Source organism: Eleutherodactylus coqui, chromosome 1 (genome assembly GCF_035609145.1).
Source record: "Eleutherodactylus coqui strain aEleCoq1 chromosome 1, aEleCoq1.hap1, whole genome shotgun sequence".
Taxonomy (NCBI): domain Eukaryota; kingdom Metazoa; phylum Chordata; class Amphibia; order Anura; family Eleutherodactylidae; genus Eleutherodactylus; species Eleutherodactylus coqui.
Window position 1 is genome coordinate 361,537,622 of NC_089837.1, and position 288,358 is coordinate 361,825,979.

The 288,358-nt window shown below is 44.5% G+C and overlaps 3 protein-coding genes across 3 annotated transcripts; 2 read left to right on the forward strand and 1 right to left on the reverse strand.

Moving 5' to 3' along the window:
* Positions 1–40,661: 40,661 nt before the first annotated feature.
* Positions 40,662–105,006, forward strand: LOC136577875 (sodium/hydrogen exchanger 2-like). Its single transcript, XM_066577796.1, has 12 exons — positions 40,662–41,038; positions 50,994–51,457; positions 76,591–76,841; positions 87,145–87,362; positions 90,392–90,594; positions 91,122–91,211; positions 95,275–95,345; positions 96,039–96,197; positions 98,611–98,707; positions 99,643–99,777; positions 101,346–101,436; positions 101,675–105,006. Exons 1-12 carry the CDS (start codon positions 40,816–40,818, stop codon positions 102,031–102,033), a joined length of 2,361 nt encoding a protein of 786 aa, XP_066433893.1. The 5' UTR covers positions 40,662–40,815; the 3' UTR covers positions 102,034–105,006.
* A 14,338-nt stretch (positions 105,007–119,344) lies between these two features.
* On the reverse strand, positions 119,345–149,060 carry MFSD9 (major facilitator superfamily domain containing 9). The gene is made up of 6 exons (XM_066577799.1): positions 148,892–149,060; positions 138,727–138,814; positions 137,036–137,079; positions 129,809–129,938; positions 126,416–126,625; positions 119,345–123,070 (listed from the first exon to the last, which is right to left on the reverse strand). The coding sequence occupies exons 1-6, from the start codon at positions 148,964–148,966 to the stop codon at positions 122,295–122,297; spliced, it is 1,323 nt and encodes a 440-aa protein (XP_066433896.1). The 5' UTR covers positions 148,967–149,060; the 3' UTR covers positions 119,345–122,294.
* A 20,158-nt stretch (positions 149,061–169,218) lies between these two features.
* On the forward strand, positions 169,219–194,728 carry TMEM182 (transmembrane protein 182). Its single transcript, XM_066577804.1, has 5 exons — positions 169,219–169,473; positions 169,584–169,686; positions 171,703–171,801; positions 174,380–174,517; positions 190,658–194,728. The coding sequence occupies exons 1-5, from the start codon at positions 169,336–169,338 to the stop codon at positions 190,879–190,881; spliced, it is 702 nt and encodes a 233-aa protein (XP_066433901.1). The 5' UTR covers positions 169,219–169,335; the 3' UTR covers positions 190,882–194,728.
* The last annotated feature ends 93,630 nt before the right edge of the window (positions 194,729–288,358 follow it).

Below are 288,358 nucleotides of genomic sequence, written 5' to 3' on the forward strand. Positions count from 1 at the left end.
GGGAGTCCCCTCATCCCTGCGGGGACTAAGGAGTTAACAGCAGGAGATTTAAAAGGTGCTTCTCGCTAAAAGCACCTTTTAAATGCCTTGCTGTAAGCAGCGAGGAATCTGTTTTGTGCGCAGGAGTTTTCATTAACTCCTGCAAAACGTGCACCAAAAATAGAACATGTCCTATCTTTTTTAGTTGCACGGCATTTTGTGCTGCTAATTCCTCGCATATGAACACTTCTATAAGAACTCATTGGGAACACATGGGAAACACGAATATGGAAAACTACCTGGGGATTTTAGTTGATTATAAACATAACTGGAGCAACCAGTGTCAGGCAGCTGCTGCTAAGGCAAGTAGGATCATGCTGTGTATCAATTGAGGTCATGGGGCACATGATGAAAACATTGTTCTTCCTCTTTACAAGTCACTGGTCAGACCACACATGGAATATTATGGACAGTTTTGTGCACCGGCACTCAAGAAGGAGGTCTGGTACAAAAGCAAGCAACTAAAGTAATAAATGCATTGTGCGGACTACAATACCCAGAGAGGTTATCAAAATCAGGAGAAGAAGCTTCAGAAGAATGTCGGTGAGCCAGGGACAATACATGATGGAGTTGCACAGCGATAGAGAGGTGATGTTTTTTTTTTTGTTTTTTTTTACAGCAGCTAGGGATGATTTTTCAGGGAAGGGCTTATATTTAAAGCCCTTCCCTGAAAATCACTGCCTGCATCCCATTCCTTTCAATGTGGTCAGTGGCAGTAGTGCCAGCCCCATTGAAAACAATTGGCACAGAGCTACAGTCACACGTATTTTGAACATGCTTGAAATGCTGTGCGGTGCGGGAAAAAAAACGCTCGTCTGACTGAGCCCTTAATGGGGAAAATGGACTTTTACCTCATGGGGTTTTTTACACATTATATCACTATGATATTTTTTTTTCTTTGGAGATATTCATTTTATTGTGCAAATAATTATCTTAAATACTTGTACTCTTGCATAGAAAAGACAAAAGTATTAAATAGGTGACACCTTTACAGAGGAACCAAAGAATGATATATGCAAGCTTTCAAGGCTACTAGGCTTCTTCATCGGGCTGACATAGTGTGATTAATATGCGTTAAAAAAAGTAAGATGACAACACCGATTTTGTTTTACAACTGTGCAAATAAGAAAGGATGATACTGCCATCTGGTGCTGACTGCAGGGAAGACATAATATTCATTCATGCCCATAAATAAGAATTACAGATATACTGTACATATTAGTGAAAATGAGCACATAAGGATATTGGAGGCTGAAATTCTAAAATACTGATCTGTACTTTAGCCCCCATTGTCTTATAATTAGCTCTGTAATAAGAAATTGGTGAAATGGCATCAATCATTTTAGTCTTATAGTCATATTTCAGTGAGTGAGGGTGCGGGCAGACGAGCGCATAAACGGCGCGTTTTTGCGACCAAATGTATATACGTGACCATCTGAGGCAATGGTTTCGAATGTATTCGTTCACATGGGCGATTTTACGGCGCGTAAAAACGGCAATTCGAAAAAAAACGGAACATATGCGACCGAAATACGCGCCAACGCATATTCGATCGCCGAAAAGACTGTTTGCAAAGTAGGAACAAACGAAAATACGCTTTCTAGCTCTGGTCGTGATCGGTGAAAAACGATCGCTCGGGCGATTATACGTTGCGCTCGTGCGAACGTTTATACGCCTACGCTCGTCTGCCCGCACCCTCAGTGTCATGTCTGAGTTTTCTGATGCCTACTAAACCTCTGTGATATTCATTAGTAATTAGAGATGAGCGAGCATACTCGTTAAGGGACAATACTCATGTGAGTATCGCCCTTTTCGAGTACCTGCCTGTTTGTCAGAAAAGATTCAGGTGTCGGGGGGTGAGCAGTGGGTTGCGGGAGTGAGCAGAGAGGAGCACGGGGGGGAGAGAGAGATCTCCCCCCCCCCCCCCCCCCCGTTACCCCCTCTCCCCCCCGCCGGCACCCGAATCTTTTTTTTTGACGAGCAGGCAGGTACTCGAAAGAGAAAAGATACTCGCTTGAGTATTGTCCCTTAACGAGTATGCTCGCTCATCTCTATTAGTAATCCATTCAAATGATGGAAAAGATCCACAAAGATGCTGCCTCTGCTTAAATGCAAACTTTGCACTCAGTGCTAACTCCCCTGCCACATTCAACTTCATTTAATGGATGCAAGAAAGTGCCAGAGATTATGACAGCCATGCCAACTAGCTTTATTATTCTGGAACCCAGCTGCAGTGAAGCTCCACATTTGGAGACATAATACATCAAGGGATTACATTATGGCTCTCTTCATTCACAGAATGGTGACTCTGCTCTGCTGGTGGCACCAGGGGAGCCGCAGTCTTGGGGAATCAGAATTCCCTATGGCCCCAACTAATACAGTTTTCTAACATACACATCTGGGGTACTTTATTTCCTATGTGAACTATGGATATTGCTATTGTTTCTTTCCAAGTTAAAAAAAAAGAATTCTTGGAAATCACAAATAAATAAAAATAATATAAAAATAAATGAATTATTGGGAATCACGAATAAGAGATCTGCTAGTATATTATAAGTGTGCTAAAGAAAACACTTGTGGACTGAAGTTTCAAATAACTGCATATGGATAATCAGCAAAATAAAGTAGGAGATAAAGCAGAAGGTATCATGAGATCCACTAACGCACCGTTACAGAAAAACCACTGTGCTTTTTAACCCCTTCCATCCGCAGGTTTGTTTTCTTTCTCCTGTATTTGTCTCCACCTTCCAAGAGTTTTCATTTTTTTTATTCTTCCATCAAAATAGCCCCGAGAGATTGTTTTTTGCACCATATCAAGTATTCAAAACCTTTTATCATATAGTTTGTTGAAAAACTTTCAGTAATTTTAAAAGTGGAGTGCAATAGAAAAAAGCTCAATTGCATCATTGTTTTTCGGCTTTTGCTCTTCCAACATTCACTGTGCCGTAATAATGATATATTCACCTTATTCTTTGGGCCGGTATAATTGTGGCAATATTAAATTTACATATATTTTTTAAAATTTTACTACTTTTAAAAATAAACTTTTTTTTGTAAAGAAAAATTGCTTTCTGCAGCCATATTCTGACACCTATTACTTTTTTTCGTTGCTAGGACTGTTTGAGACCTTGCTTTTTGCAGGTCTAACTGTAGTTTCTACTGCGATCATTTAGGGTATATATGAGTTTTTAATAGCATTTTGTTCAGTTTTTTGGGGGAGATGAGCAAGCGGTACCCAAAAAAGACGCAATTCTGGAATTGTGTACTTGTTCCCGGTGACATTCACCATGCAGGATAAATAATACAATATTTTAATAGTACAGACTCTCACGGATATAGCGATACCAATTATGTTTATTCTTGATTTTTATTGTGAAAAATGGGAAAAGGGTTATTTTTTACTTTTAATTTTATTTCAGTACTAGAGGTAGGTTGATCACTTGTACAATATAATGCAATACTTCTGTATTGCAGTGTCTTGTACTTTTAATCATGGCAGGGCTTAATAGGCTGGAACCCATGCCAGGCGTGGAAGCCTTTATTAGGTTGCAAGCTGTGATGGCAAACCATTGCACCTCTATTGCATCACAGGGAGGCTGATGGAAGGTCCTTCTGCTAATGGCTTACATGCCACGGTCATTATGCACCACTGCATCTAAGTGGTTAAGCAACCTCTATTGGAATTAGCTCCAATTGCAGTCATCTTGGGTGGGTGTCAGCTCTTCCTGAGCCCTCTCTATTTCCACCCTGGCCACTAAGGAACTATACGTCCTTAGTTGTTAAGGGGTAAAGTTTAGGAAATAGCAGGAACCGCCAGAAAGACACCCTGGGGTGGGGGTCTACTTGTAAAAACTAAAAACAATTGTTTTTAAGCATCTTAATGTGTAGCCTACTAAGTATCCTTTACATACACAACAGACTGACACTTCCTGTTTTCTGTAGCTCACTTGTCAGCTTTGCTATATAGGCTAGGAAAGAATTAGCAGAGTCTCATCAATAGCATTGAGGGTAGGGCTTTTAAGAATAGCTCTACTGTACTGCTGGAAGGATAAGAAAAATAGAAACTTTACATGCATCTCCCTTGTCACTGGTCTTTGGGAGGAGCAAGTTACACTTGATTATACCCTGGACATGGGAAGGATCTTTAAACTTTCTTTGTCAGTTGGCTCCCAAACACACACACCATTCTATATTATCTTTACAAGAAATAGGGGAAGAAAGGGGATGCCTTTAATATGTCTGCTCCTGGGAAAAAATGTAAAAGTAGAAAAGAAACAGCTACAGCATTTAGTAATAGTCCAAACATTATTTATCTTTTACAGGCTTATATGCAATTAATGAAAATTAAAATAAATATGTGAGCCATTCCCTTTAATTGTAGCATAATCCCTGTGTGAAAGATTCCTAAAGCACCTGCAAAGAAGACAGCAACAAACACTACTTATTATTCATGCCAAATGTAGTATATACGAACCACGGTAAATTAATTATGTAGAAATATCATGAAACAAAGCAAAATACGCCCTGGAAATAAAATCAGGATACCGAAGCAGCAAATGACTGGCACACTGAGTTCCTCGGCACCTGCGTGCTATTATTATCTCGTTACTCAAACAGAATCCAGTTTTATCATCGACTTGGCAAAGTAATATCTATATGTGATCATATTTCAAGTGAAGTAAAACTGGCCCTTTACCTACCCAGGCCTGAGAGGAAGTATTACGTTCTCCAACAACTGTACACTATATGACTAGTAATTATTAGGAAATTATAGTACTAGTGGCACAGCTCTGCTGCATGCACGTCACACACACACACAGCACTGCTGAAGGACCTGTGATGCTGTCACCATCATGCTCCACCCCCAATCATAGGATGGTACTGCTCATCCCGAGTGAATGACTTACATTCTCTGCCCCATATCACATGACGGTGACACCACCAAAGGTACTACATCCTTGTGCACATTATGGGCGGACTACAAACCTCCTGCAGCCTCAGTTGCTATGGAATACTAACGAACACCTAGCCAGGCAGCAGCCATGTGTGTACAGGACCTGTGATGATGTCACCATCATGTGATCAGGGGCGGAGCATGTAACTCCGTCACTGGGGATGAAGACCCTTTGATGATGTCACCATCATGTGATCAGGGGAGGAGCATGTAAGTCACTCACAGACCCACTCACTCACGCACGGACGGACAGGTTGTCATTAGTAGTTTGATACTAGTCAAACTTCTCAATAGATACAACTGATTTACTGTAAGCTCTGGTCATACCTGTGGCATCGTTCCCATTTATATTGGAAGCTGCAACGTATTGTCGGATCTGTTGCACAAAGCATACCACTGGTGCCTAGCAGATCCAAGTGACTTAAGGCCCATTTAGGGCTCCTTCCCACGGACAGATTTCCGCTGCGTAATACGCGCCGAAAATACGCCACGTTGCCCACAGCTATTAGGTTCTATTGAACCTAATAGCTCAATGCTCACGGTGCGGAATTCCACACCGTGAAATCATCCGACCTCACCCACGGCATGCTGTATTTGCCACGGGTGTACGTGCGGCCGGCTTCCATTGCAGTCAACTGTAGCACAGCGGAAGATAGCGTGAAACCACTTCCCCGCCCACCGCCAGCCGCGTCATATGATGCGGCCGGCGCATCATGTGACGCTGTGGGCGTGTCATATGACGCAGCTGGCGCGTCATGCGCTCTATTGCGCATGTGCGCCGAAGTGTCATGCGGGACGGAGGACGCCGGATCCAGAGGTAAATATTGGGGTCTCTGGGGGGCGCCGTGACGGGCTCCGCCGCGGAGCCTCTCACAGCCATGGGAAGCCGGCCTTACACAGGACGAGTGTCGGGCAAACGATGCCCGACACTCGTCCCTGTGTCTCCACGCTCCCATGCTTCTGCATGGAAGCTAGCAGAGCTGGCTGATTCACGGAGCGGCCAGAGGGGGGCGTGGCAATGCAGGAGATTTCTCTTCTCTCGCCCCCCTCCATTGAGATACACAGCAGCCATCCGCTACTAAACGGCGGCTGTTTATGCAGCATAACAGATGAGCGATGAAGCTCATCGCTCATCGTGCAGTTTAAACAGTGGCCGTTCAATAGCGAATGGCCGCTGTGTTATCTCAATGCAGGGGGGCGAGAGGAGAGAAATCTCCTGCACTGCCCCACCCCACTGCTGGCCGCTCTGTGTGCGAGCCAGCTATGCTAGTTCCCGTGCAGGAGCACAGGAGCGCGGAGACACAGGGACGAGTGTCGGGCATCGTTTGCCCGACACTCGTCCAGTGTAAATGGGCCTTTACAATGGAGTCTGTTAGCTTTTGTCGTGGTCTCTATTGTTTTTGACAGGAAGAATGGCATTGTATGCGGAGCCTTGGACTGTAGGGTCAACCATTAAACTTTGACTTCTTTCTGAGCCTTCGTGGCAAAGCAAGAAATGAAAGTTCAGAAGTTGATGACCGGTTGCCTTATGTTTCCCCTCGCCTAACATAGTAATATAGTTACCGGTGGCATTTATTTTCCAAGAGATATAAACATATTAATAATATTGGGAAACACATGCTGCTCCCATAAATTGTACTTTACCTGCCGCCCAGTAAAACCTGTTTCTCACATTGTTACTGCAAGGTCATTATTTATATAACTACTAATGTTTGATAACATTATTTGGCTAATATTCAAATTAGCTGTATATAGATAAAGTTTTATTTATTTTAGAACTTGTATAGCATGCACAGACCCCGCACAGATCAGTTTACTGACTTGTAGGTACTCGTGTGTTGATAGATATGCTTCCCTAGAAGTGCTACCTACGTAACACAGTCCGTGATGAATTGAGCAACAGCATGGACCCAAAAAACTCTGCAGGATTACAGCACAAACTCATAAAGTGGCCATATGGAAGATGCCTTAGATACTGTATATGACAGCCATGAGTATTTTGACGGGGTTATCCGGGTGCAATATGATTTTTACAAATTCTATCAAAATCTGTTAAAACAATAAAACCTGCAATACCCATTTTCACCCCCAGCAATCCAGCACTGTAGCTCTGTGGTTCTATCATTTTTTGTTTTGGAATGGCTACCACCTGACCACTGCAGCCAATCAGAAACTGCAGTACTCAGGTGCTGTCCTCTCGGCATCACCACTCAGATGCTGGGAGCCATAATGTTTTAAAAAATTTAGATTAAATTTTAAAGAATCCTATTGCGCCAGACAACCCCTGTAAGTGATGTGCTGCGCCTTGTACTTGTGTTTATGGGGTAACTTTCATCATAGCCCTTATTCATATTGTTGTACTATGGCTTTGTGTCAAAGCAATATACAGTATTTAGTGGCAAAAAATGGCATTGTCACCACAGAGAAGCTTTTAAAAAACCTTTTCCTGCTCTAAAGACCTAATTCAGTTTTGAGTAATGAATATAAGGCTCTTGGGCACCGATTCTCAACCCCTGTAAAAGGGCTATATGAGCCTACACTAGTGTTTACCCTGTAGTCTGTGTGATTACATTTAGGGCTTGCAGGGCACAGCAGGGAATAATGATCCATCTCTTCCGTGTTAAGCCACATGTTCTGCCTCCACTGTGGATTTTTCACAATGGAAAATCTGCAGTGAATTTACAGAAAATCTGATGCAGAAATGATGCAGATTCACCACCGATTTCATCCTATGTACTGCAAAGGATGACATCTGTGCTCAAAATTTGTTGCATAAATTGACATGCTGTAGGTTCTCTCTACAGCATGTGGATGAGATTTATTGAAATCCCCTATACACTGCTTGTACTGTAAGAGTCTGGCTGTTGTGTTGCTCCAGCCAGACAATGACCTGGGGTCTGTGTACATAATTACCAGCCCTCTTACTAGAGGGTGCTGGTCATTATACCTTATTGTCCAAAATTCCCCTGCGTCGAAAGAAGTGAGGATGCCTGAATTCCCCTCCATCCATAGGTGTGAGAACGCCTGAATTCCCCTCCGTCCATAGATGTGAGAATGCCTGTATACCCCTCCGTCCATAGGTGTGACAACGCCTGAATTCCCCTCCGTCCATAGATGTGAGGACGCCTGAATTCCCCTCTGTCCATAGATGTGAGGACGCCTGAATTCCCCTCCGTCCATAGATGTGAGGACGCCTAAATCCCCCTCCGTTCATAGATGTGAGAACGCCTGAATTCCCCTCCATCCATAGATGTGAGGACGCCTGAATTCCCCTCCATCCATAGATGTGAGGACGCCTGAATTCCCCTCCGTCCATAGATGTGTCCATAGATGTGAGGACGCCTGAATTCCCCTCCGTCCATAGATGTGAGGACGCCTGAATTCCCCTCTGTCCATAGATGTGAGGACGCCTGAATTCCCCTCCGTCCATAGATGTGAGGACGCCTGAATTCCCCTCCGTTCATAGATGTGAGAACGCCTGAATTCCCTTCCATCCATAGATGTGAGTTCGCCTGAATTCCCCTCCATCCATAGATGTGAGGACGCCTGAATTCCCCTCCGTCCATAGATGTGTCCATAGATGTGAGGACGCCTGAATTTCCCTCCGTCCATAGATGTGAGGACGCCTGAATTCCCCTCTGTCCATAGATGTGAGGACGCCTGAATTCCCCTCCGTCCATAGATGTGAGGACGCCTGAATTCCCCTCCGTTCATAGATGTGAGAACACCTGAATTCCCCTCCATCCATAGATGTGAGTTCGCCTGAATTCCCCTCCATCCATAGATGTGAGGACGCCTGAATTCCCCTCCGTCCATAGATGTGTCCATAGATGTGAGGACTACAGATGAGCGAGCACCAAAATGCTCGGGTGCTCGTTACTCGGGACGAAATTATCGCGATGCTCGAGGGTTCGTTTCGAGTAACGAACCCCATTGAAGTCAATGGGCGACCCGAGCATTTTTGTATTTCGCCGATGCTCGCTAAGGTTTTCATGTGTGAAAATCTGGGCAATTCAAGAAAGTGATGGGAACGACACAGCAACGGATAGGGCAGGCGAGGGGCTACATGTTGGGCTGCATCTCAAGTTCACAGGTCCCACTATTAAGCCACAATAGCGGCAAGAGTGGGCCCCCCCCCCAACAACTTTTACTTCTGAAAAGCCCTCATTAGCAATGGATACCTTAGCTAAGCACCACACTACCTCCAACAAAGCACAATCACTGCCTGCATGACACTCCGCTGCCACTTCTCCTGGGTTACATGCTGCCCAACCCCCCCTGCACGACCCAGTGTCCACAGCGCACACAAAAGTGTCCCTGCGCAGCCTTCAGCTGCCCTCATGCCACACCACCCTCATGTCTATTTATAAGTGCGTCTGCCATGAGGAGGAACCGCAGGCACACACTGCAGAGGGTTGGCACGGCTAGGCAGCGACCCTCTTTAAAAGGGGCGGGGCGATAGCCCACAATGCTGTACAGAAGCAATGAGAAATATAATCCTGTGCCACCGCCATCAGGAGCTGCACACGTGGGCATAGCAATGGGGAACCTATGTGCCACACACTATTCATTCTGTCAAGGTGTCTGCATGCCCCAGTCAGACCGCGGTTTTTAATTCATAGACACAGGCAGGTACAACTCCCTATTGTGAAGTCCCTGTGGACCGACAGCATGGGTGGCTCCCTGGAACCCACCGGCGGTACATAAAAATATCCCATTGCATTGCCCAACACAGCTGAGGTAGTAATGTCGTGCTTAATGCAGGTGGGCTTCGGCCCACACTGCATGCCCCAGTCTGACTGGGGTTCTTTAGATGTGGAAACAGATGCATTTATAATTCTCTGTGGACCCACAGCATGGGTGGGTGCCAGGAAGCCACCGGCGGTACATAAATATATCCCATTGCATTGCCCAACGCAGCTGAGGTAGTAATGTCGTGCTTAATGCAGGTGGGCTTCGGCCCACACTGCATGCCCCAGTCAGACTGGGGTTCTTTACAAGTGGAAACAGATGCATTTATAATTCCCTGTGGACCCACAGCATGGGTGGCTCCCTGGAACCCACCGGCGGTACATAAAAATATCCCATTGCATTGCCCAACACAGCTGAGGTAGTAATGTCGTGCTTAATGCAGGTGGGCTTCGGCCCACACTGCATGCCCCAGTCTGACTGGGGTTCTTTAGATGTGGAAACAGATGCATTTATAATTCTCTGTGGACCCACAGCATGGGTGGGTGCCAGGAAGCCACCGGCGGTACATAAATATATCCCATTGCATTGCCCAACACAGCGGATGTAACGTCAGCTGTAATGCAGGTGGGCTAAAAATTCATTTGATTACACTGTAGGCGAGGGCCCACAAAAATTGCTGTATCAACAGTACTAATGTACATCCAAAAAATTGGCCATGGCCAACCAAGAGGGCAGGTGAAACCCATTAATCGCTTTGGTTAATGTGGCTTAAGTGGTAACTAGGCCTGTAAGTAGGCCTGGAGGCAGCCCAGTTTAACGAAAAATTGGTTCAAGTTAAAGTTTCAACGCTTTTAAGAGCATTGAAACGTGTAAAAATTGTTTAGAAAAATTATATGAGTGAGCCTTGTGGCCCTAAGAAAAATTGCCCGTTCGGCGTGATTACGTGAGGTTTCAGGAGGAGGAGCAGGAGGAGGAGGAGGAGGAATATTATACACAGATTGATGAAGCAGAAATGTCCCCGTTTTGGATGGTGAGAGAGAACGATGCTTCCATCCGCGGGTGCAGCCTACGTATTGCTTAGGTATCACTGCTGTCCGCTGGTGGAGAAGAGAAGTCTGGGGAAATCCAGGCTTTGTTCATCTTGATGAGTGTAAGCCTGTCAGCACTGTCGGTTGACAGGTGGGTACGCTTATCCGTGATGATTTCCCCTGCCACACTAAACACGCTCTCTGACAAGACGCTAGCCGCAGGACAAGCAAGCACCTCCAGGGCATACAGCGCGAGTTCAGGCCACGTGTCCAGCTTCGACACCCAGTAGTTGTAGGTGGCAGAGGCGTCACGGAGGACGGTCGTGCGATCGGCTACGTACTCCCTCACCATCCTTTTACAGTGCTCCCGCCGACTCAGCCTTGACTGGGGAGCGGTGACACAGTCTTGCTGGGGAGCCATAAAGCTGGCAAAGGCCTTGGAGAATGTTCCCCTGCCTGCGCTGTACATGCTGCCTGATCTCTGCGCCTCTCCTGCTACCTGGCCCTCGGAACTGCGTCTTCTGCCACTAGCGCTGTTGGGTGGGAAGTTTACCATCAGTTTGTCCACCAGCGCCCTGTTGTATAGCATCATTCTCGAACCCCTTTCCTCTTCGGGAATGAGAGTGCAAAGGCTCTCCTTATACCGTGGATCGAGCAGTGTGTACACCCAGTAATCCGTAGTGGCCAGAATACGTGTAACGCGAGGGTCACGAGAAAGGCATCCTAACATGAAGTCAGCCATGTGTGCCAGGGTACCTGTACGCAACACATGGCTGTCTTCACTAGGAAGATCACTTTCAGGATCCTCCTCCTCCTCCTCTTCCTCCTCCTCAGGCCATACACGCTGAAAGGATGACAGGCAAGCAGCATGGGTACCGTCAGCAGCTGGCCAAGCTGTCTCTTCCCCCTCCTCCTCATCCTCCTCATGCTCCTCCTCCTCCTCCTGAACGCACTGAGATATAGACAGGAGGGTGCTCTGACTATCCAGCGACATACTGTCTTCCCCCGGCTCTGTTTCCGAGCGCAAAGCGTCTGCCTTTATGCTTTGCAGGGAACTTCTCAAGATGCATAGCAGAGGAATGGTGACGCTAATGATTGTAGCATCGCCGCTCACCACCTGGGTAGACTCCTCAAATTTTCCAAGGACCTGGCAGATGGCTGCCAACCAGGCCCACTCTTCTGTAAATAATTGAGGAGGCTGACTCCCACTGCGCCGCGCAAGTTGGAGTTGGTATTCCACTATAGCTCTACGCTGCTCATAGAGTCTGGCCAACATGTGGAGCGTAGAGTTCCACTGTGTGGGCACGTCGCACAGCAGTCGGTGCACTGGCAGATTAAACCGATGTTGCAGGGTCCGCAGGGTGGCAGCGTGCGTGTGTGATTTGCGGAAATGTGCGCAGATCCGGCGCACCTTTCCGAGCAGGTATGACAAGTGGGGGTAGCTTTTCAGAAAGCGCTGAACCACCAAATTAAACACATGGGCCAGGCATGGCACGTGCGTGAGGCTGCCGAGCTGCAGAGCCGCCACCAGCTTACGGCCGTTGTCACACACGACCATGCCCGATTGGAGGCTCAGCGGCGCAAGCCAGCGGTCGGTCTGCTCTGTCAGACCCTGCAGCAGTTCGTGGGTCGTGTGCCTCTTCTCTCCTAAGCTGAGTAGTTTTAGCACGGCCTGCTGACGCTTGCCCACCGCTGTGCTGCCGTGCCGCGCGACATCGACTGCTGGCAACGTGCTGCTGCTGACACATCTTGATTGCGAGACAGAGGTTGCGTAGGAGGAGGAGGAGGAGGAGGAGGATGGTTTAGTGGAGGAAGCATACACCGCCGCAGATACCAGCACCGAGCTGGGGCCCGCAATTCTGGGGGTGGGAAGGACGTGAGTGGTCCCAGGCTCTGACTCTGTCCCAGCCTCCACTAAATTCACCCAATGTGCCGTCAGGGAGATATAGTGGCCCTGCCCGCCTGTGCTTGTCCACGTGTCCGTTGTTAAGTGGACCTTGGCAATAACCGCGTTGGTGAGGGCGCGTACAATGTTGCGGGAGACATGGTCGTGCAGGCCTGGGACGGCACATCGGGAAAAGTAGTGGCGACTGGGAACCAAGTAGCGCGGGGCCGCCGCCGCCATCATGCTTTTGAAAGCCTCCGTTTCCACAAGCCTATACGGCAGCATCTCTAGGCTGATCAATTTTCCAATGTGCACGTTTAACGCTTGAGCGTGCGGGTGCGTGGCGTCGTACTTGAGCTTGCGCTCAAACTGTGGCGCTAGCGACGTCTGGACGCTACGCTGAGAGACATTGCTGGATGGGGCCGAGGACAGCGGAGGTGAGGGTGTGGGTGCAGGCCAGGAGACGGTAGTGCCTGTGTCCTCAGAGGGGGGTTGGATCTCAGTGGCAGGTTGGGGCACAGGGGGAGAGGCAGTGGTGCAAACCGGAGGCGGTGAACGGGCATCGTCCCACCTTGTGGGGTGCTTGGCCATCATATGCCTGCGCATGCTGTTGGTGGTGCCTCCCCAGCTGATCTTGGCGCGACAAAGGTTGCACACCACTGTTCGTCGGTCATCAGGCGTCTCTGTGAAAAACTGCCACACCGTAGAGCACCTTGACCTGTGCAGGGTGGCATGGCGCGAGGGGGCGCTTTGGGAAACAGTTGGTGGATTATTCGGTCTGGCCCTGCCTCTACCCCTGGCCACCGCACTGGCGCGGCCTGTGCCCACACCCTGACTTGGGCCTCCGCGTCCTCGCCCGTGTCCACGTCCTATAGGCCTACCCCTACCCCTCAGCATGGTGTATTACCAGAGATTTGATTTCCCAGGCAGGAAATAAATTGGCGCAAGCCTGCTGTTAAACGTAGCTGGCTGCGTATGATTTGTTTACTATCTCCACCCACCACACACGTACACAGAACGCTGAGGACTGACAGAGGCAGGGCACATAGAATTTTTCCCTTTTTTAAAAAAGAAAAGGCCCACTGACTATATTCAATCAGATAAGAAATCTGTTCCACAGAAATGCAGTTATATGAAGTGCAGCAGAGCGGTGATTTTTCCCAGGAAGGCAGGAAATAAATTGGCGCAAGCCTGCTGTTAAACGTAGCTGGCTGCGTATGATTTGTTTACTATCTCCACCCACCACACACGTACACAGAACGCTGAGGACTGACAGAGGCAGGGCACATAGAATTTTTCCCTTTTTTTAAAAAGAAAAGGCCCACTGACTATATTCAATCAGATAAGAAATCTGTTCCACAGAAATGCAGTTATATGAAGTGCAGCAGAGCGGTGATTTTTCCCAGGAAGGCAGGAAATAAATTGGCGCAAGCCTGCTGTTAAACGTAGCTGGCTGCGTATGATTTGTTTACTATCTCCACCCACCACACACGTACACAGAACGCTGAGGACTGACAGAGGCAGGGCACATAGAATTTTTCCCTTTTTTTAAAAAGAAAAGGCCCACTGACTATATTCAATCAGATAAGAAATCTGTTCCACAGAAATGCAGTTATATGAAGTGCAGCAGAGCGGTGATTTTTCCCAGGAAGGCAGGAAATAAATTGGCGCAAGCCTGCTGTTAAACGTAGCTGGCTGCGTATGATTTGTTTACTATCTCCACCCACCACACACGTACACAGAACGCTGAGGACTGACAGAGGCAGGGCACATAGAATTTTTCCCTTTTTTAAAAAAGAAAAGGCCCACTGACTATATTCAATCAGATAAGAAATCTGTTCCACAGAAATGCAGTTATATGAAGTGCAGCAGAGCGGTGATTTTTCCCAGGAAGGCAGGAAATAAATTGGCGCAAGCCTGCTGTTAAACGTAGCTGGCTGCGTATGATTTGTTTACTATCTCCACCCACCACACACGTACACAGAACGCTGAGGACTGACAGAGGCAGGGCACATAGAATTTTTCCCTTTTTTTAAAAAGAAAAGGCCCACTGACTATATTCAATCAATAATATATGTCTTCTGGCCCTGCCTACACAATTCTGTCCCTGTAGTATTACTGCAGGGCGCAATGCTCTGCACAGCCGATTTTGAAAAAAAAAAAATGCAACACTGCTAACAGCAGCCTGCACAGTACTGCACACGGTTAAATGTGGCCCTAAGAAGGACCGTTGGGGTTCTTGAAGCCTACACTCACTCCTAACACTCTCCCTGCCTAACCACCACTTCTGTCCCTGGACTATTACTGCAGGGCGCAATGCTCTGCAGACAGCCAATTTTGAAAAAAAAAAAAATTGTGCAACACTGCTAACAGCACCCTCCACAGTACTGCACACGGATAGATGTGGCCCTGAGAAGGACCGTTGGGGTTCTTGAAGCCTACACTCACTCCTAACACTCTCCCTACAGCAGCACCAGCACTTTCCCTCAGCTAACTCAGTCACAAGGCATCTGAGGCGAGCCGCGGGAGGGGCCGACTTTTATACTCGGGTGACATCTGATCTCCCCAGCCACTCACAGCAGGGGGGTGGTATAGGGCTTGAACGTCACAGTGGGAAGTTGTAATGCCTTCCCTGTCTTTCAATTGGCCAGAAAAGCGCGCTAACGTCTCAGAGAGGAAACTGAAAGTAACCGGAACATCGCGTGGTACTCGTTACAAGTAACGAGCATCCCGAACACGCTAATATTCGCCCGAGCATCAAGCTCGGACGAGTACGTTCGCTCATCTCTAGTGAGAACGCCTGAATTTTCCTCCGTCCATAGATGTGAGGACGCCTGAATTCTCCTCCTGTCCATAGGTGTGTGGATGCCTGAATTCCTCTCCGTCCATAGGTGTGAGGAAACTAGACTTCCCCCTCAGTCTGTAAGTGTGCAGATGCCTGGTCTGAGCTATGTCCTGTTTTGTTATGTCTTAATCCCCTCCATTCAAAGGTGTGTGGACGCCTGAATTTCCCTCCATCTGTGGGTCTGCACCTGTAGATAGGGAATAAATGTATAATCGCAATTCTCATGATATGTTGGGGTTCCAGTAGTCTGATCTTCCCTTTAAGGCCTTAGTCAGACGGGCGTTTTTTCGTGCGATTTGCGCATCGCATGACGGATGCGCATGCGCAAATGGCGTGACCGGAGGCAAAAAATCGCCCGAAAAAACTGCTCCTAGCCACGTTTCAATAGAAACGGGCCGGAGCTGTCCAGCGCATTGAATTCAATGGAGCCGGCAATACAGCCGGCTCGATTGAAAGCAATGCGCTGCGGGCGATCTCACGATGAATTGTTGGGAAGGGCTTAAATATATAATATGAATTCATGAATGGGTGTGACTGAGAGCTGCCTCTGATTGGTCAGGCTGTGACCAATCAGAGGCAGCTTATTCAGCAGGTGGGGATTTTAAATCCTCGGCTGCTGAATACTAGAGAGAGCAGTTCAGGAGAACTGCCGGCGGCCGCGGCTGAACTCCGTCTGCCGGGACAAGGTGAGTATATATATTTTTTTTATTTTTACACATTTCTGGATGAATTGCAGGGAAGGGCTTATATATTTAAGCCCTTCCCGACAATTCATCCCGCGCTCGCCGGCAGCCCATTGCTTTCAATGGAGCCGGCTGTATTGCTCCAATGGGCAAACATCGTTCTTCTCTGCCACAGCTGTTACAGCTGTGGCAGAGAAGAATGATTTCTCTACTATATGTTCCCAATGGGGTCGGCGCTGCTGCCGCCGGCCCCATTGAGCGCATATAGAGAAGAGAACAGGAATCGCAGATCGCAGACAGGTGCGATCTGCGATTTCTGTTCTATAATTTATCGGACGAGCACATAAAAAGCGCTCATGTGTCCGATACCATTGCAAAGCAATGGTTTTATAAAATTGCCGGACGCATTCGCATGCGCAAATCGTGCGAAAAAACGCCCGTCTGACTAAGCCCTAATAATGCATTTAACACCTCTCATGTGGATAGATGATAAATGTTTTTGGTAGGATAACCTCTTTAATTACCTATCAATTAAGGGGGTACTCCCAAGACTGATTTTATCAGCTTGTTACAGGATATAATGTAAAGGTCTAATCAGTGAGGGTCTCCATGATCATTGATTATGTCATAAATAAAAAAAGCTAATGGGTCCCAACTCGATTATTCAATTCTAAGCACAAAAGAATTAGCGTCCAAATATTACGTACGTAATCTAATTCTCTCACTTCCCGATGTCATTTTATATAAAGAAAACGTCGCATGGTTGCCTCCACATGGTGTTTCCTGGGTAACGCAGAGAACTATGCAAAATGGGGAACATATCTTTTTTCCGGTATCTCTAAAGTAACCACGACTTCATAAGATTTTCCGTGTGAATACCAGATAAACACCAGTATCAAATTAACTTGGGCGAAGCTAGTGTTATATAAGTGACTTTTTTTAGGTGGACATTCAGTGAAGGAACCAAACAAACACAAGAAGGCTCTATAATTAGTATACACATAAAAGCATTTTTAATAGATTGAAAAATGGTTTTGTTTAAGTGATCCAACAATGCTGACTAATATATTTAATAGTTTGACAAGCCCTGTAAGAAAAAGCATTCTGCAAGAGCACCTTAAGCCCAGTACTTGCTTCTGAAGTCACTGTCACAGCAGGGATAGTTATAGTTGGATTCTTTTGATAACTTTTGCTCACTGGTATTTTTTCCTTTAATAGAATATTGCCTAGTAATAAAAGATAAACAGCGTTGGCCACCAGCACTCCAAGGCGAGGACCCTGCCAAAAGAAACTCCCCATCTCTCGGCTTCCTGGAAACTTTTAGAGCCTTAAAAACATATTAATTTGTTTAATGTTAAACAAAGAGTCAGAAATGGGTGTACTGTATATTAAACATGGAGAAGGGAGCAGAGATAAACATGAGGAGATAATATATGCTTGTGTGTGAAAGAGTTTTTGTAACACTTATTTACATTCTTCACAGCCAAACCAAGGATTAGCATGGAAATATTAGTAGTGAATGACTGATTAGTGTCATGTGCGCATGTATTTATAAATATATATTATTACGTAATTACCAGTGATGATGCGATATGATTGTATATGTGACATTTTTTATGTACAGTGGTTATCCATTGGTAATAAACATAGTCAACGTTCGAAGGAGGCCCAACTTTCACACTTTTTGCAAGCAGATACATAATAAAAATCATACCTATAAGAAGACTCCTGGCACAATGTGAAAATGCCGCCCACTACTTTCTTAATCATGGATGCCCTCATGCAATTTTGCATAAAAGTGAAAAGTTTTGTAAGAAATGCACACAACCAGTGTGGCGTAGCTATAGGGATTAAAGGAGTCGCAATTGCAACCCAGCCCTTGAGCTTGAGGGGGCCCAAAGGTCCCCTGCACCAAACTAATAATTATCACAACTTCCTACCACCCTGGTTCCTGATCTGTCATGTGGAAGTTACTTTCATTTTCTACCCACACAGGTAGACACAGTTCAGCTGCCCACCTGCATTTTGCACTTCCTGTACAGAGACAGGATGGAAGCTGTGTGCAATAGCTGAGCTCTATGTACCATCCAGAAGCTGGCCAACTCTTCCCTTCATTGCCTTCAGCGCAGTGTTGGTCGGAGCAGCAGGGCAGCACCAGGATTGGAGTGAATCTGCTAGTGATCAGGACGTGGCTTCAGCTTTATGACCACAACCAGATTGCAACCAGCGGTGCTTGCCTGCCTGACACACCTGGAGGAGGACTCAAAAATGATTACTGGGGCCAGGCAGAGATGGAGGAAACTGAGTGGGGATATCTACAGTTGAGCACTGTGAGCACCTGTTAGGTGCACTGTTCAGACACAATCCTCTGCTTCTATGTCTGGCAGGCGAGCGTGTCATCCTGCTCACCCTGTTCACTGAACTTACATTTATTCTCTTCCAGCACTCCTAGGGTTAATTGCTTCAGGGCCTCCTGCTCAGCTGATGCACCTTGTCTAATCACCTCCCTATATAGCTGCCCTGGGCCTTTCAGACATTGCTGTAGTGTTGTTGTGTGATTTCTGTCCATAGCGCCATGTTTAGCTTCTGCTCCGGCAGTTTCCCTGCTACCTTGCTTTCTGCTGTGTCCTCTGTTCATGTAACCAGCTGTCTTTTATCCTTATGAGTCTGCTTCTCTGTTTATCCTTGTTAGTCTGTACCTCCTTTGTTCCTGTACACCTCAGTATTGTTCTGTTATTTGTTTTATAGGTGTTCTGTCCTGTCTGGGTCAGTCAGCACCTAGAAGAAGACCGTGGGGTTGTCCTTATCAGGACGGGTGCTCCGCTTATAGGCAGAGGTTTCCCTCTCCTGGTTATTAGTTCAAGGCAAGATACTTTTCCTAATTTCCATATGGGGTTTGTACATCCAGTATCTTACCTCCACTGGGGTTCGCTATCAACCGTGCTGGACTGGATCATCAGCTACCTGGTAGGTTGACACAGTGGTTCCACATTGATAGTCATTACAGCACCAAACACACCGCTCTAAACTACATAGTCATACTATGACCCCATGTGTCACCCTTCTGTGTATTGTGAGCCCCCTATATCCCACTCCTATATAGTACAGTATGATCCACCTGTGCCCTTCTCCTATATAATGTACTCCAAACCCCTGTATATCTAGTCTTATGAACTATTATCTGACTTAAATATACTATGAGTACCTAAATATACTATGAGCCATAGTATATAGAAATGTGGTGCTGTAGTATATTGGTGGTGACACATGGGAGTCATACTATAGTATATAGGAGTAGGACATGGGGGGTATACAGGACTGTCATAGTATATAGGAATGGGGATGCAGAAGGGAAAAACCATAGTATTTAGGAGTGGGACATTGAGCGTTCATAGTATACAGGTGTGGCATCACAAGTAGGGTCATAAGTGTAGCAGGCAGGGTCAGTCCTTTGGCCAGGAAAGATGGTGGGGTAAACTCAAGGAATATATCCTCCCAACAGATCCAAAATGTAGTTGGCCCAGAAGCATGCAGGACCCGGTAACAGCAACAGTGCTGGATAAACTTTATTACCTGTTTTGTCTTCGTGATGCCAGTAACACTTTGTAGTAATCAGATTAAATAACAGAGTCCACAACAGTTAACGTTAAACTGGAGGAACACAGTTTTCCTTTACTTTGGTACATATACTTTGTCCCAGAATTCTTCCCTCAACAAGTTTGTATCCAAGAGTTACTCTTCCCAATTTAACCTTTGAGCTCCCGCAGTCTCAGTTATCTGTTGGACGGTTTTGGGGCTACTCCCGTTACTTGTCGGGTGCATACCACACTATAACATGGCCGTAGGCGTTTTACGTGCACCCACCGGCACCGTAAAAATGCCTGAACAGCAAAAGGCACGGCGCATACACGCTGAGGCTGCAATGCCGTGGGGCCTGGGGAGACATTCCCTCTCCCCCCCCCCCCCCCCCCCCACCGGCTCACCTCCTCTCTCCTTCCCTCCGTCCGATTGCAATGGGAGGGAACGGGGGGCAGTGGAGCTAAGCTACCGCCTCTCCCAGCAATGGTACGGGTGGACCTTAGCTCTGCCCCGTTCCACCACTCGCACTCCCAAATAATCGCACGTTAAAACGCCCGTCTGACTGAGCCCTCTTTGTGTTTTTTTGGTGGCAGAAGGAAAAAAAAAAACATTAACTCCTTTTTTATCTTTTTATAGTCTTTGTCATTCGGGATCACTTAAGCCTTAGGGCGCCCACCCACTGGCGTTTGCGATTTTCGTGCGTGAAAAACGCAGCGTTTTCGTCGCGGTTTCCGCGCGTTTTTCGCAGCTTTTTCACGGCATTTTCGCGGCTTTTTGCGTTAATTTACATTGACATTCATGGGTGCATTAAGAGAAAAATAAGGACACATATGCAACTGACAGTTCCTATGTTAAAAATTGCAACGGACTGAAACAAAAAACGCCAGTGGACAGGAGTACATTCAAAACTAATTGCTCTTGAGAAAAAACGCAAAATGCAAAGGAAAAAAAATCGCCAGTGGGTGGGCGCCCTTATACGATCAAAAAGCATTTCTAGATCAGCATATATACACAACATTATCATCTTTATAATCATTAAAAATCCATGCCAGGCTTGTCATTTAAAGGGAACCAATGATAGGAGCTGCCTGATGCCATTTAAGTGTCACATGTTGGCTATCAATCGAATAATTCATGTTTGCATGCCACAATGTCAGAATGATTAGATTTATGTCCACACTACACCTATTTCCATTAAGCAATTATCCTTAACACCTGCTTATTGGTGTTGAAATTTGATTATTATGAAGAATAACTGAATCTGATGAATATGCAGTGTTATTAACCTTAGGGCTCAGTCACACGGGCGCCGATGCGCCCGTGTTCCTGCACGATAAGACGGCCGCATTGCAGGTGCGGACAACTCTCCGCACCGCAGGAAGAAAGAACACATGGGGAAGAAACATAATAGGAGAAGGAGAGCAGCAACAGCACCTGGAGAGCTGGCATATTCTCTGTATGTGTGTGTATATAACCCTCTCTCCTGCCTCTGGACCTATATTACCCCCCTCTTCTTCCTCGTCCTGCTTTTTCTCCTCTATACTTCTCCCATGGATGGAGAAACATGTTGAAGGAGACGCCCCTGTTTCTTGCCCAAAGCCACCTTCCATGTAATGTTCAGAAACTGTTGACTGGCCAGACAGTTGGGAAATTTGGTATATCTCGCTCCTCCTCCCCTTGTGAAATAATACATCATTGTCCTTGAGGCCCTGTAGCATCTGTTCCAGCAGACAGACAACAGGGATGGCATACTAGTTAGTTTATTATCATGACTGACCATTTTGGTCGCTTCCTGCACAGACATTTATGATCTGCAGTCACTCCACAGGCATGAAGAGACTGGCCTTCATACAGCACCTGCTAATGGCATACACCATCTACTATTTTGTGATAACTCTCTGCTGCTGGCTTAGCCTCCGAAACATATGCAATGTAAAGGCACGTCACAGATGGGGCGGTTGGTTGTTAGCCCAAACTATAGCTCCACTTCCGCCAGACGAAAAATGACTGGGTGTGAACTCTGAAAGTGCGAGCATGGTATTCTGGCCCTTTCCAGCAGTGGATGTAAACTTGGGTAATTGTTTAGGAAGCACTGGACTACTAAGTTTATTACATGGGATTGGCCAGACAGGGTGTGTGAGTAAGATTTCCAAGGCGAAGGGCTGCCAGCAAGTTGGTCTTATTGTCACACACAACTTTGCCTGGCTTCAGATTGTGCAGGATAAGCCATGTGTCAGCCATCAACAGCTCTTCGGCCATGTGGCTGCGCTTCCCTAGTCATATGACTTTTAGGACAGCAGGTTGGCTTTTATCATGTGCAGGGCTGTATGGAGGCCAGGGTTTGTTACATACGGATATCTATGCCAATATGGAGGGTATGAATATGAATGTCACGCAAGTCTTGGAGCTAACATGTAATATAGGCTACCCCTTTCAGCTTCATGCCTCACCTCCAGGACATTGACTAAGTGTGCTCTTAAGGATATGCAAGGCCCCTGGTAATGCTTGCTGAATCATGGGTCCATAGACAGATGCATACTGCCACTGGTAGCGTTCTGCAATGCCACTGATACATTATCACTCACATGGTGTTGCAAGGCAGGGACTGTTTCTTGGACAAAGAAATGGCAGCTGGAAATATAGTACTGTGGGTTAGCATAGAGCATCTTTTTGAAGAAGGCATCTGTGTCCACTAGCCTAAAGGGCAGCATTTCTGTTGCAAGCAGTTGGAACTGCTTGTGTTCTGCCTCTGTGCTCGTGGATGGTTGGGGTGGTATTTTTCTATATTCCCATAGCTGGGGGATGGAGGACTGGCTTCTGATGTGTGACGTGCTGGACTATGGGGTAGATGGCAATGTCGGTGAAGGTGGTGGTGATGGTGGTGGCTCATGTTCAGCTGTTCCCTTTCTGTTTCCCACTCCTAACTCTGAAGCCTATAGCCTGGTGAAGGTTAGAGGCCTGATGTAGGTGTGCTACTGCCCCTACACAAAAACGTCTCTGTACTCAGAGGCTACTGCATGATCAGGACCCTCCATCCTGGAGGAATATAACAGCTACAGCAGGGGAAGAGAGAGCAGTATGAGTACCTGAGAAATTCTTAAGGTTCACTGCTGGGATCTGTTGTACTACATAGGTTTTCAGCACCACAGCCTCACTGATGGTGTTGATTAAGCTGGCGGGGTGTGGCTTGCTCCAGACAGCCAATCCCCAAGGTCTGTTGCTCATATAGGCTGAGAGAGACTTAATAGCTGTCTACAAATATATGAAGTGTTGTCCCAGTGCAGAGGGATCAGCCCTATTCTCATTTACACAAGGAAAGACTAGAAACAATGGGATTAAACTGAAAGGGAGAAGACACAAATTAGATATTAGAAAAATCTTTTTGACAGTGAAGGTGATCAATGAGTGGATCAGGCTGCCATAGGAGGTGGTGAATTTTCCTCTCAATGGAGGTGTTCAAACAAAGGCTGGACAAATATCTGTCTGGGATCATTTAGTGAATCCTACACTGAGCACGGGGTTGGACCCGATGACCCTGGAGGTCCCATCCAACTCTACCATTCTACGATTCTATGATATATATTCTGTAACATCAAACTGGGACATGAACACTCAGCAGAGTCTTACTGGCACGTGAACTGTAGAACTGCAAACTGGACATGAAACTCGCCAAAAGGCGAACTCAGAAACAATGGACATAACTCACAGACAGACAAAACACACTGACTGACAAACGCTCAAAACACTCACCTGCATACCTGTGCACATAGCCATATGGAATAACTATAAGATGTACGAGTTACTATGTCGCATTTTGTCCAGAATACTTAAGCCCACAAGCCCAACTTCAAGGGTCCTTGTTGTCTTGTGGGTCCCTACACTAACGAGACAACTAACCCCAGGAAAACCTGCCTGCAATGCAGGGCGATCATCCCGATAGGGACAACCCCGCGTTGGAACCTAGGGACCTACCTCATCCTAGATAATAAAGGACCCACAGCAAGACACAGTTTATACGTACCGAGAGCCGCAGACATGCAGGAATATGACACTGTTCACACTGAACATCCTGAAAGCTGCACAGACACTTCATGTCCAGCCAAACACACAGACACCTCATGTCCAGCCACATGCACAGACAAACAGGAGCATGACACTGCCCACATGGAACAAACAGAGAAAAGGCCAGCTGCCTCTAGCAGAGAAGCTGGTATATATGAGCAACAGACCTTGGAAATTGGCTGGTTGGAGCAAACCACACCCAGCCAGCTCAATCAACACAACCTGGGTGGCTGTGCTGCTGAAAAAGTCTCAAACGACATGTAAATCAAGCAGAGCGGTCCAGTGGGTGGGCTGGACCATCTCTGTTAGCTGCATGTAAATCTGTAAAGCTCATCCCTCTAGCCTTCTCTGATGTGGATACATCATCCACGCATCTACGTAAACGTCATCCACGCATCGCTGTAAAATCTCTCGCCTGCATGGTGAAGTTGGACACTGGTGTATGCGCGGATTAACTGTTACTTTTGTGGGCAGAATTTCAGAGGATATCTGTGCCTGCACCGATTTTACAAGGGTTAAAATCCGCAGCCGATCCACAATTAAAAAATGTTGCCAAATCCAAACCTAAATGATACGTATTTGGCCATTATGTATTAACAGTGTCTTTGATTCGGGTTTTCAGCTGTGGAAAGTCGACAGCAGATATGCTAATTGTGAAGGTACCTTTAAAGCTTCCTTAACGCTCTGTTTTTACTGGCATTTTTGGCCCTAAAAACACACAGAAAAAAGGCAGCAATTTTATTAACTAATACATGTGATTTGTAGAGGGATATTTAGGGTAGTGTTTTTTCATTCACTCATTATTCACATGCGCATTATTTCCTAGAGAGGATTATATGCAAAAAAGACTGACAAAAATGACTAAGATACAGCATGCTGCGATTGAAAAAAAGGCCACTGACCAAAAAAAACGCACAAGAAAAAAGTGCACTGTTTGTACCATGGTTCATATTCCCCTATTGGCCTATTGCTAGAATCAAGAGGCATTTTTACAGTAAAAAAATAGAGGCGACTAAAAGCACCAGTGTAAAAAATGATAACGACTAGGGGATTTTCAAAATATAAGCTTTTTCTTATTTGCGGTGGATTTTATGTGTGAAGGATCTGCAGAGAAAATCTGCTGCATTTACAGTAGCAGCAAAGTGGATGAGACTTTCAAAATCTTGTACACATGCTGTGTAAATAAGCCACACAAAACCCATACAGAAATCGACATGCGGTGCAGAATTAAAATCTATGGCATGTCAGTTATAGAACGAGATACGCTGCAGATTTTGGTCAATAGACTTCAATAGAGCTGCTGAAATCTGCAGTAAATCCGTACCAAATCCTCAACAGCTGCAAATGGGGTTCAGATTTTCCACAGCAGATTTTTTGCATAGAAAATAAACAGATAATCTACAGCAAAATCTGCACCAAACATTAGGCACAAATTTAAAAAAACAGATTTTCCATGAGGAAATACTTCAGATTTTCCTCGCACAAAATCTGCAGCAAGTGCATACAATGTGAACATGGCTTAAGAGGTGGCATTACTAGGAATAGAGTAATATGCCATTAAGAAGTCAGTGGACCAATATATGCTCTCCTCCTTGCCCATCTGTCCCATTCCATCTACTCGACAGCATGTCTAGACAGCAGCACCCTGGATGTGGTGATCCCTCAGAAGACCGGCTGCCAATCTTCACACTTTACTACCCTCAAATTCAGGTTCCCTTTGGGATTACCCGGTGGATACTGCTTGTTTCACTGGCTAAAATCGGTGGGTAGATCTGATGCCTTTCCATTACTGATTTGTTCTATACCTGATATTGATTGCCATTTACAAGGCTACTAAACCTTATATATAAGGGGTTTTCCTACTGTGCCTTGTGTGCATGCACGCCAGATTAGGCAATGCACGTATTAAGATTACTGTGGCATCATTAATTTTAGACTTGTTACACAGGTGACAGGTGCCATGAAGTCATATGCCATCAACCTGCTAATGCTATTGTCCATGTGCAAAGTGTGCACACATCTTATCACAATGAAGAAAAGGGACAGCTCAACCGCAATACTCAAAATAGCACTATAAGACAACTGCACAGTATCATATGGTATCCAACACACCCAAAATATAAAACAAAAAACAGCTCTAAAGGTGTCTTAATATAGATATATATAATTCAATAAACATTCAATACACAATAAAAGAAATTAATAAAATTAGGAATTAAAATTTCTGCCACAAGTCGAAGAAATGATTCCAAACAAACCGGGTTTGGCTGTAGTACCATAGATCCTGGGTCTCTATGATATACATTATAATGTAAATATCACCACATACTTTTCTCACTGGAGAGTATACTGTATATTACATATATCAACGGACGTAAATGTTTCAAAACCAATTCACTGTGTTGATCCTTTAAAAATTAACCTTTATTAATAACTTTAACCCCTTAGTGACGGCCCCATCGGGATTCAACGTCCTCAGTAAGTGGGCTTTAATCCTAGAGGACGTAGAAATATGAGTCCTCTTAGGATTAATGCCCACTCGGCTGAGGACATGACAGCTCCATGCTGTCGGTCCCCGCAGGTAGCCGACAGCATGGAGATGTCATCCTGGGCTGCGGGTAGTCCCCCCCGGCATTGCGATCGGCGCTATCATTGGACAAAAGTGGTAAAGTAAACAAAAGTGGTAAAAAAGTTAGATATTCAGCTCGAATCCATCAGGGCAGCTGAAAATACTCACCCAACTTGTTCGAAGTGTCCCACGGTGAATGGGTCCTCGGGGACCCGTCGCCGCTCTTCTGCGCATGCACGCCAGACGTATGACGTCACGCGTATGCGCAGAAGGCTGGGAGCCCCGGCAAATTCAAAGTCTCCTGGCTCCCGGCTCCTGAAGGTAGCCGAGAACCAGGAGATGTCACCGGGGACCGTGATCGATCGCGAAAAAGTTTAAAAAAGTTAAAAAAAAGGTTCCAGTTTCACCTCCTCTCATGGATCCGATCCATGAGGGGAGGTGAAAATACTCACCTCAGGTCCGCCGATGTCCCCAGTGTTCTGGGACCCGAAGTCCCCCTCTGCGCATGTGCGCCCGATGTCCCGATGACTCGAGCCCCGGGAAATTCAGAATCCCTCTGCTCCTAGCTGCCATGTCTAGCCAGAAGCAGAGGGATGTCACCCAGCATGTGATCACTGTTAACCAATGGATAACAGTGATTATTTAAAGTTAAAAAAAAGTTTTAAAAAGTTAAAAAATGTCAAAAAAGCTTACGTTTCATCTCCCCGCATCATATCCGTGTGGGAGGATTAAATGACCTACGTAAGGCCCCTGGATTTATCGGCGGACCTTACCCCAGCTTCTGCGCACGTGCCTGTCGCCAAAATGGCGCAGGCATTCGCAAAAGTCAAAGATTGCCAGGGAAATTCAAAATCTCCCTGCTCCTGGCTACAAAACTTAGCCGCGAGCCTGGAGATTTCACGGAGAGCCACAGTGAGTGGTTCCTGATCACGCGTTCGCCGTTATCCAATGGATAATGGCGATCACGTAAAAGTAAAAAAAGGTGAAGCTTCATCTCCCCTTACTGATGCGATCAGTGAGAGGAGATGAAACTTTTTAGCGGAGGCTCCGCATTTGCACCCCGACGCGATCTTTCTCTGTGAACTTTCCCAGATTCTGCACATGCGACCACCGGCGAAACACCGGATACATACGCAGGAGTCGGGGAGCCCAGGAAATTTAAAATCTCCTTGCTCCCAGCGACCAACAGTCGCCGAGAGCCTGGAGCAGTGACCTTGTTGAGCGGTCGCTGGTAACGTGATAAAAAGGTAGTGATCTACCTTAGGGCGGTCTCACATGACCGGATAGGAATTACAGATTCGGCATGCTTCTGATCCGCGGTTATATGCAGATCAATCGTATTGGATTACACAATTCCGCTCACATTAGTGGGTCGGTATTGCATAATTCACTCGCAGAAAAGAGAACGCAGCAGGTTATATTTTACTGCGGATATCCGCAACATAGAGCCCATTGTGCTCCATGGCCATGGATATACCCGCAGCCCATATGCAACTACATTGTGTACGGGCTGCGGGTACCCGCATCATAGCTAAGCGACGATGCGGGAAATACAAACAAAAAAAAGTGTACTACGCCTGACCTCCTGTGTGAGTAGGCAGTTATGCGCAGTACATTACACGGCCGTATGCAGGGTCACAGCCAGGCTCACAGCTGGGATCTGCTGCGGGCCTCTGCAAGTGGATTCCACATATGGCCACGTGAGCCCAGCGTTATTCAGACTGATACCTGTAATTTGTAATTTACAGGAAGCCCCAGCAACGCTCGCCTTCCTGCAGTTCCAGGAGCAGCATTTTTGAGCACCTTCTGTGTGAGACCGCCGCACCTCAGCTAATTTACGAAGCTTCACAAAGTGACACTTTTTACACCCCATACCCGCCGCTGAGGTCACAAAATACCCCCCGAAAAGCATGAGAGGAGGGGGCATACCCAGTTTTATTGCCCCATGTACCCATCCCAACCAGGCCCTCGTAATTACCCCTGTCTTCGGAAATACCACACAGCTCATATTATTACTTTTATCTAAGATTTGGGGAACACCGAAAAGGGCGCTGAGGAAGGGTGGGAGGAATTTCTTGAACATGTCAATTTTTATTCCGTACAAGTGAGCAATGGGGCCTGGAATTTATTTAGTTGTGCCCTGCAATCCAACGGGTGTTCCCTCCATTACAGGCCTTGCCATATGTCCTATAAGTAGATTAGGGCCCCAACGGGAATGTTTTTGAACACGGGACAAACGGGGGTATCATTTTGGGGTGAACGTCTTCATTCCTATGTACACTGTACAAAAAAACCTGTTTTTGAATTGACAAAATCTTAATTTTTTCCTTCTGCTTTGCTTACATTCATTCAAATACTGTGGTGTGAAAATACACAGTACACCCCTAGATGAATTCGTTAAGGGGTCTAGTTTTCAAAATAGGGTCATTTGTGGGGGTTCTTTATCGTTTTGGATGCTAAATGGCTCTATAAGTGGGCAATGGGGCCTGGAATTTATTCCTTTGTACCCTGAAATCCAACGGGTGCTCCTTCCATTATAGGCCTAGCCATGTGTCCTTTAGGTAGATTAGGGCCACAAGGGGTATGTTTCTGAACACGGGACAAACAGGGGTATCCATTTTAGGGTGAATGTCTTCATTCATTTGTGTGCTGTACAAAAAAACTGTTTTTAAATTGATATAGCTGCCAAAAAAATGAAAATTGTAATTTTTCCTACTGCTTTGCTTAGATTTATTCAAAAGTTTTAGGGTAAAAATACACAGTACACCCCTAGATGAATTCATTAAGGGGTCTAGTTTTCAAAATGGGGTCATTTGTCAGGGTTCTCTGTCATTTTGGCCGCTCAAGGGCTCTACAAGTGGGCAATGGGGCCTAAATCACCTTCATGCTAAATTTCTGTTCTGAAAGCCACCGACTACTCCTTACATTTTGGGCCCAGTTGTACATCCAGACATAAGATTAGGGCCCCAACGGGTATGTCTCTGAACACGGGACAAACAGGGGTATCCATTTTGGGGTGTAAGCCTTCATTTATGTGTGTGCTGTACAAAAAAAAACTGTTTTCAAAATGACAGAATTGCTAAAAAAACGAAAATCACAATTTTTTCCTTTTGCTTTGCTTAAATTCATTTAAAAACTGTCGGGTCAAAATGGGCATTACACCCCTAGATAAATTCATTAAGGGGTCTAGTTTTCAAAATGGGGTCACACGTGGGGGTTCTTTATGGTTTTGGACGCTCAAAGGCTCTACAAGTGGGCAATGGGGCCTAAAAGGCCTTCAAGCAAAATTGCTGTTCTGAAAACCACCGACTACTCCTTTCATTTTGGGCTCCATTGTGCATCCAGACATAAAATTAGGGCCACAATAGGTATGTCTCTGAACATGGGACAAACAGGGGTATCCATTTTAGGGTGTAAGTCTTCATTTATGTGTGTGCTGTAAAAAAAAAGCTGTTTTTAAAATGACAGAATTGCCAAAGAAAATGAAAATCACAATTTTTTTCCTTGTGCTTTGTTTGAATTCATTCAAAAACTGTGGGGTAAAAATGGGCAGTACACCCCTAGATAAATTCGTTACTGGGTCTAGTTTTCAAAATGGGGTCACTTGTGGGGGTTCTCTATGGTTTTGGACGCTCAAGGGCTCTACAATTGGGCAATGGGCCTAAAAGGCCTTCAAGCAAAATTGCTGTTCTGAAAACCACCGACTACTCCTTTCATTTTGGGCCCCGTTGTGCATCCAGACATAAGATTGGGGCCACAATGGGTATGTCTCTGTACACCGGACAAGCAGGGGTATCTATTTTGGGGTGTAAGTCTTCATTTATGTGTGTGCTGTACAAAAAAAGCTGTTTTTAAAATGACAGAATTGCCAAAAAAACGAAAATCACAATTTTTTCCTTTTGCTTTGTTTGAATTCATTCAAAAACTGTGCAGTCAAAATGGGCATTACCCCCTTGATAACTTCGTTAAGGGGTCTAGTTTTCAAAATGGGGTCATTTGCAGGGGTTATCTATGGTTTTGGCCACTCAAGAGCTCTACAAGTGTGCTATGGGGTCCAAAACGCCTTCAAGCAAAATTTATGTTCTGAAAGACACTGACTACTGCTTTCGTTTTGGGCCCCGTTGTGCATCCAGAGATAAGATTAGGGCCACAATGGGTATGTTTCTGAACACAGGACAAACAGGGGGATCCATTTTGGGGTGTCAATTCTCATTTTCATGTGCGCTATAGAAATAAAATAGGTCTTTAAAATGACATATTTGCAAAAATATGAAATTTTATTTTTTCTCCTCTAAATTGAATTAATTCCTGAAAAAAAAACTGTGGGGTCCAAATACTCCTGACCCCCCTCAGTGGATACATTAAGGGGTGTAGTTTTTAAAATGGGGTCATTTGTGGGCGTATCTATCATTCTGACACCTATGAGCCTTTGCAAACTTCGCTTGGTGCAGGAAAATAAAGTGTTCCTCAAAATGCTGAAAAGTAATGTTAAATTTGTACATCATCTAAATCAGTGTTCTCCAACTCCAGTCCTCAGGGACCACCAACAGGTCATGCTTTCAGGATTTCCTCAGTATTGCACAGGTGATGTAATTATTGTGGGTGCTTCAAACATTGCACAGGTGTTCTTACTATAGGATATCCTGAAAACATGACCTGTTGGTGGTCCCTGAGGACTGGAGTTGGGGACCTCTGATCTAAATGGTTAAAAAAAACACAAGTTTTTCAAACGTGCATTCAGAATAAAGTAAACAGATGGAAATACATATCCTATCAAAAAAATGTACACTATGTTTGCACATATTTGAGATATTACAGTTGAAAATGTGAAAAAATGACAATTTTTTCAAACTTTTTTCAATATTGATACTTTTAATAAATATACACAAATTATATCGGTCTATTTTTACAACCTAAATGAAGTACAATATGTGGCAAAAAAACAATGTCAGAATCACTTGGATTTGCAAAACCTTTACGGAGTTATGCTATGTTGAACGAAGCATGTCAGATTTCCAAAATTTGGCTCCGTCACTAACGCGCAAACAGGCTTTGTCACTAAGGGGTTAAAATAAGGTGCCTCCAAACAGCATGTAGGACAAGGGACATCCAAAAAACAAAAAGCAAGACCAAAAGAGGTCAGAAAGACCCTAAGGGATACAAGTCAACCACCCTTCACTGGCCAGACTTGAACTGGACACTTTGGGAAAGGATATAATATAGGAGTCTGTGACTCAGAGAGATAATATTATTCCACTCAAGTGTGTACAGGAGTGGATAAAGTGTCCGGCAAAGCGGAATATAAAAAATGATAGTGACTGATCCAGGAAGTCACAGTGCATCCGCCACTAGCAGTTGTTTGGCCAGATGAGAATTATTTTCGTACCAACGAAAACAGTGGAGAGTGGTACACCCCTAGTGAAGGAGGTCCTGTGCAAATGATGCAGGGCCCCCTTATTATCGTACTCCGAATGTCTATCACGATAAAGAACAATAATTGTGGCTTAATGTATTATAATCGATTTTCAGTTCTTCTGTCACGAATAAGAACAATAATTATGGCTGGATATATTGCAATTAATTTATTGCAATTAAATTAATTACAATATATCCAGCCATAATTATTATTTGCAGTCACTCCACAGGTATCAATTGACCGACCTCCATTCAGTGTTAGCTAACTGCATACACCATCTGGTACTCCATGATCACTTTCTGCTGCTTGCTAAGCCTCGGCAACATATGTAACATGAAATTCCAACATGTAGGCATGTCACAGATGAGTCAGTCGGTTCGTAGTCCAAACCGTTGCTGCACCTTCACCAGACAAAACGCAGGCGGATGTGAATGCCGAAAGTGCAAGCTCAGTTTCCTGTCCTTTTCCAACAGTTACGGAAGCATTAGACTACTAGGTTCATCATGTGGGCCAGGCAAGGTATATGTGTGAGATTTACGAGGCGAAAAGCTGCTAGCAGATCGGGCCCATTGTGATACACAACCTTGCCTGACTTCAGATTGTGAGGGGTAAACCACATGTCAGCCTGGGCCTGCAGTCATCAACGGCACTGTGACTGTGCTCCACTAGACATATGACTTTTAGAACAGCATGGTGATGTTTACCACATGCAGTTGTGTATGGAAGCAGGGTTTTGTCATATACGGAAAGTCTTCGGCACTTCTAGAGCCTGATATACAAGTAAATGTAGCTGCGTCACAAGGCTTCCGTGAGGAAGCATCAGTAACAGAACAGCAGTCCATGAGACAAAGCCAGAGTGCAGTGAGAATGCAGAGGCTGGGATGGCATCCATTGATGTAGTGGCAAATACTTTGAGCAGAATGGTCTGAGCATTGCTGTCTCCATACTAAGGAAAAGCACAGGATTAGCTGGGATAGCTAAAGATAGACCACCAAAAGAGTCTGATGACCAGGGGAGCTGTGTACAGATGGTGAGAGGGCCCTGATGAACAGGAGGCCAAATATGGACTGCAAAAGACCCTGATGACCAGGGTCTGAAAACAAGAGGTGTCCGTCTGTAGTGGAGGAGCTACAAAGGATGTAGTGAGCTGCATGAGAGAGGGAGTCATTACTGTTGATTTAATGGCAGGATGATCATCCTGAATTCTGTTGTATGGAGTGGTGGTCAAGGTCGAACTTGAAGGGACATGTTAGGTCACTAGCAGGCCTGCTGACAGGGGTGATGTTAAGGGGGCTGGAATAGTTAAAAACCTTTGACAGAAAAAGTACAGTTAATGGATACTGGATACTGCGAGATGTGGAGGACTATCTATCCATTATTGACGGGCTGGGTGAATTCTGCTGGGAGTTTTGTATGTTAAAGGTGAAGTTGCCTTATTAATGTGAAGACAAAGTGATGTTCCATAGTCTGTGGTTACCAGAACTGTATTAAAGTTGAAATTACTTTATTAATACTGTGTGAATCTGATCATATGCGCAATGTGCATGTAAGGGTGTAACAAGCCATCTGATGCTGTAAGCATAGCAGTGAGGTGTTCCGTAGTCTGAGAGAGGGAGCTATGTAAATTGGCATGTGATTGTTAGTAATTGAGCCTGTAGCATCAGGAGCCTAGGGTGTAAAGACGCAGTAAGGCCTCCTGCAGACAGGCGGAAATTCCGCGGCGGGATTCCCCACAGAATTCCCGCCCGTACACGCCTGCATAGGATTGCATTACAATACGCAATCCTATGCAGACGGCCGCGGTTTGTCTGCGCGAAATCCCGCGCAGAAAACAGACCGCAGCATGCTCTAATTCTGTGCGCGCTCCCTCTGTGATGTTATCGGGCTCTCGCGATATAATTGCAGAGAGCCCGTCAGGTTTCCATGGTAACAGGACGCCACCTACAGGCGTCCTGTGTTACCGTTGCCTGTGATCGCTGTAATAAGTAAAAAGGCATTGAAGGAGAGAAGTCCTGCAATGCCTTATCATAGCGTCTGTGGTATGATGCAAGTCCCTCAGTGGGACACAAATGGTGTAAAAAAAAAAAATACAAAAATGTACAAAAAATAAAAATGTAAAAAAAAATGCTGCCTGCCAAAAAATGCAATAAAAGAGATCAAGAAAGCCATATGTACCCCAAAATGGTACCAAAAAAAATACAGCTTGTCTCGCAAAAAATAAACCCTCACAGAGCTCCGTCCATGGAAAAATAAAAAGTTATAGGACTTTGAATGTAGCGAAAAGAATTTTGGTATCATTGTAATCGTACCGACCCGCAGAAAAACTGTATTGTGTTATTTATGCTGCATAATTAATGCTTTAAAAAAAATCTATGGCAGAATTGATGCGTTTTCTCTCCCTGCGATCATAAAAAATTAATAAAAGTTTTACAATATAGTCTATGTACCCAAAAATAAAAATTACAGTTTGCCACGCAAAAAACAAGCCCATATACGGCCGCGGCGACGGAAAAATAAAAAAGCTATGGTTTTTGAAAAATGGAGATTAAAATCCGCCAAAAATTGCTGCGTCCTTAAACCCAAAATAGGCCATGTCCTTAAGGGGTTAAATATGACCTGTCACCTCACCTGACATTCCTGTTATAGTAAATAATTGTATTTGCCATTAAAGGGGTTGTCCCGCGGCAGCAAGTGGGTCTATACACTTCTGTATGGCCATATTAATGCACTTTGTAATGTACATTGTGCATTAATTATGAGCCATACAGAAGTTATCAAAAGTTTTTTACTTACCTGCTCCGTTGCTGGCGTCCTCGTTCCCATGGAGCCGACTAATTTTCGGCCTCTAATGGCCAAATTAGCCGCGCTTGCGCAGTCCGGGTCTTCTGCTGTCTTCAATGGGGCCGCTCGTGCAGAATGCCGGCTCCGTGTAGCTCCGCCCCGTCACGTGCCGATTCCAGCCAATCAGGAGGCTGGAATCGGCAATGGACCGCACAGAAGCCCTGCGGTCCACAGAGAAAGAGGATCCCGGCGGCCATCTTCAGCAGGTGAGTATGAAGACGCCGGACCGCCGGGATTCGGGTAAGTACTACCCGGTTTGTTTTTTTAACCCCTGCATCGGGGTTGTCTCGCGCCGAACGGGGGGGGGGGGGGGGGGGGGGTTAAAAAAACAAAAAAAACCCTTTTCGGCGCGGGACAACCCCTTTAATATAACAAATCAGGAGCATCTTTTCTTTGAAGTAAAACATGTAAGGAGAGCAGACAGCTCCTCTATATGGGGTATAACTGTATTCGGCTGACTTGTGGGGCTGGAAGTTCCCTCAGATTTGAATGGTTGTTGGGTGATGTATATATCCTGCTACCATTCCTCTGCCTAATTGCGGTATTATATACCTGACAGCTGTGTCACTATCAGTATAGATGCCATTAACAACTCCCACTGGGGTTGTCACTAATTCCATAAGTCTTGATTGTTAAATCCAATCAGCCTATGGGTGACTCAGTGCCTCCTACAGTATTATTTCTTTATTGTACTTTAATGGTGTATCTGTTTTTGGAAAAGCTGTGTGGAGAATCACTATAGTTGACATTGAATTGCTTACATGGATAGTCACTCCAGACTCCTAGTAGTCCCGAATGTAAGATGTGACTAGGTATTGTGTAATTTACCAAACGTTCTGCTATTTAACCATTCTTCAAATGCAATACAGCAGTATATTTTTTTTAAGAAAGCTGGTGGCTATCAATGTGGCTATTGTTACAATTCCCATAGGGGCCATTACCCAGCTCTCTATATTCCAGAATTCTAAATTTGATTAGTTGAAAAAACAGTATCAGCACCTCCTATTTCATGATGATTTGTACAGTGGTGAATATAAGGTTGACTCACCTGGTGCCCAGTGGAACTCTCTGGCCTGAGAGTCCACTGGCACCTACTATCTATGTAAGCCTGCTCAACCACCCTGGGTCCTTGATCCGGATGTCCGGAGAGTCGTCTGTGGGTTACAGCCTTCAGCTCGGCTGTAGTATGAAATCACACGCAGAAAAAACAAAAAAAACCCCGCGCTCGTAGAATCCAGGGATTAAGATAGGACACAGCGGTCCATATGATACATATTTATTAATATGCAACGCGTTTCGGTGATATACAAAAGTCACCCTTGTGACTTTTGAAAAGGGTGACTTTTGTATATCACCGAAATGTGTTGCATATTAATAAATATATATCATATGGACCGCTGTGTCCTATCTTAATCCATTGATTCTACAAGCGCGGGGGTTTTTTTGTTTTTCTGCATGAAATTTGATTAGTTGTTCAGTTACGTTATTTCCACCCAATGGTATATCTGTCTCTGGAAAAGCTGAGTGGAAATCACTATGACTGACATTGCATTGCCCACATGGGTGGTCAATCTGCTTTCCTACAGTCCTGAATGGAATTATTCTTTTACACCAGTATGTATTTGAATATGTATATTTATATGCTACGTAAACACTTATTGTTCAAGACTTTGGGATCTACTTGTGATGCTATGCAATGGCTTTTCAGAACAGTTTTGGTGTTTTGTTTGTTTCTCTTATTGTTTCCATTTTACCCAGCATTTATTATGTCCTTGTTATCTGGTGAAGTCCTATTCCGAGCATCTCCATTGTGGAAACAGAAGAATACCACGACTGCTGATCATTGGACATTTCTACCTTTTGGACTGTATTTGAGGAACCAAGCTGAGCTTTTTAAGATGCTTTAAGATTCCTACACTTTGCCAAGCCAACATTCCAAGTCAGTTGGCCAATATGCTATACAATTTCATACGTTAGCTGTAAAACTGGAATGGAAAAACCAGGCACTCAAGGCTGCATTCAAGACAGGGCTTCAGGATTAAAGATGAGCTAGCCTCCACCTTATCTCTTTGGCCTCCAGAATTGACATTTGTTTTAGAGAACGTCTTTGGAAGGATAGAACAATATCTCTTGGAAGGCAACATTATTCCTAATAGATGTCAGATGTTTTAAACAAACCTTGTAATGATGACTAGGAATTGTGAGCCAAAGCTTTTATTTTTTTGTGTCGAGGGGGTTGTCGGCAGGCTCAGTTTTTGCGGGACAATCTGTGATTTTCTATTGGTTCCATTTTGGAGAACATACAGCTTTTTCATCACATTTTACTAAATAATTTCTTGGAAGTGGTGTGACCAAAAAAGTGTAATTCTGATGTTGTTTATTTTCTCACTGACAACATTCAACGTGCTGGAACAATAATGTGTTATTTTGATAGATCGGACTTCTCTGAACACAACAGTATCAAACATATATTAGAGCTTTTTGTTTTGAATTTTTTTTATTATAAACATGGCAAAATGTTTTTTTTTTAATAACTTTTAATATCCTTTATTTTTTGCAATTATACAAAACTTTTTTTTTTTGCTTATGTATACTTTTTTTGTCCCCCATAGGGAATTTAAACATTCAATCATTTGATCACGTATACCATATATTGCAATACGTCAAGCAAGCCTCTGGTTTTGGGATAACATTTTGTCCCAGAACCAGAGGGAGCTGTTATATTAGCTACTATTGATCTTCTATGCCAATGCACCTCTGATATACTGATTTTGGGTCCTATTATCGTCTGTCCAAGATGGCTGACACAATCTTCAGACTACATTACCCCCACAGTGCACTATGTGCAGGAGAAAATCCAGCTCATCCAATACTTGGCAAAAAGATAGAATAAAATTAAAAACCTTTTAATTGAAAATCATTAAAAAGTTTTTGATGTAAGATCACACACGCCATAGTGTCATTATTCCCTCTGACACATTTCTGATGCCCTCCGACACCCTTAGTCAAAGGAAATCAATTAAAAATAGTACTGAATATTCAAGAGCAAAACAACACCTGAATGCCTTTACGTCTGTCTGTAATAAAGATCCTTGAGTTGAGCTCCAACTTCTTTGTCTGTCAGTGCACTGACGATCATCCTGCTCCCCTTCGATTCTTGTGTATGTAGGCTTTCCTGCTTCTCTGCCTGGAGAAGGCTGACACTATTAGTGTATTAGTAGGTTGTGTTACTCACACAACCCCTTCAGGTGAGATACTCTTTGTTGCCTCTAATTCTCCATCCCATTGGTCCTACACAAGGAGTGCTGTTATTTGTTTTCTCCACAGCTCTAGGAAGAGTCCTGGTTGTTTCAAACTTATTCCATTTAAGAATTATGGAGGCTGCTCTGCTCTTCTGAACTTTTTGTGCAGATTCTTCAGATTTGTGCCTCCACACAATCCAGTCTCTGAGCTCCAGAGGTAGTTCTTTCCTCCTCAAGGCTTGGATTGGTTCTGATATGCATTGTGAGACCTTATATAGACAGGGGAATCACAGAAAGCAATATATAAAGTCAAACAATCACAGAGAATGGCCAGATACCAGAGGGCAGATAGCTGCATCCCCTCAACATGCAGGCAGCTAAACTGCCAAATGAGGGAGCCAATTACACCTGTGCTGGACACCAATGAGACAGCCACTCACACAGCCTCTTAATATAGAGGGGGGTAGCTGCTTGGTGTATACTCCTGCACAGAGTAGATACAAAGTGCCAGACCTTCTGATACATGTAGTGCACCATGCAGACTAGCAACCCATTAATGATGCCATAATAGTTTGGCGGGCTGCTGTTCACCTCAAAAAGTGAACCACATTGGTACTGCCACTCTGGGCTTCTGCGGCATTTAAAAGCCACACTACATGTGAATAATCCGTAATAAATGCGAGGTATTAGTTGGATTTTGGCCCAAAACCTTAGCTCACAAGCCGATTGTCAAGGCTCCTCGTGTCTTGTGAGTCTATATTAGTGTGTTCCGGTTCTGACCTCTACCTGTTTCTCAATCTGTCTGACTTCTGTTCTTCCTGACCATAGCTATGTTTGTTGAACTTCGTTAGTTGCCTGCTGCCTGCCCTGACCTTTGCCTGGACTCCATTATTGAAGCTGTGCTGCCAGCCCTGCTGGTGGTCCGGACAAGACATTGTTCACACCATCAGGTGACGTGATATGTCAACAGCCACAATACTTTGTGAGTAATGGCTTGGGAACCCTGTAGTGAAGACCAAATCTCGCTTTGAGGGAATCAAGCATTAAAACTAGGGTTCCCCAAGTGCTTTCTCCTTAGATAACCCTATTCAAATCGAAGTGAGGCAGGGTGGACCCTTGTCCATCTGATTGACACTGTGTACCTAAAACGTTATGACATATTTAATTTTAGACTTGTTAACAGGGTAACAGGTGGCATTGTGTCATATGCCATCTGTTAATGCTATTGTCCATGTGCAAAGTGTGTAAGTATCTTATCACAATGCTTAACAAAAAAGCCCAGACATGCTACATACCTAGACATTACATATATTCCCTCTGAAATATGATCTACAGAAATTATTAGCCTGTTCTGTAACTTGCAATTCCCTAACTTAGGGCTTATTCACACGACTGTATATCGGCCGGGTTTTCATGCCTGGGCCAATATATGCTGCTCCTCTGATGCTTTGGTTAAAAATGCATCAGTGCACAGGGGCGTTTTCACGGCAGGCCGATATACGCTCGTGTGCATAAGCCCTTAAAGGGGGTTTCTCGGGTTAGAAAAACATGGCTGCTTTCTACCACAAAATAATATCTGGGATTATTGCTTAGGTCAATTTAAGTGAATGCAACTGAGCTGCAATACCAAACACAGCCTATGGTCAGGTGCTGCACTGTGTTTTTAAAGATTTTAGCCACATTTTTCTAATCCTGTACAACCCCTTTAACACTTTCAGATTGCCCACAACTGCCCTGTGTGAGCTGTTTGTGGTGGCCTGCGCTGTGCCAATGTGTTTGTTACATTTTATTGCAATGTGTGTTAGCCCAACATATAAATCTATATTATTCTGCAGCGCTTTCAGGTAATTTATTTATTACCCCCCACCAAGCTGGATACTCATTTTACAGACCTGAAAAGGCTAGAAGGCTGAGTCAACCTTGAGCCAGCTACCTGAACCACGTGGGGATTCAGCTCACCACCTTCAGGTTGTGAGCGAGAGCTTACATTGACATTGCGGACAGGCCACTGATTCCGTGGGAAAAGCAGAATTCTGCACTGTGCATGTCCGGCTGTGAGCTGTGCGGACCATCTGCAGTACAGAAAAGAAGAAGAAAATAAAGGTACACGTGGATGCCGGCTGGGCACAGGGTCGGATTCCACTGTGGGCTACTGCATGCGGAATCCAACCTGCCTGTGTGCATGCGGCCTAAATGTGATTAGTTGTTCAGTGATTCATGCCCATTTCATTACTTTATTTCAATGAAAAACACTTTATCTGTTTCTGGAAAAGCTGTGTGGAAATGATTATGTTTGACATTGCATTGCCTATATGGGTTGTCAATCTGCTATCTACAGCCCTGTATGGAATTATTCTTTGATGCCAGTATTTGAAGATACATATATGTTATGTACACATTACTGTTCATGACTTTGTGATCTACTTATAATGGCTTTTGAGAACAATTCAGTTACATGTCTTTCAATAAATTGTTTCCTTTTCTCCTACCCGTTATCATGAGATGCAAGTTATCTTTTATTCATTTCTAATATAAGCCAAGACATTTTATTAGGATTCTGACGTGATGCTGCACTTTTTTCTCTTTAAAGAAAAAAAAAAGTTTTGTTCTGCGTTGCCTGTTGAGAGGAGGGCATCCAGTAGTAACCAAGGCATTTCTAGCAATTCTCCAGCTTCCTACCCACAGGCTGAGCTCTTGTACTGTTGGCTGCAGCTCCCTGTCAGGCAGGCGGGATTAGGACAGAGTTGCTGGGCTGTGTCAGTCTTGATGGGCGGCACCGTGTTCAGCACCTGTTCTCTTATATGACTCTTGAAGACAAGGCAGGAAGTCATTACAAGGTCTCTCTGAATCAGTTGATCGGCTGGCACTGATTCTAATTATCTAGCAGTGCCAGGGATGGTGACAATGCCTGTGTGACCCTCTCTTACATAGTGAAGAAGGCACATCTGTGTGCTTACTACTAGGTATAGAGTAATACACCATGAAGAAGTCAATGCATCGGTGCTTGCTCTACTCCTTGTCTATCTGTCTTATCACATTTGCGCAGTTAACCAGTTCATCTTCAGGCTCTAGCCAAGAGAGCAGCACTCACCATGAGGAGACCGCTCCAGAGCGGCTGCCAGTCGTCACACTTGACTACCCTCATGTACAGGTGCCCTTTGAGATCACTCTGTGGATTCTTCTTGCTTCTCTGGCTAAAATTGGTGAGTAGACCTGATGTTTTTCCATTACTACACCTGTCATTGTCATTTACAAAGTTACTTCATACAGAAAGGAATTATCTAGCTTGCAGTTTTGGGGCATGCATGCCAGGCTAGGGCATGCGTTTATAATGTAAGATTACTATATAGACAATACGTTATGGCATGTTTAAATTTAGTTATATTACAAGGTGGCATTATGTCATATGCCATTCAGGCTTCACTGCTATTACCCATGTGCAATTATCTAATCACCATGCCAAACAAAATGCCACACATGCTGTATACCCAGGCATTGCATTTATTCCCTCTGGAATGGAATCTAAAGAAATCATCAGGTTGTTTTATAACTTGTCCGTGGGTTGTATCTGGTATTGCTGCTTAGATCTATTGAAATGAATGGGACTAAACTGCAATACCAGGTAATAAGGTTAGGTAAGGATATTGTGCAGTTCTCTAATAAAGTTACAAAACTGGAACTAAGGCTTCATTCACAAGAACGTATGCGTTTTTACAGTCGCCGCATGCGCCGTAAAATCGTGTGAATGGAGTCATAGAAGTCTATGGGAGCCACCAGCATATATCGGTCAAAAGTTAGGTCAAGACCTATCTTTTCCGTCAGGGTATAAATTCGGTTGTCGATTTCGGTCGCGTATGTGCCATTTTTTCTGGCGCGGCTAAAAATCGATCATGTCAATGAATACATTGAAAGCCAATGCTTCAGATGGTCGCAATTTACGGCCAACGTAAAAACGTGGCTAAATAGCTGCGTAAAAACGCTCGTGTGAATAAAGCCTAAAGTGGAGCTCCACTTTAATTAAATGGTCCTATCATTGCACAGGAGCTGCAGCCCCCACCTTTATGACTGTCCATAGACACTGCAATGACTGGTATATGACAGTGTGTATCACAGGCTAGAGCTGACAATGACACCTATCATGGGAATAACTCCACACTATGGTAAATGCTGTTGTTAACTCATTATTCACTTGGAAAACTTAAAAAGTAAAATCCACATAACTTCTTTCTATAACACCGATAAAGAGCACAGTACATGAAAGGCAGTCACCTATAGCAATATTCCAGTGGTCATGTGGTACAAGTGTTTGTGGAGAGAATTATGACACTTGTATGTTGATATGGAACTATTTGGGAAACTTCTGCCAATTTATAGGGAAACCTCATACACATCAATGTATGGATTTATACCCCCCTCCCCTCCCGAGTTGTGCAGACTCATAAATGTATAGTGTCATATTATAGATTATCCCAATATGCCTCTGAATTCATGCAGGGTTTATTTGTCAGATTTATATGGAAACCAACAGGAAGTTATTAATTGCATGCTCCATTAGATGACATATTACACATGCGGTATTAGGGTGCTGTATGGAGGATTGTGCAGCGACACTTTGTCATGTGCATAACGTGTAATAGTAATTGTAATGATGACATTAATGATTATCAATATGGGAAGACTAAAAAACACTGACATCTAAATGGTACCTGGATAACCCAAATTACCTTTACGTCTCTGACCATCTTTGTGATTCACTATGTAAACATATTTTGACAAGAGCCCAGATTTTGCCAAATGTAACAAATTATTTGCCTGATCTCTATATTGTATAAATTCTTATTATAATAAATATGTCTGTTTTGTTGTGTGTATGTATCTATGTGTGTGTGTGTATATATATATATGTGTGTGTGTGTGTGTATATATATATATATATACATATATTCTCAGTTATAATCTGACTATAACAGTTAGACAAAAGTATTTAACATTAACACGATAGTTAGATAGATAGATATGAGATAGATAGATAGATAGATAGATATGAGATAGATAGATGTGAGATAGATAGATATATAGATATGAGATAGATAGATAGATAGATAGATAGATAGATAGATAGATAGATAGATAGATAGATAGATAGATAGATAGATAGATGAGAGAGAGAGATATGAGATAGATAGATAGATAGATGAGAGAGATAGATATGAGATAGATAGATAGATGTGAGATAGATAGATAGATAGATAGATAGATAGATAGATAGATAGATAGATAGATATGAGATAGATAGATAGATATGAGATAGATAGATAGATAGATAGATAGATAGATAGATATGAGATAGATAGATGTGAGATAGATAGATATATAGATATGAGATAGATAGATAGATAGATAGATAGATAGATAGATGAGAGAGAGAGATATGAGATAGATAGATAGATAGATAGATGAGAGAGATAGATATGAGATAGATAGATAGATGTGAGATAGATAGATAGATAGATAGATAGATAGATAGATATGAGATAGATAGATAGATAGATAGATATGAGATAGATATATAGATATGAGATAGATAGATAGATGTGAGTAAGATAGATAGATAGATAGGAGATAGATAGATAGATATGAGATAGATATATAGATATGAGATAGATAGATAGATAGATAGATAGATAGATAGATAGATAGATATGAGATAGATATATAGATATGAGATAGATAGATAGATAGATGTGAGTAAGATAGATAGATAGATGTGAGATAGATAGATGTGAGATAGATATGAGATAGATAGATGTGAGTAGGATAGATAGATAGATAGATGTGAGATAGATATGAGATAGATATGAGATAGATAGATAGATAGATATGAGATAGATAGATAGACAGATAGATAGATTAGATAGATATGCATTTATAATATGATATTTTATTAGGTGGAAAAAACTGAAAGCTAATACCTCACCATTTAGTTCTGTACAAATTTCTGTTGCCAGATTACTTCCCATGAATAATTGATAAGCACCTCCCTAACACTAAGCTACCATTATACTGAAATAAAAATAAATCTCTAATTGCGTTCATTTGGCAAGTTCGTGAAACACAATTAGACAACAGTTCTCAAGATGAGCCTATTAGATAAGGAATAAATAGTATGATTCTCAGTATGGCATAAATCTATATGTGGTTGACCACAAGTAATGACTGTGCTTTCAGAGGAAACATAACTGTCATACACACAATACAGGAGCACAAAAGAATCTTACAGTAATGTGCTGATATGTATGTGCCCAGTACACTTGGAAGGAAGTTGCATATAGTCTAAAATACAGCATCATATAATGGAAAACATTTACTCCAGACTTGGTGCTGGCCACACACATCTTTCATAACTGACTTAAATGATCCTAATTTACAGCAGCCTGCATTTTGTAAAAAAGGGGTCAGAGGGCCTATAACATTATACAGGTAGCCACTATAAACACCAAGTAGAAAAAACATGTATTACGCCGTATGTCTAAAAATATCTGTATTGTAATCACAAACTCGTAAAAAAGGGCAATGCCATGGCTTCATCATTTGTTTCATTTTTGCCCATGCAGTTTTGTACTGTTTCTGGGCATCATCTCATTTTGGTATCTCCTTTGCACTAGCACTTTATTTCTATATGACTTTTCATTATTTGGAGTGTGAGATGTATTGATTTCTAACATGAGAACATGAGATGGAATCATACATTGAGGGTAATCTTTGGTATTAGTTTCATCATGGCTTTGTGCTTTTTACTACTTTTGTAAATACAATAAATATATTTTTATTCATATTATGGAGGGGTACTTGGTTCTTTTACTTGGTGTTCACCTTGCTATGTAGCCATCTTATTGGTATATACATTCGACAGTGTTTTTACTAAAATGTCCCGCTAGTTTTGATGTCTGAGGCTGCTCTCACACATGCATTCAGAAAACGCCATGCAAAACCGCACATTTTCGAACACATGTTACAGCATTTGACAGCGCTTTTTAACGCACCCCATCACTGCTGACTAATACACTGTTTCCCAACTCCAGTCTGCAAGGCACCCTCATGTTTTCTGGATTTCCTCAGTATTGCACAGGTGATGTAACTATTGTTGGTGCCTCAGACATTGCCACAGGTGTTCTTACTATAGGATATGCTGAAAACATGACCTGTTGGGGGCGCTGAGTACTGGAGTTGGGAAACAACAGTCTAATAGGTAGCCACTATATTTGTGCCTATGCATGTGCTATAAATTGCACCTTTTGTTCTAATGCACACAACCTGTAAGATGGCACATGCATTTTTTGTGGAACCGGTCACGGATGGTGCCACGCAGGTTCTGGATCTCATAGCAATGACAGATGGAGGAAGACATGGCATGCATTTTTTCTATAAAAATATATCACCTTTACTGAACAGTTGCATAAGAAACAGACAACACTTCATAGGAGGGCCCATGTACTTTTAACATTACATAACCTGTTTCACGAAAATAAGACCAACCCTAAAAACAAGCCGTACTCTGATTTTTTAGGGATTTTCAGGGAGGCTTTAAATATAAGCCTTACCCTGAAAATAAGCCCTAACCGTATTACATAAATAAAAAAAAAGAAATACATTACCTAGTAGTCTTAATCCAGGTGCCTCCCCCTGCTCTCTGGAGCTCTGACGCGCTTCTTGCAGTCCTTGGTTGCCCACAAAAGATCAATTCCTGGTTATGGGATTTATAATTCCCACCTCCAGGAAGTGATGGCTCTGATTGGTTCTCAAGCGCTGCTCAGCCAAGCAATGCAACGCTCGATGAACCAATGCAATGGCAGTGATTGGTTCATCAAGCACTGCATTGAATGGCTGAGCAAAAGTCAAAGAAGCAATCCCAGCCATCGCGTTGTGGAGGCGGATTTATGAATTGACCAATCAATGCCGCGGCTCAGCCAATTCCTAAATCCTGCCTCCACAATGTGAGGGCTGTGATTGGTTCTTCGACCGCTGTTCAGCCAATCAATGCAGTGCTCAATGAACCAATCACAGCTATTGAACTGGTTCAGCGAGCTCTGCATTGATTAGATGAGCAGCGCTCGAGAATCAATCAAAACCATCGCTTCTGTAGGCGGGATTTATGAAACCTGTAACTAGGAAGTGATCTTCTATGGGTGGCTAAGGACTGAAAGAATTGCTTTGGAGTTCCGGAGAGCAGCAGGAGAGACCTGGACCGAGCCTGCTAGGCAAGTATAATAAGACCCCCCCCCCCCCAAAAAAAAATAAGACCTAGCGCCTCTTTTAGGGCATATATTAATATAAGAGAGGGTCTTATTTTCAAGGAAACATGGCAGTAAACTGATAGCATAAACTCTCTCTCCTAAAACAGCTGTACTCTTAAAGTGACAGTACTTCTCATCACTTGGCATCTTTCACCAACATATATATATTTTCCAGAGCCTTTTGTTACTTCTCATAACGATGGTGTAACCCCTACATACACAATAATTGTAGCGAAAAGCCTCGACCTTAAATGCCTGTGGGAGCAGAGTCCCTACTTATAGAACAAGTCACACATTTTGGAGATCATCCATATCTCAATCCAGAGGTCATCACACCATCATCATCTTCTTCCTATTACCATAGTGGTTTCACTCCCGCGTTACATTGATTCCATATACACTCTTTGTCATGTGTCTAACTGCGCCATTGCGCGTCATCATTATGACACTAATATTTATGCACAACATTGTAAACATCCCATATATTATTATACTTTCATAACACATAACATCACATATGTTAGTAACCCTTGCAAGACCTTGCGTGCCATATTAACCCTTTATATTACACACAGCCCTATGAGTCTATTTACCCCCACCCTGGCCAGGGATTTAATCATATATGCCACCGGGGGTTGTAGTTCAGTTACGTTTGCACGCCAATGTCGTCAGAGCTCACGGTGATTTCTCCAGCACTGCATCCCCTAGCATGGGGACAGCACTGCTCTGTGTCTCCTATAAAACAGCCACCACCACATTCTATTCTCCCTCACTCTCCTCTGGGTCTGGAGCTGTGACATTGCTCCAGTCTATTTATACCAAGTGCCTTTGGTATGTAAAACCTCCCATGCTTAGAGCTAGGGAGGAGGTGGGTCCTAAGTGGGCTTCAGCCCTTGCAGTTTTCTGAGCTACTGGCATCACCATTAACGTAATCACTTGGGGCAGAAACCCCTATCTTTAGCATATATGAAGCTACACCAATATGACAACGCCCGAAGGCTCCAACATACACCTCAAGCACCTACCCAACATCTCCATGTGTCAAAGGGCACTCTGGTTTAGCTTACATCCCTAGCCATGTTACAATGTCTATTAAAAGGTTGGATATTGACTCATAGTATAGCTACCTTCCAATAGGTGGTGCTATGGAGGATTGTTCCATCACTCACTGGAATTCCCTCTGGCAAAGAAGGCTTATCAAAGGGGTTTTCTGGCACTTTAAAATATCTGAAAATGGCCTAAAATATAAAGATAACTGCTATATATTTACTGGTTCTGCTTCAGTTCCACACCATTGGTATCTTTTGTTCCCCATTGCTTCTGTTGTTCTTCCATTTATGCTAATGTACTGTTCATTATATGTGATAGGTGACCACAACAGCCAATTTCTAGCTGCAAAGGTTATACTAATATGAATGGAACTAGATGTTTTGTCAAAATGGATCTCACATAAGCAGACTTCTCTAATGGATTACAGGACTGTTCTCATTTATAAAAAGTAATTTTGAATTGAAGAATATTAGGAGTCGGTGTATGTGCAATTTCTGTATGTTCTTGCAAGATAAGTGTGAACCTATATTTAAAGGGATTCTGTCATTCCAAAAAAAATCAATACTTACCTATTCCTCCCCAGGCATTCTACTTACCGCATTTACTCCTTGACGATCTTCTCCTGGCTCTTGCAGTCCCCAGGGTCATGTCACTACCAGCTGGAGCGATTCTTTTTCTTCTGGTGACGAAGCATCCATTCTCTGCAGTCTCCTTCCTGCAGGGCAATGTATGCTACGTCACTAGTGATGTAGCGTATACTGCCTAGCAGGGAATGCCGAGCTATTGCATGTGTGCTGTCTTGCCACAAGTGCTCAACAGTCTCGGCAATAGCTTGGCATTCCCTGCTAACATACACTGACCAGCCTGAAGGAGAATGCTGAGAATGGATGCTCCATAACAGGAAGAAGAGGATCCAGCCGACATGCAGTGAGGTTACTCGGCGGAGACTGCAGGAGCCAGGAGGAGATCGTCGAGGAGAAGATGTGGTAAGAAGACTGATGGGCGAGTAATAGGAAAGTGTTGATTTTTTTTTTTTTTTAAATGACAGAACCCCTTTAAGAATAGTCTCTTCTCACCAAAGACATACTGATAATAGTGTAGGACACTGCTGTTCCCTAGGCCTCTCACACTTGCTTTAACTGTCTATGTGCACATACTTTCTCTTTAAAGAACACTGCTGTGATTACACTCACAAACTTAGTTGCCAAATGTGTTCGATTTTAGGAAAGCGATAATGTAACTAGGAAAGCAATGTGCTACCATCATACCAAGCTTTTATATTAATGGATCATCTAAGACATCGGGTGCATTTAAGTGTGTCCCAGGCATGGTGGACAGAGCTAAGAGTATGCAAAGTTTAGTCATCACTGTTGTCAACTGAACTTCCATACATAAAAAAGAAAGGTTGTACCAATTGTACAGAAATACATGTTAAATTGTAGATGAATTTTGATTTCATGTTCATTCTGACAATTCAGTAGAGTTGGTGACATGCCACTAGAAGGACGGGCACATATCAGTGCCGCCTATATATGTATATAATGAGTGCTTCCCAATTCCGGTCCTCAAGGCACCCCAACAGGTCATGTTTTCAGGATATCCTATAGTAACACCCAGAGGCGTAACTTGAAGCTCCCAGGCCCCGATGCAAAACTGCAGGGCCCCCAAATATAATGCTTTACTCATAGTACTACATTCCCCATGGAGAAGAGAGGCCTTATGGGCCCCCTAAGGCTCCTGGGCCCAGGTGCAACCGCATCCCCTGCATCCTCTATAGTTACGGCCCTGGTAACACCACCTGTGGCAATGTCTGAGGCATTCAAAAGAATTACATCACCTGTGCCATATTGAGGAAATATTGAGGACTAGAGTTGGGAAATACTGATATATACGTATAATATTCATGTAAGTCTACTTAAGGCCTCTTCTATTTACCCCTATTTTCTTCTGTAGCAACCTTTCATTGCATTTACCACCAAGGTCTGGCTACAAGAATCACATACAGTGAAGTGTTATTACCATCAGCTCTCAGAACCTACACATTTCCCCTTTAGGATCAATGCAGGATCATTGCACTCATTGAATTCTGCAAAGAACTATGAAAGGCCACCTGCAGACAGCCGGGTCGGATCCAGCTGTGAGAATTCTCGCAGCAGGATGCGGACCCGTGCCGCTGCAGAGACCTGCGGCTCACCTGCTCCCAGCGTCTTCCATTTCCTGCTATGCGCCAACTGCTGGCCAGCCGGCGCATGCGCAGAGCGGAGCCGACCCTCACCATTGACATTTCTGTGCGGGCGTCTGTGAGACCCGCACAAAAATAGAGCATGCCGCGATTTGTTTTCCGCGTGTGTTTTCTCACGGACAAATCACAGCGGGCACAGGCAGAAATTCTGCAGGAAATTCCACCGCGGAATTTCCGCCCGTGTGCAGTGGACCTAATACATGGTCATTCTGGGTTAGAGCTGCTTCTTTAACAGGCTCTCTTTTCTGGCTAGAAGAAGGGGTACCAAAATTAGGCACCCCCTCATGATACATACCTGAAAGTGCATTTGGATAGGGATTTTACTATGGAAAAACCTCATTCAAAGAAACCGTTAGGGGAGAAAGGGGTATCAAGGGACGATTGCGACAACTTCATTTTTTTTGACTCAACAGCGATATGCACAGATCCCATAATAACATCAGTTAGTATGTTACAGAAAGGCACTAATTGACAACATATTCCATTTTATAATGTTTATTGCGCAACATGGAAAAAACATTGCCTCTTACTATCTCGAGTAGTGTCTCCTATTTCCCACATTGGGTAATAAGAAACATGGCAGTTTCTCCCTATTCATCATCATACACTGAGATGTAAGGGAAAAGGGAAACAAGGCACCACTGACAGAACATTTGCACCAAGTTTAGTTTTTATATGTTTATCAGAAGCAAAGTTACAAAAACCTGAAAATTGAATACAGAAAGTTACTAATCGAATTTGGGAAGACCGTATTTCCAGGGAACTTTGTAGACGGAACCTCAGTCTGAATAACAGTCTGAACAGATGCAACCACTCATGTCCAGCTGACCTAGTGCCTCTTTTGGGGCAAGAATTAATAGAAGACAGGGTCTTATTTTCAGGGAAACACGGTAGTAACAGGTTTATAATTTATACCATATACACTCATAAGCTGAGGTTCTCACACAAAAAGAACAGGTTCCCTGTGTTTGATAGACGTTGGTGTGGAGGTTTTGTCTCTCCCCTATAGGAAGTGTTTGTAGATGTGACTTTTTATTTTTTTGTTACTTTTTCTAAATGGTGCTCATTTGTAAAGGTCAAGTTTTTGAAGGTTCTAGTTTTACAGCATTAGACTATAACACATGCAATGCTGCTGCTACACCTCTACACAAGATGTTACTACATGTATGAATTATGCACATATGCTCCAAACCTACAGATATAGCACTGCCAACTTGGAAGTTTGGCACTCTGTAATACAGACTGCCCGACACCTTTCAGCTTGTGCAGCAGGGCTGCTAAGGTGTAACGCAATTAGCATAGCCTCAGCGTGACTCATTAATAGAGTAGCATGCTAACGCACCATGCATTACCGCTGCTACCCCTGTATGTTGTCACGCTTGTAATTTACTTATTTCATACCTCATTAAAATACATATGCATTTTTGAAAACCTTTTTTTATTTCAATAAAGACAAGTGATGGCCGTTCTTTACTTACGGGATACAAGATATTCCAAGTTTGTGGTTCTTCATACTACCTCTGTTTTAACAAGACTGGATTTTAATGCAGGTTATTTTCCCCTTTTTTCCAGGCTTCCATCTCTACCACAAGCTGCATACAATAGTGCCAGAGAGCTGCTTACTCATCCTGGTTGGACTTGTCCTTGGTGGAATTATATTTGCTGTCAATGAAAAGTCTCCTCCTGCAATGACATCTGATGTCTTCTTCCTTTTTCTTCTACCTCCAATTGTGCTGGATGCGGGTTACTTCCTCCCCACACGCCCCTTCTTTGACAATGTGGGCACAATACTCTTGTATGCCATAGTGGGCACTCTGTGGAACGCATTTGGAATTGGTATATCCTTGTTTGGGATATGTCAGGTTGGAGCATTTGGGCTATTAAATATCTCCTTGTTGCAATGCCTGTTGTTTGGCAGCCTACTTGCGGCTGTGGACCCAGTGGCTGTTCTCGCAGTTTTTGAAAATATCCATGTTAATGACCAATTATACATTTTAGTATTTGGGGAATCCTTGCTGAATGATGCCATTACAGTGGTGAGTATATGAATTATTTCACTTTTTTTAAAGTGTATTAGTTTTGCTGCTCTTATAATTATGTGTAGTAATCTGAGTACTATTATAGTAAGTGTATTTTCATCAGTTTGCAGTCTGAGGGTGCATTCAGACGACCGTATATCGGCTGGGTTTTCACGCCGGCTGATATACGGCATCTCTCTCTGCAGGGGGAGGAGGCTGGACGAGTCGGGAGTAGTGCTCTGAGCTCCTGCCCCCTCTCTGCCTCCTCTCCACCCCCCTGCACTATTTTCAATGAGGAGAGGCGGGACAAGGGCGGAACTAATTTCCGAAATTTAGCCCCGCCCTGTTGCGCCTCCTCTCATTGCAAATAATGCAGAGAGGCGGAGAGGGGTGGAGAGGAGGCAGAGAGGGGGCGGGACCTTAGAGCACTGCTCCCGGCTCTTCCAGCCTCCTCCCCCTGCAGAGAGAGACGCCGTATATCGGCTGGGTGTGAATACCTGGCCGATATACGGTCGTCTGAATGCACCCAAAGAACAGGTTTACATGGACGTATTTGCGCACACAAAACGCAGTGTATGGGACCCATTCATTTCAATGGGTTCGTTCACAAGCACATATTTTTGTGCGACAAAATTTGGATGCGTGAAACACTGTGCAGTTCCTCTTGAAAAAAAATGGTTGTGTCCCGCACACAAAAAATTAAGTCTTGAGCACAGAAAAACTACAGTAAAATACACAGACAAATGTGCAAAAAAGTCTAGTTCACAGCACAAATGCAAAATATGCATGCATAATACACAGAGAATAGAACCCATTGTTTTGAATGGAGTCATTTTCACAGTTCTTTTTCGTGTGCGCATTTCACTCGCAGGAAAAAACCCTGTGACATGCTCTATTTTTTTTGCGCACCAAAGGTCCCCATAGGAGTTTGTGGGTATGCGCACATATGTATGCGCTAGTATGCACAAAACACTGCACATACCTGCGAACACCGACTCCTAATTGGGCTTAATAGCCATTTAAATCAGTGTGCGGTGATTCCCCCGCCCATGTCAACGAGCCTGCTTGCACAAATGCGCACAGTATTTACACAGGCATGCGCACAAAAGCACTCCTTCACAGCACAAATATGTTTTGTGGAGTGAGTGTTTTTGCGCTTAAGCGTCTGTAAAGCTGCCCTAACAATTAATTACAAAAATCGTTCAGAGTTCCATTGTTTGTAGGAATGAATGATACCTCCCATCATAGGAGATATCAGGCTACTTGACTCACCAAGATGTCCCAGTAAATCAACTGTGCTAAAACCTGCTCTGTGATTGGCTGGTATGGACAACAAGGTCTGTTTTTTTGTAAATTGTTCTTATTTTGGTAAACAAGGCCCATATGAGCAAATTTGTGAATGGTGTAAGAATTAAATTTTATATAGAAAAAAAACAAGACATGAAAGTTGGTGCAAATTCTGATATTATTTGCAAAATGGTTCATACATAATCTTTGGCACAGCTCAAAACCTATTATATATTAGCTGTATGCCGGTATCTTAAGCCAAGTTTTATCACTTCAATGTTAAATATGAAGCCACGGTAATTAGATGCATCTTTTTTTCTGCTTGTAACTGTGTCAATATCTATACTACCATGTTTTCCCGAAAATAAGCTCTTCCCTGAATCAATGCAGTGCTCAATGAACTAATCACAGCCATTTCATTGGTTCATCGAGCACTGCATTGATTGGCCGAGAAGTGCTTGAGAACCAATCAGAGCCATCGCTTCCTGGAGGCGGGATTTAGGAATGCCGTAACCAAGAAGCGATCTTCTGTAGGCAACCGAGAACTGAAGCAAGCACGCTGGAGCTATGGAGAAGAGTGGGAGAACTCAAACCGAGCCTACTAGGTAAGTATAATAAGACCTCCCAGAAAATAAGACCTAGCGCCTCTTTTGGGGATCTTTTAGTTGCAGTATTTGTGACAAACACAGAGGTGAATTCAGCAAGAAGGAGTATAAGGGTGGCTTTAAACACTCATCCTTTTTTTTTTGTAATCTACTTCTGGCTTTGACTCAAAAAGTACAACGATAACTCCCATAAAAACCTGTGTGTGAAACCACCCTGATGGATACTTGTTAAGTAATCTCCATTACATTTATTTAGTTCACCATTTCTTACACAGGATGATTATCGTTCCAAGTAAATGCATGCAGAGACTGAACGACTGAGCAAAGTCATTCAGTCGTTCAACTTCTGCATGCTGAAAACCCGTGGATGCGAGGCGTTTTACAAGCAAAAACACCTTGCATCGCATCTGTGAAGTTCCAATCCTCTTGTGTAAGTGTCACACACAATGGAGGATCAGTATGGCATTAATGGTCCCATGGAAACCAATGGGTGTTGCGTTCTGAGGAAGGCAAAGAGATTGGACGTCGCTCATGTATATAACTCCATTCAAAAGAATGGGGTTCATATTCATGTGAGATTTGCGTGTCTTGCAATGCACAAATCTCATGTGAGTTTCTCGGTCATGTAAAAGTGGCCTTAGGCCTCTCAAACACAGGCGTTTTTTACTGCGTTTAACATGGCGTTTTTATTGCCACGTTGATTGCGGTATAACGCTCCCATTGAAATTAATGGGGCTTCGCAGACCAGTGCGCTCGGTTGCAACATCTTCTATAATTGTGCGTCTAGCGCACCTCATCACCCATCATAATAATAAGGTGCACTAAAACATGCTGGTGGGACGTGGCTAAAAGCTAAAGTAAAATCGCAGCAAAGCGCTGCAATTCTTGTGGGAGCCTCAGATCTGTTTTTCTTGGGTATTTAGATTTCATTAAATAAATGCCACCATGAACCTGTTAGCTCTACAAAGTCATTATTGTGTGTATATGCAGATATACAATCAGGGAAACCACAATGGCAGAAAACAGGATTGTGTTGAGGTTACAGCAGAGATGTGGCTGTGATAATAAAAGCCAGTGTTTAGATAGGACATACATCTGACAAATTGGCTTTTATGTTTGAGGCTCCTAAATTACAGTGAGCCATTATTGTGGCTGTGAAGAGACCCAGCCGGTCAGTCTTGATATATAATATTAAGGAGCACTTAGTGTACTTCAGTTTGTCCATTGCAATTGTTTACTAGAGATTTCTTTTTATCCTTTTTAAAGATGGAGAAAATTCCTGAATGCTGTATTTAAGCCTTTGTAAACTTAGACCATAATTATACTTATGGATTTTGGTCATCATTTCATTTCGTCTTAGTATTTTCAAACCAAAAACAGGAATAGATAAAAAATATGATACTGTAAGCATCCATTCCATTATGCTTCTTTGTTTAGCATTTTTCCATGTGTAACACACAGTGCAAATGCGTTCATGTGAATAAACTCAATTTAAAGATTGAAATGAGCCCATTATGCTCTATGGTTGTGGATATACATTGCATATGGGCTGCTGTACCTGCACCATCGCTAAGCGACGGCGCGGGAAATATAAAAAAACAAAGGCGTACTGTGCATGATCACCTGCGAGAGTATGCGGTCATGCGCAGTACATTACGCGACCATGCACAGAGTCATGACTGGGCTCCCAGCTGGAATCCGCTGCGAGTCTCCGCAAGCAGGTTTTACATACAGTCATGTGTGAGTCCTGCCTAACATGGACAAACTTAGGGCAAGGCCTATCTTTTCTTGAACGCAGAATTTGCAAGTGAGATACACGCTCGTGAGAACGAATCCATTGAAATCAATAGCTTTGCTTAGCCATGTTTTATGGACGGGAATTTCATGCACGGTAAAACCTCCAAAAACATGTTCATCTGTTTAACCCCTAATAGGTATAGTCTCCAATACTCTGTTTAGACAAGCAAAACTGAATGATAATCATTGAGTTTAAACGAGGGCAAACAAGAATTATGCTCTTCTGGCTCGTCCTTCCGTTTCAGCCGGCATAGAAATCAGCACCAGCGCGTGCACTTATCATGCCATTTAAACACTGATCATTCACTGTTTTAGGCCTCATTCACACTGGGGAATTTTGGCTAACTTACATGCACAAAAAACCCCGGGACTATTGGACCCAGTGGTTTCCTGTGGAAACGTACAGATGAAGGAATTTTACCTGCGCTAAAAAAATTGCACCTAAAAAGATAGGACATCAGTGACTGAAATTCCCTGAAGGGACCCCTCTCTCCCCACTACGGTGGAATCCCTCCTTCTCCCCTGCAGGGAAATGCTCTCTCCCTGCTACAGGGGAATCCCTCCTTCTCCCCTGCAGGGAAACCCCTATCTCCCTGCTATCGGGGAATCCCCCCTTCTCCCCTGCAGGGAAACCCTCTCTCCCTGCTACAGGGAAATCCCTCCTTCTCCTCTGCAGGAGAACCCCTCTCTTCCTGCTGAGATGAAGGGAGTCCCCAGCGATGAAGGGAAGCCGCGCGGGGCTTGTCTTCATCGCTGGGGACTCCCGTAGCAGCAGCACTTTTTTCTCTGCAGCACGCAGCTCCCAATCATGTGAATGGGCAATTTCACCGCTAATTAAGCCCAGGTCTTGGTGGCAGGAAATCGTCCATTCACGCAATTTTTTAGCACAGCTAACTTCTGCGTGGTTTTGACGCTCCTGTGAATTAGGTTCTACATAGCAATGTTTTACATAACAATCTCAATGAGTATTGTGCAGTTTAAACAGGCTGCAGAAGAGCGGACAAGCTGGTAATGATGTCACCAGCTTGTTTGCTCGGGCAAACAAGAAACATGAGATTCTCAGCCCGTGAAAAAGGATCGTAAATGTAAAGTTGCAGCATTACGTCACAAAGAACTAACAATAACAAAAGTGTAAAGGAAATGGGCTAAGGATCAGAGCTTAACAAGGAAGCCTGCACTGCAGGACGCCAGAAAGGTTTGAGGTGTACCGTGCCTCTGGTTTGTGCTGTGCGGGGCTACAGAGGTTCTGATGGAATCTGAGACAATTCTTAGTTTTTAAAAAAGCCTTCCCTATTTACATTATTTTGTGCATGCTGGATTATAAAAAGCCTAAATCCATTGTGTTATTACTCTGGGTGTATATTTATACAATTAGGAGAGATTTCATGGCTGTTTTTCCTTTATGACTTTCATCCGTTTTAAAACAAAAAATAACTTGTAGCATGTGGACTGCTACATGTTGTCAATGATGACATGGAAAGTATCGTAGAAAACAACCCGAAGAAAGAGGGGTTCTACAGAATTGAAAAAAAACATGGCTTTTTTCTTAACGAGTCACATGAGTTGTTTCTGGTTTTGCAACTCATCTAACTTGAAGGGAATGGATATGAGCTGCAATTACCATACACAACCTGTTGATAGATGTGGCATTACTTTTAAAAGGGAGCAGAAATGACCATGCATGATTCTCATTAACATTTGTCATAGCTGTTATTGATGAAATAATAATATTCATCTTTACGTATATTAAGGTGACCAGACGTCCCTATTTAGATAGGACAGTTCCGCTTTGGGACAACTTTTCAGCCCGCTTTTGGGACGTCTGTCCCGCTTTTGTCCTGCTTTCAGTATGTGAGGGTCACCATTAAAGTGATTACCAGCTGGGGGATCGCGGATCCTCAACTGGTAATCACTCTGCGGCACCGCTGCCAGATGCACAGACTGACTGCAGTGTGTGCATCCGGGATCTTCGTCCCCTCCTCCACTGATCTCTACTCTTTGGTTCTGCAAGAGGAGAGGAGAAGGGAGGAGGCGCTGCTGCGGGCACACACACTTCCACCCGCAGCAGCACTGAGAAGAGGAGCAGTGGCGCTCTGAGAACCAGGGTAAGTATATGGGTTTCAGGGGGCTCTATTAGTACTGGAGCTACTGTGGGGGGAGGGGGGTTACTGTTGCTACTGGGGTCGATATAGGGAATACTATTAGTAAGAGCATTACCACTGAGGCCACTGTGGGGGTCACTGTTGCTACTGGGGTCGATATAGGGAATACTATTAGTAAGAGCATTACCACTGAGGCCACTGTGGGGGTCACTATTACCACTGAGACCACTGTGGGAGTCAATATTACTACTGAGGCCACTGTGGGAGTCACTATTACTACTGAGGCTACTGTGGGATTCACTGTTACTACTGAGGCCACTGTGGGGGACACTATTACTACTCAGGCCTCTAGGGGGGGAAACTATTACTACTGAGGCCACTGTGGAGGACACTATTACTACAGAGGCTACTGTGGGGATCACTATTACTACTGAGGCAACTGCGGTGGACACTATTACCACTGAGGTCACTGTGGCAGTCACCATTACTACTGAGGCCCCTGTGAGGGATGCTACTACTACTGAGGCCGCTGTGGGGGACACTATTACTACTAAGGCTACTGTGGGCATCACTATTACCACTGAGGCCACTGTGGGGATACTATTACCACTGAGGCCACTGTGGGAGTCACTATTACTGCTGTAATAGTGTACACCACAGTGGCCTCTGTAGTGATAGTGACTCCCACAGTGGCCTCAGTAGTAATACCAGCCCCCACAGTGGCCTCAGTAGTCATAGTGACTCCCACAGTGGCCTCAGTGGTAATAGTGTCCCCCACAGTTGCCTCAGAAGTAATAGTGATCCCCACAGTGGCCTCAGTAGCAATAGTGTTCCCCACAGTGGCTTCAGTAGTAATAGTGTCCCCCACAGAGGCCTCAGTAGTAATAGTGTCCCCTACAGTGGGGGGACATACTGTGGGGGACACTATTACTACTGAGGCCACTGTGGGGATCACTATTACCACTGGGGCTACTGTGGGGGACACTATTACTACTGAGGCTACTGTGGGGGACACTTTTACTACTGGCCCCACTTTGCATGTGGCAGCATACCTCAAGCTGTCTTAGGGTATGTTTACACACAGCGAAAATGCTGCGGGGAGCACTGAGAGTAGGAAGCCTTTGGAGGAGGTGAGGGGGATTAATGCATAAAATAAAATCAGCTGCAGGTACATAGCTGATTTCCAGTCAAAATCTGCACCAATAGTACGAATTGTGACTGTTTTGGCATGCGGAAATGCTGTGTAATTTGCTCCCTGTAATTTGGCCCTGAACATTTTATAACGATGGAGGTAAAATCATATGTCATAATAATGTATTACCCCACCCCCACCCCCTGCTGTCAGGTGAAGGGGATATGTCAATCAGATGTGTGGGCATTAGTTATAAAGCAGACTATCACACAGGTATGTTCTAGTAGTACATAAACCATCAAAATGCCACAAGGTCTAGAGCTAATAGACTTCCAATGGGGTCTGGTGGTGGGATGTCACCTAAGTAACCAATCAGTACAGCACATCACAGCACTATTGCACCTTCTAAAGTCAACTGTTGGCAATGTTATTCGGAAATGGTAAAGAGAAAAAATGTTGGTACCGTGTTAGCCAGAAGAGCAAAATGTGATTGCTCCCAGCAAGAGAAACCAAGTAATATTGTAGATATGATACCTCTTGATGGCTAACAAAACTGTTACAGCAAGCTTTCAAACCTCTCAGGGTTCTTCATCAGGCCTAATGGAATAGATCCGAAGAGGTATATATATATATATATATATATATATATATATATATATATATATATATACACATGAAGAGGAACAGACAAGGTCAGAAGATGTTTCAGTTCCATCTTTTCAGTTTATCCACATCCCAAAATCTTAGTGCTATTGCCAGCAAACTCTGCCAGTAGTCTAAGGAGCTAGAACAGAAAACAGACTGACATTGACATTGTTGCCAAGCTCCTCATGCAAATGTCTTTCTATTATTTCTCAGAGTATGGTAATGGACCAGCAATGAGATTGATATACAATCATTTTTGGGGGGTTCCTACAAAATGTATGTAGCCTATGACAATCTGGCTACGTCACACTCTTGTAACATATTCTTCAGTTTAAAAGTGGTGTGTTGGACGGATAATAAAAATGATATTATTAATGCAGATGAGATTTCATTGGCTTCACAAGATGTGTACACAATGACATGTATTAGTGCTGTAGTATTTCCGGGACAAATCTGTTACTAGACAAATCCTGCATGGTAGTGTAAAGATGGCATGCAAATTCATGGAAATGTTGAACTTTGCGATTCATAGGAATAACAATATTCAATAGGATATTGTACTAGTAGATGAACACTCCCTATAGATACCATTCTTATGGTGCTTACGAAGAGTTTTTAAAAAGCATTTCTGGTTTCCCTTTTCTCAAATCTTTATTTTTTACTACTATTTAAAGTAGGGAGACGATTGAAAACATGGAAGTGGTAATACATTGAGTGGTAGTAAGATGACAATGTAGTCTCTAAGGCTTAGCAAAATGCTAAGATATTCTCAAATGCTAACATGTTCTTGACAAATATCAAGAAAGTAAATAAGGAACAGTAAGGGTGATTTCACACGGGCGAGAAAATTGCGCAATATTCTCTCCTTATGCAAGAGTCAGTAAAAAAGCAGATTAGGAAACCAAAGATTTACAATGGTTTCCTTCCCATCTGTGATGTTTTCACTGATGCGATGTTGAGAGAACAAAAAAATCACAGTAGGCTCTATCTTTCTGCAATGTGTGATTTTTAATCTCCCATGTTTCGCTATGAAGCCTCCTTTTTATCGCATTGCAGTAAACCTGAGTTGCGATGCAATTTTAACGTTAAAAAGTTCTATTGATTTTCACATTAAAAAAAGCGTGATTTGCACGCAGGCGGCAGCGATGCAATATTTTTCCAAAAAAAATGCATCACTGAGTTCAAAAATCATAGGAACAAAGCAGCGATTTTGCCGTGATTCTGCTGCGATTTTTTTGCGGCAAAATCATGACCGCCCGTGTGAACCTAGCCTAAGGCCAGTCTCGCACAGCCGGATTTGCAGCCGGCATCCACGTGGACTTTCTACAGCAAAACACAGCCATTGAAAGGCATGCAGTTTTGATTTTTCCTTCATGCATATTCCGTGAGTGGAAAAAAATCCGCAGCATGCTCTATTTTGCTGCGGAATCCTCGCAGACGTAATGTTTAATGGAGGCTTCCAACCCACAGCCCATATGCAATTAACATTGTGTATAAGATGTGGGTACTCGCGTCGTCGCTAAGTACCGCAGTACAGAAGAAAAGAAGGGACATTTGATTGGGGGAATTGCTATTGCTGAGAAATGTGATCATCTTTTCTGGAATGGCAGTATAAGATATTAGGAAGCCCACACCAGGCAGCAGTTCTTCTCTGCTGACATGTTGGTGTATTATTGACATCTTTTCTGTCTCTCAGACCAACCGGCTCCACTGGGCAACCAAAGATTGTACAGTTTTATAACCTTGTTTTCTATCATTTTACATTAATATGCTTTTTAAGCTTTTACCTAATTTGTATTGTTTTAAACCGTTATATACTGCAATACATTTTTCATTTATCTCATAATTGACTTGGCTTGAGGCATTGGTGTGTTTGTCAGGATCACTACATCCCCAAGCAGTGTTACAAGGTTGAAGGGATTTTTCCATGTTTTTTTTTTAAACCTAACATTCTTATTTATGAAGATTAAAAGGACTTTCCTTTTGCGTGTTTTCAAACATATGTCCTTCCTCCATGCCACAAACTGTAACACAGCTGTAGCAAGTATGGCCTTTCTATGCAATGTATGTGTGTCCACTAGATTGTATAGTCAGTTAAGGAGGGAGTGGGCCCAGCGGTAGGAAACTAAGGGTTCTCTCCAGTTCTCCCGAAACAGTTGTTAAAATAGCTGGATTGGGGCACTGGTGAAAAGTTGGATCCCATTACAGTTCCCTGAATTCAATTGTAAGGGCATCCTAAGGAAAGCAATACAAATTAAGTAGCTGCTGGTGGCGGATGCAATGGAGCTTTCCACTCTCTGCCTGCCATTCAACACTTCCCATGATCTCGGGGAAGTGCGATTAAGTCATTGCACCGCCTGTCTGCCTCCATATTTAAATACTATATATACACAGAAGGAAAGGAAAATTTCTTCCTGTTTTGTTATCCTCTCTTCAAATGTATTTTTAGGTCAAGAATAGCCAGTAAAGTTTCAACTCACTTTTTTCACTTTTCAGTTGAGGAAGGGGGAGGGGTGTTGGAATTAGGGGTCAGCTAATTGGGAGAAAAGTTTCTGGCAATTATGTCTAATTAATGATCTAAAAATGAAATCATGGTTAATAGGTGCACGGTTTGCTTAAAATCAAATGGCTATTAACCATGAGACTTAAATCAGAAATCGCTGTACAAACACGCCTATTAATCCTATAAACTACATACTTAATTAGATATGCTCTAAAATAGTCACAAAAACAACAATAATATTAGAATCAAAATTCTTAAGGAAACACGTGGTGACGGTAAGAAAACAATCACTTATTTCATGATTGTTTTACACATCGTCTTTGAGATGAGATATCCATATATGGTATGAATCCCAATATCATACTGTGAGGATAAAAGAATAGTCACTTATTTCATGATCTACTAATCAACTAAAAGCGCTGCGACGTTCACTTCATTGCATAGGGTGAATAGAGCACTGCATACGTTCCATTTCATCCATCACAGATGAACCAGTTCCTATTGCGCATGCATGTTAGGCTGATCTTGCAGTTGCACACATGAGTATAATGTGATCTGTAATGGGTTGCAGGTATTGATTGTTCATCAAAGAGAAAGGGTCTAGGCCTAGCTTAACTATTCTACGATTTGCATAGCTTGAGCACATCCACCATTAGACTGTCCTTATAGTTTAGAGGAGATTATTTAACTGACCCAGCCTGGGTGTTAGTCCTCATTTATTATCACTTTGATCCACTGATGATGCCAGCAGTGAGAATAGTGGGAGGAATGCGTCAGGATTTGTGTTTTAGGTGACAGCCATTGGTTGAGTGGGGTGCGTTCTTTTCAGGCCGATTGTCCCACAGGTAGATAAGGGTCAGTGCAGGAGACAGCCTAGGCCTAGGCACTTTTTACATGGTGACCTTGTTTGCGTGCTATTATCATCTTCCTTCATTTGGATACCAACTATCAACATCGGACTTATATATATATGGATATATCTTCTATAAGTTGATTTGCAGAACATCATGAAGTTAGTGATTCTTTATTCTCTTACCTTGATTGTATGATATTGGGACTCATATCGTATATGGATATCACATCTCCAAGATGATGTGTAGAAAATCATGAAATGAGTGACTATCTATTCTCTCATCTTCACCGCATGTACCCTTAAGAATTTGTATTCTCATATTATTGTTTATGTAAGTATTTTAGAACATATGTAATAAAGTACGTCGTTTTATTGGATTAATAAGGCGTGCTTCTGCAGTGATCTTGAATTTGTTTGTGCCCTATATTTGGTTATCTGTGGTTGTATGATTTGTGTAATGACATAAATCATTAGTAAGCTGCAGCTTTTAGCCATGCAGGGGCCTCATATCAAACACATGGTACATAGTGAATACTTTGTAGGGCCGTACCCTTAGAATTTGTTGAAAATGCCAAGCTGCTTGAGAACAAAAAAGCAAATATTTGTTTTATGACAGAAGAGCAATTTATTTGACATGGAAATTCAGTATATATATATTCACCCTATACAGTCTATTCCAGTTTATCACCTGAGAGTACTTTCACACATGGCAAAATAATCAGCCATAGATGAATCCACCACGGATAAATGTTGATTTAGGCCGCCTGCAGACGGCCGGGTCAGATCCGGCTGCAGAGAGCAGCGCGGGCACTAACCTCTCCCGCAGACCCGGCTCTTTCATGTGCCGGCTGCCAGCGCATGCACAGAGCAGGGCCAGCGACCGGTGAGTGACGTTTCTGTGCGGGGCATGCCGCGATTTGTTTGCTGCGTGAGATTTCGAGTGGCCAAATCGCGGCCGTCTGCATAGGATTGCGTTTGTTAACTTAAATGACCTTCTTCCCTTTTTTGAAGATAGGGATAATATTTGCTCTTTTCCAATCTTCTGAGACCTCTGTTCTCTAGGAATTTTCAAAGATTATGGCGAGTGGTGCAGCAATAAAAGCACCCTAAAATAGTCGAGTTTTTCTTAACTGCTGCATCCCAAGTGGAGTGTCCCTTTTATGGACACCTGCTTATTAAATGGACACATTGAAATTATTACGCTGAAGAGATCACTCTGTGCTGTGTGGAATGGAGATTCCCAGACTATTGCATGAGAAATATGTGGGCAAAAAGAAGATGTCAGATTGTAATTGCAAGATGACAGCGGGTGATTATTATTTACTTCTGGTATGGCTCTCTTATTTTCCGGTCACGTAGTGTATAATATAATTGTTTTCAAGAACACAGTACATATTATGTTTTCTGGGACACAGTGCCTGATATAATAATTGTCAGGGACATAGTACATAATATAACTGTTTTAGGTGACACAGTTTATATTATTAATTTCATGGGCACAGTACATATTATAATTAATTTCAGGGGCATGGTGTATATTCTAATCACTTTCAGGGGGCATAGTGTGTATTATAATTTCTTTCAGAGTGCACAGTGTCTTATAACTTATTACAGAGAGCACAGTGCTTATTATAATTGCATATTAGAATTTATTTAGTTTTTCCCCACTCCTGAGTAGACCCATGTATAGACCTGTATGACACTGAAGTCTATGTGGGGTGGTGCTCAGGCCACTGGGTGCTGTGGTTGGGTGCTGTAGTCACGGAGTTCATATTTTTTAAAACCTAATAGGAAAGTCCTCTTAGGGTATATTCACACACAGCAGATTTGTTGCAGACATGTATGTTACTAAATATCCATTCCAAAGACATGAATGTGATTATGTGTGTAGCATATGCACAGCTTTTTACAAATTCCATTAAGATGACTATAAGTGGAGTGAAATGGAAAAAATACGAAATTCCGCTATTTTGGGTCTTGTTTCTACAGCATACACACTGCAACAAAAATGACATGATAACTTTATTCTATGGGTCAGTATTAGAGATAAGCGAACCTACTCATTTTGAGTAATTACTCGATCGAGCATCGCGATTTTCGAGTACTTCAGTACTCGGGTGCAAAGATTTGGGGGGCGCCGGGGGGCGGGGGGAGGCGTGACGGAGCGAGGGGTAGCAGCAGGGAACAGGGGGAAGCCCTCTCTCTCTCCTTCTCCCCCCCACTCCCCTACTGCAACCCCCCACTCACTCGAAAATCGCGTTACTCGGGCGAAAAAGGGGCGTGGCCGAGTAGGCTTGCTCATCTCTAGTCAGTATGATTACTATGATACCTATGATACCATTACTATTAGGGCGCCCACCCACTGGCGTTTGCGATTTTCGTGCGTGAAAAACGCAGCGTTTTCGGCGCGTTTTTCGCGGCTTTTTCGCGGCATTTTCGCGGCTTTTTCCGTTAATTTACATTGACATTCATGGGTGCATTGAGAGAAAAATAAGGACACATATGCAACTGACAGTTCCTATGTTAAAAATTGCAACGGACTGAAAAAAAAACGCCAGTGGACAGGAGTACATTCAAAACTAATTGCTCTTGAGAAAAAACGCAAAACGCAAAGGAAAAAAATCGCCAGTGGGTGGGCGCCCTTACTATGATACCAAATATAGTTTTTTTTCTGTACTACTTTATTTTTTTTAGAGAGATTTTATTTTTTTTAACTATCTTCTGTCGCCATATTCTAGCAGCCATAACTTTTTTATTTTTCCGTCGATATAGTTGGGTTCATTTTGTTTGGGATGTCCTGTAGTTTTTGTGGGTACAATTTTGGAATACATACGACTTTTTGATCACTTTTTATTACATTTCTTCTTGAAGACAGGGTGACCAAAAAAGCACAATTCCAACGTGCTTTATTTTTTTTCTGCCGACGTTCACTGTGCGGGGTAATTAATGCATTACTTTGATAGATCTGACTTTTACGGATGCAGCGATACCAAATATGTATTTTTGTTTAATTATTTAGATAATTTTATTATAAATCTGGCAAAAGGTTTTTTTTTTAACTTTTATTACTTTTTTTTTTAATAATTAGTAAAAAATTTTAAAACTCATTTTTACTGCTTTTTCACGGCTTTGATTGCTCCGGCAGTATGATGTAATGCCGTGGGTGTGGCTTGATAGCCACTCTGTAATGGCAGCCCCGGGGCTTTTCAGAAGGCCCCTAGCTGCCATGACAACTGCACGGCAATCCACGATCTCATTGCGGGGGACTGTATGGTACCTCCGAACATCAGTCGGGGCATTTAAATGCTGCTGTCAAAATTTAAAGAGTTAACAGCTCCGATGAGCGGTGCGGCTTATCGGAGGTGTTGCAGGCGGGTGGGGGGTGGTAAGAAACAGCCAACACCCTGGTTGCATGGAGCGAGATCGCCCATTGATGTCCCTTCATACATACCCCGAAGCTGCAGGACGTAACTGTACATCCTATAGCTTTACGGGGTTAAACATTGTATTTCTTGCTGAACATGGCAAAAAAGAGAAGCAACCACTGGAAGGAGTTAGGCTGTAGTCGTGTGAGAAGTAAAGTTTGTGAAAGAGCCAGAATTATTAAGCTCTGTTCCTGCACAGGCTGGTGGCGAGTAGTCAGGAGACAGACATAACAGACCTGAGCACACTGTTGAGAGTCAAGAGAGAGGTAAGAGCCAGTGGCATTATGGAGCTAGCCCCTGAGAGTGACGGCAGAGCTGAGGTAGCCATCTGCAGCCCTGCCTGAGGAAGTGTGCCTAGAACTAGAGCACAGTACCTGCCGATCAGAATGTCCTGTCCATTCCAGTAGCAGGCCTAAGTGAACCTGGGAGTTGCTTTTGCCACCAATTACTGCCAGAATTCACATGTGAAATTGCAAGTAAAGATACTTTTCTTTGACTAAATACCAAATGCTGGCAATAGTGACCTTAGCACAATGTTCTCTATACATATTGCAAGTTAGATCTCCCTCTAACCAGTCTTACCTGCTCCACACTGAAACTCACAATGAAAAAGTTTCATTTGGCTCTCTCCAGTATGTTCTCTTTGGCAAGCTGCTTTTTTTCTCTATATGATAGTAGAAAAAATAGGAATCACATCTACAATAAATGAAATTTGAATGTCTACTCAGGTCCATCAATTATTATGTAGCTAGCCCAGCCCCCTGGTATATATGTCAGGTAGTGTTACCTTGGTTAGTTCTTTCTTTCTATCTGAAACTCCTGTCCTCTTTTTCTTCAGATGGTCATGTGATCTCACTTCTGACCAAATGCTTGGAGTTATGTATTCATTCTCTAGTCAATTCCACACAAACTGCCTAAAACAGGGGTGTCAAACTCATTTTCACTGGGGGCCACGTCAGCCTTATGATTGCCTTCAAAGGGCCGATTGTAATTGTAAGACTGTATAGAAATAGCGAACCCCATAATGGCCTGATTGGTAAGAGGGTCCCCCATAGTGACCCCAGTGGTAATAGGATTCCCCATAGTGGCCCCAGTGGTAATAGGGTCACCCATAGTGGCCCCAGTAGTAAGTAACCTCCATAGTGACCCATAATGGCCCCCGTAGTCATAAAGCTCCTATAGTGGTCCCAGTAGTAATAGCGACCCCCATAATGGCCTCTGTAGTCATAGTGCTACTATAGTGGCCCCAGTAGTAATAGTAACCCTCATAATGGCCCCAGAAGTCATAGTTGTCCCAAGGTGGTCCCAGTAGTAATATTGATCCCCACTGTGGCCAGTAGTAATAGGGTCCCGCATTGTAGCTCCTATATTGGCCAGAGTAGTAAAAAGTGACCCCCACACAAAAAAAAATAATATATATATATATACACATACATACATATACACAGACGCACACTATTATACATATATAAATACACGCACAAGTGCACACGGTTGTATATATATATATATATATATATGTATAATATATGCGCACAGGTACATACATATATACACACAATATTATATATATGATATACGCACACTCATATATATATATATATATATATATATATATATACACACACACACACATGGACACTTTTGCATTTTTATACACAATGCAAACATATATGTTTATATAACATAACGATCTGTATACTCAATGGCAGGTATACAGGCTGCTCTTAGTCCTTTTTTGGGCCCTCCTGCATACTTGGGCCCCTGATGTCTTCCCAGATCTTCTACCATGAATAGAGGGAGGGCCTGTGAGAGCTCTCATCCTGCAGTTGCTCCTCCTCCTCAGTCTTGCTCTCCTTGCACCAGGGATCATGTTATCTGCAGGCTTCTTCCCTCCTCTGCAGCCGTTGTCAGGGTGCTATCGGCAATCCTCTATCTTTGTCTGCTCTGCTAGACAAAACAAGCCAATAGACGATCTGATACTGACAGCAGAACGGAGGGTGAGGGAACTTGTTGCACAGCCGGCTTGCCACAGAAAATGAGGCAGAGGGCCTTGTGTTTGACATGTGTGGCCTAGAGAGTGACACAGGCAGTCCTGCCACAGTTACTGATAGTGATCACAAACTTCCAGTCACACAGCTATAATAGAGGAGATCACAAAACATCGTCCTGACTGTATACTTATGGTCTGTAGAATATTCAGGTAAATATAGAATACCAATGATAATGACAGTGTTGCAGAGATCGTACAGTCTGTAGTTGATCGCGTAATGCTATGCTGATGCATCATGGGATTAATGTGAAAGTGAAAGAAACATTAAGATGGTGCCTGCTAAGTAATGTTGCTTGTCATGATTGGCCAGGGGGTAAAATCACCACGATTTTAGCAAAATCAAATCGACTGAGTCCAATGTGATTATTGGTGAAAATCAGGTGAAAACTGAATTTCCCAAAAGGCCTTCTGGTTTCACATATCGTGCCACCCTGGGATTGCGGTATAGCATGTGCCAGTGGGTTTTTGAGAATTTAAAAAAAGAAACCTTAACAGGGAAATGGCAAAAAGACATTGTGTGTGTTTGCGTACTTAGATATAGTTCAAATTTGTGAATCTGGACAATATAAATCTACAAATCACTAGCATATGTGACACAGCTGCCAGTGGTTTTCTGCAAACTACAAAGTTAGCTGAAAACTTAATGTAAACTGAAAGCTAAACAACAAAAAAAATAAAAATGAAAACACAAAAACATGAAGAAAGCAAGGGATAGGGGACATTCCAGTAGTCGTACTGGTGGTAGTTGCATATGTTGCAGAGGTTAAGCCAGTAGCAGAGAGCGATCACAGAGTACCAGATGGTGTATGCAGTAAACGGTCACTGTATGGGAGTCGGTCACTTGTGCTGTTTTAACCTGGTTTGGGGAAGTGACCAAAATGGTCATTCCTGATGACACACTAATCAGTATGACTATTCCTGTTGTCTGCCTGCTGAAACAGATGCTACAGGGCCTCAGGGACAATGCTGTGGTGTTATCGGAGGAGGAGGAGGAGATACCAATCTGCTAACTGTCTGGCCAGTCTGGCATTACTGAACATCGAGGTAGGCTTTAGGCAAGAAAGGGGGCATCTTCTCTGATATGTTTTTCCATCCATGAGAGAAGTATAGAGGAGGAAGAGTGAGAGAAAGAGGAGGGGGCAGTATAGGTCTAGAGGCAGGGGAGGGCCTATGCAATATTTTTTCCATCTATCACTAACCTCAGCTATTCTATGTGGATGGTGAGACCAGTCAGGGGACACTCTTAGGCCTGACTCTGAGAAATGTGGGTCATCATCTATTTTGAGATATATGAGTGCTTTTATGCAGAAGTGCTTGCAGAAGGATCGTTATATAGCCCACATCAAAACATCATATCATTTCTGGGAGGCCATCTTCCTTGTTCCCCACTGCAAGGCCAAAATGACAAATCTCATTCTGGCAGTGAAGGGGGACCTCAAAATGTAGCACAATCAGGACAGAATGTTAAGCAGCTTGAGCAGAGCATTTTCCCATGGCAGTGGAGATGCATCTGCAATGGATCACAGTCCTGTGGCTTAGGTGGATGAGCAGTAAGCTGTACTGGCAACACTACCACCGGTGGCAGGGGAAGTCTAACAGAAGTCTACAGCAACAGCAGACAGTAGGACTGACAGTCCAAAGCAGCACCTGTCCATGATGGTCAAAGAGTATGTCAGCTCCCGCGTAGATATACTTAGACACAGTTTTGGCCCCTTTGACTTCTAAGCTGGATGAGTGCCCGGAGCTTGTACAACATGCTTTAGAGGTGCTTGCCTGCCCCGCTGCCAGTGTGCTGTCAGAAAGGGTGTTTAGCACAGCTGGGAATGTGATAACTGACAAATGCATCAGCCTGACACAGACAATGTGGATTGAATGACATTTCTAAAAATCAACCAGGCAGGTGTGAATTTCACCTGACATCTGCACTCTTAAAGCAGATTCCACTGATTAGTTAGCATGCTTGCAATTTTACTCCCATATGACTGAGCATATATTTATATCAAAGACCACACCGTGCCCTGAAGGTGCTGTTGCTGATAGTGGAGCTGCTGCTGTCCTCCACCATGTTTTCTCCTACTACTACCTCCGCAAATGAAAAATATAAAAATGTGGAAATATGGAGTTACAGCTCTCATGTTTGCATGAGAAACAGACTGGGCGCTCAAGATGCTGTTGCTGGTGGTGCTGCTCTCTTCCTACTTCTGCCATGTTTCCTTCTCCTAAGGGCTTATTCCGACGTGTGTATATCGGTCGGGTTTTCACGCCCAGCCAATATACGCTGTCTCTCTCTGCAGGGGCAGGAGGCAGGCCAGGAGCAGTGCATTGAGCTCCCGCCCTCTCTCCGTCATTTGCAATGTGAGGGGGCGGGATGGGGTGGAATTTAGCATTTCTTTAACGCGATATTGCTGCGTTTTTTTAACGCAAATTTCAATGGGACTTTCTAATGTTAAAAACGCATCGCAAGTTTGTGCTTTGTGATTTTTGTGCGAAGCGTTTTTAACATTAGAAAATTCCATTGACAATTGCGTTAAAAAAATGCAGCGATATCGCAACGTTAAAAAAACACAAGTGGGTGTTTCCCCTAAGAGCTCTTGCACACTTGTGTTTTTCTTGCTCATTTTTTTTAGGCGATATCGCTGCGTTTTTTTTCGCATGATTGTCAATGAGACTTTCTAATGTTAAAAACACTTCGCACAAAAATTGCAAAGCACCAACTTGCGATACGTTTTTAACAGTAGAAAGTTCCATTGACAATCGCGTTAAAAAAACGCAGTGATATCGCATCATTAAAAGAACGCAAGTTGGTGTGAGACCTTATTCCCCTGTAACAAAAATTCCCAAAAGCACAAGAAACAGCTATAGCTCTACAGCTTCTCCTTGGAGAAGCCCCATGCTTATTTGTTCTGTTTACCTGGTACAGCTTGTCCTTCGCAACATTTATGACATTGCTTTTAAAATAAGCTGCACACCTGCTGTCTCCCTTGCAGTAATATTTGGTAGCTCTTCTGCTGTTCCTTGGAGAAGCCCCATGCTTGGGTGTTCTGTTCACCTGGTAGAATTTGTCCTTTACTAAATTTATGATATTACTTTTAAAACAAGCAGCATGCCTGCTGTCTTGCCTAGCATAATTTTTGGTAGTTCTACAGCTGATATTATTCCACTAATTTCTCATCGCTACTGATAAGCATCAGACAAGGGGCTGCACTGCATGGAAATGATTGCAGTATACATAGGAGACGTCCAGAGTGTGACAGGCAATCAGGTGAGGAAGGGAGAGATGAAAAACTGTGTTTTCACTGGAGTAGTCCTTCAAGGATTTACTGATACCTCTTATGTTAATTGGACCCAAAAACTTTCTAGCTACATATAGGAGTATTTGCTGCAAAAATTTCTGTGATTGAAAGTCCATGTTATACATGTGAAGTGGTTGTTTTTGCAGCATGTGAACTGATCTCTGTAAATCCTACTTAGATGAATAGGGCAGTCAATGGTAATTTTCGGTAACAAATCTGCGGCTTTTGAACAGAGTCTAAATACAACTTTTGAAGTCACATCACATTTAGTTTCAGTTTACTGTCTTTTCTAATATATAAAGTTACATTTATCTGTTCACTCATCTGAGGAGTTGGAACTGATGCATTGTGACAGAGATCCAGACATGCTGAGTAAGGAACAGTGCATGCCGAGAAATTATACAATAGGCGTCTTGTTCTTTATCCTAAAAGCATTTAGAGTATTGAAAGTGTTGGGTCATCCAATGCTTGCACAAGTGAAGTGACAATTAAGTTTTTGTTTAAGACTGAGTTTGCTTTAAAGGGAACCTGTCACCTCAAAACAGCGCAGAGTGTTAAGACAGCAGTATGCAGTCCTAAGCTCTCATTTATGACCTAAAGGTTGCAAGTTCAATCCCTGTGTGGTTCAGGTAGCCAGCTCAAGGTTGACTCAGCCTTCCATCTTTCTGAGGTTGGTAAAATGAGCACCCAGCTTGGTGGGGGGTAATAAATAAAATTACCTGAAAGTGCTGCGGAGTAAGTTGAGGCTATACAATAACAAGATTTATTTTTTTTATTCTTACATGGATCAGTCTGAGGAGCTGTTTGAGCATTCAGTGTCAGGGATGTCAACCAGGCAGTCCAAACAACCAGAGGTAGAAGACCAAGACATTGAATGCACTGATACCCAACTATGTTTAACCTTTGAAGAAGAAAATGTGGGTCAGTGCACATCTTCAGACCCTCACAGGCAATGTGTACTCAGAGGAATGTGGAAATAAAGGTGCCAGCTCCCGGTGCTCACTGTAACAGAGTCTATTCAGGGACGAGAAGGACCATGAAGATTAAGATGAGGTGGAATTAAAGTACTCAATCTAACATGGAGAGGCAGGGAGAGTCATGATAGCAGCTTGTAGGGGTAGAAGGAAAAGATAGACATTGCTGGGCAACACACTGCCGAGGCAGTGGGTACGGTGTTGAAGAAAAACAAAAGGGCAGTGCCACCACCTTCAGGTACTACTAGTTGCAACAGCACCAACTTCAGTGCCACAGCTAGGCCTGCACAAACGACCTGGGCATTCTTTGAAATTGCGCGTCATGATAGAAAAGTGGTCATCTATAAGGTCTGCAGTGGGCGTTTGAATAGTTGCAAGAACGTAAACAACTTTAACACAACGTGTATGAGCAGTCACATGAACTTCCACCACCGCTGCTTTGGAGAGCCCACCTGGGCCAGAAGGCAAAGAATCAGCCTTATCCTGCTCCTTCTTCCACTGCTGTAGCTGTCTCTTCCATCTCCCTCCCTATTCATGCAGTATGAGAACATGGAGAGCAGACGTTGAGCCACCACCATCACCACTACCTTCACCGACACTGACATCTACTTAATATTCTAGCGTGTCTCAGGTCAGCAGCCAGCCCTCCATCCCTCAGTTATGATAACATAAAAGAAAGTACCACCCTAACCATCCACAAGCACAGTATCTGAACGCAAGGATTGCACAACTGCTTGCAATTAAAATGCTGCCGTTCAGGCTACTGGACACAGGCGCCTTCCACAAAGTGATGCTCCATGTTAACTCTACAGTACCTGATACCCAGCCTCCATTTCTTTGCACAAACATCCGTTCCCGCCATGCATCTCTATGTGAATGATAATGTGTCCATGGCATTGCAAACGACTGCCAGTAGAAGGGGGCACCTGACCATGGACATGTGGCTCAGCAAGTATGGGCAGGGCCATTACATATCTTTAACAGAACACTGGATCAATGTCCTACAGGTGGGCCATGAAGTTGAAAGTGGTGGTCCATGTTTCATGTTACCCCCAAGAGTTGTGGGACATTCATCCTTGTCTGTCACCCACCCTCCTACTTTTCCTTCTCTTCCTCCACCACTTCATGCCACCTTTGACCACTTCCACATCAGCACAGATATCTGTATGTGACAAAATCGAAACTCCAAACAGTGGTGCACATGGTAAACGCCAAAATGTTGCGACCACACAGCCAAAGAGTTGTTGATGGCTCTGCAGGCTCAGGTTGGTATGTGGCTGACCCTGTATAATCTGATGTCAGGCATGGTTGTGTGTGACAGAGAAGCAATCCTGCTACCAGACCTTTGCCTCGGCAATCTCATGTACCTTGCTTGACTTCTTAAACAATAACCCAGGTTTACATCCCATCTTATGCTGGAAAAAGCACCACCTCTAGTCTGGTGGAGCTGCAGCAACAGTTCAGGCTACCACCCAACCGTCTTATCTGTGATGTGCCTACATGGTGGAATTCCATGTTGCATATGTTGCAAAGGCTTGGCCAGCAGTAGAGAGCATACACGGAGTACCAGATGGTGTATGCCATTAGCAGATGCTGTATGGAAATCGATCACTTGACACCTGTAGAGTGGCTACAGATCAAAGACGTGTGTGCCGTTTTAGCCTGTTTTGAGCTTGTACAACATGCTCTAGGCTTCCTTGCCTGCCCCACTGCCAGTATGTTATCAGAAAGGGTTTCAACATGTTTTTAAAAATGAACCAAGCGTGGATTTCACTTGACTACTGGACCCTAAAAGCAGAGTCCACTGATTAAAAATTGCCAGCGTGCTAACTGCTCAAATATGACCGAGCATAGATTTATATCAAAGACCACACTGTTCCTCAATGTACTATTACTGCTGCTGGTGGTGGAACTGCTGGTGCTCTCCTTCTCCTGCTTCCACTATAGTTCCTTATTCTTCTTCTCCTAAAACTAACATTTTCTAAAGCACAAGAAACAGCTGTAGGGCTTATTTACACAAACGTATATCGATCGACGTTTTCACGGCTGGCCGATGTACGCTTCCATCTAAGCAGTTCCTCCCCCTCACCGGCTCTCTGCTTCTCTCCTCCACTCTGGCATTTGCAATGGGAGGGGACAGGGCGGAGCTAAGCTCTGCTCTGTCCCGCCCACTCCCACTGCTGGCCATGAACAAGGGGCAGGAGCTTAGCTCCGCCTCCGCCCCGCTCCCTGCCATTACAAACCACTCGGAGGGGAGGAGAGAGGCAGAGAGACAGTGAGTGGGAGGGAAGGGGGAACTGCTTAGATTGAAGTGTATATCAGCTGGCCATGAAAATGCTGGCCAATATACGCTCGTGTAAATAAGCCCGTAGCTTTACAGATTTTCCTTGGAGAAGGTCAGTGCTCGGCTGTTTTGTTGACCTGGTAGAATTTGTACTTTGTGTACTTTATAACATTGCTTTTAAAACAAGCAACACATCTGATGTCTTCCTTGTTGCAATTTTTGATCTAGGAAACCCTTTGTGGGTCTTCTCTTGTTTTCAGTGACACCCATATGCTATGATTGACCCTTATACAACTGTACATTGTTTTGATCAGTTTTGGGGATACAAATGTTTCCCAGATGTGTGTCTGTTTTCCATGCAATTTGGGGGTCTTTGGCTGCATTGGCGATCTTCTGTAGGGCAAATTAGTGAACCAGATTTTTACTCCCAGTAACTTTAATGGGTGTCAGAACTGACCGTCCCGATTCACAGTGATTTTCGTGAAATCAGCCCGATACCAGCATGAACCAATTATTCCACTAATTGCTCATCACTATTAATAATCTACCAAAATGCTAGACACAATAATTTTTAAACTGCTAATAAATCACTTGCTTTAGTATCTATAATTAGGTCCTAATAAAGTAGTTATTGGCAGCCTTTGTATTGGAGCGCTGATACTACAGTATACTGCAAACTGAGCTCTGATTATACAGTATTAATTAGACCAAAGGTAAAAGATTGTTATAATGAGAGTTCACAGAGGTGTTCTGGAAAAAATTATATCATTGTGTTTGTACTGAACATACACTTGGGCACTCCTTGTTTGCTTACAGTCTAGTCAGAAATGGACCAAGGTTGGTTGAGGCTCTTGGGCAAAGATATAACCCCCCCCACCCACCTTACTCTCTTATCAATACCATTCAGTATGGTAATAGTGAGTATGAATCTAATGTATTCTTGAGACACATTAGTTACTTCTCCCTCACGCCACTGCCTACCTGTGACAAGCAGGTAGTGAGGAGAGAAACTGTCACAGCCATGTGAGGTAAATGGGTGGAGTAATGAATGCATCTTATCACTTCATCAGACTCCTACTCAGGATCGCCCAAAGAACACTACAGCACTGCAGATTAATGAAACCGCATTTTGGCACAGGAAAGATAACATCATTATTGAGGTTTTACAGCACTAAACTATTGATGACCTATCCTCAGGATAGATCATCAATAGTTGACTGATTGGGGTCAGCTGCTTAGGATCCTCGATGATCAGCTGATTGAAGTGACACTGTCGCTCGGGTGAGCACCACTTTCACTTAAGTCTTTACCAGGAACAGTACTGTACATTGTATAGTGGTTGTGCCTGGTATTGCAGCTCTGCTCTATTTACTTGAATGGGACTGAGGTCCTCTCAGGCCATGTGACAGATGGACATGACTTCACATGTCTGAGAAGAGGCAGCAATGCTCACTCAAGTGCTATGGACTCTTTAATCCGCTGCTTAGGAGTCCTGCCGATAAACTATTGATCAATCAATAGTTTAGAGCCAAAAAATCCCTTCAAGGGCGTTGTCCCACAAAACTAATTGATCGCCCATCCACAGGAGAGGCGATAGGTAGCTAATTGGTGGAGGTCTAACCACTGTGAGAACGGGGATTCAGAGAATCCTTGGATGAATGGAGCAGTGGTCATGTGTGCACTCTACCACTCTATTCATTTATTGGAACTGCTGCAGATAGCCAGGTGCTTATACTGGGTTATATAATAACCCAATATTAACTTGTGAGCCAGACTCCAAGATCAGGATGTGCCATTATTCCTTTCCTGTGATGCGAGCAAACATTGTTCATGTGTATGACCCCATTCAAAAGAATGTGGTTCATATTCCTGCGAGATTTGTGTCGCACAAATCTCGCACTATTTTCTTGGCCAAGTGAAAATGGCCTGGCTTAGATAACAATCAGACCACATTTAATTACTAACCAATGCCGAAAGCCAGGTAACTCCAAAGTGTTCACTTACTTTTTATCGCAAGGGTATGGATAATGGAAGTTTTGAAATGTAAAGTGGGCTCAATAATAGAGAGAGGGCACAATTTGCTGGTTCAGATTCCAAAATAGTGTGCCATTCAAAGCAGGAAATGCAATATTGTTACTATGTATTTGCCATTTGTATTCCTATATGTAACATAATGCCTGTTTCCTGTGTGTTTCTAGGCGCTGTATAATATTTTCAAAGCATTTTGTGTGATGAAAACAATTGGAACAAGTGACATCCTGGCTGGAGTGGCTAATTTCGTCGTCGTGGGAGTTGGAGGTGTTTTAATTGGTATCGTTTTTGGATTGGTAGCTGCATTCACCACCAGATTCACCCGCAATATCCGTGTGATTGAGCCACTTTTTGTCTTCCTATATAGCTATTTGTCATACTTAACTGCAGAAATGTTCCACCTTTCAGGCATTATGGCGTAAGTACTTAGCCGCATTTCTATTCCTTACTTCTAACGTTTTGCTCTAATTGTCTATTTGTAAAATCATTTTAGTAGCTAGAACCCCACCAGTGTAAGCTAATATACTATATATGTCATCTGCATCAGTGAGAGGGACTGTTCACACAGGGCGGAATATTTCGCAACTGCTTTGCTGAATATGCTCTCCTGTGGAGTAAAACGATCCTAAGGCCTCATGCACACGGGCACGCATGGATTGTGCTGCTGAATCCCGCAGCTGAATCCACCCGTGCCCGCAGACATGGGCATTAAAAGACAGGTTCTTACCTCTCTGGATCCAGTGCGGGTCTTCTCCATCACAGCCAGATCTTCTTTCTTCAGTATGGCGGATGCGTCCGGGCACTCCGGCTGGTGCGCCTGGCGCATGCACACTGCCTTTTTTTTTAATCTCCTGCTTTCCCGTGGATCCCCGACACGTCCACAGTGACAGCTGCGGGTGTGTCGCGGGAGGGATGTCTTTCATTGACTTCAATGGAAACCGTCTCTGCAGGATCCGCAGGAAAATAGAGCATTCTGCGATTTTATTTCCGCACGTATCGGCTGCAAATAAAATCCGCTGGTGTGCGTGGAGAGAGGAATCTCCACACACATCAATGAGCACATTGATCAGTGGCCTAAGGAATCTTTTTACTTTGTTACAAACAGCATTGTAACTTGAAACTCATTACTAAGTTTTGACCATTGTAACTCTACTTTTGCTGAAATATGTTCAGAAAAACTTCAATACCTCTTTACAGATACAGTTGTGCCTTGGGTTAAGAGTTTACTTCGTTCCGTGATGGACCTCTTAACCCAAAACACTCATAAGTCAAATCAATTTTCCCTATTTAAAATGAATGGAAAGGCCATTAATCCGTTCCACATCGCGAAGCTCTTCCATTGATTTCAATGGGGATGCCGTTGCCCTATTGAAAGCAATAGGACGCCAGCACCCCCGCAGGGATTTTTCAGGGAAGGGCTTTAAATATAAGCCCTTCCCTAAAAATTATCCCTAGCTGTATTAAAATTTTTTTTAAAAAAGGGCTACGTCTGATTGGCTGAGCGTTCAGCCAATCACAGGCAGTGCTCAGTCATTCATTGAATGACAGCTGAGCGCTGCCTGTGATTTGTCACAGCGCTGAGCCAATCACATGCAGCGCCTTGAATTCAATGAATGGCAGAGCGCTGCCTGTGATTGGCTGAGCACTCAGCTAATCAGACACAGCTTCAGAGCAGTGCAGAGAGAACAAACGGCGGCTAGACACATCTGAGCCCGGCAGTGGTGGACAGGTAAGTTTATATTTTTTTACTACAGATAGGTATGATTTTCACAGAAACACCACATGTAAAATTGCAACAATCTCTAGTACATTGTGTGAATGGCATCTACTGTACTATTGCACATCTGGCTACTATGTGAAAAACTATGCTAAATTTCGATATTATCACCTCACATGAATATGTTCTTATTCCAACATTGGTCCTTACTATTATAGATGGCTTCTAGATCTCCACTAGGATAAAGCAAAGAGGTTATTAAGTAGGTTTTCACACTAGGATAGTCCCTGTGCATATGCACTATTAGGGCATAGATATCATAATAGGGAAGATCACCTGCAAAGAGTGGCAGACTCAGAACAACAATGTAGGTACTGTGTAGTATTACTTGATCTCTGCAGGAGAAAATGTGTATCCAGCAGTAGCTTTCCCCTGTGATAATATCTGAACCCCCGTGCAAAATCTGTAAAAATGCTCACAACCTACCATGCAACTTTAATGATACTGGTGTATTCTCATGTGGCTTTGGGTCCTTTTGGTCCCCTCAGGCACTTCCATGTCTAAATGAACCAATCACAATCATTGAAGCATACCCAAACTTTTAACTAGCTTTCTAAAATCTAGCCGGATCTCCTTACCAACTTATTTGCTGCTGTGTGCACCCTGTTTCATGTCTGTAAGTTCTGATTTTCAGGTGGTCTTCCCCATTTTTCTGCTGCCCTGTTGTTTGCAATCCATTTGCAGGCAGGGTGCATGTCACAAGCCTTGAATTCAGCCAGTAGTTCACTGTCATGCACTTCCTTTCTCTCAATTCCCATACTGCATTGTTCTGTCTCAGGTACAATAAGCAGGGAGGCAGTATCTGAATGACCACCCCTTTGCTATCCCACGACAATTGTAGAAGTCAGGTATTTAAAGATACTCTGGCTAAATGATTAGTAAACCCAATATAATGTGCACACACAAGCAATTTGTGTCTGCAAATCTGCCAGCCCATGAGTGTAGGGAAGCAGTCTGAGAAGGCAGTCCCTATCCTATGACTAAGAAAATGTCCCAGCCTCTCATACCCAGAAACTCAATACCCAACAACAGGCAGTGGATTTCAAAGAAACTGGAAGGGAGACCCCTTGTGGCAGCCTCTTGATACTTAATTTACATTGAAAAATACCCAAAAAATACTATTCCGGACAACATATCATAGTAGAATAGGAAGAATAAGTGGAGAACACTTCATTCATAGGCCAAATTTAAGTAGCAGTTAGCAAAGTGACACATATGATCCACCATACTCACAATCTTATCTCCAGAGCATATAAACTTTTATTGCTTTTTCTATGAAGTGCCTTAATTAGTTTTTATGGCCAGAAAGTAAGTTTCACTTGTAAGTGGGTAAAAGGATCTGTTCAAGTGGCACATAATTTGGTTGCACTAACAGCCCACATTTAGCCCTCCCAATATTCAGCCCGTGGAGGTGATACTGTGCTGACTTTAGAGAAGTATTTTTTACTTTAAAGAAGCATTATGTCAGCATATAGCCTATAAATCAGATTTAGGGCTCTTTCATACCGGTATATTTGTGCACGCAAAATTTGCAATATGCAGAGAATCTAACCCACTGATATCTATGGGCTCGTACACATTTTCCATTTTTGCGTACGCATTGCTCGTGTGCAAAAAAAAAGACCTGTTCTATTTTGTGCGCACCAAAGGTCTATGGGAGGTGTGAAATGTGCACACGTGCAATTTCATGAAAACATACAAAAGAATACACAGATACACGTGCAAAAAAGCCTCATAGTGCAAATATGTTACGCTAAGGAGTGCACAAAAACACATACAAATGTGGGAAGAAGCTCTTAGGCTAACTTCACACAGACGAGCGCAATATGGGGCTGTGAATCCCACCCCCATATCATGCTTGCTGTGATGATCAGGTGTACAAAACTAAGGTTAGCATTAACTCTTTCATAAACAAACCTGTTTGGGGTTTTCGAGCCCAGAACAAAATTTCACCTTTTGGAATGCTGCATTCTAAAGTTGATTTTGTCTTGCCAAGATATTTGTTTCTTTTTGGGGGGACACATAGGACTTTACTAGAGATGAGCGAACGTACACGTCCGAGCTTGATACTCGTTCGAGTATTAGCGTGTTCGAGATGCTCGCTATTTGAAACGAGCACCACGCGATGTTCGAGTTACTTTGACTTTCATCTCTGAGACGTTAGCGCGCTTTTCTGGCCAATAGAAAGACAGGGAAGGCATTACAACTTCCCCCTGCGACGTTCAAGCCCTATACCACCCCCCTGCAGTGAGTGGCTGGCGAGATCAGGTGTCACCCGAGTATATAAATCGGCCCCTCCCGCGGCTCGCCACAGATGCATTCTGACATAGTTCAGGGAAAGTGCTGTCTTGCTGGAGTTGCTATCGGGAGAGTGTTAGGAGTTATTTTAGGCTTCAAGAACCCCAACGGTCCTTCTTAGGGCCACATCTAACCGTGTGCAGTAGTGTGGAGGCTGCTTTTTGCAGTGTTGCACATTTTTTTTTTTTGTATATCGGCCGTGCAGAGCATTGCGTCCTGCAGTAATTTTACATTGTCCAGGGCCAGTAGTGGTGAGGCAGGGACAGAAGACATATTTAGTGTACATAGGCAGTGGGCCTTTCCAAAAACATTTGGGGAAAAAAATCTATTTCGGCTGCCTGTGACCGTCCTCAGTGTACTGGGTCTCTGCTGGGGGTAGTTGTCCTAATTCATACGCAGCCAGCTAAGTGTTACAGCAGGCTTGCGCAAAATTCTTTCCTGGCTCTGTGTTGCCTGTTACATCACCGCTGTATTCCTGTCCACAGTGAAACAGTCTGCAGTAATTTTACATTGTCCAGGGCCAGTAGTGGTGAGGCAGGGACAGAAGACATATTTAGTGTATATAGGCAGTGGGCCTTTCCAAAAACATTTGGGAAAAAAAATCTATTTGGGCTGCCTGTGACCGTCCTCAGTGTACTGGGTCTCTGCTGGGGGTAGTTGTCCTAATTCATACACAGCCAGCTAAGTGTTACAGCAGGCTTGCGCAAAATTCTTTCCAGTCGCCACTACTTTTCCCGATGTGCCGTCCCAGCCCTGCACGACCACGTCTCCCGTAACATTGTACGCGCCCTCACCAACGCGGTTACTGCCAAGGTCCACTTAACAACGGACACGTGGACAAGCACAGGCGGGCAGGGCCACTATATCTCCCTGACGGCACATTGGGTGAATTTAGTGGAGACTGGGACAGAGTCAGAGCCTGGGACCGCTCACGTCCTACCCACCCCCAGAATTGCGGGCCCCAGCTCGGTGCTGGTATCTGCGGCGGTGTATGCTTCCTCCACTAAACCACCCTCCTCCTCTGCAACCTCTGTCTCGCAATCAAGATGTGTCAGCAGCAGCACGTCGGCAGCAGTCGGTGTCGCGCGGCAGCACAGCAGTGGGCAAGCGTCAGCAGGCCGTGCTGAAACTACTCAGCTTAGGAGATAAGAGGCACACGGCCCACGAACTGCTGCAGGGTCTGACAGAGCAAACCGACCGCTGGCTTGCGCCGCTGAGCCTCCAACCGGGCATGGTCGTGTGTGACAACGGCCGTAACCTGGTGGCAGCTCTGCAGCTCGGCAGCCTCACGCACGTGCCATGCCTGGCCCACGTCTTTAATTTGGTGGTTCAGCGCTTTATGAAAAGCTACCCACGCTTGTCAGACCTGCTCGGAAAGGTGCGCCGGCTCTGCGCACATTTCCGCAAGTCCCACACGGACGCTGCCACCCTGCGCACCCTGCAACATCGGTTTAATCTGCCAGTGCACCGACTGCTGTGCGACGTGCCCACACGGTGGAACTCTACGCTCCACATGTTGGCCAGGCTCTATGAGCAGCGTAGAGCTATAGTGGAATACCAACTCCAACATGGGCGGCGCAGTGGGAGTCAGCCTCCTCAATTCTTTACAGAAGAGTGGGCCTGGTTGGCAGACATCTGCCAGGTCCTTGGAAACTTTGAGGAGTCTACCCAGATGGTGAGCGGGGATGCTGCAATCATTAGCGTCACCATTCCTCTGCTATGCCTCTTGAGAAGTTCCCTGCAAAGCATAAAGGCAGACGCTTTGCGCTCGGAAACAGAGCCGGGGGAAGACAGTATATCGCTGGATAGTCAGAGCACCCTCCTGTCTATATCTCAGCGCGTTGAGGAGGAGGAGCATGAGGAGGATGAGGAGGAGGGGGAAGAGACAGCTTGGCCCACTGCTGAGGGTACCCATTCTGCTTGCCTGTCATCCTTTCAGCGTGTATGGCCTGAGGAGGAGGAGGAGGAGGAGGAGGAGGATCCTGAAAGTGATCTTCCTAGTGAGGACAGCCATGTGTTGCATACAGGTACCCTGGCACACATGGCGGACTTCATGTTAGGATGCCTTTCTCGTGACCCTCGCATTACACGCATTCTGGCCACTACAGATTACTGGGTGTACACACTGCTCGACCCACGGTATAAGGAGAACCTTTCCACTCTGATACCCGAAGAGGAAAGGGGTTCGAGCGTGATGCTATACCACAGGACCCTGGCGGACAAGCTGATGGTAAAATTCCCATCCGACAGCGCTAGTGGCAGAAGGCGCAGTTCCGAGGGCCAGGTAGCAGGGGAGGCGCGGAGATCAGGCAGCATGTACAGCACAGGCAGGGGAACACTCTCTAAGGCCTTTGACAGCTTTCTGGCTCCCCAGCAAGACTGTGTTACCGCTCCCCAGTCAAGGCTGAGTCGGCGGGAGCACTGTAAAAGGATAGTGAGGGAGTACGTAGCCGATTGCACGACCGTCCTCCGTGACGCCTCTGCCCCCTACAACTACTGGGTGTCGAAGCTGGACACGTGGCCTGAACTCGCGCTGTATGCCCTGGAGGTGCTTGCTTGTCCTGCGGCTAGCGTCTTGTCAGAGAGGGTGTTTAGTGCGGCTGGGGGAATCATCACAGATAAGCGTACCCGCCTGTCAACCGACAGTGCCGACAGGCTTACACTCATCAAGATGAACAAAGCCTGGATTTCCCCAGACTTCTCTTCTCCACCAGCGAACAGCAGCGATACCTAAGCAATACGTAGGCTGCACCCGCGGATGGAAGCATCGTTCTCTATCACCATCAAAAACGGTGACATTTTTGCCTCATCAATCTGTGTATAATATTCCTCCTCCTCCTGCTCCTCCTCCTGAAACCTCACGTAATCATGCCGAACGGGCAATTTTTCTTAGGCCCACAAGGCTCAGTCATATAATTTTTGTAAACAATTTTTATACGTTTCAATGCTCATTAAAGCGTTGAAACTTGCACCTGAACCAATTTTTATTTTAACTGGGCTGCCTCCAGGCCTAGTTACAAATTAAGCCACATTAACCAAAGCGATTAATGGGTTTCACCTGCCCTCTTGGTTGGGCATGGGCAATTTTTCTGAGGTACATTAGTACTGTTGGTACACCAATTTTTTGGGGCCCTCGCCTACAGTGTAATCCAATTAATTTTTTGCCCACCTGCATTAAAGCTGACGTTACCTCAGCTGTGCTGGGCACTGCAATGGGATATATTTATGGACCGCCTGTGGCTTCCTGGCACCCACCCATGCTGTGGGTCCACAGGGACTTCACAATAGGGAGTTGTACCTGCCTGTGTCTATGAATTAAAAAGCCCGGTCAGGTTGGGGCATGCAGTGTGGACCGAAGCCCACCTGCATTTAGTCTGACGTTAGCTCTGCTGTCCAGGGCACTGCAATGGGATACATTTATGTACAGCGGGTGGGTTCCAGGGAGCCACCCATGCTGTGGGTGCACACGGAATTCCCATTGCGGAGTTGTACCTGCCTGTGACTATTTATAAAAAACCACGGTCTGACTGGGGCATGCGGACACCTTGACAGAATGAATAGTGTGTGGCACATAGGTTCCCCATTGCTATGCCCACGTGTGCAGCTCCTGATGGCGGTGGCACAGGATTATATTTCTCATTGCTTCTGTACAGCATTGTGGGCTATCGCCCCGCCCCTTTTAAAGAGGGTCGCTGCCTAGCCGTGCCAACCCTCTGCAGTGTGTGCCTGCGGTTCCTCCTCATGGCAGATGCACTTATAAATAGACATGAGGGTGGCGTGGCATGAGGGCAGCTGAAGGCTGCGCAGGGACAATTTGGTGTGTGCTGTGGACACTGGGTCGTGTGGGGGGGTTGGGCAGCATGTAACCCAGGAGAAGTGGCAGCGGAGTGTCATGCAGGCAGTGATTGTGCTTTGTTGGAGGTAGTGTGGTGCTTAGCTAAGGTATGCATTGCTAATGAGGGCTTTTCAGAAGTAAAAATTGTTGGGAGGGGGGGCCCACTCTTGCCGCTATTGTGGCTTAATAGTGGGACCTGGGAACTTGAGATGCAGCCCAACATGTAGCCCCTCGCCTGCCATATCCGTTGCTGTGTCGTTCCCATCACTTTTTTGAATTGCCCAGATTTTCACAAATGGAAACCTTAGCGAGCATCGGCGATATACAAAAATGCTCGAGTCGCCCATTGACTTCAATGGGGTTCGTTATTCGAAATGAACCCTCGAGCATCGCGAAATTTTCGTCCCGAGTAACGAGCACCCGAGCATTATGGTGCTCGCTCATCTCTAGACTTTACCATTTAAAATTTGGAGTGTATATGCATTTATTTTACATGTCTTTTTTTAGGAAAATGGTCAGAAATAGGAAAAAAATGTTTTTTCCTAATTTTCCTACATTTGCTATGTTTTAGACTAATTTCACATGGACAATCACGATTTTAGTCCATGAAACGCGGCTGCCTATCATTCATGCGATTTTCGCCCACAATGTGGCCGAAGATCGCAGCGTCCGTGTGAAGGAGCCCTCATAGAGATATTAATTAAAACATTTCTGTAAACTAATGGACCAATACAATTTAGACACCAAGGTCAGTGTGAGCAGAACTTAAACTAACACAGCAGAGTCCTGTAATGGACATCAGTTGAGTGATTACTTCATGCAAATCACTAAGATACAGCAGTTTTAGCACTTAGGTAACAGAACTCTATATACAGTACTGAAAATCATAGAACTCCTTGAAATTAGAGCTGGAGCTGATAGGTTACTGCTCTGATAGAGTGAGATACTGGTATTTAAGCAGGGTGACTACTCCTTAGTTTTCAGGCTGCAATGACTTAGAAGCATAATTGCTGTCATAATTACCCTGAATTAATTATTGCCACAGTCACGTGCAGTGCCTTAGTGTATACCCAAGAGAAGAAAGATGGTACTGTATATTGTATTATATAGGATAGCTTTAATAGGGATTTATTTAAAATAATGCCTTTTATATTTATGGAATATGGAAATATGATGTCCAGCTGCTAGCCGTAGCGGTGAGGTCACTATGGATGGAACGTGTGTGTAGCTGCTTGATCCCCCTGCACTGCTCTGAAGCTCTTTCAGCAGGCGGGGATTTAAAAACGGCTGTGTCTGATTGGCTGAGCACTTAGCCAATCACAGGCAGTGCCCAGCCATTCATTAAATGACAACTGAGCGCTGCCTGTGACTGGTCACAGTGCTCAGCCAATCACAGGTAGCGCTCAGCTATTCATAATTCAATTATTTTAAATCTTCGCCTGCTGAAAGAGCTTCAGAGCAATGCAGGGGGACCAAGCGTCTAGATGCGCCTGAGCCCCGACAGCAGCGGAGAGCTGAGTATATATTTTTTACACATGCTAGGGATGATTTTCAAGGAAGGGCTTATATTTAAATCCCTTTCCTGAAAATCACTGCGGGGGCTGCCTGCAGCCCATTGAAAGCAATTGGCACGGAGCCTTGTTCACACGTTTTTCTGCACATCCGTGCAGCGCTGCATTTGGCACAGCACTGATGTGTGCAAAACAATGCTCATGTGAATAAGGTTTTAGTCTCAGAAAACCCCTTTATCCCTATCAAGGTGCATTGGCTGTGCACACAAGGCATCTCAGAAATATTGATGAACTGAAACACATTTGTAAGTAAGAATGGTTCCTCTTCAGTGTTCTGCAAATCTTACCTGCAGCTACAGAAAATGTTTGATTGATATGATTGCTGCCAAGGCACTTCACCTGTAAAAGCTGGCCTAAAATTACATTGATAAATCATGGCAATTCGTGGTAAACCCCTTCCGTTTTTTAAAATATGTTTTTGACAACAATCGGAAATCACCCGAAAAGCACTAAAAACTATAAAAGCATAGAAAACTGCAAAAAGACCCATGGAAACCCAGCCTAAACATTACTTAGATAACAATCAGACCACATTTTATTAGTAATCAATACAGAATCCAGGTATTTCCATATACTTTTTGCTGCAACTGTAAAAGTATAGTGTTAAGGCCTCAGTCAGACGAGTCATTTATTTTAAGTGCATGAGTAGCCGTGCAAGAAAAAAACCCATTGCGTGTAGAAAAATCGCATGAACAGGGGAATTTGCACTCGCATGTCCTATCTTTTGCAGGTGCAATTAATTAGCGCCCTTAAAAAACATACATGTAAATGCTTTCATTGGGAAGCATTGGTTCTAATACAGCCGCTTTTTAAACACGCTTATTCATGCACTTAAAAAATCGCTCATCTGACCGAGGCCTCAGTGTGTTATTTCTCTTTTTTGAACCGAAATGCAAAGAAAAACCCTTTAACCTCATATTGTACTCAGATTAGTTTTTGTCACCTTTTTGCAATCTCCTCCCTTACTTTTGCAATATAATATTATGCATAATAAATAATAACTGGAGCAATTAGGGACATCTGCATACATCTTTAATAGCTGGGATTGTCCTTGGAGTGAGGTTACAATTTACATTTAGGCTAAAAGTACATGTTTAATGTCTGTATGTGTTATGATCCCCGCCCTATATAATTACTGCCATGACGCAGCACTGTCTTATTTAACAATCACAGATTAATACGAGAACAGACATAATGGGGATTTTATTATGCTTTCTGACTCTGCCTGTTTGTGTTGTAGGATCACAACTTGTGCTATGTCCATGAATAAGTACGTTGAGGAGAACGTGTCTCAGAAGTCTTATACAACTATTAAATATTTCATGAAGATGTTGAGCAGCGTTAGTGAAACACTGATTTTTATCTTCATGGGTGTTTCCACAGTTGGAAGAAACCACGAATGGAACTGGGCTTTTGTTTGTTTTACTTTGTTATTCTGCTTGGTTTGGCGTGCATCAGGTAAGTACCACACAGGAAGAATCTGATAAAATAACATTGCACATTGACGGCAGCATCAGGATACGGGTTATGCCTAAAGCTAGTCTTCGGAGGTGGGGATTAGTTAAGTAACACATCCGGCACCCGCCGGACTTTTTTTTTTATCCGTTTAGCCTCAGTATTTTCTTCTCCTTTCTTTTTCTCTATGTGCCATCCGCTTTTCACGTCTGCTAGAAAAAATTCTTTTTTGCGTCTTTAAAAAAAAAAAAAAAAAAAAAAAAAAAAGCACAGTTTACAGGACTACACATGGATGGCATCCGTATGCTGTCCATTTTTTTTTCTCTCCTCATTGACTTGATTAGGCAAGTGACAAACATAAAACTGATTAGACTAGTGCATGCAATGAGTATCTCATACAGTTTGTGTCTACATGAAAAAACTTCCTAGCTAATATGGGTTCATATGCCATCCATGTGTAGTCCATTTTTTTAACAGACTGCACAGGGACTAAAAAATGAATTAGTGTGCCGGAGTCATGACTCATGTAAAATTATGCTTGCCAAATGTCTCATATACAATTATGTTCCTTTCATCTCAGCATATAAAATTCCACACAACACCCCATACAAAATGATACCCTCCAAAATGCCCCATTTAAAATGATGCCACCCAAAGTGTCCTATTTAAAATATTCTCCCCGCCCCAAATTGCCTTATATAAAATTATGTCATGCCAAAGCGTTCCACATAAAGTATGCCAATCTCTCCCCTACTGACTGCTCCTAATCATGCCCCCTCTGTTAAACAGACTCCTCCCCATACTCTCATATGAAGTGCTCCCTATGGCCCCCTCTGTTACAAACAACTCCCATAGTCCCCCTTCTTTACAGGCTGTTCCCTATGTTCCCTGCTGCTACATGGGTCAAAAGGGATGTAGTCTTTCCTTAAGGAGAGGACACAAAAAGTGTGTGGCGACACCTAGGGGGTGAGTGGGTTGAGGGATGGCATAGTCTCTCCCCATGGAGAGCACCCAGAAGGGGTGTGAGAAGACACCTGAAAAATCAGTGAGGTGACTTATAAGGCCAAGTACGCTCCTTTGGGTAATTTATGCAAATAAGGAAGATGGAACAATACCTCTGCAGCACCACCTATTGGATGGCAGCATTCCGTCAAATCAATGTATCGAAGGTATTGTTCCATCTTCCTTATCTGCTGTTACATACAATGCTTCCCCTAGCCTTCTCTGTTACACACACTGTTCATATGATCCTCTGCACCCTACGGTTCCCGCTTTCTCTCACACACTGCTCCTCATGTCCCCTCCTCACAGATTGCTCCCCATGTTCCCTTCTCCTAAATGGATAGGTGTAAAGTAACACACCTCAGTATTCCTATCTTGGCTTTATCAGCCTCCAGATTCCTCTTCCATTTCGGCTCCTCTTTGGACATGCTGGAGCTTCAGGGTAGCAGCATCTGCCTGTCCCCTTCCTCTCCTGCTACTTGTAGTCCACACCAGATTGTCACCGTAACATCAATGGCCTATGCCTTGTCTTCCTCCACTGGGAGATGTAGAGAGGTATAAGGCTGCTCCCATGGGAGGTATATCGGACTGACACATCTCCCCCAGGTATCACCTCTACTGTCATGGTGCCACACACTCCTGGCAAGTCTTTCCCAGAAAGGACACTAATTGTAATAGAAAGTACAGTGGAAGATGGGGTTGTTAAAAAAAAAAAAAAAAACAGCCTTTATATCCATGTGGATTTTTTTTTACTAATGTCTGGCATAAGCCACCAATCTAGGCAATGGGGAGTGTGTTGTAGGGATGTTGCCAGATGCAAACAGGAAAAATCTGTAGCAAATATGGCCTGGGAGCATACCTTCAGACTGCTGCTTTGTTAGCAGCATCACTGAGACTTTCCGTAATTACATTGGGCAACTACAGGTTTTACCAGTTTCCCTCTAATTTCAATGGTATTGTTGTGTAAGGGAACGTAGTTGCTGTGAAGAAGTCAATCTAAACCAAGGCTATCCAACTAAAGCATTTTTGCATGCACATGATGGCTGCACGGCGTTGCCTGGCAACTGCACCTCCTTACTTTGTCTCATTAAAGGAGATGTCCCGAGGCAGCAAGTGGGGTTATACACTTCTGTATGGCCATAATAATGCACTTTGTAATATACATTGTGCATTAATTATGAGCCATACAGAAGTTATAAAAAGTTTTTTACTTACCTGCTCCGTTGCTAGCGTCCTGGTCTCCATGGTGCCGACTAATTTTTGGCCTCCGATGGCCAAATTAGCCGCGCTTGCGCAGTCCGGGTCTTCTGCTGTTCTCTATGGGGCTCCGTGTAGCTCCGTGTAGCTCCGCCCCGTCACGTGCCGATTCCAGCCAATCAGGAGGCTGGAATCGGCAGTGGACCGCACAGAAGAGCTGCGGTCCACGAAGATAGAGGATCCCGGCGGCCATCTTCAGCGGTAAGTATTGAAGTCACCGGACCGCCGGGATTCAGGTAAGCGCTGTGCGGGTGGTTTTTTTAACCCCTGCATCGGGGTTGTCTCGCGCCGAACGGGGGGGGGGTTTAAAAAAAAAAAAACCCGTTTCGGCGCGGGACATCTCCTTTAAGTTACGATACATTCAGACGTAGCAGTCATCTTGTGTTTTTTTCAACAAGACTGCAATACTTTATTGTAGTTTATGTAAAAGTCTCGGTAAAAGCTGTAACATGACGGCTGCATCTGAAAGCTAGAAGAGGGCAGAAGAACAACTTTGCTTTCGGTTAAATAAGAACGTAACAGAGGCTTCCCCATTTGTGAGTGTATCTTCTGGTATGGGGTGACACTGGATTGCTAACGACAAAGGGATAAACTTTCACATGCACTACATTACCTAGGCAATACTAGGCAACTTTCTGTGTGACTATATGAACTACAGTTACTGTGAATTAAATGATGGGGCCCCCACTAGATGTTTTTGCCTAGGGGTCTCCACCAACCTCCAGCCTATCTGGCCCCTAAATACTAATTGTGAAATATTTTTTATTCCTTAGGTGTATTTATTTTGACTCTGATAGTCAACCAGTTCCGTACAATACAACTAACGCCAAAAGACCAGTTCATCATTGCATACGGGGGACTACGAGGGGCCATCTGCTTTTCCCTGGTGTTTCTCCTTTCTGATACTGTGTTTCCAAGGAAGAAACTGTTCATTACATCAACCATAGTGGTCATCTTTTTTACTGTTTTTATTCAGGTGAGAATACATTTCCCAAATGCATTTCTGTACATGGTTATAAAGAAAGAACTGTTGGCGCTATTGATGAACTTCTTGGGGTTGGGATGAATGACATCTGCCTTTTTCTTTATAATAATTACATGTTATTATAGAGAAGGTGAGTTTTTAAAAAGTATCATTTATAGAGATGAGCGAGCACCCAAATGCTCGGGTCCGCGTTATTCGAGTCGAGCTTTTCGTAAAATTTGAGAGCTCTACTTGAGTAACAAACCCCATTGACTACAATGGGAGACTCGAGCATTTTTCTATGTGGGACGCCGGATGCCGAGCTTTTTTTTTTTTTCCCCTAAGTTTCTCTCTGTCTCTCATGGCGGGGCCAAAACAGGCACGTCAAAGCGGGGAGGAGCCAAAAACTGGGGCGGGGTCGGACACGGTTTGATGCTCGTTCGAGTAACGAGCACCATCGAGTACGCTAATACTCGAACGACCATCAAGCTCGGCAGAGTATGTACGCTCAACTCTAATCATTTATCTTCCTCTTTTAGGGAACTACAATCCGTCCTTTGGTGACCTTCTTAAATGTTAAAAGATCAGATAAATCGCAGCAATTTATCAGTGAAGAAATCCATAACCGGGTAAGGCAAGACCATACATGCTCCTAATCCTCCTCTCTGCGAATATAGATTCGGATTGGCCCATGTGGCAAGAGGCATAACTTGAAACATTTGGGATGTATTGCAAGAACTGTAAGGCTGGCTTCATGTTATCGTATGCGCACCATATTTTCTCACTGAACTAGTATTTTTGTGCATGTACCATCGTATTTCTGCCCACAGGGCATGTTCATTTACGCATGGAACGCAGTAATTGAAATGGCTAATTCATTTAATGAGTCCCAGATGAGCGTAAAACACAGAAATGTGAACTAACCCTTTGAAATCATTGTATTATATTCTCTACGTATTGCGCCCGTGTGAAGCCGGCCTAAGACCATGTTCACATTGTGTGGATTTGACACAGATTTTCTGCTTAAATTTTCTGCCCAGAAAATGTGCAGCGTTTACAGTAGCAGTAATGTGGATGAGAGCTTCGAAATCTTTGATTTGAATTAAATTAGAACAGAAATTGACATCCAAAGTTTACATTTTAACTCTAGTAGCAGATTTGTGGCGCAAATTCTACCTTTTCTAATGAGGGGGCGAAATTCACAAATTTCTATGCAGATTCTGCACTCAGGATTGGCATTCTGCTGCGGAACATCGACAGTGAATTCCGTCCCATGTGAACATGGTCTAACAAGTCTCTCAACTGCTATGTCTCATTTATAACACTGGGTGTTGTTATGTGTCAGAAGAGCCTTCTAAGCACCATGGTCTGCCTGCACACGACCGGGTCGGATTCCACATGTAGGATCCCGCAGCACAGATTATGCCGTGCCATTGCTAAGCAATGACGCAGATCCCGCAACCTTTCCGCAATGATGATTGACTTCAATGGAAGCCGTCCGGGAAGCATGCTATGGAAGGTATTTGCTGCGCCATCCGGAGGTGGACACTTACTCTGGATTCCGCAATGCAAATCTGTCCGTGTGGCTTTATTTAACTGTAGTGGTGATGCTCCATTTATCAATACATATTAGACTATTCCCATACCATAGTTTGCTCTGCATACAGTACTGTGGAAAAATTTTAGACAGGTGCAAAAACTGCTACAAAATAAGATTGCTTTTAAAAATATAAGTATTAAGGCCACTCTTACACATGCGCTTTTTACCACGATTACCGTGGCGTTTTTAATACAGCGGTAATCACGATACAACGCTCCCATTGATTCCAATTGGGCCTCGCAGACCTGTGCTCCAACGATGCAATTTTTTAAATGCGGTCTACTCTATTTTAATGGGTTTTTGCGCTTTTCAATGTACTTTATTACATATCATAATGGTGGGGTGCGTTATAAAACACTGTTGAAAATGCTGCTAAAAATTGCGGTAAAACGCGGCAATAAAAATCGCAGTGTTTTACCGATGTCGTGTGAGAGTGGCATAATAGTTTATTTTGGTCAATCAACAAACTGCACAGTGGCTAGGCAAAAGAGATATCTGAATTTCATCAATAATTAGTGTGACCACCTTTCGTCTTCAAAATGGCATCTATTCTTCTAGGTACACTTGTACACAGTTTTTAAGGAACTCGTCAGGAAGGTTGTTCCAAACATCTTGGAGAACTAACGATAGATCTTCTGAGGATGTAGGATTGTGTAAACCCTTCTGTCTCCATGTAATCCCAGACAAACTCAATGATAAGATCCGTGCGCTGCGGGGACCACATTATCACTTCCCGGACTGCTTGTTCTTCATTACAATGAAAATAGTTCTTAATGGCACTGGTTCTATGTCTGTGGTTGTCCTGCTGCAGAATACATTTGGAGCCAAGCAGGCACCTCCCTGATGGTATTGTGTGATGGATAAGTATCTGCCTGTGTTTCTCAGCATTGAGGACACAATCAATCCTGACTGCATCCCCAACTCCATTTGCTGAAATGCAGCCTCCACCATGCTTCACTGCTGCCTGCAGACACTCATTATTGTACTGCTCTCCACAATGCTTCACTTCTGCCTGCAGACACTTATTAGTGTACCACTCTCCACTACGCTTCACTGCTGCCTGCAGACACTCACTAGTGTACCGGTCTCCACCGTGCTTCACTGCTGCCTGCAGATACTCATTATTGTACTGCTCTCCACAATGCTTCACTTCTGCCTGCAGACACTTATTAGTGTACCACTCTCCACTACGCTTCACTGCTGCCTGCAGACACTCACTAGTGTACCACTCTCCACTATGCTTCACTGCTGCCTGCAGACACTCACTAGTGTACCGCTCTCCACCGTGCTTCACTGCTGCCTGCAGACACTCATTAGTGTACCGCTCTCCACCGCGCTTCACTTCTGCCTGCAGACACTCATTATTGCACTGCTCTTTACCATGCTTCACTGCTGCCAGCAGACACTTATTATTTGACTGCTCTCCACCATGCTTCACTGCTGCCTGCAGACACTTATTAGTGTACCGCTCTCCACTGTGCTTCACTGTTGCCTGCAAGCACTCATTATTGTACCATTCTCCACCATGCTTCACTGCTGCCTGCAGACACTCATTACTGTACCGTTCTACAGCCCTTCAGCAAACTGCCTTCTATTACAGCTAAATATTTCACATTTTGACTCCTCAGTCCAGAACAACTGCTGCCATTTTTCTGCACCCCAGTTCCTATGTTTTTGTGCATAGTTGAGTCACTTGACGTTATTCATGCATCAAAACTATAGCTTTTTTTAGCTGCAATTCTGACATGAAGATCACTTCTGGCCAGACTTCTTCAAACAGTAGATTGGTGTACCTGGGTCCCTCTGGTTTCTGCCAGTTTTGAACTGATGACACAGTTGGACATCTTCCAATTTCAAAAGGAAGTAAGCACGATGTGTCTTTCAACTGGTGCATTGTTTCCTTGGCTAACCACTGCGTCTACGGTCCTCAACATTGCCCGTTTCTTTGTGTTTTTTCAAAAGACCTTGAACATCACACCTTGAAACTCTAGTCAGCTTTTAAATCTTTGCCTGGGAGAGACCTTGCTGATGCATTATAACCTTGTGTCTTGTTGCTGTGCCCAGTCTTGCCATGGTGTATGACCTGTGACATGAATCTGTCTGCCATAACCTCACCTTTGTAGCAGAGTTTGGTTGTTCCTCACCCAGTTTAAAGCCTCCTACACAGCTGTTTGTTTTGGTTAATGACTGTTTCAACCTATATATGAAAATAATTATTACCTGTTTGGTATAATTGGTTAATCATACACCTGACTATAATTCTACAAAACCCCTGAGGCTGGGCTCATTGGGCTGTGGTTCTCCATCAGCGGATTCCAGCTGTGAGCCCAGCCGTGACTCTGTGTACTGTCGTGTAATATACAAAGTATAACAGTGTACACACGCAAGTGGTCATGCACAGTACACATTTTTTTTTTTGTTTGTCTATATTTTCCGTGCCATCGCTTACTGATGACGTGGAAACCAGCTGCCCATTCGCATTGTAATTGCGTATGGGCTGCGGGTATATCCACAACCATAGGGAACCATGGACTCTATGTCTTAGGTATCCACAGTAAAACAGAACATGCTGCATTCTGTTTTCCGCAAGCAGATTACACAATTCTGACCTGCTATTGTAAGCACAACTTTGTAACCCAATGCATTTGATTGATCCGCGTATCACCACAGATCAAACACTTGTGGAATCCGCAATTCCTATCTGGTCGTGTGAGACTGGCCTGACTGTCTGCACTTGTACCTAGAAGAACTGATGCTGTTTGAATGGTAGAGGACGCTCACACCAAATATTGATTTAATTTAGATTTGTCTTTTGTTCATTTGCTTTGCATTTCGACAAAAACAAGATAATAGCACTTCTATTTTTGAAAGCATTCTTACTTTGTAGCAATTTTTCCACACCTGCCTAAAATATTTGCACAGTACTGTATATGGATCCTAAAGACAAGTGTGCAGAAGTATATTAGTAAGTGAATACATTACGGGATGTAGATTTTTGAGTGTACTTTTTCTGTGCCCTGAAAACCTTTTTAACCTGTGGCAGTAATTATCATATCATTACTTTTAATAACTTGATCCAATTTTATCCACAGTTCTTGGATCATGTGAAAGCTGCTGTTGAAGACATATGCGGTCACTGGGGACACAACTACTGCAAGGACAAGTAGGATTACTATTAAGTGCATTTCATTGGTACAGAAAAATAGAATTATGGAAATTGTAGAAACCTGAACAAGTATGTTCCTTAAATGTGAAGGTGATCTTACTCATCCGCTGCAATTTTCAACGTGCCTACCCATATTCTCACTTGAAAGGTCAAACCTCACTAACACCTAACAAGAGTACAATTCATGTGAATGGCACAAGTTGTAGTACCATCCACCCCTTGTATGGGTAAACTGCTGTGCCTAAAACACTGAATAAGGGACAGTGCTCACGGGGGCAGTGTGGGTCGAAACACCATTGCTCAAACATTGATGGCCTATTCTAGGTATACCCCAACAATGTCATAGTTGTAGAGAACCTTTTTAAGAGGAAAGATTATCCAGCACTCACATCACCCATGTGGTAAAGTAGTTCCCACATTAAACTCTTTGCTTAGTTATCAAATTGTGGGCCAGAGATGCATGTTATTTGCAAAGTCACAATACTACTAGGATGACATTGATACCGAGTTACTAAGCTTTTTAATGATAGCTATAAGAAATGACTTCCAGTTGGTTGAATGTATTGTCCGCTCATTTTTTATTAACTGTTTGAGCTTTCTATCAGATGTTAAATCCTAAAAGTAAAGTTTTCTGGATTTCCATTTATTACATATATTTATAAGTGAACTAAATATTTCTTTTCCAAACAGGTTCAAATATATTGATCAAAACTACTTGAGGAAGCTGTTGATCAGAGAAAACGAGCCCAAATCAAGTATTGTTTCCTTATACAAAAAGCTGGAAATAAAGCAAGCTATTGAAATGGCAGAGACCGGCCTAAGTAGGGATCCATCTGTATCCTCCTTGGGGTGAGTGCAGCCGGGATATTATGTGCAGGGTGTCAAATCATATTCACTACATTTGTTTGTAAGTGACTGCATTACAGATTCCGACTCAGTGAAAGAATCACTTTGAGATAATGTAGAGTGAAGAACATGTTAAAAAATTCCCTAATTGAGAATTATTAACGCTATGATGCTACTGTCAGAATAGCACCCAATAGCATTCCAGTAATAACCCGCAGCGATAGAAATCTCGCTGAGGTACTGAAGAGGTTTCGATGCTCTATAGTTTTGCCAACTGACAGAGGCCTAAGCCCACAGAGTCCAAAAATACCTGACATATAAACACTGATGAGAAGATCCCCATTTGGTGGATTTCCCTTCGTAATACAACCAGAATTAACCCATTTTTGAGAAATCTTGTTTCACGCACACTGATGTTATTGATTCCTCAATAAGTTATCCATCCTTGCATGTCTGACAACCTGCACTGGTTTCTCTTTGCATCCGTGCACCAAGCACTTACTCTTCTCAGTGGTCATGCAAATAATGTCTTCTAAAAGTAATGGATCTAGAAATGGTTATGTATGACTACTTTGAACATTGGTAGGTAGGATCAAAATTCTAAGAAGGATGTATACAATTACAAGAGATAATGCCATCATATGTACTTTTAATTTTGGAATACACAGCATATTAGTTAAAGCATGCCTAAACTTTCAGGTAACTTTCTATACATGAGAAATACCATAATTTCTGTCCATTATATGACTTGCATCCTGCACTTTTGTTTAGCCGTTTTCCACTCTGCAGGCTCTATCTGTAATTGTCAGTTTTCCCTGAGCTGGTGGGGGAAGACTAGCTGCAATAAGGTGCTCTGTACACAGCACACATAGAAAACACATTATGCAAAAGTACTGAGCAGTGTAGCTGCAATGTCAGTGGCTCTGAGTGACTGAAACACTATTAGCTGCAACAGCATGTCTGTGTGTGTCTCTCTATGTCTGTGTCTCTCTATGTCACTCTCATTTCACTCCCCCTCTTCCTCTCTAAAGACTTCTATGTGTGACATGTAATCTGATCTGCTACTTTATCTTGTTTATTAAGATGGATTTTAGCTCTTTTTTAAAGTGAATTAACAGTTTAGTATGAGGAAAAGTAGGAAATGACCTTATTAAGCTATCTTACAATATTTCTTGTTCGCCTATAATATTGATTTATGTAAGGTTTGTTGAAAGGTCAGTAACTATTTAATTGTTCAATCCACATTATCAGTATGCTGCTTTTCATCCCCATTGACACATGTTTATAATTCATATATTTATGATATGTTTTAAAGGTAATACAACCTTTAATATTATGTGTACCTTTTATGTGTATCTTACCATATTATATATATGTAGACCAAAGTATCTGCATGAGCACATACATCGAAAACCATGGGTAGTTTGTTTCATCAAGCCGTCATGTGTTACTATTCTTTTTCTATCTATCCCCTCTTCCTGCTAATCAAGCAGGCCATAGATGGAAGGAAGAAACACAACATTTTTTGGAAAATAGTTGCAAAAGTGGACATATATTTTAAGGCAACCCTCTGACCCATGGCAAACAAAGAAGGGTGCACTGCTCCTCTGACTACCTGATGAACACTGTGCATTAGTATACATCACTAGTCTATGACATTACAACTGCTTTGATTAACCAGCGCTACCAACAAGATGAGTGCTGGCCAGTTAGCATGCTAATACACAGTGTGCATCAGGTAGTCAGAGAAGAGGTGCCGCCACCTTTGTTTGTCCAGGCCTGGAGGGTCATTTTGACTTTTCTCTAGATGACTGTCTGTTTAGCTGCTGACAGAAGGGACGTTCCCTGTTAGGTCGGTGGCACATGACCGAATTTGAATTGTGGAATCTCCAATCGTCATCCGCGCGGATGATCCATGGTATTCCGCATCCATTCAAAGAGCAGAACATTCGCATTTCCACTCACATGAGCGGATGGTGATTGTGATTTCCGTGAGCGGAAATAAAATCATAGCATGTTCTATTTGTGTGCAGATTCCACATGGACAGCTTCCATTGAAGTCAATGGAAGCCGTCCGACCCGCGGCCCATCCGCAATTGACATTGTGGATAGGTCATGGGTACCCGTGTCATCGCCTAACGACGGCATGGGAAAAATAGATTAAAGAAAAAATCCCTGTACTGCGCATCTGCAATACAAAAGAAATCAGGTATGCAGGGTCCCCGGCCACAGTCAGGTCCGGATCCTGCTGTTGGCTCCCACATGTGAAATCCAACCCGTTCATGTGCCACCGGCCTTATTGTCTGGTAATTTTGATTCAGCATGCAGTATTTCCAGTTTATTAGATATTTTTTTCCTTTTATTATTTAAATTTTACAGTTTGATTCCTTTTCTGATCTGTTTAATTTCTTCTCAGAACATATGAAAGAAATAAAGTGAATCCTCTCTCACCAACTGAAATCAATGAGATGCGGGACGTCCTATCAAAGAACCTCTACCAAATTCGTCAACGGGTAAGATATTCTTTGTTATGCTTACTGTTTGCTTGCTTAGCATTCACCAGGAAATACAATAGCTTAGAATCCAATAAGGCTGTTTTTACACTGGTGTTTTTAGCGCTATTCTTGTTCTCAAAAATACCAGAACTCTGATGGGAAGCTAATCAGACTCCATAATAAGTCAATGGGGTTCATCAAGATTCATGAAATGCGTCATGAACAGAAGCCATGACCCTAATGTGAACAGAGCCTTAGGGCTCATTCACACTTTCGTATGTGAGTTGCACCCAAGACTCTCACGCACAACTACCATCGGACCACACTTAGAAACACGTGCAGGGAAAGTGGACATTGCATGTTCTCTTCTTGTCTGTGATATGGACAAAAATAGGACATGTGCGATATTTTTACATAGATTGTGGGTCTGTGAAAAAAAAAGATCCAGAACTAGCCAGTTATATAGAAACTGTAGCAGTTTTCAGGTTGAAAACACTTTAGATTGAGGGGAAGCACGAAAGCGAGCCGGATAAGTGGAGAAAGAACTTGTCTCTAATAAGCTATATTACAATGTTTCTTATGACCACCTGTACTATGATTTATGTAAAGTTTGTAGAAAGGTTAGTGGCCATTTAATTATTCTATCCACTTTATCATTCTGCTTCTTTTCATCCCGTTATCATAAATGTATGAGTTATAAACATATGCTATGTCTTAAAGGTCATATAACCTTTAAGATATGTGCAGCTTTTGCAACCAATCTCACCATTTCATATACTGTATATAGCTACTATGTAGACGAAAGTATCTGCAAGAGTAGATAAGCGAATACCAACTTGTTTCTAAGATATAGATAAAGCACTGACTGGTCGTCTTACATATTGTGTAATGAGGATTAATATGCGCAATGATTTCTAATGCAGACGAATTATACTCTATTTCCATTGTTGCAGACACTTTCCTATAACAGACACAGCCTTGCAAGTGGATACAACGAAAAGCAAGCCAAAGAAATATTGATTCGTCGAAGGCACAGCATGAGAGAGAGCATAAAGAAGCATAACAGCCTTATGACAAGGAAAAGACCGGTACATTAAATTAGTTTTTGTATTATGTAGAGCAGTGAATAGGACTGTCACTTCATATGGTTACAATAGGTAAGATGACCAACTTTGGTATGAGAAGTTCAAGGAAGCCTAACATATGTACTAAGATACAGCAGGAGTCTTTATGGGCCTCTATAGCAAAAATGATATGATAAATAATAGAAATACTCATGTCACGTCTTTGTTTGTCATGCGCCTATTAACCCCTTAAGGACCAGGCTGTTATGGTCCTAAAGGAGCAGACACTTTTTAAGGATTTTACCCATGTGATGGTTTTACGGTCCTATTTTTATTCCTTCAGCTATCAAACTTATTTTTTTTCCATGACATGTAAGGCTATTTTTTATTTATTTATTTTTTTGCTGACTTTTTCCCCATTTTTTAGTTGTGTTGGAGGGTAAAAAGCTAGAAAAAAGATATTTTTAAATTTATAGTTGTATTTTTTTAAATTAGTATATTAACACTAAGATACAGTATGGGAATAGGTTCCTCATATTGTTGTGAAATATAAAATGCATAGTTTGGGATTACAGAGCATATACGGCAATGGTTTTGGTTGGTGGTGGTTCATTTTCTTTTTTATGTATATATTTTTATTTTATTCTGTAATATTTTTTTTAACTTATTTTTGTAACAATTTTTTTTACCATCTATGTCCCCCATGACGTCATATAAGACCTCTGGGAGTCATTAACATTGTATTTTTCCTTTTTTAAGTTCATACTTTTCCCATGTAGCTGGGACATCCATAGGAGGCCCAGTTATAGGGTAAAACATCTCCCTGTAGTGTCAATAGTCACTGGCAGAGCTGATCATGGTCTGCTAGGACCCTGTAGTTTGGCTGGAACAGGTGGGGAACCCGTCGGTCATGTGATCGCTGGATCGCATAGTAATACTTCCACTTTTTAGTACATAGCACTCATTCAGCGCTATGTGCCCAGGAAAGGAGAAGGCAGAAGTGGTTAAAAACTCCTTCTCCCTTCTCCTCTGGGTCCTCTGCTGTGTCAGACAGCGGGGGACTCGACCTTCTGCAGGAAGAGAGGCTTTAATCCCACACCATACATCAATCAGTCAGGATTAAAGCCTAAAACCAAGCGTTGTATATTTACCGTGCTTGGTCCTTAAGGGATTAAGATGGGGGCAACTCTTATGTCTTAAAAAATGTATAGTTTGTCTGAGAGGGAATATGGCTAGAACAGGATTACCCCTAGCTGAAGGTGGGTTGAGCACACTGTACAGTAGATGAAGATTAAATGTTAAAAGAAAATTAATCTTAATGTGGTGACAATACTATTTTGAGAAGTGTTCTCAAGGATGGATTTCCAGATGCTCCCACCTTCTACATTGCTGAATTATAAGGGTCTGCTACTAACACTGATTCTTTAATTTCAACAAGATAGCTTCTCAACTTGTATGTCCATTTGATGTAAGAAAATAATTTGACTCATTGACATAATCCAATGTGGAGCAGATACTCTATTATGTTAGATAGAAGTGGTACAAGTACGAGCACGAAATGTTGACTTACATTGTGTATTCCTTTTGTAAAGGCCACTACACACCACACTCGGTATTTGTCTCTTCCTGGGCACACAAAGCTGTCTGAAGAATTACCAAGAAAAAATACAGCTTCCTTTAGAGGTAAGACTTATAAGACTCATATCCGTGCACTTCACTGAATGAGTCAAAGACAGCTGAAGACGCATAAACAAGTATCAATGAAAAACTTCGGCTATCTCATTGACATGTCAGAAGTGTTCTATAGAGGGGTAATATTGTAGAATGACACTACTAGCTTATCCTATTCTTTCTGTCCTGTTATTTCATGATGAGTAATATGTAACAGAGATAAACTATTATTCTTTTTGTACCTACGCAGTGGGTGATGGCGACTCAGATGGTGGTAACTCCAGCCAGGAGTTAAACTTCTACCCTGCAGCAGTTGACATCTTGCGGGGTAGGAGGGAACAGCGTGCTCCGTATAACAGCAGATTGGAATGGACAGACGAAAAGCAAAATGCTGACACTCAGGATTCTGACACAGTCAGGAGATCTCCATTTCAAGTTCGGAAGCCACTCTTAACTAAGCCCAGATTTGGGACTTTAAGAGACAGCAGGGGGCCAGGTGAAGAAAACTTGGCACCAGTTCCTCCACCAAGAATTAGACACACATCTGAACAAGACAGTCAAAAACCGAGCTCTAAAGAAAGTAGACCTCAACCTCGAGCACCAAAGTAGAGAAAGCAGTCTTACTTTTCAATTGGTTTTAAATAGTTTTTACCTGGTCTATTTAATTCAACTGGGTTGCAGAATATCGTGTATTTCACAACTTTTCTAGTTCCAGTTACTGTATGTCCTATAGACTGCTCAACCTTTGGTCCTATACAGAAATGTTTGATAAAGCGTTTACGTAAGTGGCATGCTCATACAATTCAACCATGGAAAATTATGAGAAATCAGGAAGTGTAGAGGCAGGTTAGACGATGGATATGTGTCTATAATAAAAATACAATGTTAATTGTAAAGAAAAGATATAGAGTGCTTCTTGGACAGGATCATCCAGCAGTAAGAGAGGCATAACACATGTTAACATTTACAGGGTACTGCTGCCAGTGGTCCCTCATGGTTGTGTTGGGTACAGTATGATTTACTAATGCTGTCTAAAACTTAGACAGTCTTAAAGATTTATCTCAGTAGCTTTGCTGAATGATAACTCTGTCTCATTTTAAGGCTGGGTTCACACGGAACGGAAATCTTGCGGAATGTCTGCTGCAGGACCGCATGGAAATTCTGCGAGGCTGCTTCAAAACACGCACGATTTGGTGTGGGTTTGAAGTGGTTTTTCAGCCTGTATTCCGCTGCAGAAATCTCTCGCCATACAGAGAAGAGATCCACAGGAGGAAACAGTGCCAAAATTGACATGTCGCAAATTTGAATTCTGCGCCGCATGTCCGTTTCCGCTGAAATCTGGTCCACTTTGCTGCTTAGTCTCAGTTTTAAAAATGCAACTGAAATGCTGCCCCGTGTGAACCCAGCCTTAGACAGTCTAGTCTAAGTATACACCCCCTTTATGTTGGCTTAGTTTACACCAAAAATTTGCATTGAAGCCACCCCAATTTTTTTGAATGATTGAACTGTAACCTAGGAGACCCTTACCAATCCTGAAGACTTTGGCCCCTTTGGGTTTTTTCCTGAATACCGATGCTCCTGTCTGCCCATTGTTCCATTCAGCTTTGCTGTGTTGTAGCATCGTGCACAGGGGATTGATGGGAGCGCCAGTATGCATCGACAATTGTTGAGCCAGTTTGAGGAATAGTGAGCCTTCACTGATGTTAACCTATTGATATGCTGCAACTTCTAATGGTGGGAAAACCACTTTTAAGCACCTCATTTAGGCAGTCAGGGCTGTGTCCTTCGGCAAACTGTTGACCGTTTACAACTGGAATGAGCAGCATGCAGCTGTATTCTATAAAGACTGTAATTTCAGTGAAGATCACATCTTTGTATGAATTGTAAAAAATGGTGTCAGAGTATGCAATGCAGTTTTTTCTTATCCGTGGCAATCAAAATAGAGAATTTCTAGTGATGAATTTGGAAAATACATGCTATCTGACTCCCAGGCTAATTATCAATTCAGCATTTTTGAATTACATTAAAGTTTTTGCAACTATGAAGTCTTAAAACCCATGAATACATTACTAATAAATGCCCTTGATTAAAAGTTGTATGGTTGTAGGCCTCATTCACACGGGCGACAAAGTCGCGTGTTTTTTTTGCTATGCGACAATGCTACAAATCGCATGTATGTAAAGCCCATGCTTTCCTATGGATTCCTTCACATTTGCAATGTTTTGTATCATGTGACATTGCTAGTCCAAAACCTCACTGGTTGCGTGAAAAGCACGCAAGAAGCGAGGTTTTGTAGCCCATGTTTCCCTATGGAGCCTTCCTCTCTGTTGCATCGCATCACACGAAAACACATTTTGTGCGATGTGATGTGTCTTTGACAGAAAATCCTACTGTCAAAGCCATACCTTAAGTCCTAGCTGCAGGAAAAAATTTTTTAAACGTATACATCACCTTAGAAATGTTGTCCAGCACTGCTGCAGCTTCCTCCCGGTCGCTAAGACTGTTCTTCATTTCTTGAAAAATCCCCGCCTCCTGGCAGCGCTGTCTCGGATTGGCTGACAGTTAGCCAGTGAGAGCCAGCACTCGATGAATGGCTGTGATTGGTTCGAGTCCTGGCTCTAATAGGCTAAGTGTCAGCCAATCACAGCCAGCACTTCCAGGAGGCAGGGACTTTTCAATCCCTGGCCAGATGAAGAAGAACAGTATCGGGGACCAGGAGGAAGCTGCAGCTGCGTCAGGCAGCTTCTAGGCGATGTATACTTTTAAAAAAAAATTTCCCTGCAGCTAAGTCTTATTTTCGTGGGTAGGGCTTACATTGCAGCACCACTTGCGACTTTGTAGTGCTGCAAAATCGCGGTATCGCCATGAGAAAACACAGTGATATTGCTTGGACCAGCGGTGTCGCTGCGATTTGTTTCGGGGCGATGCCATGTCGTGCGTATGAAGGAGGCCTTAAACATTGATGCTATAAATGTGTGATCATGGGCTGTGATCCCTGCAAAGGGAATCCTCAAATTCTGATCAGGATCACATTCCCCACTGGTGTGATACAGTAACTTGAAGGATGTGCATTTATATACTGTACACCAGGGGCGTAACTATAGAGGGTGCAGGGGATGCGGTTGCACTCAGGCCCAGGAGCCTTAGGGGGCCCATAAGGCCTCTCTTCTCCATATAGGGAACCCAGTACAATGAGTAAAGCATTATAGTTGGGGGCCCCGTTCCAGGTTTTGCATTGGGGCCCGGGAGCCTCAAGTTACGCCTCTGCTGTACACATAGGGGGTCTGTGAGTGAACTGCCCAATATCATGTGTGTTCTGTATGCCCTTACAGTTCAGATTTGTGCTCCTCTGTACAGTTTCCTGTGACCTCATGCACTTATTGTCTGTAACCTTATGGTTATGCATTGTTTTTATGTTTAAACCTATTTAATGAACTTCTTTTACACAGAGATAATCCATGAATGTTTTAATATATACTTTGATTTCAGAATGTTATTTATTAGAGTATAACTGTGGAAACATTTTCAGGTTTAATGCTGAAATGCAGGGCATATTTTCTATAATAAACAAGACATAAACCATCGCTGCTTATTTGTCTCTTTATTCACCTTACGGGTTTGTCCATATAGTGAAGCTGTAGTGATACATCTCGTTACTGTAGTAAATTGCAGGATATGAACACATACTGGATGTTGGTTGCATACAGTGCATTTATATTCCTTTCACCATGTCTTGGCTATAGGCGAGCATATTGCCATATGTCCTTAATACCAAAACCTATTATGGACATGTTTCAGATGACATTATATCTGTATTAATCAGTATTTCATCATTATTTGATCAGTATTTTCCCCTATATAGTTACTTTTTACTGGAAAATATTAATCTGTATGAGTCAAATGCACATAAAATAGGTCATGCTGCGTTTTTAAAATATGGCTGTGAAGCATACAACCATGTGAATAGTCCTATTGATTTGCATTAGCTCCGTCTTATGGTTTGCAAAATACAGGCCAAATACAGAGCTGAAATACGCTCTGAAATCGGCCTTATGATAATCATTAAGATTGTTGATCATTACTGAAGTAACATTTTGTTGACCATCTTCTGTTCATAAAATTGGTGCAAAGATTTCTTCACATGTGCCAAATGCACATAAAAGATGCAAGAATCCATCACAAGACTGTGTTAGTACTTTGCCTTATGTTGAATTCACTGGTGTACCTATAGGGGATGCCGTTGCACCCCAGCCCAAGAGCCTTGGAGCGCCCATGAGGTCTCTCTTCTTTATATAGGGAGCCCAGTACTATGAATAAAGCATTATAGTTGGGGGCCCTGTTACAGGTTTTGCATTGGGGCCCAGAAGCTTCACGTTACGCCTCTGCATTAAGGGGTAAGAGAAATTGAGGGGCTCCCAAGATAAACTTTTGCACACAGGCCCATGAGCCTTTAGCTACACCCCTGATTGAATTATACCTACGAAAACAATGTCAGACAAGCACCACAAATAGAATGTATCATTAAATCATCTCCATAACCTGCAATGTGTTTTAGAGTATCTTGCAGTCTGAAGTTTGGATAGGTGTTCTGTCCAGGCTAGGAGAACTGAGGGACAGAAGCAACATCAGCCTCCTGAACTATTATATCTGCATCTCTATATCACTTTCTTGTAGAGGGTTATTTGTGGGGGCTCTCCATCGTTTTGGCCGCTCATGGGCTCTACAAGTGAGCAATGGGATCTAAATCACCTTCAAGCAAAATGTCTGTTCTGAAAGCCACTGGCTGCCTCTTTCGGTTTGGCCCCGTTGTGCATATGGACATAATATTAGGGCCACAATGGTATGTTTCTAACCACAGGAAAAACAGGGGTATCCATTTTGGGGTGTAAAGTCTTACTTTCATGTGCAGTCCAGAAAGAAAACTGACTTTAAAATGACATATTTGCAAAAATATGAAATTTTATTCTTTCTCCTCTAAATTGCATTAACTCCTGAAAAGAAACTGTGGGGTCAAAATACTCATTGCATGCCTCAGTGAATACATTAAGGGGTGTAGTTTTTAAAATGGGGTCATTTGGGGGGGGGGGGGGTATCTATCATTCTGACACCTACAAGCCTTTGGTTTGGTGCCGGAAAACAAAGCGTTAATGATGATTAATGTTAAATTTGTACGTCTCCTAAATGGTTAAAAAAAAACGAAAGCTTTTCAAATGTGCATTCAGAATAAAGTAAACAGATGGGAATATATATCTTATCAATAATTTGTACAGTAGGTTTGCACATATTTGATATATTACAATTGAAAATGTAAAAAAAGACAATTATAAAAATTTTCCCAATTTTGTCACTTTTAATAAATATACAGAAATTCTATCGGTCTATTTTTCCCTCCTAAATGAAGTACAATATGTGGCGAAAAAACAATGTCAGAATCACTTGGATATGCAAAACCTTTATGGGGCTATTCTATGTTAAAGTGACATGTCAGATTTCCAAAATTTGGCCTGGTCATTAAAGCGCAAACAGGCTTGGCCACTAAGTGGTTAAGAGAGTTGTCCCTAGAGAGACATTGATTTCATATAGCCATAAATGTCCGATCACTGTGACCCTGTGATCACAAGAACTTGCATATGATAGTCCTACCTATACAACCTCCAGCGAAAGTCAAGCTTAGTTGGCAGCAGACAACATATCTGTGCTTTTCTGGTATTGTTGCAACTTAATAACATTGATCAGATGGGGGTAAAAGTAGTCAGATCCTGCCAATAGGACCTTGATGGCACATCCCAGCATCATGCCATCAATGTCTTTCCTGCGAAAACTCCTTAGTACAGTTTCCTGTACTTTTTATTCTTGTTGAGTGAACCAAAACAGTAGAACACTGAATTTTTTAGCAAAATTCAACCCAAAACAGTTTGGCATGAACCCACTAAAATGTCTTCTTATTCTTCCTCTTCCTTCTTTTTTCCTCTTCTTCTTCATTAAAGAGATTATCCAGGAAGCTGTCATCAGGATACATCAGGGTCGGAGCAGAAGCACTGCTCTGACCCAGGTGTAGTTGCCGCTGCTCGTAACTGCAAACGTAGCTCTCATAGAAGTCAATGGGAGCTGCTCTTGTAATTGCAGGCACAGCTCCCATTGATTCAGTGAGAGCTGCACTTGTTATTACGAGCGCCAGCCGCTACACAGGTGTTGGAACGGTGCTTCCACTCCGACCCTGGTGTATCCTGGTGGCCACTTCCTGGATAACCGCTTTAACTTTGGCTTAAAAACCAGATCAAAAGTACTTAGATACACTCCTATGTGAGCTAAGAGTGTTATAGAGGACTTTTATGACTCTTGCAGTGTTATACACTAGTTGTAAGGTTATTGGTGAAGTTCTGGTTCGGTTTGAACTGATTCAAACAAAGCTAAAACTTTTTGTCAAAACTGGGCGAACTGGAGAAACCAAGATTTTGAAAGGTTCCCTTGTCACTTTTTTGATACAAGAATGTGTGTATATAAGCTTCTGTTTTATTTTAACAATTTCTTATGTCATTTGCAAATATAATACCAGGATCCTAATTCTGATTTTAATGCACCGAGGATATCTAATGTAAACTTAGCAGTGCAATTAAAACTAATATATTAAAATAAAGCAATATAAGATATTTGCTCAAGAAGTTAAAAAATAATTTTGGTCTGTAATTGTACTAAATATTTAGTTGCCATTGTAAATTCCTTTCTAGATTCTACAGTCTCTTCTTGGTCAGAAATATAGTTGGTTGGTAAAACCAATATTAGGAGGCATTGTAGCACCATCTAGTGGAGGATTTGGAAATTACATGTTCATATTCCAGACCAATCAAGTAATTTTAAATTACTAATTTTTTTTAATGTCTATGCATTACATACATTGTATACATTACATACTACTTTATGCGGGAGCGCAGAAAACCGTTCCATCAACAATAACCACAACATTTAATCCCATTCACAACAAGGGAACCCTGAGTACCACCACCACGGCTAGAATTTCCAGTCTTACAGCCCCAAACAAAGATGATTTCCAGATTATCAATTTATCTTCAAGATCGCTTTCCATAGATGAATCAAAACTTCTAACAAAAGGCCTGTCATTTGTTCCCACATATCGATATGACCCATTTATATGGAAAAAAGATATAGAATTATTTTTAAGGAAACTTAAATGGAAAAAATTCTATGCTATTCAAAACCGCAAAAAAAGTGCAGAACTGGGACTTGATGTGGAGGATTTACAAGCTCTCAATGATCTGGAGGATTTGGAAAAAGAAGCTAACAAACCACCAGGCGAGGGTCCTTTTACTGCTCTCAAATTAAAGAGCACAAGTATGCCACCTATTAACGATTCCCCGTACATCGACATGTTTGAAAAACTCGTGTCTGAAGAGTTAAAACCCTTATCTGACAAAAAACGTATCCATTTCCAAAATCTAACACATTCGGAAAAAAAAGCTCTACTTGAAATTGAAAATGATAAGAGCATAGTGATCAAGCAATCCTATAAGGGTGGTAACCTTGTTATTATGGACGATCTCTCGTACAGAGAGATGTGTATGAATTTATTAGGTGACAATACTAGTTATGGGAGGCTGGATAAGGACCCTACCCACTCCTATCAAAGAGACCTTTTGGAGATTTTGATACGCGCTGAAGAGCAACATCTCATCAGTCGCAGTGAGTTTAACTTTCTATATCCCCAACATCCCCAGATACCCACATTTTATGGTATCCCTAAGATTCATAAAGGCCTATCACCGCTCAAGGGGCGCCCCATCGTATCCGGCATCAATAGCATCACGCAGGCGTCAAGTCAATATATTGAAACAATCCTTAAACCCTTTGTGGAATCATTACCATCTTTTGTACAGGATACGACTGACGTCCTGAGACGTCTAGAAGATCTATATGTTCCAGATACTACACTCCTGGCCAGCCTTGATGTGGAAGCACTTTACACCTCCATCCCACACAAGGGCGGTCTGACGGCCACAAGCTTTTTTCTCCAGCAAAGGGGTAGGCAATTTTCTGATCACAACAAGTTGATTCTTGAACTTCTACAGTTCATTTTGGAACACAACTATTTTGTGTTCGACCGAAAGTACTTCCACCAGCTCAGGGGGACCGCTATGGGGAGCCCCTGTGCTCCCCATTATGCGTGTCTGTACCTGGGCTGGTGGGAGGAAAAGTACGTCTTTAGTGATACCACCACCATGTGGACTAAATTTATCGATATGTGGATCCGCTATATTGATGACATTTTCATCCTTTGGACGGAAACTGAGGTTCAGTTTACAGAATTTGGCAACGAACTCAATAAGAACTCTCTAGGCCTGTTTTTAACATCTGAAATACAAAAGCAATCTATAACTTTTCTGGATCTCAAAATATCCAAAACGGAATCAGGGCTTATTTCCACAACACTCTTTAGGAAACCTACGTCTACTAACAATTTTTTGCACTACCAGAGCCATCATCCAAGGTCATTAAAGGATGGTATTCCCAAGGGCCAATTCATACGCGCCAGACGGAATTGCTCGGTTGAGGAGGATTTCATTGAAAAATCAAACGACCTCACACGAAGATTTCTTAATAGAGGCTACCCTTTGGAAATTTTGGATAAAGCCCGTGAGGGAGCCAGTAATAAAACAAGAACTGATTTACTACGAGGGAAAACAAAGTCCGAGGGCGAAAACATCATACGACTCATTGGTACATACGACGATGAAGCACCCACAATCCGAAAAATTATTTCCAAATACTGGGACATTCTACGTCAAGACCCGGACTTGGCTGATTCTTTACAATCTTATCCAGCAACCACGTACAGAAGAGGCAGGAGCCTTAAAGATCGGCTCATGCGGAGTCATTACATCAGACCACCTACCCCCTCAACTTGGATAACGACAGATGCGATGGTAGGTTTTTACCATTGCCATGGCTGTAAAGCGTGTCCAGTTATGAAGAAAACGAGAAACTTCCAAAGTGCATCAACTGGTGAAATTTATTCCATCCGTAACTTCATAAATTGCAGATCTTCATATGTAGTGTACCTGGCAACCTGCCCTTGCCCTAAGGATTATGTGGGGAAGACGATCCAACAATTGCGGAGACGTACGTTGGCTCATCTTGGAAATATCGACAGAAACGAACCCACAAGTCTTTCCACGCATATGAGGGAGGTACACCCGGACCATCCTGATTCAGTCATTTTTAGAGGCATTGAAATTATACATGACAATGGCCGCAAAGGGGACATGAATCGAAGACTGCTCCAAAGAGAGGCCTTCTGGATTCACAAATTGGATTGCATAACACCTAAGGGTTTAAATGAAAATCTATCTTTTGTCCCATTCATCTAGGACATTGCTTAGCCTGATGGGTCATTTTTGACATTGCCCGTCCCGGACTGCTGTTTCCATTTTTACGTAATACAAACCCGTGAGCATTATTTTGTTTAAATTGGTAATTCACGGAGTAACAAATTCCTATCCAGTACATGGTATCCTGTAATTTATGATTTGTTCAAATTGGGCCGTTCACAGTATCCCCAGGATTAACTCCTTGATCATGTACCTTACGCTTCAAATTCAGTACTATTCTCGAATGCGATATGTCTAACAATGGCTACATACGGGACCGTCACAAGAGGTGATCTTGGTGCTATGTAAATTATTAACTAAAACCCTAGCACTGCTCCAGAAGTAAAATATGTATGAATATCTAACTGCGTACTGGACTATTATGAGCGGCTATTTGGTGTCCTGCAGGTTAGTAACCATCTTCTAATAATATAGGTTAACAATAGAATCACAAACGGTGATAATCAATAACATCTGACAAATAAATAATCCCACTTATATATATACGGCACTGTTACAGGTGGTGATTTGGTGCTATGTAAATTATCAACTGATACTCCAGCACCGCTCCAGAAGTAATACATGTATGAATACTTACTGCAACACTGGACCATCATGAGCGGTCAACGGATGATCTGCAGGCTATTAGCTAGCATCTATTAATATGGGCCAAATAGTATTACTAATAACATCCGACAAATAAATAATTCAACATATAATGTACAATTGATAAGCAAATAATTCAACAATCAATGTACTGTTGAATAAAACATTTTTTAATAGTCACTGGCCTTGCATAACAATCCCTGCAGTAATTCCTTTTCATCTATATACATCTGGGCGTTATTAAAACTATGTTTGTGATCCCGTACCTTGTAGTCACATATATCTTACTTATCTGGTAAACTATATGATTAACGATGTTTTTCCACTTGTCCTTATTCTTATTATAGAATAGGACTTGCTGGTCCCGCCTTGTTACGCCGTGACCCCACCCCCTTATAAGGGGTGTGAAATGTATGCGATGACACCTCCGATGATGCGAAATTAGATAACGCGGTGTTCACGTCATCGCGCTCACCGTCACGCCGCTACGCTGAATAAACACCCACGTGACCGGTTGCATCATCAGTGGGCGGCGTTTTCAAATATAACGTGATGACGTCATGACGGCAACGCGGTGCCCAACGTCATCACGTTCACCGTTATGTCGCTATTTGGAGCAAACACCTCTCTGACCTTTGACACCAACAATGGGCGGCGCCTTAAAAGTGTTCTGATGTAAATACACGGCGCCCTTGAGTGCGGTCCTACCTAGATCTATAGCGTAACACATCATCACTTAGCGACGCATCATGTGACCTGTTGTCTCTGTAATATGTCCCCATGTTGACCTCCTTTCTTCTGGTGTTAGCCCAATGGGAGAACAGGATACTCTCCTCCCACTAGGAGGAGCAAGCCCTTTATAAACGGACCAATTTCAGACAGTTACGAGGTCTGTCAAACAGAAGTGCTGTGTGTTTGGGGCTCTCTATATATCCGATATGGCGGCTACTATCATGATTGAAGTTTAGCTTAGCCGTTCTGTTGCTTTATCAATATAACTTTCTATCAGCCCTCCTGGCACTTCTTTAAATTCAAGGAACAATTTACTCAGAGGCGTTATATGCATTTAGTTCACGCCTGTATTGTTCTATCACAATAGTCATCAAACAACAAACATAGTATACGTCTCATGTTTGTCCTGATGAAGCGGTGCTATATTAAAACAGTTTCACCGTGGAAACGCGTCGACGGTTAGACGGTTATTAGAGATGAGCGAACGCGTTCGTCCGAGCTTGATATTCGTGCGAATATTAGGGTGTTCGGGATGTTCGTTATTCGTAACGAACACCATGCGGTGTTCTGGTTAATTTAACTTTCTTCCCTGAGACGTTAGCGCTTTTTTTTGGCCAATATAAAGACAGGGAAGGCATTACAACTTCCCCCTGCAACGTTTAAGCCCTATACCACCCCCCTGCTGTGAGTGGCTGGGGAGATAAGGTGTCACCCGAGTATTGAAATCTGCCCCTCCCGCGGCTCGCTATGGATGCATTCTGACATGAGTTTAGGGAAAGCGCTATCGTGTTGGAGCTGCTATAGGGAGAGTGTTAGGAGTATTTTAGGTGTCAAGAACCCCAACGGTCCTTCTTAGGGCCATAAATCTTCTCTATATGCGCTCAATGGGGCCGGCGGCAGCAGCGCTGACCCCATTGAGAACATATAGAAGAGAAATCCTTCTTCTCTGGCACAGCTGTAACAGCTGTAGCAGAGAAGAACGATGTTTGCCCATTGAATTCAATGGAGCCAGCAATACAGCATGTTCCACTGAATGCAATGGGCTGCCGGCGATCGCAGGATGAATGGTCGGAAAGGGGTTAAATATATAACCCCTTTCCTGCAATTCATCCAGAAATGTGTTACACTAAAAATATATACCGGCGTATAAGGCGACCGGGCGTATAAGACGACCCCCCAACTGTCACCTTATACGCCGGTAATACAGTGGAGCAAAGAATAAAAATCATTACTCACTTTTTCAGATGATCTGCGGCGCTCCTGCAGGCTGTCGCTCCTTCCTGGTTCCCGGCAGACTATTCCTTTCTCCACGAAAGGCTTTAAATCCACGCCTCCAGAAACACATGTGCCTTCAGCCAATCACAGCCAATGACAATGATGTCATTGAATGGCTGTGATTGGCTGTGTTTCTGGAGGCGGGGATTTCAAGCCAATCACAGCCATTCAATGACATCATTGTCATTGGCTGTGTTTCTGGAGGCGGGGATTTCAAGCCTTTCGTGCAGAAAGGAATACTCTGCCGTGGATTAGGAGGGAGCGACAGCCTGCAGGAGCGCCGCAGATCATCTGAAAAAGTGAGTAATGCTTTTTATTCTTTGCTCCACTGTATTACCGGCGTATAAGGTGACAGTTGGGGAGTCGTCTTATACGCCCCGTCGCCTTATACGCCGGTATATATTTTTAGTGTAACACATTTCTGGATGAATTGCAGGAAAGGGGTTATATATTTAACCCCTTTCCGACCATTCATCCTGCGATCGCGGGCAGCCCATTGCATTCAGTGGAACCTGTTGTTTTTCTGGCTCCATTGAATTCAATGGGCAAACATCGTTCTTCTCTGCTACAGCTGTTACAGCTGTGGCAGAGGAGAACGATCTTTATGCTGACAGTGGGGGGGGGGGGGCACTCTTGCTGCTATTGTGGCTTAATAGTGGGACCTGTGAACTTGAGATGCAGCCCACCATGTAGCCCCTCGCCTGCCCTATCCGTCACTGTGTCGTTCCCATCACTTTCCTGAATTGCCCAGATTTTCACACATGAAAACCTTAGCGAGCATCGGCGAAATACAAAAATGTTCTGGTCGCCCATTGACTTCAATGGGGTTCGTTGTTCGAAACGAACCCTCGAGCATCATGGGAAGTTCGTTCCGAATAACGAACACCCGAACATTTTGGTGTTCGCTCATCTCTAACGGTTATGAATGCTGTGATTGACATCAATTACAGCAATCATTCTATGACTGTTATAACTGACATCAGAGTTTAGCATCATTGCATAAGCAAGTCTCAACACTACTGTAGACTAGCTTTTTATTAAATACGCATGACACTCTGATGATCCTCATTTCATCGCGTCACAGTGTCGTGGAACTTTCAGTTTGTTGTTAGACCAACACATATTCCGGACCCGCAAATGGTGTATGGGTCTTGATAGACCAGTATCTTTATTGGAAAGCAATCTGTAGCAATACTGAACCTTACGGATACAACCCTTTGTGCTTTTACGGGTGGTTCCATCAAGCACAGTACTACCTGCGGCACGGCCGCGCATGTAATTAGCTGTCAACCTGCCACAGTGGTCATACGTCCTACACCAACTGACTCCTCTGTGGCCCAATCCTCTTATCCTGCAATTAGCAGTTCTAGATATATGATTCTAGGGTCGTGCAGGGCACTTGGTTTATCTATCTAGTGGCCCCTATATGGGCACAGTGGGTTCCTAAAACAGTTTTCATCGGGAACTCCTTTTGGCATGTTAGCCATACTTACCCTTCACGTATCGAAGGGTAACGTATCCTTGAATATCCGTTGGCCAGTACAGCTATACATCTCAGTAACAGATTGCTTAATCCATATAGGTGTTTGTTTGTTATTTTGTGTCTGTTTGGGTCAATAACCGCCCTTGAAATAAGGGGTGGTATTTTATCTTTCTAATTAATAAAGGTTATATTTTAGTCTCAGGCCCTTTTCAGTGATAAGGTGTTTATTAGCTTTAAGAGCCTTGGTTGTCACAGTGATATATACATTGTAAAGGATTCATGCTTTAAATCAGTGTTTCTCAACTCCAGCCCTCAGGTACTCCCAACAGGTGATGTTTTTAGGATTCCCTTAGCATTGCACAGGTGATGTAATTATTGGAATGATCTCAGAAATTGCCACAGCTGATCTCTCTATAGGATATCACCAAGTAATGATTTGTTGCGGGTAATTAAGGACTGGAGTTGAGAAACAAAGCTTTTACCAATAAAAAAGTGGACCAAAATAACTTTTTTAAAACAGACTAAGGGAGCCCATACACCCTGTGGATGATCTGTGCTAGCTGCCGGGCTGCACCTGAGGCGGTTATGTTGCAACAGGCCTGTCTAGGTGTAGCCTAGAAATTACTAGTAATCTGCTTGCATTTACCATGGATCATCCGCAGGGAGTATGGCCACCCTCAGAGGTTTATATAGACTGTGACCCAATTTCTAAAATACTGTAATAGGGTGTAGCAGAAAGGTTGCACTTCATGGCTTGAAAAAGCTTGCTCAATGGTGCATCCTGTAGGTCAGTGTTCCCCAACTCCAGTCCTCAGCGGCCCCCAACAGGTCATGTTTTCAGGATATCCTATAGTACGAACACCTGCAGCAATATCTGAGGCACACACAATTACATCCCCTGTGCAATACTGAAGAAATCCTGAAAATATGACTTGTTGGGGGGCATGAGAACTGGAGTTGAAAAACACTGACTTAGAACACTGTTTCCCAACTCCAGTCCTCACCCCCCCCCCCCCCCCCAACAGGTCATGTTTTTAGGATTTCCTCAGTATTGCACATGTGCTGTAATTATTGTCGGTGCCTCAGACATTGTCACAGGGGTTCTTACTATAGGAGATCTGAAAACATGACCTGTTGGTGGTCCCTGAGGACTGGAGTTGGGGACCCCTGCTGTAGGTGTTTACCTCTGGATACTTAGGATATATAACCTATTCAAACATCCTATGATGTAAGAACTGTCCACACATAATTTCACAGTACTCTTTTATTACACCATTATAAACCCACTAATGCATTAGTGAAAAAATCTTATCTTGATATTAAAGAAGTTATATACTTTTAAACATTAATGGCATGAGTATGCGATCTTTGGGCACAGGACACCCACCAATCATTAGAATGAAGGGACTGCCTTTGAGATAGCTTTTGTTTATGTATAAGTTATCAGGTGGTGTTATAGCAGCACCTAGTGGAGAATTTGGAAAATACATGCCAGCTAACCTCCAGGCTAATTAATTAATTCACCATTTTTTATTTAATGTTTTTGCAAAAACAATAGCCTTAAAAACACATGAAAGCTTTTATACATTACTATACTAATATGTTGCATTGATTAAAAGTTATATGGCTTTAAACATTGAAGGTATAAATGTGTGATCATGGGGGTGTGATTCCCAAGTCTCCTATCAAGCATCAGAAAGAAGCGGTTCACCTTGGAATTCACTCTTGTTCATGTTTAACATTACAGCTCAGTCCCATTCACTTTACTTGGTTAAATTATTATTTTTTCTGCAGACAACAAACTTCTTTATAACTGAGGAGGTTCTTCCCGCGGCTGCGGCAGTCTCCTCACTTAAAAAGCCCTACTACTATCAATACTTAAAAATATCTCATGTTAATAGCCCAGATATACAAGTTCTAGAGAGACAGATTGCACAGAGAGTTAGCTGTAGACCACATTGAGATTTTATTCTGCAGATGATAAAGATCTTTAGATCACATCAAGGTTATTCAAAGACTAGAAATATTGTTGCTTTTAGAACTTTAATTGGTATGTTAATGGCTTAAAAATTGAGAATGCCCCCATAACAAGTATTTAGTAAGTTCCCGCTGACATAGGGATCTTCTTGTCTACTGGGATGGTTTTACTGCTAGTTAACGGTCAACCAAGATCAGATGTTGCTGGTAGTTTAATGACAAACAAAACAGAAAAATAAAATACATATAATGTGTTTCCACAAAACTGAGGCTTATGTTGTACATTAAACTTGTGCAGTAAATACAAAAACATATTACAATGTGTAAACATAAAACAAAAGAATGATATAGAACATGTCAGAGGATGTCGTGGGAAGAGCTCTATGGATGAAAACCAAATACAGTGAACAAGCTGTTAAGTTATACTGAGAGCCTTGAATGGGTTGTTTGCTTACAGAAAATTAAAGGGGTTACCCAACCTTTTAATATCTGATTAGTAAGGGTCTGCCGATCCCTGCGACTGAGCAGATGGAAGGGGCTGGCCCGCTGCAGCCTCTTCAAAGTTTACATCTGAGCATAAAGTGAATGGGACGAGCCTGCCGTACTCACAACAGACGCTCTCAATAATATGACATTCTGCTGTACAATCAAGATCATACAATCACTGCACCCCCGGCAAGCAGCTGATCGGCAGGGATCCAAGGCGGTGGATCCTCACTGATTAGATATTGATGGCCTATAGTAAAGATAGGCCATCAGTTTTGAAAGGTTAGATAACCCCCTTAAGTGACAATTTTTCTATAGGCTGGATGGTAGCCATTTATCATAAGAGACAGTTCTGGGCAAGTAAACCAACTCTATTCCCTACCAAGTGACAGGTAACATCCAGTGTGTCTTGCAATGGCATTATATTCTACCAGATGATCATATAGGCTACTTTCTGAGTAGGCCTGCCCCCTCGGAAGGAACTAGCTGGACAGCTATTTATTCAAGCATATGCTCAATGTATTACTCACCCATAGTGGGAGCTCATTACATCCAAGGGGGCAGGTAGGGCTACCCAGAGAGTAGCCAGTGTGATTGGCAGATGGACTGTCATACTGTTGCTAGAAGCACCAGACAGAACCTGTCCTGTGACCTGCGACAGGGCTGGTGTTCATGCCCAAATTTAAAACAGACTCCTGTGAGTAATTGACTGCTAGAACTCCTTTAACACATATAACCAAGTTGGAGATTTCTGTGGCTGAACATTTCATTCCATCCTCATGTTACTATATTACCACTTTCTATAGAGCTGTAGCATGAGGATTTGTGTGATATTTCCAGTCATGGTGTCAGAGGTCTCATTATTTGGGAATTGCCTAGCTATGCCACTTTATGGAATTTACAAAATATGATCTTCTGATGTCACTGCAGCATTAGAATGACGAAGCACAGTTGTGTAAAGATTAGATCCAATTGTCATTGAGGTCTCATAAACAAGGCTGTATTTTGGCTCTGTACAACCTCCGAATTGTAAGGAGCAATAGTAGAGCACCCTTAGACTTCAATATAAAACCCACATTAAAAAAAACCAACTGTGCCATGATTCGTCAGATGTTGTATTACAGAGGTATTTTCCTAGCTATACTTAAAGGGAAAATGAGCCCATAACACTACGACATAAACAGCACCATATTACAATGTATGGAGTCTTTGGGTCTCTGTGCATTACCTTAAAGCATTTTCCACAAGGCTTTACCAAGTGCATGAAGACTAAAGCTGGCCATACACGAGATAGCGGTCAGCCATACAATCATTTTGCCACCAGCTACTCCCCCTGACTCCATCATACCCATACCCGCTTGGCTGAGCTAAGTATGCGCGTTTTTCCAATTGGGAGAGGGAAAAGTGTTATCAGGCACTTTTCGAAGTAGCTTATTTTCCATTAAGTTCTCCAATATCAGCCACTGGGGGAGTTTTGCGACACCCCCATGTACATTAATGGCCAATTTCTAGTCATCTATCTAAAATTGGCAGGTTGAGTTAACAATTATCTAAAACTATATTCATATTTCCATTTAATGCCAATATTGGTAGTTCTGTGATATTCAACAGGAAGATTAGCAAAACATGCAGTACAATAGTGGAGCCATAAGTCAACAGGATTCACCATGTGTCCTTGAGATTCATGGTTCCACAGATCCAGCACAGTGTCGGAGGTTGTGTTATTAATGGAAGCCACAATGCAGATTGCCAACAACTAGAGATGAGCGAATGTGCTCGGCCCTGCCCCTTTTTCGCCCGAATACCGCGATTTTCGAGTACTTCCGTACTCGGGCGAAAAAATTCGGGGGGCGCCGTGGCGGCGCGGGGGGTTGCGGCGGGGAGTGGGGGGGGGAGAGGGAGAGAGAGAGGGCTCCCCCCTGTTCCCCGCTGCTACCCCCCGCACCGCCGCGCCTCTCCCCGCCCCCCGGCGCCCCCCGAATCTTTACGCGCGAGTACTGAAGTACTCGAAAATGGCGGTACTCGGGTGCGTAAGTACTCATTACGAGTACGTTCGCTCATCTTTACCAACAACCTAATCTGTTTGGCCAGATTTAGGATGTCCAAACCTAGAATTATACAATTCATAAATATGAAGTTATGACAACATGCAATATATGCATTCTATATGTGTTATTGCATTTAACCATTGGAGCCTCTGATGACTGTAATATTCATTTGATTGAGGCTAACACAAATCCATGCATGTGATGTGGAAGATTAAACCACTCAGATGTATGGAACGGATATTCAGTCTGAGAAATCTGTGCAATAAATCTGGCATGTGTGTATATATATCTTTAAACTGTGACATAAACTTATACTGGGTTTCCTCTAAGTGTGCTGTGAATGATCTTGCATGTTGCTCTCGTTCTGTGAATGCTGTATTATATACCTCTTTACATTCTCTACATAAAGAATAATAAACTTACTCTGTCCATAGTTCCTATTATTCTTCATAAAGCATAAAACACTCAGTTTTATAAACCATACAAAATTAATAATCTAGAAGGCAGTGGCAAAACCATTAGGAATTTGACAGCTTCCACTTGAATTAAAGTTCTTGGCTGTGCTGCACAGTATTGATAGTAAGATAGAGATTTTCACAAATTGCAATACATCTACTATTGAAGAGAAGTGTGTACACAAACTAGAGCTTGGAATGTACTGGTATGTAAATCCTTCTAGCATCTGCATCAATACTATGGTCAAAAAGTTACTTAAAGGGGTTGTCCAAGTTGTAAGAACTTTGGACAACCCCTTCCCCATGCATGAAAATAACAAATAGTGATATACTCACCTCTCCCCATTCCCACTGTGTCCCGCGACAGCGCTCGGTTCCCCACTCCAGTCTCTGTTGACAGCTGCACCCCACACGGTTTTCAGGAGGTCACAGGAGCTGGAGCCAATAACAGAGCTCAGTGCTCGATCGCTCTGATCGGGGCTGGATGCAATGGCCTCTCCCCACCAGTTGCCCAAAGACTGGCAGTTCTCTCTCTATACACAAAAGGGGAGAGAGCTGTCACCCTGAATACAGGAGGTGGGGACAGACCGACACCGCCTACTCCCGTGACTCGGAGTTCAGCTCTAAATCAACCCTCAAGGCATATTTGCAGCATTTCAGAAAAAAACACCCTGGAAACGATGACAGAATCCCTTCAATACTAGAAGAGTTGTGAGCTGTTAACTTTTGAAAATTTTATTATCTCCCATAAAGTTTGGATTTAGGGGTTGTTCACACCAGTGTTAAACCCCATTAGGGATTTCCATTTCTCTGTTCAGTTTTTACTGCAAAGAAATCTAATTAAAACAGAATTGTTTATGTTTTTTTCCATTTTTCTCCTCCAAAAGTAGAACAGAGCAATGGAAATCCCCAATGGGGCTTAACGCTGGTGTGAGCATGCCCTTACACAGTAACCTATACATTGCACACTATTCCAGATTAATTAAATACACACAAACTAACCAAAGACAATTAAATACTTTTAGGCCCAATGGCCACAGGCGGATTTGATTTGTGGAACCCTACATGGGTTGATTTTGGTACCCCATGCAGGAGATCCGCAAATCAAGCCACCCATAGGGATTCATTAGCATCTGCAGGACAGTAAAAAGCATGCGGATGTGAAGAAATCGCAGCATGCTCCATTTTCCTGTGGATCCCACACGGATGTCTTCTATTGGAGTTAATGGAAGCCGTCTGATCCGCGGACCACCTGCAGCTGTCACTGTGGACGGGCTGTGGATCCGCGGGAAAGCAAGAGATTTGAGGAAAAAAAACAAGAGTACTGCACATGCGCCCGGCACATCTGCCGTAGTGAAGAAAGAAGATCCGGCCGTGACGAAGGAGACCCATGCTTGATTTGGAAATGTAAAAAAAAAAAAAAAAAAGAAATGTATTTTCCTCCCCATGTCTGCGGGCACGTACAAATTCCACTGTGGGATTCAGCAGTGGAATCCATGCGTGCAAGTGGACATTGGGCCTTACAGTAACTTTCTAAATTCATTGCAATCTTTATCTCATATTGATCCAGAGTTACAGTCCAGAAGTGCAAGCAGTGAAAACAAAAAAACAGCCTTTCAACAGCTACATCTGCAAATGGCCGGCTGAGTTTCTAAAATACTCTGCATTTTCCAGTGTTAACGGAATGTCCAGTGTAAAGACTATACTGAAACTAGAACAATGTGTTTGATAGAGGCCATACCTCCATTGTTATGTGGTATATTATGAGCAGAATAGAAATTCAGTGATTAGCACTATTGCTTCGCAGAGACGACCAAGGGCAACATCTGCATGAAGTTTGTAAATTCTCCCTGTGTTTGCATGGATTTTCTCCAGGTACTCCAGTGTCCTCCTACAGTGCAGAAACATCCTATCTGGTTAACTTGGACTTTAGATGGTGAGCCCAAGTGTTGATAATCTCTGTACAGCGCTGTGGAATATGTAGACACTATATAAATAACTAAAATAAAAAATCTCCTAGCAATACGTCATAATATCCTGTGATTTAGATTTTATAATAATATGCAGTAAATTACTGTAGTAATCATTTTAAGTGCAAATTTGCTTCTAACGAGGCACTTACCCTATGAGTGCATGCGCTAAAGCCATTCCCATACAATTCGAGTCTATTGTGAGTCATTCATATTAAGCAAGAATTGTTTTCGGCATCACAGTCTAGAACAGCAGAATGGCCACCATACTAGTGGTTATAATTCCTAAACCATTAAATTAAACTCAGTACCTCAGTATGATGGCCTCAAGTCATGGCTTTTAAAGACATAGCATCTTGCGTTGTGTTTTACTCTATCGGTATCAGTAGTTATTGCACATGCCCTTATTTAAGATACAGTATATTTCCATTATTATATCATCAAAGAAAGGCTAGCTACTCCTTCTTATATTTGCTTTGTGCGGTCCCATCATAATGTGATTTACTTTTGTACATTAGGAATATGGATGCTAATGCCAAGACAGCTCCAAGCTGCGGCGGGCCACAAGGGCTATATTCTTGTGCAATTCCTGAGAAGAGGGGGACAAGTATGCGCCCCACTGATGTCACGGACTGTCCAACACCTATGAGGGTACCACTTCCATGCTTCTGACCTAGTGTGAGTTCTAGATCTACAATGCATATTCTGCCTATACTTGTAGAAAATGCCAAGAACGTTGAAGACAATATAACGATCCACATCTTAGGAGCCACAGAATACAACAGGATGGAAAAGAATGTGAGAACGCTGGAATGTAACAACATGGTGTAAATATTATATTGATAAAGTCTAGAAAGTGGTCCCAGCAAGAAACCGGCAAGAGCTCCCAGGGTGCTGCCATAACTTATCAAGTATCCAGTCATCCGTGGAGTCAGGTGGAATCTTTCTTCCATTGCCAAAGCAAAGTTGCTGTAATAAAGCATCACAGCCACGGCCATCAGCAGACGGACTAAAAATATGTCCCACATCTGCGAGAAAGCCACTCCTGTAACCTTCTTAAGCACGGATACAATTTGTACCCAGAAGGTATGTGCAGATCTGTTTGGTATATTTCCATTGGATTCCTGTGATTCATCTATCGCATGGTTACATGTATTGGGTAATCTGGCATGGTTACTAGGAGGGAGAAGGTTAGCTTTGTCCATAGTCTGTGGCATCATCCAAACCAGACCTAAAAAAATGAAAATATTCCATAATTAGCATTGCAAAGTAGCAGTAAAGCAACAATAAGATATGTTAGATTAGATGACCATCTTTCTGTGTACCTGGATGAAGCTATTAAATAACTATTTCTTGCACGATTAAAGGGGATATCTTCTTTGGACATAATCAGACTAAGGCCTCCTGCACACAGGCGGATTTGCATCGCAAAATCAGGAGCGGGCGTCCACCACCAGATTCTGCAGCAAATACCGCCCATAGATGCTATGGCAAAACGAGATTTCCTCTACACAAGTTCGTGCGGACGGTTTCCATTGAAGTCAAGGGAAGCTGTCCGACTTGCAGCCGTTCCGCAATCTGCATTGCGGAAAGATTGCAGGATCCGCATCATCACCTAGCGATGGTGTGGCATAATCTGTACTGTGCATGTGCGCCGGACAACAGATCCGCAGCACAAATTATGAAGGCTGCGGACAGGTACGCGGGGGTCACCGGCTAGGCGCAGGGTTGGATTTCGCTGCTAGATCCTGCATGCGGAATCCGACCAGGCTGCGTGCAGGCGGCCTAAATGCCCTAGGCAACTGCAGGAAGTGGTAAGTGACCCCAATCGGGAGTAAAGAGCTGCTGCAAAGAGTGGAATTCTGAAATCCATGGTTGACTGCTTATTTTAGGCTGCCTGCAGACGGGCGGGTCGGATCCGGCGGCGAGGATTCTCGCCGCGGGACCCGACCCGAGCGCCTGCAGGGACCAGCGCGTACTCACTCGCGCCCGCCGGCTCCGGCTGTTTGATGTGCCGGCTTGCCGTGCAGCCGGCGCATCCGCAGACCGGAGCCGGCGGCAGGTGAGTTACATTTCTGTGCGTTGTTCTGCGAGCCCCGCATAGAAATAGAGCATGCCGCGGTTTGTTTGCCGCGCGATATTTCGCGCGGCCAAATCACGGCCGTCTGCATAGGATTGCGTTTGTTAACGCAATCCTATGCAGGCTTCCAGCAGCGGAAATTCTGCGGGAAATCCCACCGCGGAATTTCCGCTCGTGTGCAGGCGGCGTTAGGGTGGCAGTGCCAATACTTCCATAAGCAGCTCTAGTGGCAGTTAGCATCAGATCTCATAGGGGGTCCCACTAAATTAAAAATGTAGGTGTCCGAAGTAGACATGTCCTTTGACAAATAACAAAATATCAAATGTAATTTACTCTAAGGTTTCTTCATTCAAGATTAGGGAGTGTTGCAGTTTTTTTATTTCTTCTCAAAAAAGCACAAATCTCACGATTTTATCGCCCGTGTGGAGCCGGCTTCACGGTCAGAAGTCTAATAGTCAGGCTGCTGTTACCATGTTCTGTAGCCACTTTAACCCTTTTGCTATAGCAACAAATTTTACACTTTTGACATACACAAGTAAAACCTTATATACCATGCTCAATATATTTACTGAAAGTAGACGCCTTACACATTGTACAAATGTCACCTAACATCTCACACTCATACCGTAGGCACCTACATGCAATTTTGCATGAACGCAAAATCTTGTGTAAAATTGCATAAAGAGCCTTGTTTGCATCTGAAACTCTGAACCAAGAGGAACCTGACACGCACATCATCTAAAAATAAGAGTTCAGGATGTGTAGACTTTATACAAGCTACTTACATCATGTTGAATGCTCGCATCCTCACAAAATCACCAGAATGGAAGGGACCAAAAATATCAGTGACGCAGATGCCAGTAAACAGCTGAGTCACAGAGTTGACAGGTGGCCTGATTATCAAGGGTGATTAGATGTGCAATTGCTCATCTCCTCGCTAATGTAGAAGAAAACAAAAGATCCCCTAAATGTGTAACTCAATAGTAATGGGGTGATAACATGAAGAAAAGTTATTGTATTACAGCTATAGGGTTACTGAATGGCTGCACAGCGGAAGAGATTGCATCTTTGTTAGAAGTTCCATTTGGAACTTGTGTTGAAGATTACGAACCAAAAGTCTATATACCCAATTATAAGTCAATGGAGTTAGTAAGACAATGGTGATACTTGTAGAATGTAGCTTCCATAATGAGCATAAAAGTGTGAAAATAGCGGAAGGGCCCTTTTACATGCATGACCAAATAAACTGATGACATTTTTGCATAAAATTACAGGTACAGATAATGGCTTTTAATCATCTCCATTTCCTTATTAGCTCAAGTAAAGTAAGAGCTGTTTGCTCAGGTGGGTGTGTGTTTGTGTGAGGGATTATCTGGCCCACAGGATTCCATTTTCTTCTTCCAGCATGAGTAAGCAATGTACTCATTATGTATGTAAGGCAAACGCAATGAGTACATTGAAGTTGGCAAGCCCCTCAAAAGAATGACGAATTCTATTAAAATGTCTTTTGAGCAGTCAAACGATTGTTTTTATGTGGGTTAAAAACCAGCGGTAAACAACAATTGAACGAATAGTGCACAACTGGCTGCATTTACATGCAACAATTATTGCTCACTTTCGGCCATTTGAACGAGTTTTGAGTGATAATCGTTGCGTGTAAAAGAACCTTTACTTTTTCAACTTTACCATAGTGTTCACTGAGATACTTGTTCAGGTGAGATACAGATTACTACGTATAGTGAACTATTTCTAGTAGCAATTATAGTAGTGTTAGCACAAGAAAGCAGCTGAGATATTATTCATATAGCCCAGAAACTGCAACACTAAAAAGAGCTATTGTGCTTTTATGGCTTTAAGGGTTTATTCACACGAGCATATATTGACCGCCTTTTCACGGGCATCCAATATACATGACCATCTGATGTATTGGATTCCAATGCATTAATTCAGATGGGCGATTTTCGGGTGCATAAAAACGGTTGGCCGGAAAAGATACAATTCACATTACGGTCGGCTGGACGTATGGTTCTGGACTTATGTTTTTAGCCAAAATACACCGGACGGTCCTATAGACTCCTATGGGATCCTATGAGAGCTGCTGGTAGAGGGAGGGAGTTTAGCAGTGTCTCTGCTAAACTCCCTCCCCCTCTCTGCCCCTTGCCGGCTGTTGGAAAAGGGAGGGGGCGTGACGGAGTGGAACATTATCACACTAGCTCCCGCCCTGTCCCGCCACCTCTCTTTGCTGACAGCTGTCAAGGGGTAGAGAGAGGGAGGGAGTTTAGTAGAGCTAAACTCTCTTTCCCCGCTCAACGGTATTCCGGGAGCAGCATATACTTGCGACGCGGCCAACTGAAAATCGCCTGTGTGAAGGAGCCCTAAAATATATAAAGACCAATTATGATTTGCAAGCACAGATTCCCAAAAATATTCTCCACATGTACACAGAAGTAGCAGTGAAAGCTACACTGGTTAACATTGTGTCTTTGTCTTCCTTACCTGCATTGATAATGAATATGCATGTACAAAGGAAAGAAGTAATATAAAAACCGCCCTTCAGTTCTGTAAGGTAACCACCGACAACAGGTCCCAGGATAAACCCCATGCTGGAAGCTGAGTTAAACCTTCCCATGACATGGGGGCGCTCTTTCTCAGATACCAGGTCAGAGAGGAATGCTTTTGAAATGGAAAGTGAATGTTTAAAAATTCCTAGAAGAGAGAAAACATACTTCTTACACATTGTTCCAATCTGTTCTATTCGCAGAAACATTTGTGCATGTAACTGTCTTCTTACCATTAGAGATGCATACACTAAACACAGAAATCAATCCATGTACATAGAAATAGTTTATTTTCTGTGACTCACCAATTTTGTCTTTAACTCTTCCATTATATAAGCATAGTTCTGGTGCTGCATTTACGCTATGAACTTGGTTTGGAATTTGGATTTTTATAGTGAACTTGGTTCTCGTATTGTATTTATATACTGAGCTTGGTTCTGGCACTGTATTCATTTTATGAGTTTTGTTCTAGTGTTATTATGCACTTAGCTTGGTTTTGGCCTTAAATTATATACCTAACTTGGTTCGGGTGCTGCATTAATGTTACGAGCTAGGATCTTGATCTGTATTTATGTTGTGTGCTTGGTTCTGGTATTGTATTAATGTAATAAGGTTAGTACTCAAGCTGTATTTATATATTTATAATTCTCCTATGTTCTTGCCAGTAGGAATATACCATCAGCTCCTCCCCAAAAAATAAAGGCAAGAGGACTGACATGGAACCTTGTGTTCTGCCAGTCACTTTAGACCAGGGGTCCCCAACTCCAGTCCTCAGGGACCACCAACAGGTCATGTTTTCAGGATATCCTATGGTAAGAACACCCGTGGCAATGTCTGAGGCACCGACAATAATTACATCACCTGTGCAACACTGAGGAAATCCTGAAAACATGACCTGTTGGGCGGTCCCTGAGGACTGGAGTTGGGGAACACTGCTTTAGACAGTGTACTAAAACTGGATTAACTAGCATGTAGACAGAAATCCTAGGATGTTCACCGATCTGCTGATTTAACCAGATGACTGCCAGCAGTTCTAAACTTTTGACAGTGGAGTACAGATCAATCATTTCCACATAGACACTGCAAAGCAGGACTAGATAAAGTAAAAGTGTGAGATCAGTAATTAAAGTTTACACATAAGTGTGCATTCAGACTGGCCAAGTGCCAGAGTAGTCAGTCTGCCTTTCCCTCAGAAAAGCTGACACAAGACCTTCTGTGCAAACACGAAAAAATGCTATTCAGCATTTTCAAAAAGTTCTATTTTAGCACGGTGGACATTTATTTGATATTACCAGCAGCAATAAAAAGTGTTACTTCTGTGACTGCCAAAATCTATTTCACTGGAGGCAACTAATGATTTTATTTTAAAAGGAAACTAAAATACATACATAAATACTTCTAGATATAAAGCTCTTGTCTTTAAAGGGGTTATCTATTTGTAAAGTATTGATGACTTATTCACAGGATAGATCATCAATAGTAGAACAGTTGCCGCCCAGGACCCCCACTGATTGCCTGTTTTCCCCCGCCTGATAAACCTGTGCACGGAGCTGATTTCCAGGTAGGATGCAGCTCCATTCCCACTTCACTGGTGATGTTTGGTATTACATGCAAAGTATCCATTGAACTGAATATCTTGTCATACCGAGCCTGGACACTGCAGTGAAAACTGAGCCATTTGCTTCCTGCAGAAATCAGCTCAGTGCACTAGTCCAGAGAACAGCAGATCAGCAGGGATATAAAGCTGTAGACCCATACTGATCTCGTATTGATGACCTGTTCTAAGAATTCGTCATTAGTAGTTTAGTAGACCCCTTTAGTAGACAACCTTGTTAGCTGGACCATAGAGCGCTCATTTAAAGGGGTTGTCCCGCGGCAGCAAGTGGGGTTATACACTTCTGTATGGCCATATTAATGCACTTTGTAATGTACATCGTGCATTAAATATGAGCCATACAGAAGTTATTCACTTACCTGCTCCGTTGCTAGCGTCCCCGTCGCCATGGTGCCGTCTAATTTCAGCGTCTAATCTCCCGATTAGACGCGCTTGCGCAGAAGGGTCTTCTCCCTTCTCTTGGGTCTCGGCACAAGCGGTGTTCTGGCTCCGCCCCCTTCTGCGCGTCATCGCGTAGCTCCGCCCCGTCACGTGTGCCGATTCCAGCCAATCAGGAGGCTGGAATCGGCAATGGACCGCACAGAGCCCACGGTGCACCTTGGGAAAGGACCCACGGTCCATCGTGGGTGAAGATCCCAGCGGCCATCTTGGCTGCAAAGAAGAAAGAAGCTGCAGAGACGGGATTCGGGTAAGTAAAATTATAATTTTTTTTTATCACGTCCCTTGGGTTTGTCCCGCGCTGAACAGAGCAAAAGACCGCACAGCGCAAGCGCGTCTAATGGAAGGAGAAGACCGTGTTAGTCGGCGCCATGGAGACGAGGACGCCAGCACCAGAGCAGGTAAGTGTATAACTTCTGTATGGCTCACATTTAATGCACGATGTATATTACAAAGTGCATTAATATGGCCATACAGAAGTGTATAACCCCACTTGCTGCCGTGGGACAACCCCTTTAAGGAGAGCACCTAGAAGGTGAGTGAGGAGACTTATAAGGCCATGCATACTCCCCTGGGAAATATATGCAAATAAGGAAGATGGAACAATACTTTTGCAGCGCCACCTGTTGAATGGCAGCATTCCTGCAAATCAATGTCTACAGAACATTTATAAGTAAGAATGCATTGTATAAGTAGCCTAAGAACTGTAGCTTCATTAAAGGGGTTGTCCCGCGCCGAAACGGGGGTTTTTTTTTTCAATAGCCCCCCCGTTCGGCGCGAGACAAACCCGATGCAGGGGTTAAAAAAGAAAACCGGATAGTGCTTACCTGAATCCCCGCGCTCTGGTGACTTCTTACTTACCTGGTGAAGATGGCCGCCGGGATCTTCACCCTCGGTGGACCGCAGGTCTTCTGTGTGGTCCATTGCCGATTCCAGCCTCCTGATTGGCTGGAATCGGCACGTGACGGGGCGGAGCTACGAGGAGCCGCTCTCCGGCACGAGCGGCCCCATTCAGAAAAGAAGAAGACCGGACTGCGCAAGGGCGTCTAATCTGGCGATTAGACGCTGAAAATTAGACGGCACCATGGAGACGAGGACGCTAGCAACGGAACAGGTAAGTGAATAACTTCTGTATGGCTCATAATTAATGCACAATGTACATTACAAAGTGCATTAATATGGCCATACAGAAGTGTATACCCCAACTTGCTTTCGCGGGACAACCCCTTTAAATCAAAAATAAATCAGACTGGATTCTCAGCTCACATGGAGACTTACCCACAGGTATTCTGGCAATGGCATATATGTATATGTTAATGGATAAACCAAGAAGACCATATCCAAGTGCACTTATGAGAATACAGGTAATTAGTGCACTTCGTCTTCCAACAATATCACTCCAACTTCCCTGCAAAACAAAAGTAGCAAGTCATTTCAGTATTTTAAACTATTTATCATGATGTTTCAGCTTTCTCCCCCCCAGAGAATACCAGGATACATCACACTTGTTAAAGTGTTATCATCGTTATAAATTCCCCCCCCCCCCCCAAAAAAAAAAAAAAAAATTAGTAAAACAGCCTCAATATTTCAAATATCTGTCTTTTTTTTCTGCAGGGGTCTATGGGACTTGTAATGTTAAAATCGTGATCGCGCAAAATCACGATTTCGCGATTTTGAATGTCTGTGATTGCTTCAACGAGCGCTGGCTCTCATTGGCTGAGCTGATGCCCTCAGCCAATCATAGCCAGCACTTCCTGGAGGCAGGGATTTTCCAATCCCAATCCAGAAATGATGCTGAAGACCAGTGCTGGGGATTGGGGAGAAGATGCAGCGGAGCCCCGGACAGCTCTTCTAGGTGATGTATGTGGTTTTTTTTCTGCAGCCAGGGCTTATATTTAGGATTTCCTACTGTCAAGGTTGCATCGCACCGTACGAAAACCACGATGCAACAGAGAGGAAGGCTCCATAGATAAACATGGGCTACAAAACCTCGCAGGTTGCGTGCATATCGCAAAACCAAAAGATTTTTGTCTTGCAATGTCGCATGCTACAAAACATTGCAAATGTGAAGGAACCCATAGGAAAGCATGGGCTTCACATACATGTGCTTTATAGCATTGTCATAACTCAAAAAAAATAAATAAATAAATCGAGCGACTTGGTTGCCCGTGTGAACGAGGCCTAAAGCTGCCTATGGAGTGTTTGTGATCTTTCTTTTGTAACAAAAGAGGTACACTTCAAACTCTGTGAAGGTACTACTGATATAGTAATCTCTAGGCTAAGGGTTACATTTACTTTCACTGCTTAAGTTTTGTTTCTTTGTGTAAGGGCGCCTTCACACTGGCGAGAAAAATCACACAAGATTTGTGCATTGCGAGATATAAACCCATTCTTTGGAATGGGTTCATTCACATTAGCGATGTTTTCCTGTATGGCACCGCGATGCGATCCAGAAAACACATCGCAGCATGTCCTATCTTTCTGAGAGTTTGCCTGTTTTCAAGGGGCAACCGCCTTGCATCCACGAGGATTTCACATGGTAGCAATTGCGATATCGGTCTGAAGGGAGCTCGATTTTCAAGTTTGTGCATTGCGATAAAACAAAGGCTTCATAGGGAAACATAGGACAAAAGCAGAAAGATAGGACATGCCGCAAATTTTTTTTCACGCAACATCACATAAGTGAAAACATCGCAAAGTGAAGGAGACCATCGAAAAGCTTGGATTCCATAAGTTTGCGAAAAATCGCATGATTTTAGAGCCCGTGTGAAAACGGCCTGATAGTTGTATTCATGGCTTCGGAGCCTAGTTATTAGCTACCGTGTTTCCCCGAAAATAAGACAGTGTCTTAAACCTTTTTGAACCAAAATTAATATAACTTTTTTATATGTATAGCTGCCTGGACACTATTTAAATTGACTTTTTTAATTAACTCTAAGCAGGGCTTAATTTTGGAGTAGGGCTTATATTTCAAGCATCCTCAAAAAGCCTGAAAAATCATTTTGCATCCTCAAAAATTCTGGAAAATCATGCTATGTCTTATTTTCAGGGTATGTCTTATTTTCAGGGAAACAGGGTAGTAGCAGACACGCATAACAGAGATAACTAGAAACCTCTCTATTTAACCAAACTTGAACGTCCCTCTTTTCTAGTTTTGAATTACGTACGCACGCCTTATTTATCGTTTTACTTGCTATTCCAGGTCCTTATTGGTAACCAACACCCAGTTCTTGCTGAATGGTTGGCTTAGCGTCAAATGAGGCTTTGACATTCTCTCCCACTTTACAGAACAGTAAAAGTTGCACTCTCACAAACACTTTTTACCGCGGCGTCCTGAGCGCTGAACTAACTGCGGTACAACACTGCTATTGATGTCAATGGGGCCTTGCAGACATGCACTTGGATGCAGCGTTTCTAACACATTGATTTTCGAGCGCTGTCTGTTCTATGTTTGCACGTTTTTGCGCTTTTAACATACCTCATCACCCATCACAATGATTGGGTGTGTTAAAAAGCACTCTTCAACGCTGTGACATACGTTCAAAAACCCTGCTCAAAATCGACATAAAAGCACAGATGCAGATCTTGTCAATAAGGCCTCCTTCCCACGGACGGATTTCCGCCACGTAATACGCGGCGAAAATCCGCCACGTTGCCCGCAGCTATTAGGTTCTACTGAACCTAATAGCTCAGTGCTCACGGTGCGAAATTCCGCACCGTGAAATCACCCGTCCTCACCTGCGGCATGCTCTATTTGCCGCGGGTGTACGAGCGGACGGCTTCCATTGCAGTCAATGGAAGCCCGTCCGTCACTCTAGCTTCCGCTGTAGCACAGCGGAAGATAGCGTGATACCGCTTCCCCGCCCACCGCCAGCCGCGTCATGTGACGCTGTGGGCGTGTCATGACGCGGCCGGCGCGTCACATGACGCTGCGGCGCATGCGCGCCGTAGCGTCATGAGGGACAGAAGACTCCGGAGGTAAGTATTGGGGTCTCTGGGGGGCGCTGTGACGGATTCCACGGCGGAGCCCGTCACGGCCGTGTGCAGCCGGCCTTAGTGTGGATTTTGCTGCATTGTGGAATGCGTTCTGTGGAACATCTTGCGGAATTAGAATTAGAGTTAGAAATCCGCAACAATTATTCCGTAAAACGTCCTTAATTCCACAGCAGAAAGCTTTTCCACTGCGACATTTAATCTTGCTGCTTTGAAGTAAAGATGTGTGGATTTTAAAAGATGCAGAATTTAGGCTGCACAGCGATAAAATTGTGACACGGACATGTTTGCATGGACTAATGCCGCGCCGTGTGAAGAATCCCTAATGCACACAGCCTGTGTGTGTGTGTTCTTGTTTTCCGGCCGGTGATTAATTCCCCAGGTATTATTTGGAACATTGACAACTGTTAGGGAGAACCTTTTTTGTAATTTCAGCTACATTACTTTGTTAGTACAAAGACTATGCAAATAATTGTGTACCACTCTATGAAATGGAATAAGTGCTTTATAATAACTGGTACACATAACAGACATTCATATGCTACCGTGTTTCCCCAATAATAAGGCCACCCTGATAATAAGCCATACCCCGATTTTCAGGGGAAGGGGCCCTTCAAATATATTGTCGCTTCCCCGAAAATAAGCCCTAGTCACACTTCATGAAAAAAAATACTCACCACGCAGGCTTTGTCCCGTTCCCTAGCTGTAAAAAAAGAAAACTAAAAAAAACTAAAAAAAAAAATATATATATATATATATATATATATACATACATACACACACACACACACACACACACACACCTAGAAGAGCTGTCCGACTCTTGGCTCCTGTCTTCTGGAGGACGGGGATTGAAAACTCCCTGCCTCCAGAAAGCGCTGCCTGTTATTGGCTAAGCTCTGTAACCAATCACAGTCAGCGCTCAGCTGTCATTCAAAGTCATTGTTGCAGGGTTTACCTGCAACCCATTGCTTTCAATGGGGCTGCAGCAGCGCCGGGCTCATTGAAAGCAATGGGATAGCATTCTACGATAGCTGTCACAGCTGTGGAAGAAGTCCACGATGTACTCCCTATGTTTGCAATGGGGCTGGCCCCATTGAAAACAATGGGATATCATTGCAGACTTCTGTCACAGCTGCGGCAGAGGATTCTTTCATCCCCGCGGGGATGAAGGAATCCCCTGCCATAGCTGTCACAGCTGTGGAAGAAGTCTGCGATATACTCCCTATGTTTGCAATGGAGCTGGTGCTGCTGCCGCCGGCCCTACTGAAAACAATTAGCGATATCGCAGATTTTTCTTAGCGCTGAGAGGCTGGAGTGAAAAACCGCAAATGAGTATGAAACCATTGAAAAATCTTTGGTTTCGTAATCATGCGTTTTCACTCGCTCTCACATCAGAAGAAAACCCTAAGACAGTTTCTTATTTTTGGGGAAACACGGTAGCTGTGCCCTTTCCTGTGTGATCTAGCTTCAGCTTCAAATTTTTTTACTGCAAAAAATAAGTGTAATTAGATATTTGTCTGAAATGTGGCTATTTGTAAGTAATACATGGCTCTGTAATCTAGTTCCATTCAGAGGCCCACAAAGTGCCTACTGTTCCATGAACTCAAATCTGGTGTGTGAATGAAAATTACTAGAAGAACAAAGCAATCATATACAACAAAATGAAATAAAAGTTCAAAAATAAAATTGTTCTCTGCAATTTTTGAAACTTTCTGAGCTGTGGGGGTCTTATTTAAAGACCGTTTACATGTATGTTACGTGTAGACAGCATATATTATCCAGGACAAAGGCATGTGGGACATGTGCTTCTTATTTTGCACTGCACGGTACGTATGGGTATGACTAGTTTCTTTAGTGAAGTATCCGTCTGTCAGGATATGATTAGATATTCTGGAAACACAGCTGAAAAAAATCTAAAAGGAAGTTGTGGTCAGATAGGATTAAAAGCTAATGGCAAGCAGATTAAAAAGCGAGAGTCAGCTCCCAAGTCCTCTCCTTATAAGGTGCAGTGGTAGATGCTCCCATAATAATATTCAGTCGGGAAAAAAAGCGCAACCATTTACATTACAGAACAATGCTGTTTTACTTGCCAGGCAATGTAGTCACAGCTTTCAGCCCCATTAATCACCTGGTATACTGAGGCAAAAATACCCCCACAGCGATACCAAGCAGGCTTGCTTTCATCTTTGGCATCCAAAACCCTGTCTTGAATTAATTGGTGTGGCTGCAAGAGGATAAAGAAGAGGACCCAGCTATGTCAAAATCATTAAAAGGCTACTCACAACTTCTATTTGCACCATGTTACTTCACTATTCTTATGTCCTTTTGTTTGTGTGTGTATATATATATATATAATATATATATATATATATATATATATATATAAATAAAAGCCTAGCCTGATGAAAAGCCCTAAGTAGTCTTGAATGCTAGTTATTTGTCAGTATCTTTTGTCTACCATCAAAAGGTATTGACAATAATAATATAATAATAATAATCTTTATTTGTATAGCGCCAACTTATTCCGCAGCGCTGAGGACTGTCACTTTTTATCTTTTCTATTTGAGTTGTACAACTAATATACTCCTGTTTTAGGCAATTTAATGTTTCTACTTGTTTTCTGTGAGTGCCACATAAAGTTTCTGCAATGTAGAAGTTTTAGGTTTAAGACAGAAAGGATATGAAGTAACTAGCTATAGGAAAAGCACTAGTCATTATATAGTGTTAGAAAATTGTGTTTTTTTATATAGCACAATGTGATTGTTCCCAGCAAGAGAAACCAAGTAATTTTGTAGATATGATACCTTTTAATGGCTAACAAAAATACAGGATGTTATTGTGAGCTTTTCAACCTTTCAGGATTCTCTCTCAGTACATCAAACTGTGATCGGGCAGGCAGTCTATCAAGCCACCCCACAGGGATGGCTTGATAGGCATTCTGCCATGACAGCCCTGGAGCCTTTCAGAAGGCCCCTGGCTGCCATGACACCCACAGGGCTCTTTGCTATCTCATTGTGGTCGACCGTATGGGACCCCCGAACATCGTTCGAGGAATTTAAGCGCTGCTGTCAGAATTGACAGTGGCATTTAAAAGGTTAACAGCTCCGATGAGCCGCAAGGCTCATCGCAGCTATTGCCGCCGGGTGTCGGCTGTATGAAGGGAGCTCGCCCCGCAATCTCCCTTTGTGCACATCCTGCATCTGCAGGATGTAAAAACACAATAGGGGGGGGGGTTAAAATACTTTAAAACCTTTTTTTTTGTTGAGGCTGACCCTTATAGGACACCATAGCTAGCAGACTCAAAGGCCATTTTCAAGTCTTCGGGTGCCATAGCAATCCATCGGCTCCTCGTGATCACATCGTGGTGGTCCAATGGGTGACATAAGAAGCCCCTTCCCTGTGTCAGCCTTAAAAATGCCATGGTCGTTTTCACCGCGGCATGTAAAAAGGTGAAATGGAGGCATTTGTGGTATTTTTAGTCCCAGCTATTTGAGCAAGTGCCAGGCTATTGCACAGGAATAAAGCCCCTTAACGGTCGCCATAAAAAGACGTACGGGCGTTAAGGGGTTAATAATGTACAGCATTTTGTGAGTTGTATTACACAATTATGCAGATCTTTTATTATAGGATTTTGTTGAAGCTGTTGCATCTGAGTCTTGCATGCACTACTAATAGATATGTAGAAACAAAAGGCCATTCGTTGAGCACACAATAGCACCACCGTTATAACACTATGGGGCAATTTTTGTGGCCCTGTCAAAAGTGGACCTGTTGCAGTCCCAGAAAACTCCTTCATCCACCTGAGTGCCGCCTATAAATCAGTGGCTCTCTAGCACCTTTAGGCTGGGTTCCCACGGGACGGAAATCCCACAGAAATCTCGCAGCTTGGCCGCACTTCAAAACCCATGGGATTTCGACGCGGGTTTTGGAGTGTTTCGGCCGCTGGCATTCCATTGCGGCTTTCTCTCCCCATATAGGAGAGTAAGGCCGCAACTGAAAAAAAAAAAGAATTGACATGCTGCGGCTGTCAATTCCCCGCCACGTCGCTGGTTCCGCCCGGCTTTGCCGCAACGGATTGGCCGCCCCGTGTGGACAAGATTTTTGCAAAATCTCGTCCACATGGCTGGCTAATCCCGGGATTAGGAGCCGCCGGCGAATTTGCAGTACAGAAATTCCGCACGGAATTTCCATGGCAAATCCGTCCCGTGTGAACCCAGCCTAATACTACTGTACTAAGGAAGTGAGGTGGTTCAAGTCACTGTGCGCGCTGTCATATGTATGTATGTATGTATGTATGTATGTATGTATGTATGTATGTATGTATGTATGTAAATCAGAAGGTCGCTTAGATGGAGAAAGTGCAGAGGGAGTGTAGACTAAAACAGCGGTTATAAGTACTCGTTCACGGTTGGGGGATACATCCTCTCATGACATGTGTTCTCTAGGCCTACCAATGAGTAATATTATAAAATACGACTTATGAAATAGAACTTTCAGTAGGAAACTTACCACAATTGAACTAGAAAAGAGTTGAAGGATACCATAGCAAGAACCTAAAAAAAGGAATGTGAATATTACCATTAGTTCCAAAGAGGTGATCAAGGCTCATGAGGAGCTGAAACTAGTCCTCTGGACCTGTGATTTTTATATGCACAGATTACAATAAAAGGAGTTTTTATTCACGGCACTTCAAGTTCCCACCTGTTTGATTCTGCATTACGTATAAATACCACCGGATCGAGTGGTTAATGAAGTATGTGAGTATACTCCTATATGTGAAATATATGCTGCAAGCTGAAGTGGATAAGACGAGGTGAGACTTTTTTTGCTGCTTTACAAACATTAGTTCCAAAGGCTCAGAATTAGTTCAACAGCAAAAGTATCTCAACTGTGTGTTTATAAAACATGTATAATATACATGTTATTACTCATAGTGACAGACATGAAGATGCTACTGTCACTTCTTCCACACCGCCTGCAGCAACAATTCACAGCCTTGTGATGCACATCATACAGTAGCTGCTCTAAAGCAGATTTGCAAAATAAGTGAGGGCTTCCATTCAAGAAACTACAGAAGCTGGGGTTTTCTAATGCAGAACTTCGTCAAGAAACAATTGGGTAGTCATAACAATAAAAAAGATTTTCACAGTAATTGGCCCAAAGCTCCTCCTGCTTAGCAGCTGGGATAAAATAAAATGCCTTGTGATGCACATCCAGCTGCTGTGGAAATTTGGGAAAACAAAGTGGTATTTTTCACTGATTGATTGATATGAAGCTCTTTATACATTTTCCACCTCTTCAGTAGATATATAATGAATGTCTTGGGACAGAATACCTCCTTAAGTCAATTACTGTGTACATCTTCTAAGTTGGTAAGCAAATGGGAGAAGGTACACTGCCTCTGCTGCACCACCTATTGGACGGCAGCTTCCCTACAAGTCAATGTCTGACCTTTAAACAGCCTCTGTAGCATGATTGGCAGTTTAAGTCAAAGTCAGAGTCGGCCCCAGAAGGAACAGATAACTATGTATATACAGGCTGTTTAGAGGTTTTTTGCCCTATATCAGTGTACAGAATATTCGGTGAGAAGCCTATGACCTGGATTAGGAGGGGTATTGCTACGACTATCCTATTTCCCCTAGAAGAGGTAAAGTGCAAGGCCAGCGGGAGTCAAAAATTTTTCAAAAAAAGTTTCCAATTTTTTTCATTTCTATTGTACATTTATCTTTAAGTGGTTGTCCAACTTATTTCTGCCGACTTCCTGCTGTGCCCAGAGCCACCACTTGAGTCTTTCCTCTGCCCCTTTCACAGGCTGCTGCAGCCAAGCACAGACCTCCACCTTTGAGTGTCGAGTTTTTTAATTGGGTGCAGCAGCTTATGATGTCCCATGCGCAGGCTGCTGCAGCCTGTAAATTATGAGACACTGAGCTGTGACACTAAACACAGCGGGGAGCTGGGAGAGGTGAGAATAGGCTTGTTTGGTATTTTTACATGTGGGGGAGCCTGTTTATATAAAAAATGAATTACTTGGACAAACCACTTCAAATAGTTGCAAAAGGAATATCTGCAGTGTTGTAGGGGCGATCATTCATATTTTCCATTAACTACCTTTCTATGTAACTCCTGAGAAAACATGATAATATTTTAGGAATATTGCAGCATTTATCCCATTTGTACTGTATAGTAATACAAATTCTTACCTATTATTCCTGCTGTAGTTGGACTTGCCCCAAGTGATTTCATATGATGATTCAGTAATGGCACGATCATGCTTACACCAAAGAGGTCCTAGCAAATGTAAACATATCATATACATTTTATAAACAGCTGATACAAAAATGTTGACAACATGTTACAAAATTCTTTATTCTATTTTATGATCATTAGATTTAATTTGTAAAACAAGAAATTCAAACTAAATCACATGACAATCGCCACGGACTAAATTTCCTCTGCAGCCGTTTCAATATTTTCAGAAGACTCTTGCAGTCAGGTGGAAATGTTTTGGTTACTCTGCAACTTCACTCAGAATGTAACGCTCCTCCAATATCACACTCAGCAGCACTGGTAAGAACTACTGGCGACTACAAATAATACGGAAATACTGCCAACCACAGGTGACCATAAATATTATTTGTACTTTTTGTATATATGCATGATCATTGAAAACTGAGGAGAAGAAGCTATCAGAAAACGCAAATGGTAGATCTGGGTGGAATCGCCATAGCAGCATACCTGTACTTTAGGGTAACCTTTCTGATCTGCTGTGTATGTACATGTGAAATAACACTATATCTGGTCAGTGTATGACTTGCATCAAGCATTTTTCACTAGTTTCCCTTCTGCAGGCTGTCTATCTAATTTTCAGTTCTCCCTGTGCTGGTGGGTGAAGACTAACAGCTATGATGTGTTCTATGCACTGCTCATACAGAAAACAGCTGATTCTGCTTCCTAAGTATCTGTAAGAAAGAAATAATATCAGCATGGAGGAGGCTATAAGTACTGAGCAGTGTAGATGTAATTCCAGTAGCTTTAAATCGCCCATTATTAGCTTCAGTAGCCATGTCTCCCTTCCATATACTTCTATGGGCAGTATGAGTCATCAATCTCCTCCACTTCCTGTTACCAGTCTTGTTGTCTCTGTTATTAGAGATGGGCTTCACTTGGCAACATGCAGTGCATAGCACATTAGAAGAAGTGACACTCTTAGGGGCCAAGACTTCAGTGGAATTTTGCAGCAGAAGAATTTAATTTTAAGTAAATAAAGTAATTTTCACTTTTACTAGTTAGAACACTGGCTATCATATTAACACAAGTTGTCACAAAGTGCAATGACCGTTTAACTGTGTTAACAGGTTTACCATTTCTAAAAATGTTATCAAACAAACTTTTGAACTCCTATGTCCTATAGAGAATTTAATATACAATGAAAACCACAGAACACATGGAAAAATAGCAGTTTATGCAAGGTGATTTTGTATGTTAAACCTGTACCACGCCAAGAAGAGAAAACAACTGGACCAACTTGTCGAAGCTGCAGTCATTCTCCTTTCTATGAGAGAATCAGCGGACTTACACTCCAATCTACAGGATTCCGTCAAGGAGGTGGCTAAAAAAATAATACGTAGGTGGGTAGATATGTAAAAGGCGGGACTTACCTATCCCGCATTACCAGCAACTTAGACCACCAGATTTGTGCTTGAAAAAAAAGAGCATGTCCTGCTCCGAAACGCGTTGTACTCCATTGGTTTTTCCCTCTATTGTTGCCCATGTCTGCATATGTTTGCTTTCCTACCAATACACCAGTTGAAATTGTAATCTCCCAGGACTCCCTCTAGCTTACTAAGGACGTTCCTTTATTGAGAGTCCTGTATGAGCATAGGGCTCCTCAACAAAGTAAGTTACACCCATCCCTAGACCTGTATCGTTCACATTATCCTAAGTGCAGTGGAGCGCAGGGTTTTCTCTACTAGGTCTACTGTATTTTCCTTTCTATAGATTACCTTCTGTCGGCTAATAAATGATGCGGACGCTCTCTGCAGTTTTAAGTGACCTTCAAAACCATTGAAGAACTGACACCTTTTCACTGTAGACCACACATAGCCATGGCAGCTAGTAAATAACTTACGAATGTAGCAGCAAATGTAGACATTACCAGGGTGCTTATAGCAATTTTAGGAGGGATGGGCAAATTACTGTAGAATTTGGTTTGATGACTCTCCAAGCCAGCATGACCTTTTTAATAGAGTCAACAAGAACTTCCACAGATGCCAACAGAGAACAAACAAAAAAATGTTAAAGAGCAAGCAGCAAATTCCTAGCTACACTGGCAAACTACCAAGATTTTACCAACTATTAGACTAATTGCTGGTGTATATGGTGTATACGGTAAATTGCGATTTTGCGCGATCGCGATTTTAACATTACAAGTCCCATAGACCCCTGCAGAAAAAAATGCTGCGAATTTCGCAGGGAAAAAAAAAACGCCAGTGGGTGGGCGCCCTAAGGACGCAGCCCTTCCCCCCCCCCCCCCCCCATTTTCGGCTTTTCCTCCCCACTTTTGAAAAAATTATAACTTTTTTTTTATCTATAACCATAGCTGTATGATGGCTTTTTCTCTACGGGATGAGCTGTATTTTTCAATTGTACTATGTAACGTACCATATAATGTACTGAAATTTTTTTTTAAAAATTCTAAGTGGAAAAAAACTGAATTCCGCCATCTTCTATGGCGTACACACTGCAACAAGAATGACAGAACTTTATTCTATGGGTCAGTACGATTACTACCATACCAAGTTTAGATAGTTTGGGGGTTTTTTTGCTGTACTTTTGCTTTTTTTAAGAGATATAAAATATTTTCTAAATTATTTTCTGCCGCCATGTTCTGACAGCCATAACTTTTAATTTTATTTCTTTCGACATAGTTGTGCGAGGGCTCTTTTTTTTTTTGTGGTATGTCCTGTAGTTTCTATTGGTACATACAACTTTTTGATCGCTTTTTATTACATTTTTTTCTTGGAGATGGGGTGACCACAAAAACCGCAATTATAGCATTCTTTTTTTTTCTGATGTCGTTCACTGTGCGGCGTAAATAACACATTACTTTGATAGATCTGACTTATTATCGGTTTATTATTTTTTTTTTTATTACAAATATGTCAAAACAGGTTTTTATAAAGCTATTATTATTTTTTTCCAATTAGTAACACTTTTTTAAACTTTTTATTTTAGTACTCAGATGGGACATTGCCTGCAGTATGATGTAATGCCATAGCATTACATCATACCACAATCTGACAGACATTTTATCAAGCCATGCCAATGGCATGGCTTGATAGGTACTCAGCAATGGCAGCCCTGTGGCCTTTCAGAAGGCCCCCGGCTGCCATAACAATGGCATGGCAAACCGCGATCTCATCGCAGGGGGACGTACAGGACCCTCCGAACATCTGACGGGGCATTTAAATGTTGCTGTCAGAGTTGATTGCGGCATTTAAAGGGTTAACAGCTCCAATCAACTGCGCCGCTTGTTGGAGCTTTTGCGGGCGGGCAATCTCCCTCCATACACATCTCGAACCTGCAAAACGTAACTGTACGCTCCTGCAGCGTTACGGGGTTAAATGCTGCAGACAAAGAGGTTTTCTTTCACACGACACCTTCTTAAGTGTTACCTAGTTTTCTCAGATGATGAGCACATTACTTACAGGTTTTTGACTTACAAGTATCGCGGCACCCAAGGGGCAACAATCATCTTCCATGGCAATTACTTCACTTAAAAATAAAGTTTATTCTTTTAGACAAATAAAGCTAGAATATACTGTGTTTACCATTGATCTCAGGTACTAGTGTTGAGTAAACTTTTGAAAAGTTTAGTTCAACCAGTTCACTGAACTTTGGTTTGGTCTTTAGTCTTAGCTACCTATGCGTATGTAGGGCTCCAAATTCAAGATACCCATTCATAAGCACTTTCCAATCCAATTTGTATCCTGGTTTTTCTTGGGGGCTTACTCTTTTTCTGTTGCTATACAACGGCGCTATCTGCTGGCTAAAGCCAGTACTGCATGAGGTGACAGGCTTAGATAGGCTCCGACAGCAGAGAGGCTAGCAATATACAGTAAGAGAACCCCAGCCTTAAATCATAATGTCTTCAGACATCAGACAGTGGATTGGAAAGGGTTAAAATTCTACCTCATAGCTGTTTTTTGGAATCATGGCAGCAAGTGGAAAGTTATTGTTTCTTTATAACTTGTTTAGAAACATGTTTATAAGAATTTATACAAGTATCTCATCTATACAGCCCTTCTGTCTGTCCCTCCTTCCTATGCATACTTTGATAAGGGCAAGTAATGTATCCTCATGCTCAATACAGTGGCCATAGACTATTATGCATATATTGTGCCCCAGTGTGTCCCCGAATTTATATGGAGGTACATGGAAATTCAGCGGCATGTTTATTCTATTGTATTCCAAATTACAAAGGTAATCCACCTAAGGAATCATACAATGCCACACAGAATGACTACCGGTCTGTAATTTGGAATCACTGTGATGCCGTTGTACAAAGTCCAAGCAAAGATCATGTGCTACATTTTAGTGACCAAGCACAGAGAGATTTCAGGAACTATGGGTGTATGGGATACTGTTTGCTTACATACAGTATATAATACATATTCTTGTTGATATGTGTATAAGTCCACGGAAATACATATCGCCTCTTCTGCAGCTGCCATCACTGCAACAAGATTGTGGCTACTGGATTTTAGCAACAATTTGGATCATGAATTTAGAATCGGTTTAAGATAGTTACAATAGTAGCTCATGCTTTTCCTTCATCTGATTTTTGAGTTATAGATGCTCTGTAGAGATGAGCGAGCGTACTCGCTAAGGCAAACTACTCGAGCAAATAGTGCCTTTTTTGAACACCTGCCCGGTTGTCTCTAAAGATTCGGGTGCCGGCGGGGGAGAGCGGGGAGTTGCAGGAGTGAGCGGGGGGAGCCAAAACGCCGATGCTGCCGAGCGGAGCCGAAGGGAGAAGACCGCACAGTGCAAGCGCGTCTAAAAAAGCAAGAAAACACCGAAATTAGACGGAACCATGGCGACGGGGACGCTAGCAACGGAGCAGGTAAGTGAATAACTTCTGTATGGCTCATATTTAATGCACGATGTATATTACAAAGTGCATTAATATGGCCATACAGAAGTGTATAACCCCACTTGATTTCGCGAGACAACCCCTTTACTTATGTATGGACAGCGGGTTTGACTTCAATGGAGGCAGTCCCTGCGGAGTTCGTGGCAAAGTAGTGCATGCTGCGACTTTTCTTCTGCTTGCAGAATACGCAATTCGTATCCGTGAGTGTGAACGAAAGAGCGAAAATACATGCTTTTCAATACCTGTGCTTTACCGTGGAGCCTGATTGCAGATTGCACAATTGGAATCGGCCTGTTTGAGCCCAGCCTAAGAGCAAAAAATCTGAAGAAGGAAAGTAGCAGGTGATCTCATATAACATTTCCTAATCATTCAGCTTTATTTATTAGCTATTTTTCGGTGGGTTCACATCTGTGTTAGAACCAATGGCCGGACATTCCGTCACAGATGCAGCTCAAGGTAGCAGTAGAAAAAGTTTGGCAGCTGGGCGGACCCCATTATAGTCAAAGGGGTTCACCTGATGCTGTTCGGCTGCAGGGACTCCCCTTTCCTGCTCCATTCGAGGAGTTCCCAGTGCAGATGTGAAAGCACCTTTATGAAGCTTTTTAGGTTTCACTTGAGGCCGTTCTCACTTGGCGTATGCTACTGCGTAAGACGTAGTACCAACTTCCCATAGACTTCCAATAGTGCTGCTCACGCAATGCGCGAAAAAAAAATTGCTGCATGTTCTATCTTGGCGTGTATTACACACACGAACAAGCCAAGGTAGTGTATGGGGATTGGCGGTACACCGCAAGTATGCATGTCATTGCGTACTAGCTGCACGTGCGAGAGAGATACATACGCGGCACACCATTAAACACAGTCGTGTGAGCCTGGCTGGTGAACCACTGAGCTTGGGATGGAAGCCAGTACTCTCAGCAATAAAGTGCATTGCATGTTTTAATCCATGTTCAGAGCATGTACTGATGTGCATCGGATTCATATATGTCACATACTATAATGTAGGAATCCTGGGTTTTCTTCTGTCATCACAGCACACAATGCACACGCAGCAAGCCGTAAAACTATTTCAATGCCGTGTTAAAATGTTGAAGTACTGGTGTTCTGAGATTGCTCGGCTGGTATTTCTGGGGCGAATACTTAGGGAGTTGTTTCGAGCAGCTGATGGCTAAATGTAGATACAGTTCACTTAAGTCATCAATGATGGTTTGTTAATGGAACATGGATGCTTTATTTTCCAAACAATAAATTTAGAAGTGAATTTAAATACATTTACTAGAGTTTTTCCCCGGAAATAAGACACTGTCTTATATTAATTTTTGCTTCAAAAGAGGCACAGTGTCTTTTTTTCAGGGGGTGTCTTAATACTTACCTAGCAGGCAGCGTCCCTGTCCCGCTCGCTGCTCTGCAGGTGGGCTGGCAGGCTTCCTGGTAACGTGGGTTGATACCCTGCCTCTAGTAAGAGAATGCTGTGATTGGCTCAGAACCATTGCCTGAGCCAATCACTGCCAGTGCTTGATGAGCCAATCACAGCCATTCAGTGATTCACGGCCAGATATCGCACTCGCCCGTGTGAAGTTAGCTTAACGGTACCTGCTCACAGGACGAAAGCAGTAATTCCGCAATGGCTAAATCGGCAACATTTAGGTGCAGATTAGCTGCATTTCAAGAGTTGAATTCAGCATCGGATTCTGTGCAGAAATTTCCTGCTTCATGTCGATGATAGTTTTAAAGGGCCACTCTGGGAAACACACATTTTTCCATCCCTGTCCCCATGCAGTTACTTCAATGTAGTATGGCATCCTCCCAGTCTGATTAGCCACCATGAGGATGAGCAGTAATCTCCTCTGTTAGAACCGTGTGACAGAAGCTTTGTGATTATCATCAGTAACTGTGACAAAAGTGTCTGGGTACTCCTCAGGGGCGGATTGGGTCATGAGGCAGGGGCCATGTGCCCCCTGGGCCGGTTCATCAGCAATTGTTCTGGGCTAGCCAACTGTAACCCGAGGCCCTACTGATGTGTCCGCTTCCCTTTAGGGCTAGCTGTTTGAAGAGGAACCTGTGAAAGCTGAAGGAGCAGCAAAAGCAACGCAAGTGTAGTAAGCCAGATGCTAACAATGTGGGACCAGAAGGAAGAGGTGGAAGCAGTGCTACAGCCACTAGAGTTGGTAGTGCAGATGCAGCTCCCATTGATTTCAGCAGACGCTTTGCCTGCAAAACAAACTCAGACCATTACTGTACAGGCAGCGTGATCTGCTTCCTGTGCTGTCCATACTGCCAGCGGTACTGGGAATCTGCTGATTGGAGGGTAGCCTGAGCGGCAAACCCCTTGCTGATCATCCATTGATGACCCACCCTGCGGATTTAAGTTATGAGCTTGGTTCTGATGCCATATTTATTTTATGAGCTTGGTTCTGGTATTGTATTTATCTACTGAGCCTGGTTCTGGTGATGTATTTATCTTATCAGCTTGGTTCTGGTTCTGTATTTATACCATGAACTCAGTTACTGTACTGTATTCAAGTACCAAGTTTTGTTCTACTGCAGCATTTATGAACCTGGCTTGGGTTTTGTGCTGTACTTATATTAAGCGTTTGTTTCTGATACTGTATTTATGTTAGGAGCTTGGTTCTGGTACTTTTGTGGCTCTTGGTTTGGAAACACATGGTGTGGCTGTCCAAAGACGGCTAGACCATGCCCACATGCTGCAGCCAGTCGCACAATTTTACTGATAATTTGTGCAGCCATTGGCCACTGCTTGGAGGCATGGTTTGGCTGCAGGTGGCCAGCTACATCATGTGCTTTCACCTGTAGGGTGGGATACTACTCATGGGCCAGTGTTGTGTGCTTCCCCTGCCCCCAAATTAAAAATTTGCCAGACATCCTCCTGTCCCTCTCAATATAGTTTATGTGGTAGATCCAAGTAACAGCATTACACAAAGTGAGAATTTAACTAAAATAGAATTCATAATCCCCAAGCAGAACGCAGCTGGTCAGAATTAAAGTCACATGACTCAGGGAAAAGAGACTGACAGTTTCAGACAGAAAGAACTAAGGCTGGATTCAGACGACCATATACCGGCTGGGTTTTCATGCCCGGCTGATATACGTCGTCTCTCTCTGCAGGTGGGGGAGCCTGGAAGAGCCAGGAGCAGTGCTCTGAGCTCCCGCCCCCTCTCTGCCCCTCTGCACTATTTGCAATGGGGAGAGGCAGGATGGGGCGGGGCTAATTCTCAGAACTAAGCCCCACCCACATCCCGTCTCCTTTCATTGCAAATAGTGCAGAGGGGGCGGAGAGGAGGCGGAGAGGGGGCGGGAGCTCAGTTCCTGCTCCTGGCTCTTCCATCCTTCCCCCCCCCTACAGATCAGGACACCGAGCCGATATACGGTCGTCTGAATCCACCCTAACTAAGATAACAGTAGTTCCCATATACACACACACTGAGGGAGATAGCTACATAATGAAGAAGTTAAAAATTAAAAAAAAACCACAGTGGCCCTTTATATCTTGTCCACGTGGTTTGCACTGTAAATGCTGCAGAATTTCCACAGAAAAGGCTTGTGTAAAGGCACCTGTCAAGTCCATTTAAAGGGGTTTTGTGGGTTAAAAGGGCTTAAAATGAAAAAAAAAAAAAAAGGAATACTCACCTATCCTGGAGGCTGCCCTTCCAACACTGCAGCCCGGTAGCCCGCCACACAGAATCCAGAAGGTGGGTGGTCAAATGCTGTTCATTGTGCACGCGATACTTGAGCGGTCACATGTCATGTGACTGTTTGCTGCTTCTTCCGGGTTCTGTGTGGCAAGTATTCAATCTTATTTCAGTTCAAGCCCGTTTAACTTTTTTTTGTCTTAGAAAAGGTGCAATTTTTAAAGGGGTTCTGACATTAAAGAAAAAAAAAAAAATGTACTCACCTTGCCTGGCCAGGACCGATCGCCAGACATGTCCCCTCCAGCCGGCATCTTCTTCTGTGGCTTGTAGAAGCAGAGCAGGAGTGGTCAAAATGACCACTTCCTGCTCTGCTCCGTCCGTCAGCCACTTCCGAGATGAACGGATGGGCTGCCCACAGCAAGCACGTCACAAGCAGTGCTTGCTGTGGACGGCACGTCCGTCCTGGCTGAACTCCGAGATTCTGCGCGTGCGCAGTGGAGACGCGGCCTGTCCTGACTCCTGTCAGAGGGCACCTCTCCACTGTGCATGCGCGCAATCCCGGAGCGGCGCGGCTCGTGGAGGAAGAAGAGGAAGAACAGAGCCTGCTGGGAGATGACCCCCCCACCCTTCCCGATGCCAACAACAACAGGAGACAAGGTAAGTATCATGTTTTTATGATTTAACAGCCATTAAATCGTGGGTTCCCTGTGTCCATTAGGCAGACCAGGGAACAATGGCTGCTAACGCATAAAAACATTATTCATGTCAGAACCCCTTTAATCAAAGTTGCTTGGCATTGCCGTGGAAAATACCACATTGGCACGGGCAATATTGGGATGAGTTTCTCGGCCCAATATCCTGCTCGCCCATGGGAATGTAACCTTAGGCCCCCGTCACATGGGTGCATTTCTGTTGCAAATGTAGAATCTTCGTGCGCAATATGCAGTGAAAAGAACACATTGATTTCAACGGGTTGATTCTTCTGTTAATTTTGGTTGCACAAAAAAAAACAAAAACGCAGCATACATCAGTGCAACCAAAACCCCCACAGAAGTCAATGGGGATGTGCAAATGCCTGCGCAATACACTAGGAGATGCATGAAAAACTGCGCAAATGCATAGGAAAAAGAACGCATTTGGAACTCATTATTTAGCCATTTTAAATCTGTGCATCTTTGTTTGCCGTGCGCAGATGAACAGGCGTTGGGCGTAAAGAGTACAGGAAAATACGGAAATGCATGCGCAAAAAGCATTGCTCAGTCCGGAGATCCGCTGCTCTCAGGTGCGTGCAAGTTTGCATACGCTGGTATGAAGGAGGCCTTAGGAAGATGCTACATAGTAGGCTCTATCGTCATACATGGTTCCATCCACCCACTAGACGACATATGAAGACCTAGAGATCATTGAAGGACCTCAAAATCCCCCCTGAGTGCCTCTCAGCTCCAGCTGTGTAGAAGATGTGATCTCAACGGGATCCTATAAGGTTACAATGTATCACTAGGTATACAAAGACTCCGGGTATATAATTAGCATACATGACCCCGCCCACTTGTCACTCACCAAGAAGCCCACCAAGTGCAGGCACTGCTGCAGGCTCCGCCCACTCGGCGTGCTCTTTAGACTGGGATCCCCCATTCTCCATCGTCCGTGTAGGAGCCCCTCCGTGTAGCTGCGCCCTGCAGAACTACCGCAACCAGAAGGGAACCCGGAAATTGCCGAGTATGCCGGCGGAAAGTGCCGACCGCAGTACGCATGTACAGAGGGCCGGGCTTGTGACGGGAGCCGGAGCTGACAGCCTCGTAACCCCTCCACTGCTGGGAATTAGTGTTAGTCAATGGAAACCTTCAATGGCCACCGAGTGCTGCAGGGCACGTTATACACAGAGACCACTGAGGGGCTTCCGACAGACGACCGCTCAGGCACCTTCTGCAGTGACAGACAGCTGGCAGCACATTGTCATATGTAGGCTGGTGCGGGTCTTCCACATAGGGGAGTGCAGAGTATGGAAAGCCTATATATCACCCAGGGATGTACAGCACCGACCGCCATTGTTCTCTATCTAAATCATCACGATCACGGTTTTCTGTAGAAAAGATTCTAGAAACATTTCCAAGAACGGATTAGAGATGTGGCCACCGTTAGCTGCAGGGTGACAAGCCCGTAAGGCCGCTCTCACACGGACCGCTTCTTACAGCATTTAGTGTGGCACTTGAAACACACTAAGGCTGGGTTCACATGGGGCAGAATTACCGTGCGGAAGGTCTGCACGGAAATTCCACTGGCGGCGCCTAATTCTGCGATTAGCGAGCAAAGTGGACGAGATTTTTGCAAAAATCTTGTGCACACGCTGCGGCCAAGCCGCAAGAAAACTGACGTGAATTCAATTCCACAGCATGTCAATTCTTTTGTCATTTACGCAGCGGCCTCTCTATGAGGAGAGATAGCCGCAGCAGAGTGCCTACGGCGAAACACTCCAAAACCTGTGGCTAAAGGCTGCGGGTTTTAAAGCTGCGCTTATCCTGCAGAAATCTCAGTGCGGTCGTTCTGCAAGATTTGCGCGGGGTTCCGCCCCGTGTGACCACAGCCTAAATGCTGTAAAACGTCTCGATTGATTCCAATGGCGTCTCTCAGACCAGTGTTTGAATGCAGCGTTTCTAACGCCACAATTTTTCAAGCGCGGTCTGCTGCATTTTCAGACGTTTAAGTGTTTTTAAACACGATGCGTCGCCCATTGAAATTCATGGGGAGCGTTTTGTGTACGGCGTTTTACCGCGTTTTGGAACGCAGTATTCTATGCCACCGGGAGGGAAAGTGAAGGTGGTGACGTCATCGGCGTGCCTGTGTTGTTAGTAATACCGCAGGCAAACGCTCACACTGAACACTGTACAACGTGAAAACACTGCGTTTACTAATGTAGCGTCTTTACTATCGCCTGCGGCCTAAGGGTCCATCTTTACGGACAGCAGTAGCAAGTCGCTGCAGGGTCCCAGATAATCGGACATTACTACACTTCCCTTTAATGTTTCTTTCTCTAGTATTTCTGCACTGGCTCCCAATGTCTGACAGGTTTTTTATTCGTTGTTTACTACATTCACCCTAAGGGCTTTTACCCACTAGCGGTTGTTTTTTTTTTCTGCAATTTCGCTGCAATGTCAATGGGACTTTCTAATATCAAAATCGCATTGCACAAAAATCGCAAGTTTGCGTTGCTGCGATTTTTGTGCAATGCGATTTTAACATTAGAAAGTCACATTGACATTTGGAAAAAAGAACGCAGTGAGATTGCAGCAAAAATGAAACAAAAACGCTAGTGGGTAAAAGCCCTTAGAGTGAATGTAGTAAACAACGCCATATAAGCTTTAGGCCTCATTCACACAGGCTATAAAATCCCGCTACAAAACGCATGTCTGTGAAGCCCAGGGTTTACAATGGGTTCTTTCAGGCTATAAAAAAATCTCTCACCTGAAAGAACCCACTGGAAGCCATGGGCTTCACAGACATGCGTTTTGTAGCAAGATCTGTCACTGCAAAAGGCACCCGAGCGATCGTCTGTTGTGAATCCCTCAGTGGGGTCAATGTGTAATAAGCCTTTCTTCACAAGTTCTTCAGGACTCAGTGGCAGTGGAATGTTAACAGTTAATGAGCCTTAGGGCTCCTTCACACTGGCGAGAAAATTGTGCGGATTTTCTGGCGATGTGATACTGAGTGAAAACACATGATTATGGAACCAATGATTTTCAATGGTTTCATTCTGATTTGTAATGTTTTCACTCCTGCGATTCTGCGTGAAAAAAAAATTGCAGCATCTCCTTTATTTTTGCGATATCGCCCATTATTTTCAATGGGGCCGGCGGCAGCAGTGCCAGCCCTATTGAAAACAATGCGAGAACATGGTGATCCCCTGCTGCTGCTGTGATAGCCACATAGGGGATTCCTTTAGCCCCGCAGGGATGCAAAGCTGTCACATCCAGGTGGTTTCCACATGTTCTCAATGGGGCCTATCTTTTAACATAATACGCAGCAAGCTCCCATAGACTTCTACAGCAGCTGGAGAAAAAGGGAGGGGGGAGGGAATTACTCAGTACAATGCTGGGGAAAAAGACAGCTTTCCCTAATTAATTTTAATGCCATTCCAAGGATTTCTGCCAATCATTGCTTGCCATCGCTTCTGCGTATTTTTTAACATTCAGGCAGCAGCGCACTGTGTGAATGGCTTTAAATACGCTAATTAAGGTGTCAAAAGTCATTTATGTGTATATAGACTGCGTACAGGTAATCGTAAAAACGCATACAGTCGTGTGAAGGAGGCCTAAAGATCGGGACTCGATCGGGTCAAATCTTTATTCGTGCGATTATACGCTGCGTATTGTTGAATGTAAAAACGCATACGGTTGTGTGAAGGAGGCCTTAGGGCCCATTAACAGGGCCATATTTCTGCTGTCCATGTATTTCAGTGACAGCACATGGATCCGTTACAGCCAATTCGGGTATTCACACATGGGCTTATTTTCACGTTGACCGATGGCCTGATGTGCAAAGAATAGCAGCATGTCCTATTCTGGTCTGCATTACGGACCAGAATCAGACATGCCATGCCCAGTGTCAGTGGGTAGCAGGCAGCACATGAACCTGTTACCATGTGCTGCCCGCATATGCCCGTGTGAATGGGCCTTGAGTTCACATGGCATAATCCAACATGTCATCTTCTGCACAGATTCTGCCTCTAAAACCATGACAGTCATCCACGGCTCTCTTGCCTCGGTTTTGCTCCACATCCGCACATGAAGTCAAGTCATTTCTTCATGCAGATCTGTGCGGGACTGTTTTGGTAGTTCCGCCCGTGGAATGAGCCCCCTGACAAAGCTAATCTGCGAACTAATCTGGGCCGCAGATTTGTGCTGCGGTTGTAGAAGCAGAATAGAAAATTCCACATTGGGTTCTACCGTGTGAACATAGCCTGAAACTCCTAACTCATTGTATTCACTCTGTGTGAGGAACACGTCACCTTCCTAGCAGTGAAAGGGTTACAGCTTGTACCTTACAGAAGACGGTTCCAGCTCCCATTGATCACCAGAAGGATCCGGCTCCTTTGGCAGCTTGTCCACAAACAACGCATCACGAGTGTATATAGCGAGATTCTGGGCAGTCAGCTGTGTATCCTCATAACATAACTGGCTCCTAGGGGTTTCATTCAGACTTGGCGTCATCCGCTAGTAGTTTATTGGTCACATTACTTAAGTTCACTATAAAAAGTGACTGTCCTCACCGCTGTCTTTTTTGGGTTGTGAATATATATTTTTTCCTTCTACCGTAGATCTAGAGATGAGCGAACGTACTCAGTAAGGGCGATTTCGCAATCGAGCACCGCGATTTTCGAGTACTTCACTACTCGGGTGAAAAGTACTCGGGTGCGCTGTGGGGCGGGGGGTTGCAGAGGGGAGTGGGGGGTAGCAGCGGAAACAGGGGGAGCCCTCTCTCTCTCCCTCTCCCCCCCACTCCCCGCTGCGACCCCCCGCTCACCCACAGTGCACCCGAGTACTTTTCACCCGAGTAGTGAAGTACTCGAAAATCGCGGTGCTCGATTGCGAAATCGCCCTTACCGAGTACGTTCGCTCATCTCTACGTAGATCCACACTGGATGTATTTGCTGCAGCGGACTAGTTGCTGGATATATACTGTACACAAGGACTGGAAATTGTGCTGTGGATTTGCTGAAAAATTCACCTTAGGCTGCTATCACACAGGCTACAAAATTGCACAATATTGTAGCGATACAACAGTGCTACAAAAGTGTGATTGTTCCAATAAGCGCAAAAGGTTCCTTCACATTAGCTATGTTTTGTCCAGTGCTATGTTGATGCTATGTAGCCCATGCTTCCCTATAAAGACTCCTTGTTGATTGTATCGCATAGCGCGTACTTGCGATCTTCGTGCTATGCGATACATTTTTAACATTATAAAATTGCACAAGAAAATAGCAGGTAGCAGTAATGTGAGATTTTTCACAAGAAAAAGAATCACTTGCTACAAAATCGCATGTACAAAGCTGCAATATTGCAGCGATTTTGTAGTGCCAATATCGCTGTCGCCCGTGTCAAAGAAGCCTTATGCATCGCAAAAGGGTGAAATCTGCAACAAAAATCCTCAGCACAGATTGACCTTCTGCAATTTGAAGTCCACACCACAGGTTAAGGCTACATTCACATGGGCAAGAATCTTGTGCGAATTTTGTGCGTTAAGAGACACACACTTACCCTGTCAGTCAAACATTACGGCTGACAGGTATATTGTTTTTTTTTTTTTTCTCCCTCTTGTCAGTCTACCATCAAGGCTGACATTTGCTCTATTTGTTATTACTAGGGATGAGCGACTATACTCACTAAGGCACTACTCGCTCGAGTAATGTGCTTTAGCCGAGTATCTCTCTGCCGCAGCTGACAGGTGAGTTGTGGCGGGGAGCAGGGGAGAGCGGGCGGGAGAGAGAGATCTCCCCTCCGTTCCTCCCGGCTCTCCCCCCGCAGCTCCCCGCCCCGCGCCGACCCCCGAATCTTTCGGGACGAGCAGGGAGATACTCAGCTAAGGCACATTACTCGAGCGAGTAGTGCCTTAGCGAGTATTTGAACCGAGAGCAAGGCAGGTGGTTTGGTCTCCGCAACCAGAAAGGACGCACACGGGGTGGTCAAGTTAAGAAAAATGTATTTACTACTGGTTAATAAAGGCAAGTTAATGGTAAAAGAACAGGAATAAGGACAAGCACAATACACAGTATAGTTGGAACAATTCAAGTTAGATTTCACAATATATTCCACGTTTACTATGTCCACCTCCACAGCACAGACACTGAAAGAACAATACTCCAAAAACTATCCCTAACTGACCCTAACTTCAAATTTGGGTGCGCACCCCTTTTACCAGTGGTCTGGGTGGACTGCTTGCAGTTTGTAGAAGCGCGTGTTGGGGCCCAATGTCGTTCCTTCCTTGTATAGCGAAGCGTATTCTCCTCACGGTTATCACAACATCCGAGGCAATAAAATCCTTCTCAGCAGGCAGGAAAACCAGATGGATGAAATGGAATCCAACAGCAAGTAGCTCAGCACACTGACAGTCCTGCAGAATCCATATACCGCGGTGTGATATAAGCCAGGGGTTGTGCAGTTACCGTCCGGTACTCAACAGCACTGCCAGTCTTTAGCTTTGGTGGCAATGTCCACAGCCACAATATCAGTATTACTGGTTAGCCACTGGGCACAGTCCTTTCAGCATGGCTCCACTGAACATTCTGTCTCTTTATACTCTGTCTGCCTCTGGACTGAATTACACACAGGTTAGCTGCACAGGAAAGTCCTCTAAGATCTCCACACACTCTCCAGGCAGCACAGACACTTGGTTCTCTCTCTGCAAAGATGGCTGCTGCTCTCTGTGTGTCATCACATCCTGCTTCCTTCTCATACTGGGTCTGCAGACAGGCAGGCTGACCTCATAGGGGTGTGTCCCTCCAGCATCACATTCCCAGTGCAGGGGCTGCTGACCAGAATCACAGAAACACATATACACTCAATTTTAAAGGAGATGTCCCGAGGCAGCAAGTGGGTCTATACACTTCTGTATGGCCATAATAATGCACTTTGTAATGTACATTGTGCATTAATTATGAGCCATACAGAAGTTATAAAAAGTTTTATACTTACCTGCTCCGTTGCTGGCGTCCTCGTCTCCATGGAGCCGACTAATTTTTGGCCTCCGATGGCCAAATTAGCCGCGCTTGCGCAGTCCGGGTCTTCAGCTTTCTTCTATGGAGCCGCTCGTGCCAGAGAGGGGCTCCGTGTAGCTCCGCCCCGTCACGTGCCGATTCCAGCCAATCAGGAGGCTGGAATCGGCAGTGGACCGCACAGAAGAGCTGCGGTCCACGAAGGTAGAAGATCCCGGCGGCCATCTTCAGCGGTAAGTATTGAAGTCACCGGACCGCCGGGATTCAGGTAAGCGCTGTGCGGGTGGTTTTTTTAACCCCTGCATCGGGGTTGTCTCGCGCCGAACGGGGGGGGGGGTTAAAAAAAAAAAAACCCGTTTCGGCGCGGGACATCTCCTTTAACACAGTATAAACAAATGAAACTTGGCACATCATTGGGCTGTATATTAGGACAAGTATATGCACAGAAGCAGCACTCCTATTGCCATAAGGCTGGGACACAGTCTGTATATTACAAGTATACTCGCTCATCCCTAGTTATTACGTTAGGGTTGCTATTTCCACTGCTGCTTTCATAGTTCTGCAGGATCATTAGTAGCAGTAATCCAGGTAGGGTTTTTGGTCCTTTGTAGCCCTATGACTCCATCGTATCAGGCCCCATACTCTGATATACTGTTACAATTATTAGTGAGTTTAGCCATTGACCTAGCCATATATATTTCTGTACAGGCTGTGGCTTTCTACTGCAGTCGTAATTGATTTCAGTTGGATGATTTCCTTCTATATCCATTGGGTTCCTGATGAATCAGGAAGGATCCTCCCGATGAAACCCATTGAACCTGAGCCTATCTTTTTTTCGCATTTACTTTTCCACATCTGACTTTTCAGTCGAGCTTTGAACTAAAGCAAATTGAACCTAATCTATCTTTTATCATATTTATTATCATACTCTGAATTCTCAGTTGATCTTTGAACCCAACCTGAAGTTTTCTTTATCGCATTTTTGATTGAGCTCTAAATCCTCAACTGAGCTCTGTATCTGTAAACGTACCCTTTCAACCGAATAGTGAGTTCTAGACATCTGACTCTGCACGCTTCTTAGTGAGCATAGTGGACCTTCCTGTCCCATTTTTAGTGTACCCAATAATCCTAGAGATGCGCATCCTTGAGGGGATATTGGTTTCCTGGGTGTGGATGCTGTTCTTGGATCCGCGGCACTCCTATAGGCGTCGCACTCTCTGGGTGTGTATGCCCTGGTAGATTGACTGATCTGACCTTACATCCCATCCTGTATATCAGTATATGGGTTGCTCCTATCAGTTTGTTCTGCAAGTTGCTACTTTGGTCCTATCCGTGTTAAGACAGTCCAGGATGTGGAGCAAGTACAATCTGGTCCTCTGATGAGTAATAACTGTAATAAACCCAACTGCTGGTGAAGTTTTTGTCCTGCCTCGAGCTAGTCATTGTAGCCGGACATTGAAACTGTCTTCTACCACTTATGTTATTAGGTATTACAGTTTGTATCCTTGTATGTTTATGTGTTGTCAGTTTCATAGCCCAAAATTTTAAATTCCATATGACTAAAAATCGTTTTTAGAAGTCGTACTCTCTGTGAAGGGCTTTCCACTAATTTTTAGACTTCTCTGCCCCAGTGACCCTTTTTTGGGGGGGAGACATATAAAACTCGCACGAATATGAACTGCATTCTTTTGAATGGACTTATGCATATGAGGGATTTTGTTTACCCCTAACAGCAATGCTGCGAGGAAAAAAAATCACAGGATGCTCTATCTTTTGGAGTTCCCTTGGAATGGCTCACCCATTATATTCAATGAGACCTTAAAAGACATCACATGGCACTATCATGATGTAGGACGTGCATGAGAGTGCGATGTGATGTTTCCTATTGAAATTAATGGGAAACACTTGTGATCCTCTGATGCGTGGGAAACTCGTGCCTAAGGATCTCAATTTAACAGAATGAAAAACGTCTCGCATCGGCGTGAAAAACACATGTTGGCAAGCAAGATATCTTGCTCGCTCATGTGAATCCGGTCTAATGGTGTGATCACAAATCATGGACTAACTCCGTACCAAAATCAGATTTTGGGGCAGATTTTCACAGCAGGATTCACTCATTCATTACAATGAATGAATTCTACAGTGAAAACCGGCGTCATTTCCGCAATCAATAGAGCATGGATTTGAAAATCTGCAGCACAACTCTCTTCCACTGTGGAGTTTTTCCTCTGAAAGCAAATAGGGTTGTAAAAAATATTGATCAGTGGGACCCTGCTGCTGAGACCGCTTGACTGTTGGAATGAGGGGGCTGCAGCGCATACTTGAGCACTGTTCCCCCTCGACTGCCTTTGCTGCTTTTCACTTCTTTCTAGCCGCAGAAGACAGCCGCATAGAGATGTATTGCACCTTATATAGACTGCTATGCGGTCTGTCTTTAGCGGCTAGAAAGAGATGAAAAGCAGCAAAGGCAGTCGAGGGGGAACAGCGCTCAGGTGTGCTCTGCAGGCCCCTTGTTTTGGCGATCAGCTTGGGTCACAGCAGTGAGATCCCCAACTGATCAGTTTTTTTTAAATGTCTCTGATATGTCAAAAGTTTGTAGAAAGTGCAGTTTCTCTTTAAAGCATTCATTCACTTAAATTTGTACTGAACATTGCCATGGAATTTTTGCTCACTTTCTGCAACCGAAATTCCACAGCAATTCCATTGTATGTGAACTTGCCCTAATTGACATTGCTGATTTTTTTTCCCACAGTTTCTGGATGAGATTTAGGCAAGCTGCACATGAACGGGTCGGATTCTGCAAGCAGATTTCCACACTGGTAGACCTGCGATTTATCGCAGAAATGAATTGCGATTGGTTGCTGACTGTCACGGATTTGAGCATTTTTCCATGCGGATGTACATGGATGCACAACGTCTGCACAGGAAAAGGGGCACCCCGCTTGTCTTCTGCGTCCTCCGATCACTGCGCTCAGCTGTATAACAGCCAGGCGCTGGAGCGGTGGAACAGCTGGATGCAGAAGACAAGCGGGGACACCCCGCTTGTCTTCTGCATTCTCCGCTTTGAGCACTCGGCTGTATAACAGACCGGCGCTCAGAGCAGGGAACAGCTGGATGCAGAAGGCAAGCGGGGGCACTTGCCTTCTGCATAGTGTGGTCTGTGTGGTGCTGCAGGTTTAATCTGTTTTGCTTACCTGTGACTGTAACGAGAATATCCTGTATGTCGAGAGAAAAGAAGGTTTCTACATAGACACAGAAGGGGGTTCTTTACTGTAAGAGCAGTGTGACTATGGAACTCTCTGCCTGAGGACATGATGATGGCAAACTGCCCAAAAGAGTACAAGAGGGGCCTGGACGTCTTTCTTGAGTGTAATAATATATGTTATAGTCACTGATTACTTCAGAAGGGTCAGTGATCTGAAGATTATTCTGAAGTAGGGAAGGAATTGTTTTCCCTATAAAATGAGGGAAATTGGCTTTCTCTGGATCAACATTGGGGGTTAATAGGTTGAACTAGATAGACATATGTCTTTTTTCGGCCTAAGCTGGCTTCACATGGGGCGAGATAATCACGTGAGATTGGTGCATTTTTAAAGTGCACAAATTACACACAAATATGACCCAAATTCTTTTGAATGGGGTCATTCATATGAACGATTCTTTCCTGCATAGCATCGCGATGCTATGCGAAAAACAAATCGCGGCATGTTCTATCTGACTACCTGATCTTGCTCACAGCCCCATTGTTATCAATGGGGCAGGTAGCAGCAATGCCGACCCCATTGAAAGCAATGGAAGAACTCTGCGATCCTCTGCCGTGGCTGTGACAGCCGTGCTGAAGGATCCATGCATCCATGGGTCTTTCACAAGGGGTCAAATGTGATATTGGGCCGTGATTCATTGTCCGATATCGCACTCGCCCATGTGTGTCTAGCCTAAGGCTGCTCTCACACACTTTTTACCGCAATTACTGCTGCGTTTCAAATGCCGCGCTAACCGTGGTACAACGCCTCCATTACAACTCCTCATTGACTTTGCAGACCAGCGCTTTAATGCTGATTTTTGAGCGCTGTCTGCTCTGTTTTAGTGTTTTTTAACACACCTCATCACCCACCACTATAATCACGCTGTAACATTTGTTCAAAATGGCAGTAGAATGCCATGTTTTCGGATGCAGTGTCCTGAGAACGCATGTGTGAGAATGGCCTTACACACTGTTACTATGTTTCTATGAGCTGAAAAGGAAGAAACCCTTCCCTCTGTTGATGTCTTGATTACTATTAATCATGGCATTATAAGGGTTAAACAGCTGGGATTGGAGTTTTCTTTTGTACACATGTGATCTAATGGGAATACATTACATGCAATATCATGCAAAGCAATTTTGCAGCCATGTGCGTCTGACTATCATGCTGTATATGTCAGGCGAGACTGGGGCGGCTGTAGCAATAGTGATAGGCCGTGTTATCTAGTGTCCGAGGCTCAGCAACACTCCTCTTCTGTGAGGCTGTCAGATTCTGCTGGGCTCCAACAGCTGCAAATCTTGGAGCTTTGGAGAAGCAGCTGCGTCCATGCATTGAGTTAAACCCAATTTCATTTAAGCTCCTGTCCAAGCTTCTCGCTGGAGGGTTCCGTCTGACATGCCAAAAACGTCATTCAGACGGAAAACTGAATGACTCCGCAGGTTGTAACTTATGGAACGGAGACTTTGGTCTCTGTGTTTCCATAGAATTCTGTTCTTTTGTGGAATTTTGCTCATATAGAATGCCACAACTGACTGCACTATTCTGTCTGGTCATAATGCCAGAAACAGATGGAATTCTGCTGGAACTAAGGCTGGGCTCACGTGATTGTGAGCATCGTCGTGTTGCACACAAATCTCTGTGTACCACCAATCCCCATGCAGTATCTTGGTGTGTGTGCATGCCGCAATTTTTTTCACGTACGAGAAAAAAAAAACAATGGTGTGAGTAAACCAATAGAAATCAATGGCTATTGGCATTGCATGTCACGTGTGAAAAAATTGCGCGTGCAACGGGCAATGACAATACGCCCATGGGACAGCAGCCCTAGTCATTCAGTTTGCTGTCTGAATGCTGTTTTCAGCTTGTCAGGTGGAACCCTCAGATGAAGAGCTGATGTGCGGTGTGAATGTAGCCTAAGGGAGCTTTCAAACCGGGCGGAAAAGGCCACACGATGCTCTGCAAGCCCCTCACGCTGGTCTCTGGCGCTGCAGCAGGCTACAGTGTAATCCTTAGCATTAACACAGCACTCTATTTCTGGTGACGGGGCTTTGAATACCCCGCCTCCAGCAAGCGAGTGCTGTGATTGGATAATGAACGCTGCTGGCTCAGCCAATTGGTGCTGTGTCGACGCTGAGGACACGGCAGCCTGCCGCAGCACTGGAGACCAGCGTGAGGGACTCAAATGCTGCTATGTGAGTATTGCTGTTTTTTCTCATGTAGTTTAGCTAGGGCTTATTTTCAGGGGAGGGCTTATTTTTCAAGCCCCCCCCCCCTCCTGAAAATCAGGATAGGGCTTATTATCAGGGTATAGCTTATTTTTGAGGAAACACGGTACATAATAAAAACTTCACATAAACAATAGCACTGTTACAGTAACTGTACCTCCCTTACATTACCCCTCTGCTTTCTCCTTGCCCATCCGCAGGTGCACAAATCCTTAAAGCAAACTTTGTGTAACATGAAACGTAACATCAAAATATCACTGCATTACATTAATATTTAGGTGGGTTTTCTCTTCCCCAGTGACACTGTAGGGCTGTAGACATTAGGGGACCCACGACTACTCTGTTGTACTGCAGCAAACATGGGCAAAGTTACACTCTTGGCTCCTTTCTCAGCTTCTGCATCATGGTTTTTCAGCTGGGGTCATCTGTCCGCACTCTGTTGCATAGGTGCCTAGAATCGGACGGGTTATACATCCATGGCAGCTCAACTTCAGGATCACCTGGGAAACGTAGGCCTCGTGTCCATGGGAGGAAACCACTTGCAGGAGATCGCTGATGTAATGGTTTTTCCTGCTGATCATCTGCGCAGGAAAAAATCTGCAACCCCACCTGCCAGCCTTTTCCCCACCTCCCTAATTGATTTTAACCTTCAAATTGGCAGTGCATCTGCAATTGCATTTGCGGATGCACTGCGGATCATCCACACCCATTGACTTTTATTGAGCCTGTCCGCACGGAATCCGCACTGAAATGGGCACGTTGCGATTTGTTTTCTGCACCACATGGTCCGCAGATCAAATCTGCATGCTTAAATTCAGTTGTGGATGCCAATGCTTCCCTATGGGCACTTTGAATTGTGGATCTTCTATGGGGATGACCCATGCTGATTCTGCAAGTCAAATGCACCCGTGAAGATGAGGCCTTACACAGTATTCACGGGCCATCGGTTGTTTCAGCAGGAGCTCCCGCTCCTGGAACAGTTTCAGTGGCAATTGACTTCATTCTGTTCATCTACGGGTCCACCTTGCTTTCAGCTCCAAGTTGGTAAGGGATTCTAGTATCTAGCTAAGGATTTACCCAGTGATCTGGGATGGTGTCAGTAGCACAGAGGCTCCAGGAATAGCTAACAAAGGGCTCACTTACACGAGCATCTTACCGTGTGTGTCATGTGCAATCCATTGGATACTGCTGTGTTCTGACAAATCCCCATACACTATCTTGGCATGTATGCATGTGTAATGTGCCCCAAGATAGTGCATGTTGTGTTACTTCTTGTGTGTGCTGTGTTTGCGAAGCACCATTAAAATTAAACTTAGTTCCCACGTATTACACATGCAAAACTTACATGTGTAGTACATGGTAAAAAATGCTCAGGTGAGAGAGCCCTTGTAGTCCAGAGGCCGACATGTATTCTTTGAGTAACAAACTTTACTATCTAATATAAATAAGCCTACATGCTTTTTCTTGCACCACACTTTGACCCCTTTGCTGTAATTTTGGTGTATGATGTTGGTGTCATTAGATGACACACATGCTCACGGTGCCATAACATCATCAAATATGGGTTTAATACATTCAGGGACCTGTCAGGCGGGTTGGAAGTTATAATGTTAAGTCTACAGGCGGCGCTGCTGTGCTTCAGGCATGCGCTGGAATGAGTGAAGCGTTGCAACACAGCATACACTGCTAAGCTGCACCATACACTGCCCAACCAAGAGCGATAGAGACAGACAGAGAGTGATAGAGAGACAGAGTGAGAGAGCGAGAGAGACAGAGTGAGAGAGCGATAGAGACAGCAATAGAGCGACAGAGAGTGAGAGAGCGATAGAGAGACAGTGAGAGAAACAGAGAGAAAGTGAAAGAGAGACAGAGAAAGCAATAGACAGAAAGAGAGAGGTAGATAGATAGACAGACAGAGAGCAATAGATAGTGAGACAGACAGAGAGAAAGAGGAATAGAGAGACAGACAGTGATGAAGAGACAGGGAGAGTGATAGAGAGAAAGAGAGCAATAGAGAAACAGACAGAGAGAGCGATAGACAGAGAGCAAAAGAGAGCAATAGAAAGACAGAGAGAGTGATAGACCCAGAGAAAGTGATAGAGAGACAGAGAGAGAGAGCAATAGACACAGAAAGAGAGAGTGATAGAGAGAGCGAGAGGCAGAGAGGGACAGAAAGACCGAGAGAGACATAAAGAGAATGAAAGAGACAGACAGACAGAGAGACAGAGCGATGCAGAGACAAAAAGAGAGAGAGACAATGAAAGAGACAGAGAGAGAGAGAGGCAGATAGAGAGGCAGAAAGAGAGAGAGAGAAAGACAGACAAACAGAAGGATACCTGTAGGCTTTTTTATATTGCATATTTGCTCCAAATACAAAGTGACACTCTAAATAATCACCTAACCAAGCAGATTTAGAACTTCACAACCACCACTTCTGAAACATTTTATGTTCGCGTAGCGAACATCGGGTGAATCTAGTAATGTAAAAAGAAAACAGTTTAAGTTCCTCTCCAGGGTCACTCACAACTGTGTACTGGTAGGATATTACAAAGGATCTGTATCAGCGCTGTTACATTACAAGTCCTTGACTTATACATCGGCCTTGTCAAAATCATTACCCAGTTACTGGGGCAAAAAGTTGCAGTCGGGAGGAGTGGAGGAAATGAGAGGGTAGCAGTCTCTCGAGCTTTTCATAAACAGTCCCTTCTATCTGAGAAGTCCAAGCCAGTGTTATACAGGAGAATATCTCCAATTCTTCTCTCCACAGCATAGCTGCACACACACAGACTTCTGTCTCTTTCCTGCCCAGAGAACTGCTCCTCATTCCCAACCCTTCTTAAGGCCACAGTTGTATTAGGGCTTTTTCAGACAACTGTATTTGTGCGCGTTTTTGCATGTGTAAAATATTCACATACAATGCGCAGTGAATAAATCCCATTGATGTCAATGGGTTTGTTTTCCTTAACGTGTTTTAGGCGCTCATTTCGTGCGCATGAAAAAATAGGACGTTCTCTATCTTTCTGCATATTAGGTAACAAAGGCCTCCATAGAAGTGGAAGAAAGGTGCGCAAATGCGCAATATGCTGCACACTTTCATAAAAAAACACCTGGAACTAATTAGGCTAAATAGCTTTTTTAATCAGGGTGGGGTGTGTCGTGCGGTAATGTGATTAGGCCCTGTGTGTACAAAAAGTACAGTACTATTTGCCTATACATGCACAAATCTACCTCATTCACCGCGCAAATACGTTACGTTGAAGTGTGCGCAATTGCACATACGGTTGTATGAAGCTACACAAGCACAGTAAACATTTCACATAAACAATAAAACAGAGTAAGTCCGGGCTCACATGATCAGATTTGTATTGTGGATTCCGAGAATGCCATCCACACAGGGGCAATTCGCGGAAAAACACAGGCATTAAAAGGCATGCATTTTTGCTTTTTTGCTCACACTCACGGATACGAATTGCATATTTTGCGAGCGAAAGAAAAACTGCAGCATGTTCTATTTTGCCACAGAATCCACACAGACAGCCTCCATTGGCATCCGACCTGCAGCCCATATGCAATTAACATTAAACGACTGTGCGGGAGGTACAAATAAACAAAAAAAATATACTGTACTGTGCATGACTGCTGGCAAGCCTCCACAGTCATCCGCAATACAGTTAGGAGGAGGTATGCAGAGTAACCGGCTGGGCTCACAGCGGAATTCGCTACAGGCCTTCCACATGCAGAATCTGAGCCACATGCGGGAGGCCCACAGCAGGATCTGTGTGAGCCTGCCCTAACAGTACCCCTTCATATGTAAGCTCGCAACCCACGTTAAGGGTCCTCGTTATCTGCAAGTCCCTAAATTGATATTGCAAACAAATCATTGTGCATTTTGGCCTAATTTTTGTTAAATAATGATGTGTTGTAATTTGTCATGTTTTGTTGCTCATCTTAGGTTGTGGTTACCTAATTTTAAGACCTTCTAAGGACCAGATGTTTTTTTTGTATTATGTCCTGATATGTAAAAGCTAAAATTGAGGCACCCAGAGAGCCCATGGGCATCCACCAGCTAACAGTGTAATGGCAGCTGTAGCATGCCATTCATACATTTTCCAAAATGTAGGAGTTCCCAGCAGCATATCCTCTCCAATAGAAGCAATGCCTTAGCTGATTTTTCTATGCATACAAGTATGCTTAAGTGTCTGAAAGGTCTGCGTCACACTAATGTATTTGTGCAGTGTTTTACAATTCGCAATGAATAGAACCTATTAATGTCAATGGGTTTGTTCACATAAGCGTATTTCATTTGCACAAAATAATAAGCAGCATGCACTATTTTCCTGCAGACCTGTAAACAAAAATGGCACATATTGAACTAATTAAATTAATTACCCATTTCAATAAATGGAGCATGCTTATGAGTGTTTTTGCAGGCGCAAAAAGTACAGTAAAGCACGTACTTGTGTGCGCAAATATGCAATGTCCATGAATGCATGTGTAAATGCACTTACGCCCTTTTGACACCAGTCTGAGATGTACTGTGTATGTAAAATGTATTGCAGTGTGTGCATGTAGGTAAAAGTATATGGGTAAGTCCACATGGTGCATAACTGTTGGAAAATCTATATGTGGGATTTATAGTAGTAGCAAAGCAGATGATTTTTAAGTCTTATCCACGCACTGCAGAAAACACATGCACAAAATCCTCAGAATGTCAATTCCTACTGCAGATTTGCTGTGTAGACTTTGCCCTCAGCTGTGCAAAAAGAAAAATCTATGGCAAATCTGCTGCATTGCTGCACCTGAGGGCTTAAGCAGATGGGCGTTTTTGCCCTGTTATGCGGCTGTAATAACCATGGCCGCATAACTAGACAAATCAAAACGATTTATTTCAATGGTTTCGTTTTCACTAGTGGTATTCTCGCCTGTTAATAGTACGGGCAAGAAAAGATAGAATTTGCCTTATCTTTTTTGCACGTAGTTAATACTATGTGTGGGAAAGATAGGGCAGGACCTATCTTCCCGCTATTTTTTTTAAACTCCTGCGCTATGGCAGGGAGTTTGAACGGCCTGAGAAGGGGAAAAAAAACCCTGTTCATGTGCAACTATGTAAAGCTACAGTCAATCTGCAATAAAAATAGACCATTGGGTGCACTTTTATCACTACAGATTTTCTGCCAATTTGTAGAAAATCCCCAGCAGATCGGCCTCATGTGTCCATATCCAATATGTGTGTGAAGATGTATTCAGATGTTTGCTTCAAATTTTCTAAACCTGTAATTGAAGATACAATAGCACCATTTTTTTAAATGTTTCCAGATGAACTACAAAATAAGGAGATGCAACCGCGTGTCATCTATATGCTGTTTTGAATGAATAGATTCATTTTTTTAAATTTTTTTTAAAAATATACTGTACTGGTAGTTAGTATACTTTTCTTATGACAAAGACAAACATAAGCTTAGTTCATTTCTTCTATCCATGTAGTAAGTTTGCTTTTGGTACCTCATCCATGCAGTAAGCTTTGTACTGTCACTGTATCCATGTAGTAAGCTTCAGATTATATACTCTATGCTCAGTTCTGGTCCCCTATCTATGTAGTAATATGGGTTTTGGTACCGTACTGTCAGGTCTGGCAGACATGGGCATTATCCTGCTTCCTGAGTCTGCTTCACTTTGTTCCAACATCCGCATGGTTACTGTATTTGGCTTCTCCATCCAGCTGGAGGTGATTTGCAATCATCCTCCTATTTAAACTCCCCAAGACCTTTCCCAGGGCGCTTTGGTGTTGCTGTGTACTTCTTTTCATGACTGCATGTTAGCTGCTGCAGCTATTCTGTCTGCATCCAGATTCTGTGTGTGTTTATGCTGAATGGTATTCTGCTCCTGTGTGAAGCCAGCTTTCTCTGTGTTCTGTTGCTGGTTTCTGCAGCTTGTTTGCTATTTCTCCCGTGTCTCTTGCTTCTGTCTAGGTCCGTGTCCTGTCCTTTCCTTATGTCCACTCCTCGCTCTTCCATACCTGCTTGGCTCAGTACAACTCTCTCTGGCTTCCTGTTGTCACTAGGCAGATAGGGAGGACTAGGAAATAAGGATAGGAGAGGCGGTCTGGTCCTCCCCACCTTCAGGGGCACCTCCAAGTAAGCGACAATTAACCCTTCTCAGTTCAGGGTCAGGTCTGTTCTTGTCCCTTGTACCGAGTCCCAGCTTTTGTGCAGCCTCCACCTTGGAGTCAGTTGTTCATCGTGCCGGGTGGTGTCACTCGGCAGGACGACACAGTGGATTCATAACTGCATCGTTACAGTACACCAAAGCCATGGATCCAGCTTATTCTCACCATGCAGGACTGCCGGAGTTGTTTCAGGAACTTGATGTACAGTGACAGAGACAGGGACAGATTCAGACATTTCTTCATAGCGCGAGTGCCTGGCTCAATGGTATCATGGCTGCCATGGCCGCATCGCAGCTCTCTACCAGTCCCGCTGCTGCTGCGCCAGTTTCATTAGCGAGTACTACTTCGGGTTTCAGACCTCGGTTGGCATCTCCACCTTGCTAAGAGGGAGACCCTAGACTTTGCCGAGGTTTGGTGAATCAGTGCACTTTACATTTCGAGGTCCTGCCACACCTCTTCGTGTCTGATCGTGCCAAGGTCGCATTTATTATGTCACACCTTTCAGGTCAGGCACTGGCATGGATCAACCCCCTTTGGGAGCAGAATGACCCCCTAGTTGACAATCTTGTTCTCTTCATGGAGACTTTTCACCAGGTTTTTGGTGAGCCAGGTCGTTCAGCCTCAACCGTATCTGCGCTGCTACGCCTCCATCAGAGATATCTGACATTAGGTCAGTACGCCATCCAGTTTCACACTCTGGCCTCAGAATTAGGGTGGAATAATAAAGCTCTGGTGGCCACGTTATTGGAGGGGATTACTGGATGCATAAGAATGAATTGACAGGACGCAAGGTTCCGGCCTCACTGGATGCCCTGATCTCCTTGGAGACTAGGGTAGACTTAAGGTTTCAGGAGAGGTCCAGGGAGATTAGACAAAAGAGAAGGCTCCTCCGGACGAAGCCCGGAGACCACTATCCCTTCCACAGATCCGTTAGAGCACAGGTCCCCAACTCCAGTCCTCAGGGACAACCAACAAGTCATGTTTTCAGGATATCCTATGATGAGTACACCTGTGGCAATGTCTGAGGACCGACAATAATTACATCACCTGTGCAATTCTGAGGAAATCCTGAAAAAATAACCTGTTGCCAGTCCCTGAGGGAACACAGAGTTGGGGAACACAGCGTTAGAGAGGTGGTCCTGGGTGAGGATGTCTCCTCTCCCTGGTTGAATCTGCCAGTAACCCTAATTCTGTTGGGGGTCTCAGTTTCTGTGGTGGCCTTTCTGGACTCCGGTGCCGCTGCGAACTTTCTGCAACAAAGCTTTGTCGACCAATATTGGATTCCAATTCTCCGACTCCAGGAGCCCTCTGGTGGTCACTACGGTTGATGGTAGTACTCTGTCCGAAGCTGTCCAGTGGACCACAGAGCCCTTAGAACTAAGGGTTGGTGCTCTCCATTCCAAAATAATCTCTTTCTTGGTACTTCCTGGGGCTACTACTTCTGGGTTTATCCTGGCTTCGGGATCATAATCCTTCCCTTAATTGGAGGACGACCAAGGTGCTTGAGTGGGGAGGGACCTGTCATTCTAGGTGCCTGTGTCTCTTTCGTCTGGTACACATTACTTAACTATCCACAAATCTCCAGGGCATTCCGGAGATGCACCAGGACTTTGCAGACGTGTCTGACAAGAGAGAGGTGGAATGTCTGCCCCAGCATTGTTCAGACGATTGCCCTATCAAGCTTAATCCCGGGGACCATACCACCTTGCAGCAGAGTGTTTTTCTTGTCTCTTCCAGAGACTCAGGCCATAGCCAAGTATGTTAGGGTTAACCTAGAGAAAGGCTTTATTCATAAATCTTCTTCCCCAGCTAATTTCTTACTGTACTTAGAGTTTCTCCTTATAAGGCTACCTACACATAGGCGAGCACGATTTCAGGCCATGAAACTCGGCCCGATATTGTTCTCGCCAACATGTAATATGTTTTCCTATCCCATTGAAAACAATGGATGATGTGTTCCGAGTAACCCGAAAAGATAGGACATGCCTTTCATGTATTTGACTCCATTCAAAAGAATGGAATTCATATTCTTGCAAGATTTGTGCATCTCACAATGCCCAAATCTCGTGCGATTTTCTTGGGCCATGTGAGAACATAATTGCTGAACTACATCATCTGTGAACCTGCTGTTATATATTATAGAAACTGCATAAACACACAATAAACAACAATATACACATATATAGTAGTCATGTGGTGATCAATTCATTACGATATTACAATGTATTATTTATAGAACTGCATAGAAACCCGATGCATTATTAGACGAGGTCAACAATCCCTATTGCAATGTATTGGAAATATGTTTTAACAAACACGGAGAAGTACAATCTGTCCTCATGTTAACGATTCTGGCAATAAAGAATGATGATTGTTGGATATAAAATGTTCTTCCAGTGGATGAAGGGAAACCAGCCTTCATGCCATCCCCTGACTCCTCAAAAAGGTCAGTTATTTTGGATGGACACTCCCTGTCATAGCAACATAGCAGAGCTGCTTAATCAGAGCCTCAAAATAGAAGCCCCTACTCATATTTTACTCTACTAGTTAGTTGCCTGCAAATTGCTGGAGGACAGACTGAATTACTTTAGCAAACAGAAGAGGAATATCTTATCTAGAAGGGAATGTTTATGTAAACACCTCTCTTACCTACCTCAAGCATGAAGCTCAGCATTGGGATCTTTTTTGGTGGCTTTTTTGGTGCTTTGGGAATTTTAGTTCTTTTGGTGGCGTTTGGATCAGACTATTGGCTACTTGCTAGGGAGATTGAAAAATGCTCGAAAAACCAAACAGATGGGGTTTGTGTTATTTTTATTGTCTGGATATCCTACTGTAATCTATATTGCTTTGTGAAATATATCTACCGTATGTATTTTTTTCATGTGTAATTTTTCCATTTCATCCATAGGTTGTTGACCCAGTCCTACTGCATCATGAAGGTTTCTTTTGGAGATGCTGGTTTAATGGGGATATAGGAACAGATAATAACACCATGAAAGCTTTTTGGATCAGTAAGATAAATATTTAATATATTATTTTCAGTATATTCTATTGATATTACTCGTACATATTTTATGGCGTAAACATATTACAGTTGGGACATACCCTTCAGATCCTAAAACATGGTTACCATTTCTGCAAATACTGTTATTCTGTGTATACAGTCCATATTAGGAGATCAGAATAGAATTTATTATAGTCTCTCGTGTTTATAGCAACTGAATGACTCACAAAGTGTTATTTTCAGAATTGGTATTTTCTTAAAAAAATGCAGAAAGCAATCTGGCCAAAGTTCTTCTAGATAGCAAAGAGCATCATGTTTAACTCTGACCATAATCCCTGTATGTCTATTATGACTATTATGCAGTGTCAACATTCTTAGTATTAGAGTTTCAGGCTGAGTTCAGAACAACGTATGGAAACACCTTGGAAATATGGATCTATATTATCGATGTGTTCTATTACGGCCATAACGTCAAAAAATATTTTTTTAAAACAGCTGTAAAAACACGGCAGTGTAAATAGATTCATAGATTTATTCTAGCTCCATATAGCTGTCCCCAAAACACTGAGCTAAATTAAACTTGTCTGAAAGCTGGCTTATTAGTACATCGTACGTTAGTTTTAGATTTTTGTTTAAAATAGACAAAATTAATCCAAGGGGGTTCACGGAGTAATGAAAATAAAACATAAAGGGGGTTTCTGAGTTGCTTTTTTTAAAAAATATGTAATTTTGGACCCCCTGTGCCCAAAACTATATAAAATCAACATACTCACTGTTGGGCCGGACTGACGTTTTGCCAGTCCGGTGTCACAGCATCTAACAGGTGATACAAGGCTTGGTAACGTGCCATAAACCTGTCACATGGACTTCTAATTTAGAAGCCTCTGGTAAGTCTATGGGACATCACTGATGACGTCCTTGTTGGGTCTGCCATTGGCTGCAGCAGTCACATGGGTAAACAATCCACTTGTTGACTGCAGACAGAATAAATGAAGCATCGGAGGACTGGAGCTCATGATGGGGGGTGGGATTGCAGAGAGGTGATTATTTGTCTTTTTTTTTTTCTTAATAATACTCATTTTCCCACTGTCAACACTGTGTCATGACAGGGGTGAACTCAGAAAACCCTATAATCAATATATAATAAAATGTAAAACTTTCTAATAAATTGTCTGATTAGTTCCTTACTATTTTCAAGATCAAAATTAAAAAACATGGAGGAGGGAGCCTTTAGGGTCGCCAAGGGACTGAAAGGCTAATAACAACAGCATTTTGAAGATTTCTGCTTGCTGTTAGTGAATGGAAACATTTATGATTATGTCAAACTGACACAGGAGAACAGCCTGTTACAACAGAGAACTGTGACAAACTTATAAGCTGCTCTCCTATATAAGTTTTCTGCCTGACAGTGTAAATAAGAATGACTCCATACACTGATAGCTAGCAGAGATCTTTAAATAATGGAGGAATTAAACACAAGTCTGCTGCTCTTCCTCGCCATTCCCTCTCCTTACATGTCTGTTCTAGTACTGTAACTACTTGTACTGGATATGAATATATGGGCAGGTAATTAGTACCGAGTATAGTGTTACCCAATAATCCGCCATCATTGATGCAGAGAAAGCTGGACATTAGTATTGCTGTTCAGCAGGGCTTTAGGGAAGGAATGGGGAGAAGTCCAATTACAAAAATGCATGGGGCTAAATGGAAAGTAGATACCGGTAGATATTTTTTAGGAGGATGTTAACTAGAAGATTGTAATGGAAGGAAAATGATTCATTGTATGGAACAAGAAGATTATCAAAATGCTGAACCAATACTCTCATATAAGACTGGTGCTTTGTCTGTAAGCAAAAAAAGCACATGGGTTCAAATCCGGAAAATATTATAGAACTACTTGAATAGTCTTAATTGTTTGCAGGAATTTGAGAAGAAGGACCTAAGCGTCACCAAAGATAATTTATTGTAGAAGCCTTATTGTAGTGGTTATATGTATTCTGATATTATGGAATCTTTTCTGTAGCCAACCAAGCTGCAACTAAGAATTGCACACATGCCTACCTTTCCCCATTTCCAAGGAGCAGAGATGACCACAACTCTACAGCTTACCATTCTGCAGTTGGTACGTATAGCAATCATGTTTTCTTTATAATGGCATCACAGTTCTGTTTAACCTTCTCGGCTCTCTCATATGTGTTACCATCAATGTCAAATAAACGTACGTTCAAAACTAGGCAACATATAAAGAGATTCTCTGGCTTAGAAACCCCTTTCAATATGCCCATTTCAGTGATGCGAATTGCATTTATTGTTTTCATTATTTGTATTTTTTACATGAACAATAAAAAAAACAGTTTGTTTGAACTTCTGACCTTTTTTTTATTTTATGTATATTTTACATTTGTTTAAATTTTTTAGACCCCTAGTCTGACATGCGATCCCTTGCTTGTACAATACACCGCAATACTTATATATTTCATTGTATTGTGCCTTGCCATGTTCACTTATTAAGTGCTGTAGGACTTAATAGAAGCCATATGATAGCAGGACTGGAGGCCTGCTATTTGATAGCAGGACTGGAGGCCTACCTTCACTAGGCCTCCAGCTGCTATAGTAACCATTCAGCATCCCATGACAGTGTGACAGAGGGAGCCCCCTTGCTTTGTCTAACCAATTGGATGCCACAGAGTTTCCTAAGATCCAAGCTGCTGCAGGCGGATGGTAGCTGTGTAATTCATATCAGTACTGTATTTTCCCTATAGAAGTCAATAAAGCCAATAGGTATTCTGGGCAAACATTTATGTTATGGCAAATCCATAGGTTTTTTCATTCTAGTCTATGGGAGTTCTGAAAACCGGTCCAGTTGGTATGACATAAATTTGGCTCAGTGTTCGGTTCGGAATACCTTGTTAAGCCTGTTCTTAAACCGTGTCTATGGCTGGGCTATGACAGAATATAAAGCTAAAATATGAACAGTGACAGAGTATAATGCTTAAAGAGACTCTTGTCAGTCACCTTTAGCCCTGTAAGTGGGCTGAAAGTAGGTGATTCGCTGAGTCTGTGGAGGTAAGTTTTATACTCACCTTCCCCTTTGTTTCACTGGTGTGAGCGCTGAAAGTCTCCGCTGAATGCAATGAGAGCACGTTGCTAAGTAGACTGCCAGTTAAAAAAATTAGAATTGGTTGACTACTTAGCAGCTCCACTCAATGCATTCAGCAGTGACTTCCAGCGCTCTCACCGGGGGAAGGACGGGGAAGGTGAATATTAGGAAGAAAGATTTACCAGGAGCATTCTTGCAAACTCTATCCAGGTGGGACTAATGACATGCAGGAGCCACTCAAGGACATGAATCTTGTATCCCACGAACAATCCAAAAAAAGCTTGACAAAGGCCACACTGGCCAAAATGTAGCTGTGTTGTCGTCTGTTATGGGAGAATAAATTGACTTATAGAGTCTTGTGCACCCTTATATGCTGCAACAGTATCTTTTTTGGGGGAAGGTGAATATAACACTTACCACCCCGGACTCAGCAAGTCACCTACTTGCAGCCCATGAGAATAGCTTATAGGACTTAAAGGGGTTGTCTCGCGGCAGCAAGTGGGGTTATACACTTCCGTATGGCCATATTAATGCACTTTGTAATATACATCGTGCATTAAATATGAGCCAAACAGAAGTTATTCACTTACCTGCTCCGTTGCTAGCGTCCTCGTTTCCATGGAGCCGTCTAATTTCAGCATCTAATCTCCCGATTAGATGCGCTTGCGCAGTCCAGTCTTCTCCCTTCTGAATGGGGCCGCTCGTGCTGGAGAGCTGCTCCTCGTAGCTCCGCCCCGTCACGTGTGCCGATTCCAGCCAATCAGGAGGCCACGGTGCACCATGGGAGAAGACCTGCGGTCCACCGTGGGTGAAGATCCTGGCGGCCATCTTCGCAAGGTAAGTAAGAAGTCACCGGAGCGCGGGGATTCGGGTAAGTACTATCCTTTTTTTTTTTAAACCCCTGCATCGGGTTTGTCTCGCGCCGAACGGGGGGGCTATTGAAAAAAAAAACCCGTTTCGGCGCGGGACAACCCCTTTAAAGTAGCTGACAGAGTCTCATTAAAGTTGATTCCCTTCCACCTCCTCCCTGCTGATTGAGAGCTCTCTCCATGTGCACAGTTACACAGAAGGACCTGTACCAAACAGTGTCTGGAGAGAGAAGTAGGGTGGGGGGTGGGGACATATATGAATATACGGCAGCTTTACTGGACTTATCTCCAGTCCGACCCTGCAAAGTTTTTTTAAACTTCAGTCCTCTGAAATCAGCATGACTGTTACTATACTGTACTGCCCACAGCCCAGCAGTTAATGGGACCTGTGGGGTTCTCTTAAATAAGTCTAAACCACATATATACATACACACACTAGTTGCGTGTGTATGTAATATATATATATATATATATATATATATATCATAATTATTGCAAAATTATCTGTATCTCGCATCTTTGTTTTCTTCCACATTGCAATCCCTTGTGTAAATAAGGTCTTACAGATAATGCATCGCCTTCAAACATGTCTGTCTGCCTCCTAAGGTTACACATGTGGATTTTCGAAATTCAACAAAACAGTTTTCTGCCATCTGATTATATGCAGATTTTTCTTCCCAGCAGTATTTATAAGATTAGGTTTTATGATATATTTCATCTTTTCATTTTAGTATATCGAGGATTTTGGAACATTTTCATGCTTCTTGGTGTGGTCACCGTTGTAGCTGGAGGCTTCATCATCATCTGTGCTGCTCCTTTTGTAAACTACAGACTTTATAAAGCAGGAGGTGGCCTTTTTATCACTGCTGGTAAGAGATTCCACTAAGTACATCACACATGCTATATTTTGCCACCTTGTGTATACCGTTGTGCATATAATTCTCTATTTAAAGGACGCACCATGGGCTAGCAGTTCTTCATTTCTGATTGTCTCTATTGCTCTTTTTTGCTCTTTTTTGAGTATGTCATGCAAGAAACTCAGGGATAAATAACTGCGGGTAACCTGCTTTGAACACAGATACCTATACAGTGCTCAAGAGTAGAGTGAGTACAGTAGGTTAGAAGAAACCGGAGAGTGCTAAAATGCCGGATTGTGACAGGCAACTCAAATATAATCAGTTCACTATCGGGGTGTTTGCCAGGGAACAGCGTGCCATAGTGATGTCATGGGCATTCCCTGGGCAGATGTGGCTTGGAGGCATGCAGGGAAGACACCATTGATTTCTTCTCTACATGTCTGTGAATTCCAATAACTGATGACAGTGATTTATTTGGCTCTTACCACTAGTGGTTTGTATATGTACATTTATTATATGGCAAATCCATAGGTTATTTCCTTTCTAGTCTGCGGGGGTTCTGGAAGTAGCTCCAGTTGGTTGATCAAGTTTTCCTTGCTAACCTGTACCTAGATAGTAAGAAAAATAATCGATTAATTCATAAATATAGCAAAGAAATTTAAGTAAATTGAAAAAAGCATGTATTCCGCCCAAATGTACATAGTCTCTAAACCCACATGTACCAGTTTTAAGTTGGACATACATATTAAATAGAATTAGGCTGATGGTTTAACAACCGTTGAATGATCATTCACCACACATTTTAGTCCATATTAGTCATTACAACTGTAATTGCTAATCAATTTCAGTGACACCCGGTGATAGACGAACAATCTTTCTCTGAACATTCTTTCAAAGAACAATCTCTTGTGGACGAAAGACCTTTTGCTTGACTATCACACAAAATTTTAAAACATGGTCGACTTCTTTCTAGGCAGTCATGCTTGTGTCATTGGTTGGCTAAAGCTGTTGTTCTTTGTTAAGTTTCACACGTCATTGATATTTTTGCTTTAATTGTCCATTTTTTTCAATATTATTCTAATGTTTATGGAAACTTTGAAACATTCTTCATAACATGAATGTATTTTGCATGTGCGCCAGGTACTTGTGCATCAATATGTTTCTGTCAGGTACAATGTACATTACCCAAGCAGGAAATAATTATGCTAAGCCACTATTTTTGCTCTTTCCTACCCCCATCTACTTGTGTGCTTTTTGCAAAAAAATTTTTTTTTACGTGAATAATTTATGAGGATTATAATCCTTAAATAGAGGCTGTGTCAGAAGATCCATCTAAAACCAAACAGTTAGGCCTCGTTCACACGAGCGTGTTTGCACCCGCACAAAACTGCACATCTATTAGAGCCATTGGTCCCCGATGGTGTGTTCACATGTCCGTGTTTTACAGGCGGCAAACGCACACGCCTGCAAAAGACAGGTCTGTGGTGCTTGTCAATATTCCCCGCGGGGAGTCCCCTTGTCACTGAACACTGTGACAGCACAGTCACAGTGTTCAGTAACAAGGAGACTCCCGCGGAGAGTAAAGGATCCCCTGTCACAGCTGTCACAGCTGTGGCAGAGGATCACGATGCTCTGCGATTGCTTCCAATGGTGCTGCTGCTGCTGCCGGCAGCCCGATTGAAAGCAATGGGCTGCCGGAAACCCCTGCAGTGATTTTTGGGGAAGGGCTTTAAATATAAGCCCTTCCCTGAAAATCATCCCTAGCATGTGTAAAAAAGAAAAAATATACAAACTTACCTTTCTGCCGCTGCCGGGGCTCAGGCGCGTCTAACCGCTTGTCTCCCTGCACTGCTCAGAAGCTCTTTCAGCAGGCAGGGATTTAAAATCCCCGCCTGCTGAAAGAGCTGTATCTGATTCGCTAAGCACTCAGCCAATCACAGGCAGTGCTCAGCCATTCAATGAATGACAGCTGAGCGCTACCTGTGATTGGTAACAGCACTCAGCCAATCAGAAGCAGCACACAGCTGTCATTCATTGACTGGCTGAGTGCTGTCTGTGATTGGCTGAGCGCTCAGCCAATCAGATACAGCCCTTTCAGCAGGCGGGGATTTAAATTTCCCACCTGCTAAAAGAACTTCATTACACTGCTGGAGGCCAAGCGGCTAGACGCGCCTGACCCCTGACAGCGGCGGAGAGGTAAGTATATATATTTTTTAATTTTTTAATACAGATAGGTATGATTTTCAGGGAAGGGCTTATATTTAAAGCCCTTCCCCGAAAATCACTGCGGGGAGTGCCGCATCCTATTGTTTTTAATGGGGCCGCCAGCAGCAGCGGCAGCCCAGTGACGGTAATAGGCACGCAGCTTCATTCATGTGTGTTTTGGCAAGTGCGTGGATGTGTGGATTTGTGCACACACACGCACATGCAAAACAACGCTCGTGTTGACGAGGCCTTAGGGTGGTTTTACACCTGCTTTTGGGGTTCCGCTTTCCTGCAGCGAATCAAAGATGAGTGATTGCACCCTTGAACATTTGTAATATTTGGAGGGTAATTTAGCTTCAAGGGTAGCATCTTATTGGACTGTAGAGTACTTTACTTCTTAAACCATTGTCTCAGTAGGGGAAGGCAACACAGGTTCCTTATTTTTTTTAATAACAAACAAACTCCGAGAATGAAATAGCAATAGAAGATTTTGTCAGTTGCCCTAAGTTCGGAAGTTGCTGTGAAAACATTAGACAACCTAACTGGCGCAAACTAAGGCCTTGAGTCCACGGGCCCGCACTATTTCCCCGTGAAGAATCCTGCAGTGGATTCAACCCGGCCTGCAGACATGAGGCCAGAAAATACAATATACCTGTCCAGACGCTGCGGGGCTCTCCTCCGTGCAGGCCGGATCTTCTTTCTTCTGCACGGTGGATGTGCTCGGGACGTAATGCTTTCTCGCGGGCCCACGGCACAGATGCAGTGACAGCTGCGTCTGTACCGCGGATCTGGACGGCTTCCATTCTTTTCAATGTAAGCCGTGGGAGCAGTCTGTGCGGGAAAACCGCACAAAAATGGAGCATGCTGCGGTTGCAATCCGCACGCCGGGGAAAAATGACATTCGCAGGCATTTATTTACCTGCAGGTGCCCAATGATTCCCTATGGGTACGGATCGCATGCGGTAGACCCGCATGTTTTTTTAAATTCCATTTTTGCCGTGGACATGAGCCCTAAAAGTAGGAGTAGCTTTAACATAAAACAGATGTTATAGCAATCTTTCTTTCTGGAATCAGAAAGTTTGGTAATATATTTTAACCATAAAGCAGGTGACATTTCCACTGCACATAGGAACCCTAAAAGAAATGGCAGTTTACTGCACACAGTCCTAATGTCACTAAAGTATTAACCGATGACTTGTCTGCAACTGGCAGATGTGTACTCTTGCAATGATAGTCTCTAAGTTCTTTTCTATTATGTTTGTTTGTGGAATCAATAAAAGACATATCTATCATGATGTGAAGACTACTTTTTCACCGCTTATGCTGCTCTAAAGTGCACTTTTGTGCTTGGTGCTTTGGTTTTGGGAAGTCCGGATACGTGAATAGAGCGAGCATTGTTTCTCTCTTTGCTTCCTCTATAGGGGTGTATTGTTGTGCTGCTGACAATCTATTTTTTTGTCTTCTAGTCCATAGGTTCCTGGCTTGTCTCCAGTAACACTCCTGTAATTTTAGTGTTTGCTTTAGCATGTATATAGTGACTGAAGGGCCTGCTTATTGCGTGAAGCCTTGTGGTGTCAGGGTTCAAACCTGGGAACTCCTGTCCTCCAGTTGGCGTCTCTCCCTTTTCAGCTGTTCAGCCTGCCCATTTACACCAGCAGATGATCACTTAAAGAACGCTCAAATGACAGTTTGAGTGACAGCTTTCAACGATCATTTTGCATAAAGTATTAAGTAGCTACTCAGCTACTTAAGTAACAATTAGGTGTGCAAATGAAGCCTTAGCTGAATGCAGTTAATAGTCCAAGGGATATTATCTGTGCTCAGATCCTTTGTTCTCCACGGGGAAACAATGCTATCAGCACCCCCCGTGAAGAACTTCTGATAAGAGTGAAGGCCGATTTTTAGGCTGGACTGAATGTAAGGATCAGTTAGCAGTGCCTGAAAAGCGCAGGATGGGCACCAATTATCGTTAAATGATCGCCGATTAGCAATTTTTTCTTTAGCGATCATCGGCTGGTGTAAATGGGCCCAGCTCCAGATTATCTCCACCCTGCACTGATTAGCCACACTATTTAAACCTGGCCCTATCCCTTCCTCAGTACGTGGTTATTGAGCTCCCAGCCTGTAATCAAGCTCCTCTCCTTTCTGCTGCTCTGTGTACCGACCTCTGGCTTTCCCCGACTCCACTACTCGCCTGCTTCTCTTGTACTGTGAACTGATATTACCTGTGTACCGACCTCTGGCTTTCACTGACTATGCTTCCTGCCTGCTCCTTTTGTACTGCAAGCAATATTACCTGTATACCGACCTCTGGCTTTCCCTGGCCGCACTACCAACCTACACCAATTATGACAAAGAGACTACAACCCAGAACCAGATTGTTACAGGTGGTGTGCACACAAGCAGGTTTTTATTGAGGGTCGCCCTCAACTTAGAGTTTTCCAGATGTACTTGGTACCTCAGAGGGAAAGAGAATTCTCTTGAACTCCAAAGGAGAAGATGAATGCAGGACCATGGTCTCTTTGACTGGGGTCCTTGTGAGTCTGTAGTATTGCTTCCTCTGGTCTTCCTCTCTATCTGCAAAGGTTCCTGACACCGCGGACGTACAGGCAGCGTCATTCAGCACTTTCAATAACAAGCTGCCACTGTTCACTGGTGTCCGTCCCTCTGTGCAGCTATGCTGCTCTTTCTCCCCGTGTTATGTCGCAACTTCCATCTGCCACCTCACACATACCTCAGATCCCAGAACATCCTCTTCCTCTCTAACTGCAGGAACTTCCCTGGACCATGTGACCTGGCTAGCCAATAACTGTTTTTCTTTCATATAGAAGTGAGCAGTAATGTAACATTGCTACCTCTGGAGTCACTAGTGACCCACATTATGCACAGATCAAGACAATGGTAATAGTTAAAAAAACAAATTCAACATGCTTTCAACAATGGAACAACACCGCACCCCTATTACACCCTAACTAACCTCTAAGGGTAAACAACACATTTACTGAGGTCCTTCCTCAACACTCTGGTTCTTACTGAACTTAATCCAGTACTTTCTGGATGCCAGTGTTCTTGGGGTATAACCCCTGTCTGTTTCTGATTAGTCGTCAGTTCACCTTCTACCTGCAGGGCACATCTGGATGCCATAGCATGAAGAAATGAGGATAAAATGTATTTTTTTCTGTTTGTGACCATTTTTCTCTAAAAAATACTTCTAAAATTAATTAATATCCACTCCTTTTTTAAAAATAATAAGATAGCCAGACATGCCATACCAAAAAACAAACAAGACATTTTGGGGTAGACTAATAAAAAAAAATTGCCTTATGGCATATTTACACTGCCGATACTCTTGCCAAATTTTGTGTGTTGCGAGATGCACACAACTTGCTCGAAGATAACCCCATTGTTCGCAATGGGTCTATTTACACAGATGGTTATTCTCTCACAGCGATCTGTTGTGTTAGTACGGCCTTAGAATGCATCTTTGCTAAAGACAACATTTTGCTTTGAAGGACCAAAAGACCGAATGGTCATGAAAGGGTTGTACCCACCCTGGTGCACAGAGGTCCACAAGAGGGTGGAATATATTTTATCAAGTCTATTTACAAAGTGGCTGATTTTTTTCCCTACATTCATTGAAGCCGTGTCGGATTGCTACTTGCAATCTTGACATTCACTTGTTTTCTTTTTTCTGTCCTTAAATGGCATTTGGATCAGCTCTGTGGTGTTGTACCTAATTATCAGGACGCTGATGACACACTGTACTGAACTAAGGCAACTGGCAAGTGACAACAATGATTCTGTCTGATTATCTCCTTAATTGCTGTATCTTTAAATGACTGTGTTGAAATGCTCTGCAGCACACTGACATGCCATTACACTACATACACGGTATTAGAACACGATGTGCGGGACAAGACAGTCGCAGCCCCATCAGCAGGACAAATAAATGGAAACGTGAACCTTTAACACAGGGCTCTAAGGTCTCTGTCGATCGTTCACAACATGAGTAACCTGTAGAGATGAGCGAGCACGCTCGGATAAAGCAGTTATTCGAGCGAGCATCGCTCTTCTCAAGTAACTGCTTATTGGTCCGAGCGGGCTCGGAGGGGCGGCGGGTGGCGGGGGGTAGCAGGGAGGAGAGTGAGAGAGAACTCTCTGCAGCCCCGCTACCCCCATGCTGCCTGCCGCTCACCCGCGCCGCCTCCGCGAGCACGCTCGGACCAGTAAGCAGTTACTTGAGAAGAGCGATGCTCGCTCGAGTAACTGCTTTATCCAAGCCTGCTCGCTCATCTCTAGTGACCTGTCTAAGACTCAGGCCTTGTTCACACAAAGCGCTGTTTTAGCGCATTAGAGGGGCGTGCAAAGATTGCGTCTAATAGAACCAATGGTCCTATAGAAGCGTTCAGATGAAGGAATTTTAGACACCCTAAATACTCGCACCAATCAAAGATAGGACATGCAACTGCAATGCTGACATCTAAGGTGCGTGAAAAGATAGGACCTTTCATAGACTCCTTTGGGAGCTGGATTAGACGCACCACGCATCTCGGAACGTGTGAACAGGCTTATTAAAATAGCTGGAAATCACCCGTTCACGCAATCTTTAGTGCAGTATAACCGCAATGTTTTCACACACCTATACTGCGATAAAACAGCGCTCGTCTGAATGAGGTCTTAAAGTCTATTCACATAGGCGATTCTTACATGTAATATCCGACCAATTGCGATATGGTCAGATATTGCGCGTGACAAGAACACATTGCTTTCAATTCGTTGATTCACGTGAGCACATTTTTTTTTTGTCTGAGATTGAAAAATCACCGCATGTCCTATTTTTAGGCGATTCTGTTTTGTTTCCTATAGCAGCTAAAAGGAATCACATCACACTCACTTGTACATGCGATTTTCATGCAACTGTAATGCGATTTTTCTATTCTTCCTATTGAAACCACATGCGGTTTTCATGCACCTGAAAATCGCACGTTGCAGAGATGCAATGTATTTTTCTCGCAAAACGCAGAATTAACCCCTTAGTGACCAAGCTTGTTTGCACCTTAGTGACAGAGTCAAATTTTGGAACTCTGACTTGTGTCACTTTAACATGGAATAACACCGTAAAGGTTTTGCAGAACCAAGTGATTCTGGTAAAAATAGACCAATAGAATTTGTGTATATTTATTAAAAGTGCCAAAATTGGGAAAAGTTTGTAAATAATGTTATATTTTCAACTGTAATATCTCAAATATGTGCAAAGATACTGTACAAAGTTTTGCCAAGATATATATTTCCATCTGTTTATTTTATTCTGGGCGCACATTTGAGAAACCTTTGAGGAGACATACAAATTCAACATTCATTATCAACATTTTGAGGAACACTTTGTTTTCCTACACCAAGCCAGGATTGCAAAGATAGGTGTCAGAATGATAGATACTCAATGTATTCACTGAGGGGTGTCATGAGTATTTTGACCCCACATTTTTTTCAGGAATTAATGCAGTTTAGAGGAGAAAAAAATGAAATTTTATATTTTTGCAATTATGTCATTTTAAAGACATATTTTTTTTCCATAGTACACATGAAAATGAGGATTTACACCCCAAAATGGATACCCCTGTTTGTCCTGTGTTCAGAAACATACCCATTGTGGCCCTAATCTAATGTCTGGCTGCACAACGGGGCCCAAACCGAAAGGAGCAGCCAGTGGCTTTTAGAACAGACTTTTGCTTGAAGCGGATTTAGGCCCCTTTGTACACTTGAGCGGCCAAAACGACAGAGAACCCCCACAAATGTCCCCATTTTGAAAACTAGACCCCTCAACGAATTCATCTTGGGGTTTACTGCGTATTTTGACACCACACCTTTTGAAGAAATATAAGCAAAGCAGAAGGAAAAAAATAACGATTTTTATTTTTTTGGCGATGATGTCATTTTAAAAAACGTTTTTTTTCGTACAGCACACATATGAATGAAGACTTTCACCCCAAGAGGGATACCTCTGTTTGTCCCGTGCTCAGAAACATACCCATTGTGGCCCTAATCTTGTGTCTGGCTGCACAAAGGGGCCCAAACCAAAAGGTACATTGAAGTGCAACTGTTTTTAACTTTTACGTGATCGCCATTATCCATTGGATAACGGCTATCATGTGACCGGGGACTGTTCACTGTGGCCCTCGGTCACTGCTCCCGTCTCCCGTCTACCTTTAGGAGTCAGGAGCAAGGAGAATTTTAATTTCCCGGGCCCTTTCCTGCTTCTACTTTCGCATCACCATTTTGCCAATGGGCGTATGCACCAAAGTTGGGGAAAAGTCCGCAGATAAAGATCCCATTGGGGGACATCGCCGGAGGTCTTAGGTAAGTAATTTCACCTCCTCTCATGGATCGGATTCATAACAGGAGGTGAAATTTTAACTTTTACTTTTATGTGATCGCTGTAATCCATTGAATAGCAGTGATCACGTAATTAGGGAACGCGTACTGCGGCACCCGGTGAAATCTCCAGGTTCTCGGCTACATTTGCTAGCCAGGAGAAGGGAGATTTTAATTTACCTGGGCAATCTGCGGCTTTTGCTCATGCGTCCACCATCTTGGCGGTGGGCGCATGCGCAGATCCTGGGGTAAGGTCCACGGATAAATCCGGGGGCCTTAGGTACATAATTTCATCCTCCCTCATGGATGTGATCCATGAGGGGAGATGAAACTTTAACTTTTTAAACTTTTTTTTCTTTTTTTTTACACTTTTACAAACTTTTTTTTACTTTACATGATTGCTGTTATCCATTAGATAACCGTGATCATGTGACCGAGAACCACATACAGCGGTCCCTGGTGACATCTCTCTGCTCCAGGCTGCACCTGCTGGCCAGGAGCAGAGGGATTTTAAATCTCCTGGGAGCGCTCCATCGAGTGTGCATGCGCAGAAGGCGACATAAAGCCCTGGAAGGACCATATCACTGTGGGACATTGCAGAGGACATGGGTGAGTATCTTCATCTCCCATCATGGAGATTTTACTTTTTAGAACTTACAGTAAGATTTCCAACTGTCAAAGTTGCATTGGACTGCATGAAAATCGCGTTTTCGTGCAATGCGATGCAACAGAGAGGAAGGCTCCATAGGGAAATATATGCTACAAAACCTCATGAGTCGCGTGCATATCATGGGACCCATGAGGTTTTTGTGTCGGGATGTCGCATGCTACAAAACATCGCATTTGTGAATTAACCCATAGGAAAGCATAGGTTTCACATACATGCGATTTGTAGCATTATTGCAACGTGACAAAATCATGCGACTTTGTCACCCGTGTGAACGTGGCCTGATGCACACATGACGACTGACACAAACAATTAGCAGAAGTCATGTGAGTGATGAACATGACATCATCACTTCCTGCTTCAGCAAATTTTCTGGTTGTGCAGTGGTGTTTCATTAGTTGTTTGAGGATTTTAGGTAGACTAGTATCTCGTATTCTGTCAACTTACAGCACCTGATAAATCAAACCATGCTTCATCTATCATAAAGTAGAGCAATGGCTTCAAAAGTCCTCTAGCAATCATAGTCAGCGACCATGTACAGTAATTTATGCGTTTAGCTTTGTTGAGCTCTTTCAGTTTTTGCACCCGTGTTATTCGGTATGGTTTCAAGTTCAGAGATTTTAGCACCAACTTGCTGGGACAGTCTCCGAGTTCATTTCTGAGGACTATTTGCAATCCACTGATGAATATGACAGACAACTTCAGATGTCTGAACTGGTGGAGACCTCTGTTTCTTCACATTTGCCACAGATCCAGTTTAGTGCCACTTCTGACCTGGGTTCTGAGTACAACGTATAGCAGGTGGTTTTGTATCCAGGTACTAGTTGGCGAAGTCCTCTTGCATTTCCTTAGTTGATATGCGTTATACAGCCTTCAACAAAAAATATTTGCTGAGAACTTTCATTTCTTATACTGCAGCCTCCTCCAAAGAGCGTGGTATCAGGAGGGGGGGAGGTTACTTTTCGTGGCCAATCCTGTAATTGTAAAGTTGTTTGCATACAACCTATCAGTAGTATCACAGATCACAGACCAAGGTAGGAGTCCATTTCATCAGTTTTGTCCTTATTCAGATCAACAACCTTTACAGTCCAGTTCTGAAAGAAAAGTTCTTCAGAAAATTGAAACCTCCAGTTTAAGGCCAGCTTAAGGCCATTTACATGGAACAATGATCGCTCAAAGATCGCTAAAAAGCGATCGTTTGAGTGATTATTGTTGTGTCTAAGCGCGTGTCCATCTTGGACTTTTCGTGCACTGCTAGCTGATCGTTAAATTCAGGCCAACCTAAAAATTGTCGTGCGATCTTATCAGGACTGCATGCTGAGTTCTCCATGGGTAGTGCTGATAGCATTGTTTCCCGTCGGAGAACGAAGGAACTAAAAGCAGATACGAGCCCTCGGGCTATTAACTGCATTCAGCTTAAGGCTTCATTTGCACACTAATAAGCTATTAAGTAGCTGAGTAGCTACATAATAGTTTATGCAAAATGATTGCTCAAAGCCGTCACTCAAACTGCCGTTTGAGCAATCTTTGCGCGATCATCTCTCCATGTAAATGGGCCTGTAGATTCTGAGTAGATGGAAATGCCTTATCAAAGATCTATTAGTAGATCTACTGGTTGGCAACCTTGCCTTAAGCTTCTCTACATTGACAGATTGTCTGCCAGTAACAAGCATTGATCAATGTTTTTCCAAACCGAACAGCGCTTTTTTTTAGTTCCATGTACATTAGGCAATCATCAGTACTGTGTGTGTCCGTATGTGCCTGGAAGATTGTTAGTGCACGGTTGTTTGCTTTTTTGTTGACTGATTGCCACCACCGTCGCACAGGGTAATGATCTGGTTCGTTCCTGATCATTGGCCTGTGTAAAAGACCCTTTAGAGTGGCTAACCATAGTTTGATAAAGTATGAGCGATTTTCGAAATATGACCAATGGAACTGTTGTGCTAAAGTCATGGGAATAAAAACTACTACACGGTAAAGGACAGTAAAGGATTATTGCTGTTTTATAGCTTCCAGTTCCAGTAATATTTACTAGATTATATTAAATCAGCCAGTGAAGGTCATGTAGTTTTTATTGAGTTGAGTCTAATTATTCCCTGATTTGTTTATTCTAACTTCACATTGTAATTTTTAGTCTTTTTATTTGAAAGTGAACATTAATGCCTTTCTTGAATGTTCCCTTTAACTTACCAATGTCACTACGTACATTACAGGCTCATAAAATATAAATGCCTTGAAACTAAACAGAGCAGAAAGTGACACATTGATTTTAAAACTGAGGACTTAAAGTTCACTCTCATTACTTTATTAAAGTCTTTAACATTTCATGAAAGATCATTAATGAATTATCTGTTTACATCTTAGGCCTTTTTAATCAAATGTCAACATCTTTTTGGGGTCTCAGCTCATTAGACATGTTTCCACTAGCTCTGGCATGACAGGAAGAAAACCTTTGCAGTTAGTGATGTATTTTTTAATTTTTTTTTAAAAGAAGGAAACTTGCTAATTCATATGAAAAGAAATTTACTTAAAAGCCATTCTAATTAAAGATTTCAACCCCCCTCCAAATATTTTACACTTCCTCTGTAATGTCTGTTCAAAAAGTACAGTTGATTGCTTTCTTCTAAATATCAATTTTAATTAATAGTGATGGTATTCAACTTCAAGAATATTGTATCAAAGGCTTGTTGACGGACACATTCATATTTATGTGTTTCATAGAACACATATTTGACTAAACACACATTTTGTCTGCTAGAGGCACCTTTAGATACCCTTTTATTCTTTTTATGTGGGAGCTTTAATGTATAAATACAGATATGTGGTTTATCATTCTTCCATATTGTTGTCTATTATAACATAACTTTCATTTGGGATCCACTTTTATTTGGGATCTCTAACGGACCTTTTTTAGAAATCTGTAGAATAATATAAAACCATTCAGAATCACTGATTCTGTAATGGTGATAGTTTCACTAAGTATGGTAGGTAGTTATTGTATATGTGATAATATGAACATTAAGTGACCAGCAACATGGTTGTCATTCACAATCCGCAAAGAAGATGTCCTCCAGCTTTCCTGGCCATGAATGGTAAAAATGTATGATTATGCAGCAATAGAAATGAGGAGATAAATCATTACTTAACTTGGAAGATTAGAGATCTTGGAAATCTGAATATACGGGATGTCAAAAGTGTGGAAACACCTATACAAAATTAAAATAGTTTGGCAGACGGCGATACACTTTTGCATACAAGTGGTTTGGGAAGTGGGAAACATGTTAGGCCATGTGACCAACATGATGGCCATTTTGAATGTTTCCCTCTTGGATTCAACGCTAATTTTTCCAATGGGAAGGCAGGTGTTTGATATATCAAGCTGGCAGAAAATTTCACCAAAAAAACCCACTCATGTGCTTCATTTCAACACAACTTTAATAATTCTTATGTTAACACAGTGATTTTTTGTGAAACCAGGAAATTGACCATAATCTCTACAGAATGTGTTTGATATGCTTCCCAGCTTATTCGAGTGTTAACCCTATCCTTTTCACTTATTTCTGATGAAGTCTCACCAAAATATCAGGCTAAATGCGAGTACAAGCATCAGCAAATCTGTTTCAGATGGGCAACGTTACATGTCTATGTATGTGAAAATGTGGTGGCCATTCAACTGGACTCCTATAAGCAATCCACTTCTGAGGAAACTGCACAACAAGACAGTCTCTGACAATGTGTCCCTAATAAGGTGGGGTGCCATCTTTTTGGAAGAATTCTGGAAATGTTCCATCCTCTGACAGCAATGAAGGAAACATGTCTTCATCTGACCACCTTGCATTGCTGTCTGCTCTTAAAGGGGTTGTCCCGCGGCAGCAAGTGGGTCTATACACTTCTGTATGGCCATATTAATGCACTTTGTAATGTACATTGTGCATTAATTATGAGCCATACAGAAGTTATCAAAAGTTTTTCACTTACCTGTTCCGTTGCTGGCGTCCTCGTCTCCATGGTTGCCGTCTAATTTTCGCCGTCTAATGGCCAAATTAGACGCGCTTGCACAGTCCGGGTCTTCTTCTCTTCTCAATGGGGCTCGGTGTAGCTCCGTGTAGCTCCGCCCCGTCACGTGCCGATTCCAGCCAATCAGGAGGCTGGAATCGGCAATGGACCGCACAGAAGAGCTGCGGTCCACAGAGGTAGAAGATCCCGGCGGCCATCTTCAACCGGTAAGTAAGAAGTCACCGGAGCGCGGGGATTAAGGTAAGCGCTGTCCGGTGTTCTTTTTTAACCCCTGCATCGGGGTTGTCTCGCGCCGAACGGGGAAGGGGGGGGGGTGTTGAAAAAAAAAACCCCGTTTCGGCGCGGGACAACCCCTTTAATGTTCCGTCAATGAAAAAAAGGGCCCACAATTTGGGTATTCCATACATACTATACCATCACCTTAGGTGAGGCAAACATGTTATATGGATCAGTCAAGGGAGGGTTTGTGTCTGACTAGTATTGGTGATTCTGTTTGTTGACCTCACCATTCATAAGGAACTTTGATATTTCTTTTTAATGAACAGCACTTGATATGGAAAGTTGCTTTAAAGCTGCTGTGTCACCCATTCTGCAAATTTTATCTCACGGTTTCGGTCATGCTCCACCAGCTTTTGCCGCATCTGCTATCTGTAAGGATGTCATTTATGAGTAGACTAAATTCTCAACATGTTCTGCTTGAGATAACGCCATCATTCACATTGACGGTAATGAAGAAAAATCACTTTGTTAACACGAGAAGGAATAAAGGTATATTAAAATTAAGAACACTATTATCTTTCTGTTCAAATTATCTGCCAGTTTGATATATCACACACCTACCTTCCCATTGGAAAAATTAGAGTTGAATCCAAAATGGCTGTTATGTTGGTCAGGTTTCCCCTTTTCCCTGTAAGTTTGTATGCAAAATTGTATCACCGACAGCCAAACCGTTTTCATTGTATATGAGTGTTTCCACACTTTTGAGACACCCTGTATATTTTAATCAGGCTCTGTTATCACTAATTCTATATTCCATTCCATTGGTGTTCCAGCATTTTTGGTGGCAGGAATAGCATAGCTTGTTGCACTACACTTGCTGTCAAAAGCATCGGAATCCCAAGTTGAATCTGACGGACCCCATTGTTACTCACGTAGATCCCACTGGATACATTGGGACGAATTTGAAAACTGATCCAACTTTCATGACTGCATTAGGAATGGAAGTACATTCATATATATATTGCTTCACAAACACTCAGTCCTTCCTGCTTACTGCTGACCATGACTGGCTATAGAAGATCACTGCTGTGGTCAGTGATTGGCTGCAGCAGTCATAGGTCCTTGTTAACAAACAGGAAAGATAGTGTGGTTGTGGAACAAATTTAAAGGGGTATTCCAGCATTTCAAAGTGAAAGTTATGTGATTCATAAGGCGATAACATGGAATTTTGCAATATAATGTTATAACTTGTTTTACAAAGCTGCAGAAATATTGATTTACCTGTTGTCTCCTCTGCTTAGTTCTCCGTTGGTATCCAATGGTTATTACCTGTAGTCTCCACTGTTTTACTGGTCAGGCTGCTCAGTGCCTTCATATTTTGTAATGATGACAGTTTGTACAGCTGTGAATGCACGATCGTCCATAACTGGCAATGGGGCATTGTGGGAGATATTGTTTTTGCACTCCGCGGACCATTTTAAATGACAATATGGAAATTGTTTGCACAGATCGCCAAAAAAATTTGCTGGAGTTAAAGGAGTTGTCTGGTTGTAAACTACTGATATTGTAATCACAGGATAAGTCATCAATATTCGGTTGCCAGGGGTTTATTGCCCCCTGCTTATCTGCAGTCGGTTCACTCGTGTACTAAACTGATTTCTGCAGGAAGTAAACAGCTCCATTCTTACTGCAGTGGCCAGATTTGTTATTGCAGGCCAAGTTCCCTGTCAGGATCGGTGGCTCGCGGGCCTGTTCCCTCACCGCCGCCGGCTGCCGTGGGGCGCAGGGGAACCCCAGTCCTTGTCATATCCCCTGTCGCTAGGTTCCTCCCCACGGCTGGGCTGCTAGGGACGCGGCGGGGGGCGCCCCACGCAGTGTCCTTGGCTCCATGGCAGCCCGGCACTCATCTCCTTCTCCGCCTCCCGCATGGCTGGGTGTGGTCCCAGTGGGGCTGGGTCTTCCCGTTGGCTGTCAGACTTCCCACCATCAATCATTGTCTGATTGTCCTAATGGTTGCCAGTGTTAGTTTGGTTTTCCTGCTACACCCACGTACTTCGTCTTTTGACTCCTGGTTTTGACTCCCTGCTTTTGGACCTGACGTTGCCTTGCCTGTACCCTCTCGTTGCTGACCCGGGAAGTCTGACCCGCCTTGCTGTGGTTTGTTCCAGTATCTGTCTGTTCGTTAGTCCCCGTGTTCCCCTTCCTTAGTGAGTGTAGGGACCGTCACCCAGTTCTCACCCTCGGGCTTAGCCCAGGGGAACAAGTAGGTAGGGACAGGGGCTGTGGGCAGCTCTTAGGGACTACTCATACCCGGACCCCAGTTCTGTGACATTCCCATTGTAATGATTGGAAATTTTCCTGCAATACCAAGCTTTTCCACTGCAGTGGGAACGGAGCTGTTTGCTTCCTGCAGAAATCAACTCTGTGCACAAGCACCTCTGCCTGGCAAACAGGTGATTGGGCAGCAGACCCTTGAGAGTCTACTACTGATGACTTATCCTAAGGACTGGACATCAGTAGCGTACAACCGGACAACCCCTTTAAGTTTGATGATTTAGGTGGACATTTGGAATAATGATAATAAGTGGAAATGTTACCCCTTTTAAGGTTTGAGTAAACCCCTTGAATAATATATTCCAAAGTAACTCAGCTCTCTTTCTATTTACTTTCAGGTATATTTTTCACCTTCGTGGTGGTAATGCATGTCATCTGGGTTCAGAGTGTGTCCGATGTGAGGAGTTACCAGGACATGAAACAAGAGGATTGCCCGGGTTACACTGTGGACATTCGCTATGGCTGGTCCTTTATGCTGGCACCATTTGGAATATTTTTTTCTCTCTTGGCAGGAATGCTGTTTCTCTTGGTCGGACATACTATTGTAGTCCACACAAAATAACCTAGTCAAGTCAAGGCTTCTTCAAGGTTTCAGCTTTAAAACTCTTTGTAGTCTCAGCTATCTTTTGTAATAGAGGACCCAACTAGTCTCATGGCTGGAAGTTCATTTCCTAGAAGTCTTTTCTGAATTTATCAATGGGTACTGTACTTTGTTTAGTTACTTCTAATTGTATTTGTTGTCTGTCTAAGACCAAATATCACGGTAGGTAAATGCTTGTGAGTGTATTATCTCAGTAACAAAGTATAGTATTGAAACGTGTTTAATACATTATAGTGAAAGAGCAGAGGATGGAATTTCATCCTCTCATGTGCTGCTTGTTCTCTTCCCAGCGTTCACATAGATGGACTTTTTCAGTGCCTAAAATAGAATACAGTTGTTCACTTGGTTTCAATGCCAGCAGTCGTGACTCACACATATATAGCCGCTCTCCGCCGCAGCGTTTTCATAGGTGCACAATGTGTGACATTCTTAGTAATAGTAGTCGAATAAATAATTCACGTCTCACTTATGTATATCAACTAGGATTTTTTTTTTGTACATTTTGAAGGAATATTTATTCTTAGGACACAATATCAGGCTATGCGATAGGTACACAAGTTATAGTAAAATAGATGGGGATATATAACATTAATATAGGCTTCTCTCACAATGAGTGTCTCAGCAATGCAATGATAGTGGGACAAGCAGACATCATTTTGTAAAAACTACATATGCAAAGAAACTGCAGTAAGTTCAGGTAAGGCGGCTTTCACACGAGCAACAAAATTGCGCGATTCTCTCGCGATGTGACAGTGCTACAAATCACATGTACGTGAAGCCTATGCTTTTCAATGGGTTTCTTCACATTAGTGATGTTTTGTGTGCTCCTACATTGCGAGAAAAAAAAAATCAGTGATTTGTAGCCCATGTTCCCCTATGGAGCTTTCCTTTGTGTTGCATCGCATTGCATGAAAACGCAGTTTTCGTGCGGTGGGATGCAACTTTTACAGTAGGAAATCCTACTGTTTGCCCTAAAATAACCCAGCTACATAAAAGAAACAAACAAACAATACATCACCCGAGGGGCTGTCTGGCTCCACCGCACGTCTCCTCACAGGTCCCCTGCACACTTGCTTGTAGTTTTTACCCAGCGCTTCCTGTTAAGGTGTTTAAAAATCCCACCTCCAGGAAGCGCTGGCTCTGATTGGTTCTCAAGTGCTGCGGCCCAGCAAATCACTGCAGCGCTCAATGAACCAATCACAGCCACCGCATTGAATGGCTGTGATTGGTTCATCGTGCGCTGCAACACCTCCTGGAAGCAGGGGTTTTTGGACTCCTGGGTCAAAACTACAAGCAAGTCTGCTGGAGCGGCAGAGTAGTTGTGCGGCAGAGCGAACAGCGCCTGTTAGGTGATGTTTTGTGTTTTTTTTTTTTTAATGCAGCCAGGGCTTATTTTCGGGGTAGGGCTTATATTTCAAACCTTCCCCCCACCACCAAAATCCTGGCAAAAGAGCGCTACAAAGTTGCACGACTTTGTAGCACCACAAAATTGCAATACTGACGTGAGAGAACACAGTGATATCACACAGATGCAATATCGCTGCAATTTTCTCATGGTAATATCGCTGTCGCCCGTGTGAAAGAGGCCTAAACCACATACCAAACTGCTGCTTTGTCTAAAAGAGTTAATCGTAGTCCCAATAGGCTAATTGTCTGAGCGGGATCACGTGACAATGACTACAGTCTTTGTAAGGTGCCGTGACATCCATCTGGTTCATTATTTTCTACCAGTAAACCAAGTGGAAAGTGCTGCTTTACGGTAGAATACAGTATTCCATTTAGTACCTAATTGGGACTTTGGGTGTTCATTCTGCGGTTGCTATACTATCCACTTAGGAAGTGCAATTATGGCATCTAATAGATGTCAAGAGGTCTATCTTGATGACGCATCCTCTTGAAAAGAAATTTGTCATATTAACAGACTGCTTAACTTAGAAAGCAATCCACTGGGTTTTACTGTATTTGGGAACTCTCATTGAGAGCACTAAAATAGAGCGCACCTTTAATACGGATAAGACCTCTCAGCTGATTGGCCGAGAGACTACACAGTTACATCTATGGCAACTTAGTAAACAAGTAGTCATGGTTAGACTATGTGATTTCTTTCGGCCAGTTACCCAAAGGGCCTGCACCATTAGCATATGGAGCATATGGTACCCACAGAAAAGAGTTTGAAGAAGCAACTCAACTAGTACCATTTTTTTCCTTTAGTCATGACCGATTCCCTTTGAAGTCGATTCTAATCCTGGAGGTCTTTGCGACTTTAAACAGGAAATACTGCAGTAGTTATCGCTTTAATTGTTCTCTCCTCCATTGTAACCGGAGTTACATTTTCTTTACATTTGAGCTAGTATTGTCAAAAGCATTGATAAGAACATGAAGCATTTGTTCAAATAACAGAAAATGAGTTTACAGCAGTGAAAGTACTTGTGTCACCATGTACCATTCTAAGCATTATGTGACAGCATAGCAGATCATTTAATAGAATGCTAATCATAGTAAACTGCCAAAAGCTGTTTTACTTAATGGAAAATTCTAAACTGGCCCAACAAAATGATTCATGTTTCATTGTAATTATCTCCACCTTCAATGCACCGCAAAGTCATGTTTTAGCTAAATCTGTATGTTTAAAGAATATAAAATATAGTCGCTTCATGCAAAGAATCCTCTATGTTGTAGAACATTGGGGCAGATTTACTACTGAATATTTGCCAGTTTTCTGATGCAAATTGCGCCAAAAATTTGTCTTATGGCTTGCACCATATCTATGATATGTTTTTAGACCGTTTTGAACACTTTTTTTTTGCAGCATCCAGCAAAAAAAGCATGGCTTCAGGAAAAGGGGCGGGGTCTAAATGTGACATCATGTGCCAAAATGATGCCAAATTTGCAACAAAAGGTTACTGCTAAATCTGGTGTAAAGTAAACAGCTACTAGGTGGTATAAAGTTAGGCTACACAGTCTAAACATGAGCCAGATTTATCATCCACTGTGATAGATCTTGCGCATTATAGAACGACCCAATCTAAGTTTGCACTGTCCAATTATTAGATAGTAGTACATTCCCAATTCCCCAAAAGTTGTGACGCTGTGTAAAATGTAAATACATGTCTCAATTTCAACTTTTAATATGTTTTCTATGTTCTATCTGAATAAAATATGGTTATATGAGATTTCCAAATCATTGCAGTATTTTTTTTCTTTACATTTATTTACATTTTACACAGTGTCCCAACTTTTTTTGGAATTGGGGTTGTAATAAATCTGCCCCCTTGAGTCAAATAGCAGCTATGCAGATAGGCCTGGTAAGGCTGCCTGTCCACGGGTGTTGTGGTATCCAGCGGCGGCGATCGGCTGCAAGATACCACCGCCTGGGAGCAGGAGTCGGCAGGCGGATCTCCGCTTTCAGCCTATCTGACAGATAGGCTGACCGCGGAGAATTGCGGTAAATTCGCAGCATGCTGCGAATTGCCGCCCACGAGCGGAGAATCACAATGATTCTCTACTCGTGGACAGGGGGGGAAGCGCTCTCCTTAGCAAAGCCATGGAGAGCTTTCACTGCGTTCCCCACGGCCGGATTATCGCCGCAGGGAGTGCAATGAAAACCTACCCGTGGACAGGCAGCCTAAATCTTAAATAATCTGCTATGTACTGTAGTGCGTTGAATTAGTGAGCATTTAAGTACATCTCTGGTGATGTAACAAATATTTGGATTACAGAAACATTTTGACTTTTTTTATGTATCTTATTTTTGCAGTGGATTATATGTTTACTATAATAAATAATAAACTATTTTTGTTTGTATATATTCCATTGAGTCTGCTTGTGAAGTGAAGATCAGAGTGACCAGCATAATGTGTCAAGTGGGCAGAAGCTGCCATATATTAAAGGGTACTCAGGCACCCATTTCACAGAAGGCCAAAATAACCAACATATGTATCTATTAGCCTGCTTACTTGTAGTTAGAAAAACTCATATGAAGAGAGAAAATGTTATGTAAGAATAGAAAAAGGGCAAAGTGTTGAACCAATCCCACAGTCTGAATGGCTGGATCTTGCCCAGTTTGACTAATAGGATGAAATCTTCCATCGTGTCCCTCTTCAGTCAAATGAGCAGCATCATTTAGCTTTTTATCATATTCAATTTGTTAAAGCCTAGCTCCGAAGATAATCATGGAAGCAAAAGCACCTACAACCATCCCAACAATAATCACTAGGGCCCTTTTAGACACAATGATTTTCGCCCAAAAATCGCTTAAAGCCATCTTTTGAGCGATAATCGGTGTCTAACCGCACTGACACCGTGCAGTTTTCGTTAAGCCGTTCTGAAAGATCAGCGATCAGTTATCAGGAATTCACAGCAGGAAACAGCTGATACTATTGTTTCAGCTGTATCCTGCGCCATAAACACAGGCGGGTTATGAAGAACACAGCTGTCCAGCTGTGTACTTCAAACCTCGCTCGGAGCGCTCAGCTGTATAACAGCCGTGCGCTCCGAGCGGGGAACAGCTGGATGCAGAAGACAAGCGGGATGATTGCTCAGTGGATGGAGGCAGAGTGCGCTGATAATTGTTCCAGCTGTCCATCTACCTCAATTTACAATAAGCAGGCAGTCATTCACAGATGAACAACTACCTGTTTAGACTAAATGATGAAGAGGCAGACTAACGATAATTTTCGGATCTGCCTGAAAGATCCGATCAGCGATAATTTAATGATTTATCACTGATTGTTCTTTCACAGCACATGTTTACACCTAACAATTATCGTGCAAAGCTCTCGATCTAATGAGCAGTTTGTACTGAAACTGTGCATTTAGAAAAAAGTATATGTACGATATTATGTGGCATATGTAATGACCGTATTTGTAAATGTCATACTAGTTTGTTAAGCTATCACAATCTATATGCAGACAATTAAGGCTATATTATAATTTACAATCTTTCGGATACAACAATGAATGAATTCTGTAATGATGTAGTAGTTGTATATATCTAGTGTAAACAGGAGATAGTAAATTAGCTTTATAACATTTCATATTAGCATAACACACATTATTCAAAAATGTTTTCCTTTCTATTAGGGTGTTTTGAGAAACCATTGGAAAATATCCATATTGGATGTGTTGAGTTAAACTGGTGACTTCATTTTATTAGTTCTTCTATTACTTAAGGTACTTTTAGGCGGAACAATTATCGTTCAAATAAATAGGTCAAATGAGCGAAAGTGAAGGATAATTGACTGGGTGAACTTTTACTGCAGATCCACACCAAAATATATGTCAAAATTTACATCAAAAGATGCAGCCTTTTACACCAATTTTGGTGCAGATTTGCGGCAAATTTTTCTGCTGGGAGAAAATCCACAGCAAATCCATTACATGTGAACATACCCTTAGGATGAAAACACACACTTTACAGCTGTCTGAACCCTGCCAAACCATGCCCATACAAATTACTGGCAAAACTGTGCCATTAGCCACTGCGGGTGGGCGTGGTTTGTTCATGAGTAGCCAACCTCACCGTGTCCTTCCATTCTTAACCTATTTATAAATATGGCATCAGAACTTACCTAGTACACAAATACAACACCAGGTGAAAGCTTATAACATTAATACAGCACCAGATACAAGCTCATTACATAAATACAGTACCAGAACCGTTTAGTAATAATGACTCCATATATGGCTCTACTTAGGAATAGGACACTATATATGGCTATACTTAGTAATAAGACCCCATGTTTGTCCCCACTTAGTAATAAGTGTGGCTCTGGCACTCACTACACACTAAGCATTGTAGCTGGGCGAAGGGAGGAGTGAAGACGGTCTACTATGCAAGACCGCAGAGAGATGTAGAGTGTCAGACGGCAGACAGCATATCTGTAAGTGTGTGCTTTGATGAATTTACCCCTTACAGTGGCCACAATAGTAGCAGGAGTGGTCTTGGTGGCCCTAGCCATGTCCTGAGAGCTCGGCCTGTCTCTGTTCATATGACACATCCACCACATGTCATGCCTTTGACCATAAATGGAAGCCATGATTGTATTGTGAATATATTCTGAAAGAGCCAATCCAGTGAAGTTTTTTTTTCTAATCTTTATGTAACTAGCCCCCTATATATATGGTGGTTGTTATTACCTTGGTTAGTTATTCCTTTCTATCTGAAACGCCCTGCAGTCCTTCTCCTCAGGTGGGTCATGTGATCTCATTTTAACCACCTGAGATTTATTTGACAGGGAGAAATCTCAGCATCAGCAAGCCGCCTCGATTCCGCTGTGAGCTTGGCCTAGTGACCTGGTGTACGGTGTGTAATTGTATTGCATATGACCATTGAGGCACGCAGGCGGTCATGTGCAGTACAACTTTTATTTTTTTTTTATATTTCCCGCGCCGTTGCTTAGCAATGATGCAGGTACCTACAGCCCATAGGCAATGTAATTGTGTATGGGCTGTGGGTATCTCCACAACCATACAGCAGAATTGGCCCTATGGTTCAGATTCCACTCATGAAATATGCAATTCGTATCCGCGGGTGTGAAGGAAAATTCAAAACTACATGTCTTTCAATTCCCCTGTATTATCATGGATCGTCCACATGGGTGGCAATCGCAGAATCCGCAATTCAAATAAGGTTGTGTGAGACCGGCCTTAAGGTTGTGGCTGATTAGCATCAGAAAGGGGAGCACATGGACACCATTAATCATGAAGGCCCACTGTTGTATGTCATACTCTTGTCAATGGAAAAGAATAAGCATGCTATGTAGAGATGAGCGAACATACTCGCTAAGGACAATTACTCGATCGAGCATTGTCCTTAGCGAGTATCTCCCCGCTCGGAAGAAAGGGTTCGGCTGCCGGCGCGGGTGAGAGGTGAGTTGCGGCCATGAGCAGGGTGAAGAGAGAGATCTCCCCTCCGTTCCTCCCCGCTCTCCCCTGATGCTCCCCGCCCGCCACCGGCAGCCGAATCTTTGCTCCCGAGCGGGCAGGTACTCGCTAAGGGCAAAGCTCGATCAAGCAATTGCCCTTAGCGAGTATGCTCGCTCATCTCTAATGCTATGATTTTATTCACAACAAAAAAAATTATCAATATGAATGGCCTCATGGGCCCATGAAATACACTGATAGGCTTGAAAATATGGCCATCTAATTGGACCCTAAACTTAAATTTCCCATTAAATGACGGGAGATCAAGTCAAATTATTTGTCAGTATTCCATTGGTCTGACCTGACTCATTATTTCCAACATCCGAGCAGGGTCGTCTTCGTGCAGTGAGATGACAATTCCTATTGTTACCAGTAAACAAGGTTGTATTTTTAAAGAAAAGTTTGGTTAAAATAAATAAATTAAGTCGCTTACATAACTCACTAATATGCCCAGAGGGGCTGGTGCTTCACATGCTCCTCTGCAGTCCTCCACTGAAAGAGGTGAAAGGCCAAATGGAATGGAGACTTCCATCAGATCATCCAAAAGAGCTGCCAAGCTGCTGGGCATAGCGGAGTTGCTTTGGCCGCTGCTTCTCACTTTATTTGTAATTTTTCTTTACTACATTGCACACAATACTTAGTTGGCTCTACTAGCATAATAAAGCCATCTGCTGTAAAAATATGCAAATATTCAATTCTTGAAAATTGTCATTGCACCAAAATGTAATTTTGTTAGTCCCCTTTAAAGTTAACTTTTAATAAAGCAAGAAGAATTGAAGCACTGGATGAGTTATTCAGTTTCACCAGTGGTAAAGGAATCAGTGGGCTGCTCCCCATTTGTCCTGTAGGTGTCACACTTGCATGATAAAATACTTTAGTATGCTGGTTGGAATGATGGGTTTTGAACCATAAACTATGGATATTTCTTCTCCGAATATACATCAGTAGAGCCATAAAATAACACGGCTTTAACATTTCAGAACTTTTACCATTACTAATTTTGATGCATATGTAATTTTACTTCCCATTTGCACATAAAGCAGGAAGGTTCGTTGCACAAAGCGCTCTGGGTGAATTAAAAGAAGTAGATTGAGTGTTTTAGATTCTATATATATGATCATTTATCTTAAAAAATCCAATTTCCAAACAGTTAACTCATCTAAAGCTTTGTTAGAATCATTTCTTCCAAATCATATTCCTTTGTTAAAGCGATAACACTTTTGTTTATGGTGATACTGTGATCTGTATTTAAAACTTAGTCGAACATGCAGATATGATTTTGAAGCTTTCTTAAAGGAAGAATATGCAAAATCCTGTAGTAAAGAGAGACTGGATACTGAAAAGTGTTATCAGTAGCTGCACGTTAATGTTCACAGTACATCTTGGCCTTTGTGTCAGACATAGAGCCAAAGAAGGCTCAGAGTTAAGGCACTGTATACTCATACCTCCTCAGCAGGGGCGTAACTATAGGGGATGCGGTTGCACCCGGGCCCAGAAACCTTATGGGGGCCCATAAGGCCTCTCTTCTCCGTATAGGGAGCCCAGTACTATGAATAAAGCATTATATTGGGGGCCCTGTTAAAGACTTTGCATGGGGGTCCAGGAGCTTTAAGTTCCACCTCTGATCCTCAGTATTACTTTTTTGAAGTAGTCCACTATATAGAAAAGTGCAGTCCACCACTCTTTCCTATACAATTAAAATAAGATATGTGGATGCATACCAGCCAGACAGAGACCAGAAGGGCACTCTTTTGGCCTCAGACAGGTAAAGGGGGGTCTGTAGATAAATTCGAAGTATGCGCTTGCGTATACAGAATGTAATGAAAAAATGCAATGTGAAGAAATGCTAACATTAGCAGACGAGGGACATATTTAATCATATTCACTGAGTTGCTTGTGTTAGTTTGTTTTCACAGCTCAGTGTTGCTGAACATTACGTTATAACTTTGCTGCCGTTTTTTGCAGGTACACTAAAGTTGAAGGTAAAGGTGAAATTGTTACATTCTATACTTTTCCTATACTCAAACACTTTCTCCGTGCTTTTAATTCATAATAATGTTTTATATATGTCTTACGGTGAATTCCACTGCAAGAATAAATGGCTCAGGTACACACATGCCAAATATTGATCAAGTCTACTTAATGTGATAAAAATAGATATACATGCGAGATATCAAAAGACATCCAAAATATCAAGAATGATATCATCAAAAGACACAGGTAAGATCAAAAGATATAAACAGGATGCATAGACGCTGGATACGGAAAAGGAAAAGAATGTTATACTTGGCATCCATGGTACAAATCAATCTGGGGGGGGGGGGGGGTAAATTAAGTTCATCAACCCCAGAGGTTAAGAGTAGACTTTACCAACACCATTTCATGATGAACTACTCCTGCCTTTGTCTGCAGTGAACTTATAAACGCTACATGGATGACACTACATGATATTCCTATCAAGTTATCAAATAAGATATTTTACACCTATTCAAACAATTGCTGTAAGGTGAACTTGTCCCTTTAAGGGCAGGCTCACACGAGCGTAACTTAATAGCATATTACGTGTGTGATAATATGCGGTGAATGTTGTCAATGAAAGTACATTTATTTTCCTTGATCGTGTTGTACATTGCATATAATATTTGCGTTAAAAAAAAGCAGCATGTTCTATTTTACTGCATATTATGCGCGATAAAGCCCTATTGTTCTCTATGGGTGTTTAATAAATGCTATACATACGCAATTACATTTACACTAGAGATGAGCAAGCGTACTCGTTAAGGCAAAATACTGGAGTGAGTATTGCCATTCTCGAGTACATGCCCACTTGTGCCAAAAGATTCAGGGGCTGACGGGGGGTGGCAGGGGAGAACGGGGAGGAACGGGGGGGGGGGGGATCTCTCTCTCTCCCTCTCCCCCCCACTCCCCCATGCTCACACCCACAACTCACCACTCACCCCCGCCGGCCCCCGAATCTTTTCTCACGAGCAGGCATGTACTAGAAAATGGCAATACTCCCTCGAGTATTTTGCCTTAACGAGTACGCTCACTCATCTCTAATTGACACGTATCTGTGGCGTTTACATGCCATGTCGCTAACCAAAAGAGAGTGAAAATAAAAAACAGAAACAAGTGAGACTGCCCATGACCGCATGCATCAGATACGCTGTCATGTGTAGTTAAAAATCACTACTATACACGGCGATAAGCTGGCTGGAACATCATCTGGCTTACTAGATTTAAGCACTCAGACCTTACATCTACTAAGGTGAGTTTTCTTCATATAAGAGGGAAAATAGCTATTAAATCGTTCCCTCTTTTATGGGTCAATAGGTTCCTGATGAACTACCAACCAAGTAGGGAAACGTGTTGAACCATAGACCAATAAGTATCACAAATGAATTATAAACCAGAAATGTATTTATCATTGGATAGCACATCACATATCTGCTAGGAGATTAATTAGGAATTGGCACCATTCATCATTAGAGTGCTGAATCACCCAATAGAGCTTTATATGTTGTTTGTGTCTGAGACTATTATATGTGTGTTTGTTTAGGTCCGTGTCGCTCGTCCATTCCTGGATAAGAGCGAAGAGTACAGAACTTTTTTTCAGTGCTGATTTTTTAAAGAAAAGAAAAATTAAATAAAGAATCAAATACTTAATTATATGTGTATACTGTGAAGAAAAATGCATGCGACCAAATAAATTTCTACTTTTTTTATTATTACTATATCCTTTTGCTTTAGGCAATTTTTAAAAAGACTTCACTTGTAGATTTTATACTTGCATACCATATTATTATTATTATATTACTCGATGTACCAAGCTGTAGAACTACTATCCCAGTTCGGGCAGTCTCCACCCCCCCCCCTCCCCCCCTCCATTCCACTTAATGTGATCTTGCACTTCCAATAGCTTAGCTATCAGCCAAACACTCATTAGCTGTCAGCTATTTTTTCTGACTTGGGACGAGCATGCATGTGATTTCAATGAGGAGAAGAGAGTAAGTCACTACCAAACATCTCTGGCTGCAGCTTATCTCCTATGGGAAGAAAGGGCATGTTGAAATTCAATATGCCCAATCCTTGTTACCTCCCATGGTTACCACTGGAGGAGAGTCAAGGCACTCCAATGCATATGAGATAGTTCTCCACTTCCGCCAAAGTTTTTTCTAATGTGCCTGGATGTCTTTAGTCCTAAAATGTTTTAGAAGCAAAAGGGTGTATTCGTACATTGTGATCATAGCTTTTTTCCTAATTCTGTAATTAAGATGAGTGAGAGGAGTCTGGAACCAGCAGGGGGTGAGTACTATATATATGAGGAGTGAGGCTGTGAATTGGTGTAAGAGGGTAGTGTTGCTACCCTTTTTCCTTACAGAAACAGTGGCCCTGCTATTGTGACAGGCGGCTCTGGCTGCCTGGAGACATCACTACCATCTCGTGGGCGCAGCCTCAGAGGGGAAGCAGAGAGGAGGCACTGTGAGTACCGGTTCAAGTCCTTGCTGCCCTGCCAGATCAGCAGCAGGGGGGAACAGAAAAGTGCACAGAGGCGCCAGAAGAAGAAGCACACAAAAGTGCTATTTTGGAGGAGGTTTCTCCACCCACTAAGATCAGCCCCCAGACCCAGACTAAGCTCTGCCTGAGCTCTGCCCCAGCCCTGAGCTTTTGGGACTTTTCTCAGCACAACAGGCGCCTAGTATATAAAAACTTCAGCTGTGCCACTGAAGTTCAGTGGGTGCAGCAATGGAAAGCAGTAGCAGCATCCATTTTTACTGAGAGGGGAGCCCAGCAGTCCAGCAGCGAGTGACTTGGCAGCAACCGCAAAACACAGAGAGCAGCCGGTGCAGAGAGCCACCCCCATGCTGGCCCCAAGGGCTGAAATTGACAATGAAGGGATGAAAGTGCAAGCTGCCAGTGAGAGGGCCTTGATGAGCCATGGGCCAAAAAGGACATTGCGTGTTGAAATCACAAATCTTACAGAAGTTGCCAAGCAATGATTTTCTTCAATTTTTTAAAATAGCTTAGAGCCCCAAAAACGTCATACTTCCTTTAACAATTAGCTGCCGATCAGGTACCAACTCCTTTGTGTCCTCGTCTCAGTACTCCCATGTGAATAATCATGTTCTTTCTAACCATGTGACTATGATCACTGCAGCCAATTACTGGCTGTGATTGTTCAATGCTGTGGCCATTGACTGGTTGCAGTAATTAGGTGACTAGACAGAACATAATCAGCTGCAGAGGAGTACAGATACTAGTGAGAGACCAGAAGGTGTCATAACCAAATTGGTGCAGAATCAGTAAGGTGAGTATGACTTCTTTTTATTTTATAACACTGTTATAAAAGAAAATTGCTGCTGGACAACCTCTTTAACCTTTAGTGACAATAAAGCCCAATATCCATGGGCAGATCTTATTTGCGTAATCTGCAAATCAAGCCACCCATAGGTATACATGGGCGTCTGTAAGTGAAATAAAGCATGTGGATTTGATTTGCGGATCTTTGGTGCAGAAAAAAAATCAGAGAATGCTCCATTTCACTGTGGATCCCGCATGGATGGCTTACATTAAGGTCAATAGAAGCCGTCCGATCCGTGGCCCATCCGCAATTCAATTGCGTACAGGCTGCGGATTCCATGGGAAAGCAAGAGTTTAAAAAAAATACAACTTCACTGAGAATGTGTGGCGGCATGTCGGCTGGCGCTACTGCACACAGGGAAGAAAAGAGAAGACCCGCAGAAGCCCTGGACGGGTAAGTAAATTTCCCGCAGTGTTCTCTGCCACAGGCAGGGTCGGATTCCGCTGCGGGCTCCCGCATGCAGAATCCGATCCGCCCATAGTCATGAAGCCTAATAGTGCCCTCATTGTTGTGTTATTCTGAAATGCTACAGTTTAACTAAGAATGGAGTTCCCATGTGAAAGAGGCAGGCTGGGCTGGCCTCACCTTGCAGCAGTATTTTGACTCCCTAGGCACAAAAGGGGCAAGTGCTGTCAGTCAACAGGTTGTAGGAGGGTAGAGGCTGGGGTTGCCCAACTCTTTGAACTTGGAGCTCCATTCTGAGTCAAATTTCAAAGTTTGTTTGCCACAGTGTTTTATAATAACAAATACACAGGAGCACTGTACAGACCTGTCCCAACTTCATGCTGCCCCTGGTTTGAGCAGCATGAACCTGGTGATAAGTTCCCTTTAGTTAAAGTGGGATTTGGGTGATTTATTTTCCCATTAATTATGCAGATAGCCCCCCAGAATATATAAGTAAACTAGTGTTGCTTTGGTTAGTTGTTTTATCTGAAACCCCTTGCTTTTTCTCCCTTAAATGGTCATGTGATCTCAGTTCTGGCCAGTTCACATTTACTTGGAGTCATGTGTTCATTTTTTAGTCAATTTCTCAGTCTGTATGATGCTGTTACATGGATCTACCACAGAAATGGTCTAGAGGGGGACACATACACTCCTTTCACATATACTAATGAAGATCACACAGCTCCTTTCACAGAGTTAGAATACGGCAGATCACGTTTCATCCTCCTGACTGTATACTTATGGTCTGTAGCTTATTTAGGTGAATATAGAAGGTAATGATAATTAATCCCCCCAGCAGGCAGAAATGGTACAGCCTCTAGCTGATTCTGTACTGATGCATCATCGGATTAATGTGAAAGTGAAACAAAAAAAAACATCAAGATGGTGCCTAATAAGCATCAGACATGATGCTGCACTGTATGGAAGTGGCTGCAATACACAGAGGAGACCTCCAAAGTGAGATAGGCAAATAGGCAAAAGGGACAGGGATGGAAAAATGTGTTTTCACATTTGGCCCTTTAAAAAGGGAGGTGACAAGTTTGTAGCTCTATAGATCTATATTTAATGTTTCATATCCTTGTACAGACCTTACATAGGCTTATCAACTAAATTACATGCAGTTTGCTACATAGTATCAAAGCGCTAATCATTCTCAGCCTATTTTAATAGTTTGTGTCAGCATTCACTCCTTCCTTCCAGTCAGTTGTTAAAAAAAGAATGAAATGTAATATTTTGCATTAACATTTAATACATTAACTGACTTCCCCAATCATAGTTTTTCTAAAAAAAGTAATGACAGATTTATTACTATTCAGTCAAGATAGAAATTCTGTCCTGGAGCAATCAGTGGCGTTTTTTCTTCAGTTATCTTTCTTTTAATTTATTTTTCTTTGTTGAATAGACACTGTCTATTGCAATTACAGTATGATTACTTCATGGTGTACCTGCCAGGTAATCTCAAAGTTAAATTATTAACTGTCACTATTGTTAAATGTATATTCCTTTGCCTGACTGAGTAGCATTCCTTTTATGTCTGTCATATAAAATAAATAAGAAATGTTTAAATGAAGAGCAAGAATATCGGGAAGCGGGATATAATTTGTCAGATACTTTGAATAAAATCATACATTTTCTGTGGCTAATATAATCATGTTCTATATGTTATTGCTATACTAGTTATGCATTTGTACATTAGCTAGTTACTAAAGTGAAATCAGATTATTCCCACTTTAATCTGTAAATCTTGATAGTCTGTCATCCATTAAATATAACTCCAAAGGAGAACCAAAAATGTACAGATTTTTCTTGCAAGAGTGGGGATGAAATTTGAAGTGGCAAACTGTTTGTATTCTTCTAGGAAGTAGAGGCTTTTCATCTTAAAGACTGGTCCAATATCCATCTACATACAGTTCAGATCGTGAAAACATTCTAAATACTGTTCTTGGATGAGCCCCTTTTGTTAGAAGGGTTGCCCCAAATATTTGCTGATCACAGTGTATCTCACTGCTGAACCTCTTTTGATCCGCTGTAATCTGCTGAAGAACCTTGTAGTAAGACATCTGTTGTAGAGATGAGCGAACATACTCGATAAAGCAAACTACTCAAGCGAGTAGTGCCTTATTCGAGTACCTGCCCGCTCGTCTCTAAAGATTCGGCTGCCAGAGTGGGTGAGAGGTGAGTTGCGGCGGTGAGCAGGGGGAGCGGTTGGAGAGAGGGAGAGAGAGATCTCCCCTCCGTTACTCCCCGCTCTTCCCCGCCGCTCCCCGCCCCCTGCCGGCACCCGAATCTTTAGAGACGAGCGGGCAGGTACTCGAATGAGGCACTACTCGCTCGAGTAGTTTGCCTTATTGAGTATGCTCGCTCATCTCTAATCTGTTGTCCTTCAGGGCCATCACAGTAAGAATGAAACATTACATGATATCTATTGATATCAATGGTATCCAGACAGAGATGGAAAGAGACAAATGCTTATTGTAGATTGACTGCTGCCTCTGATTGGCTCAGCGGGACCAATCAGATGAGAGGCAGCAGTCACTCACCCATTCCTAAATTCATGAATGGGTGTGTGAGTGGAATCTGCCTCTGATTGGTCAGGCTGTGACCAATTAGAGGCAGCTCATTCAGCAGGCGGGGATTTTAAATCCCCGGCTGCTGAATACTACTCACAGCTGTTAAGAGCAGTTCAGGAGGACTGCCGCTGGCCGCCGCGCTGAACTCCGTCTGCCGGGACCAGGTGAGTATATATATATTTTTTATTTTTACACATTTCTGGATGAATTGCAGGGAAGGGCTTATATATTTAACCCCTTCCCGACAATTCATCCCGCGATCGCCGGCAGCCCATTGCTTTCAATGGAGCCAACTGTATTGCCGGCTCCATTGAATTCAATGGGCTAACATCGTTCTTCTCTGCCACAGCTGTTACAGCTGTGGCAGAGGAGAACGATCTTTATGCTGACAGTGCGGGGGGGGGGGGGGGGTCTCACTCTTGCCACTATTGTGGCTTAATAGTGGGACCTGGGAACTTGAGATGCAGCCCAACATGTAGCCCCTTGCCTGCCCTATCCGTTTCTGTGTCGTTCCCATCACTTTCTTGAATTTCCCAGGTTTTCACAAATGAAAACCTTAGCGAGCATCGGCGATATACAAAAATGCTCGAGTCACCCATTGACTTCAATGGGGTTCGTTACTCGAAACAAACTCTCGAGCATCACTGAAAGTTCGACTCGAGTAACGAGCACCCGAGCATTTTGGTGCTCGCTCATCTCTAATAGCTACCCCTCAAGAGTAGGATTCCACCGGCTATTCCAGTTTCTCCCAAACCAGTTGTTACAATAGAAGCATGTGCGTAGAACCAGTGAGAGGCAGGATGCAAATCCAGTCCTACAACCCAGAAGTCAATTGAATTCATGTCTTTATTGTACCAATGGCACTGCAGGACGCCTGCAGTCACCCCCTCTATGATGTAAGCAGCAGCTGATTAAGTATTCAGGGAGTACTGTAGTCACAACATGGTCTGCAATATAGTCACAATATGGTCTTGTCTGTGAAATAACTCACAGCATTTATTTATGATTATTCAGGATATACTGAAAGGGCCATTTCACATGATGGAAAATCATATAACAAGGGCTAACCACCCTTTGCAATTTATCACCATATAGATTTCATTTCTGTATGTATGAATATGGACTCCTTAGGACATATGCACTCAGGTCCGTGATTATTATCCCCAACTCCATTTATTGCTGTACAACGCGTTTCGTCTCAAAGGACTTTCTCAAGTACATAACATCGTACTTATGTCCTAAGGAGCGCGAAATCCATATTCATACATACAGACTTTCCTTTAGCGGCTCTCTGGCCAGAGAGACGGAGGATTCGCACGGCTCTCCTACTGTCTAGCCCAGCGGGATATTACGGGACCTCCGGCAGGATCGTTTTACAGGCTTATCTGGATTTGGGGTGTTAGTAGGGATCTTTACTATAAAGGTCTCTGCTATACACCGGGTAAGTGTGTTTCATTTCCACTAAAGCACACCACGGTTTAATTATATCGGGCCGTAATTTCAGGAGCGCCATCCTAATTTTTTGTATTTTGGTAGATTTCATTTCTGAGCTCGGTTCAGGTGCTGTAATTATGTAATGAACTTGTTTCCAGTATATTGTAATTGTCTTGTAATTAAATGTATCTATTAGTTTAGGGGCTATTTTCTTTGGTGGGCTACATGGCAGGAATCCACATGCATATTTAGTCAAATAGGGAACCTAGTAAAAAAATTTTGAGAAAAGGTTACTGCTCACCTAATTTAAAGGGCTTTTTCCATGATTCAATAATACATTTCTCTGTTAGATCATACTGAATATAACAATTTAAATAAAATGTTACAGCAATATATAGATATTACTGTTGTTATGGCACTCCCTGGTGTCCTTGTGATTTCTTTTTTAGAACGGCCAGTGCCGGTGGTCCAACATGTTCAGTAGCACTGTATCCTTGCTCAGGTCTTCTGGTACTCCGACAGGTGTGACAGCAGGGGCATAACTATAGGGGATGCAGGGGATGCGGTTGCACCCGGGCCCCGGAGCCTTAGGGGGCCCATAAGACCTCTCTTTTTCATATACGTAGCCCAATACCATGAATAAAGCATTACAGTTGGGGGCCCTGTTACAGGTTTTGCATTGGGGCCCAGAAGCTCTAACTTACGCCTCTGCGTGACAGCAATATCTATACATTGGGAATTAAAAATAAAAAAAGGATTCTAATTCCAACTATTTATGTTTTGTGTGAACTAACGAAGTAATGTGATCTTTTTTCCAGGACAAACGCTTATTGGATGTGTCAATACTCTCCCAAAGTACCGTGACTCCTCTTTTTTTTTTCACTGCTTTTGTAATTGCTCTGTTGGACCTCTTTGGCTCTCGAAATCTTAAAAATGTCTTATATAGATTTTCATTTTATTGTTAATAAATTCACTTCAATCAAAAAAATGAATGAATGATGAGGTTTCTGGGTAATAGAATCCAATAGTTTCCTACCAGTGCAAATGTAGATTTACAAACAAGAAAAACAAAAACTAATCATAAAAGTACAATTTTACAAAGGCCCGATTCTACAAGAAACCAAGAAGCAACAGGTTATAAAACTCTAATAAATAACTTTAGAACTAAAATTAAAATTCAGAACATCTCAATATAATCTGTGATTCTTCTCTCAACTCTCCATTATGTATCCTTGGCTAAAGGGCTGTGCTTTCTATATGTAAAGCTGATGAATTCCCAGTGATATATCATTAGCTAATTCTAATGCATTTATTATTCTATCATTCTATCATTCTCCATAAAAAAACAATAATTTAATATTAGTTAAATCGTGTAATTGGAACCACAGGAGTGTCAATAGTATAATTTAACTTATTGACAACAAATATTATGCAGTTATGAGTCCTGTGATTTATAGGTCTGCATCTGCAACAAGGTTGGCTCTTACTTTTACCAGTGCTTGCAGTAGGGGTGTGTGGGATGTTGTATTGAAACCTCAAGCAAACCTAGAGCAACAAAGATATAATTATTAATCCCTGAATAATCCTAGACTTCTAGGGATATGCTGATTAATCCCTAATGCTAGAGCTACATGACTACTTTTGGTGCTACACACATTGCATGGCCAAAGATTGCAGCGGTACCCTGCCTACATCACAAGTAATGTAAAAAAGAAAATTCTCCTTATTTAAGGGAACAAAATTCGTTCCTGACTCCAAGTCTGGCAATCGGAATAATTCCTGGATCAACAACCCTTCTGAAGTAATTAGTGACTATAACATGTAATATTATTACACTCAAGAAAGGCATCCAGGTGCCTATTAAACTCTTTTATCGAATTTGCCGTTACCACTGAGTTTCATAGTCCTACTGCTCTTACGGTAAAGAACCCCCTTTTATGTTGATGTAGAAACCTTCTTCCCTCTAGATGCATAGGATGCGTCCTGGGTATAATAGTCCACCCATTCTATTTATTTATTACTTTAGTTGCCCGCTTTTGAACCCAGTTAAGCTCTAATGTGGCCTCTTTGAGTACCAGTGCCCAAAACTGTACAGAATATTCCATGGGTATTAGTGTTTCTTGACGCCACCGAAAACTAGGGGTTTGACTAGGTGCTATTACTGTCAGTAGTAATGTAAATCATAAAAGCGGCCCAGAAAAATGTAGCATAACCCTCCTGGGCAGCCTACAATGACTAGTGATGGTGTCCTCTCACATTGTGTCCCGCTAATAATGACCGCTGGATGACTGGTAGAAGCGGAGGAGCTGAGCTTTTCTGCGGGTTAAGGATGAGCACGCTGCTCGGCATATAGGACCGGAGGACCGCTGCAACACATCACCTATTGTTCAGTGGGTGACTGTGAGCAGCAGGGTAAAGTACAGCAGGCTGCTGGGACCAGAGGAAGGGAGGGAGCGTCGCCACTTACTGGGAGCAGTGGAGGTCAGCATCTGCAACATCAGCGTGGTCAGAGGACCAGAGAAGCGCTAAAGCAGGTGGCCGATAGCTAGGTACACGAGTTTCACCAGTGGCGTTAAGTGTAGCAGGAACATCTGCATGCTACTAGGACTGAAGAAGCACTGCAACAGATGGCTGATTGCTCGGTGGGTGAATGTCAGCAGCGCCCTCAACTGCAGCATGCAGTCACTAGCTGCTGGGAGCGGAAGAACGCAGCTACACTATCCGCTCCTAGCACCACCAGCAGGGGAGCTTACATCAGCGATGGCAGCATTCTACTGAGCTGGCAGAACCTGCAGGGGAGCCTTCTCTGCAGCCTATCACTTTCAGGGGCGTCACCCGCTGTCAGTCTTGACTCCAGCACTACTTCATGGTGGTCTCAAGATTAGAGATGAGCAAGCATGCTCGGATAAGGCAGTTACTCGAGCGAACATTGCTCTTCTCGAGTAACTGCATTCTCGTCCGAGCAGACTCGGGGGAGGGTGGGGGGGAGTGAGAGAGATCTCTCTCTCTTCCCCCCGCCATCCCCTGCTCACCCCCGCCGCCTCCCCGAGCCTGCCCGGACGAGGATGCAGTTAATCGAGAAGAGCGATGTTCACTCGAGTAACTGCCTTATCGGAGCGTGCTCGCTCATCTCTAGTCAAGATACAATAATACCTATTCCATGTGTGGTGTGACCAGTGATTTGTAAAGAGGGGCTTTAGACCTCTTTTAATGCAACCCATGATCATATTTGCCTTCGCAGCAGCTGCTTGACACTGTTCCAGTTGAGTTTACAGTTTACTTAACCCCCCAAGTCCTCTTCCATCCCAGTGTTAACCAGTGGTTCTCCATTTAGTGTGTAATGGGGACAATACATATTTCCTATCCATGTGCATAACCTTACCTTTATTAGTGTAAAACCTCATGTGCCACTTTTCTGCCCAAGCCCCCAATTTATTCAGATCCATTTGCAACTTCATTCGGTCCTCCCTTGTGTTAATCACTTTGCATAATTTTGTTTCATCTGATATTTTACAGGATCCCTGTATGGGGAAGAGTAGCCTTATGGGCACCCTAAGACTCCTGGTCCGGATGCAACCGCATCCTCTGCATCCCCTATAGTTACGCCCTTGTCTGTATCCACAATAGCCCACCAAGGACAACCAGCGGAAATGAATTTAATCTATCAGAGACATTAAAATTGCCCACTACTCCACCATATAAAACTTACTAAAAAACATTCTAAATTAAATTCAAACCACACTCATGAAATGGGTTTATATAAAAATACTTTCTTGACATTAAATAAAATGAATCCCTAAACCAAAAGCAACTACCAGGTATATTATAATTAACCACTGAAACATGATAGACCACCAGAATTTCATAAACCATCCTAGAAGCTAGAGATGTTACATGTAAATCATTCCTGATTACCAGGTAAATTATAATTGGGTCCAAAGAGAACGGTAACACCCAATTGTCAATTTATTCATACACTTCTAGGAGGAATTACAAAGAACAGCATAACACTTAACATTGTTTCACACTGCTATTTTGGCCACTGTGTATTGGTACTGTTAGAACATTGGTGTTTTTATATTTTAAATAGAGATGAGCGAGCATTGTCCTTAGCGAGTACCTGCCCGCTCGGAAGAAAAGGTTCGGGTGCCGGCGCGGGGGAGCGGTGGGTTGCGGGAGTGAGCAGGGGGGAGCTGGGGGGGGGGGGGAGAAGAAGAGCTCTCCCCCGCCGCTCCCGAACCTTTTCTTCCGAGCAGGCAGGTACTCGCTAAGGAGTACTCTAATTTTAAACCAATGTACAGCACAAGTCTCACACGGGTGTATGGGGGCTGCATATTATGCATGTAATACACAGTACACACAGCAAATACACACGTGTAAGTGGCCCTATAGAAATCAAAGGGCTTTTAGCACGACGTATTACCCACGCAAAAGATACACTCGTAATAACCTGGGGCACATACACCCGTGTGAGTGAGCCCTACCTTGCATCATAAAAGAATTGCTTTAATGCAGTTTGGCTTTAGCGATTGTGTGTAATATTGATGTTGATATGTAATCATTGTATCAAATATGTATTCGTTTCTACTGGATTGCAACTTTTATGGACCGATGTCTTGTGTCTCTAACTGTAATTTTTGATGGGTGTTTCTACATGGTTGCATAGTGTTTCAAGCATTGTGAGTTTTAAATTGTTTTTTCAAAGTTGGTGTATCCAATCCAAAAAGCAGTGATTCCCAATCAAGGTACCTCAGCACTATGGGGCACTGCAAGAACCCACCACGTGTTCTGTGATGCACCCAATGAGGGAATCACAATAAGCCACTTTAGGGATTAATTGGCTAATTAGTGCTATGGGTTGTGGGAGAAGATAGGCAAGATACACCTATGATGCATTTATAGCGGGAAACATATGTGATACAGTCTATTGATAATGTTTACATATGTTCCACTGCCAAAGTGTTTTCAACTTTAAATAGGGTGCAGCACAGCTTGGGAGTCTGACTATTAAGAAAGCAAATGGCAGTCAGTATTAGGCAGCTAGGCTGCAGTCCAGAAGAAGGGGATACTCCGCATAGCAGGAGTTTTGAGGAAAGCTGCAACTCTATGGGCATTGAGTAGTAGAAGTGGCATATAGATAAGCAGAATTTCTCTCCACTAAAAGTGCGTGCTGCCATTCCCTCCCTTCGCCGACTTCAGTGACAGTCGCCATATGTGAAAGGGCCCAGTGTCGGGCTAACAGAACCCTGTAAGTAAAAGACCTACTGAATTGAAAGAAAGACTGTGTTATCACCCTAAGGTCACTTTATTATTTGAGGACTGGGAAGAAATGTGTTACGGCACTCTGCCCCCCAGAGCGCCAGGTGGGGTGCCCTGATCTTCCCGCACCCCACTGTCCCTGCCTACTTGCCTCGGTCCTGGCTAACCCCAGGCGGACAACTGGGCGGCGGTCCCTGCGCTGGCTAGGGACCTGGCGACTACCTAGATGGAACTACTAACAGGGGACAGAGTGCCGACAGAAGAGGCAGGTGGAAGAAACCAACAAAACTTACAAGCAGAGTACGTCTGGAGATGGAGCTCACAGGTAAACAGACAGGCTACTGAGGAGCAACTAGCACAGACTGGAACAGACCTGACTAGAGGCTAGCAGAACCAATAACTGGCAGTGAGCTCAGGTCACTGCCAGCCTTTTAACTAAAAGCCTCCGCCCAGGGGCGGAGAGTGGGAGGAGCCGACTCTCCCACTGTTGCATAAGGAAGGTGGAGGAGAGCGGGCGGCACCCTACGGGCGGACACGCCCACGCCGCTGCACGCTGGCTGCTCCACGCCACTGCACGCTGGCTGCTCCACGCCGCTGCACGCTGGCTGCTCCACGCCGCCGGGGGAGCCCCGACAGCAGAGCTCTGGGACGCCGGAGCCGACATCGGAGCGCCGCGCGCCGGCCGTGGGAACCAGCGCCGCCCTGCATGGTAACATTACCCCCCCTCTGACGGGGGACCTCCGGGCCCCCGGAAACTCGACCAGGCTTATACGGAAAACGACGGTGGAACCGCCGTACCAACACGGGAGCGTGAACATCACGTGCGGCCACCCAGGAGTGATCTTCTGGTCGAAACCCCTTCCAGGCCACCAAATATTGTAGGGTTCCTCGACACCGACGAGAATCCAGTATCTCCTGGACCTCGTATTCAACTTCATCCCGGACCAGGGTGGGCGGAGGGGGACCGGAGGTGGGCATCACCGAAGGGACAAAAGGTTTCAATAGCGACTTATGGAATACCCTGTGAACCCTCCATGTGGGTGGCAGCCACAGCTCGTAGGCGAGAGGGTTCACCACACGTGTGATGGCAAACGGCCCTACGTAACGTGGCGCCAGCTTCAAGGACGGAACCCGCAATTTGAGATTTTTAGAAGACAGGTATACCTTCTGTCCCACCCTGTAAGGTTCAGACACAGACAGACTCTTCCCACTACGCAACTGCATACGGGCCCCCGCTGCCTCCAAGTTCCTCTGTACCTCTTTCCATACCCCCTGAAGCGTATCTGTGGCGACATCCGCTGCAGGACAGACCGACGGGGTAGGGACTGCTGTAAGGAATCGAGGATGCTGACCGTATACACAAAAAAATGGAGACACCCCAGTGGAAGAACAAAGGCGGTTGTTTAGTGCAAACTCTGCCAAGGGCAGGAACTCTGCCCACTGATGAGCCTTTTCGCTAGCAAACAACCGTAAATATTGCACTAAATCTTGGTTCTTCCGCTCAATCTGACCATTAGTCTGCGGGTGGAACGCTGAAGAGAAGGAAAGCGACGTTCCCAGGTTTCTGCAGAAGGCACGCCAAAACTGCGACACAAACTGAACCCCGCGATCAGATACAATATTTTGGGGAACCCCATGTAGGCGAATTATTTCCTTTACAAAAATCGTGGCGAATTCTTTTGCCGAGGGTAGCTTTTTTAACGCCACAAAATGTGCCATCTTGGAGAACCGGTCGACCACCACTAAGATAGTGGTGCACTTCTGGGATTCTGGAAGGTCAGTGATGAAATCTACTGATAGGTGCGACCATGGGGTGGAAGGAACCGGTAGCGGTCTCAGAGGACCCTCCGGAGGACACCGCCGACTCTTATTGCGAGCACAGACCGAGCAACCCCTCACAAAGTTGCGGATCTCCTGAGACATGCCTGGCCACCAGAAGTGTCTGGAACAAAGCTCCAGGGTCCCCTGGAACCCTGGATGCCCGGCGAGAACCGACGAGTGAGACTCATCCATGACTCTAGGGCGTAGGGTCTCAGGCACAAACCATCTGCCCTCCGGCACCCCCGAAGGAGCGTCCTGCTGAGCATCCTGTAGTTGAGGGACGAAGTTAGACTCCACAACTGCCACCACCACGCCGGGGGCTAAGATATTCTCGGGAGTCATGGTCTCACTATCCGGTACCCCGAAACTCCGTGACAGGGCGTCCGCCTTCACGTTCTTCTCTCCTGGGATATATGTCACGACGAAATTAAACCTGGCGAAGAACAGCGCCCACCTGGCTTGACGAGCTGTGAGTCTTTTAGCATTGGCGAGATATACCAGATTCTTGTGATCAGTATATACGGTAATTGGGTGTCTAGCACCCTCAAGATGGTGTCGCCACTCTTCCAGGGCCCATTTGATAGCCAATAGTTCGCGGTTACCCACGTCGTAGTTGCGCTCTGCTGAATTGAACTTCCGCGAAAAGAACGCACATGGGCTATACCCAGACCTCCCACTGACTTCCTGCGACAATACTGCTCCTGTCCCCACTTCAGACGCGTCTACCTCAATAAAAAAGGGTAGTTGTGCGTCCGGCTGTATTAGCACCGGGGCCGTCGTGAATGCCTTTTTTAGACGGCTAAAGGCCTCAAGGGCTGCAGGCGACCACTTACCCAAGTTGGCCCCCTTCTTAGTCAGGTCGGTCAGAGGTTGAGCAATAACTGAGTAATTCCTAATGAATTTGCGGTAAAAATTTGCAAAACCTAAGAACCGCTGAAGAGCCTTGAGGTTGTCTGGTCTGACCCATTGGGAGATTGCTGCTACTTTATCAGACTCCATCTGAATCTCTGTGGGTGAGATTACATAACCAAGGAAGGATACTTGTTTAGAACCAAACGTACATTTCTCTAACTTGACGAAAAGTTGATACTCGCGCAAACGGGTCAGGACCAACCTCAGGTGCCGCACATGTGAGTCCCAGTCAGGCGAGTACACCAGAATGTCGTCAAGATAGATGACCAGAAATACCCCCAGAAAGTCGTGGAAGACCGCGTTCATAAAACCCTGAAACACAGCGGGGGCATTACAAAGTCCAAAAGGCATGACCAGACATTCAAAATGTCCTAACGGGGTGTTGAACGCCATCTTCCATTCATCTCCCTCTCTAATGCGGATTAAATTGTAAGCCCCCCGCAAGTCCAGTTTGGAGAACCAGTGGGCCCCTACCACCTGATTCAACAAGTCAGGAATTAGGGGCAAGGAGCACTGGTTCTTCACAGTGATTTTATTCAGGGCCCGATAATCCACACAAGGCCTTAGTGTCCCGTCCTTCTTCTCTACAAAGAAGAGACCCGCCCCGGCGGGGGACCTGGACGGCCGGATATGCCGGGTGGACCAATCAAATTGGGGATTGTGCAGTGCCAACCAGGGCATACCAAGCACCACATCAACCGACATTTTCTCCATAACCAGGAAGGACAGTTCTTCCGAGTGGAGGATCCCCACCGTGAACTGTAATCTTGGGGTCCTCCATCGTACCAGGCTTGTAGAGAGGGGGGTAGCATCGATACTGGTAAAATGAATTGGCGTCTTCAGCGCCACAAATTCCGCCATCAGAGTACGGACAAAACACAGACTTATCAAGTTGGCGGCTGCTCCAGAATCAATAAACGCCCGCCCTGATCGGGAAAAATCCCGGAATTTAACATGACACGGTACCAAAAGTTTAGGAAGTACCTGAAGTCCTAGGCGATCCTCCCTGCAATCGCCTAGGACTCGGAGTTTTCCGCCGGTTCCGGCTGCGAGCGTTGAGCCCTCAGTGGGCAGGTTATCACCCGGTGTCCAGCTTTCCCGCAGTAGAGGCAGAGACGGTGCAACAAACGGATCCGGCGTCGCTCTTTGGGGTCCAGCGGATCCACCTCCATCGGCTCGGACACAGGGACTGGTAAGGAGGAAGAGGGACCAGGACAACCGACCTCCCTGACTCTACGGGTTTGCCTGTCCTGCTTCCTAGACCTGAGCCTCCTGTCTGCCTTCACTGCTAGCTCCATAGCCTCCCTTAAGGACCCGGGAACGGGGTGGGAAATTAACAGGTCTTTAACTGCGTCCGAGAGGCCCTGCAGAAAAACGTCTTTCAGCGCGCTATCGTTCCATGCCGTTTCCCCCGCATAGCGTCTGAAGTTGGAGCAATAATCCTCCACACAAGCCGACCCCTGCCGCAGCGCCAACAACCGCGAAACCGCCAACCCCGCTCGGTCCGGTTCATCGAAGATACCCCCGAGTTCCTGAAAAAAGGAGTCCACAGACTGCAGGCAGGAGGAACCCTCGGGGATGGAAAAGGCCCATGTCTGGGCAGAGCCCCGCAGCAGGGACATTATCAGCCCGACCCTCTGAGCCTCTGACCCGGAAGAACGGGGACGCATCCGAAAAAACAGGCGGCACGCCTGTCGGAAAACAAAAAACTTGTTCCTCTCCCCAGAAAACGCCTCGGGAAGAGGGCACTTGGGTTCGGGGCTGGTTGCGGCGTCCGATCCCTGCAACACCCCCCGCTGCTCCTGGGCCACCATGCGGGCAGATAAATCCTGGATCACAGGCACCAGGGCCTGCAGCTGGTTTGTGAGGGAACTGATCGCCTCCATGACAAACGGTTTTTAAGGGCCAGTTATTATGTTACGGCACTCTGCCCCCCAGAGCGCCAGGTGGGGTGCCCTGATCTTCCCGCACCCCACTGTCCCTGCCTACTTGCCTCGGTCCTGGCTAACCCCAGTCGGACAACTGGGCGGCGGTCCCTGCGCTGGCTAGGGACCTGGCGACTACCTAGATGGAACTACTAACAGGGGACAGAGTGCCGACAGAAGAGGCAGGTGGAAGAAACCAACAAAACTTACAAGCAGAGTACGTCTGGAGATGGAGCTCACAGGTAAACAGACAGGCTACTGAGGAGCAACTAGCACAGACTGGAACAGACCTGACTAGAGGCTAGCAGAACCAATAACTGGCAGTGAGCTCAGGTCACTGCCAGCCTTTTAACTAAAAGCCTCCGCCCAGGGGCGGAGAGTGGGAGGAGCCGACTCTCCCACTGTTGCATAAGGAAGGTGGAGGAGAGCGGGCGGCACCCTACGGGCAGACACGCCCACGCCGCTGCACGCTGGCTGCTCCACGCCACTGCACGCTGGCTGCTCCACGCCGCTGCACGCTGGCTGCTCCACGCCGCCGGGGGAGCCCCGACAGCAGAGCTCTGGGACGCCGGAGCCGACATCGGAGCGCCGCGCGCCGGCCGTGGGAACCAGCGCCGCCCTGCATGGTAACAAAATGACTGTTTATTCACCCAACAGTCATTACTGAAACTCGGCACACAGCATGGACAATCCGTAAAATGTTCTGGTTGACGGGATTAATTTTACTGCTTGCAATTATGTTGATCTGTTTACTAAAGGTTTACTGAGCATTCCAATGGCATCAGAAGAGTATGTCTCATATCCCCTTCACCTGTGAGTTCCAGCCTCCACGTCCCTCCAGAACATTGGGCTACTCCATCGCCAGACCCCAGCCACACACTTACACATTCAGGCTGCCTCATCCACTGCCCCGCCAGAGAGGATCACTGCATGTGCATCTTGGATGCCCACAGATTTATACAAGATTAAGTATAATCTCAAACTACTCTCTAGGAGATAAGGTTGAGCAAACATGCATATTATGGCAAGGGGAAGAGACTTGGCCACACATATATTTGGCTACACGTACACATATATTGTCATGGTGGGAGGGGAAGAAAGAGCTTTATTCACATGTATGCTACAGGGAGGGGTTCAGAAAAAGGTTTCATCACATGTGTACTACTGGGAAGGGGGATAGAGAGATTTGAACATATGTATACTGCTGGGAAGGGGGAAGAAAGAGGTTTCGCTATACCTATACTGATGAGGAGGGTGAGAGAGAGGTTTGGCCATCCGTATACTGCCAGGGAGGGGGGAAAAAGAGATTTGGCCAATCGCATATTGCTGGGTAGGGGGAGAGAGAGGTTTGGTCATACGAATACTGCTGAAGAGGTGGGACAGAGAGATTTGGCTACATACTGATGGGGAGGGAGGAGAGCGGTTTGAAGGTTGTTGAAGTGTGACAGGGAGGAACGGTGAAGCTCTGATCTGAGTGTAATGATAATACTACAGGGAGGTGTTTTTAGCTGGTCTTTTTGTTAAAAAAAGTTATTTGGTAGGGGGAACCTTAGGTAAAATACTTTTTTCTAGGGGTACCCAAGGCTAAGAAGGTTGGGGACAGTGTCAAAAGTCTTGCAAGAGCTTTTATTTTTGTCTTCCAGTCTATCTTGCACAATCATATACAAATCGATGCTGTTCCACTTACTGAAATCTTTCCCAATAATGTAAGCATCTCTTCACCTGCTTCTCTAAATTCCAACCACAGCCTCATGCTGCGCCCAGGTTATTTTCTAAAAAATGTAGTACTTTATACACAGAAATGAGTGATGTACCAACAGTAGTACTTAGTGCTACTAAATGATGTAATGTAGTGTAGAATAATCTGGAGTAAGTAAAGCAAAGATTAATAAAACTGAGAGTCTAATCGCTAAGCAGGAAGAAGAAATGGTCCAGCACTGAAGAATTTCCTTGAGCATATCAACTAGCACCACCTGAAATTAAAATGAACCACAGAATATATTACATATGTGCATGATATATCCTTGCAAGTACTCTAAATCCTTTTATCCCTTGAATGAAACAGGCAGACTTAGACTAAAGCTGTACTGTCACAGATAAAAGCAAATGAAATTGAGAATCATTTTTGTGAAAAAGTTGTTTTTAGTTGGCGTCTGATCTGATGGTATACCAATGCATCGGGCTATCGTGGTAGTAAGAATAATTCGGCTGTAAAGCGTTTAGAGTACTTGCAAAAAAAAAGAAAAAAAATACACAGATGTACACTGCTATGCTGCTTAGCCTGTCTACAAAGAGGAACAACAAAGGGACCAATGTTTCCAGAGTTTTTTTCTTTCGCAAAGAAAATGACAAAATGGTCTTGCTTTCTAAGAGGAAAAAATGGTAATTTATTCGTATTTTTTAAAGCTTCAATTCTTATAATACTGTGCCAGCTGTGTCTTTAGCGCTGGATCATTATTGCAATCAAGGTCAAAGGTGGCATAAAAAGCACAACTCTGACTGATTACTAATTAATCTCATGCTAAAAGTAAGTAAATAGAGTATCACAGTCAGAGATCTATTATTTAAAGTAATGTTGCTCCCATTTCTTCGAGCAAGGGGAAAAATGAGAATGACGAGTGAAGCAATTTTATACATTGACTAAATTAAGTTAAATTGATAGGGAAATGGTACGGTACTGTACAAAAGCACAGCCATGTACTACATCTTGTAGTAGGAATATGGTGTACTATACATTCTAATTGAAAAAACACAATTCTAATGGAAACAATGGAGTAGATTGGCTGTAATAATGATGAAGGCTAACTTGCTGCTTGCACGTGCCTATTCACAGGTGCAAAATAAAGGACCTTCTTTCTATGTGGATGCATATTATCAATAGTAGAGTAAATGCACAGAAACACATGATGGTAATGTGCATGTCAGGTTTTTCGATGTTGTCTTTATACTTTTCTTAAACTAATACATATAAAAATAGAACAACAGTGTCAATTCCAACTGGAATGGTATTTGACATATTAAGATCTTCTCAACTGCAAGGTGGAGAATGTGCAGTATCAAAGTTGGGTGACTCTCATGGGCACACTTATGGAGATTGCCAAGTGGAAAGGGGAGCTGCCCAAAGACCACTGGCCAAGGTGCAAGCTTCTTATGGCCTGTTGTTTGCAAGGTCATATGAATGCTCAGTGGCTTTCGTGCTCCCATGTACACAAATCCTGGGCGGGTGGGAAGACACAATTATGTTTCAAGAGGATAGTGCAGTGGGGTCTTCCCAAATTTTATTTTTTATTACTGATATCTTTATATTATGGACAGTTGATGAGGCTAGCTTTGTATCATTTATCGTACACTTGGTTGGATTGCGACATATGGAATAAAGAAGGAAATCATTTTATATCTTGATCTGGTGATCTGGAAGGATCATGAGGGTGACTTACAAACTATAATCTGTTGGAAACCTACAGTAATAGATCATTTCCTCAGGTGGGAAAGTTACCACCCAGGAAGCTTAAAGAGGGATATTTCTAAAAGTCAGTACCTTTAGAATTAGCAGAAATTGCTCATGATTTAACAACTTTTGTAATCAGGCAAGAACAGATTTATTATGAAGGAATACCCGATTCAAGTAATAAATAAGACATACCAACACTAATGAGAAACGAACACTCCTAAGGCCAAGACAAACACTAGCCAATCAAATTTCTAACCACATCATTGGAATTTTCTATGATCAAATAGAGTAATTGGATATTTTCAGAAAATACTGGGATATATTAAATACGGACCAAGGCTTATAAGATGTGATCTCATATTCCCCAGCAGTGACAGTAAGAAGAGGTCACTCAATAAGTGACCAATTGGTACATATCCATTATGAGGCCCTCTTTAACATGATTGAATAGGAAACCCTTTGGCACTTTCAGATGTAGCTTCTGTAAAACCTGCTGATTTATTAATACAAAGAAATTTACGTGTGCCACAACAGGCAAAACAAATTAGAAATTATGCTAATTGTAATGCATATGGGGTTATTTATCTAAGCAAATGAATGTACCCACTTGACTATATGCAGTAGATGACATGGGAGTTGCACAAATGAATTGGGGAGCATATTGGGGATATCAAACATGGAAGAGATACTCCAATATCGAGACATACGCGAGGAAAGCAAACCAGTGATGTTGATTCCATCTACTTCTGTGTAGAGGACATATTGCAGCTGTCAGATAGATGTGGTGATTGGAACAAACGTATGCTGTGGAAAGCAACACAATGGATCTGTTGTCTTAAATCAGTACAACCTGATTGAGGTAGATATAGTATATCTTGACATTAGTAAAGCATTTGACAAAATATCTTATTGAAAATATGACAAACTACAAAATCGACAAGGCAACTGTCAGGTGGATTCACAACTGGCTGAGTGATCATACTCAATGAGTGGTCATAAATGGATGCACATCCAAGTGGAATAATATATCAAGTGGGGTACCACAAGGCTCTGTCCCAGGCCGAGTGTTGTTCAACATTTATATAAATGATCTGGAGGAGGGAATTAATGGGAAAACTGATCACATTTACCGATTATACAAAACTATGAAAGATAGCTAACACTAGGGAAGGGAGAAGATTCAAAAAGATCTATACAAGCTTGAACAGTGGGCGGTGACTAACAGAATGGTATTTAATAGGGAGAAAGGAATAGTCCTACATATGTGCAAGAAAAATAAAGAAAGCACATACAGATTGGGTGGAATTAGGTTAAGCAGCAGTACATGTGAAAAAGACTCGGGCAGGGGCGTAGCTAAAGGCTCATGGGCCCGGGTGCAAAAGTTCATCTTGGGGCCTCCCAACTTCTCTTAACCCCTAAATGCAGAGGCATGCGAGAAGCTGAATGATCATATTGACAAATTGCCCACTACCTGGGCCCTTCTCACCAGACTGCTAGGAAGTGTTGGTACCTGTACATGTGTGTGGGCATACACACAAGGCAACAGAGCTCAGGACACCCTCGACAAACCACCAGTAGAGAAGATCATCTGATCATCCAACAAATATGAACAGATCTATTTCTTTCACTGAACACCTTCCGGAGACTTGTGGCACAATTGTTACAGGCCCCTGTGTCTTTAAGAACTATTTCCAGGTGCTTGGCTGAAGGAAATTTGGTCTCATGGTGTCCTTTACATGTACTACTTTTGAAACCCACCCACCATTGCATAAGTTTGCAGTGAACAATGAAACTGGATTGCTACGGAGTGGAACCAGGTGTTTTCAAATCCAGGCTTAGTTTGGGCTATCATGACGGTCATGTTAATTTCTGGAGACCTAGGGATGAGTACCCCATTTCTGCTTTTGCTGTGTAGTAGCACATGGTCTCCACTGCTGGTGTGATGGTCTGGGAGCCATGGTGTATGCCGGTTGGTCAGCCGTAGTAGTGGTACAAGGGACAATGACAACTCAGCGATATGTTAAGGACCGCCCGCAGCCACATATGTTGCCTCTCATGGTGGCTTCCAAGAGGCATTTTCCAAAAGGATAATGCTCAGCCGCACACAGCTAGGGTATTACAGGAATGCCTCCACAACATTGCCACATTTCCGTGGCTTGCCTGTTTGCCACCGTTATCACCAAAAGAATATGTATGGGACTATCTGGGATGCCAACTTTGACTGCCTATGAGTTTGCATGATCTAGAGGCTCAGTTACAGAAAATGTGGACGGGTATGCCTCCATGCCCGCCTGTATCACATCTTGCATCAAAGCTAAGGGTGGCCCAACAGGGTACTAGGGCCTCCCTTCAAGTGTTCAGTTTCCCACAATAAATGATCCTTTTGCCCTGATATTGTAATTACTTATATCAATGTTACAATCACACATAGAAAGTTTCATTCGATACTTACAACTCCTTCTAGGTGCTTTTTTTAAAAAAAAATAAGTGTGTATATGCTGTTGATATAACAAAGAAAAACTACACGCCCCTGTGAAAATACCATGTTTTTGTCATGTTAAAAAACCTGACAAAGTTGAATCATTTCAGATTTACTAGCACCTTTAATGTCACGCATTATGTGGACAATTTCATTGAAAAACAAGGTTAAATCTTTTAGGATAGAAAAATAAAAATAAGAAAACTAAAAAAAATGTGGTTACATAAGTTTGAACACCCTCTTATAAATACTAGTCAGTACTCTGCTGTCATTATTTAAAGTGATTTTGATTAATCCCATATAAAGTTCAGCTGTTCTAGTAGGATTTTCCTGCATTCTCTTAGCTGCATTTTTCAGCAAAAGCTGTAAAGAGCTTACAGCACATCAAAGGGATCTGATTGTTGAAAGGTATCGGTCAGGAGAAGAGTACCAAAACATTTCCAAGGCATTACATATAATGGAACACAGTGAAGTTGGTCAAGAAGTGGATTAAATTTGGCACAGCAGTGACCAAGAACTGGACGTCCCTCAAAAATACATGATAAGATCAGAAGAAAATTGGTCCGGCAAGCTGCCAAGAGGCCTACAGCCACGTTAAAGGAGCTGCAGGAATTTCGGGCAAGTACTTGTGACAACGTAGTGCATGTGACAACGATCTCCCTTATTCTTCATATGTCTAGTGTTTTTCATATGCCTAGTGTTACGGTATATTGCCCTTGATACGCCAGCCCGGGTTGCCCTGATCTCACCCGCAACCCCTGTCCCTACCTACTTGCCTCCACTCCTGGCTAACCCCAGGCGGGTAACTGGGCGGCGGTCCCTACTCTCGCTAGGGACCGAGCAGGGACGCTGGCATACCTGGATGGAAAGGGCAGAATAATGACAGAAAAGACAGATGTGATAAACCAACATGAAAACAAAGCAAACCTGAGGCAGATGAAATAACCTGACAGAAATAGCAAACAAGCTGACAAGAGCAGGAGACTGACAGAGGCAGGCTAGCTAGCTCACTGAGGGAAACCAATAACTGGCAGTGACTGCAAGTCACTGCCAGACTTATAAACAAAAGCCTCCGCCCACGGGCAGAGAGAGGGAGAAGCCAAGTCCCAACAGACAATATAAAAAGGAAGCTAGTGCACAGCAGCTGCACTCACCAATGCGCGCACGCATGCGCCGCGAGCTACCAGCACACTGCCGACCAGGAACCCGCGCTCCCGGCAGCTGGACCACAAGTCGGGGGGATGCTCCCCAACCACGGGACCCAGCACCCCGCCGCCCCGGGAGAAGCCGCAAGTGCCGCATGGTAACATTACTCCCCCCTCTGACGGGGGACTTCTGGGCCCCCGCCACCCTGTCCAGGCTTACCCGGAAACAGACAGTGGAAATGCCGCACCAACACTGGAGCATGAACCTCACGTGCAGCCACCCAGGAATGGTCTTCAGGACCAAAGCCTTTCCAGGCCACCAAATATTGCAAGGTTTCCAGGCGCAGGCGTGAATCTAGGATTTCCTGGATCTCATATTTGACTTCACCCCGAACCAGGGTGGGCGGTGGGGGACCAGAGGTGGGCCTCACCGAAGGAACAAAAGGTTTCAATAATGACTTGTGAAAGACCCTACGAACCCTCCAATTAGCTGGCAAATCAAGTTCATAAGCGAGCGGATTTACTACCCGCGTGATGACAAAGGGACTCACGTAACGCGGCACCAGTTTCAACGACGGAACCTTCAATTTGAGATTTCTAGAAGACAAATATACCTTCTGTCCCACCCTGTATGGTTCAAATACTGACAGACTCCTCCCACTACGCAACTGCATACGAGTCCCTGTTGCTTCCAGATTCTTCTGTACTTCTTTCCATACCCCCTGCAGGGCATCTGTGGTGACATCAGCTGCAGGACTGGCAGACGGAGTAGAAATAGCTGTAAGGAAGCGAGGATACTGACCATATACACAATGGAATGGAGACACCCCAGTGGAGGAACAAGTACGGTTGTTTAGTGCAAACTCTGCCAGCGGCAGGAATTCTGACCCACCCGACCCGTGTTGAAACATGGACCAAGGAGTCTAACGCACGCGCGAGTCGGAGGGCTCGTGACGAAACCCTGCTGGCGCAATTAAGGTGAGGGCCAGGGTGCCCCAGCTGAGGTGGGATCCCGCCGCCGCCTTGAGTTAACCGCAATGGCAGGAGGCGCACCACTGGCCCCTCTCGCCCGCCCCGTCGGGGAGGTGGAGCATGAGCGTGCACGTTAGGACCCAAAAGATGGTGAACTATGCCTGGGCAGGGCGAAGCCAGAGGAAACTCTGGTGGAGGTCCGCAGTGGTCCTGACGTGCAAATCGGTCATTCGACCTGGGTATAGGGGCGAAAGACTAATCGAACAATCCAGTAGCTGGTTCCCTCCAAAGTTTCACTAAGGATAGCTGGTGCTCTGCTCCCGAGCAGTTTTATCCGGTAAAGCGAATGATTAGAGGTCTTGGGGCCAAAACGATCTCAACCTATTCTTAAACTTTAAAGGGGTAAGAAGCCCGGCTCGCTGGCTTGGAGCTGGGGCTGTCGTCGAATGCGAGCGCCCAGTGGGCCACTTTTGGTAAGCAGAACTGGCGCTGCGGGATGAACCGAACGCCGGGTTAAGGCGCTTGATGCCGACGCTCATTAGACCCCAGAAAAGGTGTTGGTTGATATAGACAGCAGGACAGTGGCCATGGAAGTCGGAATCCACTAAGGAGTGTGTAACATTGAAGATGGTGGAGGCAGCATTGGGCTGTTTTTCTGTTGCTGGAACAGGAGCTTTAGTCAAGGTGTAGGGAATTATGAACAGTTTCCAATATCACTGCATTTTCGCACAAAACCTTCAGGCCTCTGCTTAAAAGTTGAAGATGAAGTTCACCTTTCAACATGACAACGATCCAAATCATACCTCCAAATCAACAAAAGAATGGCTTCACCAAAAGAAGATCGAGGATTTGGAATGACCTCAGACATAACCCAGAGCTGAATCCTTTTGAAGATCTCTATGTGACCTGAAGAGGGCATTACACACGAAATGATAGATTTTGAGTGCTTTTGCAAGGAAGAGTGGGCAACGATTGCCAAGTCAAGATGCAACAAGCTGTTAGACACCTACCCAAAAAGACTGATTGCTGTGATAAAGTTGAAGGGTGCATCAACAAAGTATTAGTTCTAGGGTGCGCATATTTAAGCAATCACATTAGTTTTTTTTCCAACCTAAAAGCTTTCAGGTGATTTTTCAATAGAATTATACAGATAACGGGTCACATTGAAGGTGGAAATAAATCTGAAATGACTCATCTTTGTCACAGTTTTTAACATGACAAAAACATGGCATTTTAACAGGGGTGTGTAGACTATTTACATCCACTGTATATATAATTTTTAACTGTGAGACAAGATCATTTGTATGTAGACTATCTTTTCTAATGAAGTGCACTGCAAAGAAGTCAGCCAACCTTTGATAGAATGCATAGAATACAGACAATGCGAGTTTGTGGGCATTGACATAGTCCAACCACAAAGTGAATAAAACAAGTAAGTTAAATGGGCATTATTGGGGTGTAGCATTGCATATGATACCTTACAGGAACTCTATTGCAACTATGGCGCTATTTGCATGGGCGCTTTATGTTGCTACATGAGTAATCCATTGCAACATTGACATCAACAGTATGTGACATTGAGTACTGTATGGCACTATTCATATAAGCACTTCAAGGTTTCAGTGTTAACATTAATGGCTTTATAAAAAAAATGTGGGCACAGAGTAAAAAACCTTATTCATTATACCTCAATCATATTTTTAAAATAACCTACAGGGCTTCTGAATGCCATTTTCACAAAGAAGGAAGTGGAAGCAAACATAGCAAGTAGCATTCAGGAAGAGGAGTGGCCCTGCTGGAATGCTAGCGTCCACCAGTTTTGGATTTCTATAAAGTGGGCTTGGTGACTTCTAATGCAGCCTTCCTTTCTGACAATCTCTCCCCAACTGTGAAAATAATAGCACTAAGCATCTTTCTGTAGTGCATGACAATTTTGGACACTTGTTAAGAAAACTTGAACCACTTCTCAAGCAGAAAATTTCCAGTTCCTTGATATTCTTGGATCATCTCATATGGACTTCCTTCTGCCAAGTGTTTTGAATTGGGTCCAAATCCGCTGACTGAGAGGGCCATTATAAAACTTTCTGTCATTTTGTGTGGATTTTGATGCTTGTTTGGAGTCATCTATAATTATGCCCCAATTTCAAATTTCTCCCACAGACAGACTTTGGGGTACGATCTTTTGGTATTTAGTGGAGTTCATTGCTATTGTTTCTCACAAGTGCCCCATAATGGAAGGATAACTGCCCCGAAACAACAAGGATCCATTACTACATATAGTAATTAGAGATGAGCGAGCCTACTCGGTAAGGCCGTTACTCGAGCGAGCATCGCTCTTCTCGAGTAACTGCTTAGTGATCCGAGCAGGCTTGAGTGGGCTGTGGGGGTGAGCGGAGGGGAGCGGAGCGAAGCAAGGGGAAGAGAGAGATCTTTCTCACTCTTTCTCCCGCTCCGCTCCACTCCCCCCGCCTCCCGCAGCCCACCCGAGCCTACTGAGATCACTAAGCAGTTACTCGAGAAGTGCGATGCTCACTCGAGTAACTGCCTTACCGAGTAGGCTCGCTCATCTCTACTAATAATCAGTATCATGTGTTTTCTTTGTATGGAGTGCATTTTTTCATCAAACATGAGATTGGTGTGTATGACCAAAAACTACAGTTTTTCTCATCTGACACATTTTAACTTGTAGTTCCAGTTACATTTTGTAAAGTTCAGTTGTTACATTTTGTGGCTTGCTCTCAAAAAAGACTTATTTAGTGGAAGAGGTGATGTCGGAACATGTAGCTTTCCCTCTTAGGATGGTGTATTTTGTAGTTTTTAACATTACAAAATAAACTGATTTTATTTTCTACAGGACCAGTGCTGGAAATCCGTTTTTTCTATCATATCTGGCAATAGGTTGTGTTCATCCTTGCCTGTCTTCTGTCAGCAGTATGTTCAATGTGTTAGCTTATTGGCAAATTTTCACCTGTTCCATACTTTTCAAACTTGTTTTTCTGCTATCTCCCTGATTACGGGAAATGGGAATTTCAATTGACTACAATTTTTATGTACCAAAGCAAAACTGAACCGGCAGACTCAAACTTCAAAGTACTGCAATCCAATTCCAATAGAATAGAAGAAATTATGGCATGCACCAATTTTTAAAATGAGCTTTTTAATTTTATCTATTAAGATCACAGCATGGTTAATATAATCAAAGGACACCGGAGCAGCCATTTTTCGCAGCACATGCTTCATCCTGGCCCTTCTGATACCATCCTGAAAACATGCAATATAAAAATCCCTTGCCTACAAGGAGTTGACTGAATTGAATGAAACTTTCTATGTGTGATTGCAACGTTGATATAAGAAAGCGATTACAATATCAGAGCAAAATGATCATTTATGTTGTGGAGACATTCCTGTGACATCCTTGTGTGTGCGGCCAAGCATTATCCTGTTGGAAAATGCCTCTTGGAAGCCGCCATGAGAGGAACACATGTGGCTGCAGGATGTCCTCAACATATCGCTGAGCTGTCATTGTCCCTCGTACCACTACTAGGGGTGACTGACTTTTGCATGTGATGGCCCCCCAGACCATCACACGAGCAGTGGGGTAGTGTGCCGCTCCACACCAAAAGCAGAATTGAGGCACTCACCCCTAGGCCCCCAGACACACACACGACCCTCATCAGTGCCCAAACCAAACCAGGTTTTGTCGCTTAAAACAACCTAGTTCTACTTTGTAGAAGTCCAGTTTCATCATTCATGAGACCAATGCAAACTAAGGTGACAGTGGGTGGGTGTCCAAGGCAGTACACATAATGGGCACCAAGAGACTAAATGTCCTTCAGCCAAGTGCCTGGAAATAAAATCACAGAGGTGAGGAAAAAATGCACAGAGACACAACTTACAGAAAATGAAGCCAGATACAAGATATATACTACAGGGCAGGCTCAATCACGATATACCCCAGTAGCATGCAGCAAGCCAGATTGCAATATAGGGGAGCAAAATGTTCATATGCAGACTAAATAGGCAGCCACCCAACTCAACCCAAGGTGGGCGAGGGGTGACTGCTGACTAACCTAATCTGCACAATATGAACCAATACCAAGAATGACCACCATAGATAAGTGCGCCACACAATACAGGAGTACAACCCACACTGATAAAGCAGTGGATTGCCCTGCATTAAAAAAGTGTGCCACACTAGCATGCCATCCTAGGCTCCTCCAGCATCTATAGCAAGCTGCATCCATAAAAAAATAAACACACACAAACTGATAAATGCAGGTGTTCGTTAGTATTTTGGCCCAAAACACGTAAGCTGACAGGCCACGTCAAGGCAAGCAGGTGTTCGCCAGAACCTATGCTATCTCACAATTAACTACATAAAATCACAGAGGTGAGAAAAAAATGCACCAAGACACAACTCACAGAAAATGAAGCCAGATACAAGATATGTACTGCAGGGAAGGCTCAATCACCATATACCCTGATAACAGACAAGTATAAGGGCCTGTAACGATGCTGCCACCTGTCTCTGGATTGCAGACTACAAAATGATTGGAGCTGCTCGTGCTTGTTGAACGATCCTCTCTACTGATGGTCTGTCGTGGGTGTCCTGAACCCCCTCGCCTTGTATACATGCCCTCACGCATCCACTGGTTCCAACATGTCCTACAGTCTGGTCAGAATGGTCCAATATGACCATTCAGCTTCTCGCCTTCTAATAATGCACCCCCTCTCAAACTCTGCTAACTGAGCGAAATCACTTTGATTGTGTCGTAGAGGCGTCTAGTGGTCAACAAGCTTTACACAAGTAGTAAAAGATGTCCACTACACACAAGTACCCTCTGAGAGATTTTTAACAGGTCAAGGGTAGAACTAATTTTAGTGCCTCCGGTGGCAAAAATGCTCATCTAATCACACCACAACTCTAATCATTGGGATATCTGCCTGAGATGTAACTGCATGCCAAGTTTTGCAGCAAAACGACAACTCCTTCTAAGTGCTTGCAGTGTATATGCAAATTAATAGAGAAAAAAACATTCCTCCTCTGTAATTGAATAGAAAGCAGTACAAAAAATACATTTTGATACATATCACAATATACTTTATGTTCATATACATAGTTATGAAATCCAGCACTCGCATAAAGGAACTCAAATTGTTCTGTGCGTTCATACCCTGTGGCCCCAGGGCTTTAAACTTCACTATCCAATTGGCTTGCCTTTGGAGGAGATAGGTATGTTTATCAATAAAAGAAGGATTCCTAGTAACTAAGTTAATACCTGCAAAGTAAAGGTTATTGGAATTTCCATTGTGGGCATCCAAAAATACCAGACAGCCTTCAGCTAATATAACGCACGTTTTCAGATCCTCTTGAAGAGTGGCCGGATTGTTTTACCAATATGCCTCGTATAATTGTACAGTAAATGTATTGAAAGAATTGTTATTAGTGTACTTAAAGGAGATGTCCCGAGGCAGCAAGTGGGTCTATACACTTCTGTATGGCCATAATAATGCACTTTGTAATGTACATTGTGCATTAATTATGAGCCATACAGAAGTTATAAAAAGTTTTATACTTACCTGCTCCGTTGCTAGCGTCCTCGTCTCCATGGAGCCGACTAATTTTTGGCCTCCGATGGCCAAATTAGCCGCGCTTGCGCAGTCCGGGTCTTCAGCAGTCTTCTATGGAGCCTTTCGTGCAGGATGCCGGCTCCGTGTAGCTCCGCCCCGTCACGTGCCGATTCCAGCCAATCAGGAGGCTGGAATCGGCAGTGGACCGCACAGAAGAGCTGCGGTCCACGAAGGTAGAAGATCCCGGCGGCCATCTTCAGCAGGTGAGTATGAAGACGCCGGACCGCCGGGATTCAGGTAAGCGCTGTGCGGGTGGTTTTTTTAACCCCTGCATCGGGGTTGTCTCGCGCCGAACGGGGGGGGGGTTAAAAAAAAAAAAAAACCCGTTTCGGCGCGGGACATCTCCTTTAACAAATTAAAAAAGGGATCTACAGCACCACCCTCCCACATAATGATGACATCTTGAAAGTGACGTGAATATAACTTTAAAGGGGTACTCCAGTGACATTAAGTTATCCCTATCCGCATGATAGATGATAACTAGCTGATCAGTGGATATCAGACTGCTGATATTCCTACCGATCGCAAGAATGGGCGTTCCATGTTCCCCGAGAGAGTGGAAAAGTTAATAAAGAAGCATCGCTCATGCTCGGCTACCACTCCCTTCTTTTTTCTAAATGGGAACGGGGGAAATAGCTGAGTTAAGGCTATCTCCGGTGCGCTCATAGAAATGGATGTAGTGTTGGCCGAGCATGTCATCTGTCAGTCTCTCGGGGAACATCAGTGGGGGTTAACAACAGTTGGATCCCCACTGCTGAGCTAGTTATCCCCTATCCTGCAGATAAGGAATATCTTAATCTCACTGGAATACCCCTTTAAATGGATGTTGTAATTGTTATACACCCTGTCTAATCTGAGAAGACAAGTCTTTGGTTTTACCCATGTTGGTGGATCACTAAGGGAATTTATATTTGTATAACCTCATACTTATTGTATATTACTTTTATTTCAAATATTCCTTGAAAGTTAAAGAGTAATTAGAATTTTAGAAAACAATTGAAATGTAATAGTGACATGTTAGTAGTTTTTATCAATGCGATCCAGATGCTGAGACACCCAACGATTACTAAGACAAAGTAGCAGAAGCAGTCAGTCGAACACTGTGCTTATCAGCTGTAATTTTCACTCCTTGGCTCTCCCCATAGACTGAGCCTGTCTTAAAGGGGTTGTCAAACTTCTAGCTGTTTTTCTGCAGGAAGCAGACAGCTCCATACATTGCGCAGTGGCCCGGGTTGGTACTGCCGGCTGAATCCCATTTACCTCAATAGGCATATTTTGTATCCATGTGCAGCCTATGTATTCCACAGGCAGCATACATTGCCATTATAGTCAATTAGGCTATTCAGTCCATGTGGAGAAAAACTCTCTGTATGTCCTAATCTGATTTGTTCTCATGGATCAGTGTACTGTGAACGAAGTACCTGAAAATCAGTTTGCACACGGATGCGTGCTGTCCACTTTTCTTTGTTCCTGAAAAACTTAGACGGAATTCATGTACAGCCGCCAAAATATAACCTTAATAGTAGCAGATGGCAGAGGTGGGCTGTTTAAGTTAATGAGTTCATCCAGAATATTTTTCCAGGTAGATCCATCACCCCATCTTGCCATTTTCTATAATACATGGCACCCTTCGCAGAACACAGACTATGCTTGTTGTCTACATATTGTTACCCTCCGCCATCCCCTTGTTTATATTGTAAGTGCAGATTCAGCACCTAGCTTAACAAGCTCCCTATTTCCGTAGCACCATCCTATCAGCATATTGCGAGCTTGATTTCAATTCTTTAACTTGGTTTCTCAATGCTCTACTCTGCAGGTTAATGCAGATTTGGAGCCTCAACAAGCAGCTGTTAAACATGTCATTAGCACTGCTACAGCTACAAATGGAACTCAGCTACCGGGATTATACCGAGAGCTCTATTTTTGTGATGAGCTTTGTCAATCACAGTTGACCCGCTGTGTGCAGAATGAAACTCAGATTATCTTCTTTCTCCCTCAGACTCTTGTCATTTTTTGCAAAGAATTACTATTCTACTACCCAAAAGATTGATTGCTTGCACAAATAAGAGAACCTAAGACATTAATACAAAATTCACAGGCTTTCCTTTATCTCAGACCTGCAACCCCCTCTACATTTCCTCCTGGTAATTATATTAGAATTGTGTACTCTAGGTATTGCCATCTGATTATTATGAAGCTAGTTTTGTCATGACAAAAATGAGCTTAAGTCTTGTTTTTTTTTTTTCTTTTTTTTTGAGAATGATCAGTACAGTGCACTGGATGCGAGAGAAGGAGATTAAATCCAACTTGCTTTCATCCATGAATGCTTTCATCTCTTTTTCAAACACAGGACATGATTACCACTGCTATAAGCTGCAGTTCATATGAGTGACAAAGGGATAAGGAAATATTGAAAGTTCAGTATCCAGCACTATGGCATAATATGAATGCCTTTTACCCCTTGTATGGCAAATTCCGTTAACCCTGCATGTGCAAAGCAGCATGGTGTGATTGGGTTGATTATAAAGGCATTTGCTACATTGATTGTAGACGATTATCACAAATAGTTATAATGTATATTCTCAGTCAGGCAACCAATTTGGCTTCTTCTAAATAATATTAAGCAATTTCCACACAGGCAGTGGATGCTGCAGAATTTATGCTGGCGGAATCTATGCGGGAATTCCATAGGGTTTACAGTATGAAGCTTTATTTACATGAGCGTATATCAGCTGCCGTTTTCACAGCCAGCCTATATGCGCTACCATCTGATGCATTGCATTCCAATACATCAGATCAGACGGGCAATTTTCCGCCGCATAAAAGTGTCCGGCCAGCCAAGATAGCGTATTTTGGACGGACGCTTTTACGCCAGGCAGGAAACAAAGTCCTGGAGCTATCTTCCCTGGCCGGAACACGGCTGCTGCCATAGGCTCCCATAGGACAGCTGCCGGAGAAGGGAGGTGAGAGGACGTTTAGCAGCATTACCGCTAAACTCCCTCCAGCTTATCTCCTCCTCTCCTCCCCTTGCTGGCTGTTTGCAAAAAGAGGGGCTGGACAGGGGCAGAGCTAGTTGCTAAGCTAAACAGTCCGATGGCAATCCGGGCTCAGCGTATATGTGCCGGGCTAGGGACGTCTGAACGGATGCACAAACGTTAGATTTGTGCGACCGTTCATGCGTTTTTACGGTGCCAGGGGGGAGTGAACATAAAAACGCAGACTTCAGAAATCTCCCAACCAGAAATTTTCCACGATGAATCTGCAGCATGTTGTGGAATGATGCTGTGGAATTTAACCCTTGAAATACAGGGGTTAACTTCTGCAGCTCATTCGCCATTAAAAACGCAGCAAAAACCACCCCTAGGCGGTGCAGATTTGGCCACTGCAGTTTCCTGTCGAATAGCTGCAGGTTTTCCTTTGCGTTATGCCAGCAGCAATTTTGCTCTGTGAAAAGGTACCCTTAGGTCTGTTTCACACGGGTGTAAGCATATTTACATAACACAATGGCTGTTGTGGTTTGGCACGTGTCTGTGCTTATTTTACTGTATTTATTGCACATGCATGCCCTGCATATTTGTTTATGCATAAATACACCCAAGCATGCTTCTTTTGATTTCAGTGGCCAATTCAGTTTAATATGGGCTAATTGGCATGTTACATGCACCAAAATAGGACATACTGTGTTTTCTTTGCGCGACCAAAATGTGTGTGTGCAAAAAATGCGCATGTTACTGAACCGTTTGATAATCACAGGGTTCTATACACTGCATATTGCGCACATATTTTGCATACATAATGCATGGGGCAAATGCATTAATGTGAATAAGCCCTTAGGGCTGATTTGTGCCCCATCATAAAGAACTGCAATGATTTTAGTTGTTCATCAGGCCAGATCACGACAGAGAAAGGCACAGAGATATATTAGGCCATGTTCACATGTAGAGGATTAGCTAGGGTTTTTTAGTAAGAAAATCTGTACTAAAAATTTGTAACTTAAGTGTATGCATGTCAATGGGATTTAACAAAACCCCATCCACATGCTGCAGACAAAGATCTGCATGGATTTTAGGGTCTGCTGCTGATCTTCAAATCCCGGATTTTGAGTGTCAATCCAGTCAGACTAGCGCTAGAAATCAAACAGACTTGACTTGCAGCCCATCGAAAGCATAACGTGAAGATTGTGGGCCCACATGCCAAATCTGTACCTATGTTTAGGGCTGTATTTGCTGCTAGGCACTAGAGGTCCAGTGCCTAGTGCAGGTCCTTGTGGAGGGTGGGGTGCAGTTGGCAATGGAAAATACATTTTTACATTTTTGTTTGACTTTCTCTCCTGCTTTCCACTATCATGCCCCCCTCATCCCAGAAAAACGTTCCCTCACCACCCTCAGCCACCATCTCTTGTCTATGGCTCAGCCTCTCACACACAGCTCCTGTGCTGTAATCACAGGACATTCCCCATGTTACACAGGAGCTGTGACTCATTGATGATAGTAACAGTATGTAAGGCTGAAAAAAGACATATATCCATCCAGTCCAGCCTATTACTCCCCAATGTTGATCCAGAGGAAGCCAAAAGCACCAATGAGGTAGAAGCCAATTTTTCCCATTTAAGTGAAAAAATTCCTTCCAGACTCCAATCTGGAAAGCAGAATAATCCCAGATCACCGACCCTTCTGAAGTGATTAATGATTATAACATATAATATTGTAGCAATAATGTATCACTTAAGAAAGACATCTAGTCCCCTCTTAAACTCCTACATTGATTTTGCCATCACCATGTCCTCAGGCAGAGAGTTCCATAGTCTCACTGCTCTAACAGTAAAGAACCCCCTTCTATGTTGGTGTAGAAACCTTCTTTCCTCTAGACATAGAGGATGCCCCCTTGTTACCGTCACAGTCCTGGGTATAAACAGATCATGGGAGAGATCTCTGTATTGTACCCCGCTATATTTATACATAGTTATTAGGTCGCCCCTCAGCCGTCTTTTTTCTTAACTAAATTCCAATTTTGATAACCTCTCTGGGTATTATAGACCACCCGTTACATTTATTACTTTAGTTGCCTGCCTTTGTATCTGCTCAAGCCTTTTTTGAGTACCGGTACTCAAAAATGATAATGATGATGACTGCTACTCCCACAAATGGAAAGGGGACTGCCAACCATCGGGTAAGATTGCTATCTTCTGGGAGGGGGAGAGAGCCATGTACTGGTGGGGTAGAACCATATACTGGGGAGGGAGAAAGATATATATTTTGGGCGCAAGCCATATTGTGCGGGGGAGAGAGGTCCACATACTGGGAAGAGATCTATGTATTGTGGGAGGAGAAACATATACTGGGGGTGGATAAAACTAAGGAAGAGAGAGGCAAGGAAATACTGTGAAGATATGTACTGTGGGAAAATCTGCAGAAAATCCACAGTGGCAAATACTGTACCAAATTGTGCGGTTTTGGTGGAAAAATTCTGTGGATTTGCATCAAAAATCCACAGCATGAATTGACTTGTTTATATGTTAGTGTAGGGCCCCTTAGTGACCATCATCAAGACACGTGTGCCATGACTAAGAGGTTAATGGGGGTATAATCTGGTCTAGGACCGCATGAGCTGCAAATACAGCCGTGTCTGTGCTAATAAACTGTCACATGTCATTTATAGCACTGATGTCCTCTAATATGATAGAGGGACTGTTGAGCCCATTTATAAACTATGTCTGAAGTAAGACTGCAGCCTCTGCACTAATTATAGCTATGCGCTGTATCTGTGGCTTTTCTACTATTTTTTCGAACTTGCCAATTTTTTACATGTAAAGCCAAAATTTTAAGACAATTTTCCAACAGTAATTTTGGTTTAACGGTTGCAGATGAGGTTTGTGCAAAGTTTTTGCAATATAGCATCAATTTATTTAATGTTCTTTCCTTACTGACTGCTACTGAAACTGAAATACTCTTCGACTTATAGAGCATCTGTATATAGCTACACTGTGGATGCTGGAAATAATTCATTCATTCAGCATAAAATCCTTACATGAATATTTATTGTTCAAGGCAGAACTACTAAATATAGTCATACTAAACCAGAATGCAAAGATGGCTTTACTGCTAAGAATAATTTATATGAAATAGTTGCCAAAATCATATCCACACAAATACACAATTGTATATAAAGTATATGTCAAAACCAGCGAAGAAGATATTAACTAGTCTACATGCATGAAAATAACATCACAAGATTACACACTGGGGTAGCTCCAAATCTGGAATGAGACTCCTTAAGACTCCTTAAGACTGGTGCAGGTGACTTACTTATCAAAGAATAAATGGCAAGCGTGAAACTTGGCCCAATATCTCGTGTGACAATATCGCCCTTGTGAATAAGCCCTAAGGCTGGGAGTGAATTTTGTAGTGTTTTTTGAAGGATTTTCATTGGTATTTTAACTGAGTTCTTAATATTTAAAACGCAGCTGTTAACTCTTTCCAATCCACTGTCTGACGTCTGAAGACATTCTGATTGAAGGCTGTACAGCTCCGATGTCGGAAGACGTTCTGTAGGGTATTCTTACTGTAGATTACTGGCCGCTCTGTTGTCAGGGGCCTCTTCAGCATGTCACATACTGCAGTACTGGCTCTAGCCAGCAGATGGCACTATTGTATAATGGCAGAAAGAGAAAGCCCCCTAGGAAACCCTGAAACCAAAATTGGATTGCAAAGGGTTAAAGGGCGGCTTCAGCGGTGATTCTTCTATGGCCGCTGAAGGCTGTTAGTGGCTGAGTGGTCACACACACAATGAACAGCACCAACTGTGGAAGATCAGCCGACAAAGGTGAGTATTCATTTGTTATTGATTTTAAGTCCTTTCAACTGTTTTTTTAAAGTCCTGAAAAAAACCCTTTAAATGTTATTGTAAAGTCTGTACGAAATTATTTAAAAGTCTACATACACAGCGTGTATTTTTGGTGTTTTTTTTTTTTTTTAAAAGCAGGCTGCTCTGAACATGATGTTTTTCTTCTGGCGTATTTCCCATATGCTACTCTACAGGACTTGGAAAACACTGAAAATATACATATTACCAGATATTTGCAGCAAATTACAGTACAATATGTGAATGGAATTTTGAAAATGTGGGCGGTCCACAGTACTCTGATATGTATAAGCTGGTTCTAGAGTAGGGTTGTAAGGGGCTCAGAAAAGTGAATACTCTGAATTAAGGTAAGATATCATGGAGAAACATAGTAAAATTAATGTTTATAATAACTCAGGCTCACGTATTTTGGCCATGTAATGCGAGCAGGATCACTAGTACAATCTATAATGTGGAATCCAACCCGGTGCCCAGCCAGTGACTCCTGTGGATCCCCTGCGTACCTGTCCGCAGTGTCTTCATCTGTAATGCGAATGTGTCAGCCAGGCCGACCGGCACATGCGCAGTACAGATGATGTCGCGCCATCACTAGGCGATGGCATGGACTCCACACCCTTTCGTGATGACAGCTTCTATTGACTTCAATGAAAGCTGTCCGTGCAGAAATAGTGCTAAAATAGGGCATGCTGTGATTTTCCCTCCCGGGGCGGGAAATCACTATTGATTTTCGCTCGTGGACATGGAAAAGTGTTTTTGCATAGCATGTCTATGGGCAGTATTTGCCTCTGATTCCGGAGGCGGACGCCAGCTCCGGATTCCACAATACAAGTACGCCTGTGGGCATTGAATCTTAGGGTTGCCGACTAAATGGAGAACAACAACAGCTACTTAGTGTGTGAGTATAAGCTAAAGAAGTATAGAAATGTATCTGTAACTGAGGAGTATTATGGTACTTGTGAGCATTAGAATACGTTCACACGTTTTTTCTCAACTGATTCAGTTTTAATAAAAACATAAATCAAAAGTGAAAAAGAAAGTATGTGTAAAGCTTTCCGATTACATATGTTTTAAAACACTTAGAAGAAGAAGAGGATGGTTCTTCAATGAATGAAGCTCAGTGATTAGCGCTATTGCGCTGTAATGCTGGAGTTGAAGGTTCAAATCTCATCAAGGGCAACATAAACTTTGAAAAGCTCCATGCAGCCATCACCCTTGGTCAGATTTGAACCTACAATTCCAGCACTGCAGTTCAATAGTTCTAACAACTGAGCCACCATTATTGCTTTTTCCTTGCCCGAGAAACAGAACAGTGAGAAGAATAGAAACAAAAAGAACTTAAAAAAAGAAAGCAAATACAAACATCAGATTTGAACCAACAACTCCAGCACTGCAAGGCAGCAGGGCTAATTACTGAACTACCACACCTTGTAACACTTGGGTTCTAGGTTCATGTCTGAATATTGCAACACCCCAGAAGGGTGACCCTGGGCACCTAGCTAATGTGAAGAGCTGGGAGGAATAAGTGCTGTCTTGTCACAGTGGCACTTACCATGCTCTGGTCCCAGAAGGATGACAAGCAGCCAAGGCCAGTGTAGTGTTGCAGGCCAGTTTCAACACCCCTATGATAGGGAATGCCAATAAATGGGATGGGGGGAGTAGTAGTACTTATCACTCGTGATGCCACCACTCCCACACACCGGTATGCTATGTGACGAAAAAATGAATATAGAGACTAGTGTATAGTACCTCAGGTCCCCAGAAACGGTTAGGGCCCGGTATAACTTTTACTTAGATTATAAACTTTACAACAGGTAATGCAGGTACAATTCACTATAAAACTTCAGCAGGCTATAGCTCAGAGGTAGGGGGGATACACGGGATGAATACGGTCCTAGCGTCCACGTTATCTGTATGTCTCCGAATCTGGATTGGGAGCACTCCGGAAGGGGGTAGGGGTCACTCTGCAGACTCTCTGGCAGACAACTATTGACAAGAAGGCTTAGACAATAAACACCCCGCATGGGAGGCGCGTGTGTGGGACACAGTAAAGTACCTCTGTGCGGTGATCCTAACTATGGACGGCTGCACAAGAAAAGCCTGTAGTGTGAACTAGTACCTTGCTTAGAACTTTTGTAGGGCTCTCTCTCTTATGACGGGACTCACTCCTCTCACATCCACACTCTGGGATGTCGCTCCTCTTCCTCCATCTTCACCTACATGGAAGCTGAAGGTGCTTCCATGTGGCTCTGTGTTAACACTCTGTAGCAGGCAAGATGGATCTCCCTTTCCTGCTCTCAAACACTCACATTTATAACCTCACTTGTACCACACGACAAGACAAACTCATACATCTACATGCAGGCAGTGATTTTATTACTATGAACCTCTCAAGCACCACAGCTGTGCAGCACACACACTGGATATGACAAGACAAGCTTTGCACAGTGCATATACATAGGACAAAACATGTATGACATTTATGGAGGGGACCAGGATGGTGTTCTGGGCTACTACACTATATAGAAAACATTTGTTTGTATGTTCTAATTGTGTTTATTCTTCTCATGTATCGTGGCTCAGTCATTAGCACTGCTACCCTGGAGTGCTGGGGTTGTAGGTTCAAATCTGACCTAGAGCAATAGCTGTATGGAGTTTTTCAGAGTTGATGTTGCCCTTGATGAGACTTGAACTTAGGACCTCAACATTGCTAACCACTGAACCCCCACCATGCTGAAAACATACAAAACTGCAGATGAAAAACTGATTGTCTTCAAGTTTCATCTGCCTCCCATTGAGTACTAGGCATTAAAAAAAACAGATCCATCTGTATTCCATTTCCAACACTGAAAAGAAAAGCGCAGCAGTCTGCGCTTTTGATCTAGTCTAAAAATGGAATGGAAACAAAAAATGCGGAAACGGATTAAAAATGAAGGCTTTACACTTCACTTCACATTTCATGGGCTTGAAAACGGAAACATTTGCTTTCTGTTTTACTGTTCCCATGGCAGATCCGCAAAATGTAAAGCAAAATGGTAGTGTGAAAAGGCCCTTACGCCTCATGTCCACGGGGAAAATCAGGCCCGCAGCGGATTCTTCATGCAGAATCCCGCAGCCGGTCTCTCCTTTCCCGCGGACATGAGGCCTAAAAGGAAGATTTACTTACCAGTCCGGACGCTGCAGATCTTCCCTCCGTCATGGCCGGATCTTCTTTCTTCGGCCTGGCGGATGTGCACTCTATTTTTTTTGAACCTCTGCTCTACCGCGCTCCCGCGCCGCCAAGCAGAAATTCAGCTGTGGGTGTTCCGCGGATCCGGACGGCTTCCATAGGCTGCAATAGAAGCCTGCGGGAGCCGTCCCCGCAGGAGACCCGCACTATAATGGAGCATGCTGCGGGTATTTTCCCGCAAACGCAATCCGCCCCTCAAGGGAAAATGACATCCGCAGGTATTTAATTACCTGCGGGTGTCCAATGCATCCCTATGGGGCTCGGGTCACGCGTGCGGGACACCTGCTGCGGATCTGTCCCGTGGACATGAGGCCTTGGAGTGTGATGTCCAGACATGTCTTTATATTTAAAGCGCCATACATAGACATGTCTAATATTGTACAGTGTAATATATGTATACAGGTCTTCAAATGAGGAGTGCACTGTGTGGAGATCATCCCATAATGTATAGCTATTGCAGTCGGTGGTAAGTAAGATATAACTGCAGGGAGTTGTTATAGGAATATCGTTAATAAATAATGTTTATTGTATACATACTATATGATAGAAAATTAGACAAAGTGTTAAAGGTCAAAGCTAATAGTACTGTAAATCACCTTGCTAATGCTATTGTTGCTTCAATATTTTCCTGGACACCTATGGTTTAGGAATAGAGATGAGCAAGTATACTCGCTAAAGGCAATTGCTCGAGCGAGCATTGCCTTTAGCGAGTATCTCCCCGCTCGAGACGGAAGGTTCGGGTGCCGGCACGGGGGAGCGGTGAGTAGCGGCTGTCAGCAGGAGGGAGAGAGGGAGAGAGAGATCTCCCCTCCGTTCCGCCCCGCAGCTCCCTGCCCGCCGCCGGCACCCGAACCTTCCGTCTCGAGTGGGGAGATACTCGCTAAATGCAATGCTCGCTCGAGCAATTGCCTTTAGCGAGTATACTCGCTCATCTCTATTTAGGAAGTACTGTGGGGGTTGGACAAAAATATGGAAAAACCCTACAAAAATGAATGGAATTTTAACCATCAGCGCTGAGCTGCCCTTTTGTGTTTACTTTACCTCTTGCCCTGCTCTGGGTGGTTTTGGGAACCAACTGGTAACAACAGCTGAGTGGCTCCAGCCCCTGACCAATGGAACCTTATTTCTCGGGTAGGTTTTCACATCTGCCCGGGAGCATCTGTGTTATAGTACCTCGACTTAAGTTACATTGGCTTATAAATCATATATCAATAAGACATCTAGAGACAGATTTCAAGGCATGCATTTCATATGGTGTTTCCATATTTTTGTCCACCCCCTGTATATGACAGATATGTATAGAGTGATGCCATAATCTTAATGTACGGTGTAAAGCGAAGTTTGTAACAGCATCTGTTATGGCCCGAGCGGAGGAGTTTGCGAAGCACCGTATCCAGTGATGATAATGATTAGAGATGAGCGAACGCGTTCGTCCGAGCTTGATATTCGTGCGAATATTAGGGTGTTCGGGATGTTCGTTATTCGTGACGAACACCATGCGGTGTTCTGGTTACTTTCACTTCCTTCCCTGAGACGTTAGCGCGCTTTTCTGGCCAATTGAAAGACAGGGAAGGCATTACAACTTCCCCCTGCAACGTTTAAGCCCTATACCACCCCCCTGCTGTGAGTGGCTGGCGAGATCAGGTGTTCGCCTAATATAAAAGTCGGCCCCTCCCGCGGCTCGCCTCAGATGCGGTGTGAGTTAGATGAGGGACAGTGCTGTTTATACCGGAGCTGCTGTAGGGAAAGAATTGGTAGTTAGTGTAGGCTTCAAGACCCCCCAAAGGTCCTTATTAGGGCCACTGATAGCTGTGTGTTGGCTGCTGTTAGCAGTGGGATTTTTTTTTTTTTCTCAAAATCGCCTCTGCAGACCGTTGCACCTGGCATTAGGGACAGAAGTGCTGCATAGGCAGGGAGAGTGTTAGGAGTGAGTGTAGCCTTCAAGAACCTCAACGGTCCTTTCTAGGGCCATATTTATCCGTGTGCAGTACTGTCCAGGCTGCTGTTGGCTGTGCTGCATTTTTTTTGGGCTTCTCAAAATCGCCTCTGCAGAGCATTGCACCCTCCATTGATACTGCAGGGAAAGAATTGTATAGGCAGGGCCACAACACAGTTATTATTCATAGAATATACGCAGTGCTGCCTGTTGGTGGGAAAAAACTGAAAACAAATCTATTTGTCCAGCCTCTGTCCGTCCTTACGCCTGTGTAGACGTGTGAGCTGCGTGAAAAACATTGCTAAATCATACGCAGCCAGCTACGCTTTACTGCTGGGTTCGCCATTTGCTTTCCTTAATTGGGAAAAAAAATACCTGCTCTCCAAGAGTTATAATAACTCTGCTACCCTCACGTTCTGTGACACATAAGCAGGGACACAGCGCAGTTATTAAACTTCGCAGGTTCATTGAATATACGCAGTGCTGCCTGTTGGTGGGAAAAAACTGAAAACAAATCTATTTGTCCAGCCTGTGTCCGTCCTTACGCCTGTGTAGACGTGTGAGCTGCGTGAAAAACATTGCTAAATCATACGCAGCCAGCTACGCTTTACTGCTGTGTTCGCCATTTGCTTTCCTTAATTGGGAAAAAAAAATACCTGCTCTCCAAGAGTTATAATAACTCTGCTACCCTCACGTTCTGTGACACATAAGCAGGGACACAGCGCAGTTATTAAACTTCGCAGGTTCATTGAATATACGCAGTGCTGCCTGTTGGTGGGAAAAAACTGAAAACAAATCTATTTGTCCAGCCTGTGTCCGTCCTTACGCCTGTGGAGACGTGTGAGCTGCGTGAAGAACATTGCTAAATCATACGCAGCCAGCTACGCTTTACTGCTGTGTTCGCCATTTGCTTTCCTTAATTGGGAAAAAAAAATACCTGCTCTCCAAGAGTTATAATAACTCTGCTACCCTCACGTTCTGTGACACATAAGCAGGGACACAGCGCAGTTATTAAACTTCGCAGGTTCATTGAATATACGCAGTGCTGCCTGTTGGTGGGAAAAAACTGAAAACAAATCTATTTGTCCAGCCTGTGTCCGTCCTTACGCCTGTGGAGACGTGTGAGCTGCGTGAAGAACATTGCTAAATCATACGCAGCCAGCTACGCTTTACTGCTGTGTTCGCCATTTGCTTTCCTTAATTGGGAAAAAAAAATACCTGCTCTCCAAGAGTTATAATAACTCTGCTACCCTCACGTTCTGTGACACATAAGCAGGGACACAGCGCAGTTATTAAACTTCGCAGGTTCATTGAATATACGCAGTGCTGCCTGTTGGTGGGAAAAAACTGAAAACAAATCTATTTGTCCAGCCTGTGTCCGTCCTTACGCCTGTGTAGACGTGTGAGCTGCGTGAAAAACATTGCTAAATCATACGCAGCCAGCTACGCTTTACTGCTGTGTTCGCCATTTGCTTTCCTTAATTGGGAAAAAAAAATACCTGCTCTCCAAGAGTTATAATAACTCTGCTACCCTCACGTTCTGTGACACATAAGCAGGGACACAGCGCAGTTATTAAACTTCGCAGGTTCATTGAATATACGCAGTGCTGCCTGTTGGTGGGAAAAAACTGAAAACAAATCTATTTGTCCAGCCTGTGTCCGTCCTTACGCCTGTGGAGACGTGTGAGCTGCGTGAAGAACATTGCTAAATCATACGCAGCCAGCTACGCTTTACTGCTGTGTTCGCCATTTGCTTTCCTTAATTGGGAAAAAAAAATACCTGCTCTCCAAGAGTTATAATAACTCTGCTACCCTCACGTTCTGTGACACATAAGCAGGGACACAGCGCAGTTATTAAACTTCGCAGGTTCATTGAATATACGCAGTGCTGCCTGTTGGTGGGAAAAAACTGAAAACAAATCTATTTGTCCAGCCTGTGTCCGTCCTTACGCCTGTGGAGACGTGTGAGCTGCGTGAAGAACATTGCTAAATCATACGCAGCCAGCTACGCTTTACTGCTGTGTTCGCCATTTGCTTTCCTTAATTGGGAAAAAAAAATACCTGCTCTCCAAGAGTTATAATAACTCTGCTACCCTCACGTTCTGTGACACATAAGCAGGGACACAGCGCAGTTATTAAACTTCGCAGGTTCATTGAATATACGCAGTGCTGCCTGTTGGTGGGAAAAAACTGAAAACAAATCTATTTGTCCAGCCTGTGTCCGTCCTTACGCCTGTGTAGACGTGTGAGCTGCGTGAAAAACATTGCTAAATCATACGCAGCCAGCTACGCTTTACTGCTGTGTTCGCCATTTGCTTTCCTTAATTGGGAAAAAAAAATACCTGCTCTCCAAGAGTTATAATAACTCTGCTACCCTCACGTTCTGTGACACATAAGCAGGGACACAGCACAGTTATTAAACTTTGATAATTCATTCACTAGAGGCAGTGGGGCCTTTCGTTTTCCAAAAAGGGCAAAAATTATATTTGGCCTGCAGTCTTGCGCCAATTTATTTCCTGCCTGGGAAATCTAATCACTGGTAATACAGCATGCTGAGGGGTAGGGGTAAGCCTAGAGGACGTGGACGTGGACGTGGCAGAGGACGCGGAGGGCCAAGTGAGGGTGTGGGCACAGGCCAAGCTCCTGATCCAGGTGTGTCGCAGCTGTCTGCTGCGCGATTAGGAGAGAGGCACGTTTCTGGCGTCCCCACATTCATCGCCCAATTAATGGGTCCACGCGGGAGACGGTTATTAGAAAATGAGCAGTGTGAGCAGGTCCTGTCCTGGATGGCAGAAAGTGCTTCGAGCAACCTATCGTCTACCCGCAGTTCTGCGCCGTCCACTGCTGCCAATCCGAATCCTCTGTCTGCTGCTCCTCCTTCCTCCCAGCCTCCTCAGTCCACTACAATGACACCTGCTCAGGAGCGGGAACACTCCCAGGAACTGTTCTCGGGCCCCTGCTTAGATTGGGCAGCAGCGGTTCCTCTCCCACCAGAGGAGTTTATCGTCACTGATGCCCAACCATTCGAAAGTTCCCGGGGTCCGGGGGAAGAGGCTGGGGACTTCCGCCAACTGTCTCAACAACTTTCTGTGGGTGAGGAGGACGATGACGATCAGACACAGTTGTCTTGCAGTGAGGTAGTAGTAAGGGCAGTAAGTCCCAGGGAGCAGCGCACAGAGGATTCGGAGGAAGAGCAGCAGGACGATGAGGTGACTGACCCCACCTGGTGTGCAACGCTTACTCAGGAGGACAGGTCTTCAGAGGGGGAGTCAAGGGCATCAGCAGGGCAGGTTGCAAGAGGCAGTGCGGTGGCCAGGGGTAGAGGCAGGGCCAGACCGAATAATCCACCAAGTGTTTCCCAAAGCGCCCCCTCGCGCCATGCCACCCTGCGTAGGCCGAGGTGCTCTAAGGTCTGGCAGTTTTTCACAGAGACGCCTGACGACCGACGAACAGTGGTGTGCAACCTTTGTCGCGCAAAGCTCAGCCGGGGAGCCAACACCAACAGCCTCACCACCACCACCATGCGCAGACATATGATGGCCAAGCACCCCGCAAGGTGGGACAAAGGCCGTTCACCGTCTCCGGTTTGCACCCCTGCCTCTCCCCCTGTGCCCCAACCTGCCACTGAGATGCAACCCCCCTCTCAGGACACAGGCACTACCGCCTCATGGCCTGCACCCACACCCTCATCTCCGCTGTCCTCGGCCCCATCCAGCAGTGTAGTTCAGCGCACCGTTCAGCCGTCGCTTGCGCAAGTGTTCGAGCGCAAGCGCAAGTACGCCGCCACGCACCCGCACGCTCAAACGTTAACCGTCCGCATCGCAAAATTCATCAGCCTTGAGATGCTGCCGTATAGGGTTGTGGAAACGGAGTCCTTCAAAAGTATCATGGAGGCGGCGGCCCCGCGCTACTCAGTTCCCAGTCGCCACTACTTTTCCCGATGTGCCGTCCCAGCCCTGCACGACCACGTCTCCCGCAACATTGTGCGCGCCCTCACCAACGCGGTTACTGCCACGGTCCACTTAACTACGGACACGTGGACAAGCACAGGCGGGCAGGGCCACTACATCTCCCTGACGGCACATTGGGTGAATTTAGTGGAGGCTGGGACAGAGTCAGAGCCTGGGACCGCTCACGTCCTACCCACCCCCAGAATTGCGGGCCCCAGCTCGGTGCTGGTATCTGCGGAGGTGTATGCTTCCTCCACTAAAGCACCCTCCTCCTCCTCCTCCTCCTCTGTCTCACAATCAAGATGTGTTAGCAGCAGCATGTCGCCAGCAGTCGGTGTCGCGCGGTGTGGCAGCACAGCGGTGGGCAAGCGTCAGCAGGCCGTGCTGAAACTACTCAGCTTAGGCGATAAGAGGCACACGGCCCACGAACTGCTGCAGGGTCTGACACAGCAGACCGACCGCTGGCTTGCGCCGCTGAGCCTCCAACCGGGCATGGTCGTGTGTGACAACGGCCGTAACCTGGTGGCGGCTCTGCAGCTTGGCAGCCTCACGCACGTGCCATGCCTGGCCCACGTCTTTAATTTGGTGGTTCAGCGGTTTCTGAAAAGCTACCCACGCTTGTCAGACCTGCTCGTAAAGGCGCGCCGGCTCTGCGCACATTTCCGCAAGTCCCACACGGACGCTGCCACCCTGCGCACCCTGCAACATCACTTTAAGCTGCCAGTGCACCGACTGCTGTGCGACGTGCCCACACGGTGGAACTCTACGCTCCACATGTTGGCCAGGCTCTATGAACAACGGAGAGCTATAGTCGAATACCAACTCCAACATGGGCGGCGCAGTGGGAGTCAGCCTCCTCAATTCCTTTCAGAAGAGTGGGCCTGGTTGGCAGACATCTGCCATGTCCTTGGTAATTTTGAGGAGTCTACCCAGGTGGTGAGCGGCGATGCTACAATCATTAGCGTCACCATTCCTCTGCTATGCATCTTGAGAAATTCCCTGCAAACCATAAAGGCAGCTGCTTTGCGCTCGGAAACGGGGGCGGGGGAAGACAGTATGCCGCTGGATAGTCAGGGCACCCTCCTGTCTATTTCTCAGCGCGTACAGGAGGAGGAGGAGGAGCATGAGGAGGATGAGGAGGAGGGGGAAGAGACAGCTTGGCCCGCTGCTGACGGTACACCGGCTGATTGCCTGTCATCCTTTCAGCGTGTATGGCCTGAGGAGGAGGAGGAGGAGGAGGAGGATCCTGAAAGTGATCTTCCTAGTGAAGACAGCCATGTGTTGCGTACAGGTACCCTGGCACACATGGCTGACTTCATGTTAGGATGCCTTTCTCGTGACCCTCGCGTTGCACGCATTCTGGCCACGACGGATTACTGGGTGTACACACTGCTCGATCCACGGTATAAGGAGAACCTGCCCACTCTGATTCCCGAAGAGGAAAGGGGTTCGAGAGTGTTGCTATACCACAGGACCCTTGCGGACAAGCTGATGGTAAAATTCCCAGCCGACAGCGCTAGTGGCAGAAGGCGCAGTTCCGAGGGCCATGTTGCAGGGGATGTGCGTAGATCGAGCAGCATGTACATCCCAGGCAGTGCAACAGTCTTTAAGGGCCTGGCCAGCTTTATGGCTCCCCACCAAGACTGTGTCACCGCTCCCCAGTCACGGCTGAGTCGGCGGGAGCACTGCAAAAGGATGGTGAGGGAGTACGTAGCGGATCGCACGACCATCCTTGGTGACGCCTCTGCCCCCTACAACTACTGGGTGTCGAAGCTGGACACGTGGCCTGAACTAGCCCTGTATGCCCTTGAGGTGCTTGCTTGTCCTGCGGCTAGCGTGTTGTCGGAGAGGGTGTTTAGTGCGGCTGGGGGAATCATCACAGATAAGCGTAGCCGCTTGTCAACCGACAGTGCCGACAGGCTAACACTCATCAAGATGAACAAAGGCTGGATTTCCCCAGACTTCTGTTCTCCACCAGCGGACAGCAGCGATACGTAAGCAATACGTAGGCTGCACCCGCGGATGGAAGCTACGTTCTCTCTCACCATCCAAAACGGGGACATTTCTGCTTCATCAATCTGTGTCTAATATTCCTCCTCCTCCTCCTCCTGCTCCACCTCCTGAAACCTCACGTAATCACGCTGAACGGGCAATTTTTCTTAGGGCCACAAGGCTCACTCAAATAATTTTTCAGAACAATTTTTATAAGTTTCAATGCGCTTAAAAGCATTGGAACTTTAACTTGAACCAATTTTTCGTTACACTGGGCTGCCTCCAGGCCTAGTTACCACTTAAGCCACATTAACCAAAGCGATTAATGGGTTTCACCTGCCCTCTTGGCTGGCCATGGCCAATTTTTGGGATGTACATTAGTACTGTTGATACAGCAATTTGTGTGGGCCCTCGCCTACAGTGTAATCAAATTAATTTTTAGCCCACCTGCATTACAGCTGACGTTACCTCAGCTGTGTTGGGCAATGCAATGGGATATTTTTGTGTACCGCCGGTGGGTTCCAGGGAGCCACCCATGCTGTAGGTGCACACTGAGTTTTTAATACATCTGTACACTTCTAAAGAACCCGTCTGACCGGGGCATGCAGTGTGGGCCGAAGCCCACCTGTATTACGCACGACATTACTACCTCAGCTGTGTTGGGCAATGCAATGGGATATTTCTATGTACCGCCGGTGGCTTCCTGGCACCCACCCAGGCAGTGGGTCCACAGGGAGTTAAACCTACATGTGTCCACTTGTAAAGAATCCCAGTCTGACTGGGGCATGCAGTGTGGGCCGAAGCACACCTGTATTACGCACGACATTACTACCTCAGCTGTGTTGGGCAATGCAATGGGATATTTTTGTGTACCGCCGGTGGGTTCCAGGGAGCCACCCATGCTGTGGGTCGACAGGGACTTCACAATAGGGAGTTGTACCTGCCTGTGTCTATGAATTAAAAAGCCCGGTCTGACTGGGGCATGCAGACACCTTGACAGAATGAATAGTGTGTGGCACATAGGTTCCCCATTGCTATGCCCACGTGTGCAGCTCCAGATGGCGGTGGCACAGGATTCTATTTCTCATTGCTTCTGTACAGCATTGTGGGCTATCGCTCCGCCACTTTTAAAGAGGGTCGCTGCCTAGCCGTGCCAACCTCTGCAGTGTATGCCTGCGGTCCCTCGTCATGGCAGACGCAATTCTAAATAGACATGAGCGTGGTGTGGCATGAGGGCAGCTGAAGGCTGCGCAGGGACACTTTGGTGTGCGCTGTGGGGGGGAGGGGGTGCGGTTGGGCAGCATGTAACTCAGGAGAAGTGGCAGTGGAGTGTCATGCAGGCAGTGATTGTGCTTTGTTGGAGGTAGTGTGGTGCTTAGCAAAGGTATGCCATGCTAATGAGCGCTTTTCAGAAGTAAAAGTTGTTGGGAGGGGGGGGGGGCCCACTCTTGCCGCTATTGTGGCTTAATAGTGGGACCTGTGAACTTAGGATGCAGCCCAACATGTAGCCCCTCGCCTGCCCTATCCGTCACTGTGTCATTCCCATCACTTTCCTGAATTGCCCAGATTTTCACACATGAAAACCTTAGCGAGCATCGGCAAAATACAAAAATGTTCTGGTCGCCCATTGACTTCAATGGGGTTCGTTGTTCGAAACGAACCCTCGAGCATCACGGGAAGTTCGTTACGAATAACGAACACCCGAACATTTTGGTGTTCGCTCATCTCTAATAATGATTGATGAGTGCTCTGCTGGGTGGAGCTTGTGCATGTGTGAGTGAATGAGAAGGCATGTCCAACATCATTGTAAGCTGAATGAGGAATAAAAGGCAGTATGTGTCTTTACAGATACACTGAGGAGATGATTTACGAAGCCCAACATTTCCTGAACTGGGCTGAGTAAGATTTCCCCCAGCGCTGAATACATGTACATAAGTGAATGAAGAGGGAAGACTCTTCAGAATTCCGGATATGCTACAGTTTTGCTACAACATGCTACAACATGCTTATTATGCTGTATAATTGCTGCAGACTTCACCCGTATGTAAAATCAGCACCAATAATCTGCAAAGACTTGAGTCCGCATTAAATTATTACAAGGAAGATTCAATTATGCTAGAAAGTTGTGTATGAAGGGTAGAGGGTATACGCTGCATACCCAGCAAACGTGTGTAATACGTCTGCTGTAAATTGTGGAGATATTGGGTCAATATGCGTAGTGCTGATGTAAATGAATTAAACAAAACAAATAAATGAGACATTTGGGGCACATTCATGACTTAGGGCTCCCACCCACAGGCGTTTTTTTCTCCACTGCGATTCTAAAGTTAAAGTCTCACATTGCAGTGCGAGAAAAACGCCGCAGATACCCCAAAATCGCTGGAATATCGCTGCGACATCGACAGTCTTTTCAATGGGGCCAGCGCTGCTGCCGCTGGCCCCATTGACAAGACTGGCGATGTCATAGCGATATCCCAGCGATTTTCTCACACTGCTCTGCGAGCGTTTTCACTTACTCTCGCAGCGCAGTGGAGAAAAAAACGCCAGTGGGTGGGAGCCCTAAAGGGTATTCTGCTGGGTCTAAAATATCACACATCTTTAGGGCTCGGGCACATGGTCTCAATAAAGAGCTGTGTTGTACCTTCAGAACTGCTCAGTGCCTTTATTTAACCCAATAAAGCCCACTGTCAAACAATGGCAGATGGCTTCTTTTTGGGGCTGAGAAAAAGTCATAAAGTTTATGGTATGGCGCACTTACAGCGTAACGATGCCTTGACATTGGCCAGAATATTCCGCAACAATGTTGCAGAATACACCGTACTGGAATTCTGTACTAAAATCTGGATGTCTAAGGCTGGGTTCTCACACGGCCGAAAATCTCAAAGTTTGGCCGCAGCGAAAAACCGCAAGATTTTCGCTGGGAAAGCGCTGTTTCATATCCCGCGGCATTTAGCTGCGGGTTTTGGAGCGGCTTGGACATACGCTTCTGCCAGGTTTGCCATGACGGATTGGCTGTCCTGTGTGGAAGAGACTTTTCACAAATCTGGTCCACAGGGCTGGCTAAATCCGGGATTAGCGGACGCAGGCGGATTTGCCGCAGCGAAATTCCAGACGGAATTTCCGCAGCAAATCCACTCTGTGTGAACCCAGCCTAAATGCAGATTTTGATGAGGAATTGCCAGCAGAATTCTGCCATTTTCAATTTCACATCAAAATCCACATGTTGAGGCTTTATTCACACGAGTGTATATTGGCCCCCGTTTTTACAATCGGCTGATATACACTACTATCTGATACATTGGATTTCAATGCATCAAATTAGATGGGCGAATTTCCAACGTGTAAAAGCAGCCCGGCCGGCCAAGATACGCATTTCAGCTGGGCGATTTTACACCGGGCAGGAAATATAGTCCTGGAACTATCTTCCTGGCCGGAATACGTCGGCTGCAGAATAGACTCCTATGGGAGCCAATGACAGCTGCTGGAGAAGGGAGGTGGGAGGGAGTTTAGCAGCGTGAATGTAAAAACACCTACGTCCGTGTGAATAAGCCCTTACAATGCATTATTGTTTTGGAATACCCCATCCCTAGTGAAAGCACCCTAATGGTAATATACTCTTTTTCTGCAAATTTTGTTTTCAACTTTTCATTATTTCTTATGGCATGTGTGAAGCTACCCCTTGTTCATTCCCATTTTTCTGTGAAAATGGAACCGGTAGCAGAAATCATTAGATCTACACCAACAATACACGTTGTTTATCATACTGAACCAATTTACCATATTGTCAACAAGCATCATTAAATATTGGTAAATTAGAACATTCCCCTTGTCTTTAATTCACCTTGAATAGAAAGGGCCTCTTCCACTAGCAGAATATTTCTGCAACACGTACCTTAAAACGCAGCTTATTCTGCAGCTGCGAATCTCTGCTCTGTAACCTGCATGTATACATGCACATTTTGGAGTGGAATTTTCTGTGCCTTTACGTGCATTGTGGAAATGTTCTGCTTCTGTAAAAGGTCCCAAAGTCTTTTCTGACTGTGCTCTATTAGGCCTCATGTCCACGGCAAAATAACATTTAAAATCCGCAGCGTTTCTCCCACACGCATGATCCGCGCCCCATAGGGATGCATTGGACATCCGCAGGTAGTTAAATACCTGCGGATGTCACTTTCCCCTGAGGCGCGGATTACGTGTGCAGGAAAACAGCCGCGGCATGCTCCATTTTAGTGCGGGCCTCCCGCAGGCTTCTATTGAAGCCTATGGAAGCCAACCGGATCTGCGGCACACTTGCCGCTGAATTTCTGCTCTCCGGCGCGGGAGAGCGGGAGTTCAAAAAAGGAATGGAGTGCACGGCGCATGCGCGCGGCACGCTGTCGGCGTACCAAGCACTTCCGCAGGGCCGAAGAAAGAAGATCCAGCCGCGACGGAGGGCAGATCCGCAGCGTCCGGACAGGTAAGTAATTCTTATTTTTAGGCCCCATGTCCGCGGGAATGGAGGGACCCGCTGCGGGATTCTGCATGGAAAATCCGTGGTGGGCCAGATTTTCCCCGTGGACATGAGGCCTTATAGAAGTGCTTTTGCCACTAACTATGCATATAAGCTGCGCCTATTTCAACATCATATTTGAACTTGCTACCAAATAAAATAGAAGTACAGTCAATACATACTTTCTTTACGTAGCAGTAATTTTATAGTATCTCAAGTGATGCTAAAGAATTTGTATTCGTTAAAGAAAAGTCTTTCCTAATGTTTGAAGAAAAAAAAAGTCTTTAAGTCTAAACTTTTTTTCTCTATTATGGCCCTAAGGCTTTGTTCACATGAGCGTATATTGGCTGCCGTTTTCATGGCCGGCCGATATCCGCTACGATTTGAATAGTAAAAGCCCGTGAACGGGCGCACAAGACTAATGATTGTGCGCCCGTTCAAACTGCATGGGCCTCAGCGTATATGCGCCGGGGCCCATGCCGAGGCCGCCATGCCATCGCTCCTCCCATTCGCCGGCTCACCTCTTCTCTCCTCCCCTTCGGCAGATTGCAATGGGAGGGGGTGGGACAGGGGTGGAGCTAAGCACCGCCCCATCCCGCCTCCTCCCATTGCTGGCTGCAGACAAGGGGCAGGAGCTCTGTCATTGTCCTGCCCCTTGTCCACAGCCAGCAATAGGAGGAGGCAGGTCTTGGTGGTGCTAAGCTCCATCTCTGTCCCACACTCTCCCATTGCAATTTGCCGTAGGGGAGGAGAAAATAGGGCGGGCGTTTAGCAGTCACGCTGCTAAACTCCCTCCTACCTCTCTTCTCCAGCTGCTGTTATCGGCTCCCATAGGAGCTCCAGCCCAAAAGATAGTTTTAGGACCAACTTTAGGGCCCGATGAAAAACACCTGGCGCTATATTGGCCGGGTGCTTTTACGTCTCAGGAATACTGCCATGTGATCTGATGCATTGGAATCCAATGCATCAGATCACAGCGTATATCGGCCCACCGTGGAAACAGTGGGCTGCTATACGCTCGTGGGAAAGAGGCCTAAGACCCAGGCCCCTGCTGTTTTTCTGAATGAAATTTCGAAGGCTATCGTGATCTTCATTCAGTTCGGTAAAACTGCAGAGGGTGTCCTGTATTCGCATCTACATTTCCAGTGTGCTAAATTGTGATCGGCATAATGTTACTCATTAGAAGTACATTAAATGATACGTGTATGAACATTACTGTGAGCTTTTTGCACTTTCCTTTAGAACAGCACGGGTCAACCACTGATAATACTTGCAATCATCCCAAATATATTCAGTTCTGCTTTACTTGAGAGCCTTTCCTATTCCAGAGAGTTTGTGTGTACAAACAACAGACATTTCTTTCCTGAAAAGAAGAAAAAGCCTTCGATTCTCGATGAACATTAGCAGCCACCAGAAGAAGTGCAAGTAAGTCAGCTACCACCGCTATTTAATCAGCAGTGTTTGTTGATTTGAGCAGAACCCTATGCTGTGAAATGAAAAAAGAAAACCAAATTTTCTTGAGCAATCTTGCTGTTCCTGCTTCAGGTGCTAGGCCATTTCACTAAAGCAGCTCAGACGAGAATGTCATTAGTTCTTAAACCCCAGGTGAATTTGCCACTGTTCCACATGATTAAGCCAGATAATTGTGTGTTGATAGCGAATGTGGCTGGTGAAATACAATTTCTAGGACCTTCCTAAACAAACACGACACAGGAGTGTGTCAAAGTGCTGTCATTTCAGTTCCTTTTGTTGCAGTTGCAGATCTCCCTGTTGAGAGCTTGCGAATACAATCATTATATTTTGATGATTAGAAAAAAGACCCTTTTACCCCAAAAATATTCACCTTTTAACCCAATAGCATGGCATCCTTTAACGGAATGCTTCCTTTCTAAATGACTATGCAGTGTTTGAATATACTACCTCGCCAAAAACTGTCATTGTAATTCCAGCCATAGGATACAAACATGAAAATAACAGCTCTGAAGATCAATATAGATTGTGTCAATATAGATGGTGGAGTTGCCTGCAAGTCATAGTGCTTGTACAATGTTTCTGTAAGCACTGGGTAATTGTACTGCTGGAAAGGATATGGAGGATAATAAGATCTTCATCTGTACAACAAATATGGCCAGGAATTTGGATTATCAACCCTAATTGTAAAGTAGATGTCCAGTGATAGGCTCACTGCCTGGTCCAGTAATGCGGTCCCATCGTACAGCACCTGCATTCATGGACTCTTCTACTCTGTTAGAATTGGCTACATTTGTAACCCTTTCTAATCCACTGTCTGACCTCTGAAGACATTATGATTTAAGGCTGTACAGCTCCCATGTTGGAAGACATCCGTCGGGGTTCTCTTACTGTATAGTGCCAGCCTCTCAGGTGTCGGAGCCTATCCAACCAGTCACCTCATGCAGTACTGGCTTCAGCCAGCATATAGCGCTGTTGTGTAATGGCAGAAAAAGAGTAAGCCCCCTAGGAAAACCAGGATACAAATTGGATTGGAAAGGGTTAAAACTTTCTAGTCCTATATATAATCTGCCCAACTTGTACTCAACTAAAACTAGCACCTTTTTTATAGCCATAACCCACATACTTACGCATTTCAATCCAAATCAAACGATTTATACCTAAACATGAGGTATGCAGTAAAATATTTAGAGGCAACCGATTTCTTTATTTATGAGACAATACACATAGCATTGTATTTTAGATGAAGCAATTGTTGTTTTAAGGCTAATGCCACACAGGCGATCTTGCCGTGAGAAAATCGCATCTATTTTACCACGAATTTTGAGCATCAGCACTGCTTTTTCTCAAAAGCATCGCTGCCACTTGCGATTTTTCTCGTACGATTTTGCCACGACTTTTTAGCGCGAAAGTTAATAAAACTTTCCAATGTTATAAACGCATCGCACGACAGATAAAAACGCCTCCCATCCGTCGGTTAATCGCATTCTGGCTCCGATATCACACTTGCCCGTGTGAAGTTAGTCTAAAGTTGCTTTTCAAAATACAGCGAACGTTAAAGGGAATCTGTCACCACCTTCAGGCGTTATTGACACGAGTGTATATAGGGTGCGCCTTAATGCCCGACCTGTATACTCTGCCCATCTGATGCATTGGTTTACAATGCATCAGTTCAGATGGGTGTATTCCCACGTCGTAAAAGCGCCTGTCCAGCAAAGATAGCCCATAGGAATGCATTTCGGCCGCTTGCTTTTACGTCGGCCAGGAAAGATAGTTCAGGAACTATCTTCCTGGCCGGAATACAGCGGTGGCTTCCCTAGACTCCTGTGGGAGCTTATGGTAGCTGCTGGAGAAGGGAGGTGGGAGGGAGTTTAGCAGTGTGTCTGCTAAACTCCCACCCACTTCCCTCCGTTTCTCCACCGGCTGTTTGCAATGGGAGGGGGCAGGATGGGGCAGGAGCTAGTTGCTAAGCAGTTGGCAGCCGAAAAGGAGCGGAGAGAGGGCAGGAGCTTAGCACACTAGCTTCCGTCCCATCCACTTCCCTTGCTGACAGCTGGCAAGGGAATGGAAAGGGGGAGCAGTTTTGCAGAGCTGAACTGTCTCCCCCCACCTGACAGCAATCCGAGATCAGCATATATGCGCTGGACCAGGGCCATCTGAACGGACACACAAATGACAGATTTGTGCGCCCGTTCATGCGATTTTCGGTCGTGCTGTGGCCGTGACACAGCTGAATGAAAATTGCCATGCTCGTGTGAAAGAGCCCTTAAGCTACATTCACATTGGTGATTTTTGTTACATTTTTGACCTTCAGCAAAAGAACTATATAAAAAAAACTACATGGCTTTTTGTTTTTTTTCAAACGCATGCATTGTTAAAAATTGTATATGGGTTCTAACAATACATGCATTTTTTAAAATAACGCATATGTTTGTTTGGTTTTTTTGCTTTAGTTAAAAAATGCACCAAAAGACGCTAAGTGTGAACGCAGCCTTATGCTGGCCTCTTTTTTTTTTTTTGCACAGTTATAGGCAGCCGTGAATCTGTGGCTGGAGGGTAGGGTTGCCACCTCTGTCACTAAAAAATACCAACCAAGGTAAAAAGGGACATGGTGTGAAGGTTTGGTTTAACGCAACGTGTGACTTTACCTCTGTTTGAGGCCCATGAAGACCCAGCGATTCTCGCTCCAAAATCGCTCAAAGCCGTCTTTTGAGCGAGAATCGTTGGATCTAAATGCATGGACATCGTGCAGTTTTCGTGCACGAGTCGTTCCTCGCTTAATTCTAGTTTTCTTCAATTGAGTTATGAACTCTTATCAGCTGTGCAAGCTGTTATCACAGTCGGCAGTGCTGATAAGATTCTTACAGCCCATGTCCCACTGGTAGTTCACAGTGGGACATGTGCTCTAATCACAGAGAAGAATACAGCTGTTTGCTTATGCAGAACAGCTTTATTGTTCGCGGAGCGATAGTGGCAGTATCCCACTCCATCTGCATAGCTCTTAAAGGGGTTGTCCCGCGGCAGCAAGTGGGTCTATACACTTCTGTATGGCCATATTAATGCACTTTGCAATGTACATTGTGCATTAATTATGAGCCATACAGAAGTTATAAGAAGTTTTTCACTTACCTGCTCCGTTGCTAGCGTCCTCGTTTCCATGGAGGCCGTCTAATTTTCGGCGTCTAATGGCCAAATTAGACGCGCTTGCGCAGTCCGGGTCTTCTTCTTTCCTCAATGGGGCCGCTCGTGCTGGATGCCGGCTCCTTGTAGCTCCGCCCCGTCACGTGCCGATTCCAGCCAATCAGGAGGCTGGAATCGGCAGTGGACCACACAGAAGCCCTGCGGTCCACCGAGGGTGAAGATCCTGGCGGCCATCTTCAGCAGGTAAGTAAGAAGTCACCAGAGCGCGGGGATTCAGGTAAGCACTCTCCGGTGTTCTTTTTTAACCCCTGCATCGGGGTTGTCTCGCGCCGAGGGGGGGGGGGGGTTGAAAAAAACAAACCCTGTTTCGGCGCGGGACAACCCCTTTAAGTAGCTACTTAGCTACTATACAGCATGCAAAGATGATCGCTCAAAACTGTCACTCAAACTGTAATTTGAGCGACTTTTGAGTGATCATCTGTCAGTGTGAATGGGGTCTTATTCCTCATGAAAATGTATGAATAAACTATTGACTGTTACCATTCTTATATTGTGGAGCTGTACTCTAAGGCATCTTGTACTAAGATGACCGCACTTAGTGATCATGTCCCCTTCTATGCCCCCCTTTTAGATATAGTTCACCACGTCATTGGCCCCACAAAGATGCAGTTCCCTGCTCTGTGGCCTCTCATAGATTTAGTGCCCCTTGTTTTACCTCCCTTTAGATATAGTGCCCCACTCTTTGGCTTTTCTCCCTTAGATAAAGTGACCCCCATAGCCCCAGTTAGATAAAAGTTTCCCCTCTGTGGCCCCAGTTAGATATAGGCCCGTGACTGTGGCCCCAGTTAGATATAGGTCCCCCACTGTAGCCCCAGTGAAATATAGCTTTCCCCTCGCTCTGTGCACCCTTTGCTCACAAAGCACCGGCACTATCAGCAGTTGAAGTTACTCATAGATTTGAGTGACCTCCACCTGCAGAGGTGTCATGTGTTACTGAGAGTAACTTCAAAACTTTCCCAGGGAGGTAAAGCTATATCTAACTGGGGTCAGAGAAGTATGGGCAGGAGGATTGCCACCTCGCTCGCCATTTCTTACTTACCGGCCGGATGGCAACCCTATTAAAGTGTGGGTGGGGCTAGTCTTCAGCTCATTGAGGACTACTTGTATAAAACAAACTTTTCACTGCAATCAGCATGCCTGTTATTACCCTATGCTGCCCTCAGAGAGGACAGCATAAAACTGCATTCCAACACAGCAAAAAACACAACTCAAACTCTTTTCTCCCGTGCGACACCAATGCCGGCAGCACAGTGGTCTGTGGCTATCCTATGGCCACTGCAGTCACTGACCCCTCTTATCTTCAGCCAAGTCTCCATCCAGACATGGATTGCTAGTTACGGGCCCTTATGGATTTTGGGCCTTTCTGACCCTGCTGCCTCCTTAGCCTTCCCTGCTGCAGCAGCCATTACATCAGGACCTTGTCTTGCACTCACCCCAACCAGTGGCATAAGAGCCCACCATGTGCACACATGCTGCAATCTCTCAGGCCAAGATGGGGCCTACTGGCGCTATATAACTGACTCTTCCTATGAATCCTGAATGGATGATGCAATAGTCGCATCACTAGCTTTTTAATCCAAAGGGGAATGGTTTGCTAACATGAGCTTTCATGTGGTTACATGCTAAGTGCATCATGCTCACATCATCAAAGGGAAGATGAGAGATTGGTCAGAAAAAGTGGGTTGTCATTGGTTTTAGGGGGGGGGGGGGGAGAAAGTAAAGCCAGTTTATGAATGTACAATGACTTCTGCATTCTGACAAGGAACTATATAGACTGAGGCTAAACAGCAACGTAAAATCACAACTTAAAGGGGTTGTCCCGCGAAAGCAAGTGGGTCTATACACTTCTGTATGGCCATATTAATGCACTTTGTAATGTACATTGTGCATTAATTATGAGCCATACAGAAGTTATCAGAAGTTATTCACTTACCTGTTCCGTTGCTGGCGTTCTCGTCTCCATGGTGCCGTCTAATTTTCAGCGTCTAATCACCAGATTTGACGCACTTGCGCAATCCGGTCGTCTTCTTTTCTGAATGGGGCCGCTCGTGCCGGAGAGCGGCTCCGTGTAGCTCCGCCCCGTCACGTGCCGATTCCAGCCAATCAGGAGGCTGGAATCGGCAATGGACCGCACAGAAGCCCTGCGGTCCACCGAGGGAGAAGATCCCGGCGGCCATCTTCAACCAGTAAGTAAGAAGTCACCGGAGCGCGGGGATTCAGGTAAGCGCTGTGCGGTTTTTTTTTTAAGTCTCTGCATCGGGTTTGTCTCGCGCCAAACGGGGGGGCTGTTGAAAAAAAAAAAAAACTGTTTCGGCGCGGGACAACCCCTTTAAATGTTTCTCTATGTGGAGGAAAGTTGCAAGCAGGCTTACAACGTTGCAAGAATTCTAGCCAGTGTGGAACAATTTATATTATTATTGAGAGATCTAATTGCGTTATATTAACCTTTTCATTACTAGAGATATTTTGGTCATTGGTAACCAGAGCAAAATGTGGTTTCTTTTTTTATTTTATTTCCTAGTCTACCGATTTTTTATTTTTTTTTAACGGCAGAATCAGATATGCGATCAAGGCGATTGCGCAAACTAGTTTCATTGCTACAGGTCATTTTAGTTGATAGGGCCATCTAGGGATAGTACTATCATTGGTCCTCACATTCTCTTTACTCTATAGCTGATGAGCTCCATTGGTAGCAATTAGAGATGAGCGAACGTACTCGTCCGAGCTTGATACTCGTTCCGTAAGCGAAGTCAGCCTCCAACCACAGGCCAATAAGTGGCACATTTAATTACAGCGTTCTGTTTCTGCACTACTGGTAATACACCATGCTGAGGGGTAGCGGTAGGCCTATAGGACGTGGACGCGGGCGAGGACGCGGAGGCCCAAGTCAGGGTGTGGGCACAGGCCGAGCCAGTGCGGTGGCCAGGGGTAGAGGCAGGGCCAGACCGAATAATCCACCAACTGTTTCCCAAAGCGCCCCCTCGCGCCATGCCACCCTGCAGAGGTCAAGGTGCTCTACGGTGTGGCAGTTTTTCACAGAGACGCCTGACGACCGACGAACAGTGGTGTGCAACCTTTGTCGCGCCAAGATCAGCTGGGGAGCCACCACCACCAGCATGCGCAGGCATATGATGGCCAAGCACCCCACAAGGTGGGACGAAGGCCTTCACCGCCTCCGGTTTGCACCACTGCCTCTCCCCCTGTGCCCCAACCCCCTCTGAGGACACAGGCACTACCGTCTCCTGGCCTGCACCCACACCCTCACCTCCGCTGTCCTCGGCCCCATCCAGCAATGTCTCTCAGCGCAGCGTCCAGACGTTGCTAGCGCCACAGTTTGAGCGCAAGCGCAAGTACGCCGCCACGCACCCGCACGCTCAAGCGTTAAACGTGCACATTGCCAAATTGCTCAGCCTGGAGATGCCAAACGGGCATGGTCGTGTGTGACAACGGCCGTAATCTGGTGGAGACTCTGCAGCTCGCCATGCCTGGCCCATGTCTTTAATTTGGTGGTTCAGCGCTTTGTGAAAAGCTACCCACACTTGTCATACCTGCTTGGAAAGGTGCGCCGGGTCAGCGCACATTTCCGGAACTCCAAGATGGACGCTGCCACCCTGCGGACCCTGCAACATCGGTTTCATCTGCCAGTGCACCGATTGCTGTGCGACGTGCCCACACAGTGGAACTCTACGCTCCACATGTTGGCCAGGCTCTATGAGCAGCGGAATACCAACTCCAACATGGGCGGCGTAGTGGGAGTCAGCCTCCTCAATTATTTACAGAAGAGTGGGCCTGGTTGGCAGACATCTGCCAGGTCCTTGGAAACTTTGAGGAGTCTACCCAGATGCTGAGCGGGGATGCTGCAATCGTTAGCGTCACCATTCCTCTGCTATGCCTCTTGAGAAGTTCCCTGCAAAGCATAAAGGCAGACGCTTTGCACTCGGAAACGGAGGCGGGGGAAGACAGTATGTCGCTGGATAGTCAGAGCACCCTCATGTCTATATCTCAGCGCGTTGAGGAGGAGGAGGAGGGGGAGGAGCATGAGGAAGAGGGGGAAGAGACAGCTTGGCCCACTGCTGAGGGTACACATGCTGCTTGCCTGTCATCCTTTCAGCGTGTATGGCCAGAGGAGGAGGAGGAGGAGGAGGAGGAGGGGGAGGAGCATGAGGAGGAGGGGGAAGAGACAGCTTGGCCTACTGCTGAGGGTACACATGCTGCTTGCCTGTCATCCTTTCAGTGTGTATGGCCAGAGGAGGAGGAGGAGGAGGAGGAGGAGGAGGAGGATCCTGAAAGTGATCTTCCTAGTGAGGACAGCCATGTGTTGCATACAGGTACCCTGGCACACATGGCTGACTTCATGTTAGGATGCCTTTCTCGTGACCCTCACGTTACACGCATTCTGGCCCCTACGGATTACTGGGTGTACACACTGCTCGACCCACGGTATAAGGAGAACCTTTCCACTCTCATTCCCGAAGAGGAAAGGGGTTCCAGAATGATGCTATACCACAGGGCGCTGGTGGACAAACTGATGGTAAACTTCCCATCCGACAGCGCTAGTGGCCGAAGGCGCAGTTCCGAGGGCCAGGTAGCAGGGGAGGCGCAGAGATCAGGCAGCATGTACAGCGCAGGCAGGGGACCATTATCCAAGGCCATTGCCAGCTTTCTGGCTCCCCAGCAAGACTGTGTCACCGGTCCCCAGTCAAGGCTGAGTTGGCGGGAGCACTGTAAAAGGATGGTGAGGGAGTACGTAGCCGATCGAACGACCGTCCTCGGTGACGCCTCTGCCCCCTACAACTACTGGGTGTCGAAGCTGGACACGTGGCCTGAACTCGCGCTGTATGCCCTGGAGGTGCTTGCTTGTCCTGCGGCTAGCGTCTTGTCAGAGAGGGTGTTTAGTGTGGCTGGGGGAATCATCACAGATAAGCGTACCCACCTGTCAACCGACATTGCCGACAGGTTTACACTCATCAAGATGAACAAAGCCTGGATTTCCCCAGACTTCTCTTCTTCACCAGCGGACAGCAGCGATACCTAAGCAATACGTAGGCTGCACCCACGGATGGAAGCATCGTTCTCTATCACCATCAAAAACGGGGACCTTTTTGCTTCATCAATCTGTGTATAATATTCCTCCTCCTCCTGCTCCTCCTCCTGAAACCTCACATAATCACGCCGAACGGGCAATTTTTCTTAGGCCCACAAGGCTCAGTCATATAATTTTTCTAAACAATTTTTATACGTTTCAATGCTCATTAAAGCGTTGAAACTTTCACCTCAACCAATTTTTATTTTAACTGGGCTGCCTCCAGGCCTAGTTACCAATTAAGCCACATTAACCAAAGCGATTAATGGGTTTCACCTGCCCTCTTGGTTGGGCATGGGCAATTTTTCTGAGGTACATTAGTACTGTTGGTACACCAATTTTTGGGGCCCTCGCCTACAGTGTAATCCAATTAATTTTTAGCCCACCTGCATTACAGCTGACGTTACATCAGCTGTGTTGGGCACTGCAATGGGATATATTTATGTACCGCCGGTGGCTTCCTGGCACCCACCCATGCTGTCAGTCCACACGGAGTTGTAACTGCGTGTGTCCACTTCTAAAGAACCCCAGTCTGACTGGGGCATGCAGTGTGGGCCGAAGCCCACCTGCATTAAGCACGACATTACCTCAGCTGTGATGGGCAATGCAATGGGATATATTTATGTACCGCCGGTGGGTTCTAGGGAGCCACCCATGCTGTGGGTGCATACGGAATTCCCATTTCGGAGTTGTACCTGCCTGTGACTATTTGTAAAAAACCGCGGTCTGACTGGGGCATGCAGACACCTTGACAGAATGAATAGTGTGTGGCACATAGGTTCCCCATTGCTATGCCACGTGTGCAGCTCCTGATGGTGGTGGCACAGGATTATATTTCTCATTGCTTCTGTACAGCATTGTGGGCTATCGCCCCGCCCCTTTTAAAGAGGGTCGCTGCCTAGTCGTGCCAACCCTCTGCAGTGTGTGCCTGCGGTTCCTCTGGCAGACGCACTTATAAATAGACATGAGGCCAGCGTGTGGCATGAGTGTAGCTGAAGGCTGCGCAGGGACACTTTGGTGTGCGCTGTGGACACTGGGTCGTGCGGGGGGGGGGGGGGGTTGGTCAGCATGTAACCCAGGAGAAGTGGCAGCGGAGTGTCATGCAGGCAGTGATTGTGCTTTGTTGGAGGTAGTGTGGTGCTTAGCTAAGGTATGCATTGCTAATGAGGGCTTTTCAGAAGTAAAAATTGTTGGGAGGGGGGGGGCACTCTTGCCGCTATTGTGGCTTAATAGTGGGACCTGGGAACTTGAAATGCAGCCCAACATGTAGCCCCTCGCCTGCCCTATCCGTTGCTGTGTCGTTCCCATCACTTTCTTGAATTGCCCAGATTTTCACAAATGAAAACCTTAGCGAGCATCGGCGATATACAAAAATGCTCGGGTCGCCCATTGACTTCAATGGGGTTCGTTACTCGAAACGAACCGTCGAGCATCGCGATAATTTCGTCCCGAGTAACGAGCACCCGAGCATTTTGGTGCTCGCTCATCTCTAGTAGCAATGAATACGCACGACAATACTGATCATATGGACACGTCACATCATGCAGTAAGATCACTCCAATTTACCTTGTTGGTTTTCTTGTTGTTGTTTTGATTATTTGTGGTCTATGTTCATGTGTTTTTTTTTTAAAGAAGTACTAGTAAAACGGAAGTTTTAATTTATTAACATTGCTTACCCTGTTCTTTTATGTGTATATTTGGTGACTTGTTATGGAAGGGCCTTTGTGTATGCTTCCCTTCTTGTACATGACATAATCGGGCCTTCTTATTGAAGTAGATATATTTGAAAACAATTACAAAGAAGCAGGAAAAAGATACACATTTTCTCATGTTGTGTTCTAAGGAAATTGGTTTTCTCATTATTTTTCATATATTAATACGTTTATTTAGCCGCTCAGAGTATTTGTACATGGACTGATAGCCGGCTGTGTAATCGCTGAAACAAATGATTATGCGCAACTGTCATCCTGTGCGTACAAGAGACCCAGAATACTAGACCCAGAATACTCACTTGTACTAGTCAATAGGTACTACATTAGAGGACAATACAAGTATCTCTCCCATGATCTGTTTATACCCAGGACTGTGACAGTAACAAGAGGGCCTACAGATCTCCTATGGTTAGAATAAAGAAGGTTTCATCAGCAACACAGAAAAGGGCTCTTTACTGTAAGAGCAGTGATATTATGGAACTCTCTGCCTGAGGAGGTGGTGATGGCAAAATCAATGAAGGAGTTTAAGAGGGGACTAGCCGTCTTTTTGGAGCGCTACAGCAATGCAGGTTATAGACATTAAATAACCAGTGGGGTTGTTGATCGAGGTCTTGGAGTTAGGTAGCAACTTTCAAATGCTGATTTAGGGATTATTCTGTCTGTCCTTATGGAGTTGGGAAGTATGTTTTTCCCAAAAAGTGGGGTAAATTGACTTCTGCCTCATTGTGATTTTTTTTGCCTTCCCGGGATCAACAAGGGGGGGAGGTGAAAACAGGCTGAACTGGATGGACATTTGTCTTTATTCAGCCTTGCATGCTATTTTACTATGTAATGCTAAAAACAAAAGTGACTATGAGCCCGTATAAACAGGCAAATCATTCATCTATGAACAACTGCCTGTTTACTCTGTATAGACATGGGTGGCCAAAAGCTCTACACCATACTCTGTTTCCATTTAGTGAGTGATTATCGCTCCTGTGTGAAAGTATTAAACGCCAGAAAGTTGTCCCATGTAAAAGTTCCTTTACTAGGGCTTTAGGCAAGCAGGGAACATATGTTACAAGTGATAAAGGAACACACAGAGAACATACAGATTAAGTCTTCTCTACAAGTTCTTTACTAGCCCCCTGCTACAGTTAATCCTCTGATTTCATCAATCCTACGTTAATAAAAGTGATTTTCTGTGACAGTACATTGTACAGTGTAACAGCCCAAACAAGCTGATGGCACTGTGAGCAAGCAGGAAGGGCAAAATGGATTTCATATTACCATTAATTTATATACTTTAACTGCATTTATTTATCTACTGTATATGTCTTTTATTATGTTTTTTTTTTGCAGACAAATGGCCACTGACCTGCTTACTCTCTAGATGGCTCTAGGCTGATATATCTATCATGATTAAAAGTTGATTCACTAAGAAATTACTGAAAAAATGGACACATGAAACACTGGACTATTTTTACCATAAGCATAAAGCAGGTGTGAAAGAATTAAAGTTAAAACCATGATAACAAAGAACAAAATTGGCACTTAACTTTAATGATTAAAAAAAGTCTCCCTTTTGCCGTGTTTTTCCCCAGAATCCCAGCTGGGACGGGTTGGGTGTTAGTTTGAACATATTATTTTACAGGTGCTTTATATCCAGTAGCCTTTCAAAGAAACGATCAAGGCATTTATACGGAACTGAACTAACTTGAATCATTAGTGATCTTTCACTCTCATCATGATGCAGTAGTTGCTATTCAAATAAGACAATAGATCTCAGATGCTTCAAGACATCTCCATTGTGAAGAGTCCATTAAGGCAGGGAATTGCTCAGTACCCAGCTGCCTTGTCCCTCTCTCATTCCACTTGAATTGCTAAGTGTTTTATTTTTTTTTACTAACATTCATTATGTTTTTGAATGTTTGAACTGTGCTGCAGAAGAAAAAATGCCAATATAGTTGCTTTTTTTGTGTAATGCCAAGGAAATGAAAGCTTCATAATAAAGGTGAAAAGGTGAAAGGTCAAAATAAATAGTGTACAGTCATCTATTAAATAGCTAATTAGCTGGTAACTTCTATTGACGTACTCCAGTGAGAAATAGCAGCAAAGACTGTCATAGTGTCATAATGAAAACATAAGTCATAGTTACACAGCCCCCTCAAGGGTACTATCAAAATTACTTTTTAGTAATAGATGATTCTGTAGCCTTCCAAAGCTCCGGTAATTGTGAATATATCTTGCATTATTTTATTTGCATGTATTACACTTGTTCATTAAAATATTTCATCTACTCAACCAGTGTTGCATATACCGCCTTGTGCATGTTCTCAGATGACCCCATGAACTATTCTTGCATTAGTTATTATGCTGTCAGGAAACATGGAAGATAGCTACCAACTGTCATGGAAGATGGCTACCAACTGTCATCATCGGAGTGTTCTTGAGTTGTTTAGAGATTTGTAGAGCTACCTCTTTACTTTTCAGATAATGCTGCATGACTGAAGAGACTAAACATTTATAATATTTTCAGCCTATATATCTGCGAACTGAGGAAATTCTTGAGCGGATAATTTTAGTATAGATGAACTGTATTCAGTGATTAGCATCTGAAAGTTATTCTTGAAGGGGTTGTCTGCCACTGGTTTAAAGAACCCCTTATTAATATCCTATTAAGACTTGTTGAGTTAACAGAGACTTGCTAGGATGAGTTCCAATAATGTCTCATATACAGGTCATATGGCCCAGTAATAGAGAGGCCCAACCCTGTTTATGTCATCATTATGGAATGATGACATTCCATTGCAGTGCCTCATATTAGCTGCAAAGGTCCGTAGGTAAACATCCACATCACCACTACAACCAGTGTAAATTGAGACCACCCGGGAAATCCGGAGCAGCCACAGGGTTGGAGAAGGTGAGCAGAGAGCTCAGTATTACCTTTTCATGTTATTGTTTAATTCCTCCCACTAATATTTGTTTGTTCGGGCAACCCCTTTATCTATAATCTGTATGTGTTTTTACGCATGAAGAATTAGGGTATTTACTGTAAGGCACTAGGGCACCACTATTTTACAGCACTTCTCAATTGCTAATTTTCTATAGCTTCTGTCAGTTTTTAAAAATACCCAAATCCTGCCATAGGACATTAGGTATTACCGCATTGTTACTAGAATGATGGTGGTATAAAATGATACGCCTAAAAGATCCCTGATCAGCTATCACTGTGATTAAATCTGAGTATAAAAACCTTACCCCCCCTTAACAAGTATTCATATAACAGCCCCAGATACAGAGGAGAAGCTGCAGTTTTTTCCCTTTTTTTCATTGTTGCATTGTGAAATACATTCATTTTTTATTTTTCCTCAACCATATGAGAGTCATATGGACCAAGCAGATATAGATTAAATAGTGTTCAGTGCTGCAGGGTGCTAGCTGAGAAGAATTGCCCCCAAGAAGCCAAGTGCCGAACGCTAAGTCAGTCCTCTATATGGTATGAAAATACTAATTGTGGCATGATTTTATAGGTTTTTTTTAACAAGTATGTTTGTGAATATGATGAATAAAAATTATATCTGACAGCACTACACTATGCTGGTTATATTCAGCCTTACTGCAGCAGTAAGTGCCATTACATCTCCAACTGCTTGATCCGTATTACCATTGTTAGAAGGACAATGTCATGTGATCTTGGAAGTCGGCATTTGTCGAAGAGAAGTTCTTATGTGGATTATGCAATATTCTGCTTTTCTGGCCTGATACAGAGCAGAGAAGTATATTGTAGTCTACTGTATTTCATTTACCTTCTATAGCATTCACATGTGGTATAAGTAATGCACTAGTGTTATAGTACAGTAAAGTACAGTATAGTAAGGGGTAAGGTGATTTATTTATTTTTTCCCATTTTTTAAACACTTTGTTTTACCTTTTTTTTTAAAACATTTTGCTCTTGTCTTCAGCCCCACTAAGGGATTTGATAATGTGATTATTTGATTATTTGCATACTTCTGTATTATATCATCTATCGGTTAGTTTTACACTGACAGGTAGTCTATTAGATTCTGCTGTGCCTTCTGCAGATGTCAAGCACAGAGGCTACTTATAGGCCCTACGATTGCCATGACAATCCATTGGCACCCTAAAATCATATCACAAGGGGTGAAGGTGATGGATTAACAGAGTGGGCCAATTTCCTCTGTCAACCACTTAGAGGATGCAGCCACTATTACCCACGACATCTAAGGGGTTACACTGCCAGGATCTAAGTTATAGCACCTATGATCCTAGCAGTTACTGACTGCTCGAGTACAGTGATACTATCTGAGAGATCAGCATGACATATACATCAATCATGGAGCTGAAAGAACCCTCTCTCATGATGGATATATATGTCATGGAGCGTGGAGGGGTTAATGTAATAATCTAAATGAAGACAAATATTCAAAAAGAACAGCAAGGCTGTTTGTAAAGGTTTCTAAAAACTCTAGAACAAAAATGTTAATGCTCGCTCTGTCTGTCCACCTATTTTGTATAGATAGCTTCATAAACGAATGTGAATTTTAACTTTACTAAAGCTCGTGAAGAGAATGAGTCTCATCTGATTTTATAACTATTTTTACTATAGGGGAAGGTGAAAGTTGCCAGAGTGTGAAAAATGAATTTCATAATGGCCATCCTAAAATAGGGCCGTAAAGTCCTTTTCTGCGGTAAGATATATTGATGCTATAATGCCATTATTCCACTCCATCACGTTTAAATGTTACTCCAATTATGTGCAAGTTAAATATAACCCTATGTAACAACAGGAAGGACAGTACTAAGTTGTCTCGTTTAACAACTTACACTTAAAGTATAATAAAGCTCTTGTTAGTATATTTTATGGAATGGAAATTCCAAATGTAAAGATATATTAAGGACATATCTCCCAGTTATTAGAGAAGGGTATTTACATTTACAGATTGTATTATATTATGCTTTTATGAAGAGATCAAGACATGAAATAGCCCTCACCTGCAAGGATTGAAGAGGAAGGTAATTTTGCTTAATACGGGTGATAAAATTAATCTGATTGAAATCGCCTGCGATTATTCCGTAGAATACTGAGTGCCAGTACAATCACTTACACTCTTTTTTTTAATATTTTTCGTCAAGCCTCGTGCAGATGAAAGCTAATTACAAAGTAGTGATGTGAGACGTTAAGGAAATAGTTTGTATAGCACAGAGCAGGCACGGCTAATTGGGATTTGTGATTACACGGATTGTTGTTAGGGAGAATTAACTATCAGCAACCTCTCCTGCGAAGCCCCTTCATCAAGAGAAAGCAAAAATAGACGCTGGGCCTGTTATTTATCTAATTATGCTGTGAACATTTTTTTCCCTGAGTGGGCTACACTTTATCATAGCTTTTGTAATATCTAGTTTCTTTTATTTTTTCGCACTCTTGGGAGATGGAGGGTTAGATAAAATATGCTTGTTGTTGTCATTTAGTAATCAGTAGAGTGAATTTGGAGATACAGGGGGTACTGTATAATTCAGAAACTGAATGTCATTAGAACAGAATTATTCAATTCACAGTAGAAGGCAAGCATCAGGAACTAATGATGAGAAACCAGAGAACTAGTGTAATGCTTGATGGCCCATCACAACTGGTATCACCCTCTCTGATAGCTGGTTAGTAGTAATATCCTTATTAATGAAGCTATGCATTTGTGGTGCTGATAAGGATGAGCAGCATAGAATATTTGCACCTTTCTTTGGGCCCTTTTACACACAATTGCCGGGTGCTTACAAAGTGATGATCACTCAATGAATTAAGGCAGAGCATGACTGAGATCATGCTGGCCTCACAGTAAACAGGCAGTCGTTCACAGGTGAACAACTACCTGTTTACGGAGGCCAATCATCGTTTGACTTTTACGCTTCCACGATCTGAATGACGAATGATAAGCGAACAAATTAGCAAACGTCATTCCGATCGTACAGGCATTAACACTGAACTTATCGTTCAATATCCTGCTATCCATCGAGATTCTGAACGATAATCCTTCAGTGTAAAACAATCCTTAAGGCCCATTTACACGTAACAATTAGCGCTCAAAATTCGCTCAAACAACTGAAAATGAGCAATAATCATTACATGTAAATGCGGCCATCGTGCACTTTTCGTCTGAATGATGATTTTAAGATGAAAAGCTGCAGAAAGATAAAGTATCCCACAACAGTCTGCATGCTGTGTTCTCCGTGGGAGCTGGGAGAATATATTTTATTCTGCCGACAGCCCCGACAAGAACAATACAGCTGTTTGCACGTCAGTGTGTGTGATTAGTCACACGCTTGGCTCTGCAAACAGCTCCTGGAGGCTCATTTACATGCAAATGATGATAACATGTTAATGGACATTAGTGTCCATTAGCACTTAATACAAAAACTTAATACAAAAACTTTCAATTTTTTTAATCATTTGAAAGATTATTTTTGCATGTAAATGGGCATTTTCTCTTTTGTTTAAACTTTATCAACAACAGGAGACACATACAATAGGGCTGCTTAGGCTACTAACAGGGTTTATCAAATAGATGGTTTCATGCTAAGACTCCTAGCTAACAGCTGATTTTGTCAGTGGGAGTTGCCATTAACAGTTCATTCTTATAATGAGGTTTCAAATAAAAAAAGCAACTCCTTACTATATTGAGCTCATAAACTGGGGTAGACACTGTAAAGGTTGTAGCTAGAGTATGCTTGGGCTCCTTACATCTGTGTGCTCAAGTGCTGTTCACAAGATGATGCTCATTATACATAGATTAAAAAGTTTAATGTAAACATACAATAGCAAGAAAAAGTAAGTGAACCCTATGGAATTACCTAGATTTCTGCATTGGTTACTAATAAAGTGTAGTCTGATTGTTATCGATTTCACATTTTTATACAAACTCAATCCAACTAAACTACTGTAATAGCACATGAATCAGTTGTGACATTCCCGTCTATTAGTGTGCACAATGAGAAAACATCAACAGTGCTGGGGAAAAAAGTAAGTGAACCCTTGAATTTAATGATCTGTAGATTCCCTTTAAAAGCAATCACCTCGATCAAACTTTTTCTGTGGCTTCAAATAAGATTTGTATAATGTTAAGAAGACACTTTGAACCATTCTTCCCTGCAAATGTGTTTGATTTCATCTATATTTCTGGGATGACTTGTGTGCACAGCCCTGTTCAAGTCAGGTCACAGCATCTGCGTAGAGTTAAGGTCAGAACTCTGACTTGGCCTTTTGAAAACGCAAATCTAATTTTTTTCTAACCATTCTTGAGTCAATTTACTTATGTGCTTTTGGTTATTGTCTGAGGTTCTTCTCAGGTCTTCTGAAAGTTGTTTGCGTTGAGGCATGGTTCACACTAATCAGTCTTTGTTAAGAATCGGTAACAAGGCTTTGCGTGCCTTTATTTAATGGGAATGCATCTATGAAACACACATTTTCAATCACATCCCCTTAATTGAAACACCTTTTGCCTTTTGTCAATTAGCTCTTGGAGAATTCATTTTAACAAAGGGGTGCACTTACTTTTTTACCCTTATTCAGTGTTTTCAATAAAAAATGTACAACTGTTTGTGTGTTATTAGTTTAGATATGGTGGTTTATCATCTGTGCTGGGGATTAGGCTTTCCTGCTCTATTCAGGGAGTAGGAAAGGGGAATCCTTGCAGCCAAATGGCTCCGTCTCTAGATGGGACAGAAAAACACTGGGTGGACTCCATTGACTATAATGGGGTCTGCCTGCTTTCCACCCAGCTGCTCGGCCCTTGCATGGAACAAAAAGCAACGCAGATGTGGAACTTAGATTGTGTGACTTTGATAGCAATCAGACCACATTTATTAGTTCAAGCCAGGCAATTGCAGAGGGTTCACATATTTTTTCTTGTAACTGAACACATGACTAGTAAAAATGATATTATGTAAAATTAAGTAATTGCTGACAGTCACACAGTGATTCAAATGGAATAGAAAATAGAAAATCTCCACCACCTCAGACCCTCCACTACGCAGAACATAGGAAGTTTTACCTCTAGTGTTCTATATATGGTTTTAAGACTAGTCAAAAGTTAGTTTGGAATCAATGGCTTCCCTAATATGAGTACAACTAAATAAAGATATTGAGGATCAAGACAGTGGAGGTAAGCCAGTCACACAAGTTTAAGGCCACATTCACACAAATACTGTATTAGTTCAGTTAATGTAAGCACCACGTTAATGTAGAACACCATAGCCTACTGCACTGCCCCATCCATAGTGATTAGTTGTCAAAGGGCTTATGCCCACGGCCCGGTCGGATTCTGCCTGTGAAATCTCGCAGCGGAATCAGACCCGCCACCCCCAAGAGACCCCAAACTCACCTGTGCGGAGCCTGCACAAGGGTGTTGGCCGGCGAGCTGCCGCACATGCTCAGTGCAGCGCATGATGCGCTGGAGTATGACGCGGTTTTTCCGCACAAATTATAATATGCTGCGATTCTCCCCTGCGAGTAGAAAATCGCAGCTGATTTCCGCTCGTGGGCAGGGGAAAATCGTTTAGCACAGCATGTCTATGAACGGACATTGTTGTGGGAATCGCAGCGAGTGTCTGACTGTGATTTCCGCAGCAATAATCCATCCATGGGCATTCGGCTGTAGTGGTATAAATTGATATCACTGTGAATATCACATCACTGTTACTTTCAAAGCACTATATTAACAAATACCAGAAAATGCACTTAAGGGCTAATGCCCACAGGTGGATTTCTGTCGTGTTTTAAGCGGCGGAAATCCGCAGCGTTGTCCCAAAGCTATTAGGTTCTAATGAACTTGCTCTATTTGCCGCTGGAATACGCTTGGCCGGCTTCCATTGTAGTCAGTGGAAGACGGTCGTCACACTATACTTCCACTGTAGCACAGTGAAAGTATTGCGTTAATATGCGTCCCCGCCCACCGCCGGCCGCATCATCCTGCACTGCCGGCGCCTCACACGCTGTACTGCGCATGCTCGTAGGCCCCCCAGGCGGGATGCGTACAGCGGATCCGGAGTGGTGAGTATGGGGGTTTTGGGGGGCGTCGTGGCTGCGATATTCCGCTGGCAGAGTCCGTCACGGCTGTGGTCATGAGGCCTAAATATACCTAAAATCACAGAAAAAAGCCATACATACTCACACAAAGCTGAAAGTCAGACAGAAAAACATGTTCCCAGCAGTTTCCAGAGGAGGCAAAATTCTATATTCGAGAGGTTGAACAGGCGCAAAATACTAATGAACAGCCACTCATATCTACCATTCACTGTGGGCAAGGGTTGGCTGCAGTGCTATACTTGCACACAGATTAGGGCTTATTCACACATCAGTATTTTTCATCACTATTTTGTAAGCCAAAACCAGGAGTAAATCATACAGAAAGAAAGTAGAATGGAAAGATTTGAATTTCTTCTGTATTTTGGACCCACTGCTGGTTTTAGCTTACAAAATACTGACATGTGAATAAGACCTAAGGCTTCTATGGGTTGTCAGTCACACAGTTGCTACTAGTGCTCTATGCAGGCTGCAGCCTATTAATGGCACCCACACTATTAGATCAGGTAGTATGTCTCGCACCTTCTAAGTGTACTATACAAACATCTTCCCCAATATCTGAAGGCCAGACTGTATTGACCATGCTATTCTGTCTGGCAGCCATATTGGAAATGAACAGAAAGGTGATCAGATACCTTATTGGTTTCTGTTGAGCAGTGAAAGTGTATAGTTCTATCCTGGGGTTCTGTCTGAATCCAATTTTCATGGGTTCAGATGGAACTGTAGAACAGCAACTATGGATAGATACCAAAGCTTGGCGTGACCAGAGAATACTAAAGATTCTATTCAACATTGTTGATTAATATTTGTTTCTGCAACTTTTATTCTGCTCTTTCTGAATTTCACATTGCATTCTTAATGAAAACTAGAACTTTATTGTAATTATCATGATGATACAAGTCATTGTTAAGCATGGTTATGTATGAAACAGCCAGTAGGTGTCACTGTGTATCAGCACTATAGATACATATTATAGCAAATACATTGAATGTTGGTGATGTGTGGAGGCTATTGAAATAGGGTAGTTGTTACACTATTGTGGCAGTTTGCCATACATTAACCCACTGCACACTGGTGTACCTTATTTCTTGCAACATCGTGTATATCACACATGCATATGAGATACTGCAAGTACGGTATATAATCTAATACTTTACCTCCTGGGCTGGAAATATAGTTCTTTAAGCAAGTAATATAGATTAAAGGATGTGGCGAGAATATCACAGGTATTTAAAGGGAGAACACTAAACTCTTATACGAGACTCCAAATATGCATTTTCATAAGGTCCAAACTCTTTCTTTATAGATTTCTCTAATTTATAGTTCTCTACTACAATAAATTAATTTTCTATGCAGCAATTTTTGCAGATCTAAGAAAAAGCTCTAAACTGAGAGGTTTATTATTATTATTATTATTTTTTTTTTTATGTTCACTTATTTACAATCAACCTGTTCATGTGAACACATTACATCTACTTGTTTAATATAGCCAACTCTGCTACATTGTTATGATAAAGAATAAAAATATACAGTATATCCTTTCTGAACTGCACATTTTTCCCCCCTTTTTGGGTGTTTTTTTTTAATGTAGAAAAGACCTAGTACAGGTATTAACATTAACAGAACCTATTTAATTGAACATTACAGTATCAGATAGAGCAAGAGAGAAGGCCGCAACTAAACAAGCCTCAGTTCAGAAAGAGAATGTACAGACAGAATGGTGAGCTTACAATTTAACATCGTTGAAAAAATATAAGGTTGGACATCTTTGATAATACCTTTTATCTCAATGCTTTGTTGGTTGGAACTACAAATGCATTTTAAATAATAATACATTCATACAATTGTCTAGGGGTGTATTCCTATCTGCCGGATACAGTAGCTGACATATTATATAGGCCAACCTCCGGGACCCCCACTGTTGTCCAGAATGTTGGATCACAGCAAGGAGTTTGAATGGAGTGGTGGTCCAGCTAATGCTCCATTCAAACCCTAAAGGGGAATGTCACTCCCATAGACTTTGGATGGAGCGAAGTGCACATACTCTACTCAACTGCTTACTTCTTGCGATAATGTGGTTGGGAAGGTTGGGGGACCAGGGTTCTTCGCTTAAAGATTCTTTACAAAGGACAACTGCCATTCTACAGACTGTCACTCCTGTACCTTCTCACAGGAGAGATAGTCAATCAATTAATGGAAGCGGAGCATGCTGGAGTTCTCTTCCAGCCGGCCGCCTCAATTCTCTGCAAAAAGGCAATCACTCAGAGATGAATCATTGCCCGCTTTCACGGTATTTACCGCGATTTGCGATGCTTCGTGCGGCCTATTCCGTCCCAAGTGAATGGTCCCTGAGAGTAAGTCCTTGCGCTTCTGACACTTGTGATGTGCATCGGTAAAGTCTGGTCTACGATGAGGATTTGCAGGGAAGGTAGCTGGTCTCCCCTCCAACTGCACACTATAAATCACACTGAAGAAGAGGGGAAAAGGGTTGAACCTGAAGTACTGAAACTGGAAGAGAAAGATTTGAGTGTAGTCAGCATGCTGTCAGCAGCGTCTCTGAGGCAAAGCTGTGCACATAGTAAGGAAAATACGGTAATTCAACGCTTCCTTAATTATTTAATCTGGATACACAGAAGAACACTGGCAGTTATGATGACATCACAAGGCACATGACATCACAGACATCACATGACATCACAATTGGTTCAGAATGTCCAAAGTTCTAACCAGAGCCATCTTGTGTCACTTCAGCGTGACATCCTGAAGGGGACAGGTGCAGGTAAGTAGCTCCTCAGTAAGTGCTGAGGCCTAGTTCACTCATCGTGTAGTGGGGAGAATGTGCACATCTGGACACAATGGGGCAGATTTACTAAAGTCTTTTAGTTTTCTCATATAAAAGTCACACAACTTGACGCATGGCATCTTGTGCACTGAAATGAGCGACTTTTAGTCTGTTCTATGGACCAAGCCACTTTTTTTAAAAAAGTGCACCTGGTTTAGCATAAGGGGCCGGGGTGGCTCACAGTCCATCACACTTAGGTCTTATTCACAAGGGTAAGTGTGATCTCGATTATGAAAAAAACTGAACACTTTCACTACAAGTGAATGTGCATTTTATATCAGTTTTTAATTTTTAATCAATTTTAATATGAGTGGAATCCATTTTTTTCGTACGTGAAGAAAAAGGGAAAGTGGTCGAAATGATGTCATTTAAATCTCTCATGGAATTCAATGGGTGACTGAAAAAAAATGAAACACACTAGCATATTATGCAAGTGCATTCCATTTTTTTTAAAGCACCTACTAACTTGAATGCACAATTCTTGGATTAAGAATTGCACCAGAATAGGACATGCTGCGACATTTTTACATGGACCATCAGTCCGTGAAAACAAATCCACATGCAAATACATACATTGACTTTAATGGGTCTGAATTCTGTCATTTTCAAACTCAGACAGAACTCAGATGTTAAATTATTCATATGAATAAGCCTTTACTAGATTTTATCCCGAGAACTGCTGTAAATTAATCTCAGTGCACAAACAGCCCAAAGATGCGCCAAATGTATTAAAAGGAGTGTGCTTCTCAATACATATGGCGCACTTCTCATCAGCACAAAGTTTTCTTACACTGGCTAAGGCTATATTCACATGAGCGGAATTTGCTGAAGAGTATCCACAGCTAGAATTCGCACTATTTGGTGTAAAAATCACCCCTCATTTGAGGAGGTGGGAACAGCATTGAATTTTTGCTGCTATAACTGACATGCTGCGTATTTAAAATCTGCACCACATGTTCATTTCTGCACGTTTTTTGTGTAAATTTTCTCTGCAGTATGTGGACAAGATTTTGAAAATCTCATCCACTTCGCTGCAAATGTAAATGCTAATGGTTTTCTGTGCAGACGGACAGCTTGCAAAATCCACGGCAATTCAGCCCCATGTAAACATGGGCTTAGACTTTCAGAGCATGAGTTGCTCTTTGCAGTGGCTCTAGATTAGATAAGACCAGAAAATGTATTGTATATTACATTGTAAATTCTTACGACCTGAGCATGTATGGTATATTAGATTGCAAGCTCTTAGGACCAGGACATGTTAAATTGTAAGCACTTAGGATCAACGTGTATAATGCATATTCAATTGTAAACTTTTAGGATCTGCAAACTGGATGACCGGAGCTGACTGTGGACTGGCTGACCTAAGGACAACTGCGGACTGGCTGACCGAAGGACGACTGCGGACTGGATAACCGAAGGAGGACTGCGGACTGGCTGACCGAACGAGGACTGCGGACTGGCTGACCGAAGCTGGACTGCGGACTGGCTGACTGAGGCTGGACTGCGGATTGGCTGACCAAGGCCGGACTGCGAACCGGCTGACCGAGGCTGGACTGCGGACTGGCTGACCGAGGCTGGACTGTGGACTGGTTGACCGAAGAAGGACTGTGGACTGGCTGACCGAACGAGGACTGTGGACAGGCTGACCAAAGCTGGACTGCACACTGGCTGACTGAGGTTGGACTGCGGATTGGCTGACCGAAGCTGGACTGCGGACTGGCTGACCGAAGCTGGACTGCGGACTGGCTGACTGAGGCTGGACTGCGGACTGGCTGACCGAGGCTGGACTGTGGACTGGCTAACCGAGGCTGGACTGCGGACTGGCTGACCGAGGCTGGACTGCGGACTGGCTGATCGAGGCTGGACTGCGGACTGGCTGACCAAAGCTGGACTGCGGACTGGCTGACCGAAGCTGGACTGCGGACTGGCTGACGGACGCTGGACTGCGGATTGGCTGACCGAGGCTGGACTGCGGACTAGCTGACCGAGGCTGGACTGCGGACTGGCTGACCGAGGCTGGACTGCGGACTGGCTGACCAAAGCTGGACTGCGGACTGGCTGACCGAAGCTGGACTGCGGACTGGCTGACGGAGGCTGGACTGCGGACTGGCTGAACGAGGCTGGACTGCGGACTGGCTGACCGAGGCTGGACTGCGGATTGGCTGACCGAGGCTGGACTGCGGATTGGCTGACCGAGGCTGGACTGCGGACTGGCTGACCGAGGCTGGACTGCGGATTGGCTGACCGAGGCTGGACTACGGACTGGCTGACCGAGGCTGGACTGCGGACAGGCTGACCGAGGTTGGACTGCGGACCGGCTGACCGAGGCTGGACTGCGGACCGGCTGACCGAGGCTGGACTGTGGACTGGCTGACCGAGGCTGGACTGCGGACTGGCTGACCGAGGCTGGACTGCAGACTGGCTGACCGAGGCTGGACTGCGGATTGGCTGACCGAGGCTGGACTGCGGACTGGCTGACCGAGGCTGGACTGCGGATTGGCTGACCGAGGCTGGACTGCGGACTGGCTGACCGAGGCTGGACTGCAGACTGGCTGACCGAGGCTGGACTGCGGACTAGCTGACTGAGGGAGGACTGCGGACTGACTGACTGAAGCTGGACTGCGGATTGGCTGACTGAGGCTGGACTGCGGATTGGCTGACTGAGGCTGGACTGCGGATTGGCTGACCGAGGCTGGACTGCGGACTGGCTGACCGAGGCTGGACTGCGGACTGGCTGACCAAAGCTGGACTGCGGACTGGCTGAACGAAGCTGGACTGCGGACTGGCTGACCCAAGCTGGACTGCGGATTGGCTGACCGAGGCTGGACTGCGGACTGGCTGACCGAGGCTAGACTGCGGACCGGCTGACCGAGGCTGGACTGCGGATTGGCTGACTGAGGCTGGACTGCGGACTGGCTGACCGAGGTTGGACTGCGGACCAGCTGACCGAAGCTGGACTGCGGACTGGCTGACCGAGGTTGGACTGCGGACCGGCTGACCGAGGCTGGACTGCGGACTGGCTCACCGAGGCTGGACTGTGGACTGGCTGACCGAAGAAGGACTGCGGACTGGCTGACCGAGGCTGGACTGCGGACTGGCTGACCGAAGCTGGACTGCGGACTGGCTGACTGAGGCTGGACTGCGGACTGGCTGACCGAAGGACGACTGTGGACTGGCTGACCGAGGCTGGACTGCGGATTGGCTGACCGAGGCTGGACTGTGGACTGGCTGACTGAGGCTGGACTGTGGACTGGCTGACCGAGGCTGGACTGCGGATTGGCTGACCGAGGCTGGACTGCGGACTGGCTGACCGAGGCTGGACTGCGGACTGGCTGACCGAGGTGTGACTGCGGACCGGCTGACCGAGGCTGGACTGTGGAGCGGCTGACCGAGGCTGGACTGCTGTCTGGCTGACCGAGGCTGGACTGTGGACTGGCTGACCGAAGAAGGACTGCGGACTGGCTGACCGAACGAGGACTGCGGACTGGCTGACTGAAGCTGGACTGCGGACTGGCTGACTGAGGCTGTACTGCGGATTGGCTGACCAAGGCTGGACTGCGGACTGGCTGACCGAGGCTGAACCGCGGACTGGCTGACCGAAGCTGGACTGCGGACTGGCTGACCGAGGCTGGACTGTGGACTGGCTGACTGAGGCTGGACTGCGGACTGGCTGACCGAGGCTGGACTGCGGACTGGCTGACTGAGGCTGGACTGCGGACTGGCTGACTGAGGCTGGACTGTGGACTGGCTGACCGTGGCTGGACTGCGGATTGGCTGACCGAGGCTGGACTGCAGACTGGCTGACCGAGGCTGGATTGCGGACTGGCTGACCGAGGTTGGACTGCGGACCGGCTGACCGAGGCTGGATTGCGGGACTGGCTGACCGAGGCTGGACTGTGGACTGGCTGACCGAAAAAGGACTGCGGACTGGCTGACCGAACGAGGACTGCGGACTGGCTGACCGAAGCTGGACTGCAGACTGGCTGACTGAGCCTGGACTGCGGATTGGCTGACCGAGGCTGGACTGCGGACTGGCTGACCGAGGCTGGACTGTGGACTGGCTGATCGAGGCTGGACTGTGGACTGGCTGACCGAAGCTGGACTGCGGACTGGCTGACCGAACGAGGACTGCGGACTGGCTGACCGAAGCTGGACTGCGGATTGGCTGACTGAGGCTGGACTGCAGATTGGCTGACTGAGGCTGGACTGTGGACTGGCTGACCGAGGCTGGACTGCGGACTGGCTGACCGAAGCTGGACTGCGGACTAGCTGACCGAAGCTGGACTGCGGACTGGCTGACCGAAGCTGGACCGCGGATTGGCTGACCGAGGCTGGACTGCGGACTGGCTGACCGAGGCTGGACTGCGGACTGGCTGACCGAGGGAGGACTGCGGACTGACTGACTGAAGCTGGACTGCGGATTGGCTGACTGAGGCTGGACTGCGGATTGGCTGACTGAGGCTGGACTGCGGATTGGCTGACTGAGGCTGGACTGTGGACTGGCTGACCGAGGCTGGACTGCGGACTGGCTGACCATAGCTGGACTGCGGACTGGCTGACCGAAGCTGGACTGCGGACTGGCTGACCAAAGGTGGACTGCGGATTGGCTGACTGAGGCTGGACTGCGGACTGGCTGAACGAAGCTGGACTGCGGACTGGCTGACCGAGGTTGGACTGCGGACCAGCTGACCGAGGCTGGACTGCTGACTGGCTGACCGAGGCTGGACTGTGGACTGGCTGACCGAGGCTGGACTGCGGACTGGCTGACCGAGGCTGGACTGCGGACTGGCTGAACGAAGCTGGACTGCGGACTGGCTGACCGAGGTTGGACTGCGGACCAGCTGACCGAGGCTGAACTGCTGACTGGCTGACCGAGGCTGGACTGTGGACTGGCTGACCGAAGAAGGACTGCGGACTGGCTGACCGAACGAGGACTGCGGACTGGCTGACCGAAGCTGGACTGCGGACTGGCTGACTGAGGCTGGACTGCGGACTGGGTGACCGAAGGACGACTGTAGACTGGCTGACTGAGGCTGGACTGCGGATTGGCTGACCGAGGCTGGACTGTGGACTGGCTGACCGAAGAAGGACTGTGGACTGGCTGACCGAGGCTGGACTGCGGATTGGCTGAACGAAGCTGGACTGCGGACTGGCTGACTGAGGCTGGACTGCGGATTGGCTGACCGAGGCTGGACTGCGGACTGGCTGACCGAGGCTGGACTGTGGACTGGCTGACCGAAAAAGGACTGCGGACTGGCTGACCGAACGAGGACTGCGGTCTGGCTGACCGAAGCTGGACTGCAGACTGGCTGACTGAGGCTGGACTGCGGATTGGCTGACCGAGGCTGGACTGCGGACTGGCTGACCAAGGCTGGACTGCGGACTGTCTGACCGAGGCTGGACTGTGGACTGGCTGACCGAAGAAGGACTGTGGACTGGCTGACCGAACGAGGACTGCGGACTGGCTGACCGAAGCTGGACTGCGGATTGGCTGACTGAGGCTGGACTGCGGATTGGCTGACTGAGGCTGGACTGTGGACTGGCTGACCGAGGCTGGACTGCGGACCGTCTGACCGAGGCTGGACTGCGGACTGGCTCACCGAGGCTGGACTGTGGACTGGCTGACCTAGGCTGGACTGCGGACTGGCTGACCGAGGCTGGACTGCGGATTGGCTGACCGAGGCTGGACTGCGGACTTGCTGACCGAGGCTGGACTGCGGACTGGCTGACCGAGGTAGGACTGCGGACTGGCTGACCGAAGCTGGACTGCGGACCGGCTGACCGAGGCTGGACTGCGGACTGGCTCACTGAGGCTGGACTGTGGACTGGCTGACCGAGGCTGGACTGCGGACTGGCTGACCGAGGCTGGACTGCGGATTGGCTGACCGAGGCTGGACTGCGGACTGGCTGACCGAGGCTGGACTGCGGACTGGCTGACCGAGGCTGGACTGCGGACTAGCTGACTGGGGGAGGACTGCGGACTGACTGACTGAAGCTGGACTGCGGATTGGCTGACTGAGGCTGGACTGCGGATTGGCTGACTGAGGCTGGACTGCGGATTGGCTGACTGAGGCTGGACTGTGGACTGGCTGACCGAAGCTGGACTGCGGACTGGCTGACCAAAGCTGGACTGCGGACTGGCTGACCAAAGGTGGACTGCGGATTGGCTGACCGAGGCTGGACTGCGGACTGGCTGACCGAGGCAGGACTGCGGACTGGCTGACCGAGGCTGGACTGCGGACTGGCTGACCGAAGCTGGACTGCGGACTGGCTGACCGAGGTTGGACTGCGGACCGGCTGACCGAGGCTGGACTGCGGACTGGCTCACCGAGGCTGGACTGTGGACTGGCTGACCGAAGAAGGACTGCGGACTGGCTGACCGAACGAGGACTGCGGACTGGCTGACCGAAGCTGGACTGCGGACTGGCTGACTGAGGCTGGACTGCGGACTGGCTGACCGAAGGACGACTGTGGACTGGCTGACCGAGGCTGGACTGCGGATTGGCTGACCGAGGCTGGACTGCGGACTGGCTGACTGAGGCTGGACTGTGGACTGGCTGACCAAGGCTGGTCTGCGGATTGGCTGACCGAGGCTGGACTGCGGACTGGCTGACCAAGGCTGGACTGCGGACTGGCTGACCGAGGTGTGACTGCGGACCGGCTGACCGAGGCTGGACTGTGGACCGGCTGACCGAGGCTGGACTGCTGTCTGGCTGACCGAGGCTGGGCTGTGGACTGGCTGACCGAAGAAGGACTGCGGACTGGCTGACCGAACGAGGACTGCGGACTGGCTGACCGAAGCTGGACTGCGGACTGGCTGACTGAGGCTGTACTGCGGATTGGCTGACCGAGGCTGGACTGTGGACTGGCTGACCGAGGCTGAACTGCGGACTGGCTGACCGAAGCTGGACTGCGGACTAGCTGACCGACGCTGGACTGTGGACTGGCTGACCGAGGCTGGACTGCGGACTGGCTGACCGAGGCTGGACTGCGGATTGGCTGACCGAGGCTGGACTGCGGACTGGCTGACCGAGGCTGGACTGCGGACTGGCTGACCGAGGCTGGACTGCGGACTAGCTGACTGAGGGAGGACTGCGGACTGACTGACTGAAGCTGGACTGCGGATTGGCTGACTGAGGCTGGACTGCGGATTGGCTGACTGAGGCTGGACTGCGGATTGGCTGACTGAGGCTGGACTGTGGACTGGCTGACCGAAGCTGGACTGCGGACTGGCTGACCAAAGCTGGACTGCGGACTAGCTGACCAAAGGTGGACTGCGGATTGGCTGACCGAGGCTGGACTGCGGACTGGCTGACCGAGGCTGGACTGCGGATTGGCTGACCGAGGCTGGACTGCGGACTGGCTGACCGAGGCTGGACTGCAGACTGGCTGACCGAGGCTGGACTGCGGACTAGCTGACTGAGGGAGGACTGCGGACTGACTGACTGAAGCTGGACTGCGGATTGGCTGACTGAGGCTGGACTGCGGATTGGCTGACTGAGGCTGGACTGCGGATTGGCTGACCGAGGCTGGACTGCGGACTGGCTGACCGAGGCTGGACTGCGGACTGGCTGACCAAAGCTGGACTGCGGACTGGCTGAACGAAGCTGGACTGCGGACTGGCTGACCCAAGCTGGACTGCGGATTGGCTGACCGAGGCTGGACTGCGGACTGGCTGACCGAGGCTGGACTGCGGACCGGCTGACCGAGGCTGGACTGCGGATTGGCTGACTGAGGCTGGACTGCGGACTGGCTGACCGAGGTTGGACTGCGGACCAGCTGACCGAAGCTGGACTGCGGACTGGCTGACCGAGGTTGGACTGCGGACCGGCTGACCGAGGCTGGACTGCGGACTGGCTCACCGAGGCTGGACTGTGGACTGGCTGACCGAAGAAGGACTGCGGACTGGCTGACCGAGGCTGGACTGCGGACTGGCTGACCGAAGCTGGACTGCGGACTGGCTGACTGAGGCTGGACTGCGGACTGGCTGACCGAAGGACGACTGTGGACTGGCTGACCGAGGCTGGACTGCGGATTGGCTGACCGAGGCTGGACTGTGGACTGGCTGACTGAGGCTGGACTGTGGACTGGCTGACCGAGGCTGGACTGCGGATTGGCTGACCGAGGCTGGACTGCGGACTGGCTGACCGAGGCTGGACTGCGGACTGGCTGACCGAGGTGTGACTGCGGACCGGCTGACCGAGGCTGGACTGTGGAGCGGCTGACCGAGGCTGGACTGCTGTCTGGCTGACCGAGGCTGGACTGTGGACTGGCTGACCGAAGAAGGACTGCGGACTGGCTGACCGAACGAGGACTGCGGACTGGCTGACTGAAGCTGGACTGCGGACTGGCTGACTGAGGCTGTACTGCGGATTGGCTGACCAAGGCTGGACTGCGGACTGGCTGACCGAGGCTGAACCGCGGACTGGCTGACCGAAGCTGGACTGCGGACTGGCTGACCGAGGCTGGACTGTGGACTGGCTGACTGAGGCTGGACTGCGGACTGGCTGACCGAGGCTGGACTGCGGACTGGCTGACTGAGGCTGGACTGCGGACTGGCTGACTGAGGCTGGACTGTGGACTGGCTGACCGTGGCTGGACTGCGGATTGGCTGACCGAGGCTGGACTGCAGACTGGCTGACCGAGGCTGGATTGCGGACTGGCTGACCGAGGTTGGACTGCGGACCGGCTGACCGAGGCTGGATTGCGGGACTGGCTGACCGAGGCTGGACTGTGGACTGGCTGACCGAAAAAGGACTGCGGACTGGCTGACCGAACGAGGACTGCGGACTGGCTGACCGAAGCTGGACTGCAGACTGGCTGACTGAGCCTGGACTGCGGATTGGCTGACCGAGGCTGGACTGCGGACTGGCTGACCGAGGCTGGACTGTGGACTGGCTGATCGAGGCTGGACTGTGGACTGGCTGACCGAAGCTGGACTGCGGACTGGCTGACCGAACGAGGACTGCGGACTGGCTGACCGAAGCTGGACTGCGGATTGGCTGACTGAGGCTGGACTGCAGATTGGCTGACTGAGGCTGGACTGTGGACTGGCTGACCGAGGCTGGACTGCGGACTGGCTGACCGAAGCTGGACTGCGGACTAGCTGACCGAAGCTGGACTGCGGACTGGCTGACCGAAGCTGGACCGCGGATTGGCTGACCGAGGCTGGACTGCGGACTGGCTGACCGAGGCTGGACTGCGGACTGGCTGACTGAGGGAGGACTGCGGACTGACTGACTGAAGCTGGACTGCGGATTGGCTGACTGAGGCTGGACTGCGGATTGGCTGACTGAGGCTGGACTGCGGATTGGCTGACTGAGGCTGGACTGTGGACTGGCTGACCGAGGCTGGACTGCGGACTGGCTGACCATAGCTGGACTGCGGACTGGCTGACCGAAGCTGGACTGCGGACTGGCTGACCAAAGGTGGACTGCGGATTGGCTGACTGAGGCTGGACTGCGGACTGGCTGAACGAAGCTGGACTGCGGACTGGCTGACCGAGGTTGGACTGCGGACCAGCTGACCGAGGCTGGACTGCTGACTGGCTGACCGAGGCTGGACTGTGGACTGGCTGACCGAGGCTGGACTGCGGACTGGCTGACCGAGGCTGGACTGCGGACTGGCTGAACGAAGCTGGACTGCGGACTGGCTGACCGAGGTTGGACTGCGGACCAGCTGACCGAGGCTGAACTGCTGACTGGCTGACCGAGGCTGGACTGTGGACTGGCTGACCGAAGAAGGACTGCGGACTGGCTGACCGAACGAGGACTGCGGACTGGCTGACCGAAGCTGGACTGCGGACTGGCTGACTGAGGCTGGACTGCGGACTGGGTGACCGAAGGACGACTGTAGACTGGCTGACTGAGGCTGGACTGCGGATTGGCTGACCGAGGCTGGACTGTGGACTGGCTGACCGAAGAAGGACTGTGGACTGGCTGACCGAGGCTGGACTGCGGATTGGCTGAACGAAGCTGGACTGCGGACTGGCTGACTGAGGCTGGACTGCGGATTGGCTGACCGAGGCTGGACTGCGGACTGGCTGACCGAGGCTGGACTGTGGACTGGCTGACCGAAAAAGGACTGCGGACTGGCTGACCGAACGAGGACTGCGGTCTGGCTGACCGAAGCTGGACTGCAGACTGGCTGACTGAGGCTGGACTGCGGATTGGCTGACCGAGGCTGGACTGCGGACTGGCTGACCAAGGCTGGACTGCGGACTGGCTGACCGAGGCTGGACTGTGGACTGGCTGACCGAAGAAGGACTGTGGACTGGCTGACCGAACGAGGACTGCGGACTGGCTGACCGAAGCTGGACTGCGGATTGGCTGACTGAGGCTGGACTGCGGATTGGCTGACTGAGGCTGGACTGTGGACTGGCTGACCGAGGCTGGACTGCGGACCGTCTGACCGAGGCTGGACTGCGGACTGGCTCACCGAGGCTGGACTGTGGACTGGCTGACCTAGGCTGGACTGCGGACTGGCTGACCGAGGCTGGACTGCGGATTGGCTGACCGAGGCTGGACTGCGGACTTGCTGACCGAGGCTGGACTGCGGACTGGCTGACCGAGGTAGGACTGCGGACTGGCTGACCGAAGCTGGACTGCGGACCGGCTGACCGAGGCTGGACTGCGGACTGGCTCACTGAGGCTGGACTGTGGACTGGCTGACCGAGGCTGGACTGCGGACTGGCTGACCGAGGCTGGACTGCGGATTGGCTGACCGAGGCTGGACTGCGGACTGGCTGACTGAGGCTGGACTGCGGATTGGCTGACCGAGGCTGGACTGCGGACTGGCTGACCGAGGCTGGACTGTGGACTGGCTGACCGAAAAAGGACTGCGGACTGGCTGACCGAACGAGGACTGCGGTCTGGCTGACCGAAGCTGGACTGCAGACTGGCTGACTGAGGCTGGACTGCGGATTGGCTGACCGAGGCTGGACTGCGGACTGGCTGACCAAGGCTGGACTGCGGACTGGCTGACCGAGGCTGGACTGTGGACTGGCTGACCGAAGAAGGACTGTGGACTGGCTGACCGAACGAGGACTGCGGACTGGCTGACCGAAGCTGGACTGCGGATTGGCTGACTGAGGCTGGACTGCGGATTGGCTGACTGAGGCTGGACTGTGGACTGGCTGACCGAGGCTGGACTGCGGACCGTCTGACCGAGGCTGGACTGCGGACTGGCTCACCGAGGCTGGACTGTGGACTGGCTGACCTAGGCTGGACTGCGGACTGGCTGACCGAGGCTGGACTGCGGATTGGCTGACCG

Coding starts and splice junctions, on each gene's coding strand:
- MFSD9 (XM_066577799.1), bottom strand. CDS start 148,966: ATGGGGGATCCCAGTCTAAAGAGCACGCCGAGTGGGCGGAGCCTGCAG. Junction 137,080..138,726: donor AACTACAGCAGGAATAATAG/GTAAGAATTTGT, acceptor TCCTTTTTTTAG/GTTCTTGCTATGGTATCCTT. Junction 126,626..129,808: donor CATTGCCAGAATACCTGTGG/GTAAGTCTCCAT, acceptor TCTCTCTTCTAG/GAATTTTTAAACATTCACTT.
- LOC136577875 (XM_066577796.1), top strand. CDS start 40,816: ATGAAGAAGTCAATGCATCGGTGCTTGCTCTACTCCTTGTCTATCTGT. Junction 98,708..99,642: donor TCTACCAAATTCGTCAACGG/GTAAGATATTCT, acceptor CCATTGTTGCAG/ACACTTTCCTATAACAGACA. Junction 99,778..101,345: donor TTATGACAAGGAAAAGACCG/GTACATTAAATT, acceptor CCTTTTGTAAAG/GCCACTACACACCACACTCG.
- TMEM182 (XM_066577804.1), top strand. CDS start 169,336: ATGAAGCTCAGCATTGGGATCTTTTTTGGTGGCTTTTTTGGTGCTTTG. Junction 169,474..169,583: donor CGAAAAACCAAACAGATGGG/GTTTGTGTTATT, acceptor TTTCATCCATAG/GTTGTTGACCCAGTCCTACT. Junction 171,802..174,379: donor AGCTTACCATTCTGCAGTTG/GTACGTATAGCA, acceptor TTTTCATTTTAG/TATATCGAGGATTTTGGAAC.